This window comes from Vidua macroura, chromosome 7 (genome assembly GCF_024509145.1).
Source record: "Vidua macroura isolate BioBank_ID:100142 chromosome 7, ASM2450914v1, whole genome shotgun sequence".
Classification (NCBI taxonomy): Eukaryota; Metazoa; Chordata; class Aves; order Passeriformes; family Viduidae; genus Vidua; species Vidua macroura.
Genome location: NC_071577.1, coordinates 39,197,584 through 39,419,973, shown reverse-complemented (window position 1 = coordinate 39,419,973; position 222,390 = coordinate 39,197,584). Strand labels below are relative to the sequence as shown.

The following is a 222,390-nucleotide window of genomic DNA, read 5'->3' as shown; positions in this document are numbered from 1 at the left end:
TGTAACCTGTGCTAGATGAACACTGGATTTTCAGGCTGGGAAGGGAATTATTGCATTAAACCATCCCACCCTTCAGCAGCCCTGATGAGCAGACACCGAGGATGTGCTGGAGATCTGTCCCAAGACATTCCCACATGGAAGGTGAGTTGGCTCCTGCCCTGGGAACCAGCGTGTCCTCACTCCTGGCATCCTTGGGGTGATGGATTTGCTGAAGGCTCTGGTGCTTGGGCCACCTCTGCCACAGCCAGGGAACTGTGCAGCTGCCTCTGTCCCTCCACTGCCATTATCTCACTTTATAAAAAGCCCCATGAAGTCATCAGGAGTCCAGCGTCCCGTGGAATGGCTTTCAAAGAGCTGAAAGTCTGCCAGACTCCTGGAAATGAAAACTATTTAATGAATAAAGGTTTCTTCCCCCTTGCCCTCTCACTGCAGGGAAAAAGCACATTAAGAAGCCTGGATCACTTTGGACAGATGAGGGAGAGCACAGCACTGAGTGTGGCACTGGGGGAGGCTGTGCACAGAGGTGGTGGCACTGGGGAGGGGCTGGGGGCACCTCCAGCCTTTCTGCTGGGAGGCTGAGGGCAGGAGCACAGCTTTCCTTAGCAAAGGTCTGGAGCTCACCTCGGGACCATGGAATCACAGAATGGCTCACAGGGACCTAAAGATACCCAGGCAGGGACACCTTCCACCATCCCAGGCTGCTCCAACCTGGCCTTGAACACTTCCAGGGATCCCACAGCTTCTCTGGACACCTCTGCCAGGGCCTGTCCTCCCTCCCAGCCAGGAATTCCCAATTCCCAGTATCCCACCCATCCCTGCCCTCTGGCACTGGGAGCCATTCCCTGGCTCCTGTCCCTCCATCCCTTGTCCCCAGTCCCTCTCCAGCTCTCCTGGAGCCCCTTCAGGCCCTGCAAGGGGCTCTGAGCTCTGCCTGGAGCCTTCCCTTCTCCAGGGGAACATTCCCAGGGATTGCTCTGAGCTCTGCCTGGAGCCTTCCCTTCTCCAGGGGAACATTCCCAGGGCTCTGAGCTCTGCCTGGAGCCTTCCCTTCTCCAGAGGAACATTCCCAGCTCTCCCAGCCTGGCTCCAGCTGTCCTGGTGGGAGTTTTTCAGGTGAGGCCCCTGCTCATGTCACTGCTGGGACGTCAGTGGGGTCAGTCCAGTTTGCAGCAGTTTCTGCTGGCTCAGGAGCTCCTGCAGGTTCCCCCACTGAGGAGAGGTCCCCGAGGAGAGCATGGCCCAGTGCCAAGTGAGTGGGGGGAGGTAATTTGTGGTGTTATCATTCCTCATTGTGATTAAATGTCCTTTATTGGTGCAGTAACGAAGATGTATGTTCTGGTTTTGTTGTCTGGAGCCGTTGCAGAGCAGTGGGAGCCCAGCAGATTCCTTGTGGCTGCTCAGTGCTGTTAATAATAGTGCAGAGAAGAATTACTCCTGGTGGCTGTTGTGCTGGTGACCTCAGTGCTGTGTTAGTGACCTTTCACAGAGCATTCTGCCCCTGGGAACTGCTGCTGCAGAGTATTCCTGGCCACGGTCAGCGAGCAGTCTTAATATTTTATGGACTACTGCAGGTTGTATTTCAGGGTATGAGATACCACCCCGGCAATGCCAGTCAGGAATGTGAAGCACGTTGCCTTTTCCCCCCTCGTTTTGCAGTCAGAGGTGTTTGAACCTTTCATATAAATATATTCCTTTTAAATCAGCAGAGTGAGAGAGAATATTTTAAAAGTAAGTCTCAGACATGGGCTGCAGTTTGCTGGAGGCTGTGACATTGGACAGGTGAGCTCTGGTTCAGCATCCTGCAGAGTGAGGAGACTCAAGGTGCATGGATTTTCTGTCAGTGGGAAGATTTGGTTATTCTGGGATTTCTTGAGTAGATTCATTGAGCTTTGATCTAAGTCTTGACCTTCTCTAGCAGCAGCTCCTGCGATCTTTGGACAGTTCATGGCTGTGACAGTTCATGGTCGCAGCCCATGAATTGCATGTTTGATTTTCCATAGGCTGTGGGAACTGCTCTGCAGTGTAGGGGGGTCAGAGGGGCCTGGAGGGAGAGGGATCCAGAGGCAGGGAGGGTCCTGAGGCCATTTCACTGGAAACTCCACAAATGAGCCCTGCACTAATTGGAAAACCCTTGGATTGGGGAAGAGGGTTAGTAACGCTTTTCCTTCTTTTGCCCAAGGAGAAAAGAAGGTGAAAAGCACTCAATTTTACCTCAGAAAGTCACAATTTTACCTCAATCACACATTCGTATTCAGAGTTTGCTCCCTCTTGGAATGAAAGCATGTCCTGGGTAAAAAAAGGCATGGAGGCCAAGGGAGTAAATACTGGATTTCTTCCCTCTGTTCTCACACACGAACATCTGTCAGCAGCATCAGGGTTGAACTGGAAAAGCAGCAGAGGTGGTTGCAGAATGAAGGTGATGCTCTGCTCTCAGTTTCAAAGAGAGTGCTCAGCCCTGTCCCTCCACCCAGAGGATTTACAGCAGGGAATGCTCTGTGTTAATCCACCCCTTTGTTGGTGATGTGGAAAGTTGGCAGGGCTGTAGAACCCCACGTGAAACCTTCCTGCTTTGGTAGAAATGTGAAGACACATGAAATTATCTGAGTGTGCTCTGGGATAGAAATGAACCTGGCCTGGGTTATGGCTTCTTCATAAATTGCTTCCACTTGGTTCTGTGAGAAACAACAACTCTGCTCTAAGTTCACTGCAAGGAGTTCAGTGAGGAGCCGGGGGAAGGAGGCAGGACAGGGAAACCAGTAGGTTTGAAATTTGAGAAAACTGGAATATGTCCTCATGGCAGCAGCACTCGGGGTGGGACACGACTGTGTCGTGTGCGGGCACCTGAGGGGGAGCACCAAGGAGGAATTTCTTCCAAGAAGGAATACTCCAAGAAGGAATTGTATTTCCTCAGCAATGACCCACCCTGGGGAGGGGAAAGCACCATCAGTGCAGCAAACCAGGCTGCTCCCAGGCACATCCAACCTGGCCTTGGCACTCCCATGGATGGCACAGTCCTGAACAGATCAATCTGCTTACACAGCAACATCTCTCACTGTAGTTGCTGTAATGATTTGCAAAATGGAGCTAATAATGAAAAAAGTTTGTCTTTAAAAGATAAAAGAGCTGTGTTATTTTATTGAAGGGTAGAGAGGCAGAGGCTTGTCCAAAGGGACAAGTGTGGGCGGAAGGGTAAGAGCTGAAATTCTGGCTGCCAATCAGGGCTTTTCACTGGCATTTACAGCTGATATTTGTACCTCTGTTCTAAAAATATAAAAGTTTATTTGCCTTAGAAACAGCAGGAAGAAGAAAAGATTCGAGAAGAACCTCACCTTCCTTTCCTAGTTTATAGTAACTGATATTAACATTCCAAAACCTGAATATGTTGAGTTGGGTGCTGAATCTCAGCTCCCCTCACCACCTCTCCTTAGGAAATCTGACCAATACAATCAGAGCTGGCTTTGAATTCTTGAGGACTTTTGCCATTGCTGTATCTTCTTTCTGATGAGCACCCGTGTCTAAGACCCTGTGGCTGTCTTGGGAACATTAGCAGGGGAGATAAATTAGGCTGTTTGACATCACCTTGTGGATAAATATTTTCTTTTAGGATTCTCAAAGGCCCTAAGTAAAGAACAGGGGAGGCTGTGACAGATGCTGTCATGTGAGGAGAACTCTCCTTGTGCCAATGGCCCCAGTGAATATCTTGTGTCGATGTACAGGATCTTTTACACTCTGATTTTATATCCTCAGCCTTAGGGGCTTTAAATATTAAACTAATTTTTAAGTTTCTACAACCAGCTGGAGGGGCATTTGTTCATGTGATTTCTCTTTGCTTTATCAAATCTTATAATGAAAAAAGTAAACCAATATTAGGCACCCTGTTCTTCTTCTTTTAAGTTTGGGTTTGTTTGTATTTTTTCCCCACTTTGAACTGTCTTTTGATTCAGTCTTTGAAATATTCTGGTGGGACACTTTCAATACTGAAAAGTTTGGGCCTATACCCAAACAATTTGATTTCAGGCCACATTCCTTCTCTATCCAGGAACGTTGGGAAGCATGAAATGAATTCTGGTTCCGTATCAAGTCATATCAATATTCCTTTATTCCTCCTCTTCCAGCAAAGTCTTTTTGAGTCCCAGCAGCCCAGTGAGTGGTTGCTTTTCACACCACACAGCCACCACCTCGTGCTGCTGCTCACCCCAAATCAGCCCACCAGCATCAAAAAATAAACCCGAAGATAAACACTGGAGCAGGTCTGCTCACAGCACCTTGACCCCAAGAATATTATCTGGTATGATCAATACTTTCTATTAATACTTAGAGAAACAGGATGAGCAGCTCTGAAGTGAAAGTGGAATTCTTGTTAGAGCTTGTATCCTTTCCTAAAAACCCTTTTGTTTGTAAGGCAAGAGCCAATCCCTGACAAGGCCTGTGCTCCCAGCCTGGTTTCATCCAGAAGGAAAAAGATTGGCCAGCTGTAAAAATGGAGGGGTCAGAGAAATAGATGGATATTTAATTTGGAAACAATCCTTTGCATTGTCCGACCAAACCCTTAATTTCTTCTTTTTTTTTTTTTTTTTGTAAAAATGCTCTCCACACTATTTCCACACATTAAACCAAAAGGTGCTGGGGCAGAGGAGCCTTGCTGTGGGGAATGGTGAAAGGAATGAGAAGGAACTCACTGGTGGTAGGTTAAAAATAGACACGGTGGCACAAATATGTATTTAAATGTCCTTTTCCAATGATACAAAGCTTGTTAAATCCAGGGATGTCAGGAGGTTAAATATAGCACCTGGATGTCAGGACATTTATCCATCATGCCCTGAGTGGCTCCTGTAGGATAAGCAGGACTGACTGAACTCAATATTTAAATACGTTAAGTACAAGAAAATATTTTTTGCTTTAAATCTTTGTGATTGAAATGCAAGACAACCTCTTTTTCTGCCTGAGTAGTTTTGCAGTGTTCTGGCTTTAGCTCAGAACTGCTGAGCATGTGCTCATTTGTGTGTCGTGGATAAATCTGGCCTGGTGTGCTGACCTGGGGCAGAGCTGCCAGGCTCCACCTCGGGCACAGTTAATGCTTTTGAAATATTTGTCCTCCAGAAAGTCAAGTTTGTATTTTCACAGAAAGTCAAAAGATGGACTTGATGATCTTGGAGATCTTTTCCAGCCTTAATGATTCTATGGTTTTGGGAATATTCCATCAGAATGTTCCATCAGAAATCAGAGTCAGACATAAGTTTTCACAGCAAAGCAATTTAAAAGAAAAAAGGAATATCAACCATTGGTATTCCCTTTACCTCATACGTGTTAGTTTGGAGTCCCCATCCCTGGAGGTATCCAAGGAATTCCTGGAGGTGGCACTCAGGGCTCTGGGCTGGTGACAAGGTGGGCACTGAGCACAGCTGGGACTCCATGGGCTGAGAGGGCTTTTCCAGCCCCAACAATCCTGGGATTCTCCTTGCCCACACAGTGGCCGTAGTTTTCTCAGAGCTGTTCCTTGAGTTTTGGAGCTGAAGGAGCGAAGCAGCAAAATGCAGGAATTGAAATATTTTCTCAAGTGACCCAAGAGCACCCTCCTCCCCTCTTTGTACTCTGATGGCAGAACAAAAATCTTATCTTCAGTTCAACTTTTCATTTCACCAGTAATCCTTTTGTTCTCAGCCTCCTGTAAATTCCATGGGTTACTCCATGCTTGTTTTCCAGCCCTGAGCTGTGCTGCTGAAGATCTGCCACACTAAAGACAGCTGCATTTCAGGGGCAGAAAAAGTGGTGCTGGCACCCTGCGTGTAATTTCAGCCTTTTTTAGTGTCTTTCTAAACAAGATGCCAACCAGCAGTGTTAAAATCTGAAGGTGATGTTCCAGTAACACAGGGCTTGCAGAATACCACTGAGGGAGAAACTCTTTGCAGGAACTTCCAGGATTGAGCTGGAATGACAATAATGAATTACATGTTCAATGAGGAAAGCTGGCCCTTCACTCCATTAAGGTTTGGTATTGATAATGAAGATGTCGTGTTTGGCATCCAATCTATTGAGAAGCAGCTCTTGGGAGGAAAAGGAGCCCATGAGTTATTTCTGGAGTGCACACATGGGGGATCAGGAGCAGAGAGCAGCAGGTTACATTGAGGTTGCTCTCCAGAGACTCAAACAACACGCTCTGCTAATTTCTAGACAATTTCAAAAGAGGTTAAGAACGTTAAATAAACAGAAATCAGATTAAAAGGGGAAGGACTGCCTAGTGAAGCAAAATGGAGAGTAATTGAAAATGGCTCGGCCAAAGGAGACAGGGAGGGGGCTGCAGCTCTGGCAGAGTCTAAAATACTTGGCAGAAGTGAATGAGATATGATATTTCATCTGGATATAAATATGAACTTCTGGAAAGAGTTAAGGAAAAAGATGTCTCTCAAGGGTTCCTGAGAATCATTTATTGAATTATGTGATCTAGCACATGGAAGGGGATCATTGTTGGTACTGGCTTTTGAATGCACCTCGTTGCAGAACCAAAGTCAAGTCTATTTGTCAGTTGAGTGATCCCCTAAGAAGTCACGTCTGTTATCATCACCCTGGTTCTGCTCCATACATCACGGCATTCCTGACCTTCCAAAATACCAGGGTTGCTCCCCTGTCACTTAATCTGTTTATCAACTCTTCCTGGACTTCCTTCACCAGGGATGTTGGCTCTTTGTTGGGTTCCTTCCCTGCAAACAGTCGCTTTTCACATGTTCCTGGGTCTGCGTGATCAGCTACGAAACATTTCATAAGTGATAAAAACATTGACACACGATTTGCATCAAGGTGAAAAAGCACTTCAGGTGTCCTTAGGGGGTGAAATTAAAGACATATTTATACTAAAATTTAGTTTGCAGTGTGGACTCCTCAAGTTCAGAGATTCTTGAATTTGGATGGTGTTTATTCAGGCACGTCATAGGAACGAAATTGCCTCCATCAACCGAAATTCAATGTTATCACCAACTCTGATAATTGTTCTCTCCAGTGGAGCACTCCCTTGGGTTTGCCTGGGGCTCCATCTCACTGAGCCCTGGTGAGCTCCAGCCAAGCTCTGGTGTGTTTTGGGTTTCCCGAGGAGCACGGAGGTGCCCAGCTCCCTTTCCCTGATGCTGCTGAGAACAGGTGCCCTCCCTCGGGGTCACCGAGTATATTTAGGGATGAAACTCGAGCGGGCTGGAGCCAGATTGGCTGTGTGGGCCACACGTGTCACCGGGAGCCACCAAACCCCCTCGCTCTCGCCCACTGCTGCTCAGGAGGGAAGACTGGAGAGCCTTTGCTCCAAAGGATATTTACTGGATGCCGCTGGTAAGGACATTTTAAATGCATTTCACTTCTTTTCCTTAGAAGAGGATCTTGAGCTGTTTGCCCATTCTGTAGTTTTTTTGGGAATACTCGTGCTTTGCCCACGGAAGTCAGATTTTCTGTCTGAATAGCCGGCTGTGGGTTGGAGGAGGAGGAAAAGACCTGGAATGGGGTTTGGAAGTGTGGCTGAAGGCTGTAACAGTGACAGGTTGAAGAGGCTGTGTTTAAATGCAAACCCCACTTCTTGAGTTTATTCATACACCTCTGCCTGCTGCTTCCCGTGACTTGTCCCTCGTTATTTGAGTTATTCTTAATTTATTTTAATAGACTACAACATGGTTTTCCCAATTAATTTTTGCCCATTTTTCTCAGCCCGTTGGGACTAAAAAGGGCCAGTATTCTGTGTTCCTATATTTAACCTGCATGACTTGACTTCCCTTGCCTCAGAAGGAATTGCAGTTTAGCCAGCTCAACCCAAGTGCCCCGTCAGTTGGCAGGATTAGCTTACACGGCAAATATCCCTGGACTCAGGAGCAGCTGTTGCAAAGCCTCATCCCCTCCCAACATTAGAAACAGGGCTGCAGACTCTGGTGGAAAATTGCAGCTTTGCCTCACAGCAAAATCGGTGTGTTAATTAATTAGTTCAAAGGGTCTGACACTAATCTGTGCTTTGTACTTCAGCCAACTCTATGGATTTTCATCTTTTCCAGGTCTGAAGAAACAGAGAGAAAAAAACCCACAAGAGTTAAAAAAAAAAACAACCCCAGAGCATCTCTGTAGGCTGATGCTGGGAAGACAGAAATTGCCTCATTAACCTAAGGTCACTTAAAAAAATATTTAAAATATTTTTCCACATTATGCTCGTACTTATGAATGAACATAGTAGAATATAAATCTCCCACTCAAACAGGAGCTTGAATGATATAATGAAATAGCATAGAATAGTCACAGAGAAAATAAAAATGCTTCAAGTAATTCTGTTGTAATGAAAATATCACATCATGTTTCAAGAGATCTCTTCATCTCTTTTATTTTATTTATCTCTTTTATTTTATTTATCTCTTTTTTTTTCATTGGATCCAGTGTTGATGTTATAACTGGAATGAGGTTATTTGTCCAGAATTGTAATTTATATCAGTATATTTGAAACTTAATCCAATGTTTTCCCATAACAGTCCAAGTAATGCCAGATCCCAACTTTATTTAGGGTCTGACTAGTTACTAACCACGACCCCAAGTGCTTTATGAGCTTGACTTGTACCTTCTCATGGTACTTTCAGTCATGGGCTAATACTATTTATTCACATTTTCACCTGCTGCGTGACCAGTGAGTGGGGGAGAGACAGAAGCAAACCCTCAGAATGGAGGAAGAAGAGTATGAGGAAGTTGTGGAGGTAAGAAGAAAATGTGAGAGTAGAAATGTTTGTTTCCTGCCTTGTGACTGAATCCATTAATCACCTTACTGAGATGCTGCTCAGGAGCAGAGGTTGCTGTTTGCTCTCCGAAGATTAGGGATGATTAGACATCTATTAAATGGTTTCATCACTAAAACAACAACAACAACAACAACAACAACAACAACAGTTGTTCTCGGGGGAGCAAAGTCTCCTGGTTCCTGTCATAGTTTCTCAGTTTAAATAAGGACTGGAACCATCCCACACTCACAGCGCGAGGTTTTCTGATTACTCCCTGCGTAATTATAGATGCACTGGGCCAGCTCTTTTCCCTCCTGGCTTGCCCTCTGTCACCCAATCCATGCTGGAGATGGCTTTGGAAGCCCCTTTCTAGCCCTGCCTCTGCAGAAATGCAGCAGCTTTGTGCCACCAGGGGACCACAAACCAATTTAGCCTGAGACCTTGCGGAGATGCAGCCAGGCTTAAGTGACAGGACAAGGGGGGACTGACAGAGGGTAGATTTAAATTAGGTATCAGGAAGAAATCCTTCCCTGTGAAGGTGGGGAGGCCGTGGCATGAGGGTGCCCAGAGAAGCTGTGGCTGTCTCTGGATCCCTGGAAGTGTCCAAGGCCAGGCTGGAGCAATGTGGGGTAGTGGGAGATGTCCCTGCCCATGGCAGGGGGTGGAATAGAGGATCTTTAAGGTCCCTTCCAACCCAGGGCATTCCGTGATTCCATGATTCTATGTTCATGGAGGTGCATCATGGATTAATTTGCCAGTAGGTCGTTTAAACTCAGGAAACTGAATAAAAAATTCCCCAGGAACTGGGCAACCTACAGCTGGAGCCATGGGAACAACAACTTTGTTATTGAAAAAGTACACGAAATTAACAGTGTGGTCTTACTTGGCGTATTGCTACTACTCTGAAATTAACTTAGGTGTTATGAAATACACAAAGTCTTGTAAAAAGTCACTCAGTGTTCGAGGAAAAGAAGACTATAAATGTAAACACCCTACAACTCATTTCCACCACACTGTGTTCAGTGGAATGTTGATTTCAGGTGGTGTGAGGGCACTGCCAGCCTTATGTATTTCAAATAGTGGATGAAGTAAAGACAAATGATTTGCCAGTCAGAGTAGTTAAATGCATTTTGCAAAATAGGTGTCGCCACTCATAAAGCTGATTTTAAAGAAATTTTACTACCTAGCTACAATGACACCAACCCTTCATTCAATTCCTTATTCCCCTGTAACTTGTAATGGCTTTTATGGTTCCTGTGCATTGTGTGCTCTCTGTAATGGATATTTATTTGCTCTCATTGTTTATTTATTCCAGCAGGAGCTATGGTATTTGGGGCTTTTTGTTCACACGGCCCCATTTTCATCCTTTGTTTTTAATTTTCAAAGACCACCTTGCTGTAACCACATCCCTTGGGCTGAGGAGACACTGCTTTAGTAGCTTCCCTTAGGATACTCGTGGTGAGATGCTAAATAAAACAGGAACAACAGCATCTGGTACACTTTTAAGCCTTTCCACAATTTTCTTAATTCCTGTATCAATCCAAGATTTTCAACCTATCAGAAATTCATCTTCTGAAAGAAAAGGACATGATCGTTGAATATTGAGTGGCTGAGGCATCGCCGAGGATTTTAAAATGCTATTTTTTTAACTTTCTCTGGAATTATGAGCCATTACTTGATGCTGTAGCTGTCTTGGGACGTGCAAAAATCCACAGTGAGCGACACAAACATTTGCTGCCGAGTTACTTGAGGTTTTTTGGAAGGTTTTCTAGAAATTTTGTGGAAGATTTTACACGGGGGTTTGTGGAAAGTTTTGTGGAAAGCTTGGGGAAGGTTTTGTGAAACGTTTCTGGGAGGTTTTTTATGGAAGATTTTGTAGGAAGTTTGTGAAAGGTTTTGTAGGAAGTTTGTGGACGGTTTTGTAGAAAGTTTGAGGAAGGTTTTGTGGGAGGTTTGTGGAAGGTGTTGTTGAAGGTGGGTCCAGCATGGAAATCCCCTCAGAACAGCTCAGTATATCACAGCCTGGGAAGTACCGCTTAGTCCCTTGAACTAACTTTGAGGAAAAGCCCTCAGAAAGGGGCTTACATTTTAACAACAATTTTTTTTAGGTTCAAAGGGTTTTCCGTTCCCACAGCTGTGGCAAGAGACCCCAAGCGATTACCGCTCGGAGGAGCCTTCCCAACATAAACCCCGCATTTCCCCATTTTCTCTTCGTGCAGGTGAAGCACTTCCCGCAGGCAGCGGCTGCTGTTCGTGCAGCAATGTCTTTAAAAAGCTTTTTTTTCCCGTCATTTCTGAGCGGGGCAGGCGCGGGAGCCGCAGGCCCCGGCCGCCCCCTCAGCGCCGCCGCCATTTCCGCGGGACGGCGCCACCGCGCGGCCGCGGGCGGGAAATGGCGGACGGGGAATAAATTAAAAAAAAAAAAAAAAAAAATTCAACAAAAACCTCCCCTGGCACAACCTGAGGCTATTCCCATTGTGCTGCCGATTATTCCCTGGGAGCAAAGCCCGATCTGGCTGCACCTCCTGTCAGGGAGTTGTGCAGAGCCAGGAGGTCTCCCCTGAGCCCGTTCTCAGCTCCCTCAGCCGCTCCTGGGGCTCCAGATCCTTTCCCAGCTCTGTTGTCCCGGCTGGAAAAGATGCTCCACTGGACGTGGTGCTCACAAACAAGCCAGAAATGCAAAGATCAAGGGCTGCAGTGACCATGGGACAATGGAGCTGGAGGTACAGGGAGCAGTGGGCAAAATAAATGGAATTATACCAGACTTTGGAAGAGCAGAATTGGGTCTGCTCAGGGGAAACCCCATGGGAAACAGCGAAGGCACCCAGGGTAGTTGGGTGATCCTCCAGGGTGATTTTCCCTGAGCACACAGCTCAGCCCAAAGTGCAGAAATCAAACAGCAGAAGGGTGGAGTGGGGGAACACAGAGCTCCTGACTGAGGAAAATGACTAAAAATATATATATATATATATATATATATATATATATATATATATATATATTCACTGAAGGTGGAAGCAGGAACAGACAACTTGGGAGAAACGTAAAGGTTTAAAACATTACAAACCCCATTCCTACATCCATGGGCAATGTTCAGCTGGGTTTGGTCTTCGAGAAAGGCAAGAAGGAAGATCCAAGGAGCTACAGGCTGCTCAGCCTCGCTTTGTTCTTTGGGAAGGATGTGGAGCACATCCTTTGAGAAGTTATTTTTAAACACATGAAAGATATGAAGGTCGTGTGGAGAAGTGAACACTGAGTTATCAAGAGCAATCAATGGCTGATGAACCTCATTAATTTTTATAATGAGTTCAAAGCTGCTGGACAAGGGGAGACCAGTGAAGGTTGTGTACCTGGTGTGCTTTAGGGACACCTCCCATTGTGGTTTCATCCTCAAATTTATGAGATTATAAATTATGGGGGGATAATGGGCAGTAAAATGGCTGGAAAATCAGCAGGCTCAGAGTTGTGATCAGAAACAAAGTTTAACCAGCAGCCAGAAATTATTGGTGTCCTTGTAGGAGCAACCCTGAGGACAACAGTCATGAGTGTCACCAAACAAAAAAACAGGAAAATCCTGGGGTTTAAATGCTGATTCTTTTAATGTGGTCATCAATGTCTTCCCTCTTGTGGGCAAAATTAGATAACAATCTTTCATTAATTATTTGGATGATTATTAGTTGGGGAATGTATGGAATGCAAAATGTGAACAGATATTCAGAGTTACCAAATGACTCCATCAGCACCTGTGAACTAAAATCCTGTCTCTCCAGAAATGTGTTTTAAAACAGCTTCACAGAAGCTACAATTTACTGATCTGGCTTAACAATGATGTTTTTTCTCTTTTTTTTTTCCAAGTACTACATTGAGGAGACAGTTATTGAGGAGGGTGAGCCACATGAGGTAAAGGTCCCTGTCATGCTGCATGTAGCACACAAATGCATGTAATTAACATGAAACACTAAATTAGCAGCCTTTTGTATTCTGAGGTTTAATTTTTCACGTTAAACAGACAAATATCAGTGAACAACTGCTGCTTAATACTTTATTTTTGCTTCAAGTCCCTGCTGTGTGATGTTCTAAGATCAGTTTACATGTATCAGTTCTGTTCCCTTCACCTTGTGTAATTTCACTGAAAAATTACAGTTTTGCAGATTTTTCATCGTGTACTGGTCACAAATTTTTGGGTCACCAAGGAGTGATTGCCATAATTTGAAATTCTGCCTCTGAAACAGCTATAACCCAACTCTCTGCTGTGTTATCATGAAATATTCTCTATGGCAGGGGCTTATGCAGAAGCAGAAGTTATTAATTCTTGATGCATTTTCAGCTCTGTCTCACTGATGCAAATAACTCTCAGAACTCTGACCTTCATTAATTCCTTTTTCAAGGCAATTTTTTATAAAGCTAATTGATAAGAAGTAAAACCTGACACTTATTTGGGTGGGTTTGGAGCGCGTTTTTTAGTTGTTATAATTCTTTTTAGATGCTCTTCATTAGAATCTTAGTATTAAAATCACTGCTTGCAGCAGGACTATGTTGATAAGCAAGTGTATAAAGCATTTAAATTGTTTGGAAATTAATGCATGTAGAGCAGAGGCAGCTGGAGCCCCACTCTCCCAGACCCTCTGGAGAATAATTCCATGAGTTTGATGCAGGAACCAGGCAGGGAGTTCATTCCTTGTGGGTTTTTTAGGGTGGGTGAAGTATAGGGAGCACAGTGGTAATCCCAGCAGGAAAAGTGTCCCTGATTTTCTGTCTCCATGTGGATCTGGATGAGAGCAGAGCATCCTTTCACCATCTCAGGGGGCTGAAAAACACACATCCTAATGAACTTTTACAGCTATAAACCAAGTGATTATTGAATTTTTTTTTGATCTCCAGGTGGTCACTGAGACCATCAGCATAGACAACTCAGTCCCTGAGACCACCACAACCACCTACACAGCTGAGCACATCCAGCTCAGGGGGGTGAAAAACACTTAAGATAACAAACTTTTACAGCTATAAACCAAGTGATTATTGAATTTTTTTTGATCTCCAGGTGGTCACTGAGACCATCAGCACAGACTACTCAGTCCCTAAGACCACCAAAACCACCTACACAGCTGAGCACACCCAGCTCAGGGCAGTGAAAAACACTTAAGATAACAAACTTTTACAGCTATAAAATAAGTGATTATTGAATTTTTTTGATCTCCAGGTGGTCACTGAGACCATTAGCACAGAGAACTCAGTCCCTGAGACCACCACAACCACCTACACAGCTGAGCACACCCAGCTCAGGGCAGTGAAAAACACTTAAGATAACAAACTTTTACAGCTATAAAATAAGTGATTATTGAATTTTTTTGATCTCCAGGTGGTCACTGAGACCATTAGCACAGAGATCTCAGTCCCTGAGACCACCACAACCACCTATACAGCTGAGCACATCCAGCTCAGGGGGGTGAAAAACACTTAAGATAACAAACTTTTACAGCTATAAAATAAGTGATTATTGAATTTTTTTTGATCTCCAGGTGGTCACTGAGACCATTAGCACAGAGAACTCAGTCCCTGAGACCACCACAACCACCTATACAGCTGAGCACATCCAGCTCAGGGGGGTGAAAAACACTTAAGATAACAAACTTTTACAGCTATAAAGCAAGTGATTATTGAAATTTTTTGATCCCCAGGTGGTCACTGAGATCACTGAGACCATCAGCACAGACTACTCAGTCCCTGAGAGCACCACAACCACCACCTACACAGCTGAGCACACCCAGCCCTCCGGGGAGGATGCAGCCCCTCCCATCAGGAAGAAGACAATCCGGACAAAAGTGGACCCATCCAAGTTTCTGACGCCTTACCTGGAACACAGCAATAAAATGAAGGACTTATTCAGTGAGGTAGGTTGTCCCATGTCTCTTGTTTCTTGAGGAACACCAGCTTTAAAAATGTTTTACAGGGGTTGTTTGATAGTTATATTGCAAATATCTGGGTTTATCAATACTAAGCTCATGGAGAGAAGATAATAAATCAGAGGTGATCCAGGTTAGAGATGGATTTTTCCTATTGTGTCAGATGGAATAAACTCAGTTGGCTAAAGTAAGCAGAAGTGCAAATGTACTTGAATAATTTTAGTTTCTATTATTGAATAATCTGCCCCAAATTCCTGTCCTAACCGGATAAATATGGCAATAATTGCTAGTATAGTTCTGCCAGAACTCAGGGATATGTCTTAATTATTTTTATCATTATTTTCTTCCAGAACAAGTACAAGGAAAAATTTAGAAAAGAAAAAGGAAAGCCGTATGCTTCCACAGTTGATACCCCAGAAATCCGGAGGATCAAGAAAGTGCAGGACCAGCTCAGTGAGGTGGGTAACAACTGCATTTCTAGGTTCATCCACGTGCTGGGTGTTTATATGAAGGGTGAAAATGTCATTATTCTGGGTTTTTGAAAAAAAAAAATCAGTCAGTTTTGCTGCGGAATCCCTGAGTTTTGTTGTGCTCCAGGTTAAATACCGCATGGCTGGGGAAGTTGCCAGAACCATTTGCCACGTGGATGAAAAGGCCATGGATATAGAACATGCAAAGAAAGTGTCACAGCAAGTGAGCAAGGTGAGTGCCTTCTGGCTTTCCCAGCACTGGTGGAGCCTGAGATTACTGATAAGGACAATGTTTTGAGTTCAGGGTGCTAAAGCAACATTTATGCAACAGAAGCACAGGAGGGATAGCAGAGAAGTTGGTAAGGCAAATATAAATTTAATGTTAAATATTTTCAGTTGCTCCGTTCAGATGTTACTGCTCTGAGACTTTGATGTAAAAAAATCTTTAAAGCAGGCAGTATATTCACAGAAATATTTTTTTTAATGATAGAGTGACCAACTTGTTGATCTTTCCTTCCAGGTATTATATAAACAGAACTGGGAGGAGAATAAGGACAAGTACCTGCTTCCCCCTGATGCTCCAGAGCTTGTGAATGCAATAAAAAACACAGCAATGTTCAGCAAGGTGAGAAAAGCTAACCACAGAGCTAAACAGCTGAAGTAAATTAAGCTTTCTAAGCCAGCAATTAATTAATAATGATCATTCTGGCATTTTTTTCTTGTAGAAACTCTATACTGAAGACTGGGATGCAGACAAAACATTGTTTTATCCCTACAATGACAGTCCAGAGCTCAGAAGGGTGGCACAGGCTCAGAAGACTCTGAGTGATGTGAGTATCAAAGCAGGGATTTGATGTGGGTACCAAAGGCTGGTGGGCTATGCTGTAACCTGGGACGTGCCATGGACTTTGATTAGCTAAAAAAGCTTCAGAGTGGAACAGAAAACAGGGTGAGTGTGCACTGATAGCTCTGATAGTAGTGGTATTTCATAGAGAAATATGTACTTGATGTTAGAGTACAAATTAGAGCATGTTGGAGTATAAATCCACTGGCAGTTTGATGCTGGGTTAGGAATGAATGAAATAATTAATTTACTTAATCAGCAAGAGGACTTTGAGTAACTCCCCAAATGCAGAAACTCTCAGGGTTGTCTCCAAGTCCAGTTCACTCTTGTGGGTCTGCAAATGTGCCAAAACCAGTGACCAGAAAAGTGAGGAACTGGCGGGACTGGGATTTGCTGATATTTCGATACACAGAACTCTTCAACAGGGGATTGCAGCTCTCACTTGAAGATTTCAGTGAATTTTGCAGAGGTTCTGAAGTTCCCCGGTAATACACAGATTAAAGAATTCCTGCTGCAGGGGCTGTGGGCAGAACCCCTTTTATTAATGTGGTGGTAGCAGAGTTCAATGCTCTCATGCTCAAATAAATGTTTATTTCTTCCATCCTTTTATTAATGTGGTGGTAGCAGAGTTCAATGCTCTCATGCTCAAATAAATGTTTATTTCTTCCATCCTTTCAGATTGTCTACAAAAAGGGGCACGATGAAAGGAAAGCAAAATTCACCTCTCTGCCAGACCCCCCTGATGTGGAGCAAGCCAAGAAGGTGACACGGCAGCTGAGTGATGTGAGTAGAACTTCTGCCCAAACCCCACTCCTGCAGGGAGAGAGGCAAAAAGGGATCTAAAGAAAAAGAAAAACACACAGGAAGACCAATTTTTGCTGGAGAAATTGGGACCAAGTTGCATAATCTTGTAATGCAGATGTCAGGTTTTAATTCCATTCAGAATGTAACTATTATTCTTCTTTTTTTAAAAATTATTTTATTGTGTGTTGAAAATTATCTACATTTTACAATTAGAGAATTGCAGTATTCACTCATGGTGGAGAAACCACTTTGAACCTGTTTGTAAGGTAAAATAATTAATTTAGAGAAAATTTCTTTAATCTTCTATTTCCATAGCTTAAAAGCTAAATTGTCATCAAGAAAATTTTATAACATGTAGAAAAAAGGATCAGTACCATAATTCTTTGAAATTAATAGAATAGTAAGCTTTGTAGGTATCTCCAAAACTGTAAAATATAGAATTTTTTTTAAAGATTATTTTTGGCATATATGTTCTTCAGCAATGTTAAAAAAGCATTGGAGGAGTTTTATTTTTTATGGAAAGTAATGCAACTGTGGCTGAAAATGTACCTGGAACACTGAGTCAAAATTCAGGCAGGTGTTTTGTTGTTAGACAAACTCTTTAAACTTTTAATACTTGATTTCTGTGAGCTTGAATAAATAATGGAAATCACAAATACCAGGTAATTAAAAGGGTTTGCTTGTACCCAGTTCCAGCAGCAATCCCAGTAAATTCTGACTTAATGGGCAATATCCTAGTATTATGTGACCTGGGAGAAAACAGAACTAAAGGAATATGTTAGAGATGATTTATTTAACCTTTTTAGGTCAGGGAAGGTACTAAGAGAAATGACTTAACACTGAAATGGTTTGGCTAAATCATATTTAAGGTGGTTTTTGACCATAGCTGCTAAAATAGTTATAAGGCAGGTGTCAAATATGAAGCAACTTTAAAAAGAGAGTTTTGAAGAATGAATCTGTCAGGTGAAAATGGAGCTGTGTCTTGGAGATTCAGTTTAATTGTTTTGTTTCCCTATAGGTTATTTACCATGAAGACTATAAAAACAAAATCAAAGGCAAGTGGAGTCAAACTCCGTGCTATGACGTGGCAGTTGCAAAAATGAATGCAGAAAATCTAAGTATGGTGAGTGAATCCTGCAGAAAATCTTCAACAGCTTTATCCCTGTTTATGCTCATTTGGAAAATACTGAGGCTCCATTTGTGGCATTGCTTATTTCCTAAATAATCCCTGTTGTAAGTGTCCAATTTACAATTAAATGTAATTAATGTGTTGTTTGCTCTCTGTCTCTGTTCCTAACAGAGGAAATATCAGGAAGACTTTGAAAACATGAAAGACCAAATCTACTTCATGCAGACTGAAACTCCAGAATATGAAGCCAACAAACGAGCCTCAGAAAACATCAGCAAGGTGAGGGAGCTGTGTGCCACCTGCTCAGCTTGGGAGCACTTCTGAACTCCCACAAGTTTGTGCTGACATTGTTTTGGCAAGACATTTCATGGTCCTTTACCACCATAAGTTAAACAACAGGGGCATTTTTCATGGAAGGCTGAAGATTATATCATAGAATAGATTGGTGTCACAGGATGGTTTGGGTGGGAAGGGACCTTACACACCCCCCAGTGCCACCCCTGCCAGGGGCAGGGACCTTCCACTGTCCCAGGCTGCTCCAAGTCCCTTCCAACCTGGCCTTGGGCACTGCCAGGGATGGGGCAGCCACAGCTGCTCTGGGCAATCACACAGGTTAGTGAGCATTTGGCTTTTAATACTAATCTTTAAAACCTCTTTTTTTTAATGTTTATTCTTTCAAGTTCAAATACAGAGCAGACTATGAAAAGAAAAAAGCTGTTGCAGATTATAATGTGCTCCCTGCTACAGAGAACCCATTGCTGAAGCAATTAAAAACTGCAGGAAATATTCTGAGTGATGTGAGTATTATCAATGTGCAGCTACATCATTTTCAGTCATGTACCAGAAACCACACTCATCATTTCTTCATGAGGCTTCTCCTTTGTAGTATTTTTAGTTTTGTAAACCCATATTTGTCATGAGGTAGCATTAGCCAGAACAGTTCAGGAAAAGAATGAATTCTCCTCAGATGAGTGTAGCAGCAGCTATGGCACATGGATGGCTAATTAGTGGATAGTTCATTTAGGTCCTTGTGGATAATGAATCACAAAATGACAGTTCTTCCCTTACTGTTTTAAGGAATTTCAGCTAATAATGAGAATATATATGGTGCTTTTACATATTTTTATATTATATTCTGGTTATTCACTGTAACACTCTTCTCAATTCCTCTTTTATTTGCATGAAAAGAGATTGAATATTTCTTAGTGTCAGAAGTTCAAAAACCATTAGCCAGACCTTTCTATCTTCCCTTCCAAACCTAAAAAAAGTTATTTTTAAAGACCATTGGGAAAACAGTGCCATCTGTTTCTCAATCCTGTGGGAAAGCTTTTCTTTGGAACCATTTCTCTGTTTTACTCTTGTCATTTTTAACACGGTGGGGGCGACTTGCAGTGAAATCTCCTGCATGATCTGGTATTATTTGATTTGCAGAAATTATACAAAGAAGCCTATGAGCAGTCCAAAGGAAACAAGATGAATTACTGTGAGACACCCAAGTTCCAGACTGATGCTGCTCTGAAGAACTTTAGTGATGTAGGTATTTCACTTGGGGTTTATTCTTCACTACTGACCCTCTTGATTCCTTTTGCTTCTCAACTCGGGGTTATTTTGGCAGGTTAAATATAAAGATGCATATCAGAAGAATATTTTGGGGCACTACTTGGGCAGCTTTGAGGACCCTCATCAAATCCACTGCATGAAGGTTGAAGCTATGAAAAGTGATGTAAGTGTGGCAATTGTTCTGTTTTCCCCATCACTCTGGCAGCTCAGACAAAGCTCAGTTGTGGTTCCTTCCTGAATCTTGCTCTTCTTCCTAGAAAAATTACAAAGCAGATTATGAGGAGGAAAAGACAAAGTGCTACTTCCCTCAGACCATAACTCAAGAGTATGAAGCAATCAAGAAGTTGGAGCAATGTAAAGATGTGAGTACAGGACAGCAGTTGTTCACCACAGAAAAATTAACAGAGTGATCCCTGGTAACATCAATGATAATGAGTTTGGCCTCATTGCCATATGTGACTTTAAAAAAAACAAAACATCTTCATCTCTATTTTAGGGCTTTTTGTGACATCTAGTGATCAAAACAGATATAGCACAATCCTTTTTATAACCCATAAAATGAGAGCAGTAGTACCAAAATGAAGAATGAACCTCAAGCATTCACCTGCTTAAAACAATATTTTTTTCGAATTAATACTTTAAAAGTACTTAATTTATTAGTAATTTTATTTGTTTTATCAGTACTTGGAAAATACTTTATATGTGTTTTCTACAAATATTTTTTTATCTTCTTTCAGTACACCTACAAAAAGCATCCTGATCAAACCAAATTCACTTCAGTGACCGACTCTCCAGTACAGAAGCAAGCAGAAATCAACAGCAAACAACTGAGTGATGTAAGTAAACTTTGGAAACACTCTGACATTCCCAATTTCTGCCCTGTGCCCATTTTCACTTAATCCTCCAGCTTTAAGAGCACTCCTGAAATAATTGTGTAGGTGGCTGTGTGTATTCACAATTTTATTTCAGCAGAACATTACCTGGAAATCAGATTTTTAAAATAGTTTTTTCAATTCACAGTCTGTAAATTGGGCTGCTAAATATCTTCCTTTATTTTTCTTTGCAGATATTGTATAAATCCAAAGGGGAAGAAATTATTCACAAGTACCACCTCCCTCCTGATGTGCCCCAGTTCATCCAGGCTAGAGTTAATGCCTACAACATCAGTGATGTGAGTGTATTTTGAATTTCAACACCATGAAGCTCTCCACTGATGGTATCAGTTTTATTGCCTTTGTGGTATTAAATTTTTTGGTGGCATTATCAGCCTTCCAGGAATGAGATAAAAATTGACATCTCCCTTAATTGCCTTGGAATTTTAATTTTCTGGCCAGCCTGATAAAAAACCCCAGCCAGGCTGCTTTTTCCAGGTCCTTTGGAGCACCAATATTGAGTTTGAAGCTAACAGGAAAAAATTTCTGAAGGTTCAGTCAAATGAAAATGGTTTTGCATAAGAAAGGCCAAAAATGCCACTGATAGAGTTGTTCTAAATAAAAAGTGTAAAAATGCTTGTGGAATTCATGATTATTTTGTAGTAGATTTATTCATTATAATAGAACTGTAGCTTGTGTACAGGTTAATATTTTTTCCTTGAGATTACATGGACTAAACTGGGTATTTTAATTCCTGTAATAAAACCTCCTATAATAAGAACATGGGCTTAAACTCTTCATTAGAATTGCTATTCCTGACACTGCAAACTCTTCCCTTTTGTCCCTCCAAGGCTAACTACAAAGCAGACTGGAAGAAAACCCTTGCCAAAGGCTACGATCTCAAACCAGATGCCATTCCAATTATTGCTGCTAAAGCTTCTCGGAATATTGCAAGTGATGTAAGTAGGATTTACATCCAGTGGAACACATACCCCTCCTGCATTTCATTAGTTATTATTATTTACCTGTGCTGGAGACCTGTACTCCTGCTTTAGCAAAAGGTTACAAGTGACTCTTCATTCCTCTCTTAAACATCCTCAATTGAATATTGGGGTATTGAATTGTTTGGTGAGGCTGTTCAGTAATTTATTATTATCATAGTCTTAATTAAAAGCTGAATGTCCCTGGGACTTGCAAGCCTGCGTCAATGACAATGGTGAGGGAGAGCTTGTAGCTGCAGGTGTGGGTTGAGATATGTACCAGGTGTCAAGACAAGCTGAAAAATCCAGTAATTTTCTTCTTTTTTGACCTAAATAATCCTGTGCTGACATTAAAACCATTTATTGAGTTCTAGAATGAACTTCAGCATCAGTACTTTGAAACTCAGTGTTCTAAACCCATCCAAAGTGTGTTTTCTCCTTCCCAAGTGGGAAAAGCTGTTTTTCCTTTGTCTCTAGTACAAGTACAAGGAATCCTATGAGAAAGACAAAGGCAAACAGGTTGGGTACCGGAGCCTGCAGGATGATCCCAAACTTGTTCACTACATGAACGTGGCCAAAATCCAGTCGGATTGGGAATACAAGAAGGATTATGAAGTCACCAAGACCAAATATCACACTCCTCTGGATATGTTCAGCGTGACAGCTGCCAAGAAAGCCCAGGAAGTGGTGACAAACACTGGCTATAAGCAGCCAATTCACCATTACACCCTCCTGCCTGATTCTGTGAACCTGGAGCTCTCCAGAAATGTGATGCAGCTTCAGAGTGATGTATGTCATCAATAATCAGCTCCATTTTTAATTCTTGTCATGGCTCTGTGGCATCATTAATCTTTTAAGGCTAAATAATTAATTTATATAATCCAATATATTGGATTGTATATGTTGGGATGTAAGTGACTGGTCTGGAGCCATTTGTTTTCCAAACATTATCCAAATTATGTGTAGCTATTAAGTTCTAGGAAACTTACCTAGCAAATAACAATTTTTTTTATATCTCTCCATACTTGGCATATTCCCAGCATGTTTTACCAATTGATGTATTTTTGTAGTAAGATTTTAATGACTGTGATTATATTTCTCTTAAATACTGACTCTATTGTACTTAAATTTTAATTAAATCTAAATTGCCCCTCAAAAATGAATGTCCAGGGGGGGTTTTACGGCTTCACCTGTTTTATGTCTATAGACACTAATTTTTCTTGCCTCACTGTGTTTTTCTTGTTTATTTTTGAAAAGAATCTGTACAAATCTGACTTCAATAACTGGCTGAGAGGAGTTGGCTGGGTCCCAATTCAGTCACTGGATGTAGAAAAGGCCAAGAAAGCCACGGAGATTCTCAGTGAGAAGAAATACCGCCAGCATCCCGACCAGCTCAAGTTCTCCATCCCCATGGATGCCATGGAACAAGTGCTGGCAAAGCAAAATGCCAAGACCATGAACAAGGTGGGAAGTTGTTGGATTGACCCAAAGTTTGGGTCTTTGTCTTGCAAAGCTGTGGGGCAAGGTGCATTCCCACTGGAATTATTAAAATTTCCAGTGGGTGTGGTAGTTCCTTGGTTAAGACTGCACACTGAGAGATCATGGTAAGCCTCTGACTGCTCATAATTAAGGGACTTTCATTTTCTGTTTCTAAAGATTAAAGAATTCTTCTCCAGATTTTTAGTGCTTTGACAATCCTTTTTCTGTAGGTCATATTCACCATAAGTGAGCTACAGAAAACCTGGAATTCTGTCAGTTTTGTACAAATGTCCTGGAAAGTGGAGTTTTTACACTTGTCTCTAGTTATCCAGGACACCACTGATCCTTATTCCTTGTTTTCCAGGGAAAGAATGTCTGTGAAAATAAATTCTGCTTCCCATTAATGCAGGGAAGAGCACAGATTGAAAACTTCCAGCTTCAATATTTATTAATTACCAAAACATACTTCGCAAATTTCTTAAAATACTAAAGAAAGGAGGAAGATAATGTTGTTCCTCAGCAGCTCTGTGAAGGCTATTTCTGGTGCTAATAATATTTCTAGGAAATATTATTTATTGCAAATGAGCAGAACAAAAGCAAACTCTTATTTTGAGTTCAGTACCTTTTCAGTGCCAACAATTGCTTTGTAACTGCAGAGGCTGTACACAGATAAGTGGAACAAAGAGAAGACCAGCATTCATGTGATGCCAGACACCCCAGAAATCCTGCAGTGCAAAGTGAACCAGATGACCATGAGTGATGTGAGTTGCTGTGCTCACCGTGGGCCTCCAGTGCCTCGCTGTCATTTTAATGCCTTGTTTGAAAATATTTAACTTCAGAGTTCTGCCTTCATGACACCTGTTCTCTTTCACATCTGAACTTAGAAACTTTACAAAGCTGGATGGGAGGAGGACAAGAAGAAGGGTTATGACTTGCAGCCAGATGCAATTCCAATAAAAGCAGCCAAGAGCTCCAGGGACATCGCGAGCGACGTGAGTCTGGTTGTGTGATGCCATTCTGTGACTTTATTTAAATTAAATGACTAAACCTGAGATCTTGTGATCTGTTTTTTTTTTTTTTTCAGTGATAAAACAGAGCTTAATATTACATTTTTAAATTGAGATTTTTGCTGTTCTTTCTCTTTCCTGCTCTCAGTATAAATACAAACTGGCCTACGAGAAGGCCAAAGGGAAGCACATCGGCTTCCGCAGCCTGGAGGACGACCCCAAGCTGGTGCACTTCATGCAGGTGGCCAAGATGCAATCTGACAGGGAGTACAAAAAGGGTTATGAGAAGGCCAAGACTAATTTCCACACTCCAGTTGACATGGTCAGCGTGGTGGCAGCCAAGAAAGCTCAGGAAGTGGCTACAAATGCAAACTACAAGAACATAATCCACACCTACAATGTCCTGCCAGATGCTATGAGCATTGAATTGGCCAAAAACATGATGCAGTTACAAAGTGATGTAAGTAAGATGTTCTTCAGCCTCTGCATTGTGAATAGAAAGATACTTAGCTTATGAAAAAAACACTGTAAGATAAACAGTATTATTTTGTTAGTGGAATTAGGTCAGGTATCTGTGCAAATGTAGTAAATTTTACATGCTTTTCAACAATTACAGCTGTTTTATTTTTCCTAGACTCTGAAATATTTAATTAAGGAATTTGAGCTTAGAAATAAGCAATTTTATGAATATTTACTCCATCAGGCTCTTCAGGAGCAATAGTTATGTGCAGACCAAGACAGGAAAAGCATCACTTTTTCTTAATGCATTTTACCTTGTACTTCCAAATTTATGAACTATTTTACCCTTCATATTGGTTTTTATCTACTTTCTGCCTGCAGAATCAATACAAAGCAGAGTATGATGAAACTATGAAGGGTGTTGGGTGGCTCCCACTGGGCTCCCTGGAAGCTGAGAAGAACAAAAAAGCCATGGAGATTGTGAGTGAGAAGAAATATCGCCAGCATCCAGACAAGTTGAAGTACTCTGTTCCTATGGATTCCATGAACATGGTCTTGGCTTTAAATAATGCCAAAATCATGGATGAGGTAAGAAAGTGCTCATCAGAATTCATTTCAGAAGTGGGCAACAATCTGCATCTGATTTAATAGTCAACCCTATTGTATGCAGAGCTTTAGAAAACGTGATTTTATTTTGTAGCTAATGAATGTGCTTTAAATGCTAAAATAAAAAGATAAAGCTTGCTGTCATGGTAGTAACACATCATTGTCAAGGCAGTTTGGATTTCAAGTGGAAAATAGTATTTTAAATTGTTTTATTTAGTAATAACAACAGATGTTCAGGTCTCTTAATTTTTTTTAATCCTTCCAGCACAAGTACAAACAAGCCTGGGAAGAAGACAAAAAGAAAATTCACATCACCCCAGATATTCCACAGATTGCTTTAGCAAAAGCAAATGCATTCAATTTAAGTGAAGTGAGTATTGTTTTTAAGGCCGTGACCTTGCTCTTATTTTTTGATTAAGAATAAGTGAGATGAGAACATGCAAAAGTCTCACCTTGCTAACCTGTAGTAATTTCACAAAACCTATTAATTTTCCTTTTCCCTGCTTCCTTCCCCAAAATTAGATACCCAGAATTGCCAAGAAAAAGCCATGTTTACAGTCAGGTTCTGAAGTGTTCGTGTAGACCATTAAAATATAACAGTTGCTAATAGAATACAGTAGACTTTGAGTGCTGTTCATGTTTGTTACTGTATTTATTATTTCATTATTGATTATTTTATTTCCCCATGCACAAAGTTTTGTTCAAGGTTCAAAATTGTAGGTATCACCTGTTTTTTTCTGGTAAAAGATGACATTACAGATAGGTTTTGGTAGCCAGTTATTAAATCTGCATATGCTAAATAAAGTATTGCTTGTAATTATGCACATCTGCCATGTGGGCAGGAATAGACATTTTTATCTCTTTTTATTTTTTAAGATGACATCCTTATAGATGTAACTTTTCACCAATATTTGTGCATGTGGAAAACACATACATTTTTGCTTTTAAAAAAGATGTTTCTTTTTCTTTTTGCAGAAAATGTACAGATCTTCATTTGAAGAAACCAGGAAGAAAGGATATGATCTCAGGGCTGATGCTATTCCTGTCAAAGCTGCCAAAGCTTCCAGGGATATTGCCAGTGATGTAAGTTCTTGGGAGAAAAAATGGGAAGGGACAGCTTCCACTATCTCCAGATGCTCCAGCTGGCCTTGGACACTTCCAGGATCCAGGGGCAGCCACAGCTTCCCTGGGCACGCTGAGCCAGGGCCTCAGCAACCTCATAAGGAAGAATTTCCCCCTTAATTTCAAATCTAAATGAATCAAAGTCTCTGTTTCTGTTCTCTTTCAGTATAAATACAAATTAGGGTACGAACAAGACAAGGGGAAACTCGTCGGCTTCCGCAGCCTCCAGGATGATCCCAAACTTGTCCATTGCATGCAAGTGGCCAAGATGCAGTCGGACAGGGAGTACAAGAAGGCCTATGAGGCGAGCAAGACTCATTACCAGACACCTTCTGATACCCTCAGCGTGGTGGCAGCCAAGGAGGCCCAGGACCGTGTCACCAACACCAACTACAAGCGCCTGATCCACCAGTACATGCTCCTGCCAGATGCAATGAGTCTGGAGCTGTACAGAAACATGAATCAGATCCAAAGTGATGTAAGTTTTCTTCTTGTGACTTTTGTTTTTACGTCGTTTGGGAAGGATAGGATTATTTTTAATGAGCTGTCTTCTTTTTGTGGCTTTTGTTTTTTCCATCACAGCCGTGTTTTGGAAAGAGCTGGATTATTCTGTATGGGCTGTTTGTATATTGTCAACTTTTCTTTTATGTCCTGTTTGGCAGAATGAGTACAAGCAGGATTACAAGGAGTGGTTCAGGGGGATTGGTTGGAGTCCCATTGGTTCTCTGGATGTGGAGAAATCAAAGAAAGCCACGGAGATTGCGAGCGATCGGAAGTACCGCCAGCACCCCAGCATGTTCCCCTTCACCAAACAGAACGATGCCATGGACCTGGTCCTTGCAAAGCAGAATGCAAATATCATGAACAAAGTGAGTATTTAGGGGAAAAGCTTCACATCTCATCCATTCCAATAACCACTCTGTAAATCTCTGTCACACCTTTATGTGGCAGCATTCCCCTGGGAAAAACAACTGTCACAGACTCCTCTTCTTTCAGTTTTTTTTCTCAATGAAACAGCATTGCTTAAAGAAATCTTTTCTCATTTTACTCCAACCTCTATTCATCCCATTCTTACATAGAAATTACTGGTCCTGAAAATCTTGATTGTTTGGTTTCATTAGAAGCTGATTTCGGATTAGGTCATTAATTCATAAAATAAATCTGAGTCAGCACCTTCACCTTTTTACTCATTCATATCCAAATGGAAAGGTGAAAACCCTGGGACAAAAAGAACCATCTTTTGTCATTTATATTAACACATCTGATGTAACTTTCTGTCCATAGCATGCTTATACCCAAGCCTGGGAAAAGGATAAAACTCAGGTCCATGTGATGCCAGACACACCAGATATTCTACAGGCAAAACAGAACAAGACAAACTACAGTCAGGTAGAGTATTTTGATACATCTTATCAACATTTTAAATTAATATCTACTGGAGATTCAGACCACAGGCAAGAATTTCACGTGGGTAGTATTTTCAGAGGAAAATAAGTACCAGCTTCAGGCTAGCAAACTAACAGACTAAATTGCATTATAATGTGTGGAAAATACAAGTCCTGCTTTTGAAGTCTGGAAGTGCATTGTCTATACTTTATGCTTTGCATAGAATTCAGTCATGTTAAAAATTCCTTACTATAAAGTTACAAGTTAGTTGTGTATATTTTTAACCTAACCTATGGGAAGAAGTAGATGCAGTGATTCCAGCTTTTCTCTCTGCTTTCAGATAGGAGAAAGTGACAATTGTGCCAGTAGAAAACACTCAGGTTTTGCTTTGCATCATTGCTCAGAGGCAAATCTTTGACTTAAGAATGCCTTTACTTAAAATCAACTGTGCACAAACTGACTTGACTGTTAAATGGCTTCATGAAAACCTTATTAAATTAAGGCAATCAAGAAGTGTTCAGTTATCTCAGATGTATATGTTTCAAATTCTCCAGAAGGGTTTCAAATCAAGATAAGCTATAGTAGGAAGCTGCTGAATAGTGAAAAACTATTTAGTCCCTCTCCTAAGCCTTGGAAGACCAGCATTCCTTGTTTATCAGTTTCCTATTTCTCAGTTGCCATTCTAGCAGCCCTTCTCTCATAACTGAAGCCTGTGAGGTGACCAGAATTTGGATCATTAGTGTATCTAAATAGCAGGTGACATACATATTACTGGTTTTAATTAATATTGTTTTCAATTTTAGAAACTCTACAAGCTTGGCTGGGAGGAAATGATAAAGAAAGGCTATGACCTCACACCTGAAGCCATGTCAGTGAAAGCTGCCAAAGCTTCAAGGGACATTGCAAGTGATGTAAGCAGCATTTTAACTCAGTGTGACATGCACTGACCTGGTTGTTACAACCTACAGAGTCCCAGTAAATTGAGATACACCTCTCTGCTAAGATGTGGCTTGGAGTCAAAACCAACATTGCTGACAAAACCCCTTCCTGAGCTGTTTTTGTCTAGTTTGACAAGGGTTTCTCTGGCATCTTAAGAAGTCCAAAGTTTGGTCCATTCATGGCTGGTCATAAAAAGGGAGGAGTTTTCTGCTCTTTAGGCTGCTTCATTTTCAGAGCAGCAGCAAATTTGGTCCAATTAGCTGAGCCCAGTGCCTATCCAGAGAAATCCTCATTACAACTCTGAAACAGATGTGGTGACACATGGACTGCTGTTACCATAACTTGGTACAAATACACCTCCTGCATTTGTTTTATTTTTAGGCACAGCGAATTTATTAATTCTCTATATTTTATTAATAATTAGGAAATGTTTCCTGTGCTTAAGTATCTTTGTATTTCATAATTTTTCATTGTTGATGATGTTATTCATCAAAATATTTCAGTATCAGGGAGTTCTGGGTCAGAGGGCACAGGAGACTGTTCCTATTGCCACGCTCTCTTCATTTCCAAGGACTTTCTTTCCCAGGGAGAGCTTTCACTGACACCAAGTCATACCCATTAGTCAAGGGGCTGCTAAAACTTTACATGAGAGGCCATAACAAGTTGCTTATTTATAGACTCATAGAATCACAAAATGCTTTGGGTTGGAAGGGACGTGAAGGATTATTCAGTTCCACCCTTTCTGGGGACAGGGCCACACTCCGCTATCCCAGGTTGCTCCAAACCCCATCCAACCTGGCCTTGGACACTTCCAGGGGTAATTTCATGAGGGACATTAAGATGAGGGAATATATTGGTGTGTTTTGTCACTTACATGTTTGTCACTGTGGTTTGAGTGGTGCCACCTTTGCCATTGCAGTTCAAGTACAAAGAAGGATACCGCAAGCAGCAGGGACATCACATCGGATTCCGCAGCTTGCAGGATGACCCCAAGATGTTGTGGTCCATGCAAGTCGCTAAAATGCAGAGTGAGAGGGAGTACAAGAAAGACTTTGAAAAGTGGAAGACCAAGTTCAATATGCCTGTGGATATGCTAGGCTTCCTTCTGGCCAAGAAGTGTCAGGAGCTGGTCAGTGATGTGGACTACAAACACATTCTGCACCGCTGGACTTGTCTGCCAGACCAGGTCGATGTCACCGAGGCAAAGAGGGTCAGCGAGCTGCAGAGTGATGTAAGCTCCCTCTGGGTTTAATTCACTTATTTCCATGTAAAATAATTACTGCTGATTGGAAAGTATCTTTGATGACTCGCTTTTGATATCAGTATAGATCAGATTGGAGCTAAACTGCCAGTTAGACTTTTCATAGGGTTTAATCAATGCACAGTGAAATAATCTGCTATGGTTTTGATTTTCACCCTTAACAGAACATGTATAAGTCAGATCTACAGTGGCTCAGAGGCATTGGATGGAGTCCTTTGGGATCTCTGGAAGCTGAAAAGAACAAGAAAGCTTCTGAAATACTGAGTGACAAGAAGTACAGGCAGCACCCAGACACTATTAAGTTCACAAGTATCCCAGATGCCATGGATGTTGTTTTGGCAAAATCTAATGCCAAAAATAGGAGTGATGTAAGTGGCCTCTAGAAACAGAACGTGGGATTCAATAAATGAATACATTAATATACATTTTATAAAGGATCTCTGGTTCACAACATGTACTTAAAATATCCAGATAGCAGGTGTTTATATTCAGGGCCTCACTGCTCTTTGTGCCTTGTTCAGAAGATGAAGATCTTGAGTGCTGATGATTTACTCAGTATAACTGCAAATAAGACCTTTAGTAGGCAGTACGTAAATATGTTGTTTTAATGCTGTTTCCTTGGATGTAAAGAAGAAAAAAAGGCTCTATTTCAGTAAGAAGTCATTGTATTATTTGATTTTACTGTCTTATCTTGTTTACATCCCTAATTTTTGCTTAGTACATCTTTTCTTTGCTGATTCAGAGAAAAGGTGAACTGAAATTACTGCTGTACAGGTGAATCTTGGATCAGACCAGGTTTTTGTTTGTGTCTCTTTCAGATACTCTACAGGGAAGCTTGGAACAAGGACAAGACTAAGATTCACATCATGCCTGATACGCCTGAAATTTTGTTGGCTAAATCAAACTTGATTAACACAAGTGATGTAAGTTTGCATTTGAAACTGGCTATAAAGAATCACAGGGTTGTATTACTCACCTCTACAGAAAGCTCTGGGAATAATTCAGATTAATGTATTTGCTATAAGAAAGTTTTGATCTTCAATGAAATAATCAGAAAACATTTAAATTGTAATTTTAAAATATTTTATATCCAAGGGTACAAAATGCCTGTCATTAATAGCAAGGTATGGAGTTTAATTAATTAAACTGTGTTTGGAAACCCATGCTTTCTTTTCAATAGCCAGAGGTGGAAAGTTGTAGCATTGAAAAACTCTCTAGAGAGTTTTATCTGCATTAATTCCTTTGAATCTTTCTCTAACAGAAACGTTACAAGGTAGGATATGAAGAGCTGAAGAAGAAAGGCTATGACCTCCCTCCTGATGCCATCCCCCTCCAGGCAGCCAAGGCATCCCGAGACATAGCCAGTGAGGTGGGTCCTGCAGAGGGAAAATCAGAGTGGGGCACAGAGGGGGCACATAATCTTGGATAAAAATAGTTTCTATTTAACAGGAGGAGATACATAAAATTTTAACACTGTTGTGTTGCTGCCAACCTCAAAGATTGTGTAATTCTTACCAGTGTAAAGATAATTAAATCAAGTGCAATAATATAAAGATGATAGAATATAGCCATGAAGAATCCCATAGTATCTCCTGGATGTAACAACAAATGATAAAAACTTTGGGAAAAAACAGAAGCAAGTTAAAATATGTTAGATTCAACATGATTAGCTACTGCATTAACAGCAGAGGAACTGAAATGGCAGCTTGGAAAGAAGTGGTAATTGTTGCTTCTGTGTTCAATTAGTACAAGTACAAAACCGCATACAGAAAACAGCTGGGCCACCACATCGGGGCCAGGAACATCGAGGACGACCCCAAGATGATGTGGTCGATGCACGTGGCCAAGATCCAGAGTGACAGGGAGTACAAGAAGGACTTTGAGAAGTCCAAGACAAGGTTCAGCAGCCCTGTGGACATGCTGGGAGTGGTGTTGGCCAAGAAGTGCCAGGAGCTGGTCAGTGATGCCGATTACCGTCACCCTCTGCACCGCTGGACGTGCCTGCCCGACCAGAACGATGTTGTCCATGCCAAGACAGTGTACGACCTGCAGAGTGATGTGAGTTGTTCTTTACAGGCTGTGTGACAGCCTTGGGTTGTCTGTCCTGTCTCATCTGTTCTAGATGAGAAGGAGGAGTCTGGGTGGCAGGCAAAGAGCAATGGAGTCAATTTTTTTCTTGTGCAGAACCAGCAATTGGGAAAAACAAATGCTGAGAGCAGTGGAGAGCCTTAGGGGATGGGTCCAAACACTGAATGGGTGGCTGGTGGGTTGACCCAGTGGAATATTTTCCATTCAGGAGAATATCCATTGGTAGGAGTTGGGATTTCTTGGAGTGAGGAGGTTGCTGAGCTGTTTGCATCCTTTCCTGTCTTTGCAGAACGTGTACAAGTCTGACCTGCAGTGGCTGAGGGGCATTGGCTGGTCCCCAATTGGATCATTGGACGTTGAGAAGAACAAGAGGGCGAGTGAGATCCTGAGTGACAAGAAGTACCGGCAGCACCCAGACACCATCAAATTCACGAGCCTTCCTGACTCAATGCCCATGGTGCTGGCAAAGCACAACTCCAAAATCATGGACCAAGTGAGATTTCCTTGTGTTTGCATCTTGATGAACATCTTCCTTTCCCAGGATGTTCTTCTATGTCTTTCCATGACCTGGGTTCTTCAAGGGGGATACTGCACCCTCTTGCCTGAGGGATTTATGTTCCTTGTTTGAAATAAAAGACTCTTTTGGAGCAGTAAAGAGGTACAGTGTGGAAAGGCAAAGGGTGAAGCATGAGAAGGTTTTGGAGAAAGTAAAGATGTTCCTGGGTCAGTGCAAAGTAGAGGCCTCTTGCTTTGGTTTGTGGCCCCAATTTGCTCACTGAGTTTGTTTTCCTAAACCTGTGTGCTCTTACCTCCCTCTGTGCTCCTCGTTTCCAGCGCTCGTACATCTCAGCCTGGGAGAAGGACAAAACCAGCATTCACATCATGCCGGACACCCCTGGGATCCTGCTGGCCCAGCAGAACAAAGTGAACTTCAGCGAGGTGGGTGGTTGTTGAGGGTGCAGGGTGTGTCCCTGGGCGCTGCCGTGTGCGGGCAGCAGCGTTGTCTGAGGGCCTGGTGGTGTCTGTTGCAGAAACTGTACAAGCAGGCGATGGAGGAGGAGAAGAAGAAGGGCTACGACATGCGGGCAGATGCCATTCCCATCAAGTCTGCCAAAGCCTCCCGGGACATCGCCAGTGATGTGAGTGCACAGCAGCCCTCGTGGCACACGCTGTCAGACAGGTGCCATGTGGTGGTAATTGAACTCAGGGATTGCAAATGAGCCAAATGGACACAACAGATCCATTACCTCTCTGTGCCCTTCATTTGTCCATCAAAGTTTTTGTTCACACTGTGCACCTGTAGCTGTCCGTGCAATTATGGGTGTGCACTGTTGCAAGGGAAGGTGATGTGGAAGGGTAGCTGTGGGAGCTGAGTGATGGCCATAGCTCAGAGCAGGGTCCCTCCTGGGCTTATGAGTGCATCTCCTCGTGCAAGAGCCTGGAATTCTGAGGTGTTGGGCTGCCCTCAGCATTGCCCATCTGCCTGGCCCTGACTCTAGCCCTGGCATAGCTGAGCTGTGCATGAGGAAAGAAAACCCAAACCAAGTTTTCATTTAAAAATTAAAGTTGTATAAAAATCATATTTTTTTGCTACTTCTAGGTATTAATACAAAATTGCATCCTGTATGTGTTTGCTGTCTTTATTTAATCTTTCCCGCAAGTCACTGTGTAGTTACATTTTATTGCCTCAGTAGTTTGAGTTGATTTGGCCATTGTGCTTGAAGATCAGGAAATGATTCTTTATGTAGGGGGTATTAATTGAACTTCAGGTCTTTAGTATAGCTTTCATGATTTAGACAGTTCTCTTCCTCTCAGATACTGACCTGTAGCTCTAAATATATAGGCCAGGGAGAGTCTTGGAAAATGTGAGTTTTACCAGAAGGATATTGCGTGGATTTTTTTCTAGCTGTACACTGTAGGTCATCAGCTGAGCACTTTCACACTTTAAACTCTCTGTGGTTTCAGCTGACAAATTGGCTGAAGATGATGCCACAGGGGTTGCTAGGAATGTGAAAAAAACTAAAATAATACTCAGTGCGTACTGTTTTGTCCTGCAGTACAAGTACAAGGAAGGGTATCGCAAACAGCTGGGCCACCACATCGGGGCCAGGAACATCGAGGACGACCCCAAGATGATGTGGTCAATGCACGTGGCCAAGATCCAGAGTGACAGGGAGTACAAGAAAGCCTTTGAGAAGTCCAAGACCAACTTCAGCAGCCCTGTGGACATGCTGGGAATTGTGTTGGCCAAGAAATGCCAGGAGCTGGTCAGTGATGCCGATTACCGGCACCCTCTGCACCGCTGGACGTGCCTGCCCGACCAGAACGATGTTGTCCATGCCAAGACAGTGTACGACCTGCAGAGTGATGTGAGTTGTTATTCACTGGCTGTGTGACAGCCTTGGGTTGTCTGTCCTGTATTCTTTCTACTGTTGGAGGAGGGGTGTGTGTGTCAGGGGAAGGGCAACAGATTGAACTCCTCGTTTTCTCGAGAACCAAGGATTGGCAAGTCTGGGGTGCAGATAAAAATGGTATGAAAAGCCCTAGGAGATGGGTACAGCCACTAAATGGGTGGCTAGTGGATTGATCCAGTGGAATGTGCTCCATTAAGTGGAGCTTCCCGTGGTAGGAGGTTGCTTGGAGTGAGGAGGTTGCTGAGCTGTTTGCGTCCTTTCCTGTCCTTGCAGAACGTGTACAAGTCTGACCTGCAGTGGCTGAGGGGCATTGGCTGGTCCCCAATTGGATCATTGGATGTTGAGAAGAACAAGAGGGCGAGTGAGATCCTGAGTGACAAGAAGTACCGGCAGCACCCAGACACCATCAAATTCACGAGCCTTCCTGACTCGATGCCCATGGTGCTGGCAAAACACAACTCCAAAATCATGGACCAAGTGAGATTTCCTTGTCTTTGCATCTTGATGAGCATCTTCCTTTCCCAGGATGTTCTTCTATGTCTTTCCATGACCTGGGTTCTTCAAGGGGGATACTGCACCCTCTTGCCTGAGGGATTTATATTCCTTGTTTGAAATAAAAGACTCTTTTGGAGCAGTAAAGAGGTACAGTGTGGAAAGGCAAAGGGTGAAGCATGAGAAGGTTTTGGAGAAAGTAAAGGTTGTCCTGGGTCAATGCAAAGTAGAGGCCTCTTGCTTTGGTTCATGGCCCCAATTTGCTCATTGAGTTTGTTTCCCTGAACCTGTGTGCTCTTACCTCCCTCTGTGCTCCTCGTTTCCAGCGCTCGTACATCTCAGCCTGGGAGAAGGACAAAACCAGCATTCACATCATGCCGGACACCCCTGGGATCCTGCTGGCCCAGCAGAACAAAGTGAACTTCAGCGAGGTGGGTGGTTGTTGAGGGTGCAGGGTGTGTCCCTGGGCGCTGCCGTGTGCGGGCAGCAGCGTTGTCTGAGGGCCTGCTGGTGTCTGTTGCAGAAACTGTACAAGCAGGCGATGGAGGAGGAGAAGAAGAAGGGCTACGACATGCGGGCAGATGCCATTCCCATCAAGTCTGCCAAAGCCTCCCGGGACATCGCCAGTGATGTGAGTGCACAGCAGCCCTCGTGGCACACTCTGGGGCTGCGTCTTTTCTCACTTTAAAATCTCTGTGGTTTCAACTGTGTATTTCCTGGAGGTGGTGCCTCAGGTTTTTTGGTGATATAAAAAACCCTAAACTAACACTCATTGAACATATTTTTGTCCTTAGTACAAGTACAAGGAAGGGTATCGCAAACAGCTGGGCCACCACATTGGGGCCAGGAACATCGAGGATGACCCCAAGATGATGTGGTCAATGCATGTGGCCAAGATCCAGAGTGACAGGGAGTACAAGAAAGCCTTTGAGAAGTCCAAGACGAACTTCAGCAGCCCTGTGGACATGCTGGGAGTGGTGTTGGCCAAGAAATGCCAGGAGCTGGTCAGTGATGTCGATTACCGTCACCCTCTGCACCGCTGGACGTGCCTGCCCGACCAGAACGATGTTGTCCATGCCAAGACAGTGTACGACCTGCAGAGTGATGTGAGTTGTTCTTCACTGGCTCTGTTGCAGCCACAAGTCTCTCTTGTGTTCTGTTCCTCTGCTGGAAGAGGTCCTTGTGGGGTTAATAATTCTTGGCTGATTTGGAGGGACTGAGGTAGTGTTGTGGCACTTCTTGTCATGGTCGGTCAGCGATGATGTTTGTGTGGGCTCATGCTTCATGGTCACAGAAAAATCCTTTCTTGCCATGAAGGTTTTATGGGGAGACTTGTGACTGAGACCTTCAGTACAGTAAGGCAGGGGAAGGGCAACAGAGTAAAATATTTCCCTTTGGAGGACCAATTGTGGCAGTGGCAAGCCCTGGGTTCAATGGTACATGGCACAGAGGGCCTTGGGTGAGGTAAGGCACCTCCCATGCCTCTGCCAGCTGCAGAATGCCAAATGCAGCAGGTCTTTGCTGGGAATACTAAGAAGATAGAGAGGTAGGGTGGTGGATTACTTGGCAGGTACTTGTGCTGTTGCAGGAGAGGGGAGCCAGGTGTGGGGAATGGATCTTCATGGGAGTCTCATTCCTGGCATCCAGTGGGTTGACCCAGGGAAAGGTGTTCCATTTGGTAGAGTGTCCCGAGGAAGGAGATGAGGTTGCTTGGGGTGAGGAATTTGCTAAGTTGCTTTGTGTCCTTTCCTGTCCTTGCAGAACGTGTACAAGTCTGACCTGCAGTGGCTGAGGGGCATTGGCTGGTCCCCAATTGGATCACTGGACGTTGAGAAGAACAAGAGGGCGAGTGAGATCCTGAGTGACAAGAAGTACCGGCAGCACCCAGACACCATCAAGTTCACGAGCCTTCCTGACTCAATGCCCATGGTGCTGGCAAAACACAACTCTGAAATCATGAACCAAGTGAGAATTCCTTGTGTTTGCACTCTGAAGGAAATGAGCATCTTCCTTTCCCAGGATGTTGTTCTAAGTCCTTCCATGGCTACGGTTGTGCAAGGGGAGAAAATCCCTCTTGCCTCAAGGATTTGTATTCCTTGTTTGAGTTGAAATTTTCATTTGCATGGTTGGAGCAGTAATGGGTTACATTGTGGAAAAGGGTGAAGCATTAGAAAGGTTTTGGAGAAAGTAAAGGTGTTCCTGGGTCAGTGCAAAGTAAAAGCCTCTTGCTTTAGTTCATGGAGCCAATCTTCTCACTGAGTTTGTTTCCCTGAACCTGTGTGATCTTGTTTCCTGTGCTCCTCGTTTCCAGCGCTCGTACATCTCAGCCTGGGAGAAGGACAAAACCAGCATTCACATCATGCCGGACACCCCTGGGATCCTGCTGGCCCAGCAGAACAAAGTGAACTTCAGCGAGGTGGGTGGTTGTTGAGGGTGCAGGGTGTGTCCCTGGGCGCTGCCGTGTGCGGGCAGCAGCGTTGTCTGAGGGCCTGGTGGTGTCTGTTGCAGAAACTGTACAAGCAGGCGATGGAGGAGGAGAAGAAGAAGGGCTACGACATGCGGGCAGATGCCATTCCCATCAAGTCTGCCAAAGCCTCCCGGGACATCGCCAGTGATGTGAGTGCACAGCAGCCCTCGTGGCACACTCTGGGGCTGAATCCTTTTTCTTTAAAATCTCTGTGGCTTCAGCTGCTATATTTTCTGGAGGTGGTGTCACAGAGGCTGCAGGGGTCATATAAAAACCCTAAACTAACACTCATTGAACATATTTTTGTCCTTAGTACAAGTACAAGGAAGGGTATCGCAAACAGCTGGGCCACCACATTGGGGCCAGGAACATCGAGGATGACCCCAAGATGATGTGGTCAATGCACGTGGCCAAGATCCAGAGTGACAGGGAGTACAAGAAAGCCTTTGAGAAGTCCAAGACGAACTTCAGCAGCCCTGTGGACATGCTGGGAGTGGTGTTGGCCAAGAAATGCCAGGAGCTGGTCAGTGATGTCGATTACCGTCACCCTCTGCACCGCTGGACGTGCCTGCCGGACCAGAACGATGTTGTCCATGCCAAGACAGTGTACGACCTGCAGAGTGATGTGAGTTGTTATTCACTGGCTGTGTGACAGCCTTGGGTTGTGTATCCTCCTTTTTGAGGAGGTCTGTGTGGCAAGGGAAAGTCAAGGGAATTCAAATACTTGTCTTCTGGAGAACCAAGAGTTGGCAAAGGCAAAAGCAAGAAATTGTGCAGCTGAGAATGGTATGAAGAGCCTTAGGAGATGGGATAAAAGGCTCCTCCTATGTCTCTGCCAGATGCAGATTGACAAATGGGGTAGGTCTTTGCCTGCAATACCAACAAGATAGAGGGAGAAGATTTGTGAATTGCTTGATAGCCTCAGACAGGTTTCTGGGAGCTAAACTTAGCCAGAGTCACTTTTGTGGCCCAAGCTGGAGGGTTGACCCAGTGGAACATGTTCCATTAAGTGGAGTTTCCAGTAGTAGGAGATGAGGTTGCTGAGCTGTTTGTGTCCTTTCCTGTCCTTGCAGAACGTGTACAAGTCTGACCTGCAGTGGCTGAGGGGCATTGGCTGGTCCCCAATTGGATCATTGGACGTTGAGAAGAACAAGAGGGCGAGCGAGATCCTGAGTGACAAGAAGTACCGGCAGCACCCAGACACCATCAAGTTCACGAGCCTTCCTGACTCAATGCCCATGGTGCTGGCAAAACACAACTCTGAAATCATGAACCAAGTGAGAATTCCTTGTGTTTGCACCCTGAAGGAAATGAGCATCTTCCTTTCCCAGGATGTTGTTCTAAGTCCTTCCATGGCTACGGTTGTGCAAGGGGAGAAAATCCCTCTTGCCTCAAGGATTTGTATTCCTTGTTTGAGTTGAAATTTTCATTTGCATGGTTGGAGCAGTAATGGGTTACATTGTAGAAAAGGGTGAAGCATTAGAAAGGTTTGGGGAAAGTAAAGGTGTTCCTGGGTCAGTGCAAAGTAGAGGCCTCTTGCTTTGGTTTGTGGCCCCGATTTGCTCATTGAGTTTGTTTCCCTGAACCTGTGTGCTCTTACCTCCCTCTGTGCTCCTCGTTTCCAGCGCTCGTACATCTCAGCCTGGGAGAAGGACAAAACCAGCATTCACATCATGCCAGACACCCCTGGGATCCTGCTGGCCCAGCAGAACAAAGTGAACTTCAGTGAGGTGGGTGGTTGTTGAGGGTGCAGGGTGTGTCCCTGGGCGCTGCCGTGTGCGGGCAGCAGCGTTGTCTGAGGGCCTGGTGGTGTCTGTTGCAGAAACTGTACAAGCAGGCGATGGAGGAGGAGAAGAAGAAGGGCTACGACATGCGGGCAGATGCCATTCCCATCAAGTCTGCCAAAGCCTCCCGGGACATCGCCAGTGATGTGAGTGCACAGCAGCCCTCGTGGCACACTCTGGGGCTGAATCCTTTCTTTCTTTAAAATCTTTGTGGCTTCAGCTGCTATATTTTCTGGAGGTGGTGTCATAGGGCTTGCTGGGGTCATATAAAAACCCTAAACTAACACTCATTGATCATTTTTTTTCCATAGTACAAGTACAAGGAAGGGTATCGCAAACAGCTGGGCCACCACATTGGGGCCAGGAACATCGAGGATGACCCCAAAATGATGTGGTCAATGCACGTGGCCAAGATCCAGAGTGACAGGGAGTACAAGAAGGACTTTGAGAAGTCCAAGACAAGGTTCAGCAGCCCCGTGGACATGCTGGGAGTGGTGTTGGCCAAGAAATGCCAGGAGCTGGTCAGTGATGCCGATTACCGGCACTACCTCCATGAATGGACTTGTCTGCCAGACCAGAATGATGTGATCCATGCTAAGCAAGCCTATGACCTGCAGAGTGATGTGAGTACTTGCTGATAAGCCCTGGATTACCAAAATATTTGTAATTTCCTTGGAATATAAACTAGAGAATTTGCTCTCATATAGTATTTTTTCACGTTCTGTTTTTTTCCCTGTTCAAAGCAAGGCTATTATATTTTGAGCAGTGAAGGAATCTGAATGTAACGACATTATGAAGGTTTATTTACATCCAAATAGCAGAATTAACTCCGTATCATCCTTCATAACAGGGAATTTGAATATATTTAAATGCTGATTAACATATAAAGGGGAAATTTTTAAGTGATGCCTTTATATTTTGTAACAGAACTGCTACAAGTCTGACCTTGAGTGGCTGCGGGGCATTGGCTGGGTCCCAATTGGTTCCTTGGAAGTTGAGAAGGCCAAGAAGGCAGGGGAGATCCTGAGTGACAAAATTTACCGCCAGCATCCAGACACCATCAAGTTCACCAGCATCCCAGATTCTCTCCCCATGGTGCTGGCCAAGCAGAATGCAGACACCATGAACAAGGTGAGTCTGGATTTGATCAGGTAACTCATCAACAATCTCTGCCTAAACCCCTGAGACAGGACTGGGACCCCAGACTTGTGCCTGTGCTGTGAGATTTCAGCACTGTAAGGCTGTAAAAATGTAAGTTCCATTTTTGGTAGTCAGTGGGAAACTTGTTTTCATCAAGAGCTGATTTAGTAATATCTTCCTAGAGAATTACTAAGTTATTTTGCCACAGTTATCAATTGTGAATGTCTCCAAATACTCTGCTGTGTTTCTCCTGCAGCGTTTGTACACTGAAGCCTGGGATAAAGACAAGACACAAATCCACATCATGCCTGACACGCCTGAAATCACACTGGCAAGAGAGAACAAGAAGAACTACAGTCTGGTGAGTGTGGGAGCTCTCCAAATGCTACTGCTCTGTGTCATGGCTGGATCAGGAATGTTCTTGGAAACCTTCTAGAGATGGCACTGTCAGTTTCCTTAAGTAACTCCCATATTTATCCCCAAAATTGTGACTTTAAAAAAATGTATATTTGTAGTAATGAATACATAGAACAGTGAGCACTGATGAGAAGAAATTCCGTAAATTCCACATGAGTTGTGTGTTTCCACTGAGTTTTTGGGGAGTCATTCCTGCCAGTGTGCATAATGTTGGGAAGGCAAAAAATTAGTACCAGAACGGTAATTACCACCATAATTCTGAAAAGGTGTGATGCCAGTGTTCAACATTATTTTAGGCAAACAAGTTCACATCAGTAAGCCATATCAGTGGTTTTAAAAAGTAAGTTTTACTCCATGTGTATAGAAGAAAAGTTTAGCTCTAAATTGTAGTCAATGTTACATTATTTAAAGAAGTAAAATAAGAATTAATTAACAAATGTATTTAGTAAAGGTCTTCCTTTGACATGAATTTGTATCAGCTACTGATCTGAGGTTTTGAGTTTAAGGTAGATAAGACTGGGTATAATAAATCTAAACATAATTATTAGATCTACTTCCAAGCAGTTTGTTTTGCATAGAATATAACATATGGAACTTACATGAGTCCCACTGTTTAATTCTTCATCTAGAAACAATACAGACAGGCCATGGAAGATGCAAAGAAGAAAGGCTATGATTTGAGAGCTGATGCCATCCCCATCCAAGCAGCCAAAGCATCCAGGCAAATTGCCAGTGATGTAAGAATCTAACTTTTTGTTTCTTTCTATTTGACATCTCTCCTCTGCAACCTGAAAATTATCAGCTGGATCCCTCAGAAGGCACTGCAGTTAAACTGTGACCTTAAGTAGTAGATTTTTGCAAGAAAAATATAATGTATGTTAAAAAAAAATAAATTTGATAATTATAAGAACAATATAATGCTGCTATCATGATAATTGTATAGCTCATAGCCCTATATGTGTAAATAAGTATTTACAGTATGCGTATCATTATATGTAATAAGGATTAAATGCATTTATTAAGACCAGGATTATCTCTCACTAATACTAGTAAAGCACATTTCTTCAAAAAGGAAAATGATAAAAAATTTCTGTTTAGGGTTCTAACTCAAATAGCAAAAAACTTTAGTCCTGGAATATTATTAGCATGAGAATTGATTTGACTGTTTGGGTTTTTTTTTTTAATGGTAGGTTATAGATAAGTTTGGAAAGGTTATTGCTAGAAATATTTAATATGAGTAACTGATACTTATAGATGATGCAGAAATGTAATATCTTGGTTTGTGTTTCAGTACAAGTACAAGGAAGGGTATCGCAAGCAGCTGGGCCACCACATCGGGGCCAGGAACATCGAGGACGACCCCAAGATGATGTGGTCAATGCACGTGGCCAAGATCCAGAGTGACAGGGAGTACAAGAAGGACTTTGAGAAGTCCAAGACAAGGTTCAGCAGCCCCGTGGACATGCTGGGAATTGTGTTGGCCAAGAAGTGCCAAGGGCTGGTGAGCGACGTTGACTACCGGCACTACCTGCACCAGTGGATCTGCCTGCCCGACCAGAACGACGTGATCCATGCCAAGCAAGCCTACGAGCTGCAGAGTGATGTGAGTCCTCTGGCATTTGATTTTTGCTGAGGAATGACTTTATTTTACATAGTTGGTTCAGGCCATCTTGTTCTGATGTGGTAGAACCAGCATTTTGAGATTTATTTTTAAATTTTGTGGCTGTTTGAAACTAAGCTCTCCAACAGGATGTGTTTACTAATTGATGCTTCAATGAAATCCTCTAACTCCAGAATTGCTATCTATCATTTACCATTCTGTGAAAGTTGAATAATGGCTTCACCCTTAATATAGTGGAAATGCAGTTGTTTTTTCTGTATTTTCTCTTGTACTTTGAATTTATTTAAATTAATTGTTAAGTTGACAGTGAGGTTACTTATTGGTGAACTATTCACCATGTAAGTTGCATTATGGTTATTATTGATAGAATAACCTGTGTGGGTGATTTTTTTTTTTTTTTTTCTTCTGTTTTTTAACAGAACTGCTACAAATCTGACCTGGAATGGCTGCGGGGCATTGGCTGGGTCCCAATTGGTTCCTTGGAAGTTGAGAAAGCCAAGAAGGCAGGGGAGATCCTGAGTGATAAAATTTACCGCCAGCGTCCAGACACCATCAAGTTCACCAGTGTCACGGATTCCCTGGAGATGGTGCTGGCCAAGCAGAACGCAGACACCATGAACAAGGTGAGTCCTGATCCCTTGGGGTGACACATCAGGGGTGTCTGCCTCAGCCCTGGAGGCAGGACTGGGAATGAACTGAGCACAAGCAATGCTCATTTATTTATTCTTTCTCCTTAATCAATGTGGTGTTTTTAAAATGTTACATTTCCACAAGTCAATCCTCCTTTTGTCAATACTGTCTTTTCCTAATTACCTAACTGATTATCCCTGTTACATTTCCTATATTTTAATTTGGTATGGTCTGTGTTTTCCCTGATTATTGAGATTAACCTGGTTTTGAATGCTGTATCAATCTCTTCATGTTTTCTTTTTTAGCGTTTGTACACTGAAGCGTGGAACAAAGACAAGACCACGATTCATGTCATGCCTGACACCCCAGAAATCCTGCTGGCCAAACAAAACAGAGTGAACTACAGTGAGGTGAGTGCAACTGAAATCTGAGACAATTAACTTGTACTTCTGACAAGTACACTTTTGTCACCTTAGAATTTTATTAATTTTAAAATATTGTCAAGTTGTTTATTTTCACAAATGGTCTGTTCCCATGCTGAAATCAGAGTTGTTAGAGAAATTGAACTCCTGGATATCTAATTGGGCTACTGAAATATATTATCCCCCAAAAATTAAGAATAATTTCTACAGCAAGGTATGGAAATAACTAGTTTTGCTTTGCTTTTCCTCAATTATTCCCATTTTCCATGCATCTACAATAAAATTACAAGTTCTTTGAAATCCGCAGTTTTTTACTTTCTAGTGAATATAGAGCTGGGCTGAAGATGTTTAGGTTGACTGAAAGTCAACACTATTGTTTAGGGGCTTGAATAGTTTTATTACTCAGATGTGCTGAACTGAAATGCTATTTTGTTTTTGAAACTCAATTGTGATTTTTTTTTCTCACAGAAAATGTACAAACTGGCCTTGGAGGAGTCGAAGAAGAAGGGCTATGATTTGCGTTTTGATGCCATTCCCATCCAGTCTGCCAAAGCCTCCAGGGAGATTGCCAGTGAGGTGAGCAGCAAATCTATGGATTTGGTAATGGAAAAGAATCATAATGTTTGCTACTCTCATACTTCATCAAATAGATAATATTGAAATATATTTTCATAGTGATCCTTTGTAATGATTCCACTACATTGCCTTTAGTGCATGGAAGAAAGGGGAGCCAGTATTTTTATCGTGAGGAATATATCAGTGTAATAAATAAATATAATAATGTGAAGATTATTAATATGCCCCCTGCAATACTTCTGTTGATGTCCATGGATATTCAGGCAGCTTGATCAAAAAGGTGTATGAACCAATTATAGAGTTTGTCAGGTTAATTACTGATTCAAGCAATATTTCTGTTCAAGTGTCATAATGAAATTCAAGATGTCTGAACATAAAAACAGGGATAAACTATACAATGACTATGATAGCTTGTGCTTCTGGTAAGGCAACATCACTGAGAGATGGAGGATAACAGATTTTTATGCTCTTTGTTTACTCTCAAGTTGGGTATTTCAACTCTTTATATTCACAGTAAATCATATGGTCTTAATCAAGGAGTTTTATAAAAAGTTTGTAAAGTAAGTTAAAATTTAAAATTTAATCTTAATAGTAAAAGAATGTGAAGTACCAGACCTGTTGGAATGTGACATTAAACGTTTAGTGATTGAAAGCGTGTTATATAAAAACTCCTAGGTAACTATATCTGATAAAAAAGCTTCTTATGTGAAAATTAATCCCAGAGCAGAAAGACATCATATATTTATCTTTACAAAACAATGAGTACGTTAATCTGTTAGAATTACTTATTAATTTGTCAATTACCAAGTTAAATTACCAATTTAAATTACCAAGTCATTTAAATTTTACCAAGTAATTTAAATCCCTTCTGTTTCAGTACAAGTACAAGGAAGGGTATCGCAAGCAGCTGGGCCACCACATTGGGGCCAGGAACATCGAGGACGACCCCAAGATGATGTGGTCGATGCACGTGGCCAAGATCCAGAGTGACAGGGAGTACAAGAAGGACTTTGAGAAGTCCAAGACAAGGTTCAGCAGCCCCGTGGACATGCTGGGAATTGTGTTGGCCAAGAAGTGCCAGCAGCTGGTGAGCGACGCCGACTACCGGCACTACCTGCACCAGTGGATCTGCCTGCCCGACCAGAACGACGTGATCCACGCCAAGCAAGCCTACGAGCTGCAGAGCGATGTGAGTCCTCTGGCATTTGATTTTTGCTGAGGAATGAGTTTATTTTACATAGTTGGTTCAGGCCATCTTGTTCTGATGTGGTAGAACCAGCATCTTGAGATTTATTTTTAAGTTTCACTGTTAACTGATGCTAATATAGAGGTTGTATTAACTAACTGATATTTAAATGAAAATCTGTAATTCCAGGATTTGGACCATTTATCATTTACCATTCTGTGACAGTTGGATAGTGGCTTCACCCTTAATGTAGGTGAAATGCTGTCATTTTTTCCATAATTTTCTTTACAGCTTTGAATTTGTTTGAGTGAAGAGCTGATAGGAAGGTTACTTTCCTTTGGAAAGATGCACTCTGTAACATACAGTATCATTATTATTTTATTAAAATAACCTGTGTAATTTTTTTTTCCTGTAACAGAACTGCTACAAATCTGACCTGGAATGGCTGCGGGGCATTGGCTGGGTCCCAATTGGTTCCTTGGAAGTTGAGAAGGCCAAGAAGGCAGGGGAGATCCTGAGTGACAAAATTTACCGCCAGCGTCCGGACACCATCAAGTTCACCAGTGTCACGGATTCCCTGGAGATGGTGCTGGCCAAGCAGAACGCAGACACCATGAACAAGGTGAGTCCTGATCCCTCGGGGTGACACATCAGGGGTGTCTGCCTCAGCCCTGGAGGCAGGACTGGGAATGAACTGAGCACAGGCAATGCTGCAGTTCAGGCATTATGCATTTTCAATCGGTGTGCTCTTTTTATTTCACTCATAACTTTATGGTAATGGAAGACTCAAATTTGTGTAATATTCTGCATTTAAATATTTTCCTTGGCGTGTGTGTGCATTGGGCACTAATAATGCTTTGGTTTATTCATTATTCTGAAGCAATGTGGCAGTTTCCTTAATGTTTTTAAACTCCCTCAGATAAAATCTACTTTTGTTGATGTTACTTTTACCAGATTAACACATAACTGAATATCCATACTATATTTTATAGTGTCATAAAATGGTTTTGGTTAGAATGGACATTAAAGATCTTTTTGTTCCAACCCCCTGCCATGGGAAGGGACAATTTCCACTAGATCAGGCTCCTATCATTTTAATTAATGTGTTTTCAATGACTAATGAGATATTAACCTGGTTTTGAATGCCGTATCAATCTCTTCATGTTTTCTTTTTTAGCGTTTGTACACTGAAGCGTGGAACAAAGACAAGACCACGATTCATGTCATGCCTGATACCCCAGAAATCCTGCTGGCCAAACAAAACAGAGTGAACTACAGTGAGGTGAGTGCAACTGGAGAGCTGAGATAGTTAAAGGGTTTCTGATAAGTACACTTTTGTCACCTTTGAATTTTATTAATTTTAAAATATTGTCAAGTTGTTTATTTTCACAAATGGTCTGTTCCCATGCTGAAATCAGAGTTGTTCTTCCACAAAAATATATTTTCAATAAAAATATATTATCCCACAAAAATTAGAAATAATTTCTACAGGAAGTTGTGGAAATAGGTTATTTAGTTTTTTAAATGTTCCAGTCTTTGCATTCCCTAAATGATTTCCATTTTCCAAACATCTACGATAAAATTACAAGGTCTTTGAAATCTGGTGGGGTTTTTTTTCTTTTCTAGAGAACAGTATTTAAATTGTCTGAAGAGGAACAATATTGTTCATTGGACTTCATTTGTTTTACTGCACAGTTGTGCTGAACTGAGATGCAGTTTTGAATTTTGTTTTTTGAAACTAAGATGTGACCCTTTCTCACAGAAAATGTACAAACTGGCCTTGGAGGAGTCGAAGAAGAAGGGCTATGATTTGCGTTTTGATGCCATTCCCATTCAGTCTGCCAAAGCCTCCAGGGAGATTGCCAGTGAGGTGAGCAGGCTTTGTTCTCATTTCTCTGTGGATTTGGTAATGGAAAAGAAACAGAATCTTTGTTCACTTGTTTGCTAACGTCACATTTCACAAAATAGATAATATAGAAATCTGTTTTCATAGTAATTCTACCACATGCCTTAAGTGCACAAAAAAAAATGGATAGCCAGTATTTTTTTGTATGAGTTATGTATCACAGTAATGAATAAATATAATAACATGAAGATTATTTTTATGCCCCCATTGCTATCCGTGGATGTTCAAGTAGAATGAACAAAAAGATGTAGGAGTCTATGCTAGAGTTTGTCAAGTTAATTTCTGATTCAAAAATAGAAGTACTTTAAAATTTGTCCCCAAAAGAGATATGTAAGTAAATGAATTCTTAAAGTTTAAATGCATGTTTTTTCTGGAGGAAAGAAATGATTCTGATTCAGTGTCACATTGAAATCCAAAACATTGGAATACAAAACCAGGGAAGAAACTCTGCAATGACTGGGACAGGTTTTGTTTCAAGGATTAGGCAATATCACTAAGAGACAGAGGGTAACAGATTTTTATGCTCCTTGTTTTTCTACCAAGAAATCTATTTAAATGCTTTGTGTTAAAAAAGGATAAAATATATAAATATACATATGGATTTTTTTCCTGCAGTACAAGTACAAGGAAGGGTATCGCAAGCAGCTGGGCCACCACATCGGGGCCAGGAACATCGAGGATGACCCCAAGATGATGTGGTCGATGCACGTGGCCAAGATCCAGAGTGACAGGGAGTACAAGAAGGACTTTGAGAAGTCCAAGACAAGGTTCAGCAGCCCCGTGGACATGCTGGGAATTGTGTTGGCCAAGAAGTGCCAGCAGCTGGTGAGCGACGCCGACTACCGGCACTACCTGCACCAGTGGATCTGCCTGCCCGACCAGAACGACGTGATCCACGCCAAGCAAGCCTACGACCTCCAGAGTGATGTGAGCAAATCCTTAAATTTGTAACACAGTATTTCTGTAGTGCAGTAATTCTCCAGTGCAGTAATTCTGTAATACAGTAATTCTGTAATACAGAATTTAGTCTTTCACAATCTAATTTTTAAAATGTGGACAATAATCCTCTACTCGCTTGCATCAGACTTGTTGAAATGTTCTAATTCTTTCAATTCTTTCATCAAACATATGTTTAATTCTATTTTTTCAGTCCTTAACCTGAGGTATAATTTGTGTGTTACTCCGATACTAGCATTGTGCTCCAATACCTCTGTTATTTGTCTGATTTAAAAATTATTTTACTTAATCTTCAAAAACAACTGTTGTTTTCAGAACCATATCCTCAGAAACATACCCAGTTGTTCATATTGTATGTTCTTGTTTATATTAGTTTTAATATTTGATCACACTTGCCCATATATAACAAATTTTCAAATTTTTTCAGGCTGTTTACAAATCAGACCTGGAATGGCTGAGAGGCATTGGATGGGTTCCTATTGGGTCCTTGGAAGTTGAGAAAGCCAAGAAAGCTGGAGAAATCCTCAGTGACAGGAAGTATCGGCAGCCTGCAGACAAAATCAAATTTACCAGCGTGACAGATTCCTTGGCCATGGTCTTAGCCAAGCAAAATGCTGAGATCATGAACAAGGTGAGGGTGGTATTGCCAGTTAATAGAACTTGTACATGAGGTGAAAAATTCAAAATGCAAAGTAAACCCAAAAACTTGCGGATTTAAGAGAAAGTCAATGTTCAAATTCAGCCATTGTACAGGAAAGCTGTTCTCTCAGGGCTCAGTCTGAAGTGAGCAGTTGGCAAAAATCTACAGACAAAAGTCCCTTAAATCACAGATTTTTCCAAGAGTAATACTGCGTGATGAACAAGTGATGAGGAAATGCCTGAAGTTCTCTGGATGTGAAACATCTGCAACATATCCAAGATCTGGAGGGTCAAAGTCACTAAGTACCTCCTCCTTTATAACAAACCTAATCAAACAACTTATACAGAATAATTAATACGCTTTTCCTCCTCTGGCTGTTTCTCCACAATCCAAAATCTATCAATTGCTGCACCAGCTTAGCCTGAGAAATAATGAGAAGGAACAAAGTTTTCCTTCTTGAGCTGTTCAGAGAGAAACTTTGCTGTGTCATGGTATTAGAGCTTACTGAAACTACCCCAAGTTTGTAAAATAATTGTAACTGTAAAATAATTGTATAAAGGACTGTTTGTAAAGGGCTGTTTTCCTCTCTCGCAGCGCTTGTACACGGAAGCCTGGGATGCAGACAAGAAGTCCATCCATGTCATGCCTGACACACCAGACATTCTGTTAGCAAAGGCCAACGCAGCCAACGTTAGCAATGTAAGGACATTTAAACATGTACTGAACTAGTGGAAATTCAGAGTTAAGTCAGCATTTCTTTAATCATAAAGATGTTCTGAAACACGCATTCATAAAAAGAATTGAGAGACAATTACGAAATGTAGAAATCCCATTTTTCAGAATATTGATAAGCCATTTTCTGTCTTCTCTTGTGTAGAAACTTTATGTCCAAGCCTGGGAAGAGGCCAAAAAGAAGGGTTATGACATGAGAGCTGATGCAATTCCAATCAAAACAGCAAAAGCATCAAGAGACATTGCGAGTGACGTATGTTCTTCCTTTACAGTTATTTTCAGTTACCTCAAAAACAAGAATATATATTTTTGTGATCAGTAGCAATAGGAAATGATGGGACCTGCATCCCAGATTCACTTCTTTTTGTATTTCCAGTACAAGTACAAAGAAACCCACGAGAAGCAGAAGGGCCACTACATCGGGTGCCCCAGTGCCAAGGAGGACCCCAAGCTGGCGTTGGCCGCGCGCGCCATGGCCCTGCAGAACGACCGCCTCTACAAGAAGGCCTACAACGATTCCAAGACCCAGATCCACATCCCCGTGGATGCCCTGTCGGTGCAGGCAGCCAAGGAGTGCCAGACCCTGGTCAGTGACATTGACTACAGGCAGTACCTGCACCAGTGGACCTGCCTTCCTGACCAGAACGACGTGATCCACGCACGGCAGGCCTACGACCTCCAGAGCGATGTGAGTGACAATCGCTGTAGGAAAGCTTTAGGGCAGCTGTGTGAGGCTCTGTTTGTTAGTGACTGGCAAACATACTTTCAAATGCACCTTCTTGGGCCTGCAGTCAGTTCTGGTATATTTATTTTATCCTTTCTGAAGGATTTCAGCCTGGGTGCCAGAAATATTTGGGGCAGTTCATAAGGAAGCCATGTTTTCTTGGTGTTGGAATGTTTGCCTTCAGACTACTTGCAGCTTATGCCCCTGGTCTGGATGTAGTGTATTAAAAGTATCATTGTTTCTGCGCAAATCAGGGGTGCTGTGTCTAGAAAAGACCTGATACAACAGAGCATCACTGGCTGCTTGTTGTGTAAAGCGTGTGTGAATAAGTTGGGGAAAGGCTTATGAAAAACCTTCTTGCACTTAGAGTTAGAGCTGCAGAATCCCAAAATGGTTTGGATTGGAAAAGATCATCTTATTCCAACCCCCTGCCATGGACAAGGGACACCTTCCAGTAGACCTGGTTGTTCAGAGCCTCATCCAGACTGGTCCTGAACATCTCCAGGAATCGAGAGTCCACCAGCTCTCTGGGCTAAGAGTTATCTCTGCAATGCCAATAACCCTTGGTTTGTTTGTAGAACGTGTACAAGTCCGACCTGGAGTGGCTGCGAGGCATTGGCTGGCTGACAGAAGGGTCTGTGGACGTGGTCAAAGCCAAGAAGGCCCAGGAGCTCCTCAACGACCGCCTGTACCGCACGCGGCCGGAGCAGCTGAAGTTCACCAGCATCGCTGACTCCCCAGACGTTGTCCTGGCCAAGACCAACGCCATGCAGCTCAGTGATGTAAGCTCCCCTTCCACATTTCACTTCTTTCTGGTGGAGAGTAGAATTTCTATGGTGGGAACGATGAGTTGGTGTCGCTATTGGACACAAAATGAGCACACAGAAGGTTGGTGAGTTCAAGAGAGAAAAAAAGCCAATTTTATTTCTGACCTCGCAATATATAGAATTCCAAAAGTGACAGCAGGTTGGAGGATGAAATTGCCACCTCTCCAACCACACTGGTCAAACCAACAGTCCATCAATTCTCTCCTCTCACAAAGAAGAATGCAAAACAATCATTATTGACATGAACAGTGCGTGAGAACTCCAGTAGAAATATGTAAACATTATCAGAAGACTGAAGACATTTTATGAGAATGTTAAAACTTTCAAAAGAACTATAAAAAAAAAAAAACTTAACACTTTTAAAAATCAGGGCAACAAGTTGGGAAGTTTTGCAAATTGGAATTACTGAAGAATTCCTCTTGGTGTTTTGTTCTCACCATACTGAATTGCTGCTGTTCTTCCTTTCTCCACAGCGTCTGTATCGTGAGGCCTGGGATAAAGACAAGACCCAGATTTCCCTCCCTTCAGACACTCCTGTCATGCTGCAGTCCAAAGTCAATGCTCTCAACATCAGCAATGTAAGAGAATAACATGAAATATTTGTGAAATGTTAGAAAATGAAAGCTGGCAATTGTTCTTCCAGGTTTTGCTGTAAATGGTGGTGCATGATCTCACCTTCTAATGTGCTTGTAAACAGGAAATTACATCCAGAGGCTTTTTATCACCTCTCAGCCTATCAACAGGTTGTGTGTTCATGAACAAACTCCCAAGCTCAGTGCACAGTTCCACACAACTCCTTCTCCCTTTGGCAAAACCTGCCAAATGCATTCCATGGAGGAGTTGTTGGAGTCTGCAGACCTAGTGCTGTCTTCACAAATATTTCTGCTGCCTCTTTGTGTTTAAATTTTCCACCTTCTTTAAATCATGAGTTTTCTGTTGAGACACTTGCCAGGATCATTATAGTAACTCTGCCAGTCTCAGGAAGCAAACGGGGCTCCCAAGCTGGTCGTTCCAGGCACGCAGGTTTTTAGAGAAGGCATTGCACTGTGTTTAACGAAGGTGATTAATTTTCTTTACAGAAACATTACCAGAAAGCCTGGGATGAGGCCAAGGCGAAAAGCTACGACATAAGAGCTGATGCCATTCCCATCAAACAAGCCAAGGCCTCCAGAGACATTGCCAGTGAGGTACAGCCTTCCCTTCGTGTGGTGCTTGTGTCTCAGCAGAACTGAGGGAAGCTCAGGCTGGCAGCCTGAGTCTGGTGGCTGTGTCCAGGTGAGCAACACGCCTTCTGTCCTCTCTGCATTTCCAGTACAAGTACAAAGAAACCCACGAGAAGCAGAAGGGCCACTACATCGGGTGCCCCAGTGCCAAGGAGGACCCCAAGCTGGCGTGGGCCGCGCGCGCCATGGCCCTGCAGAACGACCGCCTCTACAAGAAGGCCTACAACGATTCCAAGACCCAGATCCACATCCCCGTGGATGCCCTGTCGGTGCAGGCAGCCAAGGAGTGCCAGACCCTGGTCAGTGACATTGACTACAGGCAGTACCTGCACCAGTGGACCTGCCTTCCTGACCAGAACGACGTGATCCACGCACGGCAGGCCTACGACCTCCAGAGCGACGTGAGTACCTACAGAGATGTCTGGTTTTATTATTTAATAGATTACAGCCTTATTCTGTTTGTTCAATGCTATACAGTCACAACATATTTATGTTTAGACTGTTAAACTTTTTGTTACTGCTATTATGTGTTCTTTTACACCCTTAAAAAGCATTGGTTTTATCTGTACATTTTGTAAAACTTTAGTTGATAATAGGTTGCATAATTCTTGTTGACAGGTATGATTTGGAGGGGCTGAAGGATTTGCCTTTCTTGCTTTGATGTCACTTAGGAATAAGAGCTGTTTGCTGCCTTGGAATCAGGTGGCTTTTGTTACTTCTGTTTGCTTAAGTCAGCTTGGAAATTTATTTAATTGGAAGAAATCTCTGTGAGGTAGCTAGTGAGAGGTTTTAGTGGCTGAATGCAAAGCAGGAGTCAATGCAGCTGATTTCCTGACCTGGCTTTGCTGCTTATTATTTCCTCTTCCACTGTTTCAGTTACAAGCTTTGGAGATGAGGTTCCTGTTCCTTGCTGTTTGTCAATTTTCCTGGTAGGCAGCTTGGGGTTTTGTTAGGACTTGTAAATTGTTGAAATTACTAGAGGAATAAGTGTTTTGCAAGGGACAGGAAGACTGTTGTAAGCTTTTAATATTAATCATCTTTAACTGCAACTCCTTTCAGTTGTTTCTCATTACAAGGTTTTAGTATGTGTTGTGTAAGAACTGAATTACTTAAAACCTTGTTGCCAGGTTTAATTTTACTTATGACACTGAACATCTCCTGTCTATAAAAAGGATTACTCTGACTCTAACTAGGTTTATATAACATAATCTGCTTTGCATAGCTTAAAATTATTAAGACAGTAATTTTAAACAGTATTTTCCTTTTCTGACCATCTCTCCCAGGCTGTGTACAGGTCAGACCTGGAGTGGCTCCGTGGAATTGGGTGGTTGCCCAACGACTCTCCAGAAATTAAGAGGGTGAAGAATGCCCAGGATCTCCTGAGTGACAACGTGTATCGGACCCCCATTGACAGCGTGAAGTACACCAGTGTTGTGGATTCCCCAGATGTTGTTCTGGCCAAAACCAACGCTGAACAGATCAGCATTGTACGTTCCAACCTCCCCAGAGCTGCTTCCACACTAGAAACTAAAGAGAAATCTCACTGCTAAAATATAAAACTGATCCGTGGTGTTTTAAGTTCAGTGCTTTCCCAAACATTTTACACTTTCGAGATGATAGTTCAGGAGAGATGTTTGGGAATTTATATTATTGATATGTGAAATTCTGTAAGTCTGATGATATTATTAAATGACTGTTTTAACAGCCAAAATATAAAGAAGCCTGGGAAAAGGACAAGACTATGATCCACATCATGCCAGACACCCCTGAAATCAACCTAGCCAAGGCTAATGCTGTTAATTACAGCCAGGTATGTTTATCATTCTGTTTTCTCTAAAATAGTGTGTGGAATATATCATTCTAAGATGTTGAATCTCATTGAAGTCTGTCCTCATACAGGGCTTGTGACATTCCCTTCCCTCTACTGAATATCCTTAAAGTATTCAGCCATTTTAAAATAAATATTTGCATTCAGCTATTTAAAAATTATTAATATCATGCCCCTGCTGAGGGAATATTTTATTGAAATGGATGAGAATCCAAGGCATATAAAGATTTTCTACCCTTCTACAAACACCCTTCTTTGCTTTATAGGTTGCACAGCTGGTGTTGCATGTTTCAGAGGCAACTGCATTTATGGCTAGGAGCAGGAGTAATGCTCAAAAAATTTCATGGTATTTCAGCAAATAAATGGTTGGAAACTCTGTTTCTGTAATGAAAATGTCAGAGCATTCAGCATGTGTGTGATATTTTATCTGTCTTTTCAGAAACAATATAAAGGAGCTTGGGACGAGCTGAAGATGAGCTACGATTTGAGAGCAGATGCAATTCCAATCAAGACAGCCAAGGCTTCTAGAGAGATTGCCAGTGATGTAAGTACCAAAAGAGGCATCTCCCATGCTCCAAGAGCTCTTTCATGCTAGCTGTTACTGATGGTGACCTCTGCTCTGCCCCCAGTACAAATACAAGCTGGAGCACGAGAAGCAGAAAGGACACTACGTGGGAGTGCCCAACGCAAAGGGAGATTCCAAAATCCAGTTTGCCCTGGACGTAGCCAAAGTTCAGAGCGAACGAGAGTACAAGAAGCACTTTGCCAAGCAGAAGACCCAGTGCCACCTGCCAGTGGACATGATGTCCATCGTGTCAGCCAAGCACGGGCAGGCCCTGGTGAGCGACGCCGACTACCGGCACTACCTGCACCAGTGGATCTGCCTGCCCGACCAGAACGATGTCATTCATGCCAGGCAAGCCTACGACCTCCAGAGCGATGTAAGTTCACCTCAAAACACCCCTTAACCTAGTCCTGTATTGCCTCTTCTTACTCTGCTTCAGCTCTAAGGAGTGGCAATCTGCTCCTGAATTCAGGGAACTTACCTTGCTCTTTGGTAGAGCTGCACAGTGTCGGCCACTTATAAATTGCCATGGTGGGAGGGTGATAAATTCAGATGTAGTGCTCATGTTGGAACTGCTGCTCCCCTTTTAACCACTGGATTAAATGCTGTTTTTTATGAATCTTACTGGATTGTCCAGGGCAGTGTAGCTAAGAGCATGGACCCTCTTTTGTTTTCCCAGGCTGTTTATAAAGCTGATTTGGAATGGCTGCGGGGAATCGGGTGGTTGCCAAATGACTCCCTTGGAGTCAAGCATGTCAAATATGCTGGAGATCTCCTGAGTGAGGTAACCAAATGTTTTTCAATACTAAAATTTTCTTCAGGGGTATTTGTCACTCAAAGTATTTTAAATGGTTTAAACAATGAGGGTTTTTTCCCAATGAAAAATGCAACTGCAGTATATTCACAAGATTTATTGTCTATGCAGAAGTTTTTCTCCATCAGAACTTCCTTATCTTGTGTATCTATGCAGAATCGCTGTATTAGGCATCAAATATTCCAGGGTAATCTGTTCTTCTCTTTCTTGTGCAGAGGAAGTACCGCACGAAAGCTGAAACTCTCCCGTTCACTCCCGTGGCTGACAGAGTGGATTATGTCACAGCAAAGAACAGCACTGAAATCCTCAGTGATGTAAGTTTGCTCTCAGTGTCTGGGCTACATTTGACTTCTGTGATTCTGTATTTAATGTGCTTTGTCTACTAGCCTTGCCAATTCAGGGGTTGATTTGTTATTTTGTGTGTAAATTATGGTGTTTTTCCCAGTTCTGTGGTGGTGCTACAAGGCAGACATTTCTTTCTGTGTCCTAGATTAAATACCACAAAGAATGGAATGAGGCCAAGACAAATTATACTCTCACAGATACACCACAGCTGGATATGGCCCGAGAGGCAGCCAGAATTCTGAATCAGGTGCGTGGTCTCTCCTTGACAGCTTCTACTCACATTTTTGAGATATTTAGAAAACCTGCCTTACTGATAACAACCTGAAGGAAGGATTTGTTATCCTTCTGTATAAATTACATACATACAGTAATCGTTCTCATTGTAGTAGTGTTGAATTCCTCATCACTTTTTATTTCCCACAGAATTTGTACAAGGAAAGTTGGGAGAAAGAAAAAGCCACTGGTTACCTCCTGCCTCCTGACACGGTGCAGATCTCTCATGCCAAGCGCTCGAGTGATGTCCAAAGTGAGGTAATGATTTTTCATTAGGAAGATGAGTGCTTGGATGCCTGAAATGTTTTAGGCCTTGAAAATTCCCAAACAGACTTAAAAAGCTTTCCATCTGGGGTAACATCTAGACTTTTCATGGCCTGTGAATTCTACTGTCCTCCAAATAATTCAGCCATCTTTGTGATTATGTGGCTTGGAGATATTAGTGCTGAAGGTCAGATTCCTTCCACATTCCTTCTCTCCAGAAAATCAACTGAGCTGGATTTCCATATTTTATAAGTGTTAAATACTTGAAGTGATTCTGTGATTATAGCATACATGGCTCTGATTTCACTTTTTGGACTATCAAAACCTGTAAGCCAGGACACACTTTACATTTTAAACATTTGCATAATGGATCTTGAAATTATTACATGACTCTTATTTGGAATAAACATTTTGTCAAAACAGTTTGACGTAAATACCATAAATAAGCATCCACTCTTCAGACAATCTCAAGTAATTTGTTGCCAAAATGAGATTAAATGCACTTGCTAGAAAACATTCTCTAGCAAGTCTTCCCTCTTGTGTTAACAATTCCTTTTACTGAAAATAGGGAGTATATTAGACTAGAAAATGCTGTATTTTGAACCGGAAGGCTTATACAAAGTAATGTTGTTGTTTGTGACTAGATTTTTATCTGGTCATGTACTGAAAACCTAAGGCTGCATTTAACAGCTCCCTGTCTCATCTGCTCTTTGTGTTGACAAAGCTGAAGCTGTTCCCAGGTTAAAACCAGAGTGGGTACAGCCAGAGCTGATTTTCTCTGTATTTCTCCCCTCTGCCACCAGCTGAAATACAAAGCTGAGTATGTCAAGCAGAGAGGTCACTATGTGGGAGTTGCCAAGATGAGGGATGACCCCAAGCTGGTGTGGTACGAGCACGCGGGCGAGATCCAGAACGACAGGCTGTACAAATCAGACTACAACAAAACCAAGTCCAAAATCCACATGCCTTCGGATGCCATGGCAGTTGTGGCAGCAAAGGAGTGCCAGAACTTGGTCAGTGATGTTGAGTATCGCCAGTACCTGCACCAGTGGACCTGCCACCCTGACCAGAACGACGTGATCCACGCACGGCAGGCCTACGACCTGCAGAGTGATGTGAGTGATGGGGCAGCCCTGCGAGGTCCTTTCCACATGGCCTGGCCTAAGGGTATTGCCCACAGCACATCATCCCTCCTGAGTTCAGTAATTTCTGTCCTTTTGCATTGTCTTTCTGCTTTAGAACGTCTATAAAGCTGATTTGGAGTGGCTCCGTGGCTGTGGCTGGATCCCTCTCGATTCAGTGGAGCATAAGAAGGTTAAGAATGCACAGGAACTGATAAACAAGGTAAGAGAAAATACTTCAGCAGTTCCACAATTAGCACTTCTTTCTCATGCACAGTGTTTAAGACATTATTTCTCCTCTTTGCAGAGAGCATACACAAAAGAAGCTCTGGAGAACTTTTCCAAGTACACCAGCGTGGTTGACACTCCTGAGATCACTTTGGCAAAGATGAACTCTGTCAATCAGAGTGATGTATGTACCTTTTTTTTAAGTAAAAAAATCATAGAGAAGAATTAGGAGATTATTTAATTGCTTTTGCTAACTCAGCCTTATATATTTGTGTGTGCACCTCAATAATAACAGGCTTTCCTGGGGTAAACAAGTTTAGTAAGAAGTGATAGGAATGAACAACACAATATTGCTGTCCAAGCAATTTAACATTTTCCTGTAGAAGAATATGGCATGTCCCTGACTTAGAGTTGGCGTAGATTTTTTTTACAGAAGACTGAGTCCTGTTCTTGAACAGTTCATGGAGTTCCTGGTGTTGCTAAACTGTATTTGCTGAGCAGTATCTTAATTTTTTCATGAATACCATGTGGATTTTGAGGTGGCACAGTAACATTTGCCTGTGTATTACAATGGTTGGAATGTCCTACACAACATTATTGCATTATAACACAAGAGAAAAGCAATGTCTACTGCTAATAGATGGACTAATGGGAAAAATGTATTTCTCCTGTGGAATTAACACTGTGCTGGATTTCTTTTGTAGCTAAAATACAAAGAAACATTTAACCAGGAGAAAGGCCAGTACATTGGGTCTGATGATACTCCTGCTCTGCACCATGCCAAAGACATGTCCTTGCTCCACAGTGAGGTGAGATCCCATAGATATCAACCTTTGAAATGTGGGGTGGACTTGAGGAACTGTTGTACTCTCAGTAGTGGCACTGGGGAGGTTATTTAATCCCTTTTTTCTTCAGCTTTCCTGTTTGGATCACCCTGGAATCAGGGTGATTTCTTTCCTTACTGAAATGATCTCAAAGGACAGACAGCTATGTGGTGCTTGGAAGTCATAACGGTGTGATAAAACCAAATATAATTCCATCCAATAATATCTTCTGAGACTATTGATACATTTTACATTTACTTTTTTTATAATAAATGAAAACTGTAGATTATTTACGTAATTAAGCAGTTACTTTCGAGTAGTCTCACTGATTTTAATGAGAAACCTCTATTTGTTTTAAATAGAAGTGATTACTCATTTGTATGAGGAGGCACTTCATAATTTAATCTGAAGGTGAAAATATTTAATATTTAACAAAAAAGTATTAGGAAAGTTCCATTGGCACAAATGTTTCTTTAATAAACGCCAATATTTCTTGAAGATTTTTCACAATTTTGATCATCTAGAAAATTATCAATCTCAATTCTATACTGCACTTTTAAACCAGAGCTCATATCTATATTTTGGACATTTTTATTACCCTTCTGGTATAAATATAATAAAGAAAGCAGAAATCAGCTCAAATTTGTGCTTAGGTAGCTTCCCTGAAGTGAACACGTGTCCTGTTTGCCTTATTCTGAATGACTGTTCAAAATGAACATTCTCCATTTAATTTATTGGGAACCACTCTGTAAAAACATTCTGTATTCCGTGTCATATCCCATGCGTGTATAAATGGGAATTTTTCATCGAAATCTGTGTGTGCTGTGTTTGTCTAGAAACATTACAAGAAGGCTTGGGAGCTGAGCAAGCCCATTGGGTACACTCTGGATGAGAAATACGTTCCACTTGTGGGAGCCAAACATGCAAACCACATCAACAGCGAGGTCAGGAGGGATTTCCTATTCTTTCCCTTTCCCCCCCCCCCCCCAATATGTTGTTAAGAATGAGCATTAAAATTTCCACATGAATATTTTTTCAGCTTAAATACAAGGAAATATATGAGAAGCTGAAAGGCCATTACCTGGCTGGGAAGGATATTGGTGATTTCCCCAGTGTCATTCACTCCCTGGAATTCCAGAAAATGAGGAGCGCGGTAAGGAATGAACGAGTCTGGAATATTTTCCATTTCCTTTATTTCACCATTTATTTCACTGATGAAATTCACTGTTTCATTACTTAAACATAAGTAGTGCAAAGTTTAATAGAACTGGAGAATCACAGGGTCATTAAGGTTGGAAAAGACTTCCAAGATCAAGTCCAACCTTAACATAAATCCACAATAATATCAGTAACAATTATTTCAGCATGCTTATGTTCCCTGCACACTTATTTTTATATGTGGGTTGAATAATTGAATTTAAAATTATTTAGGAGATTGAAAAGGGATTTGTTTAGCTATTAGAAATACTACAGTAAGGAAAAAAAGCCTTTTTCTATTTCAGTCTAAGGATCTGAGCAGTAAAAAAATATCAAGTGGGATTCATTTCCTTTACAAATAAAAGTGTAAATTTTGAGTTGAAATAGGAATTTAAGAACTGGAAAATTAAATGCACATTTGGTGTGTTGCTGTTGTCAGCACTGCACATGCAGGGCACAAGATCAGTGTAATCCCAAATATTCTATCTTTAATTAGATGAAAACCATGTGTGGAGCATGAGTTTTTTAATCCTGAAGGCTTGTTAGTTTTCTCATCAGCTATTAAAACTGCAAGTGAAGGTAATTGCTGTCCTTCCAGAACTTTGTCAAAATAAAAGGTGATTAATATCCCAGTTAAGATTTCTATCCTGTTGAATCCCATGGGAGCTTAGCTACTAAATCCAGGAGCCACATCTCAGATTATGCTGCCACCTTTTAGTCCAAAATCCAGAGTTATACAGAAAAGCACTCCTATTGCCTCTCACCTTTTCCCCAATCTTTGCTTTTCAGCTGGCTTACAGAAAGAACTACGAAGACACCAAGAAAAATGTCCATATCCCAGCTGACATGATGAACCACGTCCTGGCCAAGAAGTGCCAGTACATCCTCAGTGACCTGGAGTACCGCACGTACTTCCATCAGTGGAGCTGCTCCCCTGAGGAGAACGATGTGATCCACGCCAGGAAAGCCCAGGAGATCCTGAGTGATGTAAGTTCATCATTTATTCAGAGACAGAGATTAGGCTGGCTTGGAAGGGACCCATCAAGGTCATCCAGCATCTCAGGGTCTGTCTCTGTGGTGTTGGGATGACCCCAAGAGTGTAAAAGTCCTTGTTCTCCCAACCCGTGCAGCCAAAGAAGGAGTCTGAACGTGCAGGGTCGGCTTCTCAAGGGTGTTCATTTTCCCTTCTCTAGAACATTCTCTCTCTGCCCTGCTGAGCTCTGTCCAGCAGCTCGGCCATGGCATTCTGTCTGCCCTCAGGGCAGTGTTCACATTTTATACCAAAAACTCCGTGTGCCATGGTTACAATAACGTGCCAATGTCTGTCATTGATGTTGGACAGTGTGTCTGTGCCTTAAACCAACAGAAAAGTGTCACCAGCACAGCAAGACATGGAGGGCAAGGAGAAGGAGAAGAAGGTCAGGACATGCCCAAATCCCTCCATCTTGTACCCCTGAACCCCATTCTAAAAACCCCAAAATTCTACTTTTTCACCCTGTGTTAATTCAACTACCACACTGCTCAAACCCTTGTGGCTTGTAATTCCTCACACAAAGCTGGCAGTTTTTCTCACAGGCTAAAATCAAAGCCACAGGTGTTTTTGACTTTGTGCCAGGGTCTCTGAGCCCCCTGCCAGGGTCTGGAGCCAGCCAGGGCAGCCAGAGGGATGTGCTGGACTCCCACAGACACCAGCACACCCCCAAAATCCCAGCAGGAGCCTGAGGGCATCGTCCAAACCCTTCTAAACCTACGTGAGCTTACTGATCCCGTTTGTTTGACATTATAACAGCCTTTCCCATCATTTTCCCCCCAAGTATCTTCCATAATATTTAAATATGAAATTAATATTAATGAAACATGAAAATTCATATTTGCATATTAAATGATTATGAATTAATCGATTCATTAATATGAGTCAATAACCATGGCCTTGGATTCTTAGTACCAATCACTGCAGTGATCCTTATCTGTTGTAATTGGGAATGCTGGAATTAGCACAGGGGCCAGTATCCAGAATCCTTCTGGATCCAGTGGGTCTGGAAAAGAATTCCCCTTGTTTGTTGGGGTTGTATCAGCCCACAGGTGAGAGAATGGTGCTCATATTCTGCAGGCAGTGGTGTCCCAGCTTGGGCCAGCCAACCTTCCCAATAAAATCTGAGGGTGTGTGAATTGCCTGGCTTAGTAGGATGCAGAATTCCTTGGTTTAATTGGCAGAAGGTAAATTTCTTCCTGACCTAATGTTCTGTTCACTTCCATGCAGTCTGTGTATAAAGATGACTTAAACTGGCTGAAGGGACTTGGATGTTACGTCTGGGATACTCCACAAATCCTACAGGCTAAGAAATCCTATGACCTGCAGAGCCAGGTAAGTTTTCCTTAAATAAATAAATATTTATGTGTTTTTTTTCTTCCATTTGTGGTTCACTGGGGTTGACATGTCCTAGTCAGAGCTGAAGGAAGTAATTCCTGTTACATCAGAAATATTTTGTTTAAACTGTGAGAAGACGGTCTTGGAGTTGCTTCTGGAGAGACATCACTTGTGTTATTGGAGGAGGAGAAAACTTAGGAGAATGTAAAGACAGCTGTGGCTTTTAATTTCATTATTCCTTAGCTCATACTGGCTATATATTAAATATTTCTGTTTTATGACCTGTCACTTTCAGAGTTGATATTAACTGAGATGTAATTTTTGATTTCAGCTGTCCAGATGTGATTTTAAAGGGGGATTTCCAGGTAATTTTCAGCACTAACGAGTGTTTTGTTGGTTTTGTGTCCCTAGATAAAATACACCTCTGCAGGGAAGGAGAACTTCCAGAACTTCAGTGTGGTTACAGACACCCCTGTCTATGTGACTGCTCTGCAAAGTGCTGCCAACGCCAGTGAGGTGAATCCCCACCTTTTCTGCTCAGGATTGTCCTTCTGAGCACTGAAACAATTCACTAAACCCAGCTTTCATCCTCCAGGTGAAGTACAAGGAGGAGTTCCACAAAACGAAGGACAAGTACACAACTGTGACTGACACAGTGGATTCAGAAAGAGTTCAGAGTTTGAAAAATCTCTACAGTGATGTAAGTGTTTATACACAATTATTTTTCTCTTAAGGACCTTTAATGTGGGATTTTTGTTTTATTTTGTTTGTTTATTGTTTGAAGATAAACATCCAAACCAGGAGCTTCTCAAAGCCAGTGCTGAACCACTGCACTCCTTGAGCTTGGGGGAGATGTATTTCAGGCAAGGGCCATATTTTCCAATTGTAATGCCACTCTTGGCAAAACAAATGGATTAATAAATAGATTTCCTGTATAGAATTACACCTGAACAAAATTAAAACCTCATATGAGAACAGAGACATGAATAGTTAGAAAGGATTTTCATCACCCTTTACATGCACTTGATATTGTCACTTAATATCTTCTTTACAATACTTTGGTGTCTAAGTAAAAGCAGAAGGGCTTTTGATTCCTGTTGGTTGTTGGTAATTATTTACAAGAATTATTTTTCCACTCACACAAACTTTCTATTTCCTCACAGAATCTCTACAAGAAGGCCTGGGATAAAGTGAAGGCCACCAGCTATGCACTGCCCTCAGATACTGTAGCCTTGGCACGTGCCAAAGAACTGAAGCACAATGCAAGCATTGTAAGTGAATTAAATTCTTTATTTTTTTTAATCACTGCACTGATTAAAAAAAATCTAACAATTAAATCCTTCAAGCCTTGCATCTACTATAGATATAAATTATTTTTAAACCTTAATTTTCCTTCCCTTTTTAATTGGGATATAATATGTATCTGTAGATAATGATTTTTCTCTGATAGTCATTTGGGTAACAGTCCTTTGTGGCTTCTTGTAATGGGGAAAAAAAAATCATTTTTTAGTAATCCAAACAGAAAATGTTACGTTTTTTCTAGTCTAAGTTTCATGAGCATCCAGGTCAGAAAAACACCAAAAATCCTTAAATGATGCTTTCTAAGTATAGAAAATACCTTATGCTTTACTGAAGTAAGAATTAAGAGAGACCACTCTCTTTAAATGAAACAGCTGGAAGGATAAATAAGTGCCTTATTCTACATCTATTAATTTTTAAAACCCTCTAGTCAGCTGTTGTTTTACAACCTGATTGTTATTATGTGCTTTCTTGTCCGTTTAAGACAAGACAGAAAACTAAAATCCTGGTTTAAAACCTTTCCCTACTTGTTGGACTCAACTTTTTGCTTAATGATGATGAATTTTGTTCCAAACCCACAAGTGACTCTCTGGAGTCAGTTAATTGTTGCATTTCTTTGCTCGTGCTCAGGTCAAATACCGTGAGGAATATGACAAGTTCAAAGCCCTGTACACCCTGCCCAGAGGTGTTGAGGATGATCCCAATACAGAAAGGTGCCTCAGAGTTGGGAAGCTCAACATTGATGTAAGTCTTGCTTCTGGATGTGTGTTTTCCTGATAAAGCCATGCTCATCTCAGAAGCAGCCACTCAAGGAATCCCAGTGCCTTGATCCAGACATCCCATTCCCACATGCGTTTGGCAGTGTGCAGTATTTGCTAAATTCTAGAATACAACCATAAATTTAAGTTTTAACTCAATTACTGCATTGCCTGCATGGCCAAACCTGTAGGGTAATATGGGTAAAAACATCATCTGCCTCCTTTTAACTCATCAGCACAATGAAAATTGAACAAATCACATTTTACCTCCCTCATTGGGGTTCTGCAAATTATTTCTAGAGCAGGCCAGATGTTAATTTTAGTCAGGACCAAAGTGATCTCTGTCCCACTGACATCCCATGAAAATAGCAATGATTTCCTTCAAATTTCTCAACAATTTATTCTTCAGCTCTATCAAACACTGCTTTAACTCCACAGCGTCTGTACAAAGAAGCCTATGAGAAGACCAAAGCCAAGGTGCACATTGTCCCAGACATGGTGGACATCATCTCAGCCAAGGACGCCCAGAAGAAGATCAGCGAGATCGATTATCGCACGCGGCTCCACGAGTGGCTCTGTCTGCCAGACCTGCAGGTCAACACCCACGTGAGAAGAGTCACCGACCAAGTCAGTGATGTGAGTCCCCAGATCATTTGTTCCTGGCTCACTTTTGAGAATGTTCCTTCATTTGTGCTCTGTTGGAGGAAATGGTTTAGCAAAAACGTCGCTGGAGCGCTCTGAGGTTGCCGCTTCCTTTTTGTGACACTTGGCAATAAATGGGTCATTGACACCCATTATATTATTTGAATAGAATCAGAAAATTCCAGAGTGGTTTGGGTTGGAAAGGACCTTAAGGCTCATCCAGTTCCACTCCCTGCCATGGAACACCTTCCACTATCCAAGCCCTGTCCAACCTGGCCTTGGACACTTCCAGGGATGGGGAATCCACAACCTCTGTGCAGCAGTTTCAATAATTTCAGTGTTAATGGTGTAAGCATTTGGGTCATAACATTACAGTTCTACCCTGTCTGTAAATTGTCCATTATTTGGTTGCATGAGGTGTGGAAACTTTGGAAGTCTGAGAAAATCCTGGTTGGGCAAAGCTTCTACACACTTGCCTCGAGCAGGTCAGCTCAGGATCTGGCAGTAAATCAGAGCCCAGTAGGATGTGCAGGTGTTTTTTATTTTTTTTTATCACTGGATTTTTAATTTATTGCCCAAATTGAAGCAAACAACAAAAAAATTATTTACATTCTTGAAGGAATTGTTTTGATTTTCACAAACAAACAAACAAAACAAAAAAAAAATCAAAGTAGTAGAAACCTTCCTTGCCATTATTTGATAGTTTTGTTTTGGAGTGATTTAGAAATAAGGGATTAGGTCCTGGTGGAATTCTTACAGGTTCCTTCTCTGCTTCCTTAGGTTATCTACAAGGATGACCTGAACTGGCTGAAAGGCATTGGCTGCTTTGTCTGGGACACTCCTGAAATCCTCCATGCCAAGCAAGCCTATGACCTTCGCAGTGATGTGAGTGGATAACTCTGGGTTTGTTTCTTTTTCAGTCCACTGTGGCTTTATTCCACTCCAGGTGTAGTCTGGAAAATGTTATTTATCCTTCTTGGTTGAAGGATTCATTAAATAACAAGCCATAGTTCCAATATACTTTCTGTTTCAATGCTGGTTCGCTAATAAAATAGCTCAGTGATGAAATGAATAGTAAGTATAGTAAATATGATAATACAATAAATTAAATTAACAATTACTAGCAGTAGTAATTAGAGCTTTTGCTTTCTCTCTGCAGATTAAGTACAAATCTAAGGCAGAAAAAATGAAGAAGGACTTCACTGTGGTCACGGACACTCCTGTCTATGTCCAGAATGTGATCAGTGCCTTGAATTTAAGTGAGGTAAGTGTTTCTCTCACCTTCCAGCCAATATTCCAAATGCTGTTACCTCACCAGCTTGAGAAATGGGACTTTTAATATGTTTTTAATCATTTAATTTTAATAGTTGTTGATTATCTACACCTCATTGTAGACATAATTGCCTGAAGCCAAAAAACTTTAATCCAGCTTTTTTAGGAACAATTCCCATTGTATGCAAACAAAACATTCTGTGAGAGAATGTGACAATGATGACTTTTCCTCTTTCCCAGGCTGTCTATCGAGGTGATTACAAGAAGAATGTCCAGGGCAAGATGATCCCCACTGATAAAACAGTGGATCTGGAGCGGGCATACAATGCAAACAAAATACAGAGTGAGGTAAGTACAAAACTTCAGGCTCCACTGAGTTTGTGATGCTGAAAAACCAAATTGTCTGCTTTTAGCTTTTCAGGTGAAGCTACATGTCACTGCTCTGAAATGAAAGTGGGAAAAGATCCTCATTTGAGCTATAAAAATGCATTTTAATGCACTTTTCCCCCAGGGATGGGGAAAATCTTTTGCCAGTTGTGATGGAGAGATTTCCAGGATGGAGGGATTTTCCCCTCAAGTACTGCTGACAGTTGTGCAAAGTCTTTCTCTCTGCTCTTGCAGAATTTGTATCGCTGGGCTGGTGTGAATGCTCTGCCCACTGGGTACAGCCTTCCCACGGACACTCCCAACTTCCAGCACGCCAAACACGTCCGGCACATCGGCAGTGATGTAAGTCAGGCTCTAAATCCTTCCAAATCATCCTTCTACACCATGGCAATCATCAGCAGCCCCAGATAAGAGACTCTCAGCTTGGGCCTTTACTATCAAAGTAAAAATTTCCACAGCATTATGCAAATACCTTATTAGATGCAAGAAAAATTTATTGTATTATTAATTTTGTGCCGTATGCTAAAGGGAGAAATAATTATGATGCGTGGTGTATTTAATTCTGATACAGCTACATCTCACTTGTTTTATCTCTAAAAATCTGTCTCTTTATACAGCATAAACTTCTGTCAGAGCTGCAGTGTAGCCAGAATCATAATCTAATTTAGTTTTTGTGTGTTTTTGTCCCTTTTATAGCTGAAATACAAAGAAGCCTATGAGCACATGAAAGCCAAGGGCTACACTCTGGGACCTAAAGATGTTGGCTTTGAAAATGTGAGGAAAGTCAATCAAGTCATTAACGAGGTACAGTAAATATGTGTATTTGCTTTCAGTTGTATTTGCAGTGCCCAAAATGTGTATAATGAGAGTACATTGACTGCTGAGTTGTCAGATCCCTCTTCTTTGAGGCTTTTTTAATTATTTAGAGAAGTATCCATCAAGAATGGTGAGAGATCCTTGGTCCAGGTTGAAACTGATACCATAATATAAAACTACAGCCTGATTTTATTAGCTGTGATTAAAGTTGAATAGAAATTATTGTATCTGTATAAAATTGGGTCACAGGAGTTTTGGGTTTTGTATATATTTTCTCACTTCTTTGATCATTGGGTTTAAAGCCATGGAAATGAAATATAGGTATTTATATGTTTTTAGGATTACAGTCTGAAATTTCCAGAATTTATTTAAAACAATGAATGGAAAATCTTTGCCTGGGTAGAAAACAGTAATTTGTGTAAGAAGTTGCGCTGTGCTGAACTTCTCTGCCATTTCAAGGTTTTGAGCTGTGTTAAAATGCAGGATGCTGTCTCTTTTGACAGAGGCTGTACAGGGCAACCTACCACAAGAACAAGGACAAGATTCACACCACCCCTGACACGCCCGAGCTCCGCCAAGTCAGAGCCACCCAGGAGGCTGTCAGCGATGTAGGTGCCTTCCTAACAGAACAGCTGAAGAAACTGAGATTATCCCCTGACCAAACAGGTGAAATGATGTTTTGTTCCTTGCTTTCCAGCTGATCTACAAGTCAGATTTCTTCAAGATGCAGGGCCACCTGATCTCCCTGCCCTACACCCCTCACGTGCTGCACTGTCGCTACGTTGGGGACATCACCAGTGACGTAAGCAGCTGCTGCTCCCACACCTGCAGTGAGGTCAAACCTCTCTGCTGGGAGTGGGGCTGGGTTTCTCTCACTTCCTTTCTGTTCTGTAACAAAAAAAAAAAAAGCTTTCTCACTGCGTTTAAGGACTGGAGATTGAAATGATCCCAAAGGTCGATGTTGAATTGCATTTCTCTCGTAGAATAAATACAAAGAGGACCTGAGGTGGCTGAAGGGCTTGGGTTGCTTCCTGTATGACACTCCTGACATGGTCCGTGCCCGTGAGCTCCGCAAGCTCTGGGTAAGACTTTTCCCCTGGGAACTGAGCATGACAACAATGGATTTGTTTCTGTGCATGCAGGAAGTGAAACAGATGAAAATGAGCAAAGGATGAGCGAATTTTGTGCCGTGCAGCCAATTCGTTGTTTCAGAGCACTGTTGGGTTGCACTGTACAATTTCCTTTATTAATACTGCTTTTCCCTTCCAGTCCAATTATATCTACACAAGTACTGCCAAGAAAATGTGGCCTAAAATCCAGGTGGTGTTGGATACTCCTGGGTACAGAGCAGTTCAGGAGCTAAAAACCCATCTGAGCGAGGTAAATTCTGTTATTTCTGCACAATTGTGTAGCTGTAATGAGCCCCTCCCTGTGTTTTTTACTGGAATAGATGAGATGTTATAACTGCAAAGCTGTGGCTGTGCAGCTTCTAAACAATAGCACAAGAAATAATTCCTGGACCTGTCTTTTTCCAGCTGGTTTACAGAGCTGCAGGCAATGAGCTGAAGACAAAATACACTTCCATCCTTGATACACCTGACTTCATAAGAGCCAAGACAGGACAAAAAATACAAAGCCAGGTGAAGAAATCGTGCTGGTATAAAAATCAATCAGGAGATCCTTCTTAATATATTGTTACAGTACAGCAAAAGCTTTCCAGGCCTTTTCCAAGCAATGTAGAACTCCTAGAAATGGGTGGTTATGTTTATATTGTGAATTTACAGCTGTTTTTCAGAGACATAAGGTAGAATTTAGTAGAAGTGTGGGTTTTTTTTTTTTTTTTTTATTATTTTCTTCTTGCTGCAGTACTTGTACGTGGAGCTTGCCACAAAGGAGAGACCCCACCATCATGCTGATGGTCAGACTCAAGCCTTTGCACATGCCAGGAATGTCAAGGACATGATCAGTGAGGTAAAATCTTCTTTTCTAATTTGCTGCCACTCTGCTGAACTCTTCAGAAGTTTTATTTCTAATTTTAGTCATAATTTCAAGGCTCAAATCGGTTTAGCCTTCATTTATTTATCTCTCTCTTATACTTAAATTCCACATTTCCTTTGTAGCTTCTGGTGAAATAAAACATTCTGAAACGTGTTTTAGCTTTTTTTGCAGGTTGGCAAAATGCTTCTAAAATTGCAGTGATGACTTTTCCTTCTTGCTGTCTCTCTTAGAAAAAGTACAAAACCCAGTATGAGAAGATGAAGGACAAATACACCCCTGTCCCTGACACCCCAGTGCTGATCAGAGCCAAGAGAGCCTACCTGAATGCCAGTGATGTGAGTGCTCCAGGAACACCCCCCTGCTGCTTTTCCTTGCATTCTCCAGGAAAAGAACAGGAAAAGTCAGTGGGGAACAAGCATGCAAAGCACAGAATATCTCAGTGTCCCCTTATTTACATGTCCATTTCCATTTGAAATTAGGAACATTGTTAAGTTTTGATTTGATTCCACTGCAATGCCTTTTTTTCTCTTCCAGTTTTTGGAATTCATTTTCATTTCCCATTGCACTGAAGTGTGGCCATACAGCAAAGTAAAAACAGAATGAAAATAATTTGCTTACGCATCAAGTCTCCAAATAGAGCAGACTGGAGTGAAGTGATTGATGCTGGGGTCAGGATAAAATCACTTTTATCAGCTTTTTCATCTCAGTTTTGTGTTAGAAGTAAACTGCCCTGTCACTGGGAATGTGTTCATTTTTTAAATTCAGAAGTAGTTTAGAGAGGAAAAAATTACCAGAGCTGCTGCACAGGAGGTTGTTAAGGTGAAATTGATTTTTTTCAAGCGTGGAATAGTTATTTGTGATTTTAGGGAATTTAAAAATGCTCATTTGTGAGAGCTTTTCCATATATTTCAGAACCAGCAGGATGTGACAGGGTGTGTGCAGGGCTGGTGCTTTGTTCTAGGGTTTCTCTAGTCTTACTGCTCTAAGAGTGATTTTTAAATACTGCCAAGGAGCATCCCAGCTCTTCTGCACATGGGAACTTCTCCTCTGAGAAAGTCTGGGATGATCTTCCTGCTTTCTTCTAGAGGAGGGCAGGGAAGATTTTTCTGCCAGAAGTGGCACCTGTGCTATTCTAGAGAGCACTCCTGTGATGCAGGAGTCTGAAAGTCTGAAAGGAAATCGGGTGAAATTCTCTGTAATTTTCACCACAAGTCTCAGTGAAATTACAACTGGTTGTAGGCAACTGCAGCCTCCTAAAATTCCTCAGGGCTTGCATTGGGGTGTCAGACAGCAACATATCCCTGGGTATGATTCCTGAGAAGTGAGAAATTTAACTGAAACAGTTCCTGGCACATTAATCCCTTCTTTTGTGGGTTTTTTCCCTCTCAGCTGCGCTACAAAGAAACCTTTGAGAACACCAAGGGCAAGTACCACACCGTGAAGGATGCTCTGGACATTGTCTACCACAGGAAGGTCACTGATGACATCAGCAGTGTATGTACAGCATCTCCATTCCTAATTAGTGTTTGACACTTAATAACCTAAAATAGGCCACTTAGCCTTTTGTTCCATTTCATTATGTCAAATAATGAGGAAAAAAATCAGCATTATCAGTGTTGATTTCTCTCTTTCTCTGGAATATTGATTGCTTTGGTGTTACAAGTTAATCTCATTTCCACTCTTTGTTTCGGGGGGGGGGGGGGGGAAATGGAACTTTGGTGTTGTCTGGAGTGTTCTCTTCGATTGTTTTACTTAATTCTTCAACTGTCTCTGTAGGTGAAGTACAAGGAGAATTACATGAGCCAGCTGGGAATCTGGAGATCCATCCCAGACCGCCCCGAGCACTTCCACCACCGCCTGGTCACGGATGCCATCAGTGATGTGAGTTCCAGCAGCTCCTGCATGGCCCAGCACGAAAGGCCAACGTGGTCTCAAAATGAACCCAAACATTCTTTCTCAACAAGGGGAAAGCAGCTGAAGTTTTTCAGTGATTTACAGTTTGCCCCGGGAGCTGACAGAATCTGATGGCCAAAACTGCAGCACGCCCCCCTTGTCAAATTAGCAGACAATTTTAATTAATTTCAGTTGTGTTTGCTTAGATTTGTTCAGCCCTGTAACAACCTTTAATTGTACATTTGTGCATACACAATAACCCCTCACCTGTACAATATTTTTAATTCACACAGGAACTGCAGCAGCTGATGATAGATTATGTGTGTGAATAAACTGAGTCCATCACATTTTGTTTTTCCCATCACAAAAATGGGAGAAACTAATTTATTTTATAATGGCTGTAACTCTCTTTGCCATACCTGGTGCTGAGGTTCATTTCAGCATGGATTATCTGCTTGAAATTGAGTCTTTTTACTTCTTTTTTAAAGGTTAAATACAAGGAAGACCTGGAATGGCTCAAAGGCACTGGCTGCTATGTGTGGGATACTCCAAGTTTTGTCCTGGCAGAGAAGAATAAAGTGCTCTACAGTGGGGTGAGTGACACACCCTGAATTATTGCAGAATGGTTTTGGACATTTGGCATCCATTTACAACAATTTGTTGTTGGTAAAAAAGTTAACTCACAAATGCAATAATTCCACCAATTTTTTTTTTGCCACAAGTTCTCTCTAAAATCACATTTTCATTGCCTTACCCTTCTTTGGACTAACATGGGCTGGGTTTTGTGTATTTGATTTTCTTTGGCTGCAGTGTAAGTACAAGGAGAATTTTGAGAAGACCAAGTCCAAGTTCAAGTACGTGGCTGACTCTCCAATCAATGAACATTTTAAATATGCAACTCAGCTGATGGATGGGGTGAGTAAAGATTTCTGTAGGCTCAGCCTTAAGGAGTTGGTCTGTGAGTAAATACAGAGATGAAGGTTGTCCTTCCTTAAAATCAGGCTTAAAGATGCTTTAAGATCAGACTAAAGTCATGAAAGACAAGGTTGTTGTTCCTCTGAGTATTAGGACAGAACAGGTTTGCAGAGTCTAGAAAGAAAAATTAATTTTTCATGGCAAAGGAACTTTTCCTTTGCTGACTTAAATAATGCTGCTGGTACAGTAACCCTGAGTGTTGGTTTCCATCTCATAAGGGTGTGGGCAGAATTCCAATTGCTTTCCTCAAACATTGATAAAATCTTTATGGGTGTGAGGAAGACAGAGTTATGTCTGAAGTTTCCACAGCTCCTTTAATTTCAGTCATTTTGCCTGGAATTTTTCTGCTCCACAACTCAACTTTTTCTTGTTTTCCTCCTGTAGTGCTAAAGAAACAATTGACCCAACCTAATAATTAATGAACACCCCTGGGTTTAAAATCCAAATCTGTCCTGGTGTTTGTAGGATTAGTGCTCTACACCCCAGGACAGATTCCTGAACCCTACACCAGGTTCAGGGTGATTCCCATCAGCTTAGAGCTTGAAGAGCCCATCGAAATCTGATGCTTTTCAGTAAAGAAGCAGATATTGAGATATTTATATCTTATATTTCATTCTTTTTCACCAGCCATTGTGTCATATCATTACCTGTCTGTAAGTTTATTACTGTACTACCTGTTCTAGGTAAGAAAAGCTGTTTCACAACAAATACCTGAATTTTTATGAAGGTTGTTCAGTCTTACTATTGTTCATAGAGCAAATAAGGAAAAAATTAATATCAGAAACATAAAGGGGTGAAATTTTATCAATGGGAGCTCCATACATTGAAATACTTGCCTAAATAGCTTCGGTTATATAAGTGATGTTTTTTTAATAACATCTCATTGTGTTCTCTTTGGACTCAGCTCAGGAATCTGCAACACAAAGTTGCTTCTGCAGTTACTTTTCATGGAGAAAATCAATCATAAAATTGCTTTTTGCAGGGGTGGAATAGAGACATCCTTAAACTGTAGGCCTTCCAGAGGCAATGTAGAAATGCATTTACCATTTGGAAATATTCTCCCTCTTCTCTTTTTTTATTTTTTTGTTTTTTTTCTTTTGTTTTGTTTTGATTTTTTTGTTTTGGTTCGGTTTTTCCTTTGTTTTGTTTTCTTTTGGGTTTCTTTTGTTTCAGTTTTTTGTTTGTTTGGGGCTTTTTGTTTGGGGTTTTTGTTGGTTTTTTTCTTTGTTTATTTTTGGGATTTTTTTTTTTTGGGTTTTTGTTAGCTTTTTTGTGGGTTTTTTTGTGGGGGGTTGTTGGTTTTTTTGGGTTTTTTTTTTCTTGTTTAGTTTTTGTTTGGTTGGTTGTTTTTTTCTGGGCTTTCTGTTTGGGTTTTTTGGGTTTTTTTATTTGTTTGGGTTTTTTATTTGAGGGGTTTTTAATTGTTTTTTGAAGGTTTGGCTTTTTTTTTTTAATTTGTTTGTTTGGTTGGGGTTTTTTTGTTGTTTTTTTTTTTTTTTTATCCTTAATGCATTTTTCTCTTTTGGACACAACCTTCAACCCCAGCCTGTAAAGAGGCTGTACCAGTGATCTCTGTGTATCTTAACCCTCTCTTGTTACACTGTATTGTGCTGTTCTGAGCAGAAATTATATAAAGCAGCCTATGAGAAGCTCAAAGATAGGTACAGCGTAATTGTGGATGATCCCAGGAACCTGCTGGCCAAGTGGGGCAGCACCCTGAGCAGTCAGGTACTGTGGGGGCACCTGGAGCAGCTCCATGTGCCACCCTCACTCCCAGCAGTGTCACAGCCCTGTGATTTTTGTGATGTTTCTTCACTCTTCACCCAATCTCCATCCTGCCACCCAAAAAGGAGCCACTTTTTGTGTGAGCTGCTCTGTCCACCTGTCCTGTATGTACTTCCATTATTGTGCATCAATGGACATCAGGAATCCCATCCCTCCTGAAGCCACTGCAGAGGCTTTAAAAAAATGCAGAATCAAGCATTTATTGGTTTATTACCTCTCTTTTCAAATCTGCTTACTCATTTCTAGATAAAGCAACAGGGACATATTTGCCTTAATCTCTAATTGACTCTCATCTCCCCCCAAAAAATTCATAACTTTCTTAACGTGAGAGCAGGAAAATTGGTTAATATTTACCCTTGGCAGTGTTAAATGTCCAGATGTGAATTGTATGCACATGTGGATGAATACATGCAGCACCTTGCCTAAATCTCTCCACTCTCCAAGTGCCTGGGATCTAGAGCCGTGTCGTTGTTCATGTTGTTCATGTTGTTCATGGGTCTCTCTTGTCCTTGGTTGCCATTTGCATGGACAGAAAAGCTATAAATCCTTTGCCAAGATGCTCCTGCAGCACGGATGCAATGAAATTCTGAGGCCAGATATGCTGACAGCACTCTACAACACATACCTGTGGAGCCAGGTAATCTGCAGAGCTGCTGCTCTAGGACACCTTAGATCCCACTGTAGCTGCTTGGACTTGGCATATTTATTGTTCCCTCTATTTCCATTCAGACCCCAAAGCTTCCTCCATGTGCTTAATGCTGGCTGTGGTAAAATAAAACAGAATATCTGAAACAATGTTTGCTGTCTCTTGGACGTCGCTCAGCTCAGGCTGAGCTTGTCCCCACATCTCCTTTCATTATCAACAATTGGTATGAATTCCACATATTTGCATAAAAAAGCAATTTTCTCTACATTTCAGATATTGGATGTTAGCTCTTCCTGGTATTTCCCTAACCCAGTTCTCATTCTGACACCATTTCTTGACCTGCACCTCTGATAACCCCAGTTCCTTAATTCAGGAAGGACACGATGGATTTGCCAGGGAGATTCCAACATTTATCTCCCACTGTGCCCAGAATGGTGTCAGACACAGAACAGTTATTTCTGCTCTGAAATCACAGCTGCTGGCAGTCAGGTCACCCTTTGGGAGGAAAAATCATTCCTGATCATGAATTAGAATATAAATGATAGACTGGAAACAATTTTGTCAGAGGGAATTGGAATTTGTTATTGCCTGTGCCAATAGTGACATTCTTCAGTAACAAATCACTGAAGGTCTTTCAGACATTTTTGTTCCATTTTTTCTGTGGATTTATATTCTTTAATTAAAAACTCAAACTTTGAGTATGTTTGAATTTAAAAAAAAGAAGTTCTGACCTGCATGTCCCACTGAGTTCACTCCATGTTATCATTGATTATTTGTTTATCATTTTTCATATTTTGTCTGTCGCAGTCCCATTTCAAATGCATGGGTTTATTTTCTGATAAAGGGTAGAGCATGAAAATTCTTTTTTAAAAAATGTATTCTAACCTTTTCCAGCTGCCTTGAGGCTGCCTACAATGAATTTCCATCCTTGGTGAACCTGTTCTCACTTGGTGAACTCTGTGAAAAAAGGTTTAGAAACCTGAGCAGGGCAAGCTGATCCTTAAGAAAATCATCACCAAGGCACAAATCCTGCTGCCAAAGCCTTGAAAATATCCTGGCATTGGGATATATTTGGCAACGTTTTTATCTCCTGCTGTGTGAGATGATTTACATTTCTCTTCACTCTGATCACAGAATCATTAAGGTTGGAAAAGACCTCCAAATTTCAATTGGATATGAATATTTAAAAATGAGATTTTGTCCATCATGTAATTTAAAAGTCTCTGGTCTGCAAGGATTTATTTTTTTAGCTCAGTCCTGGAGATTTTAGCTTGAGCTAACCATAAAATGAATCAGACAAACAGGCAGCCTCCTGGGCAAGGAAGGGGTTTGCAATTCAGCTCATGGTGCATGTTCTGCTTTCTTTGGCTTTGTGGGAGGGTTTTGCAGTTTTACCCATGGATCTAATCCCACCTCTGGAAGAGGTTTTACCCTGCTCTGTGGGATTAACTTAGAGCCTTTCCCCATCTCCAGATTCAGTACAAGAAGGACTATGAGAAGAAGAAAGACAAATACACCACAGTTCTGGATACTCCAGAGTATTTACGGACCACGAAGGTCAACAAGCAGATCAGTGACGTAAGTGTGGACCCTTTGGAATGGGACAGTCACCCCCAGGGAATTCCCAGCTGACACCAAGCATTCCAAGGAATAACCCAAGCCCCAAATTTGTCCCTTCAGATCATTTACAAGCTGGAGTACAACAAAGCCAAGCCCAAGGGCTACACCACCATCCAGGACACGCCGATGCTGCTGCACGTGCGCAAGGTCAAGGACAGGATCAGCGACGTGAGTGGATCCTCTGTGGCACCAAAAACACCCCAAATCCACTTTTTAACTTGGTAGCCAGTGTTTGTAACTCCTGTGTAATGCTGTCAGTGAAAATCATCACCTTCTCAGACCATATTGGACTGTAAAACTCTACCTGCATCCGGTGCTCTTTCAAAACCCAGTGTTTTAGGAAGTCTTTCGTAGAATTTTCTTTTTGAGATCTTGGAACATTTTTTTTTTTTTGCTGGGACAAACCACCCCTCACTAGAAATAAAAGCCAAAGTGGTCTCCAAATCTAAATTAATTTGGAGAGGGTTTTTTTCTGTTTTTTCTTCCTCTAGGCTTGAATAAAATATTTCATGTATTGCTGTGTTTATTAATTTCTTATATGGATACTGTGAATATGTAAGGTAAATATTCTGATCTAAAATAAATATGTTTTGATTCTGGGGCAATAGAAAAGTAAGAAGGAGAGAGAAAATAATATAAAATTTAGGACTCCTGCTCCTAATTCCTTCTCCTGCCCTTTCTCTCTGTCCTTTTTTTTGTTGTTCCTTAGGTATCCATAAATGAGGATACTGAAACTTCTGAAACTCAATGTAGTACTGTCAGAATAAGTAGCCTGAATCTCATCCAGATGCTCCATGGGTTTCTACATGATTAGTAAATCCAGGAGGAAAAAATAATTTTTTATTTTATTTATTTTTTTAATTTAATTTATTCCAGGAGGAATCATTAATTTTTATCCAGATTCTAAAATGGATCACTGAGAGATGTGAAGGACATTTTTTAAGCTCCAAACTGAGTGCTGAGATTCTCTGTAGGAGTTTTCAGTTAATGTAATTATCAGAAAATAAGTTTCTTCAAAGGATTTTGCTGCAAAAAACTAGAAATATTCAGAATTACTGGTTGAGAATAGATTTTGTTTAATCTTAGTCTGTGCCTCGTGGTGAGTTAAAACTGCCTCATTTTCTATATAAAGAGAAGTGCTGCTGGAGAGGACCCTCCTTCAGGCAGGTGCTTGATATCAAGTTGTATCAACAGAATTTATTTTTCATGGAATCCCAGAATTATTTCGTTTGGAAAAGCCCTCAAAGCCATCAAATTCAAGCTGTGCCCAACACCCTCATCACCAGCCCAGAGCCCTGAGTGCCACCTCCAGTCATTTTCTCCTATTAAGATTTTATCCGGACTGGAGCAATTTTAATGAAGTTTTCCAATATTTGAATGCTTTTCTTGTTGATGCTGATCTGACCTTTGCAAACATTTTTTTACATCTTTGTCTTTCTTCAGCTGAAATACAAAGAAATGTACGAGAGGAGCAAATCTCGCTGCAACGTCGTGGCAGATTCAGTTCACATCAAAACTCCCAGGCACGCCTACAAACTGAACAGCAACGTGAGTTCTGTCCTGTTCATGGCTTAATTTTATTCTGGAGGGTGTTGGGAACTGGCAGTGAAAGCCACAAGGAATTATTTCCACAAGAAATTATTCCACAAGAAATTAAATTCCACCGAATTTTTTTGGCATCGCTTTTAATCCTTACGCTGCTGGAAGAAAATGTGATTTAATTTATTTCATACTGAAGTATGAAATAAATAAAGGTTCTTGTGTGTCACACATCCTGTTCTTCCAGTTGTCCCCTGTTTTCCTGGCAGAGACACAACTGTCCCAGGAATTCCATGGGATGATGCTCTTGGAGACAAAGCTTCATGGAAAACATTCCTGTGGTTTCTGTTGTCGGTGCCCAGCACCCATTTCAGTAGGAAGGATCTGAAAGCTCTCCCCTTCTCCAAAGTCAGGACATCATTTCAGTCCTTCATATCCCTTTGTCCACCTTCATATCCCTTTGTCCTCCTTCATATCCCTTTGTCCACCTTCTGATCCCCTTTGTCCACCTTCTGATCCCCTTTGTCCACCTTCTGATCCCTTTGTCCGCCTTCTGATCCCTTTGTCCTCCTTCATATCCCTTTGTCCACCTTCATATCCCTTTGTCCACCTTCATATCCCTTTGTCCACCTTCTGATCCCTTTGTCCACCTTCTGATCCCCTTTGTCCACCTTCTGATCCCTTTGTCCACCTTCTGATCCCTTTCTCCACCCAGCAGTGGAAACCTGCAGTGGCTGGGCTGTGCCTGACCCAGAGAAAAGCCCTAATCTGGTGTAGATACATTTTCTTACCTCTTCTCACAGGCCAAAAGAGAATTGGCCTCTGTGTGTTGTGTGCACAGTACCAGTTTCCCAAGAGCTCTTCCTGTTTCTTTTTCCCTGGACACAGCTGGATTATAAGAAGAAATACGAAGCAGCCAAAGCCCACTGGCACCTGATTGCTGACAGGCCTGACTTCGTCCAAGCAGCCAAGTCCTCTCTGCAGCAGAGTGATGTAAGAAAATCAAAATACACTGAATATTCCATTTTCCCATCTCTCCTATTCAGAATATTTTTTTTTTTTTAATTGGAGAAGATCAGAGACTCTCTTACTTTTCTTTTTTCTTCCTGTAGTACGAATACAAACTGGACCGGGAATTCCTCAAGGGGTGCAAACTCTCTGTCACGGATGATAAAAACACAGTGTTGGCCCTCAATAATGCCATCCTGGCCAGTGATGTAAGCACTGAACTCACCTTTCCTCTCCAAGTTCTCTACTACCACTTTACTCACTACTAAACTGTTCTATTGCAAGTAGAATTGGATTAGCAATGAAGCTTTGGGCGGTTGTTCTCAGTCCCACTTCATTATTTGATTTATTTAAATAACAAATTCACTGAATTAATTTGGTCTTGTAGAAGCCAATGGCCTAGTTCATGGATTAAATTAATATTCAAAATTAACATTGCCTGAGCACCCTTAGACCTTACACCCAGGTGCATCTCTGCATTCCTGATATTGAAATGGAAGTGTCTGGAGAAAATAGCACAAAATACCTTTAATAATAACACAAAATATCTTTAATAATTGCTTACAGTATGTTAATATTCAGTATACTAAAAAAAAAATCCAAGTGAGAGCCATAGGAATGTATGGATTAGGCTGTAAAATATCGAAATATGGGATTTTCTGCAAAATTTTGCACTAACAAGCAAACACAGCTGTACTAATTATTTTTTATTCTGACAGATGCACATTATTTAAATTGGCATCTTTCCTTCCTGCTAGATAAAATACAAAGAGAAGCACAACAAAGCCCGTGGGACCTACCACGTTGTTCCAGACACCCCTCAGATCCTGCTGGCTAAGAACGTCAGCTCTCTGGTGTCTGAGGTAAAACATCCATTTACTTCTTAATTGAATTGAATTGAATTGAATTGAATTCCATCCTGGAGCTGCTGGGCTTGACCTGGTGTTCCCCTGTGCTGGCAGAACAAGTACAAAGAGCAGAGCAAGAAGCAGCTGCCCCATGGCTCCTTCACCACCCTGCCCGAGACCAGGGACACTGTCCACGTCAAGGAGGTGACCAAGAACGTCAGCGAGGTGAGCTCACACTCAGCTCATCGTCTCCAAAGCTGAGCTTTTCTAATCCCAACTCCAAAAGCTGCAGCCAAACACATTTTGGGAGCGAGGGGATTCCCCTTTGTCCACCTACAGGAGTTTGGAGGAACTTTTTTTCCAAGTTTCTGCAGCGTTTCCCTCCGTGTGACATTAAAAACTCACACGTGGCCCTTGTTGTTCTCGACAGACAAACTACAAGAAGAAGTTTGTGAAGGAGAAAGGCAAATCCAATTATTCTGTCATGCTGGAGCCTCCTGAGGTGAAACATGCCATGGAAGTTGCTAAAAACCAGAGCACAGTAAGTTTGCCTCTTTTTCCATTAATGTAGTCAGTTATGTAAATCAAATTCAGCTGGAAAACCCCAAGTTTATGGATTTCTGAATTTCCTCCTAGCCTCCATATTCAGGTGTCATTTTGAAAGATGAATGTACAAATATTTGCAAATATAAAATCGCACAGAAATAAGGGATTTGTATTTAAATCCCACTGTAGGATCTCAAGTAATCTGGTGAAAATCACATCTAATAATTTTTTCATCCTTTCAAATACAGGCAGAATTTCCCATATTTATTTCTTCACTTGTAGACAACTTACAAAACCAGATTTCCAGATTCATGCCTTGTGAATTGATTTCCAAAACAAATCCATGAGCTTTCTCAGCAACGTTCCTGTGTCCTTACTTGGTGTATTCCCAATGAATAAATTTAATTTTCTCATTAATTTTCTTTCCTCTGTCTTCTTCCATGGATTAGATTGAATACAAGAAAGATGCCAAATCCAAACTCCACTACACACCTATTGCAGATCGACCAGATATTAAGAAAGCAACTCAGGCTGCCAAGTTAATCAGCAATGTGAGTGGCTTTGAGCCTTCTGTATAATCCTTTAGCCTTAATTTAATTACAAAATCCAGTGGAATAATTAAAAGGGGTTTCCTCACTCCTAAAGGATTTATTTCTTTGCCTAGATTGAATATAAGAAGCGTGGAGCAGCAGGTGTGGGTGTGACCATGCTGGGACGTCCAGACATTGAGCTGGCCAAGGAGGTGTCCAAACTGACCAGCCAGGTAAGGGCAAAATGAAACTCAAAGCAGGGAGAGAAATTAGACATAAAATTAATTTACAGAGTGATGTCATGATTATAACTGAAATTATTTCCAAATTGGGGGACAGGGGAAAGGAAGGGAATGTGGGGAAGTAAAAATTAAATACCAGTACAAAGTATTTCTTTGTTAAACTCTTATACTGTTATTAATGGAGATATAAAACCTTCTTAAGATGATGCTGTGACATAAATGCTGAAGCTGAAGTGTTTGCCCTGTTCTTTTTTAGCTCTTTTGGGTTCTTGGTAAAAGAACCAGCCTTTACCTGACTCTTGTTTTCCATTCTATGAACGGACCCTTGGTTTCTTTCAGCCACTTTCTTTTCCCTTTGTATCTTTAAAAGAATCTTGTGCCAGGACCTCAGTTCCCCCTGGTTCTTTCTCACCTCTTCGTGTTTGAATTCTGGATTTTTTGCCTTTCTGACCTTGCTTTCCTGCTGCTGGTTGTAGGCAGAGTACCTCAAACAACACATGAGAGGCCACGGAGCTGCTTCCTATGACACCCCCTGGATGAGAACCTTTAAGAAAGCAAATATGCTAAGTAGTCATGTAAGAGAATTTTAATTAACTGCCATTTAATGCCATTGTTGTGTATTTGTCTCTTGCTGGCATAATTATCTTGCAATTCTGCAGCACCACGTGAAGCTTTAAATGTTCTGCCCTTCATGATGGTTTTGGAGCTTCCAGGTTGTTTCATGGAAGGTTTCAGTGCACTAACATAATGTGAAAACTCACCTCTTTCACCCAAAAACCTAAAATTTGAGCTGTTGTTGTCCAAAAATTAAAAAAAAACACAGGGAAATACATGTGTAAATATATGTGTGTGACCAACCTGAAAAATGGTGCTGGCAATTTTCAGTGAATGGTCACCAGAACTTCATTTTAACTCTTCATACTTCTATTAAAACTTCATTTAAACTTCAATTAAACTATTTTATTGGCTGGAATTTCCTATGGAAGAGTAGGCTGTGACTGAGTCAGTCCCACTGAGAAGTGCAGCCTGTACTGGTGTGAGGGCTCATTGTTTCTTCGGCTTCTTCCCACATCAAAACCTTTGGGAAATAGAAAACCAGAGCCTGGGTTGCTCGTTTGGAAGTGGCAGCAGACAGGTCTGTGCCATTTCAGTTTTACACATGCATTTCCAAGTGAAAAAAAAAAAAGGGATTTTGTTTTTTCCGTGTCTGGCTGTGTCTGCTGCCACGTTTGGATGTTGGAATGTCCACCACAGTGTCAGCAGGAAAACCAAGGATCTCCTCAGGAGAACCAAGGATTCCAAAGTGATCTACAGGAAAGAGAAGTCATTCTGTTTGTTCCACTTCAGTGATGAGATCCTGGTTTTCCATTCTTTTTCCACTCTTGGTCTTTCAAACATTCTTCGCTGAGATAATTTCGGTTCTGAGGGAAAATGAGCTGCTGGTGGGGGAGTGAGGGAGCAAAGAATGGTTGGCATCATCTTTAACAGCTGTTTTTTTTTCTCTTGGGACATCTCATAAACTTTGTAAAGCATCATGTGCACTTTGTTTACCCAGTTGAGTTTTTCAGTGGCATTTTGTCTGTCTGGCTTGCTTGCTTTTAGTTTTGCATTGATCTCCCAGCAACTCTCCTTTTGGGTTTAAAAAACTCATTCCTGTCCATATTCCTGTGCCTCCAGGCTGGATCTGCTGGGTTCTGATGGCTCACATTGCTGTGTTTGACCTGGCTGAAGCTGATGTGGTTTGGAAGTGTCACTAAAACTCCTGTAGAATCTAATTAATGATTTATCATTAGTAATTAATCGTGTCACTGCTCTGTTTGTGATTAATGTCCTCCTTTAATCCAGACAGAACACACTGTGTGCATAACAATGCATAGAAAAGTATTTGATGTATTGACATCTTCAGTGCTCTAAAGTCTTGAGGTTTTTAAAGCTCTTATTTCTCCAAGAAGTGTAGAAAATTCTTCTTAACACTCTTCCATATACTCTTACATTATTATATTTTATATATTATATATTAATGTTATATAATATATAATTTTCTTGTATTTTACTCTTATTATACCTGTCTCTGTCTTTGTGAAACATCTTAAATCAATGGACTGTTCCCATCAAGTGAAAAACTCTTCACCTCCAAGGGTCAGAATTTTGGCAACACAATTCCCTTGCCTCTTTTATTTTTACAACGAGGAGGTGTGACCTTTGCACTGGATGAAAAATTGCAAGTGGTATCTTGTAAATGTCAGATAGATGTAGATGTTCTTTCCAGGTCAGGTCATTTTTGAAATAATCTTATTTCCAGTGGACCCCTTCAAGTTCCTGCACTTGCCTTCTTCTCCCAGCCAGCCCCACCGAAACAGGGCCCCTCTGCAGAGTGATTCCTGCAGAGCAGCTGTGACACCTGGTTGTTCTCTGTTTAGGTGAAATACAAGGAGAACTTTGCCAAAGAGTTGGGTAAAAAGCCAAAATACGATTTGAAGGAGGCCAAAATCTACAAGACCCTGAAGGACGCCCACAACATGGCCAGCGAGGTACGTTCGCTTTGGCTTTTCCCGGGAGCAGATCCCACCCTGCTTTCCCAAATCCCTCCTTTGTGTGGTTGGAACCTCCCCCAGGCCAGGCTGGACCCTCTCCTGATGGGTGTGACCCTTCCTCCCTGCAGGTGAAGTACAAGGCAGACCTGAAGAAGCTGCACAAGCCCGTCACGGACATGAAGGAGTCGCTGCTCATGAACCACGTGCTGAGCACGAGCCAGCTCGCCAGTGCTGTAAGCTCGGGGTGATCCCACAGCTCCCAGGGTGGGAATTCCCTGGGGAATTCCCTGCTAACTCCTCCTGTAACAGCTGCTCCCTGGGGCACCTCCAGGGGCATCACCTGGTAGTGATCTCTTCCTCTGCTTCCCAACGGTGCCGCCTTAACCGGCGGCTGCCCGCGCCCGTGCCCGGGGAAGGGAAATCCTCATCTCCTGCAGCACTGCTAACATTGCAAACACTGATCATTTTTACTGGGTTGGTTCTTGATCCCACTTTAACTGGTTGCAGAACTGCTCATCTTTTAAATCCTCTGATAATTTTTACTGGATTGGCTCTTGATCCCATTTTTAACTGATTGCACCACACTAACAAATTCCTTTTTTTATTTTTTCCTTTTTTCTTTGCTGATTACTAGATTTAATTTTTTTATTTTTATCTCGATTTTTTTTACTTCATGTTTGTTTAACACTCGCCTATTGTAAATCCACATAATTATGCCTAACAAAATAATTGATAATGAGAAAAGGCAAAACCTTTATTGCCTGGTACAGCCCACTGTGTTTTCTCTCTTCTCTTTCTTTTTCTTCTTTTAATCCTGGTTTGGACAAAACCTTTGTTGCAATCCAAATGACCATAAAAAAATAACTATTCCCTCACATCTTTAACCCCCAATATAAAGTCTAAACTTCTTGGTTTTTGTTTTACTTCTTGCATTTCTAATTTCTCTCTTGATATTCCATTGAAGCATTGCTTTGATTGGACCTAAGAAGTAAATTTGCTGAGGGTTTTTTTTTTTTGATTGAGATGATTTTTGACACCTTCCCTTCAGTACCAGTACAAGAAGCAATATGAGAAGAGTAAGGGTCACTACCATGTGGTGCCAGATAATCTTGAACAGGTTCATCTCAGGGAGGCCTCAGAACTCCAGAGCCACGTAAGTTGGACGTGTGTTTGTCCTTATCCCAGCTCACTGAGCACCAAATTCCATCAAAATCCTCCCAGTGAATCCTCCAGGCTGGGACATTCCCTGTGCCTCTCTGCCCCACCAGCACTGCACCCCTGGGGAAGGATCCAGGGAGCAGAACCTGCACGTTTCCAGGTGCAGAACACATAAAATACACAGATAAAATCTCCCTGCGAGTCCTTCATTCCAGAGCCAATCCTGCTGCTCACCTCTGCTGCACATGGATCTTTTGACACAGGATAATACATTTATCAGGGGGATTTATCTCTGGAGAAAAAAGGACCTGGGAATCACAGAAACTGGGAACTGAAGGAATTAGGCTTGTTGCTGACAGTGGATTTCCAACTGCTTCATCCATTCCGTGATCCAAAGGGAAGCTCTGCTGTCCTCTCCTGCATCCAAAATGACTTTAACCAAAACTATCAACATGCCTGGAGGTTTTCCCTCTGGAATAAAACAGTGGATCACTCCAGAGAAATTCACAGTCTGATTTGGTCTCTGATCCTCTCTGTTCCCAGTATTATTGGCTGTAAAGCAAGAGAGGAATTCCTGCAAGAACACCAAGGGCCACAGCTGATTGTTCTGGTGCTTGGCACAGAATTCCAGAAAGGTTTGGGGACATTTAGGATCATCCAGACCCACCCCTGCCCTGGACAGGGACACCTCCCACCATCCCAGGCTGCTCCAGCCTGGCCTTGGGCACTTCCAGGGATGTTCAAAGGCAAAAAGGTCCCACAGCCAAGGGCCATAAGGAAAGGGTTGTTCATCAGGCTGCTGTTAATGAGGCTGGAATTAATTTTTAAGTCAGTCCTTGTTGCTCCAGTTTGGGATCAGGCTCTGCTTGGCCACAGCATCCCCTCACTGAAAATCTGGAGAATAGAACCTGAAGCAGGAATCATCTTCATGGACATTTTACTTCCTGAACACCAAATTTTACATTTGCTGATCAATAACAGAGATTTCAGGAAGGCAAACTGTGTTAGCCATTCGATTTTTATCCCAGAACTGTTCATAGTAGGCACATACTACTCAATTAATTAGGTTATTTCGGAGGGTGACTTTCTGTCTTTTCTTCTCAGGTGAAATACAGAGAAAAGTATGAGAAGGAAAAAGGAAAGCCCATGTTGGACTTTGAAACTCCCACATACCTGACTGCAAAGGAGTCTCAGCTCATGCAGAGCGAGGTAAAACCAATACTGATAGGCTGAAAAGCTTTAAAATTCCTTTTTTTATGTTAAACGTAGGGATTTAGCAGGCAATTCTGCTTGCACCTTGTGCACGCTGATAGACTGAAAAATTATAGTAATTTTGTATTTCTTTATGATGGTTGTTAAATGCTGCATTGAACATTCATGACACTTTCCTGTCATGGAATGAGTTTATCTGTAATTTTTTTTAAATGAAGCTTAAACAAGTCTTTGAGTAAGAAACGTGGTACAAAATTTATTTCACTTGCACAACACAGCACAGAGTTTGTGTCTTATCACAGGACACAGAAAGTGCTCTGCTTCTTTTTTTTTTCACCTCAAAACTCCATTTTTGAGAAAACTCTTTTATTCCCTGCATGTCTCTGCTGTCAGAGGTTTTCCCCCTGACCTGTAATTTTCTTTTCTTGAGCAGTTTTTTTCTGTGTTTATTTGAAGTTTATTCCTTTTCTGGCCCAGATGGAGGCTGCAAAGCATCTGTGTAAGGCCATTAGTTCTGTGGTACCTTTGAATCTTTCTCTGCATAGATAAATGAGTAAAAAAATAAAAAACAAAGGCAGGATCAGGTCCTATTTCCATGGAAAACAATGATTTGCTCCACAAGTTTTAGTGGGAACAGGATTTAGGAGCCCATTTAGCATCAGCTGTACCCAGTGACATGACACCCTCCCAGCTTTGCACATAATGAAAATATTGTAATAAATATTTGCTGTTTTGCTTTTTTTTTTTTTTTTTTTTTTTCCCTTCTTCTTCTTCTTCTTCTTCTTCTTCTTGCTGTCATTAGAAAGAATATAAGAAGGACTTTGAAGAGTCCATGAAGGGCAGGAACCTCACTGGCCTGGAGGTCACACCATCCCTCTTACATGTCAAATACGCCACCAAAATAGCGAGCGAGGTACCAGCTCCAGCTCCTCTGGGCTTCCTTCCTCTGCCTCCTGCAGCACCTCCAGCACTGCCACTTCTTCTTCCCCACTCTCCTGCCCACCCACACTGAGCATGTTTACATCCATTTTGTGCTGCCAGCTAATTTGCCACGGACATTTCTTCCCTGTCCTTTAACCGTATTCCCATGTGCTGCCCCTCTCTGACTTCCCTCAGCCTAACTGGTCCATATGTGTGTGCCTTGGCAATTTATCTTCCACAATAATCCCTATCTTTTGTTGGACTAGTTCTTCCATAACCCTCTACAACATTCTTTCTTGTTTTCCAAATTTTCTTTTTTTTTTTTTTTCCTTTTCTTTTGGAGCTTTTGGAACTCTTTTTTCTTTCATTTTCTTTTTTTTCTTTTTTTTTTTTTTTTTTTTTTGCAACAAAGTTGGTAGAGTGTAGAACTCCCTTTGGTCTGGCTTTGCAGTGTTTTTCCTTCTCCTGCAGAAAGAGTACAGGAAGGATCTGGAGGAGGGAGTCAAAGGGAAAGGACTGACAGCCTTGGAGGAGACTCCAGACATGCTGAGAGCCAAGAATGCCACTCAAATCCTGAATGAGGTATGGGAGAGCTGCTTGGGAAATGCCTGAGTGCATGGAATGTCCAACTGCCCTGGGAGGGACACCTTGCACCATCCAAGCCCTGTCCAGCCTGGCCTGGGACACTGCCAGGGACCCAGGGGCAGCCACAGCTGCTCTGGGAATTCATCCCATCCCTCCTCACCCTCCCAGCCAGGAATTCTTTCCCAGTCTCCCTCCCATCCATCCCTGCCCTTTGACTGGTGTGAACTCCATCATTCCCTGGAAACTCTTGAGTAGAGGGCAGGAAGGAACATGGATGAGGGAATAAGGATCAAAGTGGATTTTTAAGGGAGCTCTTTCCTGGGTGCACAGTCACTGTCAGGAATTCAGGTGGGAAACAGGAGCTGGGATCAACAGTCACTCAAGGGACTCATTAATTAATTAATCAAAGGACTGAACCAAGACTTAAGTAATGAAGCACAAACTGAAACAATCTGAAATTATATAATTTGTGTGCATAATTATGAGTTGATATTAGAGGTATTCCTGGTTTGGGACTGGCACTGTTCCTGGTTTGGGATTGACATTGTTCCTGTTTGGGATTGTTGCTGTTCCTGGTTGGGATGGGCCCTGTTCCTATTTGGGATTGTCACTGTTCCTGGTTGGGATTGTCACTGTTCCTGGTTGGGGTTTGTTTTATTCCTGATTTGGGGTGGGCCCTGTTCCTAGTTGGGATACGCCCTGTTTTGTTGGGATGGGCCCTGTTCTGTTGGGATTGCCCTGTTCTGTAGGGATGGGCTCTGTTCCTGGTTGGGATTTGTGGTATTCCCAATTTGGGATGGGCTCTGTTCCTGGTTAGGATTGTCACTGTTCCTGGTTGGGATTGTCACTGTTCCTAGTTGGGACGGGCCCTGTTCCTGGTTGGGATTTGTGGTATTCCTGATTTGAGGTGGGCCCTGTTCTGTTGGGATGCGCCCTGTTCCTGGTTGGGATTGTTGCTGTTCCTGGTTGGGATGGGCCCTGTTCCTGGTTGGGATGGGCCCTGTTCCTGCTGGGATTTGTGGTATTCCTGATTTGGGGTGGGCCCTGTTGTGTTGGGATTGCCCTGTTGTGTGTGTGGCTGTGAGGGTGAGCTGTTGCCCCTTTGCCATGCCATGCCTCGCTCCCTGCAGAAGGAGTACAAGAGGGCCCTGGAGCAGGAGATCCGCGGGAAGGGCCTGACCGAGCTGGCGCTGGAGACGCCGGATTTCGTGCGCGCCAGGAACGCCACCGACATCGCCAGCCAGGTCCGTGCACCCTGCCTCTCTGAGCCCCTTGCGAAGGAAAACTCAGATTTTTCTGGGGAAACCCAGCGGGAGCTGTGGTGACCGAGGCCCCTAAACGTGAGCTTTGCCCGACAGATCAAATACAAACAATTGGCAGAAATGGAGAAAGCCAACTACACCAGTGTTGTTGATACTCCAGAGATTATTCATGCCCAGCAGGTCAAGAACCTTTCCAGCCAGGTATCTTGAGTGCAGCAATTAATCCTGCTCATGTGGGAACTCCAGGAAATACTAATTAAACACCCAAATAACCACCTCTCACAACCTTCAGGAGGCACCAGGGAACAAATCTTCCCCAGAGCTCTGGAATTCTATGGCAATAATCAAATTAATTTTACTGCTGTGTCAAGTGACACAATAATTTCTGTTGCTTTGCAAAGCTAATTCTTCTTTAAGCAGATTCTTCTTAATTTTCTACTCCTCAATAACCTGCTGTCTAAAATAGAGGCATAATCTCAGTTTCTATCAGACAGAGAAGAACTCACATCTCCACAAAGATGGGCACCACTCAACAATCAGTAACTCCAGTCTGTTTCTTGCTGCTTTTGTGTTTTCTATTTTAATCCATTTGGGGTTTTCCATCAGAAAAAATACAAGGAAGATGCAGAGAAGAGCATGCCCTACTACGTGCCTGTGGCTGACACACCAGAAATGCAGAGGGTCCGAGAGAATCAGAAGAACTTTAGCATGGTAAGTCCAGAAAAAAAAAATTAAAAACCATATTTTTCTCATTTTTGAAGAAAACAGTGAGGGAATTTGTACAGCATAGAGTTAACATTTGCCATTTTTCCTTTTTCACAGCTTCAGTATCAGTCAGACCTACAGAACAGTAAAGGAAAAGTCACAGTGGTTCAGGACACCCCAGAAATCCTGAGGGTGAAGGAAAACCAGAAGAATTTCAGCTCGGTATGGTCACCTCTGTCTTCACTCCTCAGCCCCCCAGAAAAATACAGTTTAATATCTTTAATAAAATTACAATTTTTTGGTGCTTCTCCTACAGGCACAGTAGATTTAGCTGGGCTTTATAAAGTGTTTTTCCTGCTGTTTTTGTGGGGTGATTGCCCTCTTTCACAGGCACAGCTGTGACAGAGTCAAACAATCCCTCATTAAATGAATATAATTATTGTCCCTTTCCTTTGTGCTGTTCCCATGCCAGTCCCTCCCTGTCCTGCTGCCCCTCGTGCTCTGTGTGCCTGAGTTGTTGCCCAGTTCCTGTTGCCATCAAGTCTCCTGTGGCATTTTGCCTCCAGCACCATTTGCAAAGTACAAAGTGGAAAATATTTGTGCAAATCAAATAAGAGCAAATAATGATCTTCAATCCTAAAATTAGCCCAGAAATGTTTTGATTATGGAATTATGGAATGGGTGGAAGGGACCTAAAGCTCATCTTCTTCCATCCTGCCATGGGCAGGGACTCATTCCACTAGCCTAGGAATATTCTACTGAAATATATCTGATATTTTGATTTATTGTATAAATTATCTCCCACTTAAAAAGCATTAAATATAAAAAACCAGCACTTTTTTTTCCCCTAATGGTGCTCACTTTGGACACCTTCAGAGAGGCAGTGACCAGAGTGGATCCTCTGGGCTTTCAGCTGCTCCATTGTGTCCAAATTCAGTGTCTGGGAGCAAGAATGTTGTGTTTTGGATGCTTAACCTTGTTGTCTTCATTCTAAACGTTAAGATTTTGTATAAAGAAGATATTGGAACTGGAACCACAATTGAAAAGACCCCAGAGATGCAGAGAGTTAAACGAACCCAGGATAATATCAGCTCGGTACACAAGGATTGATTTTTAATACTCACTCTACTGCTGCTAATTCAACTTGAAATAATATTTTTTTTTCTCTCTCTTTTTCTTTTCTTTACATCTTGCTAACAGTGGTTTGGCAATAACCCACCCAGTCAAGGGTGACTTTCTGGAAGTTTTTTGCCCATCCTTGTTACTTTAACAGTAACCTCTCTAATGATTAACATTCTATTTCTTACTCACAACCCATTTCTAAACCACAAAAGCTCTTGCTGTCAATTTGATCTCATCCCAGATGTAGTTTGGACAGAAAAAAAAGAAATATTTAGGTGGGAAGGGATGTGCTGAAATCATCTATTCCAACCCTGTGGCTCAGCTTTAGGATGAGCCGAGTTTTGAGCATCCCACAGGATGAAGATTCCACAGCCTGTTCCAGGGTGGGACCATCTCCCAGGAAAATCTGTTTTACTCTGCTCAGACTGAATTTTCTGGTGGTGATTTTTTTGGTTTGTTATGTCCTGGCAAACTTGGATGTTACCTAAAAGGTCACAGCACTCTATTTTACCTATTAATTTTATTTCAAAGCTCCTAAACATCCTCCATGCTTTTTTTTGAATGGTGGTGTCATTTAGTGTCATGCACTAACACTGCAGCCAGTTTGTTCATGCAGAATGTGCTAAAAATGTTTAAAATGTTCTTGTGAAAGGCTTTTTTTGTTGTTAGCAAAGCAGAAATGCAATGGCACCGTCACTGCTGAAACGTTGTGTGATGATTCTCACCTTTGTTAAATAGGAGGGATTCTTACACATCCCAAATTCTCCTTTTGTTGGTAGAAAGGCCAAATAGTGTCAGGTTTAAAGGAATTTATCTGGTTTTATAAAACCCTTTCAGTGCCATTCCCAGTGACTCAACAGCTGAATTCCCTTGCCATGGATTCCTTGGGAAGGTGAGGGGAAGGTGGTGAAGTCCTTTAAACTTCCCCTCTCCACAGATGAGGATAAAGCTCTTTGTGACCCTGTGAAAGCTTTCCTGTAGATGCTTTTCCCTTCCCTAATTCCTGTTCTTTGCAGGTGAAGTACAAGGAGAGCATTGGCAAAGGGACTCCCATTCCCGACCTGCCGGAGGTGAAGCGTGTCAAGGAGACCCAGAAGCACATCAGCTCGGTAATGTCCCTGTCCCTGAATGTCCCTGTTCCTCAGTGTCCCTGTCCCTGAATGTCCCTGTCCCTGAATGTCCCTGTCCCTGAATGTCCCTGTTCCTGAATGTCCCTGGTCCTGGAATGTCCCTGTCCCTGAATGTCCCTGTTCCTGGAATGTCCCTGTTCCTGGAATGTCCCTGTTCCCTGAATGTCCCTGTTCCTGGGATGTCCCTGTTCCCTGAATGTCCCTGTTCCCAGCACATCAGCTTGGTAATGTCCCTGTCCCTCAATGTCCCTGGTCCTGAATGTCCCTGGTCCTGAATGTCCCTGTCCCTGAATGTCCCTGTCCCTGAATGTCCCTGGTCCTCAATGTCCCTGACCCTGAATGTCCCTGTCCCTGAATGTCCCTGTTCCCAGCACATCAGCTTGGTAATGTCCCTGGTCCTCAATGTCCCTGGTCCTGAATGTCCCTGGTCCTGAATGTCCCTGTCCCTCAATGTCCCTGTCCCTCAATGTCCCTGTCCCTGAATGTCCCTGTCCCTGAATGTCCCTGTCCCTGAATGTCCCTGTTCCTGGAATGTCCCTGTTCCCTGAATGTCCCTGTTCCCTGAATGTCCCTGTTCCTCAATGTCCCTGTCCCTGAATGTCCCTGGTCCTCAATGTCCCTGGTCCTCAATGTCCCTGTTCCCTGAATGTCCCTGTCCCTGAATGTCCCTGTTCCTGAATGTCCCTGTTCCTGAATGTCCCTGTCCCTGAATGTCCCTGTTCCTCAATGTCCCTGTTCCCTGAATGTCCCTGTTCCCTGAATGTCCCTGTTCCTGGAATGTCCCTGTTCCTGGAATATCCCTGTTCCTGAATGTCCCTGTTCCTGAATGTCCCTGTTCCTGGGATGTCCCTGTTCCTGGGATGTCCCTGTTCCCTGAATGTCCCTGTTCCTGGAATGTCCCTGTTCCTGGGATGTCCCTGTTCCTGGGATGTCCCTGTTCCCTGAATGTCCCTGTTCCTGGAATGTCCCTGTTCCCAGCACATCAGCTCGGTAATGTCCCTGTTCCTGGGATGTCCCTGTTCCTGGAATGTCCCTGTTCCCTGAATGTCCCTTTTCCTGAATGTCCCTGTTCCCAGCACATCAGCTTGGGAATGTCCCTATTTCTTGGGATGTCCCTGTTCCTGGGATGTCCCTGTTCCTGGGATGTCCCTATTCCTGGAATGTACCTGTTTCTGGAATGTCCCTGTTCCCAGCACAGCAGCCCAGGAATTTCCTGTTCCCTGCCCTCTCCAGGGCCTTTTCCTCTTGGGAAAGCTCCAGCTCTCCCAAATGCCCGTGGCCAGCAGCAGCAAGTTGAAATACCTGAGTCTGACAGGAATTATCCCCATCAGTCGCTGCCTGTGCTTCTTCCGTGGCCTTTTCTGAGCACAGAGCCAGGAACAGAAATGCCCCAGGTTATGTGCTGAAGTTTGACTGGGAAAAAAGGGATCAGGAAGGCAGGACTTTGAGGGAACAACCCAATTGGAGCCTTTTTGTATGACAGTTATAAGGGAAAACAAAACCTTCCCATATCCAGTCAAGTGTCAATTTCACAGCTCACTTATGGACACCTGAGCTGTTTTTCCAAATGATTCATTTTTTTCTAACATTTTCCATAGGTTGTTTTCCCTTGCTGTAATTGGTTTCTTTGTTTCAATGACACCAAGCAGTGAATTTTTTTTGTTAGCTTGTTTTGGTACAAGTTTTGTTTTGGTACAAGGATTTTCCTACTTGGGAGAAGAGCTGTGAGTCAAAATGTGACAATACACTTGTCAGGTATTCCCACATGGTTGGGGTTATTCCACAAACATCTCCTTTCATGAAAAATGCAATTTTTAAAAATCAAATAACTACAGGTTAAATTAAGCCTCATAACATGAGTGGTGGCACTCAGTTGTTTTTGTTTCCTAGAGATTTAACCCAGAGTAAAATAGTGGTGCAAACAAACAGAAATGAAAATAAATAAAGCCCACAATGAATTCTTTATACACTGAACAATTCCAGAAAAGGTCCAGCTGTTTATTAATCCCATAAAGACATGCTGACTGCCTGAAAAGTAATTCTATCACATTTCCCAAACTAAAATGAAAAGTAAAATATCCCTCGCAGGTGGGGCCAGCAGAATATTTGGATTTGTGTCCTTTAAATGAAGAACTGAAGGGAAGTCACTCTGAGCTGCTGATAAAGATCCCGAGGGGTGTGAATGGCGTTTCCATTTCCATAGTGGGGACTATTGCAAACAGTTAATTGGCAAGTGTTTAGGAATGATTGCTGCACAGCCCAAACACTGACTTTAGCTGCTAATGAACCATCACGAGAAGTGAATTTGGTCTGTCTAGCACTTAAAACTTGCCAAATCAGATCATTACTGTATGTGCATGCTGGAAGCACAGGTAAACAACACTCAGGTTCATTTACACATTGCTATATGGAATTTCATCCTATTCCAAAGCATGCACTTGTCTGCAGACAAGGATCCATGCTGGCAGTAAAACCTCAGCTGAAGTGTGCACAGCTTAAAAGTCACCATCTCATCATACCCAAGAGGAAGCTGGCTCAGAAAACATACTGAAATCAAATTTACGTGTTCAAACAATTCTTTTAGCCACTTCCCATATGGAAAATAGAGTCTTTTTTGGGCTTTATGAAGTAGAAGTGTAACCTCTTGAGGAAACAGGTCATAGGCAATAATTATACATTTCAGCTCAGATCATTTAGTAAAATCATAAGACATGAAGTAGTATTTTGTACAATCCCAGTTTGCAATGCCAGGGAGCAGCTGAGTGATGCCCCCAGGGCTGCTCTGACCCTGCTTGTGTCCCACAGGTGTTGTACAAGGAGGAGCTGGGCACGGGCACCCCCACGCCCGTGACCCCAGAAATGGAGCGGGTCAAACGCAACCAGGAGCAGATTAGCTCGGTATTTCCACCCTGCAGGACTTATAACAACGGGCTGTTGTTATAATCCTGTGCTCCTAACACCCTAACCCTGTTCTTCCTCAGGGGTTTGGTCCTGGCTGTGCCCTGGCTGGGTTTTAACTCATTGATCTTCCACTGTTTGTGCTTTCGGGGGGGGTTTACACCTTCACGCGCTTTTCTTCTAAGAACAAACCTGCCTGAAAATAATCCTGGCATTTCCTGAGCTAAGCTGGGCAGCAGAACATCCCTGTGGAGTTGTGGTGTTTCTCCCCACGTTTGTTTTCCCCTGAGCCTTTATCTCCTCTCTGCAGTGACCCATTCACAGAATAATCCCCCACAGCCTCTTCCTTAATCCTTGCCCCTGGAACGAGCGTGCGATGAATCCCAAGCGATCCTAACTCTAAACACAATCCCATAACAGTGGGATCTGGTGGGTCTGGCCTGTGCTGAGCGGGGTTTCTGTGGCACTGCTGTTGTCCCTCACAGGTGTTGTACAAGGAGGGTTTAGGGGCTGGCACTGCCACGCCGGTGACGCCGGAGATGGAGCGGGTCCGACGGAACCAGGAGCACATCAGCTCGGTACTGAGGGATCTCCACCCCTGCTCCCCTTCCAAACCCAAAGCCAGCCCCTGTAACTCCTCCACGTCACATCCTTGGGTGTGCTGGGAGCAACCCTTCTTACCAAACCCCTCAAGCCCTGGCAGGATCCCGATGTTTTCGTTTTCCCCTCGATTGAGCGCGTGCCGTTGGTCCAGATGGACGATTTGAACCTCAGGAATTCCAGCCCTGGAGCAGGGCCTTTCTTTGCTTCCCAGGAAATGTTCCTTGTGGGAATGGTGTCACATTCCCACTGCTGTCACTGCTCCTTCCAGCACCTCCTGCCAGTGGGAAAGGGACTCTCAGCCCTTCCCGAGCCACGGGGCAGGGAATGGTTTGGGTTGGAAGCAGTGAGAGGTCTGTCCCTGTCCTGTCCCTGTGCCTGTTCCTGTTCCTGTCCCTCTCCTGTCCCTATCCTGTCCCTATCCTGTGTCTGTCCTGTCCCTGTGTCCCTGTCCCTGTTCCTGTCCCCATCCTGTCCCTATCCTGTCCCTGTCCCTATCCTGTCCTTCTCCCTTTCCTATCCCTGTCCCTGTCCCTCTCCTGTCCCTGTCCCTCTCCTGTCCCTGTCCCATCCCTGTCCCTCTCCCGTCCCTGTCCCTCTCCTGTCCCTGTCCCATCCCTGTCCCTTTCCTGTCCCTGTCCCTCTCCTGTCCTATCCCTGTCCCGTGCCTGTCCCTGTTCCCTGTTCCTGTCCCTGTCCCTTTCCTGTCCCTGTCCCTGTCCTGTCCCTGTCCCTGTGTCCCTGTCCTATCCCTGTCCTGTGCCTATCCCATGCCTGTCCCTGTTCCCTGTTCCTGTCCCTGTCCCTTTCCTGTCCCTGTCCCTATCCTGTCCCTGTCCCTCTCCTGTCCTTCTCCCTGTCCCTATCCTGTCCCTGTCCCTTTCCTGTCCCTGTCCCTTTCCTGTCCCTGTCCCTATCCTGTCCTTCTCCCTGTCCCTATCCTGTCCCTGTCCCTATCCTGTCCCTGTCCCTCTCCTGTCCCTGTCCCATCCCTGTCCCTCTCCTGTCCCTGTCCCTCTCCTGTCCCTGTCCTATCCCTGTCCTGTGCCTATCCCGTGCCTGTCCCTGTTCCCTGTTCCTGTCCCTGTCCCTATCCTGTCCCTGTGTCCCTGTCCCTATCCCATCCCTGTCCCTGTCCTGTCCCTGTCCCTGTGTCCCTGTCCTATCCCTGTCCTGTGCCTATCCCATGCCTGTCCCTGTTCCCTGTTCCTGTCCCTGTCCCTTTCCTGTCCCTGTCCCTATCCTGTCCCTGTGTCCCTGTCCCTATCCCATCCCTGTCCCTGGCCCGAGGGCTTTGTCAGGAGCCCGGCTGGCATTCCCAGCTTGTGGCAGTGAAGGAGCACCAGGAACACTCAGTGGAGGTGGGAAAAGTGCTGCAGGAGTGAATTCCTGTCTGGAATTCCCCCTCCTGACACATCCACTGGGAGAAACACCGTGCCACCACTTTGTTCTGCAGTTCTGGTTGAGTTTGTGACCTTTTTGGGGTCCCTCTGCCCAAATCCCACCTGGAATTCAGTCCTGGCAGAGGTCCCTGGGACAGGGACAGGCACCTCAGCCTGGCTGCAATCCTGGCAGAACCTCTGGAGTAGGGAAAAGCCTTTGCCAGGGAATTTCCAGGTGCCTGGGGACATTCCAGCAGCTCAGGCCCTGGCTGAGGTGACAGCATCATCACCTTGTGGTGATTATTTTCCTTGAGGTTTTTTTGCTGAGCTTTGACCAAAGCAAAACTCTTTTTTTCCACACTTTGCAGTTTCACAATATTATTTCTCTTCTCTCTCTCTCCTCCCTGACCTCCCTGCCCTCCTCTTTGCTTTCCTTCCATTATTTTATTTTCATTTTTATTTTATTTTATTTTATTTTATTTTATTTTATTTTATCTTATTTTATTTTTATTTTATTTTATTTTATTTTTATATTTTATTTTATTTTATTTTTATTTTATTCCCACACTCCTGCTGCCCACAGGTGTTGTACAAGGAGGGGCTGGGGGTTGGCACCCCAGTTCCTGTCACTCCTGAGATGGAGAGGGTCAAACGCAACCAGGAGAATTTTAGCTCGGTATCTTTTTATCATTACAGGAAAAAACTCAGTTTTCTGTAGCTATTTAACACCTGCAAACTTTAAATCCCCTCAAGTTAACTCATAAAAAAATCCCCATTCTGCTCTCACATTTTGGCACCATATTTTATGTACGTGTTTTTAAAAATATTTTTCTTACAATTTAACACTGGTTGTTTCATGTGCATTAATTTTTTTCCTGAAGTTTAAGCTATTTTGCATTTTTAAACCTATTTTTTAAAACAATTTGCTGAATTCCCTTCCAGTAATACTTTGTTCCTCTGCTGGAGCCTATCCAAGTAGTTGGATTTGTAATCCCAGCTGAATTTATCACAATTAATAACTGATTTATGCTCCCTAATTTTTCCTGCTTTCTAGTACATTTAGCGGGCATAAAATTCCATTAATTCCCTCCATCAAATGCAGATTTTTTTTTTCTTGCTTTTGCCTCTTTTTGACTGCCCTGTTGCCCCACAGGTGTTGTACAAGGAGGAGCTGGGGACAGGAACCCCCACCCCTGTCACCCCTGAGATTGAGAGGGTCAAACGCAATCAAGAAAACTTTAGCTCGGTATTTTTGAATTCCAAATGCCCAAAAAAAAAATCCCCTTTAATCGATTTTAAAATAATCTTAACCCCAGAATAACTGATTGGCACAGGAACATCCCATTCCTTGTCTTCTGCCATTTTTTCCTCTGTAATCCCTGATTTATTTTGATTACACCCATCACTAATGAGTTTAGATTCCTTCTTCCCATCTTTTTCCTGCCATATTTTTATGCTCTGCTTTTCCTTTTATTAATCCCTTCGATCCTCGATTATTTTTGATTTCCCCTGGTTTTCCCATGTATGAAATCCAAACTGTTCCCTGCGTGACCCAAATCCGTGGCTGAGATCCCTGAGCCTGCTGGGATGGGTGTGGGATGGGAAATCAGCTGGGATTGGAGCCAGGATTCCTCCTGCCTTGGCTTTGGTGCCTTTTCCTTTGGTTTGGTTCCTTTTCCTTTGCTTTGGTTCCTTTTCCTTTGGCTTTGGTGTCTTTTCCTTTGGTTTGGTGCCTTTTCCTTTGGATTTGGTTCCTTTTCCTTTGGTTTGGTTCCTTTTCCTTTGGTTTGGTGTCTTTTCCTTTGGTTTGGTGCCTTTTCCTTTGGATTTGGTTCCTTTTCCTTTGGTTTGGTGCCTTTTCCTTTGGATTTGGTTCCTTTTCCTTTGGATTTGGTTCCTTTTCCTTTGGTTTGGTGCCTTTTCCTTTGGCTTGGTTCCTTTTCCTTTGATTTGGTGCCTTTTCCTTTGGCTTTGGTGCCTTTTCCTTTGGTTTGGTTCCTTTTCCTTTGCATTTGGTTCCTTTTCCTTTGGTTTGGTGCCTTTTCCTTTGGCTTTGGTGCCTTTTCCTTTGCATTCGGTGCCTTTTCCTTTGGCTTTGTTGCCTTTTCCTTTCACAAATGTGGTAGGGATGCACTGGAAGTGTTCTGGGGGTGTTGGAATGTGTGGAAAGGTGAGGGAAGTGCCACTAAAACCAGGAGTGCACTGGAAATTATGTGTATGTAATACATAATAGATAAAATATATAGATAAAATATAAAATTATCCATTAATTGATTAATAGGCATTTTATATATTATATATAATGATTTATAATATATAATATAGAATATCATTTAAATATAAATATATCTTTTTTCCCCAGTATCCCACCAAAATCCACCCTCCTTCAGCCTCAGTCATATCAGATTTTAGACGAGTTTTTTATCCCCAGGGATTTTTCCCCCCAGGACGTGTCAGCAGCCCCTCTCTGATGCTCTGGGTGCTTTTGGTGCTACTTTCATTCTGTTTTTTGCCCTGTTGCCCCACAGGTGTTGTACAAGGAGGAGCTGGGGACAGGAACCCCCACCCCTGTCACCCCCGAGATTGAGAGGGTCAAACGCAATCAAGAAAACTTTAGCTCGGTATCTTTGAATTCCAAATGCCCCCCAAAAAAATCCCCTTTAATCGATTTTAAAATACTTTTTAACCAACAAAACAATATTCTTGTTTCCTTTTAAATGACTTACCCAAAAAATAATATCCTGGTCCCTCTCAGAATTTTTTTTTCCTTCATAATTATTACTTACATTGTTCTTATTCCCTTGATTTTTAATTACATCATTTTAGTAATTGAATCCCACCTTTTGGAGTGTGATTGCCGTTTTTTTTTAACTCTTAAAAACCCACCTTCTTTTCCTTAATTAGTCCCAAAAATCCTTTTTTTACCTCTTAAAATCCCACCCTGTTGTCCTTGCTCGGTCCCAGGAGTTTTTTTTTTAACTCTTGAAATCCCACCCTCTTTATTTTATTTAGTCCCAACAATCCTTTTTTTTTTTTTTCCAAACCTGTAAAATCCACACAATTTTCCTTATGTAATCCCTCCAATTCTATATGAATTCTTGAAACCCCTGTTTCCTTATTTATCTCCAACAATCATTTTTAGTACTCTTAAAAACCCACTCTATTTCCTTTATTTAGTCCCAACAAGCCTTTTTTTTTTGTTTTAATGCTTAAAATCCACCCTTTTTTCCTTATTTAGTCCCAGCAATTCTATTTAAATTCTTAAAATTCCCGCCAGTTTTCCTTACTTAGTCTCAAGAATCTTTTTTTTTTAACTCTTAAAATCCACCCTGTTTCCTTTATTTAGTCCCCACAGTTCTTTTTTTTAGCTCTTAAAAACCCACCCTGCTTTCCCAATTTAATCCCCACAATTCTTTTTCATAACTCTTAAAACCCCGCCCCCTTTCCTTATTTAGCCCCAACAATTTATATTTTTTTTAACTCTTTTTTTATATTTTATATTTTTTTCTAATTTTTTTAACCCTCTTTTCCTTATTTAATCAGTTTTGTTCTGTGGAGTGAATCTTCCTGATTTTCCTTTGAGAACTAAACCGTGCTTGGGTGGGATGCGCTGGGCTGGGGGAGGTACCAGACCCGCTTGATTTGTGAATTTTTTTTTGGTGCTTTCACGGCTTTTTCTGCCCGCTCTTGTGTCCAGGCGTGAGCAGCGCTGCTGTCTGGGGCAGGATTCCATCTTTTCTCCCTTCCATCCTCATTTTCTGTCCCGCCTTGCCCTGACCCCGCTGTTCTCCCGCAGGTTCTGTACCGGGAGGAGCTGGGCACGGGCACCCCGATCCCGGTCACCCCCGAGCTGGAGCGGGTCAGGCGCAACCAGGAGCACCTCAGCTCGGTATCGTGGGGACCAGGAGCTTTCCCTTGAGCTGCACTCCTTAATCTTCCTTAAAAATCCACAGTTCCTCTGCTCCTTCCGCGTAATCGACTCACAAACACGTCCTCATAAACACCACAAACATGTCCGCATAAACAATCCTCATAAACAAACACAGCCCCCCAAACACCACAAACACATCCTCATAAATAATCCTCACAAACACCACAAACATCCTCATAAACAATACTCATAAACACACACAGCCCCACAAACACCACAAACACATCCTCATAAACAATCCTCATAAACACACACAGCCCCACAAACACCACAAACACATCCTCATAAATAATCCTCACAAACACCACAAACATCCTCACAAACACAGCCCCACAAACACCACAAACACAGCCCCACAAACACATCCTCATAAACAATCCTCACAACCTTCATAAACACCACAAACACATCCCATAAACACAGCCCCACAAACATCTCAAACACAGCCCCACAAACACCACAAATGCATCCTCACAAACACCACAAACACAGCCCCACAAACACCACAAACACTTCCTCACAAACACCACAAACACAGCCCCACAAACACATCCTCATAAATAATCCTCACATACACCACAAACACGTCCTCATAAACATCCTCACAAACACATCCCCACAAACACCACAAACACATCCCACAAACACGTCCCCACAAACACCACAAACGCAGCCCCACAAACACCACAAACACGTCCCCACAAACACCACAAACACAGCCCCACAAACACCACAAACACAGCCCCACAAACACCACAAACACATCCCACAAACACACCCTCATAAACACCACAAACACTTCCCACAAACACCACAAACACATCCCACAAACACCACAAACACAGCCCCACAAACACCACAAACACATCCCACAAACACCACAAACACAGCCTCACAAACACCACAAACACAGCCCCACAAACACATCCTCATAAATAATCCTCACATACACCACAAACACGTCCTCATAAACATCCTCACAAACACATCCCCACAAACACCACAAACACGTCCCCACAAACACCACAAACACAGCCCCACAAACACCACAAACACATCCCACAAACACCACAAACACAGCCCCACAAACATCTCAAACACAGCTCCACAAACACCACAAATGCATCCTCACAAACACCACAAACACAGCCCCACAAACACATCCTCATAAATAATCCTCACATACACCACAAACACGTCCTCATAAACATCCTCACAAACACATCCCCACAAACACCACAAACACATCCCACAAACACGTCCCCACAAACACCACAAACACAGCCCCACAAACACCACAAACACAGCCCCACAAACACACCCTCATAAACACCACAAACACATCCCACAAACGCCACAAACACATCCCACAAACGCCACAAACACAACCCCACAAACGCCACAAACACATCCCACAAACACCACAAACACATCCCACAAACACCACAAACACATCCCACAAACACCACAAACACATCCCACAAACACACCCTCATAAACACCACAAACACAACCCCACAAACGCCACAAACACAACCCCACAAATGCCACAAACACAACCCCACAAACGCCACAAACACATCCCACAAACACCACAAACACAGCCCCACAAACGCCACAAACACCACAAACACATCCCACAAATGCCACAAACACCACAAACACATCCCACAAACGCCACAAACACACCCTCATAATCAATCCTGTCTTCCTCACTGTGTTACTGACCTCCCACTTCTTCACTGATGGAATTATTTACAAATATTTGCGTTGCTCGGAGTTATTTACAAATATTTACATTATTCTTAACGTTTTTTAACCGTTTTGTTCCCTGTTCCAGCTTCCCTTTATATGTGTGGTTTTTTTTTAATATCTAAAATTCTTTGTTTTAACCATAGACGAGGGAGGGTGTGACTTCTCAGGAGGCTGCAGTGGGGGGGTTCAAAAGCTCCTGTTCCGCAGGAAAATGTGGATTTAATGAGTGCTGACGGCTTTGGATGGTTTCTTGTTGTGCAGGTGTTGTACAAAGAGAGCGTGGGGACAGGGACCCCCACTCCTGTCACCCCCGAGATGGAGAGGGTCAAACGCAACCAGGAGATTTGCAGCTCGGTACTTTGCCAAGAGCAGAACTCCCCTTTAACTCTTTAAACCCAGATTTGAAACCTTTTAACTCTTTCCGAGCCCTTTTTAACCGTTTGGAGCAGGATTTGTCCCAAAATAACGCAGGACTCACTCCTTACTCGTGGCTTTCTCAGGTTAACTCGGGTCAGTTGATCTTGGTTTTAAGAGTGATTTTAATGTCTTGTTCTGATGCTGAACTCGCTCAAACTCCTTTTCTCTGCAGCGCTGCCATGTCTTTTAAAGCACTTAATTGGGTTTTCTTGCGGGGGTTTTGTGCTCTTTGGCGCAGTACTTACCCCATTTAGCAGCAGCAGCTCAAGCCAGGCTGCCAGACCCCTCCTCTACTAAAACAGCGCCCAGGACCCGCTTTAAACCCAGCCGCGGGAGGAAATCCCAGGGCAGAGGAGGGCGTGGGGAGAGCTGGTCCTGACTGTGCCTTTCTCTGCCTCCTCTCTCTCGCCCCACAGGTGTTGTACAAGGAAAACATAGGGAAAGCCACCCCCACCCCCGTCACCCCCGAGATGGAGAGGGTCAAACGCAACCAGGAGATCATTAGCTCGGTACTTCCAGCTGGAAAAGTTCCTAAAATCCAGAGTGGAGTGTTTAACCCGGCAACCTGTGCTTATTAACCCCTCAAGTGCCTCTGCCCCGAGCTCACACACAGACTGCGCCGGCTGCTCTTTAACGCTGCCCCAGGCAGGGTTGTACTAGGGGGAAAAAAAAAAAAAATCCCTTTTTGGGGTGGGTGGTGGTGTCCTGATTGAATTTTTTTTAAGCCTTTCTTACTCCCCCTGTGTTCTACTGCCGATGATTCCAGCCAGGGTGCATTCCTGCATCCCGGATTAATTAATGGCAAAGCTCCAACTCCTCCTGTGCCCCAGCCCTAACTCGGTGTGACGGCTCCAAAGCTTTTTGTCTGTTCTTTTTGGTTTTGTTTTTTGGACTTTTTGGTGGGGTTTTTTGGTTTTTTTTTTTTTTTTTTTTTTTTTTGGGGGGGGTATTTTTGGGTGGTTTTTTGGCTTTTTCTTGTTTTTTTTTGGGGGTGGGTTTTTTTGTTTGTGGTTTTTTTGTTGTTTGTTTGTTTTTGGTTGGTTTTTTTGCTTGTTTTTTTTTTTTTTTGTTTGTGGTTTTTTTGGTTGTTTTGTTTTGTTTTTTTTGTTTTGGTTTTTTTGGTGTTTTTTGTATTTTGTTTTTTTTGTTTTACTTTTTCTTTTCAATGACATTTGGGCACTCCCTTGTATCCTGTAGGTTTTGTACAAGGAAAATGTGGGGAAGGTGACCCCGACCCCCATCACCCCCGAGATGGAGAGAGTCAAACGCAATCAAGATATCATTAGCTCGGTACCTTCCCAGGAATTTCTCGTTTCCTTTGTGCTTCAGCCTAATCAAGTAACAGCCTAACTCCCACTCAGAGCTGGTTTTAATTTAAAAGGAGATGTGTTTCTTTTCTTCTGCACATTAATTGCTCATTCTAAACCCAGGTTACTTCTGTGTTAACGGCGTGATCCAGAATTTTAGGCCTTTTTTACAACTTGGTTTGTCAATTTGTGGGTTCTATCCAGATCATCTCAAGAGTTCAGATCCCTTGGTGGGGATCAGGGAATGTTGGGTTGGAAGGGACGTCGAGCTCATTTCATTCCCTTACCTCCTTCCCTTACTAGCCCAGCTTTTCCAGGGATATTCAGGCTTCTCTCTGTGTTCAGTGTTTCACCTTTCATTGGCTTTTCAGGTGGATTTGACTTCAGGGAAAAACACCCATCCCTGACATCATTACTGAGGCAGCAACAAAACTTCCACTTCCCTCCTAAAAAGTTCAGGAATCGCTTCAAATACAGATTTTTAGAAAGCAGATAAAGCATTTCTTAAACAGCTTTTTAGAGCCAGAGGCACTTCCTGAGCCTCTGGGGGCCACCTGGATAGATCCCAGTTTCCCAAATCCCAGTTTTCCCCTCCCTATCCTGTTTGTTCCTGCGGTAACAAAGTACGAGTTCGTGTTCGGGTGCCTCGGGGCTGTGTAAGAGCCCGGCTCGCTCTCGTGTGTCCCGCAGGTGTTGTACAAAGAGAACGTGGGGCAGGCGACCCCCACGCCCGTCACTCCCGAGATGGAGCGAGTCAAACGCAACCAGGAGCAGATTAGCTCGGTATTGCCCCGGGAAATCCCTTCCCAAAGCTCCCGCTTAACCAGAGGATGGCACAGAGCTCTTCTGAATAACCTCGCGCTGCCTGGTCTTATTTAACACTCTTAAATTTTTTTTCATTCAAAAGTCACCTCTTAAGCACTGTAATTCGAAAGGATCTTTTTGTCCTTTAACTTGTTAATACAATTTTTCCTGATTTTTCTCACCCCCCTTTCCTAATTTTAAAGGATTTGGTCATTTAACTTGTTAATACGATTTTTCCTGACTTTTTGTTTCCCCCTTTCCTAATTTTAAAGGATTTTTTTTGTCCTTTAACTTGTTAATACGATTTTCCCTGATTTTCCTCACCCCACTTTCCTAATTTGAAAGGATTTTGTCATTTAACTTGTTAATACGATTTTTCCTGACTTTTTTTCCCCCCTTTCCTAATTTTAAAGGATTTTGTCGTTTAACTTATTAATAGGATTTTTCCTGACTATTTTTTTTTCCCTTTCCTAATTTTAAAGGATTTTTTTTGTCCTTTAACTTGTTAATACGAGTTTTCCTGATTTTCCTCACCGCCCTTTCCTAATTTTAAAGGATTTGGTCATTTAACTTGTTAATACGATTTTTCCTGACTTTTTTTCCCCCCTTTCCTAATTTTAAAGGATTTTGTCATTTAACTTGTTAGTAAGATTTTTCCTGACTTTTTTTTTCCCTTTCCTAATTTTAAAGGATTTTTTTTGTCGTTTAACTTGTTAATACGATTTTCCCTGATTTTCCTCACCCCACTTTCCTAATTTTAAAGGATTTGGTCATTTAACTTGTTTATATGATTTTTCCTGACTTTTTTTCCCCCCTTTCCTAATTTTAAAGGATTTGGTCATTTAACTTGTTAATATGATTTTTCCTGACTTTTTTTCCCCCCTTTCCTAATTTTAAAGGATTTGGTCATTTAACTTGTTAATACGATTTTTCCTGACTTTTTTTCCCCCTTTCCTAATTTTAAAGGATTTTGTCATTTAACTTGTTAATACAATTTTTCCTGACTTTTTTCCCCCCTTTCCTAATTTTAAAGGATTTTGTCATTTAACTTGTTAATACGATTTTTCCTGACTTTTTTCCCCCCTTTCCTAATTTTAAAGGATTTTGTCGTTTAACTTCTTAATACGATTTTTCCTTAATTTTTTTAATTTTTTTTTTCCCCCCTCCCTTTCCTAACGGCCGGTGTTGAGTGCAAACCCAGTAACATCCCAGTTGTGGAGTTCTGCCCTGTGACTGGGTTCCTTTGTGGTCTGTAGGTTGCATACAGGGAAGGTTTAGGGAAGGCCACTCCCAGCCCGGTCACTCCGGAGATGGAGAGAGTCAAGAGGAACCAAGAACAAATCAGCTCGGTACTGAAAGCACAGCTTTGTGTCAAAAATAACCACCCTCAGCCAAGCTCCACCTAATTCAGCCTTATTTTCCTTTTTTTTTTTGCCTATTTTCCCTTTGATTTTTTAATTTTTTTTAAATTTTTTTTACCTTTTGCCAATAACGGTTCAGCTGCTTTGTTTCCCGAGATCTTTTCCACTCTGCAGGGCTGGGTTTGCTTGAAACGTTAACCCCACTCCCAGGAAAAGCTGGAATTCTTCCAGCCCGAGCTGTGTTTGTGCCCTGCAGGTGCTGTACAAGGAGCACATGGCCAAGGGAACTCCGACCCCGCTGACCCCGGAGATGGAGAGAGCCAAACGCAACCAGGAGAACATCAGCTCGGTGGGTGAAACGCAGGAAAAGAACATTTCATCCCTGGAATCCTCACTCAGGCAGGGGAGGTTTGGAAGGACGTGGAATCCTTTAAAACTTTCTGGTGCAATCGAGTCTTTCTGTGATGAGTTGGGGGGGGGTTTAAAGAGTTAAATTTCAAATTACTGCCGTAATACTCTGTGACGTATAAAATCACGGTTCTTCACTAAGAGTCACTTATAAAAAATTGTATAAAAATCTGGGACTGGCCCTTCTTTGGCAGCCTGGTGCCCCAGAGGTAACTCCTGTGCTCCTCCTCCCCTGGCAGGTTCTTTACTCTGACAGTTTCCGCAAGCAAGTCCAAGGAAAAGCCGCCTACGTCCTGGACACCCCGGAGATGCGGCGCGTGCGGGAGACCCAGAAACACATCTCCACTGTAAGAGCACTTCCAGAGGTGTCCTTCCCCTGGGAAGGGAGTTCAGTATAAAAATCCCCCTGCCTGGCAGCAAGGACGACGTGTCCTACCAGGCTTGGGAACCCAAGGCTTTAATGCTAAAGCAAGTCTGGGATTGGGATTGGGAAGGCCAAAGTGCAGGAGCTGGAAATGCCCCTGGGGGGAAGCAGGAATCCAAATCCTTTGGAATTGCAGGTGAAGTACCACGAGGACTTTGAGAAGAGCAAAGGGAGCTTCACGCCCGTGGTGACCGACCCCATCACGGAGCGCGTGAAGAAGAACATGCAGGACTTCAGTGACATCAGCTACAGGGGCATCCAGAGGAGGGTGGTGGAGATGGAGCGGAAACGCGTGGACCAGGACCAGGAGAACCTCACAGGTCAGGAGACCTGGGCACATCTGCTACAGGAGGGGTTTAATTTAAGCTCAGCCACATCCATTCCAATTCATCATCACCTGGAGATGTTCTCACCCAAGTCCTTTTTTGGAAATACTCTCTGCCAGCAGCTGTAAATGACCTGTCACCTGCTGTCCCCACCTTGATAATGTCACACTGCATTTATGGTTCTGCTATTTTGAACTCCATCTCTATTGCAGAAACACCGTGCTGTAGATGGATTGTAAAAAAGCCAAATTTGTGCTATAGGATTGAGAAGCACTGATTTATAAAATAAGGGTGATTTTTCAAAGAATTCCTGACTGGTTTGGGGTGGAGGGACATTAAAGCTCATCCAATCCCACCCTGCCATGAGCAGGATTCCTCCCACTATCCCAGGCTGCTCCAAGCCCCATCCAACCTGGCCTTGGGCACTGCCAGGGCCGGGCAGGGCACACCTCCTGTCCTGCTGTCCTGCCAGCCTGTGCTGCTCGGCCTCTCCTCAGGAAATGTCCTTTTTCCTGCAGGGCTCCGGGTGTGGAGAACCAACCCCGGCTCCGTCTTCGACTACGACCCCGCCGAGGACAACATCCAGTCCCGGAGCCTGCACATGATCTCAGGTGTGTCCCACGGGCTCCAAGGGAAAAATGGGATTTGAACACCTGTGAGGATGGGGTCTGGGTGCAAACAGAGCTGAGAGACCCCAAGGGACACAGGGGACTGAGGAGAAATTGGCTGCAGCTGCTCCTCACCAGTGTAACTTACGTTCAAAAAATTCATTATAAATTTTCCTATCATAAAACGATCCAGCAGAGGCAGGAGGAGGATTGTTTATATGATCCACAGCTGACATGATACAGCCTGTGCTTCCTTTTGGAATTACTGAACAGGCTGTTCTCAGTGACCTTTTTTTAAACTCCTGTCTGAGAGCAAAAATACCTGAAAATTGTGGGGATGGCCCAGTGCTGTGTCAGGAAGAAAATCACAGGATAATTAATAATAATTAAATAAAAATATAAAATTAAATAAAAAAATAAAAATTTTGCAAGCAACGAGGGCTAAGGGGAAAGAGGCTGGAGAAAGGATAAAACACCGTGAATATTGAAGAGCAGGACTTCAGCATGGAATACTTAAAAAAGCACTGGGAAATCCCACTAGGGCACTATAAAACTACACTGGGATCGTGGAAAAATTGAGCGTAGCAGGGCTGGGTTCTACGAGGTCTCAGCTCTGGGGTTGGTGACTCTGAGAACCCCATTGCTGGTGACTCTGAGCCTCAGGGCTGGTGACACTGAGAGCCCCAGGGCTGGTGACACTGAGCCTCAGGGCTGGTGGCTCTGAGTCCCAGCATTGGTGGCTCTGAGAGCCCCAGGGATGGTAGCTCTGGGAGCCCCGGGGTTGGTGACTCTGAACCTCAGGGCTGGTGACACTGAGAGCCCCAGGGATGGTTGCTCTGAAAGCCCCGGGGTTGGTGACACTGAGAGCCCCGGGGTTGGTTGCTCTGAGCCTCAGGGCTGGTGGCTCTGAGCCTCAGGGTTGGTGGCACCGAGAGTCCCAGTGTTGGTGGCTCTGAGAACCCCAGGGTTGGTGGCTCTGAAAGCCCCAGGGTTGATGACTCTGAGCCCCAGGGTTGGTGACACTGAGAACCCCAGGGTTGGTGACACTGAGAGCGCAAGGGTTGGTGGCTCTGAGCCCCAGGGTTGGTGGCACTGAGAGTCCCAGTGTTGGTGGCTCTGAGAGCCCCAGGGCTGGTGGCTCTGAGCCCCAGGGTTGGTGACTCTGAGAGCCCCAGTGTTGGTGACACTGAGAGTCCCAGTGTTGGTGACTCTGAGAGCCCCGGGGTTGGTGGCTCTGAGCCCCAGGGCTGGTGACACTGAGAGCCCCAGGGTTGGTGGCTCTGAGCCCCACGGTTGGTGGCTCTGAGAGCCCCGGGGTTGGTGACTGTCCCTGCTGTCCCCCCAGTCCAGGCGCAGCGCCGCAGCCGGGAGCACTCGCGCTCCGCCAGCGCCCTGAGCATCAGCGGCGCGGCCGAGGAGAAATCCGAGCCCTCGGACGGCACCGACCAGCGCCTGTCCTACTACAGCAACGGGGGCTTCTTCACCACCACGGCCACAGGTACGGCCACACCCGGGACATGCCGGCTCCCCAGCTGCTCAGGGGAGTGTGGGCAGCAATCCCCACAGCCAGGAAAAAACGCATCTCCAAAATCTTGTGTTGCGCACGAGCGACAGCTGTAAATGTGCATTTGAAACTGACCTTAACCCACCCCCGTGGCCCATCCCTGATCTTTATCCCAGCCAGCTCCATCACAATCCCATAATAACCCCACACAATCTTTATCCCAGCCAGCTCCATCACAATCCCATAATAACCCCACACAATCTTTATCCCAACCAGCTCCATCACAATCCCATAATAACCCCACACAATGATCTTTATCCCGACCAGCTCCATCACAATCCCATAATAACCCCACACAATGATCTTTATCCCGACCAGCTCCATCACAATCCCATAATAACCCCACACAATGATCTTTATCCCAACCAGCTCCATCACAATCCCATAATAACCGCACACAATGATCTTTTCTTTATCCCGACCAGCTCTATCACAATCCCACAATAAGTAACCCCACACAATGATCTTTCTCCATCCCATAATAACCCCACACGCTCTCTGCAGTGGGCTACAAGCAGGTCAAGACCATTGAGCTGCCACAGCAACGCTCGTCCTCGGTGGCCACGCAGCAAACCACGGTGTCCTCGGTGCCTTCCCACCCCTCCACTGCTGGGGTGAGTAACCCTGGGGGATCTGGGGACCTAGAGGGGCCACGGCCACTAATGAGTAATTAATTAACACTAATTAATAGTGTTAATCCAAGACTGAGTTGGTGACATTCCAGTCCATGGGGCTAAGCTCTGTATGAAACCAGGTGGGACAGGGACTTAGGTGGGACAGAGCCTCCCCTGTGACTGGAAACTCGGAATGAGCACCTGGAAGCTTGGAATGAGCACCTGGAAACTCGGAATGAGCTCCTGGAAACTCGGAATGAGCCCCTGGAAACTCGGAATGAGCTCCTGGAAACTGGGAATGAGCACCTGGAAACTCGGAATGAGCCCCTGGAAACTCGGAATGAGCACCTGGAAGCTTCGAATGAGCACCTGGAAACTGGGAATGAGCACCTGGAAACTCGGAATGAGCACCTGGAAACTTGGAATGAGCACGTGGAAATCCGGAATGAGCACCTGGAAACTCAGAATGAGCACCTGGAAACTCAGAATGAGCTCTTGGAAACTCGGAATGAGCTCTTGGAAGCTTGGAATGAGCACCTGGAAACTCAGAATGAGCTCTTGGAAACTCAGAATGAGCACCTGGAAACTGGGAATGAGCACCTGGAAACTCGGAATGAGCCCCTGGAAACTCGGAATGAGCACCTGGAAGCTTCGAATGAGCACCTGGAAACTGGGAATGAGCACCTGGAAACTCGGAATGAGCACGTGGAAACTCAAAATGAGCACGTGGAAACTCGGAATGAGCACCTGGAAACTCGGAATGAGCTCTTGGAAACTCGGAATGAGCACCTGGAAGCTTGGAATGAGCACGTGGAAACTCGGAATGAGCACCTGGAAACTCAGAATGAGCACCTGGAAACTCGGAATGAGCTCTTGGAAACTCGGAATGAGCTCTTGGAAACTCGGAATGAGCACCTGGAAGCTTGGAATGAGCAGGTGGAAACTCGGAATGAGCTCCTGGAAACTCGGAATGAGCACCTGGAAGCTTGGAATGAGCAGGTGGAAACTCAAAATGAGCACCTGGAAGCTTGGAATGAGCAGGTGGAAACTCGGAATGAGCTCCTGGAAACTCGGAATGAGCACCTGGAAGCTTGGAATGAGCAGGTGGAAACTCGGAATGAGCTCCTGGAAACTCGGAATGAGCTCTTCTTCCTACTCAACCCCTGAAAACTGAGGAGTGGGAGGAAGTGCTCATTCAGACTTTGCCCCTGGACTGAAGGACAGTGGGAATGGCATGGCCTCCAAAAACTGCTGGGAGGCAACAACTTCCAAGTGACACTTGGAGCTGGTGGTGCCCAAGGCCACCGTGAGGACACTGCTCAGGCTCAGTGTCACCAGCACACCCCGGGGTTGTGGCACTCGGGTACCCAAGGGGCTCAGGGAGGAAGAAGAATCCACAGCCAGGAGATTTGAAGGAGCAGCAGCCAGATCCTGCCGTGGCACCAATCCCAACCCCTGGGGTTTGACCGTGTCCCTTGGTGTCCCTGCAGGGCACATTCAGGGCCGTGCCAGACTTTGACCATGTCCCTTTCTGTCCCCTCTATGGCTGCTGGGGTTTGACCTTTGTGTCCCTGAAGACATTTTTGTCCCCTGTAAGGCTTTGACCATGTCCCTTGTGTCCCTTCTGAAGAGGGTCTGGGCCATGTCAGGGTGTGACCGTGTCCCTTCTGTCCCCTGTAAGGCTTTGGCCACACCCCTTCTGTCCTGTGTCCCTGCAGAAGATGTTCCAGGCCATGCCAGGGTGTGACCATGTCCCTTGTGTCCCTGCAGAAGAGGTTCTGAGCTCTGTCAGGGTGTGACCATGTCCCTTCTGTCCCTTGTGTCCCTTCAGAAGAGGTTCTGAGCCATGTTAGGGTGTGACCACATCCCTTGTGTCCCTGCAGAAGACATTCCAGGCCATGCCAGGGTGTGACCATGTCCCTCCTGTCCCTCCTGTCCCTGCAGAAGAGGTTCTGAGCCATGCCAGGGTGTGACCACGTCGCTTGTGTCCCCATAAGGCTCTGACCGTGTCCCTTGTGTCCCTGCAGAAGACATTCCAGGCCATGCCAGGGTGTGACCATGTCCCTCCTGTCCCTCCTGTCCCTGCAGAAGAGGTTCTGAGCCATGCCAGGGTGTGACCATGTCCCTCCTGTCCCTCCTGTCCCTGCAGAAGAGGTTCTGAGCCATGCCAGGGTGTGACCACGTCCCTTGTGTCCCCATAAGGCTCTGACCATGTCCTTTGTGTCCCTGCAGAAGACATTCCAGGCCATGTCAGGGTGTGACCATGTCCCTTGTGTCCCTTGTGTCCCTTCAGAAGAGGTTCTGAGCCATGTCAGGGTGTGACCACGTCCCTTGTGTCCCTGCAGAAGACATTCCAGGCCATGCCAGGGTGTGACCACGTCCCTCCTGTCCCTGCAGAAGACATTCCAGGCCATGCCAGGGTGTGACCACGTCCCTTGTGTCCCCATAAGGCTCTGACCATGTCCCTTGTGTCCCTTCAGAAGAAGTTCTGAGCCATGCCAGGGTGTGACCACGTCCCTTGTGTCCCCATAAGGCTCTGACCATGTCCCTTGTGTCCCTTCAGAAGAAGTTCTGAGCCATGCCAGGGTGTGACCACGTCCCTTGTGTCCCCATAAGGCTCTGACCATGTCCCTTGTGTCCCTTCAGAAGAGGTTCTGAGCCATGCCAGGGTGTGACCACGTCCCTTGTGTCCCCATAAGGCTCTGACCGTGTCCCTTGTGTCCCTGCAGAAGACATTCCGGGCCATGTACGACTACACGGCGGCAGACGCGGACGAGGTGTCCTTCAAGGACGGGGACACCATCGTCAACGTGCAGGCCATCGACGAGGGCTGGATGTACGGCACCGTGCAGAGGACCGGCAAGACCGGCATGCTGCCGGCCAACTACGTGGAGGCCGTGTGAGCCCAGCCTGCCCCGGGCTGGGACAGCTCCTGGGGCTGGGACAGCTCCCCCTGGGCTGGGACATCTCCCTCTGGGGGCTGGGACATCTCACCCAGGGGCTGGGACACCTCCCTGGGGCTGGGACACCTGCCCTAGGCTGGGACATCTCCTCCTGGGGATGGGACATCTCCTTCTGGGGCTGGGACAGCTCCCCCTGGGCCTGGGACACCTCCCTGGGGCTGGGACACCTGCCCTAGGGTGGGACATCTCCCCCTGGGTTAGGACACCTGCCCCAGGGTTAGGACACCTGCCCTAGGGTGGGACATCTCCCCCTGGGTTAGGACACCTGCCCCAGGGTTAGGACACCTGCCCTAGGGTGGGACATCTCCCCCTGGGTTAGGACACCTGCCCCAGGGTTAGGACACCTGCCCTAGGGTGGGACATCTCCCCCTGGGTTAGGACACCTGCCCCAGGGTTAGGACACCTGCCCTAGGGTGGGACATCTCCCCCGGGGGCTGGGACAGCTCCCCCTGGGGCTGGGACATCTCCCCCTGGGCTGGGACATCTCCCTGGGGCTGGGACAGCTCCCCCTGGGCTGGGACATCTCCCTCTGGGGGCTGGGACACCTGCCCCAGGGTTAGGACACCTCCCTGGGGCTGGGACATCTCCCCCTGGGCTGAGACATCTCCCCCAGGGTTGGGACACCTGCCCCAGGCCCTCCCGGTCCCCTCAGCCACAACAGAAATAACAGCAGAGCAAAACACACCTGGAATATTTCACGACGTTTCCGGAAGTTCCTCTAAGCACATCCCGCCTTTCTCCCAGTGCCAAACACTTCCAAACATCTGGGATTTCAAACATTTCATCACACACTAAGACACTACACAACAGCTCCAAAATTCCATTGCTGAAGTCTAACACACACATTATATGATTTGTTCTGCCACAAGGAGAGAATTCTTCTGGGCTGTTCTAAAATGTTTCAATTTCTTCACTTCCTTTTCCATTTAAGCTTTTTATTTCAACCCAATTTATGTGGGGAGGGGAAAGCAACCACCCCTCTCCTCCTGCTTGCTGAGCTCTCATGAATGTCTCCTGCAACTGTTCTGGGGGCAAAAGCTGTGATTTCTTGTAAATTAGTGATGAATAAAGCTGAGGTTTCTGCAGTATGGATGGATGCTGTGGTGCTGGAAAGGGGAAGGGAAGGACCCAGGTCTGGGGTTATTCCACACTTGAACATCAGTTTTTGCTTCATCCACTGCAGCCACTCCACAGGAAGCAGGGGAATAAAAACCCCTGGATATTGTGGCTCCCATAGACTAAATCCAAGTTACCAGCAGGGGTTGTAGCATCACCCCTGAGGAATTCTGAGTCCAGAGGGAATTCCCAGCAGAGGCAGCCTGGAAGGGAAATGTCCTTCCCCAAGGCAGGCTCCAGGACTGCCAGCACTGGGAGTTGGGATCAAAACCCTTTCCATGTGTCAGAACATCCTTACCCGCCCAGGGCATGGGAGGGAAAGCTGAACTCTCCTCAGGAGGCAGATCTGGAACCAAAACACCTTCTCAGGAAAGCAAGAAATCCAAACCCACAGAGCTGCCTCGTGTAGCTCCAGGCTGTTTGTCCTGTCCCTTTTCTCCACGAGACACAAACAGGCAAAAAACACGGAGAGATTTGCAGAGCAGATCCCACCCTGTCCTTGCTCCCACCTTACACCAGCACTGGTGACATTCCAAGGTCCCTCCCAGCCCTGGGAATCCAAATTTGAGGGGAAGCTGAAGAGAGAAAAAGCCCAGAAGCCACCAAACCACGAGGCCACGACCAAGTCTGGGAACTATTTGCTCTTTTATTTGCCCATGTAAAAGTTCAAAAACCACCTGCAGCAGTTCCTTTCAATAAACATCCATCTGGATAGCTACAGTACAATATATACAGATCAGAATTCCAGAGGGACAACCTGGGAATTCTGGCTGAAGGTCTCCAAGAAGCAGCAACGCAGTCCACGCAATTAAAACTCCATAAATTATTACCCAACATCTGCTGTGAGTCTGTACACAATATACAAAGAGCTCTTGTCCAATCCATCACTTCCTGGTGGAAAAAAGCCTTCCCACAAGGAGAACTGCTGCCAGCAAAGGCCTTGGGGCAAAGCCTGGGAGGCTTTGCAGAGTCTCTCTCCCGTACAAGCACATTTCCTCTTAGCTTGAGTCGTACAAAAATACATGGAAAAATAGATCCAGTACAAATCCCAGGCTCCTGCTGGAAGGAATGAAGCCCAGCTTGCCTCACACGTGCTGCTCCAAAGGAAGCAGCTGGGGCAGAAGGGCAGAGCTGGCAGCTGCAGCTCTCAGCCCACAGCAGGAGTTTGCAGCAGTAAGAACACTTTGGATGTGAAAAAATAATTTAAATTTACTCTGTTGGTTTGGTTTTTCACAGTCTTTGCTATTGCACAGCTTTGTCAGGTTTTCTTTCACTGCCTGAAAGAAAGATGCATAGCAATCCCATAGAAACACCTCTGTCAGGGAGGAAACAGTCCCACAGACTTGGGGAGGAGGAACCAACAGGAAATACAGGCAAAAAAAAAAAAAAAGGGAAAAAAAAGGAAAAAAAAAAAAAAGGGAGAAAAACCAGGAAAAAAATTTAAGAAGAAAAAAAAAAGGAGGGGGAAAAGGAGGGGAAAAAGGAGGGGGAAAAAAAAAGGGAGAAAAAAGGAAAAAAAAAAAAAAGGAGAAAAACCAGGAAAAAAATTTAAGAAGAAAAAAAAAAAGGAGGGGGACAAGGAGGGGGACAAAGAGGGGGACAAGGAGGGGGACAAGGAGGGGGACAAGGAGGGGGACAAGGAGGGGGACAAGGAGGGGGACAAGGAGGGGGACAAGGAGGGGGACAAGGAGGGGGACAAGGAGGGGGAAAAAAAAGGCAAAAAAAAAAGGCAAAAAAAAAAAAAGGCAAAAAAAAGAGAATAAATTCATGAAGATGTTAACAAAATACCTATTTTAGGATTTAAGGAGTAGATTTAAGGAGTAACTGAGCAGCAAGGCAAACAAGAGGGGGGATGTTGGCCCAGACTCCTCCTTGCTGAGCAGGGCTGCGGCTACTCGGGGCCCTGGGGCGCAGGGCAGGGCCAGCGGGCCTGCAGGCTCCTCAGGATGCTCGAGGCCATCCCCAGCAGCTGCTCCTGCATCTCCAGCAGCTGCCTGCCAGAGTAGCCTTGCAGATCCTCGGGGCTCAGCTGGGCTGCCAGAGCCTGGATCTGCCCCAGCAGGTCCACAGGGGGCTGCTCGCTGCCGCTGCCTGCGTCCACCAGATCTGAAAGGAGGGAAAGGAGAGAAGTGCAGCAAAATCCAAGCGGAATTCCAGCTGGTTTTGTACCAAATCACATCCTGGAGCAGCACGGGAAGCATTCCCAGCAAAGGCACTCCACCCTGCCCTTCCTCAGGGGGAGTTTTGTAGGGTTTGATCATAAAACTAAACCCAAATTAAAAAAAGGATGAGCTGTTCTCATCAGGAGAGAGTGAAGACAAGACAGCAGAACCCTCCAAATCCAAAGCAAAAAGCCACCAGCAGGTACCTGCTGCAAGTTTTTCCTCATCTCCACTCAGAGATTTCTCCTCCACATCATTTCCAGGCTTCTCAGCATCTTCAAGCACCGTGCTTTCCTCCAACACTCGAGATTTTACCTGGGCATTTTTTGGGGAGAGAAAACATTTTCAGATTGGTTAAAAAAAAAAAAAAAAAAAAAAAAAAAGTTAAAATTACATGGTGAGATATATTTTAGCCTCATAATAAATCCAATCACTTTTCCTGTTAATAATAATAGTTTAACCAAGTCATCTGTATCTTGAATTCATGGTACTGAGGCAGGCAGGGATTAGGTTTTAAAGTGCTGGTTTTAATGAAGGAAAAAAATACATCATTCCTGCTGCAGTAAATGAGATCAACATGGGCTTCCTGGGTGCTAAAATCCCACTTTACCTGTTGCTCATGGTATCCCTTCAGAGCTCTTTTGACATTGGAGACTTTGGGGGAGCGGATGGGGAGGGTTTTGATCTCCAGAGCTGTCAGAGTGCTCAGGTCTCCCACGGTCTTGATGTTCTTGGCTCGGATGAGCTGCCCCAGGCCCCTGGCACTGCAGCAGGGGAGGGAAAATGGGTCAGTGGTACAGTCAGGGATCATCAATCCAACTCCTGGCCCTGCACAAACTCCCCATCCCTGGGGAGCTTTCCAGCAGTCAGCAAAAAACTACTTGAAGAATGCCAAAACAGTCAAGTCTCTCCCTCACCCAAGCAACCCCAACCCCTTCAAAGAATTCTGGCTAAAACTGTGGTTTGGTAGGTTCAGTAAGAGCTCAGCTTCTCCTGAAATGTCACCATCAAAAGCAAGAAGCCACTGACCAGATGTTGGATGTGATCTGAGGTAAAATGACATCCACAGGGGCTTTGCAGCCAGCCAAGGCAGGGTACACGAATTCCGAGAGGCACGGCAGAGATTCCTTGGCCATTTCTGTGATCTGGGACAACACAGGCAAAGTATTAAATTAACTGCCACACACTGAATACAGGGAAAAAAAATAGAAGAGAAACATGAACCAAAGCACTTCTTACTAAACACTTCTTTGAGCTCTTAAATTTAAGGGTACGAGATCCTGGGGACAGAAATCCTTTGGTTGGAGTGGTAATGTGCTGGATAGAAAAAGAGGAAAAAAATATCTCAGGGTGGTAGGAATTTAGCCAATGGTAGGAATTCAGTTAACAGCAGGAATTCAGTTAATAGTGAGATTTTAGCCCCTGAAATCTCAGAGTTCACTGGAGTTCAGAGTAACAGAATGAGTCAGGCTAAAGCGGTTTTGTTTCTTACACTTCTGATCCTCAGCCCTTACAACTGTGTGTAAGCGACTACAAACACGCAGCAAAGCCACGCTACTTATGATCAATGCACAAACACTGGTGACACACAGAATACTGTAACAGGATTTACCCTGACCTGCATGTTAGAGAGGATTTTCAGGCTCCTGGAGGAGGGTGAGGAATGGGATCTGACGACAGGACTCCTCCTGTCGATGTCGTCTGCCAGGCCCTCCTGAAAAATGGGATTTGCAAAAGAGACTCGACGGATCTGAGGAGGAGAGAAGGAGGTTTTAGAGTGGGAACTCAACCCAGCACAGCTTGGTGAAGTCAGCCTGAGGAGACAAAATCAGTTTGGAATCACTGAAGTTCCTGAACGACCCAGGGAATGTTTCAGTTGAGGACAGACTGTGAGGATCCCCTAAGGAACCTCTGTGTACAACCCTGAGCATGCTGCTCCTGCTTTTGCAGCGATCCAGGGTGCTCTGTTTCAGAACAAAACCCCTCACAACACAGATCTGTCAGTGCTGGCACGTTCCAAACCCAAACCTCACCATTTCTGTAAGGTTATTCAGAACACAAGCCAGTAATTGAACAGATTTGGAATGATTTCAGCTCCTCATCCCAGCTGTGCACCGAGCAGCACACAATCCCTACGGAATACCTTATTGGCAGGTGACAGGGAATCATCCTCCTGGCTCCTCTTGACCCCTCTCTTGAGGATGCTGGTGGATGGGGAGGCTGAGGGGGACCAGGTGCAGCGGGCCTGGAGGCTGGTGGGGCTTTCAGCCACCTGCACTGAGGGATCCCCTTCCACCTTCAGAGGGGAATCCACACTCACATCTGCCAAGGCCACGCTTTCAGGCACTTTGATTTCAGTTTCCACCAGTTCATCCTTCATCTCTTGATCTGGAACAACACAAGTTTCTCCAGCAGAGTTCTCAGCTTCTCCTTTATCCTCCTGATTTCCTTCTAGCTCCTGCATCTCTTTTTGCTCAGGTTTCCTGTCAACACTCAGCTCCTCAGGCACCTCCTCCAGTTGTCCATTTTCACTTATTTCCTCCTTTTCTGCAGCTGCTGGTTCTTCCTCTTGCTCCCCTGAGTCCAGGCAGCTCTCCCTGGGCTCTCCAGGAACACACTCAGGCAGAACCTGTTCTGTTTGCTCCTTCTGCTCAGCAGGCTCCTTTATTTCCTCCATGGACTCGGTGGTTTCAGCTGTTGAACCCTCTGCATTCTCCTCCTCCACCCCCACACTGCTTCCCTGCAGGTTTCCCACATCCATGTCCTGGCTTTCCAAGCTGAAGGTGCTGGGTTCCTTGGGAGGGTGCAATGGAGTGCTCATTCCACACGGAGCCAGGGCCAAGCGCTCCTCCAAATCTGAGTGACCAGAAACATTCCCAGGGGTCTGAACTGGGGTGCTCTCAGGCTCCTCCAGCTCAGCAGCTTTCTCCTGTTTTGACTCAGTGAACTTTGATTCAGTCACCTGCTGCTTTGGCTTTTTAAAGCAGCAATCGCAGCTCTTGATTTTTTTCACCCTTTTGCTCCTCTTGTTCTGGCACTCAGGGCTTTGCAAAGAGGAGGGCTCAGCACCTGGAACATTTGCTGCTGGTGCACAGTCCCCTGTGCTGCTTTGCTTCTCCTCTTTGCTCTCCTCTGCTGCCCTCCCATCCTGCTCAGACACACAGGGGCTGCCCAGTGACTCCATGGATGCATCGCCCTTGCTCTGCTCCACGCTGGTGTCCTGCAGAGCACCTGGACTCTCAGAGCTGCCAGAGCCCACAGCTCCTCCAGCAGCTGCAGCAATTTCCTGCTTTTCCAGGCCACCTGGCTCAGCTGGCACTGCAGCACCTGTGCTGTCCTCGGGCTCACCTTTCCTGGCCTCCAGAGGACTCTTAGTTTCATTTCCCTGGGCAGATCCCTCGAGGCTCTGGCTCCCTGCCTGTCCCTCTTTCAATTTACCTTCAAGAGAATTGCTTCTACTCCTCACTTTCGTGGGTTTTTTCTTCCTTGTGCTCTCCTCCTTGCCCTCAGAGCTGTCAGCCTCAGAGTTTTCTATGCTGGACAGCAACCCTTGGGAAGATCTCCTGGTGTGGTACCGTGGGCGCTCCACCTTCTGCCCTGCTGTGCTGAGGCTGCCCTGACCCTCCCCCTCTGCCCTGGGGGAATCCTCTGCCCTCCTGCCACCCCTGCTGCCCTCCTCATCCAGGCCCCTGCAAGCAGGAGAGTCCTTGGAGCTCCAGTCCTCTGCCCCCCTCTCAGGCTGGCTGCTCTCTTTTGTGTTTTCTGTCGTTTTCCCAGGGATTCCTTTCTGCTTTTGGGATGCGTCACCTTTCCCCTGGGACGGCTTCTTCTGGCCAGCTTTCTCCTCCTCTTTCCTCCTGTCTCTCTTTGGGAGCCCATCCTCCTTCTCCTGGCTGCCCGAGCTCTCCACAGCGTCCGGGCGTCTCCTGGAGGAGCGCCGCAGCTGCTTCTGGAGAGGGGACACTTGTGGCACCTGGCTGTCATCCCCTGGGGCCTGCTCAGAGCAGCTGCTGCTGTCTGGGGGGGTGTTTTCTTTCGAGTCCATGTCCAGCCCCTGGGCCTTGTCCATTTCTGCGATGGCATCCTCGGCTTTCTGGATGTCTGCTTCCGTGGAGAGCAGAGTCTGGGAGTGGCTGAGCAGGACGTGCTCCACGTCCTCCCCTGCAGAGCCCAGCTCAGCGCTGCTTTCCAGGCTGTCAGGGGCCAGGGACTCCTCTGGCCTGCTCAGGAGCTTGGATTTATTGCCCTGCAGCTCCATCCTGCTCTGCCGCCGCGTCACCCTGCGGGCGGCCACGGCCCCCGCGGCAGGCTCGGCTTTTGGGGGATTCTTATCTTCCTCTCCAGACTTCTCTGCTTTAGCACCAGCCTTGCTGCCACTGCTGCTTTCCTGCGTGGCTGCCTCGGGAGCACTCGCAGGCAGCTCTGCCACGGAGCTCAGTGGGGCTGGGCTGAAGGGTCTGCTCTCTGCAGCCCCGAATTTCTCCAGGGTGATGAAGGACTGGCGCCGGCTCACGGGCTGGGGGGTGCCAGAGATGATGTCGCTGGAGGCTGAGCTGCTGGTGACATCTGAGGTGTCCTCCTGCCCTGCTGAGGCCTCCTGGGCAGCTGCTTCCACAGAACTTGTCTCCAATCCCTCTCCAGTGGGTGTTTCCTCTGGGATCATCTCAGCCGCCTCCTTTTCGGCCTGCCCCTCGCTGGTGCAGGCTGGGCTCTCCTCTGAGCGACATCCTTCACTCCCCACGTCTTCCTCCTGTCCCAAAAACATCAACAGCAAAAGGTTTGTCCTAGGAATCAAATGGAACAGTTGTACTTGTCCTGTGAATGAAATATAATAGTCAACTGCAGTTCTGGTGCAATAGAAAACAACACACCCACAAGGTTTTTCTAAGCACCCTTCATTAAAATGATTTCTTATCTGTGTTTTGATAGTTGTAAAAGACACTTTTAAAAACCATTTAATCCCAAAACGAAGAACTCCAAAAATGCTTGCAGTTTTGCTCTATTTCACCTGGTCTGACTGGCACTACAGTCAGCAGAGCAGCTGTTCAGGCAATTCCTCCCCAAAAGGAATTCAGGATTCACAATCTTTACCCCAGTAAAATACTGTGGCAGCACAGGCACGTGGGTGATCAAAAACTGCTCACATAGATCCTCCCATTCTGAAATCAAATGATTTGGCCTAAATGATATTCCAATTAATCCTAAAGGAAGAAATGATATAAAGCAGAACACAGCACTGCAGTGGTGTTAAATTCTCTCTCACTTGGTGTTGAGAGTGGAAACCAAATCACAAAACCTCTCACGTTTGGGAGAAACTCTGATTTTGTCACCATCAGACAATGGGAAATTACCTGAGGTTGGTTTGCAGTGTCTTCTTTGGCATTTTCTACTGAAGGTGGCATTTCCCTAGGAGAGAATTACTGAAATCAGTGCTGTTGCCAAAGGAGAACCCTTAAATGCCCACAGCTGGGCACTTCTACTCACAAAGAACTGTCCTGGCTCTGGCTGTACTGGGAAAACGAGGTGGTGTCCTGGGAAGCATCCAGGTTGTTGTACATGGCAGGAATGTCAGCTCTGGAACAACACCAGGAATGGGAGTCAGACTCTTCTTTGGAATTTATTATCTCCCTGTTTCAAGGCCATTCATTTCAGCTGCATTAAATCTTTATTTTTTGGGGAATAAAAGCTGTGACTGGGATCCCACTCTGCAAAGAATTCACCACAGCCCAGAGGAGTTCCTGCCTCAAGCCCTGCTTACACTGCTTTTGCTGCCTAAGCACAGAAAACACACCAGTATTATCTCCTCACATTAAAAGAGATCATTCTAAAGATTCTTCTGCAATTAAGATGAGTCTTGGGAATATCCTAATTCCTGAAGTGCTGCTGACTCAAGAAATCCTTTCCTCAGATTGTTTTACCCAATCCTTTCATTTCCATGATTTATGAAAAATGGCATCTTTTATTTCATGCTGCATGTCAGTCCCCAGGGAAAAATCTGAACTCCAAACTCCAAACAGACTAGAGAGAGTGTATTTATCAAAAGAGGAAATGCCAGTGCAAGAATAATTTGGTTGCTTTAAAACAGCAAAGCAAGGAACTCCCTTAGCTTTAAACTTCATAACTTGTATGGAAGAACAAGACTCAATTACCTGTGGTGGTGTGAGAAACAGGAATTGAAGTTAAGTCAAGCTCAGCTACTCAAAGAATGACATTTCACATTAAGTTTAAAACAATAAATGACAGACCTCTTTGACCTAAGCACTTCTTTCTGATGTTCTGTCAATATCCTTGGTTTTGTTTCTGGAGGAATGAACACAAAATCAACAGATTTCTCCTCTTCCAGAAGTGTCTCGCTTGTTGTCTTAGGAGATGAAAATTCTAGTTTTAACTGCAGAATGATAAAAATTCCAAATCGTGAGTTAGGAACAAGAGAGGAAGTGAAAATCAGGAATTTCTGAAGGACATGACCTATCTCTGTGAGGGATCTGCCAACCCAAAACCCACCAAAACCCTAATTTGTCACAACCTCCACAGAGTGAGGACTGAGGTTCTTTTCTGCCACCCTCCCACCCAGCCTGACCCCTCCCCAAAACTCAGCAGAGAATTCTGACAGGAGCATTAACCCTGACTCTGCTGGGCAGCACGAGTTGGAAAAAAAAAAACATGTCAGCATTCCCCAAGTCCTGAAGATCCTGGATTTGATTCCAGGACACCTCTCTGGGAACACTTCACCTTTGCAGGTGTTGCTTGCACGTTGCTGGGCTTGTCCTTGCCATCACTTTTGGGTTCACTCGTCTGAGCCAATATCGAATCTCGTTTCTGTCCCACCTTCACCTCCATTCCACTGATCTTTGCATCCAGCTGGGAATTCTCCATCTATTCACACAAAACCACACTGAATGCACTGTGGGAACAAACTCCAAGTTCACAAACACACCCCGTGGTAATTTCTAGAATAAAACCATCCCACACTCACCAATTTCCTGTAAACTATGTGGAGGGCAACTTAAAAAAATTAAATATATCAAATAAATTCCTAGAGGTCAAAATTTACAATGCAGGAAGTGGTAAAAACCAGCTGAGTCTTTTGACAGTGCTAACCCAGCCCAGTTTTAACATCCTGAACATGAAACCACTGCAGGCCAATCAGATTAAAAATCCCAGCTGACCTTTCACTCCCTGCTGAACAATTCCCATGAAATCCCAACAAAACATTTACCAGGTCAGAGAAGGGGCCACTGCACTCCTCAGACATCTCAATGCTTTCAAAACCAGGCAGCAGCAGAGGGATTTTCTTTTTGGCTTGGCTTAACACAGACCTGCTCAACACCAAAAAAAAAAAAAAAACAAACATTTTAGATTTATGGGAGGGGGAAAGGTGCAGAAAAAGAGAAGCAGCAAAAAATAAAGAAACAATTTCAGATTTATGGGAGGGGGAAAGGTGCAGAAAAAGAGCAGCAGCAAAAAATAAAGAAACCATTTCAGATTTATGGGAGGGGGACAGGTGCAGAAAAAGAGAAGCAGCAAAAAATAAAGAAACAATTTCAGATTTATGGGAGGGGGACAGGTGCAGAAAAAGAGCAGCAGCAAAAAAAAAAAAAAAAAAAAGATTTATGGGAGGGGGAAAGGTGCAGAAAAAGAGCAGCAGCAAAAAATAAATAAAAAAAAAAATAGATTTATGGGAGGGGGAAAGGTGCAGAAAAAAGAGCAGCAGCAAAAAATAAAGAAACCATTTCAGATTTGTGGGAGGGGGAAAGGTGCAGAAAAAGAGAAGCAGCAAAAAATAAATAAAAAAAATTGTATTTATGGGAGGGGGAAAGGTGCAGAAAAAGAGCAGCAGCAAAAAATAAATAAAAAAAATTGTATTTATGGGAGGGGGAAAGGTGCAGAAAAAGAGCAGCAGCAAAAAATAAAGAAACCATTTCAGATTTATGGGAGGGGGACAGGTGCAGAAAAAGAGCAGCAGCAAAAAATAAATTAAAAAAATAGATTTATGGGAGGGGGAAAGGTGCAGAAAAAGAGAAGCAGCAAAAAAATAAATAAAAAAAAATTAGATTTATGGAAAGGGGGAAAGGTGCATTAAAAGAGCAGCAGCTCGCAATAAGCTCCAGCTCGCACAAGGAATCAGGATGGTACAACACAGCTCGTGACTCTTCAGTGAAGGTGTCAGTAATAAAAAGCTGTTTCTTACTTCAGCTGCTCGGGATAGGCGAGTGAGGAGGCCTTGGCAAAGGTGCAGTTCCAGAGCTGGGCGCTCTGCTGGCGGATCTGTTTGTTCCTGTGCTGGAAGCCCACGCAGAGCACGGGGCTGAGCTGCTGCAGGAGCTCAGTGTCACAGGAGCCTGGGCAGTGGCACTGCAGGCACTGCAGGATCTCTGCCAGCAGCTTCTCCAGCTCAGGGAGAACAAAACACAGCTTTTTTAAAATGGAGATTTCCAACTAAAATCTGCAATATTTGAATTATAAGCTTATTTTCGACTTTTATTTTTACAGCCCGAAATGTCACGTCACATAAAAGTCCCAGAGCTGAGTGCCCCTCACTTCCACAATTTTAAATTCCAGAATTTAAAACATTAAATCTCTACCCTCATCACATTTTAATTTTTTTTTTAATGCAGAAGAAATGGCAGAACTCTGCTGTCCCACATCTCCCCCAGTGATTTCTGTAGCAAACTTACCTTGCTGTTCAGATTGCTGTAGACTTTGGGTACCTCAGGGAGCCTGCCAAAACAAATTCAATTCATTTCCATTTTGCTATCTCATTTATCCCAAACATAAAAATTTAACAGATAATAAATTCCAGCACTGCACACTGGTTTTAGTAACTTGATGGATTAAAGAATTTCCTGATGGAGTTTTTCCCAGATCATCCTTTAAATTCCATGGATACTGCTATGCTGACTTCAGGAGAAATTAATGGAAAAGTCAGTGGTAATTAGTACAAATTTAATTTAAAATAAAAGCTTTTCTTATAAAATAACTTCTAATTGCACTCTAAATGCTCTCCTTAAACACATTTCCCAGGCCCCAGCAATACTGGCATTAAAAAGCTGAACTACCACTAAGCAATTCCATAAACTAACCAATTCCATGTAAATAAATATATAAAAAAATAAATAAATTCCATGTAGATAAATATATTCCATGTACAAAAAAATCCTTAAGTGCAATTAGCCAGAAAAATGTGAGCAAACTGCATTTTTAAACTCATTTTATAAGCCTGTGACTTCCAAGCTGAAGAGGTTCCCAAATTTTTATTTGCTTCCATATGATTTCTTTTAAAAATATTTATCCAACTTCTCCTTTTTCAGGAATAAATCTTAAAAAAAAAAAAGAAAGATGCTCAGAAAATAATCTCTTCCATTTTTATGAATAAATGCAAGGAAAACAATGCTCAGGAAAAAAAAACACCAAGCCAAGTTTTTCCCAGTATTTCCTTCTGCTTAAAAACTTCCAGGATTTCAATGCACATCAAGAAATTATCATTAATTTCCTTGACAATTTAATGCAAAAAAAAAAGATATTTTTTCCCTAAAAAATGTTATTTATTTCTATCAATAAATATCTTCACTGCAGGGCAAATTACCAGCAGGTAGAAAGTAGAAATCTGAGCCTTGCAGAGATGCCAAGAGAGTCACTCTGAAGTGTTGCCTTGATTTTTAAAAGTGTTAAGTTTTCTTTTGTAGTTCTTTTGAAAGTTTTAAAGTTCTCATCAAACTTCTTTTATCTTCTGCTAATGTTTGCATGTTTGAGAGTCAGAGCTCCCACCCAATTTCATGGATAAATAGAATATTTAAATGTTTCTCTGTGGGTGGAGAGAAATGATGGATTGATCTTTGGAGCAGTGTGGTTGGAGAGGTGGGAATTCCATCCTCCAATCCACCAGGAACAAAAATCAAGCAGCAGAAACAAAAATCAATCCTCAAAAGAGCAACAATGACAGAAAAAACCACCCTTGGTGTTCGGGACAGCAAAGAAACAACTTTTAATTAAAGGTGGGTGAAGTTGTTCTGCATGATCAGGTCAGACTGACAGAATTGCATTTTAAATACACATTTACACTGAGGATGGGCTTCCCACTCTAATAATTAACATAAGCAGTGCCTAAAGACCTTTGGAATCCTATAAATGCCAGATGTTTGAATAAAAGTGGCTCTTTTTCTCTTCTGAACTTACCAAGCCTCTGTGTGCTCATTTCGTGCCCAACAGCGACACTGAAGAGATGAAAACGTGCGACAACGGCGCTTTTATCAAAGCCCTGAGCTCCACCCCAGCCAACTCCAGAGGTTTTTTTCCCCACCCCAAACTCCCAAACACTCACTTGGTTTTTTCGTAGAACACTGCCAAGGGCTGGGAGAAGATGGCCAAGGTGGTGCCGAGGAGCGACGGCAGCGAGATGCGGCTGACGACGGCGTGCACGGCGGCCAGCAGGGAAGGGCCCAGGGCACCCAGGGACTCTGCATGGACCTCAGAGCAGCTCAGCTCGTGGAAGGAGCTCAGCAGCATCAGCAGCAGCTTGAAGAGAGAGCTCAGCTTGCCAAGGGGCTCCTTCTTCTTCTTAGCCCAGTCTGTGGGTGTCTGGGGAGCTGATGGTCAAAGATTCGATTAAAAGTTGGATTTTTCCCTTAAGCGACAATGAGGAGACAGCTGAACATGGAGTCTGCACGAGAGGAAGAACTTTGTTCCCAAACTAGATCTATAGAGCTCTTTTGAACTAGATCTCTAGATCTCTTTTGAACCAGATCTAGATCTCTTTTGAACTAGATCTATAGATCTCTTTTAAACTAGATCTAGATCTCTTTTGAACTAGATCTGTAGATCTCTTTTGAACCAGATCTAGATCTCTTTTGAACTAGATCTATAGATCTCTTTTGAACTAGATCTATAGATCTCTTTTGAACTAGATCTATAGATCTCTTTTAAACTAGATCTATAGATCTCTTTTGAACCAGATCTATAGATCTCTTTTGAACCAGATCTAGATCTCTTTTGAACTAGATCTATAGATCTCTTTTAAACTAGATCTAGACCTCTTTTAAACTAGACCTAGATCTCTTTTAAACTAGATCTATAGATCTCTTTTGAACTAGATCTCTAGATCTCTTTTGAACTAGATCTAGATCTCTTTTGAACTAGATCTATAGATATCTTTAAAACTAGATCTATAGATCTCTTTTAAATCAGATCTGTAGATCTCTTTTGAACTAGATCTAGACCTCTTTTAAACCAGACCTAGATCTCTTTTAAACTAGACCTAGATCTCTTTTGAACCAGAAGTAGTTTAAAAACCGATGTAACAACTTAACCACATTTTTAATGCGTGATTTTTATCTGATTTCTACTCTTGTTATTTCTAGTTCTGGCTGGTCAGACTCTGCTTTTAAGGTTTTAATGCCTACTTGAAAATAAACAACCACTCCTCAGATAGCACAAATTCTAGAACACTGAACAGGAGAGAAGGAGAAATATAATTTTTTATTAGTTTGTTCATTTGGAGGTCAAGTTTACATTATGTTCTTCCTCATCAACATTTCCAATGAAAGCATTTCATTCCTTCAGCAGCCCAACACTGCATTTTACCATTTTAACAAATTCCCATGGGCCAAGTAAATTTTAACTACTTTTTAAACTGAATTATGCTTTTTTGGAAATTCTTTCTTCAGCTTTAACAATTTAAGTGGGAATAGGAAACAAAACAAACAATATTTTTTACAAAATTACACTGTGTCTTCTGTTGAACTCTAATTTTTAACCAACTCTTGAAGCCACACACACAAACCCCAAAATTTAAATATTTCCTTACATCTGTTTTTGGGTTGGAATTTAGTGCCATAGGGTGCAAAGTTGATGCAGTCAACCATGACTGACACGAGGTGGGTGAGACCTTCCAGCATGGGAAACACCTGAGGAGGAAACAGAAACAAAAATCAATCAGCAGAAACAGAAATCAAGCAGCAAAACCTAAAATCCAACCAGCAAAACCAGAAGTCAAGCAGCAAAGCCAAAAATCAAGCAGCAGAAACAAAAATCAATCCTCAAAAGAGCAAAAATGACAGAAAAAAACACCCTTGGTGTTCGGGACAGCAAAGAAACAAGTTTTAATTAAAGGTAGGTGAAGTTGTTCTGCATGATCAGATCAGACTGACAGAATTCAATTTTCAATACACATTTACATTAAGATTGGATTTCCCACTCTATTAATTAACATAAGCAGTGTCTAAAGCAGCAAACAGTGGCAGGCAGTGGGAGAAGGGGTCACATTTAGGATAAATCAATTAAATTAAGGTTCAAGGCTCACTGTGTGCTCAAGGACAAAGCCTGGTTGCCAGAAAAGTCATTAAAAGCACAACAATTAAATTGCCATTAATAGTCAAAGCACAAATAATTTTTTGTGCATAGAAGAAGATGATCAAAACTGCTTTTTCCCCCCTCTCAATCCATCCAAAATTTCCTAAATCTGGTCAAACTTGCTTTAAAAGGAATACTGAACTACAAGAAGTTGCAATATAACTTCTCACAGAACTTTCAAATTGTCTGTCTTGTTTAGTAATTCCTGATTTTTAAAAGTGATATTTATCACTTATTTATTTATTTATCAGGATACAGCAGCATCCAAGGTAGGTTACAATGATGCAATCCTCTCAATTGCAGGTTTTTAAATTCCAGTTTTTTTGTTTCTTTCACAGTATTTTTTCCAAAGTGAACTTTTCACATCAAGGATTTCATATCCCAAACTAAGTGTTCATCCCCTTCCCCTTGTGGTGTGAGTTTGGGAACAGGCAATTTAGGTAACAAAACCACTGATTCTTTCCAAATCTTTCTCTTTTATACAGCTTTAGGAGTAAAATCCTTGAATTTTAGTGTACAAGGCTGATGGTTCCATGTTCCTCCTTCCAAACAGCAGTGCCTGGTTTGTGGTATTTACAAACACACTTCACTTAATGGACAAATCCCATTAACCACCACCATGACACTCATTAACCATTATTATTAATTAGAAGCCAAATCTAAAATCTGCTTAACTATTTAAATATGTAACCTTTATAGTTATTTTTACTCCCTTTTTTTGTTTCTCTACCAACTCCTGTCAGCAAAAAGAATTCTTACAGCTTCAAGTCTCACCCGAGCCACTCCACGCTACAGAAATCACCACGTTAGAATTTACAGCCCCCGTTCTGAGACCTAATTAAGAAGAGATCTGCTAAATGATCAGTTTTATACTCACTACTGGAGTTTCACCTTCTAGCCCAGCTATTATTTTGGCACAAAGCTCTTCACAGCACAGGTTTTCTTCTGCTGTTGCCACCAGAGCAGCACAGCGAGCAAAAGCTCGATACAGGTCAGACCAAGAGCGCAGCAAGGATTTCAGAGTTGGCTTTAACAGAGAGAGAAAAAGTTGGTAAATATCAATATCTGTGCACAGAGAAAAACTTGCTTTATGTTTTTTTTATTTCTGTCAAAATCTAAGGAATTCTTCAGGGTTTTAAGTTGGGTTTAGGGTTTTAAATCCATGGTGTTGTACTGACCCCAAAACCCAAAGTCAGCTCTGAGAGTTCAGGGATTTTATAAATCCCACGTTGTTCTGAATTAATTTGATTAATTTGCTGTTACCTGTGGGAATCCCTGAGTGGGGAAAATGTGGGATACTGGCAGCAGCAAAGCACTGTAGACAGCACTGAAGTTGTGTTCCAGGGCATCCCCCTGGTTCACCTCGTTATTCTGCAACAAGAAAAGAGTTTTATGGCTTAATAGCATTCATTACTTCACACTTGTCAATGCTTTGCTTGGTAAATAAACAGATTTTCCACTCTTCTCCAAGGAGATTATCTCCAAAACTCCATTATCTCCCAGATTATCTTCTGGGAGAAGAGTTCCTAAAATCTGCTTTTTTTAGAAGAGACCCCTTGGGGAAGTCACTTCCCAAATTTTGTCTCAAACTGGGACATCTGAATATTTCAACTTTATATTTTTACTCCCTTCTTTAATTTCTCTACCAACTCCTGTCAGCAAAAAGAATTCTTAAAGCTTCAAGTCTCACCCGAGCCACACCACACTACAGAAATCACCACATTTACAACATATTTTTGTATCTAATTTAAAAGAGATCTGCTAAATTATGTTTAGCAGAGCTAAAGCTGCAAAATGGGGATGACAAATAAGGCTGCTCCTGATTCACTGTAATAAACACAGTTTGAAATCAGATATTCTGCTCTTTCAAGAGTTCAGGAGGATCCTGCATGTAAAGGGTAAAAAAAGCTGTGTTTCTAAAAGCCAAAATACATTCCAAGAATCAAACTGGTGTGTTCCTCAATTATTTCAGCTGCAGAAAAATATATAAAGTGATGACCACCTCAGAGAATCCTGGGGAGGGACCTTAAAACTCATCTCATCCCACAGCTCCCACCACCCCAGGCTGCTCCAGCCTGGCCTTGGGCACTTCCAGGGATGTTCAAAGGCAAAAAGGTCCCACAGCCAAGGGCCACAAGGAAAGGGTTGTTCATCAGGCTGCTGTTAATGAGGCTGGAATTAATTTTTAAGTCAGTCCTTGTTGCTCCAGTTTGGGATCAGGCTCTGCTTGGCCACAGCATCCCCTCACTGAAAATCTGGAGAATAGAACTTGAAGCAGGAATCATCTCCATGGACATTTTACTTCCTGAACACCAAATTTTACATTTGCTGATCAATAACAGAGATTTCAGGAAGGCAAACTGTGTTAGCCATTTGATTTTTATCCCAGAACTGTTGATAGTAGGCACATACTACTCAATTAATTAGGTCTTTGGTTATTTAGGAGTGACTTGAAGCAGGAATCATCTTCATGGACATTTTACTTCCTGGCCACCAAATTTTACATTTGCTGATCAATAACAGAGATTTCAGGAAGGCAAAGCTCCTGTGGGAATTGCATCCCAGCCCCTCCCCACCCTCCCAGGCAGGAATTCCTTCCCAGTATCCCATCCATCCCTGCCCCTGGCAGTGGGAAGCCATTCCCTGTGCCCATGCTGCTGTAAATTGTCACAGCACCTAAAACTTTCTCCATAAATTGTATGATTTTTAGATCTAATGATTAATGAGGATTAATTAATTCAGCAACTCCTACATTACAATCAACATATTTCCAGTAAATAAGCTACTTCATCTCTTAAATATTGTAATTTATAAGGCTTTTATTACACTAAAGATGTCTAACATGAGTAAAACTCAGCTCTAATTACATCCTGCACATCCCCATCTGGGATTTATTTCATTTTCACACCAAGCAAACCAACCCATGGTATTTAAAATAATAGTGAACAGTTCCTGAGGGGAACCTTTCCATGGTTTTCACCAGCAGGATTATGCCAAGCTATCCAATTTCAGTATCACTTCAGGACATGGAATTCTTTAAAAAATTCAAGAAATGCTCAGCAAAGTCCTCCTGTGGGAGTGTGGAGAAGAGAACCAAATTCAGTGATTAGTGAATTAATTACCTGATTAATCCACTCAGTCAGAGGGTTAACAACAATACTCCACATTCTCCAGAGGTGCTCCTTGTTGCCCACCTGCTCTGCACTCTGGTCAATGACACCCAGCACAGACTCACTGAAAGCCAGGGCAGAGGTGGGCCCACACAGGGCAACCCCCACCAGGGCTTCCAGGATCCCAAAGAACCTGGGGAAGGAAATTCCACACGTGAGAGTTTGGCTTTTTCCCCAGCTGAGATGAGAGGGTAATGCTTTTTCTCTTCAAGCCAGGTCTCACAAGCTCTCAGAGATAATCACTGTACCCTTGATAGCTCAGCTACCTCAGGTGGCAGAAAAGTAGCAGGATGGCTCCTGTGACAGTGTTGGAAACAAAAAATAAAGGCAAAATTAAAAAGCTCTTTAGAGACAAAAAACAAGCCAGGGCAAGAGGTTCTTGCTCCTGCTAGAACACTTCACAAAAGCAATTTACTTCTTTTGTTCTCTTCTTTTTCTAGGGAATTGCTCAGGGAATTTTTGGCTCCTGTCCAATGGGGTGTCCTTAAGTTTGAGGTGAAGCCCCCAAGCTCCTGTGAGGTGTCTTTAACCAAATTGAGGAGAGAAACTTCTGGGCTTTTGTCCTTTGTAAGGAGACAAAGGGGCACTTGTTCACTCCCTCAACAGGGGGCACATTCCTACACTCAGGGTGGGATTTGGGATTTCCTTTCCCATGCCCAGAATCCCTGACAGATCCTCAGGTAATGCTTTTTCTCTTCAAGCCAGGTCTCACAAGCTCTCAGAGATAATCACTGTACCCTTGATAGCTCAGGTGGCATAAAAGTAGCAGGATGGCTCCTGTGACAGTGTTGGAAACAAAAAATAAAGGCAAAATTAAAAAGCTCTTTAGAGACAAAAAACAAGCCAGGGCAAGAGGTTCTTGCTCCTGCTAGAACACTTCACAAAAGCAATTTACTTCTTTTGTTCTCTTTCTAGGGAATTGCTCAGGGAATTTTTGACTCCTGTCCAATGGGGTGTCCTTAAGTTTGAGGTGAAGTCCCCAAGCTCCTGTGAGGTGTCTTTAACCAAATTGAGGAGAGAAACTTCTGGGCTTTTGTCCTTTGTAAGGAGACAAAGGAGAACTTGTTCACTCCCTCAACAGGGGGCACATTCCTACACTCAGGGTGGGATTTGGGATTTCCTTTCCCATGCCCAGAATCCCTGACAGATCCTCAGGTAATGCTTTTTCTCTTCAAGCCAGGTCTCACAAGCTCTCAGAGATAATCACTGTACCCTTGATAGCTCAGCTACCTCAGGTGGCAGAAAAGTAGCAGGATGGCTCCTGTGACAGTGTTGGAAATAAAAAATAAAAGGCAAAATAAAAAGGCTCTTTACAGAAAAAAAACTGAGCCAAGGCAAGAGGTTCTTGCTCCTGCTAGAACACTTCACAAAAGCAATTTACTTCTTTTGTTCTCTTCTTTTTCTAGGGAATTGCTCAGGGAATTTTTGGCTCCTGTCCAATGGGGTGTCCTTAAGTTTGAGGTGAAGCCCCCAAGCTCCTGTGAGGTGTCTTTAACCAAATTGAGGAGAGAAACTTCTGGGCTTTTGTCCTTTGTAAGGAGACAAAGGGGCACTTGTTCACTCCCTCAACAGGGGGCACATTCCTACACTCAGGGTGGGATTTGGGATTTCCTTTCCCATGCCCAGAATCCCTGACAGATCCTCAGGTAATGCTTTTTCTCCTCAAGCCAGGTCTCACAAGCTCTCAGAGATAATCACTGTACCCTTGATAGCTCAGCTACCTCAGTGGCAGAAAAGTAGCAGGATGGCTCCTGCGACAGTGTGGGAAACAAAAAATAAAGGCAAAATTAAAAAGCTCTTTAGAGAGAAAAAACAAGCCAGGGCAAGAGGTTCTTGCTCCTGCTAGAACACTTCACAAAAGCAATTTACTTCTTTTGTTCTCTTTCTAGGGAATTGCTCAGGGAATTTTTGACTCCTGTCCAATGGGGTGTCCTTAAGTTTGAGGTGAAGTCCCCAAGCTCCTGTGAGGTGTCTTTCACCAAATTGAGGAGAGAAACTTCTGGGCTTTTGTCCTTTGTAAGGAGACAAAGGGGAACTTGTTCACTCCCTCAACAGGGGGCACATTCCTACAAGAGGGGAAATCAAAAAGGGGTGTGGTGCTTTCTGAGGGATGCCCAAAGCTCCAGGTACCTCTCATCTGTCACACAGCATTCCAAGAGATTGTTATGGAAAGGCAGCTGGATTAGGAACAGAGCTGGAGTTCCCTGCAAGAGAAAGGTGAGAGGTGAAAACAGCACTGACAAGTGCAGTGGCTGCCCCCCTTCCACAAGGATCTCTGTGCTGCACTGCACTGAGCCAGAGGGCACACTTACTATCAGCCAGATATTCATTATTATTATTACTATTATTAGCCAGAAATTCGTTATTATTAGCCAGAAATTCACTATTATTATTACTATTATTAGCCAGACATTCACTATTATTATTAGCCAGAAATTCACTATTATTATTAGCCAGACATTCACTATTATTATTATTAGCCAGACATTCACTATTATTATTATTAGCCAGACATTCACTATTATTATTATTAGCCAGACATTCATTATTATTATTAGCCATTCACTATTATTATTATTAGCCAGACATTCACTATTATTATTATTATTAGCCATTCACTATTATTATTACTATTATTAGCCAGACATTCACCATTATTATTATTAGCCAGAAATTCACTATTATTATTATTAGCCCCAAATTCGCTATTACTATTATTAGCCAGAAATTCACTATATTATTAGCCAGAAATTCACAATTATTATTACTACTATTATTAGCCAGAAATTCACAATTATTATTTCTACTATTACTAGCCAGAAATTCACTATTATTACTATTATTAGCCAGAAATTCACTATTCCTGTTATTAGCCCGAAATTCACTATTATTACTATTATTAGCCAGAAATTCACTATTGTTACTAGCCAGAAATTCACTATTATTACTATTATTATTAGCCAGAAATTCACTATTATTATTAGCCAGAAATTCACTATTATTACTATTATTATTAGCCAGAAATTCACTATTATTACTATTATTATTAGCCAGAAATTCACTATTATTACTATTATTATTAGCCAGAAATTCACTATTATTATTAGCCAGAAATTCACTATTATTATTAGCCAGAAATTCACTATTATTATTAGCCAGAAATTCACTATTATTACTAGCCAGAAATTCACTATTATTACTATTATTATTAGCCAGAAATTCACTATTATTATTAGCCAGAAATTCACTATTATTATTAGCCAGACATTCACTATTATTATTATTAGCCAGACATTCACTATTATTATTACTATTATTAGCCAGACATTCACCATTATTATTACTATTATTAGCCAGACATTCACCATTATTATTATTAGCCAGACATTCACTATTATTATTAGCCAGAAATTCACTATTATTATTAGCCAGAAATTCACTATTATTATTACTATTATTAGCCAGACATTCACTATTATTATTAGCCAGACATTCACTATTATTATTAGCCAGAAATTCACTATTATTATTAGCCAGACATTCACTATTATTATTACTATTATTAGCCAGACATTCACCATTATTATTATTAGCCCCAAATTCGCTATTACTATTATTAGCCAGAAATTCACAATTATTGTTACTATTATTAGCCAGAAATTCACTGTTATTATTACTACTGTTAGCCAGAGATTCACTGTTATTACTAGTATTAGTTAGAAATTCACTATATTATTAGCCAGAAATTCACTATTATTATTAGCCAGAAATTCACTATTATTATTATTAGCCAGACATCCACTTTTATTATTACTATTATTAGCCAGATATTCACAATTATGATTATTATGAGCCAGATATTCACAATTATTATTACTATTATTAGCCAGACATTCACAATTATTATTACTATTATTAGCCAGACATTCATTATTATTAGCCAGAAATTCACTATTATTACTATTATTAGCCAGAAATTCACTATTATTATCAGCCAGAAATTCAGTTATTATTATAAGCCAGAAATTCACTATTATTACTATTAGCCAGAAATTCACTATTATTATTAGCCAGAAATTCACAGTTATTATTATAAGCCAGAAATTCACTATTATTATTATAAGCCAGAAATTCACTATTATTACTATTAGCCAGAAATTCACTATTATTATTACCCAGAAATTCACAGTTATTATTATAAGCCAGAAATTCACTATTATTATAAGCCAGAAATTCACAGTTATTATTATAAGCCAGAAATTCACTATTATTATTATTACTATTATTATTATTATTATCCAGTCATTCACAGTTCTTAGAAGCTGTCCACGACTGTCAGTTCCACCACTCCAACACGGAAATGAGAGCCCACACAGAAGCTGATATTCACTCATCAGTGTAATTTCGTTAATTAGGCACAGTTAAATGACTCCACACAAAGTCTGCACTCTGGAATGTGAAACAATTTCACTTCCCAATAACTTTTGGCATTAATGAAGTCCCAGAATTAATTCAGACTTACATTTAAAAGATCCATATCAGCCACCTGATAAGCTGGGGATCCCAGGACTTTTGGAGGCAACTCCTTGACAGTGATATCAATGAGAGACTGAGTAGGAGAAAAGAAAAAAAATGCATTTAAATATGCTTTACTTAGGGTTCTAATCTTTGAAGCAAAATATAATAAAATAGAAATAAAATAAAAGTAAAAGAGAGAGAGAAAAGAGAGAAAGAGAGAGAGAAAAGAGAGAGAGAAGAGAGAAAAAAGAGAGAGAGAAGAGAGAAAAAAGAGAGAAAAAAAGAGAAAAAAAGAGAGAGAAAAAAAAGAGAGAGAAAAAAGAGAGAGAAAAAAAGAGAGAGAAAAAAGAGAGAGAAAAAAGAGAGAGAAAAAAGAGAGAGAAAAAAGAGAGAGAAAAAAGAGAAAAAAGAGAGAGAAAAAAGAGAGAGAAAAAAAGAGAGAAAAAAAAAGAGAAAAAAAAGAGAGAAAAAAGAGAGAAAAAAGAGAGAGAAAAAAGAGAGAGAAAAAAGAGAGAGAGAAAAAAGAGAGAGAAAAAGAAGAGAGAGAAAAAAGAGAGAGAAAAGAGAGATAAATACACCAAAACCCACCAAAACCCACAAAATCCAAAAAAAACCAACAAAAAACCTCTCAAAATACAAAAAAAAACCCTCAAAATACAAAAATTAAAAAACCCAAAATACAAAAAATTACAAAAAAGCCATCAAAATACAAAAATTACAAAAAAAAACCCCAAAATACAAAAATTAGAAAATCCCCAAAAACACAAAAAAATCACCAAAAAACCACCAAAACCACAAAAATTTCAAAACCGCCAAAAATACCAAAAAAATACAAAAATACCACCAAAAATATCAAAAAACACCCAAAAAATTGACAAAAAAAATTACAAAACCCTCTCAAAAATTAAAAAAAAAAAAAAAAAAAACACTCCAAAAATAAAAAACCACCCCAAAACCAAACAAAAAAAATTCCCCCCTCAAAAAAAAAATACAAAAAAAAACCCAAAAAAGCAAAAGTGAAACAATTTGTTGGTTAAAAAGCAACAAAAACTGCATCAAGAACGTGGCCAAGGTGTTTTTTGGAGCACGTAGCCAATTCCACACCTGCTCTTCAAGCAGAACTCACCAGGATTTTCTGCACAGGCAGAGAATTGGATCTCACGGTGGTTTTTAAGGCCTGGAGTAACATGGTCAGGATTTCTGAGCCTTGCTTCTCTTTCTTGTTTCCTGTAATAAAGAATATTTCCAGTCAGAGCAGAATGCTCACTCTGAGGCAGCATTCCAACTTTTAGTGCAAAAGCAAAAAAAAAATTCTGTGTACATTTAGGAAAATGTACCAAATCCTTCAGAGATTCAGGTACTAATTCTGCTCATGAGAGAAAGGAAATTTCGAAGTTTAAATAAAAAAAACTTCAAGTTCAATTAGGAAATGGAAACTTCTTTTTGTTAAGGGTTTGAATTTTGATACATTAAAGTTGTGGAATTTTTTATTCGTCCAAAGAATGCTTCTTCATGCTCTGATTGATTTTCAATTCAAAAGTTTGCATGATTAAGCATATTCTGGACTTTCCTGTTTTAAAAATGTCCTTTATCCAAGGAATCAACTTTTATACATCTGCAGACTCTACAGTTTCCTATGGAACAGAATTTCAAAAGAAAAAAAAGAGTCAAAAACTTTCATTTTTGTCTCCATTCCTCAGTACTGAAGACTTGAGGAGGGGTGGTTGTTCTTTTGAGATGCTGTAAAATAAAACAGAATTATTGATTCAGACTAAACCCAAGCAATGAACAATGAACAATTTCTGGTCTAGTTTAAAAATAAACCACCTCTGACTGCTGAGCAATGCCAAATTAAAGAAAATGACCCTTTTTACCTGCTTCAATTGCTGTTTTTACATATCCATTTATGTCCTTCCAGATAACATTCAGCAAACAATCTGCAAGGTAACAATGGCTTTGTTCAGTTTGCAATAAAAATAGTCAACAAAACTGCAGCTAAAATACAAATTGTGTTAAAGGACAGATTTTGATTTAAGCCAAAACACAAATTTCAGTGCAAGTCAGACCAGTTCCACTCGTTAAAACATCAGGACTTCACACAAAGTGTTGATTTCTTATGTTTCCCTTGCCCACTTGATTGCCCAGAAAATGTTTTGATTTCACCACTGAATTCTTACCAGGAACTTCTTTTCCAATTGCAATAAAGCCATCCTGAACAGCATGTATCAGAGTGCTGGCATGCTTACAAAAAAAAGAAGGGCTACTGATCAGTGGGTACTGGAGAGGCTCTACAAGAACAAAAAAACACATTCCATAAACCTTCTTGCTTTGCAGTTGACTGGGAAAATAAGCCTTAAAAATAATCAAGTATTTGTGTAGTCACAGCATTTTTAACATAAAAATATCTTAAAGCTGACAACACTTCAAAGTTTAAATCATTTCATTCTAACGTACAAGATTTGAGATCACACAAATACATTTTTTTACAATTAAATAGATATATATATATATATATATATATAAAAAACTCACATACCTAAACTAAGCACGAGCTTGTTTTGCTTAGCAAAATCCACAACTTGTGGTCCCATGAGGAAGTGGAGCAGCATTTCAATGCCCAGGAGCTGGATGGAAGGGAAGAGCAGCACTCCTGCTGTGCTGCTGTTCAGGGCCATCCTGGGCGTGCCTGGGCTCACAAACAGGAAAGAACCTGAGGGAGGGCACAGAAATCGGGGGGAAAAAATCACAGAAACTCCAGGGAAAAGCCCCAAATTCCCCAGGAAAAGGACAAATCATGGAGTGCTTGCTGCTGGCTGAAAGGCACCTCTGACAGGCAGGTTTCCCAGGTAAGTGGGGTTTGCTATCACAGCCTTATTTTTCCCACTATTTTAAATATCTGCCCCAAAACTGTAAATTGTGGGTCGCCAAATTTTATTTTGGCCATACAAATCTCCACGGAAGCTGTGCTTACACAGCTGAACACTTGTATAAATCTGCTGCTACAAAACAGTTTCCATTGGAAATTGTCACCTGGAACAAAAATTTAAGAGGTCTTGGCAAAATATCTTGACCAACTCACTGTGATCTCACAGGACTAAGATGAAATTTTTTAAGAAGGGAAAAGAGGAAACTCCCCAAATCCAGGATCCCTGAGGCTCCTGATTACAGCAGGACAGGATGGCACAAGCCACGGATGCCAGGCTTCCAGAAAGGGAAAAAAAAACAGGAGTTCCTTATTGGATATTTGGATATAAAGCTCAAATAGATGTGGTTTCACATGTGGTTAAAGTATTAAAATTCCTGATGGATTCATCATCACTGGGCAGGGTTAGGTGGGATATTGGGAAGGAATTCCTGGCTGGAAGGGTGGGGTGCTCATCCCTGGAAGTGTCCAAGGCCAAGCTGCACAGGGGCTGGGATAGTGGAAGGTGTCCCTGGATGAGCTTTAAGGTCCTTTCCAACCCAAACCATTCCAAGGATCTCCACTATTCAGGCAGAAACTAAAAATGCTACAGAAATAAAAGGGCACATAGAAATAGCACATACACTCACAGATGAAAAAACAAGATTTCAAACCAGACCTCCCTTGCAACAGAGAACACAATTCAGGACATTAAAACTGGTCCTCAAACTGTGACTGGCACAACTTTTTAAACTTTAAATAATGACTGCAACAGCCTCACTCTCCCAGTATAAATCATGCAGTGACCATGCAGAAAAATCACCGACTACAAATGAAAAAGCAGAACATGACAAACAGAAGAGAGGAGTCTCTGCATGTGAAATGGAGCTGGAAATTCCCACAGGCTGATGTTTCAGTACCTGATTTCTGCCCAGGGGTTGCTGAGCCCAGGCTGGGGTTGTTTGGCCGTGAGGGCGTTCCTGGGAATGCAGCAGCAGGATCCACACTCAGGGTGCTTTGGATTAATGGGACACAAACCTGCAAAGGGATCCCAGCAACAGCTACAACACGTGCAAGCCATGAAAAAGCTCATTTCACTCAGCACAGGCTGGGCTGCTGCTCACAAAGCAGAGTTTCTGGGCATTTAGAATGAATTAGAAAAGTCTAATCAAACAGCAAAAAATTCCTGGTGAATGCAGTATATTTTAATAACCCTAAGAAAATACTTTTCCCTCCCTTTAGTCCCATCTTGAAGATTAATTTAATGAAATCCAGGTGTTGAATAGAAACAGGTCCATTCCACTTGCAGTGTGACTAGAAATGAAACACCTGCATCATTTTTCTTTCCATCTTCCTAAATATTTATGGTCTCATCACCAGTTTTCCTATGGCAGCCTTTTCCAAGCCCACACTTCCTTGGTGAAAGGAGACAAGAGCCTTTATTTAACACATTTATAACCCATGACTGCACTCAGGGCAGATTTCAGAGATGCTCCCAGGACATTCCCACAGACTCTCCAATATTTTGGGGGTGTGAGTCCCAAATATCCATTCCACACAATCTGTGAGTCACACACAAGGACGAAGTGGCTCCTTGAGGGAGTTTGATTTCAGTAACAAAGCAGAGAGGGATGAAGCAGCAATATTTTCCAGAACTCAGAGGGGCCTGGGCTGCACAGGGATCAGGATTCTTGTCACCTGTGTTACCTGTTCAAAGTTTGAGGGCAGGTGAGGTCCCAGTCTCATCAGCAAATACCACCACACCTCCAGCTTGGTCAGGGCCAGAGCCTCTGTCCTCACGTGGATGGAGCTCAGGGGCTGCATCAGCAGTTTCAGCCTCTTAGCACTGCACAGGATGTCTGGGAGACCCAAAAAGTGCATTTTAAACAATTCAGATTACTGAATCACAGCTCAGCAAAATTTGATTAAACCATTATGCTTTTTTTTCCCCAATATCTTTTAGCTTCAGATTCCATTAACAGTAACTTGCAAAACTCAACCACACCAACCTTTCAAAGTCTCTCACTGCTCTAATTATTGCTTCAAACAACTCTGCAAAAATCAAGTATTTCTTTTCAATACAAAGACTGAAATTGCATTTTCTGCATTCCAGCCTGACCCCGCTTGAGAAGGGAGGTTGGACCCAACCTGACCCACTTTGGGATTCTCTGATAAACAGAAGAAATTCCCTCTTGCTTGCTCTGTTAGGTCCCATCTGCTCCAGGGACAGGAAAATCAAACACTGAGAACCCTTCAGAACACACAGAAGCACAATCAAGGTAAAAAATATTGTATTTTGACACAAGGTAGACTAAAAACTTGTCCAGATTCAGGTTACACCTTTAAAACAACTTTATTTTAAAACATCTCTGGAATCCTGAAGTGCTGCCTTTCTCCAGTTAAGCCACACCATCCAAAATAAAATACACAGGATGTTTTATTCATTGTTTCACTGCTGTTTGGATCATTTATAGCACTACAAAACACCATTTACTGATTTTATTCTATTTCTAGCATTCCCAGCAGAAAAACTAGGATAGAACAAATGATCAAACTATCACCTTGCCTCAAAAAGAAAAGAAAACAAGGAAAAAAAACAAACAACAAAACCTTGAATTTTAGCTGTGCATACAGACAATGAAATTTCCTGCACCATTATGTGGATATCCAGTGGTATACAAATAATGCACTGACAGATTATTTTTTTCCAGTTATATATTAATACATATTATGTATTTATTTCTATTAAAGAATATATTCCTGTATGTATATTTTCCCAGTTATGTATGACTTGTATTAAAACAAATCAGGCTAAATATATATATATTTTTTTTTCAAACCTACCTGGATTTAGAGCAAAATTATCAATGAGGCTCTTCCAGGCAATGAAGGCAATTTTCTTCACCACAGGGGAGCCACTGCGGAAGCCCAGCTCCTCCAGCTGCAGCAGGGAGTTGATGAAGCTGCCACTGCGATGCAGAGTCTGGCCAGGAAGAAATTCACACTTAAAAGAGATTTCTGCTGCTCAGAGCTCCTCTTCTAAAGATTTATTCCTTTTCTGCTTACCTTTCCAAGCAATCTGACGAACAGGGGCCACAGTTTTAACACGAAGGTCTCGTTTTTGGAAGAAAACAATTTCTGAAGTTCGGCAATTAATTTCTGCAGACAGAAAGAAACAGGGTTTCTACAAGAAATGGGATTTAAAATACTCTAAAAACTACACATTCATACCAACGTCTGGGGGCACAAGCAACAGACAAGAGTTGAGATTATGCAGGTAGATCTTTTAGAATTAAATATATATATATAAAAAAAACTCATATACCTGAACTAAGCACGAGTTTGTTTTGCTTAGCAAAATCCACAACTTGTGGAGCAGCATTTCTGATGTTTCTCCATCAGAAGGATTTCATTCTGTACCACACAGCATTTGCTACCACTTGATTCTCTTTTTAGTTGACATTTGTGGCTCTTATTCTGACAGTGGCACCCAACAAAGCAAAAATGTCTTCAAATATTTGCACTTCCTCCAACTCCAAAGTCAAAACACGCCCTGACCCCAACCACCACCTGGTTTGGGTGGGTTTTTCAGCAGAAAATAAGGCAAAATAAATGAGCCAAGTAAGGCCAGTCCTGGAAGTGAAGGGGAACATGAAAAGCTTCATCAAAGACACCAAGGGGCTGCTGCTGCCCAGGATGGGGACTCTTAAAGGGCATGGAAAATGCTGAGCATCCTCTGCTTTCCTGCCTCCCTCTCCACCCTCAGGCCTCCAAGTTCTGTCTCCCATCCCCTTTGGTGCTGGGCACTTTTTTGCAGTGGTCCTGTATTTACATTTTACATATTTATATTTTGTATTTCTTTTTTTTTTTTTTCCCCACTTAAACCACTGGCATCAAGAAGTTGCTGTCGATGCACAGGAATTAAACCAAATTAATGGTCCCCAGGAGCCCCGAGTGCTCCTGCTGAGCAGAGGCCCAGCACTGTCACTCACTGTGGTCATCAGGTGCTCGGTGACAGCTGCCACCTCCTGCTGCTTCTGCAGGAGCAGTGGCATTCCCATCTCCAGGGCAGTGGCACCTCTTAACTGCACTTTGTGTGCTGAGTGGACAACCAGAGGGATGATCAGCTTTGCCCACCTCACAGCCTCTTCTCCCATCTGGGCTGGAGCTTGCTCCATTAAGCTGGATCCAAAAAAAAAAAAAAAAACCAACTCAAAAAAATAGGGATTACAGATCTCCAACAGCAGCTCAGGCACTCAAGTTATCTTTATATCACCAATAAATGCTCTCATTCAATCCAGGATTTATAGAAAACCATCCCAAAATTTTAAAATCAATTGTATTTTGAGATTGTACTAGAAGTGCAAAGTTCAAGTGTTATTTCAGATAAACCTCTCCAAAAGCACAACAGCCTGACTTGAGAGCTGTGCTTTGTTTTATCACAGCAATTTGGGCACAGGAGCTGAGAGCCTGACAGGAATGCACAATGCCCAAGGAAAGCTTGGCCATGAACCATCCCTGGGAGTTCCCAGGAGCCCAGGCAGCTCCCACACAGCTGGGAACAACTGCCAGCAGCTTCTGGAAAAATCCCAAGCCAGGTTTGGACACACTCCATGAACACTGGCCTGGTCAGAGCTCTGATTTTATCCTCCCAGGCCCAAACTGTTAGAGCACAGCATGACAAAATTCCACACATCTCCACCACCAGAAAACATGCAGAAATGGGAATATCTGGCATATATTCAAACTGGCCTGAATCTAGAAATCCTGGAATTTTGTCAAGTCCCCCTTTTCCATAGGAAAGTCAAATCCCCATCCCTACAGTTTATGGAGAATTTGCAGCACTAAAGAAAAGTTCTGCCTTTCGAGTAATTTTATTAAAGTCAGAGAATAAGACCTATTTAAAAGAACTATTTAAAATGGATTTGCAGCTCAAAAGTTTTAAGAGAAAACTTAAAAAGGAGTAAAAATACAAGCTTAATGTATTTACTAAAACAGAAATTAAATTAGTACTAAGTAAAGATAAAATTTGAATATTTCAGTTCTGCTGACCAGAAGAAGGTGCTCACAGTGATGGTTCTAAAAAGTCACTTTTGGAATTAAGACAGGAATTCCAACAGTGTTATGGGAAACATTGCACTGAAATGTGTTGCCAAGGGGATATTTCTAAATGAGATATTTTTAAATAAACCCCCAAATAACGGCAGAGAATTTCTCAAGCAGGCAAAACGTAAGAACATGACTTGGGAAGCACAGGTGAGAGGTTGGAAATAATTCCTAAAGAGTCATTTTAAATGAAAGCATCAGAATGCTGACATCATTATTAAGGTAATTTTTAAATTAATTATAATACACAAAACAAGTGGTGCACAGCTGCTCCCAGCACAGCCCAGCAGCTCCCCAGTCCAGCCCTGGGCACAACTCCATGGAATATCCCCTGGTGTCCTCTCCCAGCTCCTGTGTCCCCACGTCCTTGACTTAGAGCAAACTCTGCTCAGCACTAACTAAAACACCCCTGGTGTTATCAACACCAATCCCATCCCAAATCCCACCCACAGCACTCAGCAACCACCTCCAGCCCAGTCAAAACCAGGGCAACACTGGAGGGAAACAATCCTTAACAGAATAAACAACTCAAGGAGCTTTGGAGTTTTGTTTTTTTGGTTTTTTTTTTTAGTACATTTGGTGGCACTTGGGTTTTGCATGAAGAGTTTCTCCCCTTAAATAAAGGATGGCAATGGAATATTGCAGAGCACTCACCGTATAATGACATTAAGTGCTTCATATTCAACCACAACAGACTGAACTTCTCCTTTAGTCAGGATTGTTTCCAGGGTAGAGAGGATGTTGGACACCTGAGGAAACAAGAGAACAGCACACTGAGCACCTGGAAACAAATAATTCCAGGAGGAGCTGGAATTGTGGCATTTCATTTTCCAGGATTGTGTTTGGGTTATGCCAGGTCTCGTTTTAAACCGGAATATTCATAACTTTTCTCCCCTGTGATATTTCATTGCTTTCTGTGAAACGTGGATGAAAAATTAATTTTTTTAAAATTTTAATTAAAAAATTAATTTTGTAAGATGAAAACTTTACAAATCTAGTAAGGACTTGCAGAGATGGTATTACAGTTTCTTACAGTGGTGGGCACATGTGGAGATCATTCTGAGGACATGTGTGCTTTTGAGAGAGAACTTTTGATCTTTTTTCATTCTTATTCACTAGTTTACATATGCACAGAGTTTTACAATAGGTTTATGTATATTTCTTCTGTTGATTTTGTGTTACAACTTGTAATTAATTAGTCTTTGTACAGAAAACGTTCTAATTTTTTTGTTTATTTTTTGTAGACTGAGCTTTGGTTTTTTCTTTGTTTTAGAGTTCAAGGGGCTTTATTTTTTTAGCTTAGAAAGAGGCCTCTCTTATTTCTTTAGTTTGGACATTTGTATCCTTTTTCTTTGGTTGAGGTAGTTTTATAAGCACAGTAGAGCTAGTAGACAGCCTATTTTACTTATGTTAATAAGTTATTTACTTATGTTAATATTTACTTATGTTAATAAGCTATTATTAATTAGTGGCACATTTTACTTAAATCTGAATGGATTTTTACTTTGTTAAATTTTTACTCTGTTTCATCTGATAGAACTGCTCACACTGCAGCTTTCCCCTCAAGGAAAGCAATAATTTTTGGCTCAGGTTTTCCAAGATTTGATGGGAAATAACCTCTGGATTCAAAAGCTACCGAGTGGAGAGTGACAAAGGATTTGCCTCCTCTCCCGAGGAAAAGGCAGCACCAAAATGAGAAATGAATAAACTCCCCTTTGTTTTTAACAAATCCTGAAGCCTCCCCTCTGTGAGAAATGAGGCCACCAAAAGAGCAGTGAAGGAACTCACCTCCTTTTTAACAATTTCTGGAGGAAATGCCTGCTTAGAGATGACCCAAAGTGCCCGAGTGCGCGTGTTCTTGTCCGAGGATTTCACAGCAACGCTGTTCACTGCTGCCAGCAAGTCCTGCATTTCAGAGGCTGAAAGCAGAGCACACAAACCCTCAAAATCCTCCTCCCAGGTCATTCTGCTCACTTAAGTTTGCCCAGAATCCATTCAGCTGCAAGTCCCAATGATTTATTGCCTTAAACAACACTTTGGAGCAGTTTCTCTCCTACTAAAGTAGCCAAAAAGCTAAAAAAATTATTAATATACAAATACTAGTAATGCAGGCCATCTGTATTACTTTTACAAGAATCCATAAAATTAGGAGACAGATTTACTTAAATACACCTGAGCTAAAGATTAAGTATTTAATTATGCAAAACTTCTTGGATTTTAAGTGAATTTAGCTGCACTTTGACATAAATAAATTTATTTTAGAGCCTACAAGAGGTTTTTGTTATTAAAGGTGGTAAAATTGTAGCTCATTACATAAAAATTAATAAGGTTAATATAGCACTTAGATCCAACTAAGAACACAGATGGAGCAAACATGTGTTCCTTTAAAATTCAAGGGTAAAAAGTCTGATTTATTGCAAATTTGCACTTTTTGGGTGAATGATCTCACAATCAGAGAAATGGAAGGACACTTTCACTCCTCTCCCCCAGTCAAAAGTACACCCAAAGGTACAGGAGCTGCTTGTCCTCCCTCCCTTTTCAACTCCCCATTGTTTTCAGGGCTTTGTGATTTCTGGAGCCTGACATTCTGTAATAAAATTGTCATTTATCAACTGGTTAGAAAAAATGAGTTGTGAGAGGAAAGAAAGATACCACACAGACATTAGGAGAAATGCCTTGTTCTCACAGGAACTTTGGGGCAATTTTGCATAACAGGAAAGCAGAAGACACGGAAGAAATGGAGGAGAAGAACCAAAAGAGCCAATTTCAAACAGGAAAAATGCCCTCTCCCTTTTCCAAAAACCTGTGGTCTTACCTTGAGGCAAAGCCTCAAGTTCTCAAAACCAAAACCTTTTGTGAAAGGGATTTGTCACTTTCTAGGAATGCAGGTCATAAGATTTTGGATTAATTAGAAATAGTTGGGGCTGGACTAGATGACCTTTAATGGTCTCTTCCAACTCAAACTCCTCCATGATTTGATGGAACAAAGAAATCTCCAAAAAAAGCTGGAAAATGTGCACCCCCAAATCCTACAAACAGGTTCTTCACTCTTTTCCCACCAGAATATCTTTTTTTGATCACTAATTCCACACAACTAATTACTCTACTAATTGCTACCAAAGCATTTAATGAACCTAGAAGTTAGTGAAACAGAATTAGTGTAACAGCATGAAAAATCATCCCCATACTTGTGTACAAGATGTAATTAATGAACTGATCACACTGCTCCTATTACAGACAAAACCTGGTCAAAATTAAAACAAATGCTGAGAAAAACCTAAAGAAAGAGCTCTGATGTACATATTTACAGCCACAGTTTGATTGCTTACCAGATAATTCAGCTGTGTTGTTTGAATTAAAAGTGCAGAAGCCCAAGGCCTGCAGTGCTGCATTACTGAGCTCCAAATTTGGACTGGAAATGTGTGCCTGGGGAAAAAAAAAAAAAAACAACCCAAATCCACAGAATCTCAGGTTAGAAAAGTAACTGAGAAATACTGAGTTTACTGTCTGAATAGCAACACTGCTGGGAAGATGGGAAAAGCAAACATCTGGTGAAAAAATCCACCCAGGCAGGAAACCCTCCCTGAATTCTGTACACACCAAATCAATAAAACAATCTGAGGTGCTGAAGGCATTTTTGCTCTCTGTAATAAAAACATCTTTAACGAAATAAATCCCTAACATCCCAAGTTTTTCACTTTGGCTGTGTATGTTATGTTCTCTCATTTGACTCTCCAATTGTTTTTAGGCTTCTAAAACAGAAAGAAAAAAAGGCTCAGAACAACCTTTACATTAACTCCTTCAAAATCCTTGACATTTTCTGCATATTCTGAATTCTGAAAGGTTTCTAAGGCAGCCACACTATCTCTCTCCTGGCTGGAAGATTAGATTTGACTGCAGGATGCTGTGTGAACACATCCAACACCCAGTACTTTGGTTTTTTTCTGCAGTAATTCCTCATGACAAGAAAGATCTGTTTTGCCAAAAAAATCCTTTCCTGCCCTGCATTCCTATTAAAGGCTGGATTCCATGACTCAGAGGTTTTTTCTCCCAACTTTAATGATTCTGTGACTCTATAAATGAGCTGAAATTTGAGTCTTTCTATGCCCACTGACCTTGCCCACCAAAATGTATCTTTGTTCCCTGAAGTGTAAGAGAACTGAATGGAAAAAACCATACCTTGAACACCTTGCAGAGCTGAGGGAAGTGTTTCCTGAAATCTGCAGTGAATGCTTTGCCTCCTTCGCCACTCAAGCGACTGCAAGGAGCAGGAGGGAAAACAAACAACATTTACAGGTTAAATACATTGTAACTGACTTAACTTTCAACTTCTGACACACAGCAGCGTATTTTCCTGAAGGAAATCACCAAAACACTGAAGGAGCTAAAGAGCAAAAATGCCAGCACAGGGTCTGACCCAGCAGCAAAATCCTGTGTTATTGTACAAAGTGAGTAATGACTCATTTTCTGCCTAAAGAACACACAGAAAAACATTAAGGGCTTTCATTTTTTTTGGTCAGCTCCTATAAAAACACTGAAATTTACCATGCAAACCTTAAATGGCTTGCTGCAAATTAGAAAAACGGGAGCTGCAAAAGCACTTTCCTCAGGAGCAGCTCCAGAATGCAGGAAAATCCTGGTCTGACAAGCAGCGAGGATGACTTTGCACATGTGTGAGGAACATCCTTGCAGAAAAGCTGCAATTATCCCATAAAACGTTCATCATCAGCTTCTCACTGCAAAACCCAAACCGTGCTGAGTTCAGTCGTCCAGGACCTGAGAAACCTGTTGCTGCTTAATACTTGCATCAGGAGGGTTTTTTTGGTTTTTTTTTGCTGTCAGTTATTTCTAGAAAGCTGTAAAATCTGGTAGCTACAGTGTTAAATTCACTGCAGAACCCAAGGGAGACACTGAGAGAAAGAGACAGTGCCTTTGCACGTGATAAAATCGGAAAGATGCAGGTGAAGGCACAACCACATGGGCAAGAAGCACCTTCCAGAAAGTCGCACGAGAACAAGGCAAAACCCGAGAAACGCCAACCAAAAGCTTCACCCTTCCAACCATGGAGCCGCAAGGCTCTGTCATTACAAGTTATTATTTCCCAACGTTCTTCACACACCTCTGACGATGCCCCAGGAATCCAAGGGGACAGGGCGGCTCTTGGGATGCGCAGACCGTGTGGAGACTGCGCTCCTTCCTCCCCGCTCTCCCTCCTCTTCCTCCCCTCACTCCTCCCTCCCGTCCCTCCCCCCAGCCCCGCATGTCTCCCGCGGTCTCCCTGCTGCCAGCCAGGGCAGCACGTCCCCGCTCCCATCGCCCTCCCGGCTCTCTCTCTCTCTCTCTCTCCCCGAGCCCGGCCCGAGCCCTCAGGCCGCCCGCTCCCCTCCGGCAGCGTGCGCGTCCCCCCCCGCGCTCACCTGACGATGGTGAGGTGCGCGTCCGTCAGCTCTCCCGGCGGCGCGGCGGGGTCCTCCAGGGTGCGGAGCAGCGGGCCGAGGCTGGAGCCGGCGGCGGGACCGGGGCTGGGATCGGGATCGGCGCCGGGAGCGCTCATGGTGGCGACGCCGCCTCCCCCCAGCGCGGCCGCCCCTCAGCCCCGCGCGCCTCCCGCGCTAAGATGGCGGCGCGCGCGGGCCCGGCGGCGCGCGGCCTCCGGCCAATGGGAGCGCGGCCCGGGGGGTTCCCGCGCCCCGCCGCAGCCCCGCCCCTCGGCGCTGATTGGCGGAGGCGCGGCGGGAAGGGCGGGGCGCGCGGGAGGGCGGGGCCGGCCGGGCGCTGAGGGCGTTCGGAGGGAGCGGGAGCCCGGCCCGGCTCGGCCCGGCCCGGCGATCCCGGGATCGGGGAATTGCGGCGGAAAAGCGAGATCATCCATGTCCGGCCCTGCCCCTGCCCGGCCGTCCCACCCTGAGCATCCCTGAGAGCGCTGTCCAAACGCTCCTGCAGCTCTGGCGGCCTCGGGGCCCGGTCAGTGCCAGACCACCCTCTGCTGGAAGAGCTTTTCCCTAATTTCCGACCTAAACGTGCCCTGCCACAGCTCCGGCCGCTCCCTGCCTGCTGTCCCTTGTCACGAGGGCAGAGGTCGGAGCTGTAGGTCAGCTCAGGTGAGGTCAAATCCCTAATTAACGACTGGAAAGGAACTCCAGCTCCGTAGGAGCATAAGCCGGAATTCCTTGAGCCCCCCCCAGCCGGGATGAAATAAGGAATCCCGGCCCTGGCAGCGAACCCAAAGGGTTGGAAAGCCCTGCAGGGATCTCCGGGATAGAGCCAGGCCATGGCTGAGTGTCTTTGTCACCTCCAGGGCTTCCCTGTGCCAGCGGACTGTCCTGGGTTTCTTACCCCAAAAAAAAACATCCCATGGGGATCCCAGGTGTTCCCTGGTTCTCACCCCTATCAATCCAAGACCTGTCGCTTCCCAGTTAAAGAAAACAACAACAAAAACCCCACCCCGAGGTCATAAATAAAGTATTAACGTTCTTCCCCCCGTGCTTTTCCTTATTCTCTTCCCTATGGGCAAGCGCTGCTGCTGATCCTGGAAAATGGGAATGCTGCTGTACAACAGGCACTGTGAACGCAAGGTGGCAGGATTTAAAAAGCACATTTTAAATACAGTTGCATCCCAGAAAGGTGGCGATATGAAACTCGTTTCATGGAGCACGAGTGAAGTGTCGGAAATAACCAGGAGAGGAGCTGCAACGTTGTTCTCCAGTACAGCCAGAAAACAGGATGATATTCCCAGTGAAACGACAATAAAAGGTCAGGAATGAAGTAAATTTAAACCATCGAGAATTAGAAGAAATAAAGAAAAAATGGGGCTGATTAGCTTAAGAGCTTCCTTCTGCAAAACTGGGGATTTGTGAAGGAATTTCGAATGAGTTGGAGATGGGACCTCTGAGTTTTTTAGATGGTGTGATTTATTTTTCGTATCTTCTGCACAGGCAGGAAGGGTGAGTTGGGCTCAATCTTCCCTGCGTGGCTCAGAAGGTCACAAGACCCTTAGTTACAAGACCTGTTAAGGATTTATTGATCAATAAAACACTGCCAACAAGGATATTTATGGTTTTGACTTAAATATTTTGTCTTACGTACTCATGTGTCAGCTTTGTTAGCCAGTCGTGCTATGGCACACAAACCCACAGTGCTGCATTCTGAACTCCTCGTTACCTCTGGAACTGCTTTTATTTTCGCTATATCTTAAACTCTAAAACTCTAAACTTTCCTCTTCCTAACTTAATGTGTCTCTGCTTTAAACTGTAAATCCACATTCTCACTTCTAGCACATAAGTTTGGAAGCCTTTTCCAAGGTCTAAGCTCAAATCCTGGGTTTCATTCTGAACTTTGGTTTACATCTGAGAGCTCCCCACATTTCGGATTCCAACACAAAACCATTCCTGACAAATTCAGAGGACGAGGAATACAAATGCTCCAAACAAAATGGAATTCACAGGAAAATTCTTAGTGGGCATTAGATTTCAGCAGAGCTGGAGTCTAGAAAACCCTCAGAAACAAAAACTCATTTACTCCTTTAAATTAATAACATTAATTACGTTTGAAAGAAACAAAAATAACTCACTGCAAACTTGGTGGGATTAGACCAGAGGTAGCTTTAATGCTGCTTCAGGTAAAAGCATTTGGAGGAGGATTTAAATTCAGCAATTTCAACTAGAACAGTCAAAAAGGATTTAAATTCAGCAATTTCAGCTAGAACAGTCTTACAGGATTTTAAATTCAGCAATATCAGCTAGAACAGTCTTAAAAGATTTAAATTCAGCAATTTCAACTAGAACAATCTTAATGAATTTTAAGTTCAGCAATTTCAACTAGAACAGTCTTAGAGGATTTTAAATTCAGCAATTTCAGCTAGAACAGTTGAAAAGGATTTAAAGTCAGCAATTTCAACTAGAACAGTCTTAAAGGATTTTAAATTCAGCAATTTCAGCTAGAACAGTCTTAAAGGTTTTAAATTCAGCAATTTCAACTAGAACAGTCTTAGAGGATTTTAAATTCAGCAATTTCAGCTAGAACAGTCAAAAAGGATTTAAATTCAGCAATTTCAACTAGAACAATCTTAATTTTAAGTTCAGCAATTTCAACTAGAGCAGTCTTAAGAGGATTTTAAATTCAGCAATTTCAGCTAGAACAGTCGAAAAGGATTTAAAGTCAGCAATTTCAGTTAGAACAGTCGAAAAGGATTTTAAATTCAGCAATTTCAACTAGAACAGTCAAAAAGGATTTAAATTCAGCAATTTCAGCTAGAACAGTCTTAGAGGATTTTAAATTCAGCAATTTCAGCTAGAACAGTCTTAAACCCGTGTAAACGAGGTCCAGCACCTCGGTGGTGTCTCCTGAACGTGCTGGGTGAGAAGTTCCTCCTGCTGCTTCCTCCCACCACTTTTATTCTCTTTACCAAGTCGTTCCTTTCATTCTTTTGAAAGGACTTCATTCTCTGGATGAGGAAACCCTGACAGAACCCATGGATCTGACAAGAAAACCAAAGTGTGGAATCCAGCTGATCCTGAGCTCTTGCCAATCTTCACCTGGTGCCTGCCAGGCCATCCACAAGATGAATTTTTGTGTCTTAAAAATGAGCTTACACTGAAGGCCCTTCCAGTTCAAGAAAATCAGTTAATTAAAAACAAATAATAATAATAATAATAATAATAATATGTAGAGAACAGTCTAAAAAATAAATATGTGGAAATCAAGGGAAATAAAGAGAGAAGAGCCCTTTAAGTTTAAAAATAATCGTGACAGTCACACAAAAAGTTGGTTCAAGTGGCGCAAGAAATGAGGAGAAAGAGCTGCTTATATAAAAAAAAATAATTTTAAGTCTTTGGTAGAGAAGAGCCCGTGAAGTTTAAAAATAATCGTGACAGTCACACAAAAAGTTGGTTCAAGTGGCGCAAGAAATGAGAAGAAGGAGCTGTTTATATAAAAAAAAATAATTTTAAGTCTTTGGTAGAGAAGAGCCCGTGAAGTTTAAAAATAATCGTGACAGTCACACAAAAAGTTGGTTCAAGTGGCGCAAGAAATGAGGAGAAGGAGCTGTTTATATAAAAAAAATAATAATTTTAAGTCTTTGGTAGCAATGAATTTTACAGTACTTGTATTCTAAAAATAATTCTCTATTATCCACCTAAGTATATTTTATATAATTTATTCCCTAGCGTCGTTTCTTACCGAAACCCAGAAAAGCCAAAGAGAAAAACTCAGAAAGAGACAAACCAAAAACCTGAAACCTCCGCGCCGCTCCGCTCACAGAATCCCAAATTTTCCAGACAAGAAGCTGCTCCTGCCCTGCCCGGAGGCGTTCCTGGGCTGCGGAGGCTCCAGGGCGGAATAGCGGATCTGGAACCCGCCCGCGGTCACCGAGGCGTCCGTCAGGAACTTCAGCGTCATCACATTCCCTGCGCGGGAACGCACAATGCTGGGGCAGCGCAGGAAAACGGGGCCGGCCGCACGGGTTCGGGGGGTTCCCTTCTTTGCACAGTTATTTTTGGGGGGTTTTTAATTTTTTTAACATTTATTTTGGGGATTTTTTATTTTTTTCACATTTATTTTGGGGTTTTAATTTTTTTTCCACATTTATTTGGGGTTCTTAATTTTTTTCACATTTATTTTGGGGTTTTAAATGTTTTTCACCAATATTTCGAGAAATTTTTAATTTTTTTTGCCTATATTTTGGGGGATTTTTAATTTTTTCACTTTTTTTTTTGATTTTTAATTTTTTGACCTATATTTTGGGAGATTTTTAAAAATTTTTTTTCACCTATATTTTGGGGAATTTAAAATTTTTTTCATATTTATTTTGGGATTTAAAAATTTTTTTTTGCCTATATTTTTTGGAATTTTTTATTTTTTTTTGTCTATATTTTGGGGATTTTTTATTTTTTTCACATTTATTTTGGGGTTTTAAATTTTTTTCACCTATATTTTTAATTTTTTTCACCTATATTTTTGGGATTTTAACTTTTTTCCACATATATTTTGGGGAGTTTTTATTTTTTTCACTTATATTTTTGGGGATTTTTTTTTTTTCACATTTATTTGGGGTTTTTAATTTTTTTTCACATTTATTTTGGGGTTTTAAATGTTTTTCACCGATATTTTGGGGAATTTTTAATTTTTTTTTTGCCTATATTTTGGGGGATTATTAATTTTTTTAACATTTATTTTGGGGATTTTAAATTTTTTTCACATTTATTTTGGGGTTTTAAATGTTTTTCACCAATATTTCAGGGAATTAAATTTTTTTTTTTTTGGCCTATATTTTGGGGGATTATTAATTTTTTTCACATTTATTTGGGGGATTTTTAAGTTTTTTCACTTATATTTTTGGGGATTTTTTATTTTTTCACCTATATTTTGGGGTTTTTAATTTTTTTCACCTATATTTTTAAATTTTTTCACCTATATTTTGGGGGATTTTTAATTTTTTCACTTTTTTTTGATTTTTAATTTTTTTACCTATATTTTGGGAGATTTTTTAAAATTTTTTTTCACCTATATTTTGGGAATTTTAAATTTTTTTCATATTTATTTTGGGATTTAAATTTTTTTTTGCCTATATTTTTTGGAATTTTAATTTTTTTTGCCTATATTTTGAGGATTTTTTATTTTTTTCACATTTATTTTGGGGTTTTACACTTTATTCACATATATTTGGAGGATTTTTAATTTTTTAACATATATTTTGGGCTTTTACAATTTTTTACCTATATTTTTAAATTTTTTCACCTATATTTTTGGGGATTTTTAATTTTTTTCACCTATATTTTTAAATTTTTTCACCTGTATTTCGGGGAATTTTTAATTTTTTTCACCTATATTTTTGGGGATTTTTTTTTTTCACATATATTTTGGGGATTTTTAATTTTTTCATATTTATTTTGGGATTTAAATTTTTTTTTGCCTATATTTTTTGGGATTTAAAACTTTTTTCACCTATATTTTAGGGATTTTAAATTCTTTTCACATTTATTTTGGGGATTTAAAATTTTTTTCCACCTATCTTTTGGGTTTTTAATTTTTTTCACATTTATTTTGGATTTTAAGCTTTTTTCAGATATATTTTTGGGGGTTTATGGGTTTTTTCCACATATATTTTGGGCTTAAAGTTTTTTTCATACATATTTTTGTGGGGGATCTAATTTTATTTATTAAATTAATTAAATAAATTTATTTATTTTTATTTAGCTTTTATATTTATTTAATTTCAGATTTTTTTTTGTTTTGTTTTAAGGTTTTTTTCAGATATATTTCAGGTTTTTCATTTTTTTCACCTATATTTTAGGTTTTAAATTTTTTTCAGATATATTTTTGGGGATTTAAAATTTTTTTTCACATTTATTTTGGGTTTTAAGGTTTTTTTCAGATATATTTTTTGGGGTTTGAAATTTTTCTTCAAATGCTTTTTTTTGAGTTTTAAGGTTTTTTCAGATCTATTTTTTGAGTCTTTAAGTTTTTTCAGGTAGGATTTTTGGGTTTTAACTTTTTTCAGATTTTTTTTTTAGGGTTTTAACTTTCTTTAGGGAACACTTCCCTTTAATTAGGCTGATTTACATTTATTTCGAGGCAATTAATTGGCTTTTTGATTTCCCACAAAGAGTGCAAATAAATTACCTGTGCTAATGATGTCATCTGGCAACTCATCTCCACAAAACCTGGAAAAAAATGAAATGCTCATTAAAGGAATTAAGGGAATTATGGCACAGCCCTGCTGCTGGGGCTCAAGGGGATATTTAAAAAAAAATATATATATATAAAATAAGCATATTTATAATATAAATTATGTATTAAATACTATATTAATATTTAATCTATTTGTACTGTAATAATATTTTATTAATATTTAATATGTTTATAATATAAATTGATTTAAGAATATAAATTGATTTAATTGGAATTCCATGTTAAAGCAATTTCCTAAAGAATTTTTTGGCATCATCCCATGGTAAGGTTGAGGGGAGGAAGCAGTTTTCAATATCTGCAGGAAGTAAATGAAAAATGGGAAAAAAAACAATTTCACAAGGGGTTAAGGAAAGAAGAGTGAGCCAAGGCAATGAGAGGAACAACATTGCCAAAAAAAAAATCCATTTAAATTATCTGTAAAAGCAAAAATTGACTCCGTCCTTGCTTTGCTGCACAACATTTGCAGAGAAGGTGTGAAAAGTGGCAGGAATGGGTTTTTTATCACTTTTTCTGCTTTATTTTCTGGAAATATTACCTTAATTTTCTGGAAAATATTACTTTAATTTTCATTCCAAATTATGGAATAATTCCAAATTCCAAATGATTCCAATTTTTACTTCATACAAAAAAAAAAAAAATTGCTGATAAAAGGTAAATAAAGCTAGCACTGAAGAAAAAAAAATGAGAATTAATAATAGGAGTGTTGAAAATTAACCCTTGTTCTGATACTGTTAGAAAATAACTTCAGCAGATTGCAACTTCAATTAAATATATTTTTGTTAACAGTTTATCACCTCTCGCCTTTCAATTAAAAGAAACACAAAATACAAATGTTTGAGACTTCCTGGAGAATTGGGATAAGCAGAGAACTAAAAAGTCTTGTGGATTCCTTTAATTTCATTTAACAAAGCAGCAAAAGGCAAAGCTCAGTCCCTGAAATGACATTAGAAGTAATTTTATATATATATATTTTTATATATATATATATATATATAAAAATAAATTTCTGAGGGGGGAAATTGAGGAAAATAAGGAGAGAAGAGGCTGTTACATTTCAAAATAATTGGAACAGTCACACAAAAAGTTTGTTCATATGGTGCGAGAAATGAGGAGAAAAAGAATTTATAAAAATAGTACAAAAATTATGAAAGTTTAAAAAAAAAAAAGCATTTTAAAGAAAAATAATTTATAAAAAACACATGGAAAAATAATTTTTTAAAAGTCTTTGGTAGCAATGAATCCTTCGGATTTTTACAGCATTCCAAAAATTGTTTTATTCATGTACGTATTTTCTATTGATATACTGATATTTTATATATATTTCTATATTTATAATATAGAATGTTTAAATATATAATACATATATACTATATATATTATATGGTATATATAATATAGTATATATACTATACAATAGATCATGTATTATAAATTATTATATATTATTATATAAAATATAATAAAATAGAATATACAGAATATATAGTGTATAGTATACTAAACTGTATATATATTATATGGTATATATAATATATAAACTATACAATAGATCATGTACTGTGTATATTATTCTATATTATTATAAAATATAAAGTATATATCATAGAATATATAGAATATATAATGTATAGAATACTAAACTATATATATTATACAGTGTATATATGTTATATTGTATATACTATACAATAGATCATGTATTGTGTATATTATTATATATTATTATAATATAAAATATAAAATATATATTATAGAATATAGAATATATAGTGTGTAATATACTATGCTATATATATTATATGGCATATATAATATATATAGCATAGTATATAGCATATATAATATAGTAATATATACTATATTATATATAGTATATAATATATACTATATCATATAGTATTATATGATATAGTATGTATCATATATTATATATGATATGTGATATATTATATATTATATATACTATATTATATATTATATATACTATATTATATATCGTATATATTGCATTTATCACGTAAATTTTATAATTTACACTTTATAAACCGCGTTCTTCTAAAGGGGGGGGTGGGGGGGGGCAAATTGACCATAAATTTGCATCTTAAATTTGCTTTACCTGCCCACAAATCCGTTGACGTCGTCGTAGCTGTCGTAGACCTCCAGGAAGTCAGCCAGGCAGGCCGTGTCCTCCTCCACGTCGAACTCCAGGAACTGCAGGTGGATCCTCTGCCCGTAGCTGACGCGGATGTGCCAGTAGCAAACCTGCTCGTTCTCGTACTCCTTGGGGTAGCCCGGCGACTTGAAAACGTGTCTGGAGTCCGTGAAGACGCCACCACACTCTTTTCCTAAGGGGGAGATGAAAGCAGGGAGAGTTGAGGTTTTAATTCCGGCCAGGGTTGGGATCTCCGGGCGCTGTGAGCTGGAGATCTGTAGGGAATCACGGAGGAGCATCCGGAGTGACAAAGCTTCTTGTGGACGGGCTTCGCAGCTGCTCTGCAGGCCACACAACTGAGCTAGCAGCAGAAGTTGGTAAAACATGAATTTATCCACAGCAAGGAAGAAATCAAGGCCGTTAGCATGGAAACCAATAAAATAGACACGTAAGGGATATTTGCAGCCTTAGTGAGCAGCATCCGTGCCTTAAAAATTTGTTGTAAGCTCCTGCCAATTAATTATTGGCGTTAATTGCTTTGTACCAATAAAATACAATAAGCTATTGCTTCGTCCAATGAATATAATGAGGTGTTTCGATGTAACTAATGACTTAAGATCATTAGTTAAGGGTAATAACTAATTAGTTAAGGGTATAAAAGTTGAGAACAAGTTGAAATAAAGCAGCAGCATTGTTGTCTGCACAATGGGTGTGTGGTGTCCATCTCCACAGTGACAGCTGCTGACGTTTTCCCCTGGTGTCAGGCTGCAAGGTGTGGCTGGGGGTGTGTGGCATTTACATTCTCTGGACAGAGAGACATAATTCTGTCTCTCAGGAGAAGCACAGAGAAGAAAAGAGAAAACAATCTTTATTTCTGCTCCTTTGTTTTCCCCACGTGGAATGCGGTGTGGAGATTGTTTACCTGAAGTGATTGCTGGGTTGGATTCTGGTGAACGTTGTTTGGGTGTTGCCCTGATTTTTAAAAGTGTTAAGTTTTCTTTTATAGTTCTTTCTGAAAGTTTTAAAGTTCTCATAAAACTTCTTCAGCCTTCTGATGATGTTTACATATTTCTACTGGAGTTCTCACACACATTCATATAAATAATGATTGTTTTGCATTCTTCTTTGTGAGAGGAGAGAATTGATGGACTGTTGGTTTGACCAGTGTGGTTGGAGAGGTGGCAATTCCATCCTCCAATCCACTGTCACTTTTAAAATTCTATATATTGTGAGGAGAACTATAAAAGAAAACACTTTTAAAAATCAGAGCAATATTTGGGTTCAGTGACCAATCGATCCAGCCGTGTCTCGGACTCTCAGCACAGAGTCACGAGTTTGGTATTAGTTAATAAGTAAGTAAGAAGTATGTATGTAGAATAAAATAGTCTCTCTTTAAATAGTAGATTAATGTAATATAGTATAGTTTTTAAAAAGCTATCCTTCAAGCTTCTAATCTGGAGCCAGACATCATCTTTTCTTCCCCTGTCAGGGTTGCCTTTTTTACTGTAAGGGTGTGTGTCCTGTCACCATCTGTCAGAGCTGGGGCCGTTCTCTGCTGTTCATGGGACAGTTTTTTCTTTGTCTCTCCCACAGCCAATCCTCCCTCCAGGAGATCTCTGCTGTTCATGAGCCATTAATTATTAATTATCTTCTGTTCATGGGCCATTAATTATTAATTATCTTCTGTTCATGGCCAGTGAGTGTCCCTGCATGGCTGAGAAAATTCCATCATCCCATGGGGAGAGGCTCCGCCCAGGGTGAGGAGCCAAGCATTCCTACCTGGATACAATCTGAGGCTTTGGGACACCACAGCAGCCTTTGCCCACTGCATTCCCACAGGAGCAGCTTTCTGCCCCACTGCATTCCCAGAGGAGCAGCTTTCTGCCCCACTGCATTCCCACAGGAGCAGCTTTCTGCCCCACTGCATTCCCACAGGAGCAGCTTTCTGCCCCACTGCATTCCCAGAGGAGCAGCTTTCTGCCCCACTGCATTCCCAGAGGAGCAGCTTTCTGCCCCACTGCATTCCCACAGGAGCAGCTTTCTTCCCCACTGCATTCCCAGGGGAGCAGCTTTCTGCCCCACTGCATTCCCAGGGGAGCAGCTTTCTGCCCCACTGCATTCCCACAGGAGCAGCTTTCTGCCCCACTGCATTCCCAGAGGAGCAGCTTTCTGCCCCACTGCATTCCAGAGGAGCAGCTTTCTGCCCCACTGCATTCCCAGAGGAGCAGCTTTCTGCCCCACTGCATTCCCAGGGGAGCAGCTTTCTGCCCCACTGCATTCCCAGAGGGAGCCCAGGCCCATCTCCAGCAGCCCTGGAGCTCCAGAGGAAAACTCCAGCCTTGTCCAGGATCCTGCTCCAGCAGAAGCACAGCTGGCACTGCAGGAGGGCTGAGCCCCCATGGAATGGCACTGCTGCCACCACCCTGACCCACAGGCTGCCAGGGCCTGCTCTCACTCTGCCAGTGGTGTTTTGCATTTTTATTATTATCTTTTTTTACTGAATTTTTATTTTTATCCTTATCTTTTTTTACTGCATTTTTATTTTTATCTTTTTTTTTTCCTAGTAAAGAACTGCTATTCCTATTCCCATATCTTTCCCTGAGAGCCCCTTAATTCCAAAATTATAATAATTAGGAAGGAGGGGGTTTACATTCTCCATTTCTAGGTAGGCTCCTGCCTTCCTTAGCAGACACCTGGCTTTTCAAACCCAGACACCCAGCTTTTGGAAGGAGATATTTTGGAAGCAGGAGGCGTGATCCAAACCTCACTGAAATCACAGGAAAAGCTTTCATTGCCTTCAGTGGGTTTGGGGCCAGAGCTGTGTTTTATGTGAAAGGCATTTGGGATTTCTGGCTCTCTCAACTTTACAGCTGTACTTGCAAGTCACACTGACACTCAGATTCATCCTTTCTTCTTCAAAAAACCTCTTGCAAGTGTGTCTCAAACAAAAACCAGCCCGTGATCACAGACCTGCTGCTGTACTCCTGCTGTTCCTGCTGCTCCACATTCCCTTTGGGATCAAACCACTCCTGCTTTGATCCAGTGGCCATTTGGACTTTGCTGGCTCCCTGACAGTGGGGCTGACCAAACTGGGAATTCCTGCCTCAATTTAGGATTTATCCCAGTTTAGAGCTGGAGAGGAGGAGGTGCTGTGTCAGGGTGTTCAGGGCACAGGAATTAGGAGCACTAAGATGGATTAACCCCCTGAGTTTGTACATTCTCCACGAGCCAAGAACTTCCCAGCTCAGGCCACTCCAGCACCTGGAGAGCTCGGGGGCTGCAGCACAAGAAACACCTGGAGCTGCTGGAGAGAGCCCAGAGGAGAGGGCTGGAGCCCCTCTGGAGCCAGCCTGGGAGAGCTGGGGGTGCTCACCTGGAGAGGAGAAAGATCCAGGCAGAGCTCAGAGCCCTGGGAATGTTCCCCTGGAGAAGGGAAGGCTCCAGGCAGAGCTCAGAGCCCTGGGAATGTTCCCCTGGAGAAGGGAAGGCTCCAGGCAGAGCTCAGAGCCCCTTGCAGGGCCTGAAGGGGCTCCAGGAGAGCTGGAGAGGGACTGGGGACAAGGGATGGAGGGACAGGAGCCAGGGAATGGCTCCCACTGCCAGAGGGCAGGGATGGCTGGGAGATTGGGAATTCCTGGCTGGGCTGGAATTCCCAGAGCAGCTGTGGCTGTCCCTGGATCCCTGGCAGTGCCCAAGGCCAGGCTGGAGCAGCCTGGGGCAGTGGGAGGTGTCCCTGGCATGGCAGGGGTGGCATTGGATGGGCTTTGAGGTCCCTTCCAGCCCAACCCATTCCACCACTCCACGCTCACCCCTAGCTGGGATGAACACTTCAAACAGTTCCAGCAGTTCCCTTTGCCCTCTGGGGCCTCCCAGAGCAGAGCACAAGCTCAGTTCTGTCAGGGATTTGTCTCTGTGCCCCCAGCTGCTCATGTCCCTCCTGCCAACAGCCCTGCCAGGCCCCACAGCCCCTGAGCCCCAATCCCTGCGGGGCTGCAGGCTCGTGGCTCCGTGGTTTTGGCAGCTCTGCTTTCCTTCTGTGCTGGGCCCGAGCTGGACAGCAGCTCCCAGAGGAGCCAGGGGAACGGTCCCACGCCGAGGTGGCGAGGGCAGGAGTCCTCTGCAGCTCCATGTGTGTGTGTGTGGAACATCTGGGACGGGCCCCCACCCCGCAGAGCTATTTGATGAACACAAACAAGCCCTGGGAGCACAAACAGAACGTGCACAGCTGTGCAGACGTCATGGCCCAGCCTGAGCCCGGCTCTGCCAGGCCGGGAGCAGCGGCAGGGCCAAGCTGGGCTTTGCTGCCCTTCCTGGGGCCGTGTCTGCCCTGAGCCCTGCTGGGTGAAGGGACACCAAGTGCAGGGGATGGGGGGGATGCCTCTGCTGGGGCTCTTGTCAGTCGTGTGGCAACTCTGATCTGCCCTGGAGATCCACTTCTCCTCCTCTAATTACACGCAGAGCGCTGCTGGGAGCTCCTCTCAGAGAATCACAGGATGGTTTGGATGGATAAAGCTCATCCCATCCCACCCCTGCCATGGGCAGGGACACCTCCCACTGTCCCAGGTGCTCCAAGCCCCATCCAGCCTGGCCTTGGGCATTGCCAGGGATCCAGGGGCAGCCCCAGCTGCTCTGGGCACCCTGTGCCAGGGCCTGCCCACCCTCACAGGGAACAATTCCTGCCTAGGAATTCCTCCCTAGGACAAGCTCCTAAGAATGCCACTCCCAGGCAGGGCATTCGTTTTCAGAGCTGTTGTATCTCAGACCAAAAAAAAAAAAAAAAAGAAGGTTTAACCCTAAACTTACCCCGTTTCAGGCAGAATACCTCAGATTATGGGCAGAAAGCCCTCAGATTATTCAGATAAACTGTGGCCTAAATGCCAAAGAGGACAGGAGAGGACAGAAGGGGGCAGAAGGGGACACAATTCAGATAAATTGTGGCCTAAATGCCAAAGGGGACAGAAGGGGACAGAAGGGGACAGAAGAGCCCTGTGGTTGCTCCTCACCGTTGGGGTTGTAGCAGTAGGCGTCCCACCTCTCGCTCCTGTTGAGGCGAATTCCATAATCAACAATTCCAGTCTTGCCAAAGCCACAGTTGGCTCCAGCTTTTACTATGGGATACCCAACTCTGCCCTTGGCCATCCAGCCAGCAGCACACACGTGGAAACCTGCAGCAGAGGGAAACCGAGTCAGCAAGTGGTCAGTCCTGGGCTGCTCTTATTCCACAAAGCCTCACTCAGTGACCTGGGTGTAATTGGCCTGATAGAAACTGAGCTACAGCGGAGAGCAGGACGGTGAGGGGGCAATTTTAAATGCAGAGGGCAAAATTGAATTGTGTTCTCCACAATGTGATTACTGGGTCTTCACCTGAAGCCCCAAATCAAATGCAGATGGACTGCACGGTCAGGTTTAAGTGCTCTACCAGCACTTGTAATCCAATTATCCAGTGGATGAGTTTTCCAAGGGTGTTCTCTGTTTCCCTTTCGAAGTCAGACAAATTTACTCAATCCCATCTCAAGGGCTCTCAGCATTAAGTTCTAAAAATAAATAAAACACTACAGACAGCTAAAATCCCCAGGCATTTGCTTAAAACACTTTCAATTTAAATTTAAATACCTGAAATGCCTCAGGGATTTCTTGCCAAACAAAAAGATCCCCTTAATGCATTTTGTGGCTGGGAACTTAACACCACTAGCCAAAGAATGCAATGTTGCAGAGACCCATCCAATGTTTTCATGGAGAGGAACTGGAACATATTTGTGGCATCTTAGGGGCTGGAGCTCCTCAGAAGAAACAAAAGTACCCTTTTCACATGTGCTGGTGCTGGGAGCCAGCTTCTGACTCAACAGCAGGGTGAAAAAATGTCTGGAGTGGAGGATATTTTCCATTGTTTTCCCAGTGCTCTGAATGAATGAAGAGCTTAAGAATCAGCTGGAAATCCAGGGGAGAGCTCACTCAGCTCCACTTTCCACTCCAAGCACAGAACTCATTCCCTTGCAGAGAAAATATCTTTATGGGGATAAAAGTGGTCGGAGCGAGTCTAGAGGAGGTCAGGGAGATGTCCCCAGGGCTGGAGCCAGGCTGGGAGAGCTGGGAATGTCCCTCTGGAGAAGGGAAGGCTCCAGGCAGAGCTCAGAGCCCTGGGAATGTCCCTCTGGAGAAGGGAAGGATCCAGGCAGAGCTCAGAGCCCTGGGAATGTTCCCCTGGAGAAGGGAAGGCTCCAGGCAGAGCTCAGAGCCCTGGGAATGTTCCCCTGGAGAAGGGAAGGCTCCAGGCAGAGCTCAGAGCCCTGGGAATGTTCCCCTGGAGAAGGGAAGGCTCCAGGCAGAGCTCAGAGCCCTGGGAATGTTCCCCTGGAGAAGGGAAGGCTCCAGGCAGAGCTCAGAGCCCTGGGAATGTTCCCCTGGAGAAGGGAAGGCTCCAGGCAGAGCTCAGAGCCCTGGGAATGTTCCCCTGGAGAAGGGAAGGCTCCAGGCAGAGCTCAGAGCCCTGGGAATGTTCCCCTGGAGAAGGGAAGGCTCCAGGCAGAGCTCAGAGCCCTGGGAATGTTCCCCTGGAGAAGGGAAGGCTCCAGGCAGAGCTCAGAGCCCCTTGCAGGGCCTGAAGGGGCTCCAGGAGAGCTGGAGAGGGACTGGGGACAAGGGATGGAGGGACAGGAGCCAGGGAATGGCTCCCACTGCCAGAGGGCAGGGATGGGTGGGAGATTGGGAATTCCTGGCTGGGAGGGTGGGGACCCCCTGGCACTCATCCTGCTCCTTACCAAGCAGGCAGCTTGGGCAAAAACCTATGGACTTTACAAAGCGCCCTGGAGCCTGGAACAGCAACGACAGCACCAACACCCCCCTGAGCACCCCAATGAGCATCCCTGCTTTCTCCAGACCTATTTTCCGAGCCGCCTCCAGCTGCTGCAGCGTGGCCAGGCGTCCTCCCTCGTACTCGCACACGGCCCTGGCCTCGGCGAAGGTCAGCCGGTACTTGCCGGAGCGCGCCTCGCGGTGGTACACGCCGGCTGCCCGCTCTGCAGGGCGACAAGGGACAAAGGGTCAGCTCCCCCCCTGCCCCAGCAGCTCCCAGGGCCCCGCAGGGAGGGCTGCTCCTCAAAAAAAGCTGCTCAGAGTCCCAGCAGCGGGGCTCAGGGACGCTCTCATTCACTGGTTACAGCCGGTGACCTTGGCACGCTCCTGGCACCCAGCAGCTCCTGCTGTTCCATTTGTAGGGAGAGCTACCACTCCCAGGGCATTTGGAAGCTGGTACCTACCCCCCTTTATTTCATCCTCACTAGTTCCTAAAACTGTGGCAGGCACATTCTTCTCCCTCTCAGGATTTTTTTCATAGAGGAGCACAGAGGGAGGAAAGAGAAAACAATTTCTATTTCTGCTCCTTGTTTTTCCCATGTGGAATGTGCTTGGAGAATTGTTTCCCTGGGGTGATTGCTTGGTTGGATTCTGGTGAGGATTGTTTGGGGCTGGTGGCCAATCCAACCCAATCCAATCCAATCCAACCCAACCCAACCCAACCCAACCCAATCCAATCCAACCCAACCCAATCCAATCCAATCCAACCCACCTGTGGCTGCACTCTCGAGAGAAGGTCACAAGTTGTTGGTTAGATATGGTAGTTAGAAAAGTAGGTTTGTAGTTTTAGTATCTCCTTTAAATAGTATATTAATGTATAATAGGATAGTTATAATAAAGAAATCATTCAGCCTTCTGAGCTGGGGTCACACATCAGCATTCCTTCCCACTGGGTTCACCTGCATTTACAATACTAAACAGAATCACAAAATCACAGAATGATGATGTTGGAAGAGTTCATCAAGTCCAACCCATGCCCTCACACCTCAACCAGACTATAGCACCAAGGGCCACGTCCAGTCTTTTTTTAAACACATCCAGAGATGGTGACTCCACCACCTCCCTGGGAAGACAATTCCAGTGCTTTATTATTCTTTTGGTGATTTTTTTTTTCTCAATATCCAACCTGTACCTTCCCTGATGGAGCTTGAGACTGTGTCCTCTTGTTCTGTCAGCGCTGCCTGGTGGAAGAGACCGACCCCACCTGTCTGCACCTCCCTTCAGGGAGTTGTGGAGAGCAACGAGGTCACCTCTGAGCCTCCTCTTCTCCAGGCTGAACAACCCCAGCTCCTTCAAACTGGAGGAGAGTATTGTAAAATGCAGGAGAACCTGGTGGGAAGGAATGCTGATGTCTGACTCCAGCTCAGAAGGCTGAATGATTTATTATAACTATGCTATAATACATTAATATACTATTTAAAGGAGATACTAAAGCTACAAACCTACTTGTTCTAGCTACCATATCTAACTAACTTATAATTTGTGACCTTCTTCTCCAGAGTCTAAACACAAATAGATCTGATTGGCCATCAGGCCCAAACAATCCTCACCAGAATCCAACCAAGCAATCACCCCAGGTAAACAATTCTCCAAACACATTCCACATGGGAAAAACAAGGAGCAGAAATAGAAATTGTTTTCTCTTTCTTTCCTCTGTGCTACCCTATGAAAAATCCTGAGAGAGAGAAGAATGTGCCTGCGACAGGAGAGAATGTCGTTCCTGGAGAAAATGTAAAGAGTTCAATAAAGGATGGCAGGAGACAGGGGGCATGGAGTAAAGGTTGTTACTGCCAGGTGCATCTTGGCACTCAGCTGTGGCAGCAGCTCTCTGGCCACAGAGAAAACACTGGAGATTCTCTCTCTGCAGACAAAATAATTGTCCCAAAGATTTCCTTTTCTTACCCCTCCCTGCCTTCTTCCCATGGTGTCTCCCAAATCCTGCTGCTGGACCAGAGCAGCACACGGAATTGTGGATGATGTCTGGAGAAAGGGAAGGCTCCAGGCAGAGCTCAGAGCCCTGGGAATGTTCCCCTGGAGAAGGGAAGGCTCCAGGCAGAGCTCAGAGCAATCCCTGGGAATGTTCCCCTGGAGAAGGGAAGGCTCCAGGCAGAGCTCAGAGCCCTGGGAATGTTCCCCTGGAGAAGGGAAGGCTCCAGGCAGAGCTCAGAGCCCTGGGAATGTTCCCCTGGAGAAGGGAAGGCTCCAGGCAGAGCTCAGAGCCCCTTGCAGGGCCTGAAGGGGCTCCAGGAGAGCTGGAGAGGGACTGGGGACAAGGGATGGAGGGACAGGAGCCAGGGAATGGCTCCCACTGCCAGAGGGCAGGGCTGGCTGGGAGATTGGGAATTGGGAATTCCTGGCTGGGAGGGTGGGGACCCCCGGCACTCATCCTGCTCCTTACCAAGCAGGCAGCTTGGGCAAAAACCCACGGAGCTTACAAAGAGCCCCGGAGCCTGGAACAGAAAGGACAACACCGACTTCCCCAGGCATCCTCCTGGGAAGGGCTGCGAGGAGCTCAGGGATGAGAATGAGAAACAATTCTTCTCCTCACCTGCTGCACCCGGTGTTGTGAGCACGTGGAATGTGCTCCGGAGGTTTGCTTACCAAAGGGTGGTTCCTCAATTAGCCAGTGGTGATGGTGTTTTAACTAAAGGCCCAATTAGGGCCACGTGTAGTGAACTAGGGCATAAAAGAGCAATGGGTTTCTTGATAAAGAAAATAATCAGCTTTCTGTAATGCTTCTGTGGCAATCCTTACCCAGCGGGGGCCCTTGCCCTGACACTCAGCCAAGACTACTTTGCTATTTTTGGGGATATTTCTTATTGCAGCAGCTTGTTGTATATTCATAGACTCTGATGCATAGTAAACTTTTTTTCCTGAACTATCTTGCATGTTCTAGGAATTGCTTTTTGTGGTTCTTTTTTGGGTCTGCTTTTTTAGAGTGTGCGTATTCTTTTGGTTGTGGTTTTGGTTTACTTTTATCACCTCTAATTTTTGGGTCTTGGTCTACGCTGTCTTCAGACAGTGAGTGTTGGTAGTTGGCATATTTGTAGTAGGTGTCTTTTTTTATATGTTCACTGGGTGTTATTTCATCTAAGTAGGTATTTTAACACAATATAGCTATTTTACTACTATGGCTAAGCTTAATCAACAACAGAAATAAAAGCTATATCTTTATAACAAAGCTACTTTAACACGATGCATATAAAACATAGTTTAATATTTGCAAAAAGCCAATAATTTAAAGCCAATATTTTAATTTCACCTGTGTCTATGACACAGGTGGAGAGGCAACGTTCAGCTGTGCCAGGCAGGAAGGGTCAGGAAAGCTCAGCCCTGCTGACCACAAAGGGATGTGTGTGACACCCAAAGGATGTGTGTGTGACACCCAAAGGGGTGTGTGTGACACCCACAGGGATGTGTGTGTGTGTGACACCCAAGGGATGTGTGTGTGACACCCACAGGGATGTGTGTGACACCCAAAGGATGTGTGTGTGACACCCAAAGGATGTGTGTGACACCCAAAGGATGTGTGTGACACCCAAAGGGATGTGTGTGTGTGACACCCACAGGGGTGTGTGTGTGACACCAACAGGGATGTGTGTGTGACACCTAAAGGGGTGTGTGTGACACCCACAGGGGTGTGTGACACCCACAGGGATGTGTGTGTGTGACACCCACAGGGGTGTGTGTGTGTGTGTGACACCCAAAGGGACGTGTGTGACACCCACAGGGATGTGTGTGACACCCAAAGGATGTGTGTGTGACACCCAAAGGATGTGTGTGTGACACCCAAAGGATGTGTGTGTGACACCCAAAGGGATGTGTGTGACACCCACAGGGATGTGTGTGACACCCAAAGGATGTGTGTGTGACACCCAAAGGATGTGTGTGTGACACCCAAAGGATGTGTGTGTGACACCCAAAGGGATGTGTGTGACACCCACAGGGATGTGTGTGACACCCAAAGGATGTGTGTGTGACACCCAAAGGATGTGTGTGTGACACCCAAAGGATGTGTGTGTGACACCCAAAGGATGTGTGTGTGACACCCAAAGGGATGTGTGTGTGACACCCAAAGGGACGTGTGTGACACCCACAGGGGTGTGTGTGACACCCACAGGGATGTGTGTGTGACCCAAAAGGGTGGATATGTGTGTGATAGCTGCGAATTTTAGCTTTTACATTTTTCATGTATTTGTAACCCTGCAGTTCTTTAGTGCATAGCTCCAAGCTCCACACACAGTGTGAGCTGCTGCTCCCCCGTTTTGGGCAGACACAGCAATTCCTGTCCAGGCCTGGCAGTCAAGGACCTCTCACTGCCTCAGGCCCCCAGAGATGGAAACAAAAGTGAGTTCTGGGGAGCAAACTTGGTGTAAATGACTTCATTAGCTGGAATTGGAACAGATCAAACCCCAATATGCAAATGGACCAAGATGATAAAAGTGTGAAAACCCATGAGCCATCATCCACTTTTGGGTGTAGCCCCTGGGGGGCTTTGCCTGCTCTAAATGCATCTGGAGGCCCTTCAATGAATAGAACAGCTTTTTATTCCCTTAATTCTGTCTGGCCTCAGTTTTCACATGGCCCAAAAAGGTGTTGTGTTTGTGACACCCACAGGGGTGTGTGTGTGACACCCAAAGGGATGTGTGTGTGACACCCACAGGGGTGTGTGTGTGTGACACCCACAGGGGTGTGTGTGACACCCACAGGGTGACACACAGGGGTGTATGTGTGACACCCAAAGGGATGTGTGTGTGACACCCAAAGGGGTGTGTGTGTGACACCCACAGGGATGTGTGTGACCCACAGGTGTGTGTGTGTGACACCCACAGGGGTGTGTGTGTGACACCCACAGGGATGTGTGTGACCCACAGGTGTGTGTGTGTGACACCCACAGGGGTGTGTGTGTGACACCCACAGGGATCTGTGTGTGACACCCAAAGGGGTGTGTGACACCCAAGGGATGTGTGTGACACCCACAGGGGTGTGTGTGTGACCCACAGGTAGGATTTGGGGTGGGAGAAGTTTAGGACACATCACGTCAGTGCTTGGAAGGGTTTGTGGAGAACAGAAAATCAGCAGGAGCTGGGGAGGCTCCCCGGGATGCTCCCTGGGCAGAGCTTTGGGAGCAGTTTGGAGTCAGCATCCCCAGCCCTGCGTGTCCTGTCTGGCTCGGGGAAGCTCCTCCTGGATCCCCATCACAGCATCCTGCTGGCCGGGACTCCCAGAGCCTCTGCAAGATGAATCAGAGCTTTGTTTTGGATTTCCAGAGAAGTGAAATCACAGCTACTTGGATGGAGGAGAGGCAGAAATTAAAGGGGGGGGGGGAAATGTCAAATAAAAATATCTGAGCGTGTGTCACAAAGGGCAGGACCAGAACAATTGCTGGCTGACATTTCTGCTGCACGGAAAATTAAAGCAATTTCTTCATTATTTTTTTACTTTGCCGTGGCAATTCCGAGATAAAACAGCTTTCCAAGGAAAACTAGAAACTGCCAGTGCTGCTACAAGTTTTACAATCTTTGCATGTTGCACTTGTCTGGTGCCATATGTATGGAAATCTGTCTCGGCAGCAATCTGCATATCTCATCTGAGGGGTTTTTTTTTTGTTTAGGTCTCACTTATATTTAGCAGAATCTGAGAGGAATGGCTGTTTGCAGCTCTGCCCAGCCAACGTGACTGAGAAAGGATGGAAAGCAGGCAGCATTTGTACAGTAGTTATTTGCAGCTCAAAAATAAAGAATGGGTTTCCTAGGGACACGCTTGGGGTCGGTGCTTTTGGCTGGGTTAGGGGAGGTTTTTGAAAAAGCCACGGAATTGTGGTTGGGAATGGTGAGAGCCCTTAACAGACACAGGGTGACCTTTGCCAGGGTGGTTTTTGTGCCCAGAGAAATAAATTCTAATGCTGAGAGCAGTCTGAGGAGAGGGAGAGCCTCCTTCTGCAGCATCCCTGGCATGGGCTAAGAGATCCTCTGCAGCAAAATCTTCCTGAAGGAGCCCAGCAACCCAGAGCTGGGGGATGGTGGCAGGTTCTATTGCAAAAACTCCTTTTTAATTAAGGATTTATTTTAGGAATCCATTCAGGAGGTCAGATTTTTAAATGTGCTGTGAGAGGGAGTAACACCCTTGACTAAAGATGGATCTTTCCCTGTATAATTCAATTTGGCACGATAGGTCATGTACACAGAGGCAAGGATCTCTAATTCTTGATGCCTTGGGAGGGTGAGGAACCCACTGTTGCCATGCATCCACCAGAATCCAAAGATGATTTGGGGATGATCCCACAAATGTGCCTGATGCAGCTTTTGGAATATCTTTTGGGATTGGCCGAACATCCCAAAAGTCGGCACACCAGCCAAACAGGTGGAAAATGGATTTTTGGGGGCCACGTTGGACAAACATTTGGTATCTAAACCTGCAGCTTTAGCCAAAGTCACCCAAACATTTGGTTTAGGTTGGCAGACTGGCAGATCTGCATGGCTAAAAGCAAGCAAAGCAAAAAAAAAAACTCAAGCATAACTTTTGATTTAGTCACAGGAAGTATTACTTTTCAGTCACTCAGCAATCTGTCATGGCTAAGCCCATGAGAAATCAAGATAAATCGGCTCAGTGTGCGTGTTGGGAATGCTGGGTTGGGAATGCAGGGCTGGAGAATCCCCCAGGAGCCAGCTCAGTGCTGGGCCTGCCTGCACGCTCTGTAGATATTTTTATTTCAACTGTAATATTTGTATTCTAACTGCTACAGGTGCAGATGATAAAAAAGCTGATACTTTGCTCGAGGTAAAAATTACGGTTTTACTCTTTCTTGTTGGATTGTGCCCTTTTCTAACTCAGAGGCATTTTAAGAACTTTTATTCTATTTTCAGTCTCATAAGAAGGGTGAGACAATACAGATGTTTTAATTCACATTATTACAATTAGAAGCTGACCTTTTTTTAATTACAATGCACTATAAGTGTAATTTAATTGTCTGTAGATCTATTTCCCACATTTCTCAGATGACAATTTAAAAAGTTGGGATGATTTTCTTTCCATGTTTGCCGTGTTTATCAGACTGGGGAAGGATCTGCAGAAGGCAACAAGAAATGGTCCTGGAAATGTCTGAGGCACAGAAAATTGTGTTGATTTTCTTAGAGAATTCAACACATTGATGATTTTAAAGCACAGTGTGAGGGACAGGGACTGGTGACAACAGTTCTGAAGAATTTCTGAGGCTAAACTTCTGAAAGTTTTTAATTTTGCAGGAGTTTGTTCTTAGTTCTGGGCATGAGAAACACCAATCATTGGCCTGGAAGCCTGGAATGCACATTATTGATCCTTGCAGAGCCCGGGGAAGGGGACTGGAAACCACTGACTGTATTCCCTGAGCTCTCAGAGCTGCCTCTAAAATCTCACCTTTTTTAGATCAAATCCCCCAGATTTTCAGATCTTATCCCTCTAAAGGTATCTCCCCCCACTTGCTGCTGGAATGTCACTGTGGACAGGCAGCAGCTTTTGCAGAATATTGCTGCTGGCTGCTGAGAATTTCTGATTTTCTGTGCTGACCCCCAGGAGAACACTGCACTGACCTGAGGCCATGGAGAAGGTTCCAAAATGGAATGGCAGAACTGGGATTGTGGGTGTGGAGTTTGGATAGAAGAGTGTGATAGCACAGGGTGGGAAACTCAGAGTTTAAGGGTTTGGAATACAGGAATAGATAGAAAGCAAGAGGGAGGTTTTAGGGTGGAGGCTGCTCCTTCTCCTTCACCTCTTCTCCATGGGTTTGGGTGGTTTTGTGTAATTGGATAAAAAAGCCCACATTGTGGGCCATGGGTGGCTGGTTATTGGGTTAAAAATAAAAATAATTCAGGTGTCATTTCTTAATTGGACAGTTTATCCTTAAAAGGCTGGTAGAGAGAGATAAACCTCCATTTTTAGTTTGTTAGAGTGAAGAGATGTAAAACTCAGGGTTTGTGAGACTGTGACAGAGATAAGAACTGATAAACACCTGAGTCCCAACAAGAAATCCCATCTCACACATTTAATCCCAACCTTGGCAGAAAAAAGAAGCAAAAAGAATTGACACATTGCTGGGGGGATCAGAGTCTGCGAGGCTGAAAGCAGCAGCAGCACCCTGAGAGGAGCAACCAGCTCCCATCCCTTTTATCCCTCTGCAACGTGACAAAACAGCCTTTGGAAAAACGGGCCACACGCACGACCTGCCCCAGCTCTGGGTGTCCCAGAGCCCGGCAGAAAATCCTCATTAACGGATGGGATCTTGCACTGGCAATATTTCCCCCCCTCCCTCCTCAGCTCCGCGTGGGGCTGTGCAGGATAAACTCAGCATCAGCCCCAGAGCTGGGTCAGAGCAGGCTTAACTCCTCCTTTCCCTATTTATGGCTCTGGATGCGCCTCCACACCCGCAGGCACAGGGAAATGCACGCAAATTGCTGCCTGAGCCCAGGAAACCTGCAGGAAATGTTGATTTTTCTGGCAAGCACAGGGCCATGGGTGCCGTGGCTCCGGCTCCTGTGCCCCAAAACGCCTCCCTGGAGCGCAGGGACAGCGGGATGCTGCCAGGACAGGGAGCCCCAGCTCACCCAGAGCAGCAGGAGACCGACGCTAAATGCTGAATAAAGAGGAATATTTCACTTTTTTTTTTTTTTTTTTTTTTTTTTTTTAAGCAGAGGGTCACGTAGAGCTGCTGGCAGGGAGCCTCTGCTGCTCAGAGAGCTTCGCCCAACTTCACCAAACCAAACCCCCCTGAGGCAGGGAGCGGGAATGGGAAAGGAATTGGGATTGTGAGCAGCAGCTGAGAAGTGGCACTGGGAAGAGCAAATCTGGGCAAGGCTGATGGTAAAACCCCGGGCACGACGGGCAGGGGGCAAAAAGGAGCAGCATCAAAATTCCAGTGGCACCGGGAAAACATCCCCAAGCAGGTGACAGGGGCAGCTGCAGCAGCACTGCCTGAGCAGCAACAGAGGTTTGGGACAAGGAAAAAGGGAAAAGGAGCGTTTCCAGAGTGGCAGCAATCCAGGATGTGATATATAATATATAATATGTAATATGTAATATATAATATATAATATTTAATATATAATATATAATATATAATATATAATATATAATATATAATATATAATATATAATATATAATATATAATATATAATATATAATATATAATATATAATATATAATATGTAATATGTAACATATAATATATAACATATAAGGTATAATATATAATACATAACATTTAATATATTATATATTATATATTTTATATTATATATTTTATATTATATATTATATATTAATTATATAATAATATAATTATATATTATATTATTATAATAAGTATTATATATTATTATCTATAATTTTCTCTATTATATATTTACATATTATATATTTCATATTATATATTTTATATTATCTAATCATATATAATAAATATATAATAACTTATAGTAATAATAAATATATAATAATATATAATACACGGTAGATTATAAATATATAATTATATTATATTAATTATATTATATATTAGATATATTAGAGATTTGATATTTTGTTATTTCTTATTTATTTCTATTGTTTAATATATAATATATCACATATCACATATATCGTAGATCATCATACATAGATATATCATATATAGATATATAAAATATTGTTATATTATATTATATTATATTATATTATATTATATTATATTATATATATTGTATATTATATATTGTATATGATATATTAAATATGATGTATTAAATATGATGTATAAAATATGATGTATGATATGTGGTATCTTATATAAATTTGCTTTTTATATTTATATATTTTATACATCTAGATACATATGCATGCTACGAGTTTGTGGAGGAAAAAGGCAAAATGGAAATTTTCCTGAATTTGGGGTTTGGTTCTTTAGCAGAAGAGGAGAAAAGCAAAGCTCAGACGTCACTGTGCACGCCCAGCTTTTATTCCCCTGATGCTCGAGCACAGGCTGAGGTTGGGGTGACTTCCTTTACTATTCAAGTTATTTTCTTTTAAATGCCAAGAAGCACGAGCGGGATGGCTGCGAATTTGCCAATTTTATCTTCATTTATCTACGGAGTCGCTGGACTCCACTGCCTATTCAATTACCTGCACTCTGAGGTTCATTTCAGAAATGTCACTGCTGCACTTACACAAGATGGGGCATTTCTGTTTTGGTTTGTTTGTTTAGAGAAAGCCACCAGGATTTTTACCCCCTGCTTTATTTTTTATTTGCTCTGCCGGTAAATGCTTAGGGGTGTAGCCAAACAGAAATTTTTGATGCATTCCAATTAGCACACAGCTGCTCCATTTGAAAGCATTTAAATGGATTTTTTATTTTTTTTTCTTCCATTTGACTTCAATTCATGGAGCTGCTCAAATTTTCGAATTTTCGAGCGGCAGAGGGGGGAGAGGCTGGAGCTGCCGAGCTGCTCTTTCCCCACCTGAGCAGCCTCGGGAGCTGCGAGGCACAAGAGGCAGGTTTGGAGGAGTCATTAAAAATCTGCAGCCAAATGGAAAAAAAAAATAAAAAAAAGAAAGAAAAGAAAAAAAAAAAAAAGAAAAAAAATAGATCATTTCTGTGCTTCGTTTGTGCTCCCGGGGCTCTGCAGGCTCCTCTGAGAGGGGCTGGTGAGACACCCTGAGCCCGGGCAGCTCCAGGGATTCCTGGGAATCCTCAGGGAAAATGCCCAACATTGTGCGGGGGATGGGGCATTTGGAAGGATTTGTGTGGAAAACAGAGCACTCGGTGGCAGGCTCCATCCCGAGTCAGCTCTGCGCTGCAATGGGTAATGACAACGAGCTAGGAAAGAACCCTCGGAGCTCTTGGAGGTACCAGAAACCGTTCCCACAGCTTTTTTTTTTTTTTGCTTTTTTTTTTTTTTTTTGTCTTGCCCTTTTAAAATCTTCCCCGGGCGACGTGAACAAACCGACGTGCCCATTTCTGCACTTCTCCAGAGAGGCAGGAGACGTTATCACTGTTATTTCCAGATCGTTTCGTTTCACACGCAGGACCCCAGGCATGGGAAGCATGTTCCTGCAGAAAGTAATTCATTCCTCTGGCAAATGTTTCTTTTCAGGCCCGTTCTCCCTCAAAACAAAGCCAGTGTTGTTTAATGAACGCAGTTCTCACTTTACCCCCTGCCTCAGGAAAATACACTCAGATGAAATGTTCTATTGAAATAAATAAATACCTTTTCCTGCAGTCCGGTGACACAAATAGCAAGCTTGTTATAAAAGGGACAGTCGCTACTCAGGTAAGGAGATTCCAACAAGTTTCAGCGCGGATAAATAGTGACATCAATGCACAGGCGGGTTTTGAGGTGCCCGGACAAACACCGCGACCCCGCAGCACGGGATGGGTGAGGAGGGAGCGCTTTCTTACCTAACCAGATGGAGTTGTGCAGCACTCCATCCCTGAAGCCCCAGGCTCCAGCCTGGCCGCACAGCAGGGCAGGGAAGAAGAGCAGTGCGATCATCTCCGGGGCAGCGAGGGGCTGGGAATGTCCCCGGCTCTCGCACCGCAGCTGCCCCGATCCTCCCGCAACATCTGGCAGCCAGATCTTAAATAGAGAGCTCAGCTGTGAGGTCAGCGGGGCTGCTCCAATTGTGCTGCCGCGCTTCTTACCCAACCTCTGTGGCGGCTGCAGTGACTCACGGCTGGCTCTGCTCCTTCCCAGCCTGGCCAAAAATCCATCCCATCCCATCAGTCCCATCCCATCAGCCCCGTCCCTCCCACCCCTCACTGCTGCAGCACACACGGGCACTGCCCCGGCCGAGCTCTGCTCACTCCTCAGCCCTCGCTGCCTGCAAATTCCACACGATAAAACCAGGAGCCAGCCGATCTGCTGGGAGTGTTCCCAGGAACACGTTTACAGCAGCCACGAGACCCCACACACTCCCCCTCATCCCCAGTGAAACGTTCCCTCCTTCAGGAGACCCCACACACGCGTTCTTATCTCCAGTGAAACATTCCCTCAGGAGATCCCACACACTCCCTCTAATCCTCATTTTATCATTCCTTCCTTCAGGAGATCCCACACACTTCCCCTCATCCTCATTTCAGCATTCTCTCCCTCAGGAGATCCCACACACTCTCAGGAGATCCCACACACTCCTTCTAATCCTCATTTAAACATTCCCTCCTTTAGGAGATCCCACACACTCCCTCTCATCCTCATTTCAGCGTTCTCTCCTTCAGGAGATCCCACACACTCCATCTGATCCTCATTTTGGCATTCTCTCCCTCAAGGGATCCCACACACTCTCTCTGATCCCCATTTTAACATTCCTTCCTTCAGGAGACCCCACACACTCGTTCTTATCCCCATTTCCCATTTCAACATTCTCTCACTCAGGAGATCCCACACACTCCCTCTGATCCCCATTTAAACATTCCTTCCTTCAGGAGATCCCACACACTTCCCCTCATTCTCATTTCAGCATTCTCTCCCTCAGGAGATCCCACACACTCTCAGGAGATCCCACACACTCCCTCTCATCCTCATTTAAACATTCCCTCCTTTAGGAAATCCCACACACTCCTTCTAATCCTCATTTCAACATTCTCTCCCTCAAGGGATCCCACACATTCCCTCTGATCCCCATTTAAACATTCCTTCCTTCAGGAGACCCCACACACTGCCCCTCATCCTCATTTCAACATTCTCTCCCTCAGGAGATCCCACACACTCCCTCTAATCCTCATTTTATCATTCCTTCCTTCAGGAGATCCCACACACTCCCCCTCATCCCCAGTGAAACATTCCTTCCTTCAAGGGATCCCACACATCCCTTCTAATTCACATTTCAGCATTCCCTCCTTCAAGAGATCCCACACACTCCTTCTAATCCTCATTTCAGCGTTCTCTCCCTCAAGGGATCCCACACACTCCATCTGATCCTCATTTTGGCATTCTCTCCCTCAAGGGATCCCACACACTCCTTCTAATCCTCATTTAAACATTCTCTCCTTCAGGAGATCCCACACACTGCCCCTCATCCTCATTTCATCATTCTCTCCTTCAGGAGATCCCACACACTCCTTCTAATCCTCATTTCATCATTCTCTCCTTCAGGAGATCCCACACACTCCTTCTAATCCTCATTTCAGCGTTCTCTCCTTCAGGAGATCCCACACACTCCCTCTAATCCTCATTTCAGCGTTCTCTCCTTCAGGAGATCCCACACACTCCCTCTAATCCTCATTTCAGCGTTCTCTCCTTCAGGAGATCCCACATACTCCATCTGATCCCCATTTAAACATTCCTTCCTTCAGGAGATCCCACACACTCCCTCCAATCCTCATTTCAACATTCTCTCCCTCAGGAGATCCCACACACTCCCCTCATCCTCATTTAATCCCACACCTTCCTGAACCACCTTTGGAACCCCAATTAGAGCTCCTGGGTTCTGTGGAAATGGATTTTTGTGTTAATTTTAAACCCACGGGAAGAAACCAGTCGAAAGCGTTTCTCCCTGTCAGCCCGTGTAAAAGAATCAAACCTTTTGGTACAATTCTCCTTTCTGAAAGCAGCAATGCCCCCCTGCAGCTGCCATCAGGAATGGTTTTAGTTCCCCTTTTACAGAGAATTGGGGTTTATTTCCATCGTGGATTCCTTTTCTCAGTGGCTTTATTTTCACACGGAAAGGTGTCAGGAGAGAATATTTTGCAGGGAATGTTTGAATTTTGAAACTCGGTTTCCCTGCTCGGGATCTGTGATTGCAAATCCAGCTCCCGCATCCGAGCAAAGTGTCCAAAGCAGCTGCTCTTTGTTCTGCAAAGGGAAAACCCAAAGTGCAATCTGCCCCTGCAAAGCACAGTGCAAGCTCTGATTCCCAGCTGTGCCTGCCTTCCCTTCTGCCTGCCGGGGCATCCTGCAGCTGCTGCTCCTGCCCGAGGGGCACAGGGAAAGGGGGGAGGATGAGGGGATGGAAAATGAGCAGCCCTCGGAAAACTCTGCCCTCGGAAAACTCTGCCCTCCAGCTGGGATAACTGGTTCACTTCTGAGGCTGGAGCTGTGCACAGAGCTCCTCTGCACATTCCCTTCTGGGAAAAGCCCTGGGGACTCTGGTGCTCAGGATCCCAGAAATGAGGTTGGAAAAGCCCTCCCAGGTCCCAAAATCCCATCTATGCCCCATGCCCACCTTGTCCCCACCCAGAGCCCTCAGTGCCACCTCCAGAATTCCTGGGACACCTCCAAAGCTCCCTGGGCAGCTCCTGCCAAGGCCTGAGCACCCTTGCCAGGAAGAATTTTCCCCCCAAAATGCAAAAATGGGACTGAAAGGACTTTCAGGGCTCCTTTGCTGTTGTTGGCGTGAGGAGTTTGGAGCTGTGGGGGAGCACAAAATGTTCCCTGCCAGAAGGGGCTGGGGCAGGGACACCTCTGCTGCTGGGGTGGGATTGCATGGATATTCCCTTCTGGGAAAAGCCCTGGGGACCCTGGTGCTCAGGATCCCAGAAATGAGGTTGGAAAAGAGCTCTGAGGTCCCAAAATCCCAGCAGTGCCCAATGCCCACCCTGTGCCCACCCAGAGCCCTGAGTGCCACCTCCAGAATTCCTGGGACACCTCCAGGGATGGGCACTCCAAACCTCCCTGGGCACTTCCAATCCCTGAGCCCCCTTTCCATGGGGAAATTCCTGCTGATGGAACACACACAGAGGTTCCAGTTCCAAGCCAGCTCCTGGTGAAACCCTCCTGGGATTTGCCCAATTCCGTGTTTCCATCTCACTTTACAATTCCCACAGGGATTTCCATTCACACTGAGTGCCACCTCCAGGAATTCCTGGGACACCTCCAGGGATGGGCACTCCAAACCTCCCTGGGCACTTCCAATCCCTGAGCCCCCTTTCCATGGGGAAATTCCTGCTGCTGCCCACCCTGAGCTCCCCTGGGCCAGCCTGAGGAGTTGTCCCACACTCCAGGACCTCCGTGGAGAGCTTAAGAACCCTGATCCCAACCAAATGCCAGAAATAATCATCATTACATGAGTAATTTTCCCAGCCTGAGGCCATTCCCTCCTGTCCTGTCCTTTGTTGCCAACCTCCTGTCAGGGAGCTGCTGAGAGATTTGTTACAGGCAGAGGAGAAGCTGATTCCCTTGATGGACTAATTGGTGCTTTTTATCAATTATACTAATTCCCTAAAACCTATAAAATGTATAAAATGGCTTTTGTGGACATCCTCCCCTAACTGCCCCTGAAGGCTTTCAAACAAAGATCCACTTTTCTATCACCTCCTTACTAAAACGACGCTGAATTTCATTTCCAGGCTGGGAAAAAGGCAACAAACACCTGGAGGTGGCACTCCGGGCTCTGGGCTGGGGGCAAGGTGGGCAGGGGGCACAGCTGGGATGATCCTGGGGGGATTTTCCAGCCTCCACGATGCTGGGACTCCAGGAGAAGCCCTGCAGGGCTCAGCACAGGTTTTACAGCGAACAAGGAGGGTTTTGTAGTGTCAGGAAAGTCCCACGGGGACTTTGAGATGGTCAAAAAATCCAAATTTATTGTGAGGTACAGCTGCTTACATACTTATTGTAGGAAGGCTAGGAATGTTTTACTACAGTGCTACTACATCAACAAACTTACACATTTTAAATATCTCTTGCTCGCAGTGTTTGATGTAATTTTCTTTTTTTCTGGTAAATCCATCTGATTGAAGCTTCTTGCAATTTTGATTTAATCCTCAAAGTTCTGTTTGCTCTTGCCAAGGCATTTTGTCTATCAAATCTCTTGCCCTAACCAGGTCCAAAGTCCATCATCTGCCTTGTGTATCCCAATATCTCCCCCTTCTCTTTTCCACCAAAACCCCTCGTTCAGTGGCCTTATTAATTAATTAATCTCTGCACAGATTGAAAGGTATCATGATTAATACAATTATTATCAAAATTACCACATACATACCTATCTTGAAAAGAATCTTTTAGTTAAAAAAACATTGGCCACTAAAGGCTCAGGCTTGATCTTTATAAACTAAAACCATTCCTGATGGCAGCTGCAGGGAGGGGGGCATTACTGGATTTAGAAAGGCTGCCAGGACTAGAATTGTACCAAAATGTTTGATTTTTATACACAGGGTGACAGGGAGAAACATCCCGAGCTTTAGTCTGATTTATTTAAAATTAACACCAAAATCCATTTTCACAGAACCCAGGAGCTCTAATTCTTGGGTTTCCAAGGGTGTTTCAGGAAGGTAAGGGATCAAATTTGATTTGATTTGATTTGATTTGATTTGATTTGATTTCCAAAAATTTTTGTGTAAATATTGGTGCGAAGTTCTGGAGGAGCTCTACACCTCCCCAGGGAGCTGCAAAGGGAATTTTCTACCTGCAAATCCCAGCAGAGCCTCTCACCACCAGCAGGACATTCCACAGCTGGACACAGCATCCAGCTGACATTCTTCAGCTTTCTTCCAAGTTTCCCACATTTAAATATATCCCAGAGAAATCGCACAGAAATTGGAGTGGGATTTGTTACCTCTTTCCTTAACTTTTTCCTGAACTCTTTCCTCATTAAGAAATAGTTGGAAAGTTTTTCTCTGGGTTTCACCAGCGCTCAAAGTAAACCCTAAATCACCTTTGGGAATCACCTAAATCATCCTAAACCAACCTAAACCACTCTAAACCACCTAAACCACCCAAAACCACCTTTGGGAATCACCTAAACCACTCTAAACCACCTAAACCACCTAAACCACCTAAACCACCTTTGGGAATCACCTAAACCACCCTAAACCACCTAAACCACCCTAAACCACCTTTGGGAATCACCTAAACCACCCTAAACCACCCTAAACCACCCTAAACCACCTAAACCACCCTAAACCACCCTAAACCTCCCTAAACCACCCTAAACCTCCCTAAACCACTCTAAACCACCCTAAACCACTCTAAACCACCCTAAACCACCTAAACTACCTTTGGGAATCACCTAAACCATTCTAAACCACCCTAAACCACCCTACACCACCCTAAACCACCTTTGGGAATCACTTAAACCATCCTAAACCATCCTAAACCACCCTAAACCACCTTTGGGAATCACCTAAACCACTCTAAACCATCCTAAACCACCCTAAACCACCTTTGGGAATCACCTAAACCACTCTAAACCATCCTAAACCACCCTAAACCACCTTTGGGAATCACTTAAACCATCCTAAACCATCCTAAACCACGCTAAACCACCTTTGGGAATCACTTAAACCATCCTAAACCATCCTAAACCACCCTAAACCACCTTTGGGAATCACCTAAACCACTCTAAACCATCCTAAACCACCCTAAACCACCCTTGGGAATCACTTAAACCACCTAAACCATCCTAAACCACCATAAACCACCTTTGAGAATCACTTAAACCACCTAAACCATCCTAAACCACCTTTGGGAATCACCTAAACCACTCTAAACCATCCTAAACCACCTAAACCACCCTAAACCACTCTAAACCACCATAAACCACTTTTGGGAATCACTTAAACCACCTAAACCATCCTAAACCACCCTAAACCACCTTTGGGAATCACCTAAACCATCTTAAACCACCCTAAACCACCCTAAACCACCTTTGGGAATTCACCTAAACCACCTAAACCATCCTAAACCCCCCTGAAACACCTTTGGGAACCCGGTGTGACACCCACAGTGATAAAAGAGAGGAAACCACAGAGGAGTTTAATGAATGAACCACTGAGGATGAAGGAAGTTTTAAAAAAATAAGTGTATGTGGGTCGTGGATCTCTTTGCATTAATTTAAATATCAATCACCTAAACTTTTCTTTCTTCTTCTATTTATATACACAGGGAGAATATTTATAGACAAAGTTTAGCTTTTTGATTTTGTATTCATATCTCATTATGGCTTTGGGAATGATCCCAAGAACAGTCCCAAAAATTTAAATTGATGGATTTAAATCAAAGGAATGCAGTGAAAAGCCTTTCATTGGGATTTTTTTTTAAGAAACTGTAATCTCATTCAGAAAAAAATACTTGGAGGAAAGTGGAGGGAAAGGAGTGCAGGGAAAGAGGGATGGGAGAATTAAGGTTAAGTTTTTTTTCTGATGAGAAAAAACCTAAGAAGAGCTGCTGTGAATTGAATTTACTTTTTGAATTTACATCAGGGGAAACCTGGGAATGGAGGAAGAGCTATTTAACCTAAAAAGAGGAAAAAGCCTGACAATAAAATCCATCCCATCCCATCCCATCCCATCCCATCCCATCCCATCCCATCCCATCCCATCCCATCCCAGTGAGAGTTAAATTTAGGCTGAAAAGTTGGAGATAATTTCAAACCAGAAGTTGGGATAAGTTTTAGAACAGCCAAACAAGAAGAACACCTGATTTATTCTGGATATTTGAGGAGGAACTTGGACTTGATGCTCTTTAAAAAGAGGCCACGTCCACTTCTCTTATCTTTATCTCATTTTAAACCAATTTGATTTTATTTTAAACTTTTTTCCATAAACTGGGGTACAAGTTGAAGGGTTGTCCCAGGACCTCCAGGGAGAGCTTCAGATCCCAACCAAAAGTCAGAAATAATCATAATTATTGATAATGATGACAATTATTATTAATCATTATCATTATTAATAATGATTCAGCATTCATTCATAATGATATCATCATTATTAATAATGACCATTATTGATGATCATTTTATATATCAATGGCAGAAATAATAATGAATTTTTCCTGCTGGATACTCAAACCTTCCTTCCCCAGAACATCTGCTATTGACTCAATCTGTCCTGCTGCAACTTCAGCTTATTTCTTCTTTTTTCCTCTAGCAATTTAACACATTTTTTAGTGCCTCTTCATAGCAGGGAAATTATGTTGCAACTTTAATTGTCTCTTGTTTTAGGTCTCCTTAAAAACCACCAGGCTGCTCTTTCCATCCTTCCTGCAGCTCATATTTTCCAGACTCTGGGGTCATCCTCGTTCCTGTCCCTGCTCCTTTCCCAGGTGTCCTGCATCCTTCTGTGTGGGGATTTCAGAAGGAATTTTGAATAAGTTAGAGATGGGACTTCGGAGTTTTTTAGATGACGCAATTAATTTTTTTAGAAGGAAGAGAAGATGATGCATTTATTTTTTTATGGCTAGGGAGAGTAACTTCCCATTTTTATCACATAGTTCAGGAAGTCACAGGACCCTTAGTTAGAAGAACTTTTAATAATTTTTTGACCAATAAAACACTGCTAACAAAGATAATTATGTTTTTGACTTAATGTTTAAATATCTCATCTTATGGACTCACACTACAGTGTCAGCTTTGTTAGCCAATCATGTTATGACACACAAACCCACAGCGCTGCATTCTAAACTTCTTGCCTACTTTTATAACTTCTATTTTTTCTGCATCTTAAACTCTAAAAACTCTAAACTTTCTTCTTCTTAATGTAGTTTTTTTTGTTGTTGTTTTAAACCATAAATCCACATTCTCACTTCTGACGCCCAAGTTTGGAAGCCCTTTTCTAAGGATTCAGGTCGAATTTTGTGTTTAACTCCAAACTCCAGCTTGCAGGACCCAAAGTTCTGAGAATTCCCCGATTTCAGATGCCAACACTTGTGGAAGGGCCGCGCCAAGGAGGGAACACCGAGCTCCAACCCAGGCTGGGCCCTGTCGGGGCCACGTCTGCCCCAGCTGATTTGGGATGTTTGCTGCTGCTGAAATTCCCCCCTCAAAACAACAGAGCAGGTTTTTAAAACACCTTTTCCACTTAGGGTTGCGTGGATAAGAAGATGCTCCGAGCAGGGAAACGCATCCAGAGCAGAAGGATCCCACGAAGTTTGGCAGCCCTGGATTTATCCACCCGCTTTTCCTCTTTGCTTGGATGCTTCAGTGAAAGCCCAAAGTGATGCAGAAATGGTGGTTTTGGGGAAAGAATTGATGAAATATTTGCATTTAGGGTTTAGACCAACAAGAAAAATCACAATTTATGGATTTCTTGTTGGAGAAGGTCTTGTTGTATGGATATTTATGGATGCCTTGTTGTTTTAGACACAAGATTTCTAAATTTTTCACACATTTGTGGTACTTAAGGAAAGACAGGAGAATTTTTAATGATATTTCCCAACTTTTTCTGTCCCTTATAGGCTTCAGATGATGCAATTTTAGAAGAATTTGATAACGTGAGAACTTCTTGGCCAATGATGTTGCTATTTACTGTCCCAGGGTTAAGTTAATCTCTCAGGGAGGATTTTCTCTTAGAACTAAATATTTTTAAACCTTCTCTCCTTTGTCTCGTAGTCGAATTCTCCTTGAAACCGATTCCCACTTTTATCAGCAGCCTCAACGAGAGACAAGAATGGACCATTGTGTGTAGTGGTGCTTTGGTTTAGAAAAAGCAAACAAAAACCTTCATGTGAAAGCCCAACAAACCCCAAACATTTGGGATTATTAAGAGCAGATGTGAGCAGAGAAGAATGGATTCACTCATAAAAAACCTGAACGTTTGCCAAGTGCGAATATTTGAGGTCCTGCAGTGACAGTTGCTCTCAAGAGAAGAGTGGAACCTATTGGCATTTAAAATGTATATGCTGGACAGGTATAAAATAGGTATAAAATGAACACGTGTCGCCTCTGTGTTTCCATTTTGCAAACGACAGAAATCCAGTCAAAAAGGACAAAATGTCGTAAACAGAGCGTTCAGCCTGTGGCACTGAGGAATAGGTAATGGGGTAGGGGGGTGCCAAGACAAACAGGCTCCAAGGATTGCCAAGAAACTGTGAAAATTAAAAACAACTTGCAGCTCCAGCCAGGGCAAAGCCAACTGCAACAGCCTGGGGGGGTTTATCAAAATATGAACGTTCAAGTGCAAAATTAATGCATGCAAAGGGTCAGATGTACAAATTCAGGCCTTTAGGAGCACAGGTAGGAGATGTGAGATTTGTTCCTTGGGTATTAAAGAGATCACCAAATAATCAGAGGTTTAGAAATGATGTCCTTTCACAATATGTATTATATATTATTTCTTTCTTCATATATCATCTATCTATAAATATATAATGTTATAAATATTTATTTGCTGCTGGCGGAATGTCCTTTAGGAATAAGTCAGGTTTTTAAAGCACCTCTTTCACTTAAAATGACTTTGACAAGAAGATGCCTTAAGCAGGAAAATGCATCCAAAATGAAAGCATCCAAGGGGATTTGGCAGGCCTAATGTAATATGTATTTATATAGCATATCTTATGTTTTTATATACATAAAAATAAAAATATTACTGCCTGGCAGATGTACACGAAACATCTGGGATTTACATTGCAGGGATTTTTAAAGCATTTTATATTAATTATTTTTACAGTGGTGAAGGGAAGGTTGGAGTTCAATCACTGGTGAGCATTCAAACTCGTGGAGACAATTTTTGGGAAAAAGACTCTCTGTTCAAGGAGTCTGGGGGAATAAATATTCCTGCAAGCTCCCAAGCTTTAAAAATTGGGAATTTTAAGAAATCCTCCCATGTGTGAAATTGTAGAGATAATTATTTGTGCCTACAAAGGCATAAATTGCAAGGAATAATTACTTCTGAGAAAGGAATAACAACAATTCCTTTCATCCCCTAAGCTGTGCATAGGCAGGTTGGGAGTTTTCAGAAGTAAAATATTGCCATGAGTTTGGGACTGAGAAATTGAGAAAATTATATTTTTGGGAATGATAATCAAGAAAATTTAGACAGGTCCATGAGCACTTAGGTAAAATTGGTCTTTTTAACCATCATCCAAAGGTCTCTTGCTCTGTTTTCTTGATGTGTTGTTCGTGATATTCCTGGTAGATGGGTTTAAAAAGGGATTTATTAGCCCCAGGATGGAATTGGATAGCCCAGCACTCCATCATTCCTCCCTAAACTCTGCACTTTGGAAAAGCTGAACTCCTTGGGTGTTTTTTCCAGAGTAATCCAAAATCACCAAGGTTGGAAGAGACCTTTAGGATCATCGAGTCCAACCATAAAAACACAGCTGTGGAAAACACAGAAAGATCTGGAGTGCGGGGAAAAGGCAAAATCCCTGAATCGCCAGGAGCTGCCTGGAGATTCTCTTCCACTCTTTCCTTGGGATTCCTTGAGCCTAACACCTTCCAACGCCTTGGGACGCGGAATTCCAGCAGCTTCTTCCACAAAAACCAGGCTAAGAGCTGCTGTCCTCTTCCTGTGCCCCACCATGGGACATTCCACGCTGTGAATCCCAGCTGGACAATGGTCACCGAGGTCTGGAAAAGGATGGACAAACCCCTCCCTGTGCCATGTCCTGGGCTGGTCCTCCAGGAGACCATCACCAGGTTCCTTCACTCCTCACTTTGCGTGGCATTCCAAAGTTTGTGGCTGTATCCAAGGATTCTCCACAGGGATAATCCAGATTTTATTTTATCAGCCTGGACACTGATGTGGTGGTGCTGGAACCTGTCCTTGCTCAGGCAGTCACCTCTGGCTTCATGGAAACCAAGCACCAAATTCATCTGCTTTGCAGTTTGAAGCTAAATTCCTCCTGGATCCCACTGAGATGGATTTGGTGATAGCACACTGGGTCTGGTCTCAGCAGCATTGCTCAAGATGTCCCTTCATGTCTGCAACACTCATTTAAAAGGATGTTCAGAGTTTAGGACAAACCCCTCTCTGTGCCACGTCCTGGTCTCCCAGCACGGCCATCACCACTTTCCCCCACTCCTCACTTTGCGTGGCATCCCAAAGTTTGTGGCTGAATCCAAGGATTCTCCACAGGGATAATCCAGATTTTATCTCATCAGCCTGGACACTGATGTGGTGGTGCTGGAACCTGTCCTTGCTCAGGCAGTCACCTCTGGCTTCACGGAAACCAAGCACCAAATTCATCTGCTTTGCAGTTTGAGGCTAAATTCCTCCTGGATCCCACTGAGATGGATTTGGTGATAGCACACTGGACTGATCTCAGCAGCATTGCCTAAGATGTCCTTTCATGTCTGCAACACTCATTTAAAAGGATGTTCAGAGTCTCTGTGCCACGTCCTGGTCTCCCAGCACGGCCATCACCACTTTCCCCCACTCCTCACTTTGCGTGGCATTCCAAAGTTTGTGGCTGTATCCAAGGATTCTCCACAGGGATAATCCAGATTTTATCTCATCAGCCTGGACACTGATGTGGGGGTGGTGCTGGAATCTGTCCCTGTGCAAGGTCAGAACCTCCAGCTCCACAGAAATCAAGCTCACACATTGACGTCTTTGCAGTTTGAGGCTAAATTCCTCCTGAATCCCAGCGAGATGGATTTGGTGATAACTCACTGGGACTGGTCTCAGCAGCATTGCCCAAGATGTCTGCAACACTCATTTCCCACCCCCTGCCCGTGGATTTTCTCTCCCCACTCCCGCTGTCTGCTCCAGCTGCTGAGGAAATGAACTTTCTGTCTCTTCCTAATGACTCAAGATTTTATCAGCTTTTTTTGGGTACTCTTAATTTATTTATTTTAGTGTGATGTGTGAGATCTCTGCCAGCATTGCCCAACTGCTGTGAAGGGTTGGGCTGTGGGTTTCCTTCCATCCGTGGGCATGATTCCCATCCTGTGGGCTCGGGAGAAGCCAGCTGCTGTCTCTGGCACGGCCTCACACATGGAGTTCCACGATTGCAGCATCCAGCGGTGCCAGCTCATGCTCCTGGCATTGCCTCCTAATCCTGGAAATTCCTGCTTGCACAGCTTGCCTGGAAATGGGTTTATAAAGCACGGATCATTCCATCTTCTTCTGAAATAATGCTTGGAATTTCTCCTCTAGGTGGTCCCACTCGGCATCTTCCCTAGGGAATGACCCGCTGGAGTCTGGGCTCCCAAAGGAGGCAATCCCAGCTTTTCAGCCTGATCATTCACTGAGTCAATTATTTGCTGTGGGTAACTCACACTTTCCTCTTCTCATCATCCTGTGCTTCAGGTATTTCTTTATTTCCTGTGAGCCACTGTCTCCTCCCCAGATTATCCTGGTGTGTCTGGGTTTTTTATGGAGTTGGAATTCCCCTTCCTTTACTTCTTTTTTTAAAGTCTATTTTCTCTCCTATCTTTCCGATTATGAAATAAAATGGAATATCCCATCCCATGGTAACATCACTCCATTAAAGTCATTTTGACATGACTGTGGCCTCAACCTCCTCTTTACACATTTATTAAAACTCCCCTTTGCTTTGTTCACACACTTGGCAGGTTGTGACTGATGACATTTTATTTTTATAACATTAATTTGTCTTTGTTTTTCATGCTCTGCCTGTGCTTCTCTTAATCTGCCAGCCTGAGAGCCATTAGAACACTTCACTCCTAAACAACAATTCCAAAGGCAAACCAATCCCCTTCAATGAGATCAATTCCATTGTACAAATACATCCACAAACTCGAGTTCTTTTAATTCAACACCACATCCAAAGTGTCAAAAATGGATCAAAATAACCCAGCTAATTTCTCTTAAACCTTCCCAGTCGTTCTGAGGCTTCAGCAGCTTGTGAATGGAAAACACAAATTCCCTGTTATTTACAAGAGAATTGATTAATATTCCTCTGATATTTATCTGGTCCAAGAGTATTAAACACCACTCCAGGCACTGTGGAAAAAAAAAATAATCAGTGGGATAATAAATGGAAGATTATATTTCTTGCCACTTGAAGATGAAAAGGTAAAGCAAGAATTCTTGCAGCTCTCACAAAATAAGTGAAAAGGATTTCTTTTCTCAGTGTGAGGAGTTTTTAAACAACACCAAAGTGCCTCAGTGGGGTATGAATTACTGCATTTAAAGATGGATATTCACAAGTTTACAATTTTAAGCAAACTTTGCACTGTCACAAACCCAGTGTGGCTGACTCGAGTGACAACCTGAGGTTTGCATCCAGGCCGAAAGCAGGATGGAAATTCAGCCTGAATTCAGAATCTTGGAACGAGAGGATCTTTAAGGTCCCTTCCAACCCAAGCCTTTCTATGATCCCATGACCTCAAAATATTCAAATGCAGCCTTAGAAAAACTGATTATCAAAGGCTTTCCTTGATATCATTGCCACAATGGACTACCCTCATAAAAATCAGATTAATTTTTGTTTCCTTCTGTTTTATTCCACTTTTCCTATTTTTGTTCATGCTCCTTCTTCCATCCTGGTGGAACATGTGTGGAGTTTGATATCCAGTGGTTTGCAGACCAGATCCAGGTCTTTTCCAGGAATCCCAGCCCAGCCTGAGCAGATTTCCAAAGCTCCCCAGCTGGCAGTGTCCATTCTCTCTCGTCCCTGAAGAGTAGCAGCTGCATCCCATTAAAAAAAATCAATATCCCGAATTTAGAGCAGGGTGATGAGAGCACAGTGAATCATCTTTCCCCAGAAACTGGTGATACAAACTTACCAAAATTTACTGTCTGTGGAATATCTGAGGCTTTGATGCAGGATTCCTCCTGCCAGCACACTCATCCTGGGAAAGGTAATTCCTGAGGAATTCAATATATTTCAATATATTTTCTTTCTTTCCATAACTGCTTTTTACCCAACTTTTTAAAAGGTTTTCTCCTCCCTAAAACTTACTCAGTTTTGTGCTGTGAAATAATAAAAACACAAATTCATTCAGTGAATTTTAAGACCGTGAATAACATCTGAGTATATATTTAATCTTTAATTAATGTGAAACTTGTCAGATCTAAACCAGAAAATTAAGGATTAGGAGCCACTTCTTTTAGAGCTAGACACAGGAAAGTATCTTCAGCCAGAATCAGTGCCATAAAAAACAGAGTTGACAGAAATCCTGTAAAAAAGAAATGGTTTTTAGGAGTTGGTAACAGTTGGAAATGAGCTGGGCTGAGAGTTGTTGGTGCTTTATCCTCAGAAGGTGCTTTATGTACAAGAGTGGAGGCAGAAACTGAAATGTGAGTGCATTCAAAACAGTTCAGCTCTGGGTTATTTTTGGGAAAAATGCAAAAAATTAAAAGGGAAAGGGGGAAGGGGAAAGGAGAAAAAGGGAAAAAGGGAAAAAGGGAAAGGAGAAGGAAAAGGGGAAAGGAAAAGGAAAAGGAGAAGGAAAAAGGGAAAGAGAAAGGAAAAGAGGAAAAATGGAAAGGAGAAGGAAAAAGGGAAAGAGAAAGGAAAATGAGAAGGAAAAAGGGAAAGAGAAAGGAAAAGAGTAAAAAGGAAAAGGAGAAGGAAAAAGGGAAAGAGAAAGGAAAAGGAGAAGGAAAAAAGGAAAGAGAAAGGAAAAGAGGAAAAATGGAAAGGAGAGAGAAAGCAGAAAAGGGAAAGAAGGGAAAAGGGAAAGAGAAAGGAAAAGGAAGAGAAGAAGGAAAAGGAGAAGGAAAAAGGGAAAGGAAAAAAGGAAAATGAAGATTAAAATAAAAAGGATTGGGAACGGGAGATGAGCTCTGGAATGCCAGGATACAGGGCTGAGATCCCAGGGATTGTCAGGATGGGGAGTGGGATGAACTAAACCAGGGTGTTAATGATCAACCCCAGCACACCCAGCTCTCATTAGCAGCTTCTCAGAAATGACCTTTCCTCACCACTCACGAGCTTTTCCAGGAACAGGACAAAGCTCTAGAACCCTGGGATTATTCTCCTTCCTAGAAATATCTACATGAGCAACTCCCATGCCTTCTTAACTTGCACATATTCACTTTTTAATTCATCTCAGCTGCATCATGGCTTTCCATTTAAGGCCTTCTCTTTGCTTGACATTTAGTAATGTTGAGAAGAATGGCTGGTATAAAATAATTTTGGAGAATAATTTTAAAAAAACCAAAAAAATGTCACAACTGCTTTCAAAAAATTATTTCTAGAGACTGAGGCACTTATTTAAATATTACCAAAAAGATCACCTTGGTAGTTTTCATTCAGAGTTATATTCTTTCAGACATCCTGCTGACTATGACAGCAACAAAAAGAAAACTTTTTTTTTTTTAATAGGATCATGGAATTCCAGAGTGGTTTGGGTTGGAAGGGGCATTGAAGACCATGGGCAGGGACACCTTCCACTGTCCCAGGCTGCTCCAAGCCCCATCCAGCCTGGCCTTGGACACTTCCAGGGATCCAGGGGCAGCCACAGCTGCTCTGGGCACCCTGTTCCAGGGCCTGCCCACCCTCCCAGCCAGAAATTCCCAATATCCCATCCATCCCTGCCCTCTGGCAGTGGGAAGCCATTCCCTGTGTCCCACAGAATGATCCTTTTGTCAGGCACATCTCCACACCTGCTCTCCTGCTTTCCCTGCCCTCTCATTTCCATTTTCTCAGCACAAAAACGGGCTGCACTTGGAATTTATTCTGCCTCAATAAACCACTAATCCTCCCTGCAACACCAACAGTGCCATTTGCAGTAGTTTAAATTCATTATTTCATTAACATGCAGCGATTTTCCAAAGAACAGGGACGGGATTCAGGCCTGCCAATGTGCATCTCAGATGATTCCTTCTGCATTGCTTGCTCCCAGCAGCCGTGCTGGGATTCATTCCTAGCCCAGGGCATTGCCTCATAGCGCTGCTTCCCGGGACACACAGCCCAGGGAAGCTGGAACATCCCCAACTCCTGCTGGAATCCTTCCTGGGAACCATGGAGATTGGTAAAGGGCGTTCATTTCATCCTTCTGCTTGTGTTGGGAAGGCAATTGCACATTTACGAGGCAGGTGTTGACACCTAAATTCAGGGTGTTCCTTGTCAGGTCTGTTTTCCTCCTTTGCCTTGCTAGAAATAAAAAGGGTGGAGAAAAGGATTGGCTTTGTGCTGCCTACAATGCTGGCCCCTTAAAACACAATCTGGACCCTGTGCTGGGTCCCCTGTCCCTCACCAGAGGAGACTGAAGCCCTGTCACCCTGAACTGAGTTACCCTTCACCCTCCCTGAGCTGACCCCGCTGCACGTCGCCAGGATGAGCTGGAGTGGAGAAAGGAGCCAGCTAAACCCAGCTTGATTCTGGCTTGACTTTGAAGCTGGTTCATTTCCCACCCTGGGCTGGCTGCTTGAATCCTCAGGAGAAACGGGGAGCTGAAGGATTGGAAACTTCTTGAGGGGTCCAGGTGTTGTTGGAGTCTCGTTGACATCAAGGTCTGATAACCCCAGATTTTGGTGCCTCAGCAGTGAGATCCAGAACTCATATCCTGATGGATTTTGATGCTGCTTTATGAAGGCTTAGTTATATCACCTACAGATCCTGAGAACACAATAAATGGAAGGTCCCAATCTGCTCCTCAACGCTGGCACAGCACCAAGGACAGAAAGATTTCTTTGCTTGCCTGAGGTCTGTAGGGTTTTCTCCTCAGTAATTTAGTGGGGATTTTTGAGGATGGGAGGAGGTACAGCAGACACGATTGTGTTCTGCCTGTGTGACAACATGCAGCTCCTTAAAGAAGAACCTGGAAATCTATTTCCTTTTTCCCAGGTACTAGTAAGACACAAAAGCACCACAAACTACAAAAGGCCAATTTTCCAGACTCTGAAAATCCTGGAGATGAGCAGGGAAGACACCACTCCCCAGGCATCTCATTTCCATTTACTTTCCTCTTTGAATCTGTTGTAACTTTAAAAGAACCCAAATTTTCTCCCTCTGAAGGTAACTCCATGGGATTCTTAACTGAGCTATGGTCAAACAGTTTTGGTACCAACAAAAAGGTACCTCATGGCTGTGAAACTTCCTCCAGCTTATTCAGAATATTTCTTGCTGCAGATGAGTCCTGATCATGATTTTCTTTTCAAGTTTCCAGTTCCTGGGCTCGTCCAGAGTTTTTCAGACTCCTGAAGAACAGGTTGGAATCAATGTGGGCAGCTCAGAGAGCTGTGAAGCTTCTCGTACTCCATGCTGTATTTTACTCCTCCATTTTCCCCTTTAGCAGAACTCCTCGGAGTTATGAAATCCACACTTTTCCCTTTACTCCACTTCACATGAGGCTAACACCATAAATCCACAACACCCAGAAATGCACTAAGATGTCAACTCCAAGTCAACCCCATTTCAGTTAAGGAACTTGGCCCAGGTCAGCATCTCCAATAAATCCCCTTTACCAAACAAGCACAAACACATTGTTCAGCTCAAATCCCAAAGCTGGCCGTGTAACCAGGCTGACGTTGCTCGTTCCCTGGAGTTCGGGGAAATAAAGCTCCTTCAGATCCCAACATGACCACTGGAGAGCAGCCCACCACTCTGACATTTGAATCTGAAAATCTGCAGGGCTTAGGTCATAACAGAACCACCTCCTCCTCCCTGGCTACTCCAGCAAACCTCTCCCTTTTACTCATTGGTAACCAACTTTGTGTTTACAAAGCAATAGTAAACATTGTTAGCCATTGTCAAGGCAGAAAATAATAATAAAAACAATAATAATAAACCCTCAAACACAGGGTCAGATTTTCATCCACTTATCTGGAAAAAGAGATAAGGACTTTGGAAGCTGCCGTAACAATCGCGCTGTGGGTAAAACTCCCAGTGCATTCAGTGGCATGAGGTGATCCCTATCCAAGCAGGGGGCAATCCCCTTTGAGGAGACAGTGAAAACAAAAATTCTGAAGCCCTTAATCTGGCTGCTCCAGCCCAGACCTCCTCGAGTGTGCTCGCAGAGCCCAACCAGTTCCACCACAGAGCTTCGTTGTTATCCAGCTCCGTCTGCTTTTTCTCCAAAAGTAGAGTCCACATCTGCAAAGTGACAAAGTCGGCGTTTAGACTTTCCCCAGCTATTTGGCATATTTTGAATTTTTGAGGATTAATGGCGTGAACAGTCAGTGTTGTTTGACTGCAACCCAGACAAAATCCTTTGGCCAATGAGTACAAGTCTGTTTGCAATTTTGAGGGGAGCACTAAAAGATCAGTCAGCTTAGTTTGAAAGGAAACCCGAAAGTAACATACTTCATTTTTCTTCTTAGTCTAGGATATGGACTCTTTCCTTTCGTTATCCATGTGGAATCATAGAATGGTTTGGATTGGAAGGGACTTAAAGATCCCATTTCACCCCTGCCATGGCAGGGACACCTTCCACTGTCCCAGGCTGCTCCAAATCCCCGATTTTCCATCCTGGCCTTGGGCACTGCCAGGGATCCAGGGGCAGCCACAGCTGCTCTGGGAATTCCAGCCCAGCCAGGAATTCCCAATTCCCAATCTCCCATCCCTCCCTGCCCTCTGGCAGTGGGAGCCATTCCCTGGTTCCTGTCCCTCCAGCCCTTATTCAAAGCCCCTCTCCAGCCTTTTATCCTCCCTAGGATGAGAACCCGGTGCTTTCTCTTTCTCAACACGCTCACCACTGACTTCTGGGTTTATTTTTCCCAGAAGCCTCTTTAGAGGTCACATTTCGGTGACAAGCTGACACTCGGTTCTCCAGAATTCTTCTATACATTAATTTCTTGGAACGCGGCATCTCCATCCGCAAGCGCTCTTTCCGTCCGGGATGCTTTTTGCCACAGAAGCAAACCATATTCCTTATAATACACCACGTAATTCTAGAGAATTACAAGCAAATAAACACACGGACAAATTCAGCGGAGCCCGCTGTCGTTGATTTCACGGGACGGGCGAGCAGCGGCTCCGCCGTGAGGCGAGGGCCGCCCTCACGCCCGCCCTGAGGGCGCTGCCCCGGCGCCCTTTCCCCGCCTCTTCCCGGGATTTCCCCGTTTTCGCCACATTTGAGCCCGTCAGCCTCATCAGGGCTCGGCTGAGGGGCGGCGGGGGCAGCGCCTCCTCCTCCCTCAGCCCACCCGGACCCAGCGGGACACAGCCGGCGGTCCGCCCGCGGCTCCCCCGGGCTGTGAGGGGGCCGGCCGGGCCCTCCCTCCCCGCGGCCGGGAAGCGAAAGCGAAAGGCGGCCCCGGGAGGGCTCCGGAGGTGGCTGAGGAGCGGCCGGCGGCTGCGCCCCCAGCCCGGGCTGAGCGGTGAGGGAGGGGGGCCTTCCCTTGGAGGAGTCGCGGATAAACCAAGGGCAGCTAATGTTCATTTATGCTTTCGCTTTTTTTTTTTTATTTTTTTTTATTTTTTTTTTTCTTCCCAGGAAACTGTAAAGAAGCCTCTGAATTTTGTTCGATCCAAACCAGAAAGGGATTCCGGGATCCATAAGCTCAGACTCTCAAGCCTCTGGGTGAAGGCGGTGTCGGCTCAGAATCAAGGTGAGGATTCCCAGAAGAGAACCGCCCGGATGGGTCAGGAATTTGGGCTGCTCCTGCTGGGATTTCACGGTCAGAGAGTGTCAGACCTGTGGAGTATCCACCCTAAACCTTAGAGGATCAAACCTTGTCCCGGCAGCCGCACATTGGCTTGGGAGCCTCTGCACTTTGGCATCTCCTCCCAGTCAGTGGCCTGGGAGCTCCCCCAAACTCCTTTTTATCTGTGTCAACAAAATGCTGTGGCAATGGATTCCGAATTTTAAATGATCTGCTGTGTGAAACTGTTTCCATTTGTGTTAAGCAGGTTTTGTAGAATCCTAGAATAGTTTGGGTTGGAAGGGACATTTAAACTCATCCCATCCACCCCTGCCAGGGCAGGGACACCTGCCACTGTCCCAGGTGCTCCAAGCCCTGTCCAACCCGACCTTGGCACTGCCAGGGATCCAGGGGCAGCCACACCTTCTCTGGGAATCCATTCCAGCTCCTCCTCACCCTCCCAGCTGGAATTCCTTCCCAATATCCCACCCAAATGTCTTTCCCAGTGGGAGCCATTCCCTGTGTCCTGTCCTTCCACGCCTTGTCCCCATTTCCTCTCCAGCTCTCCTGGAGCCCCTTCAGGCTCTCTCTGAGGTCTCCTTTTCTCCAGGCTCTCAAGCACAGAACTCACAGGCTGTTGCCATGTGTGTAACAGCACAAAAGTAGCATAAAGGTGAATACAGAACTACCAGAACGGCAAAGTTGAGTTGTGCACTGCAGAATTCCTCACATCTGTCTCTGGCTTTTATTTCTTTGTAGGGAAGGAGGCTTCAGATATCCAATATCTGTCACTTTTGCTTATGGAATTACACATTTATGTTTAAAAATTCTTTCAGCTCAGCACAGCTTCTGGTATTCCTGATATTCTACTGCAGAAAAAAATCCCCAAGCAATACACTCAGTGTTGTCATATTTTTTTTTCCCTCTTCCCTCAGGTTTCCATGGATGCTACAAGGCCCCCATTATCTCTAGAAGACAATGGTTTTGTAAGTAATCCCTGATGTGCTGCCTGGGAGTAACATCTGTATGTGACTTTAGTATCTCTGACTGAAGGTTTGTGCTGCCACTGCTTCTGCTTGTCTCACCTTCTTCCACCCTTTAATACTTGGGACATTCCCCATTTCCTCCTGCTGTTTCCATAGGGAGAATCCCATTCCCAAGACTCTGCATCACAGATCCTCGTAGAACTTTCTGTCCTGCCTCTCTTGCTCATCTGTCTTTGTGGAGGATTTCCAGGGAATTCCCCTTCTCCTGGGATTCAGCTGGGGATGGGATTTTCCCCGGGGTTTCTTGTGTTTTCTTGGGTTTTTTTTTCCTTCTTTCAGGATGGAAACTGTTGTGTCAAACCATTTTTTTAGAAAAGAACAGGCATCCTTTTTCTTACTGTCTTCCAGCTGTTGGCACGTGCATCCTTTTTATTCCCTGCACTCAATCCCTGGAGTGAAGGAATATTTTTCCCATTGTAACTAAGACACAGATGGGTATTGCCCTGTTGCTTAATTTGAAACTGGAAGGAACACTTTATATTTTATTCTTTTTAGGAAATACCCAGCATTACCAAGAAAACTGACAAGATCATCTAATTCAGATCTTTTCCATGGATTATCTAATTTAGACCCTTTCCATGCCTAAGTTTCATGGTTCCCATTCAAGCTTTATGTAATCCTGAGTAAAAAGAGAGGGAACATTTCAGCAGATCTTTTTGGGTTTATTTTGTTTTTCTGCAGAATATTGCAGCCACAGAAACAGAACAGAAGAGAGATTTTCTCTCTCTTTGGGCTTTGCAGTTTCCCTGCCCTTGTGAACCTGTGCCCTGAATTTCAATTCTGAAATGGTTCTTTTATCACCTTCCTTGATATTACCTTTTATTATCCAATCTCCCCGAGCTTGGAAGATCAAAATCCCATTTTTACTTTTTTTTAATTTTTTTTTTTTAATTGACACCTCCTCCTGGAGGAGCTGCTGAGAAAGCACAGAGCTAAACATTTGTGGCTTTGAGGGGCTTAGTTCTGTGTGGAAGAACATGAAGACAACTTGATTTATTATTTAGCTAAACATTAACCTGTACATTTTAGCAGTTGGATAATTAGCAAAGAATAATGGCTGGCCAGTAATTCACATTTTCATAGATGTTTGTCCTGTCCAGCCATTAAAATAATTCAGTTATTTGACCTAAGTGAATGATGTTTTAAATTTTTTTTTTTGTTGAACTTATTAATTTTTTAAAGATTGTTTTAGAATTGTTTGGGGTGTCTCAGTTGTTGCCCAACAGAGGAGAAAATCAATGTGTTCCTCTTCTCTCTGCAGAATTTGGTACCCCCTGATCCACTTGGGACATCCGAGGAAGAGATGGAAAAACTTAAGGAAGAGCTGAGGATGTGGAAGGCAAGTTCTGTAAAGCACATGGAATCATGGAAATTTGCTAAAAGATAAAGATTGGTGCATCCTTCTAAAATCAGATCAAATCCCCCACATTTATAACACCTTTAATTTGTTCTCTTCTTCAGTGCTCTGTGCTTGTGTTGATCCCACTCTTGTAAGCTTAATATTTACCCAAAGTGTTAAAAATTAATAAGTACAAAGGGCTTACCCAAGGTTCTGTCTGTTCCTCTAGAAATAAACCTTTAAAAAATTAAAAACCTTCTTTTTGCTCTCCAGAACAGAGTGGAAGAGGCTGAAAATGTCAAAGTCGACCTTCTTCTCTCCAAATTAAATGCTGACGCAGAGTGTGACAGAGCAAAGAAGAAGCTGTCAGAGCTGAAGGAGCAGGAGAAGCAGCGCAAGGACAGAATTATCAGCTGTGAGGTATGGAGAGGGCTGGTGGAGTTTGGAGGGCTGGCAAGGAGCTGTGGGTTAGGAAAACGGGAGGAGCATTCCCAGTTTCAGTGGCTTTACCAGTGTGCAGCTGTACTGGTCGGATGTTACACGCCTTTTTGGAAAGTTGAGAAGTTTTTCACAAGTTGAAAAACCTCAGTTTTTCACTGGCAGGCAAAGAGACGGTGCAATGAACTGAATCTGTTTTGGGATGGAACCTGACAAAACCAACCTTCCTCTTCCAAGATTCTCCCCTGCAGATGAGTTTCAGCTCTGGGGGAAGGGGATAAAGCCCAGTGGGGTGATTCCACTGCTTTGCCAACTCCCTGTTCTATGAGAGGACACAGCACCCAAAGGATCAGCATTTCTGAAGTGCCAGTGCAAGAGGCAGGGCCTGACTGAAGAGGGTTTTTCCTTCTAGAACTTCCAGAACCTCTTGGCTCATTCCCTCAATATTCCACGTGCAGGAACAGCAGAAGGTTCCACAGGCTGCCAAGGAGATGCTTCCAGTGAGCTTTGGTAAATCACTGATGAGAAATGATGGCTTCAAGCTATTACAATATAATTAATAGCTTAAACACACTCGGGCTGGGGAGAGATTTTCTGAAAGCTGATTTTGGTTCTTTAATCACAAAAGTTTGGATTTGTACCCAGGAAGGATCATTATCACCATCAGGCTTTGGCCTTCAGCTGATGGGAAGTGGTCCAAGTGTCTGCAGTGGTTGCTGACTTCCCAGGAGCCACCTGGTGAACGTGGCTGCCTGGAGCTGACAACATCTGCTCTGCTTCCTTCTCATCCTCTGACATTCCCTGTCCAGGAAATCCTGGATTTGCTTACAGGAAATCCTGTCCAAGCAGGATTCCTCCTTCTGGAGGAATTACGGAGCAGACAGGAGGAAGGAGGAGGACATGAAGAGGGAAGAGCAGCAGCAGCATGGCAGAAACTGCCCAGACGTTGCTGAAATATATTTCTGTCTTTATTTAAGTGTTTAATTTTGCATTTCATCTTTTTGGCCTGTAGCGGGAACTCTTGCTGCTGAGGCAAGAAAACACTGAGCTGAAAAAAGAGATTGAAAAGCTCAAAGAGGACCTGGAAGAACACAGTTCCCAGGATAATCCGGTAAAGGGGGTGGAATATTTGGAAATTGGCCTTTTAGGAGGGCAGATTTTTATTTTTGGAGAATGGTTTGGGTTGGAAGTGACCTTAAATCCCATCTCATTGCAACCCCAGGGACACCTCCCACTGTCCCAGGCTGCTCCAAGCCCTGTCCTTGGACACTTCCAGGGATCCCTGAGCCTCCCCACTGAATCTGTCCCTTTAAAGTGTCCCCGTTGGGGCCACTTGTTCAGCATTTGAACCTCTGCTAATTTCAATATGAAATAAACCTGAGAGTTGCTTATTTTCCCTGGCAAGACAGTTTGAAGCAGGCAGAGGATATGGAAATAAATCCAAGAGGCACTGAAAGTGTGAGAGGAATGAAAACGAGCAGGCATTGATTAAATGGAAGGCAGTGGAATCAAAAAATACTCACAGCATTGGTGATTTTCAAGTTTTCTTTTTCTTGTGTCAATTCTAAAGTTGGAGATTAAAAAGAAGGTGGCAGAAATGAAATTGAAGTTCACTCACCTGGAAGAGATGAAGGATGATGGGGCAGATATGGATATGAACACCCACTGTGTTTTTGGGGCAGCCACAAAAATCCCCTTCAGACTCAATCAGAACCAGGCACTGCTGACTTTTGAAGATGAAGAAGGTAGGATGAGTATTTTAATTATAAAATTAATGTCTCTGATGTATTTCACCTGGTAGTGGTGTGGTTTTCCCCCAAGGGTGTTTTGAATGGAACAGGAAAAAAATCTTTTGTTAATATTTTATACAATAAGAGCATCTTTTGACAGCTTAAAAGTTTTACTAGTCCCACTCAAAATCTATTTTATATGTATAATTAATAATATATTTGCTATATTTCTTGTATATTATTTTAATAATATCATTTATTGTTCATTGTTATTATTAAAGTTGATACAATATTTAGTTATTATATTATTTGGCCTACATAAAACCACAGAGATTTTATGGAAACATACATGGATGCTTGGGATCTGGTTGCCTAATTGTTATTTATTTCTCCTTTACTGCGAAAGTAGATTTTTTAAAGAGATTGGGGAATAATTTTACAAGGATTAAACAAAGCTTTTCATATCTGATTTCCCTCAGTTGCCCTGAGACTGACAAAGATGAGCAAGCACTGTGTCAACCTGGACAACAGAACAGCAAATGTGACAGTGAAGCCTTTTGAACTTGACATGGGATTCCAGTTTGAGGTAAACAGCTGAAATATGCAACTCTCAGAATCTGAGCTCTTTAAAAGCTTTAGGTTCTTTTTTTTTTTCAGTGTTTTCAGTCACAAAGTGCACAAAAATTTGATATTTTTAGCTCCATGTCACTGTCTCTGGAAAGAAGATCAACGTTTCAGACATACCTGAGCTTCCCATTCCTGATGATTGGATGAGAGACAAACTTGAGCTGCATTTCTACAAAACTGAGCAGGCAGAAGGAGGAGGAGAAATAGAAGATGTGACCTACAACAAGGGCTCTGGGACAGCTGTCATCACATTCCTCAAACCTGGAGGTAGAGCCTGGAATATTTTCTTCTCCAAACTGAGGCCCAATTGTCCATCCTGGCTTCCATTCTGGGGTCACCACTGAGTGTTGCAAACTCTTCCCACGGGGATCTCAGGTATCCCCCAGAGATGTGGGGAAATAAAGCAGTTTTTCATCACATCCTTTTGGAGCAAACACAACCTGCTCACAGTTCATGAGCTTTCTTTCAGAACTTTTCCAAAAAAAAAAACTGTTTTATTTCCCTCTGCATTGCCAGACACTCATACTGCAAACAGCAAATGAGGAGGGTGTGTTTGATTTTAGCTCCTGTTGCAGGACAGTGCAGTTGGACAGGCATTCCTGTTGCCCAGCTGGATGGAATTCCACGATCAGTGGAGCCACATCCACTTGGAGCAGCTGTTTAGATTTATTTCAGAGCTTTCTGGGCATTTAATGATTTTGCTTTTTGTGTTGGAAGTGCCAAATAAACTCTTTGCAGAATGCACATGAAGACTCTGCAAGTGTGCCATCCTGCATTAGTTTCTACATCCACAAAGAGGTCTTTGAAATGTTTATAAAATACTGGTTAAATTATATTAAATAATTAACTGTTTTTTTTCCTTACTCTCTTACAGCAAGCTACAGCTTTGTGGGATGTACTAAATACCCTTTCTGTGCAGAGGAAAGGTGGTTCATCCTTTCTGTCTCCCCACATTTTGATTTCCACTTGAGGAGGTTTCAGGTAAAAGAATCTACTCCGGGCTGATAGAACAGATAAGTGGGAAATAGGAGGATGGGCAGAATTTTCACTCCTTTTGTGTGAACTTCACAGTGAATGTGAAATAGGCTGTTGAGTTCATGTGAAGCTGTAATTTTATTTTCTAAAGGGTGTGCTTGTCTTTCCTTGATGGAATCATCTCTCCCCACATGGCTGTGCTGGGCTGGGAAGGAGATTAAGCACAAAGTTCTCCAAGCCACAAAGCTCTGCCAGGATCCCAGAGTCCCAGCAAATGCAACATTTGCTCACCCATTCCTTGATTTCACTCCTCCATTCAGCCCAAATCGTGCCTCTGTCACACAGAGCTGCCTCATCATACTCTGCCTCCAGTTGTCTGCTGCTTCAGGAGCAGATGGTGATCAGGTCAGCATTGTGTGTGTAATTAGGCCTTTGTAATTAAGGCATGGCTGGGCAGTGTGCAGGACACCCAGCAGGGTTCTCTGGGCTGTGTCCTGGCAGGGATTTTATGGGGTGGTGCTGTCTGGAGCCATCAGAGATCCCCAAATCCAGAGTGTGGCTGAGTTAAGGAGTGCAGGACACACCAGTTAAGGTGTGGGCTCAGAATCACGGAGCCACAGAATCTCCTGAGCTGGAAGGGACCCACAGGATCATGGATCCAGCTCCTGGTCCTGCACAGACACCCCAAAATCCCACCCTGGGCACCCCTGGAGCACTGTCCAAACCCTCCTGGAGCTCTGGCAGCCTCGGGAATGTGCCCATTCCCTGGGGAGCCTGGGCAGTGCCCAGCACCCTCTGGGGGAAGAACCTTTCCCTGAAATCCAACCTAAATCTGCCCTGGCCCAGCTCCAGCTGTTGTTCCTCTGCTCCCAGAGAGCAGAGGTGGGAACTGTCCCTCAGGAGGAAGCTCCAGACTGGGATGAGTCTCCCCTCACTCTCCTCCAACAAACCAAGTGCCCTCAGCTGCTCCTCCATGGCCCCTCCAGGCCCTTCATTGTGGTGTGAATCCAGAATTCCTGCTCTTTCCAGAGAAATTTCCACTATCTCAAGTCTTAACCCCATCAGAGATCCCAGCCACCCCTGAGTGAGGAATTTCATTTCCCATCTCTCCCAGTTCCTTTGAGTGCACAGCTGCTGTGTAACCCAGGCTTGTTCTCTCTCTCCTCCCCAGCCACACTGCAGGGTTTCCAAGAAAACCATTCTGCTGAAAGGAATCTCAGAGGTGGAAGAGGACGAAGAAAGTGTGCAGGACATGATTGAAATTCACTTCCAAAAGCCGAGCAACGGTGGGGGGGAGATAGAGAACATCAAATACATCTCCAGAGGAGCAGCCTATGTTTGCTTTGAGGAGGATACTGGGAATGCCACCTCAGAAATCACAGGGGACTCGTGAAGATCTGAGGTTTTGTTCCTCGGGGATTTATGTAGATATTGTGCTTTAATGCTCTGAAGTTGATACTGTAGAAAAGGAGTCCCTGCCTTCCTGATTGGTCTCGTGGCACTGACTTTGCACAGGAAGTCAGCAAAACTCCCTGCCTGGGTTGCAGATTAAAGGCACACACCAAGCCTTCAGCAGCCCCTCAGACATCTCAGATTTTCTGCAACTTTGCCTATTTCATACCTTGCAGGTTTTAAGAAACTCCAGAGTGGGAAGAGTGGATTATTTCTTACATTCTGGATGCAAAAGCTGTGTTTAATCCCAATCCAAGCCTCCTCACAGTGCTGCTTTGTTGAAGTGCCAGAGCTTCTGAAGGTGGCTCTGACACAACTCCAGTCCTGCTGAGGTTGCTGAGTGCCACCAGAACTCAAACACCTGAAAGAATCCTGTCGTTTCATAAAAGCCACCTTATCAAATTAGTGATAGCAAATAGATTGTTAATTAAAAAATTAAAATAGAAAATTAGAATTAAAATAAAATAGAAAATTAAAATAGAAAATAGGGGGTGCAAGACAAAGAAATTGCACTTAAGAAATGCCCTGGTATTTGCTGCCTTTAGCTGTTTGTAGCCTGCTTTGTTGTTTGATTTTAATATTTGTTTCTGCAATTCAAATTTTCCTCGTTTTTGTTCACGATTTTGCTTATTTTAAACCATTTCAGCCAAGGATTGAGCTGATGCTGTACCTGGTTTTGTAACAATGCTGGTGAACAGCCGTGAGGGATCTGGTGATCCCAGGCTGGGGCTGGGAGGGCTTGGACAGAGTAATTTTCCAAGGAGGAATGTTTTGCCTTTTCTGCTGTTATCCTTGGAAAACAGAAAGATCCTCCTCTGACTTTGCACTTTTGCCATCCTTGGGGGCTGAAATGGTTTGGCCCCAACAATCTTAACTCCAAACTAACAATGAGCCTGACATTGGAAATCATTTATTTTTTGGGGTATTTGACATCTTGATATGCAGGGAAAGGAGAGTGCACTGCAAAAAATACCTCAGGGATTATTATTCCAGACAAACTGTTAATTTGCAATGGATAAAAGTTGAATATGGAAAATTAAAAGGCTGCAAACAGCAGAGTTTATTTTGAATTTGCTGTCGAGTGAGATACATGTGACTGTAGCACCTCTCACTGTTTAGGGCATGCAAAGGCAGGGATTGATTACCTGACCACTGTAAAATAATAACTTCAAACAAAGTAGTGCTGAAGTATTTATGGAGATTGTGCCCTTTTGCACTCTCAGAAACTTGGTAAGGCCAGATACCTTAAAAAGAGAGGGGGGGAAAAACCTGAGAAAGGTAAAAAAAATGTCATGAATTTCAACTGCATCTCACTGATAAATATTGAGAAGTAAATCCTTAAAAAGGAAAAAGCTTAAAATTCTCCTAAGGATTAGTGAGAAGCTGCAGGTTTTAAAGCCCAGAAAACAAATCAGATTGTTACATTGTAAAGACAGTGTCTGTAAATGTCTTGCCTTTGTCCCTGATGAATTATGGCTTGTGATGATTACCCTGTTAAATTTTAAAGCAGCAGCGGTGCTTTAAAGGCTGGAGACTGTTTTTAATGATGAAAAATAAGAATAAAGCGTCAGTGATGTTTCTATAAATGTCAATATCCTTTTTTCCTCCCCGCTGGGGTGACTTTCTCTCGGGCTGGGAGGTTTTTATTCCCAAATTACACACAGGGACATTTCCCAGCTGCAGCTTTCACCCAGCCCAGCACGGGGCTGTTTGGGGCCACGGGAGCTGTGCAGGCACAGCCTTTGGGGTGCCACGGGGGTGTCCCTGGCCATGTGGGACAGTGGGAAGGAATTCCTGCCTGGGAGGGTGGGACAGGGTGTCCAGAGAAGCCCCTGGATCCCTGGGAGTGTTCCCTGTGTGTGCATGTCCCTCTCCATGCATATCCCATTCCATGCATGTCCCAGTCCACACATGTCCCCCCTCTCCACTCCTGTCCTTCTCCACGTGTGTCCCTGTCCCTGCTTGTCCCTGTCCATGGATGCCCTTCTCCCTTGTGCCCTTCTCCATGCGTTTGTCCATGTGTTTCTCCCTGTCCCTGCATGTCCCTTTCCACGTCTCTCTCCATGCATGTCCCAGTCCATGCGTGTCCCTGTCCGTGTCTGTCCCTCTCCATGTGTGTCCCTGTCCATGTGTTTGTCCCTGTCCATGTGTTTGTCCCTGTCCCTGCATGTCCCTCTTCATGTGTATCTCTCTCCATGCGTGTCCCTGTCCATGCATATCCCTCTCCAGGCCTGTCCTTCATCACGTGTGTCTCTCTCCATGTGTGTCCCTGTCCCTCTCCATACCTGTCCTCCACGTGTGTCCCTCTCCATGCGTGTTCCTGTCCATGTGTTTGTCCTTGTCCCTGCATGTCCCTCTTCATGTGTATCTCCCTCCATGCGTGTCCCTGTCCATGTCTGTCCCTCTCCATGCATATCCCTCTCCACGCCTGTCCTTCATCACGTGTGTCTCTCTCCATGTGTGTCCCTGTCCCTCTCCATACCTGTCTTTCTCCACGTGTCCCTCTCCATGCGTGTTCCTGTCCATGTGTTTGTGCCTGTCCCTTCATGTCCCTTTCCATGTCTCTCTCCATGCATGTCCCAGTCCATGCGTGTCCCTCTCCATGCGTGTCCCTCTCCATGCATGCCCTTCTCCACGTGTCTCTCTCCATGTGTGTCCCTGTCCCTCTCCATGCATGCCCTTCTCCACGTGTGTCCCTCTCCATGTGTTTGTCCCTGTCCCTGCATGTCCCTTTCCATGTCTCTCTCCATGCATGTCCCAGTCCATGCGTGTCCCTGTCCGTGTCTGTCCCTCTCCATGTGTGTCCCTGTCCATGTGTTTGTCCTTGTCCCTGCATGTCCCTCTTCATGTGTATCTCCCTCCATGCGTGTCCCTGTCCATGTCTGTCCCTCTCCACGCCTGTCCTTCATCACGTGTGTCTCTCTCCATGTGTGTCCCTGTCCCTCTCCATACCTGTCCTTCTCCACGTGTGTCCCTCTCCATGTGTTTGTCCCTGTCCCTGCATGTCCCTTTCCATGTCTCTCTCTCCATGCATGTCCCAGTCCATGTCTGTCCCTCTCCATGCGTGTCATTCTCCACGTGTGTCCCTCCCCATGCGTGTCATTCTCCACGTGTGTCTCTCTCCATATGTGTCCCTGTCCCTCTCCATGCCTATCCCTCTCAATGTGTCTCTCTCCATGTGTGTCCCTGTCCCTCTCCACGTGTGTCCCTTGTCCATGTACGTGTCCCTGCGTGTGTCCCTGCGCATCCCGGCTCCCGGTGCCCGTTCCCGCCCCGCAGGCACTGCCAGCATTCCCGGCCCCGCAGTTCCGGCCGGGAAGGGCGGGCCGAGCCTCGCTGTGTTCCCGTTCCCGCCGGGCTGGGGGCGGCCCCGCCGCTTCCCCGCCGCTTTCGCTTTCGTTTCCCCGCCGGGCCCGCTCGCTCCGAGCCCTTCCCGGGGAGATCCCGTCCCGGTGGGATCCCCATCCCGCTGAGATCCCGTCCCGGTGGGATCCCCATCCCGCTGAGATCCCGTCCCGGTGGGATCCCCATCCCGGTGGGATCCCGTCCCGTTGGAGCGGCCATGGCAAGTGCCGGGTCCGGGGGGAGCGGGGGCCGCGCACCGCGAGGGGCTGGGCCGGGAGGAGCTGGGGGGAAAAACGCTGGGAAAGGCTGGAAAGGGAGCTGGGGAGGGACTGGGGACAAGGGATGGAGGGACAGGAGCCAGGGAATGGCTCCCACTGCCAGAGGGCAGGGATGGCTGGGAGATTGGGAATTGGGAATTCCTGGCTGGGCTGGAATTCCCAGAGCAGCTGGGGCTGCCCCTGGATCCCTGGCAGTGCCCAAGGCCAGGGTGGACAGGGTTTGGAACACCCTGGGACAGTGGAAGGTGTCCCTGCCATGGCAGGGCTGGACTGGGATGAGCTCTAAGGTCCCTCCCAACCCAAACCACTCCAGGATTTGCCAGGAAGCCCCAGCACGACCCATTGTCACCGGAGGTGCTGCCCCATTCCCGGCCCCATTCCCGGCCCCATTCCTTCTCTATTCCACCCCCCATTCCCTCCCCCATTCTCTCCCCGTTCTGGCCCATTCCCTGCCGCATTCCCTCCACATTCCGGCCCATTCCCTCCCCATTCCCAGCCCCTCCCGCAGCGCCCATCCCCGCCTGGGAGCAGCTGCTCGGCACAGACGCGTCTCGGGAGTGATTCAGCACAAACCGCGTGTTCTTTGGGGTTTTGTTTTTTTTTTTTCTCCCCCCTAACCCCACTAGCAGGCCCGAGTGTTGCTCCCAAACACCAGCTGGGAAGGTGTCAGGGCTGTCTGGCAGCTGAGCCGAGCTCCGGCTGTGCCAGGCGTGAGAAAATCCCGGCTGCATCCCGGAGGCGCCCCGCTGGCATTCCCTCCGTGCCGGCTCCTCGCAGCCTGGGGCCGGCTCTCACACGAGCCTCACCGCCGGGATAATTGGCCGCTGTCATTAATTAAAAGCTCCCGGCTCTCGGGATTTGATGGGTTTGTCTCCAGAGACGCGGTGGTCGCCGGGATTTTTTGGGCAGGCATCGCTCCCATCGGCAGCACGTTCTGCTCTGGAGATGGGAGCCTGTTTTAGGCAGCCCAGGCTCAGGGGAAGAAAAAAAAAAAACCACCAAAAAACCCCAAAAAACAAAACAAAACAAAAAAAAAAACCCCACCAAAAAAACCCCACCAAAAAAACCCCAAAAAAACCCCCAAAAAAACCCACCAAAAAAACCCACCAAAAAAACCCCAAAAAACCCCACCAAAAAACCCCCCAAAAAACCCCCCAAAAAAACCCAAAAAAGCCCCCAAAAAAACCCCCCCAAAAAAACCCCCAAAAAAACCCCCAAAAAAACCCCAAAAAACCCCACCAAAAAAAACCCCAAAAAACCCCCAAAAAAACCCAAAAAAGCCCCCCAAAAAACCCCAAGCAAAACAAAACAAAACAAAAAACAAACAAAAAAAACCCCAAAAAACAACAAAAAAACCAAAACCCAAAAAAAAAAACACCAAAAAAAAAAAACCCAAAGAAACACAACCAAACAAAAAAACTAACCAAACAAGCAAACAAAAAAAAAAAACGACTTAAGGGAAGTTTAAAACTTAAAGAGAAGTTTAAAGAATTCAGATGGAGTGACTGACCACAAGTACAGTTACTGACAGCTCGTTCCCACAAGCGCTGCCATGCAGAAAAACCAAATTTGCCTCCTTCCTCCCGAGAAGTCAGCGAACCGTTAAATGTAGTCAGTGCTCCGCAATTTGCAAAAAAAACCCAAAAAAAAAAAAAAAAAAAAAAAAACCAAAAAAAAAAGGGAAGAAGGGGAAGGGGTGGGAATTTCTCGGTCCCTCCTGAGCGTGCCGTGTGTGCGCAGGCCGCGGGCCGGGCCGGCCGAGGCGCGAGGACCGTCGTGGTCGGCGGCGTCCCCGCCGGCCTCCTGCAGGACGAGCTCCTGGCCGACATCCTCACCATCCACTTCCAAACGTCGCGGAACGGCGGCGGCGACGTCGAGGAGGTGGCGTATCCCGCGCGGGGCCCTGGAGTCGCCTACGTGACCTTCGAGGATCAAGAAGGTTGTTTTGAGCTCTGGTTTCTGTAGAACAGGAATTTAGTGTTGAAACAGCAAGGTGCAAATTCACTATCATCACCACAGTTTGTCTGTGAGAAGGGAATTTCAGACCTATATCTACAGTCCACATAATTTTCCTATACTATGAAAGTCCCTGTAAGTTCCTGTACTATGAAAGCCTACGTGACCTTCAAGGAACAAGAAGGTTGTTTTGAGCTCTGGTCTCTGTAGAACAGGAATTTAGTACTGAAACAGCAAGGTGCAAATTCACTATCATCACCACAGTTTGTCTGTGAGAAGGGAATTTCAGACCTATTTCTACAGTCCACGTAATTTTCCTATACTGTGAAAGTCCCTATAAGTTCCTATACTATGAAAGCCTACGTGACTTTTGAGCTCTGGTCTCTAGACCAGGAATTTAGTACTGAAACAGCAAGGTGCAAATTCACTATCATCCCCACAGTTTATCTGTGAGAAGGGAATTTCAGACCTATATCTACAGTCCACATAATTTTCCCATACTATGAAAGTCCCTATAAGTTCCTATACTATGAAAGCCTACGTGACTTTTGAGCTCTGGTCTCTAGACCAGGAATTTAGTACTGAAACAGCAAGGTGCAAATTCACTATCATCACCACAGTTTGTCTGTGAGAAGGGAATTTCAGACCTATATCTACAGTCCACATAATTTTCCCATACTATGAAAGTCCCTATAAGTTCCTATACTATGAAAGCCTACGTGACCTTCGAGGATCAAGAAGGTTGTTTTGAGCTCTGGTCTCTAGACCAGGAATTTAGCACTGAAACAGCAAGGTGCAAATCCACTAACATCACCACAGTTTGTCTGTGAGAAGGGAATTTCAGACCTATATCTACAGTCCACGTAATTTTCCTATACTGTGAAAGTCCCTGTAAGTTCCTATACTATGAAAGCCTACGTGACCTTCAAGGAACAAGAAGGTTGTTTTGAGCTCTGGTTTCTGTAGAACAGGAATTTAGCACTGAAACAGCAAGGTGCAAATTCACTATCATCCCCACAGTTTATCTGTGAGAAGGGAATTTCAGACCTATATCTACAGTCCACGTAATTTTCCTATACTATGAAAGTCCCTATAAGTTCCTATACTATGAAAGCCTACGTGACTTTTGAGCTCTGGTCTCTAGACCAGGAATTTAGTACTGAAACAGCAAGGTGCAAATTCACTATCATCCCCACAGTTTGTCTGTGAGAAGGGAATTTCAGACCTATATCTAAGGTCCACGTAATTTTCCTATACTATGAAAGTCCCTATAAGTTCCTATACTATGAAAGCCTACGTGACCTTCGAGGATCAAGAAGGTGTTTTGAGCTCTGGTCTCTAGACCAGGAATTTAGTACTGAAACAGCAAGGTGCAAATTCACTATCATCCCCACAGTTTGTCTGTGAGAAGGGAATTTCAGACCTATATCTACAGTCCACGTAATTTTCCTATACTATGAAAGTCCCTATAAGTTCCTATACTATGAAAGCCTACGTGACTTTTGAGCTCTGGTCTCTGTAGAACAGGAATTTAGCACTGAAACAGCAAGGTGCAAATTCACTATCATCACCACAGTTTGTCTGTGAGAAGGGAATTTCAGACCTATATCTACAGTCCACGTAATTTTCCCATACTATGAAAGTCCCTCTTGAGCTAAATATTGAATACTAAGTCGCTGCCATTATATTCCTTAGAAGAATTTCATCTGGAGTGAATACAATTTCTTTAAGTTTCTTTTTCCTTTTCCCCCTAAAAAAGAAAAAAATCTAGCTCTTCTTCAGTTTATCTTAGTCTGAGAAATGACAGCAGTCTGGGTTCTGCAGGAGGATCAGCCCCCGGAGCGATTTGGAATGGAAGTGGAATTCCTTAGAGTTCGAAATGCAAAATGCTCCTAGAACGTTAAGCCCGTAAGCGGAAGTTCGGAGGTCAACAGAACTTAATTTGAATTGTTGATTCAAAATTTAATTCGAAATTTTAAAACGAACTTCGAAGCTTAAGGGCTAAAACCAAAAAAAAAAAAAAAAAATTTATAATTTAAAAGTAAGCGGAAGTTTAAATGCAAAATTGAATTTGAAATTTTAAAACGAACTTCTAAACTTATGTGTTAAAACCAAAACAATATAAATTTATAATTTAAAAGTAAACAAAAGTTTAAACGCAAAATTTAATTTGAAATTTTAAAACGAACTTTGAAACTTAAGTGTTAAAACCAAAAAAATATATAAATTTATAATTTAAAAGTAAGCGAAAGTTTAAATGCAAAATTTTATGTGAAATTTTAAAACGAACTTTGAAGCTCAAGTGCTAAAACCAAAAAAAAAAAATATAAATTTATAATTCAAAAGTAATCGAAAGTTTAAATGCAAAATTTAATGTGAAATTTTTAAAACTAACTTCTAAACTTCAGTGTTAAAACAAAAAAAATTATAAATTTATAATTTAAAAGTAAGCGAAAGTTTAAAGGCAAAATTTAATTTGAAATTTTAAAACGAACTTTGAAGCTCAAGTGCTAAAACCAAAAACAATATATAAATTTATAATTCAAAAGTAAGCGAAAGTTTAAACGCAAAATTGAATTTGAAATTTTAAAACGAACTTCGAAACTTAAGTGTTAAAAGCAAAAAATACAAATTTATGATTAAAAAAAAAAAACATTAACCTAAATTAAAAAAAAGTAAAATTTAAAATATTTTAATAAAAATAATTAAATAAGAAATAAAAAAAATTAAATACAATACTATATTTTTATAAATATTATAAATTTATACTGTTCATTCTATAAATATTGTAAATACTATATTAGAAATATATTTAAACTATATTATAATTATATAAATACAATGTTACTATATTATAAATACTATATTACTATAGTTTACTATATTACTATATTACTATAAATACTATATTACTATTAATATTATATAAAGTACTATAAATACAATATTACTAATATTGTATTTATATTACTAATATTACAATATTACTAATATTGTATTTATATTACTAATATTGTAATATAAATATTATAAATTTATAGTATGAATTATATAAATTATACTATAAATAACATAATTAATGTTATTAATTAAATAACATAATTAACGAGAAAAAACTTACACCATAACATAAATCCATAAAACAAAATATTTAAAAATTAAATTTAAACCGTAAATATCTTTATTAATATTTTATTAATAACTCTTTTTAAAAGATAGTATAACTTTTTAAACTCTACTCTATTATAACTAAAAATCTATACTTTACCATACTAAAATTATAACTGCTACTACTAAAACTATAACTGAAAAACTATGCTAGAACTAAAAACCATAACTAAAAATCTCGTAACTTTTTAAACTGTGACAGTATAAACGAAACTCACCCTTCTTATCGATAAAAAAATAAAAAAAAAAAAATCACATCATCCAAAAAACTCAAAAATCTTGTCTCTAACTTACTGAAAGCTCTTTCAGGTACCCTCAGGAGGCTGAAGCCTCTCTGGTAATGGGGTCGAGTTTTAGGGTTTTATTTTTGCGGGAACAAATTTATGCCCTAAATAATGTTTTTTTTTTTTTTTTTTTTTTTTTTTTGTGGTCGGGCTCCGGGGGATAAATCTGTGGCAGTGAACGTGCCAAGGAGCCGGGCTCGTGTCTCTCGGAGCCATTGGGATGAAGTGTTGGGGGAGAGGATGGAGTGGGCTGCAGGTGTGGGGGTGCAGGAGGGGCTCAGCAGGCTGGAGGCGACTGGATCACTGCTCCACTGGTGCCCCAGGTTTGGCTTTTATTTAATTTTCCAGGCTCTGTGCTGCTTTGGTGTGCAGCTCTGAGCTTCACATGAAGTGTTGCTGAGCTCTCTGCACAGAGCAGGGAGACAAAACAATTCCTTCTCCAGCTGGGCACCAAGGACAAATGATCCAAAGCTCAGGCCCAGGAGCACAAACAGCGTGGGCTGCAGAGAGAAAAACAAGCAGGATGGGACTTGATCACCTCAAGCTGGAAGTGGCCAATGAACTGCAAGGTGCAAATGGAGCAGAGCTGATCCCAGTGAGAGCCCCCGGGAGCGCTCGTGCATTTTGGGACCATTTTGGTTCCTCTTGGCTGCAGCCCTGGCTGGGCTCTGGTGCTGCCCAAGGTGGATCCATGGAGGAGATCCTTTAATAAATCCCTGCTTTGTTCTGTCACTCTGCTCCGGGGCAGCCTGCTCAAGTGAATCTGGGTTTGTTTGCAGTTGTGGAGCGTGTTCTGAAGAAGGATCAGCATCTCCTGCAGGACAAGAGGCTGGCCAGGCCGTATCCCCTGACGGTGACCCGCTACAGCCACAGCGTGAGTTCCTCCCTAACGTCATTAGCACTGCTTTAATTGAGGGCATGGGACCCCAGTCGGGCTAAAACCCATTTATTGCTCAGATAAACATCAGTCTCAGATGCTGTCAGATTTAAGGGAGCACACAGTCGGCCACAAAAAATGGTCACCAGCTCTTTGTCACGAGGCAAACTTTCTAACCCAATGGAGAGTTGCCACAAAGTTTATTTTGCTTTTCTAGCCTATCCCCTTTGCTCTCTTCTGCTGCAATGAGTGTACTTTTATCAATGGGCTCCTGCCACACGTACACACAGATGCTCCTGTTACATCTTCTAAACTCTTAGGTGACTCCACACAATTTCATTTCTACATTATCAACCCTTCACCGTCTTATCAATGCAGTTTCTCACTTACTTAAGGCATACTCTTACTTACAACTATAGAAACATAAGCTTATGACTTTTCTGTATTGTATTTTTACATCAATCCAAGCTTCTCCCAAGGCTGCAGATCAAACCCTCCTGCGTCCATGGAAGTTTCTAGCTTTCCATTTCCCACGCCTAATTCCATCTAATTACGCTTAATGCCTCATTAGCCACTCCTTAACTTCTCCCGTTGACAATTCCAGGCCTTCCTCTGGGTCACGTGCACCCTCAGCCTGGCTGTTTTCAGCGACCACTTGGTTTTAGAGGATTTGGTGGAGGAGATGAGGAAGCAGAGCCCGGCGCTGAGCTTTGGGCCTTTGCAGCGTGGCGGGCAGATCGCTGCGCGAGGCTCCTTCCCGGCACTCCGGGGGCTGAGAGAATTCCTGCTGCTGAAGGCAAAATCCCTCTCAGAGGAGCCCAGGAGAGAGGGAAAACCCCACCAGAGGCCCAGGAGGAAGCTGCAGGGGCACAGAGGCGCCGCGGAGACGAGGAATTCCGCCCGGGAAGCGCAGAGGGAAAAGCAAGTGCTGGTTCTGGACGCGGATATCTATCGCTACATGAGGTGCTTCCTTCCCGGAGCCTTCCAGGGAAACGGCGTCGTCATTTCTGCTGTCGCTGACGGTGACATCGCCACGGTGTGCATTGAGAGCGCTGGCAGCAAGGCTGGTGCTTTGCAGGGATTGAGGGCCAAGAAAACGATTGAGGATTACTCGGTGGAGCTGCAGAAGGTGCTGAGGAAGGAAAGGATCTGCCTCAAGGAGCCCAGCAGAGCCGAGAGGCAGAGACACAAACAGCTCTGCGAAAGGCTCAAAGCCCGGTTCCCCAAAGTGCTGCTCATCCCCTGGGACACCCACGTGGACCTGGTGGGACCTTCTGCAGATGTTTTTGGGCTCGCAGAGGAGGTGAAGAGGCTCTCCAGGTAGGAGTGAGGGTTCCTGGAGTTTGGATTTCTCACCCAGACTGTGCCTGCGGCCCCGTGGCGCTGCAGACCTCCCTCCGTGCCTCTGGGGTGGCACTTTGTCCCACTCACAGGCTGGCAGCTCTGCACGGGAGGGTGACCAAGCCTGGCCCCCCCCCCCAAATACCAAATTAAGGTCAGAACAAAAAAAAAATTCAATGATCTCTGCATCTTTCATGAGCTTGGGGCTGTTTCTGCCCAGAAACAGCCACATTTCCTTTTGGTACCTCAGTGCATTCTCATCCCAGCTTGCTGTCAAGGAGTACATGATGAGAAAAGTGATTTTTCTTTTTTTTTTTTTTAATTAATTTTTTTTTTAAATTTGAGCTGGGTGTGCCAGCCATGTAGGAAAGCCTGCAGGGAAGTTCTGTGAGCACAGCAGGCAGGAACGGGGACCTTTCCTGGGCCTTTATCTGCAGAGGGACCCTTGAGAAGAGAGCTGGGACACTTGGCAGAGCAAAACGCACCCGGAGTGGACAGGCTTGAGAAAGCCTTGAAAACTCTTCCCTGCAGGAAACAGGCAAGTTTGTTTTCATAGGAGCAATAATGGGTTTTTTTTTTCCTTCCAGCTGTAAAGGCTTCTGCAGCATCTCTTGACAGCTCCTTATTTACACATGAAAGTGTGTCCAGAGATTTGATGGGAAAATTTGGGGGCGTTCAGACTTTGGAATCAGATTCTGTTTATGCAAATCTGTTTCTGTATCCATTACAAGGGCACAAATGTTTTTTTGGTTTTTTTTAACCCATTTAGAAAATAGCTTTTATTTTGTGATATCCGTGTGTTTAGAATAATTTGTCAAAACATCCAGAGCAGCTTTTCTGCCTGATGTGCAGGGAAAAGTTTTAGTGTTTTTTTGCCATTAAAAGAATTGTCCAAAACATTGTGGCTGTGTTTTTTTAACCTAATCCCAGATTTTTGGTTGGAAGCCCAAGAAACGCTCGAGGCATTTTCTTTTCGTGGCTGATTCTGCATTGCAGTGGTGCCAGTGAGAGGTGTTAAAGCAAAATATTAAAAATGAGTGTCAAAGCAGCAAGCTGGTGAGCTTAAGTGCTTTGCTGAACTGGGAGAGGGATATTTAAAGATACTTAGTAGGGAGCAATATTTAAAGAGATTTAATAATAATAATAATAATAATAATAATAATAATAATAATAATAATAATAATAATAATACATTAATAATAAATTTTAAAATATAATATTAGTAATAATTATATTATTATTATTATTATTATTATTATTATTATTATTATTATTATTATTATTATTTCATCCTCTGCAGGTTTTCCAAGGGGTTCAGGTATGGGAAACTCTGGAAAACTCCCCCTGGAGCTCTTTGGGGTCGTCCTCACAAAACCCAAGCAGAGATGGGAAGTTTTTCAACCTTGTCAAAGAGAAAATCCTCTATGAAGGATAATCCTTTAAAGAAATTAGTGCTGTTTTCCAGTGCCCACATTGAGCTTCTCATCTTTTTCTCTGAAGAGCCTCATTTTTTTTTAATTTATATATATATATTTTTTTTTTCTGATTCAGAGCTTTGGCATTTCCTATTTGCTCAACAGGCAGACCAGTGGCACTGGTGGTTGCTGGTTGCTGCTGGCTGGGGGTGGATTTTGAGTAGTTTTTGGCACCAGCACAGCTGGCAGCAGCACTTCAGCCCATTTTTTTAATATAGAAGTATATTATTTACTAGATTTATGTGGTGTATATTATATCCATTATTTGATTTAAATATATTTTATATTTTTATATAGCATATGCTGTGTTTCTATGTTTATGTGTTACATGAAAATTTAATTATATTATTATGGAACTTTAAATAAATTATTTATATTATTTATATTATGGGCATCACTCTAAGGCTGAGCTCCACCCCACTCACCCCTCCCAGGAGCCACCTGCTCCAAAAATTTGGATTTTTCCATAGGCTGAAAAGGCAGGATTGCCCTGGACAAGGCTCAGCCACAGCTGCATAAATCCCTCCTGTTTTCTGGGAAAACCTGGCAGGGCAAACTTGCTTTTTTTTGTGTGCTAAAAATGAGATTTTTTTCAGGATTTCAATGTCTGCACCGTGGGGGGGTGGCTGGGGAAAGAGGAGCAGAGGAGCTCTTGTGCTCCAGGGCTGCTTTTCCAGCTGGGATGTGGCTGGGAATGCCCCACCTTTGGTGGAAACACAACCAGAACGACATCACCAGTGAAACATTCCTTCCCTCACCGTGCACATTCCACGGAAAAACCAGGGATATTTGGCTAAAACCCCTCCAATTTGGCCGTGGCCATGAATATTCCAACAAATCCAACCAAACAAACCCGGCTTAGGGCTGCTCAGGGATTTGCCAGCTCTCCTTCTCACAGTTATTCTTATGGCAAGCAAGGCTCTGCTGTCTCTATGAAATTCCACTTGAAAAATAGTTGTGTGTGTTGGATAATATCTGGGGAAGCAGCAGCTGTTATTCCTGGATCTGTTGGTTGACTCGGGACTCTCAGGTTTGCACATGAATTTGAATAAAAAAAAACTTGCTCAGGAGACCTCAACAAAATATTTGTGCCCTCGCTCTCTGCCCTTCCCCAGAACGGGGAGAAATAAGAGCTGTAAAAATACGAAGCCCAATTTTGATTTGAGACACAACTCCTACTGGAAAATAAATTTAAAAAAAATAACTTAAGAAGGCAGAAATAGCAGCAGAATGTGAGCTCAGTTCCTGGCAGCACCTGGCTACAGCCAGTGGGGAAAACACCTTAAAAACACCCTAAAAACACATTAAAAATGCCTTAAACCCACGAGGATTTGAGGGACATCCCTCAGCAGGAAAATATTAGCCAGTTTGGAGGCCCAAAGCAATCTGCTGGTTGTCCTGAGGGGCTGGGGGAGGTGGTGCAGCAGGAGTGGCTGAGCAGAATCCTTCAGCATCCTGCAGGGAGGGAGGACAAAGCCTCCCCCCGTTCCCCATTGTACCTGAGCATCTCATTTCATCTCATTTCATCTCATCTCATCTCATCTCATCTCATCTCATCTCATCTCATCTCATCTCATCTCATCTCATCTCATTATGCCACGGGAAGGATGGACGCCGTTCCTGCAGGAAGGAGGGTTTTCCATGAGGGAAAAAAAAAAGCCCTTGCTGCAGATTTCTTGTCCCCCAAGCTGCCCCTGCCACCTCTGAGCCTCTCTCAAAACTTTGTGCGTTTGCTCCAAGTGCAGAAACTGCAAAAGAGCTGTCAACAGCTCCTGAAAAAATTGCCATCCCCAGAGGAATATTCTGCTTTTTGAGAGCCGTGGGTTTTATTATAAAATAACCCCCCCGGGAACGTTGTGTAAGAAAAATAAACAGAGTTAATAACAATTATCTCATTATCTGAGGCAACTTTCACACCCACGCCTTCGTCAGGCCACGCTGGAGACCGGGAAGCATCCAAGGCAGGTGAAAATGGGAATATTTACCATTGGTGAGTCCCTGCAGCCACCCAGGGGTGGATCCCAGCTGGAGAGAGGAGATGGATTTAGCAGGGATCTCCCTTGGCTCCAGGAACAAACCCTCCTTCCTGTTCTGGTGCACATCTCGTGCCAGAGGAAAAGCAGCTGTGACCCTGCCCAGGGGGGCTGGAAAGGCTTGGAAAGGCTTGGAAATGCTTGGAAAGGCTTGGAAAGCCCCCAGGGGGGCTGGAAATGCTTGGAAAGGCTTGGAAAGGCTTGGAAATGCTTGGAAATGTTTGGAAAGGCTTGGAAATGGTTGGAAATGGTTGGAAAGGCTTGGAAAGGCTTGGAAATGCTTGGAAAGGCTTGGAAATGGTTGGAAATGCTTGGAAAGGCTTGGAAAGGCTTGGAAAGGCTTGGAAATGGTTGGAAAGGCTTGGAAATGCTTGGAAATGGTTGGAAATGGTTGGAAAGGCTTGAAAATGCTTGGAAAGGCTTGGAAAGGCTTGGAAATGCTTGGAAAGGCTTGGAAATGCTTGGAAATGCTTGGAAAGGCTTGGAAATGGTTGGAAATGGTTGGAAAGGCTTGGAAGTGCTTGGAAGTGCTTGGAAAGGCTTGGAAATGCTTGGAAAGGCTTGGAAAGGCTTGGAAAGGCTTGGAAATGCTTGGAAATGCTTGGAAAGGCTTGGAAAGGCTTGGAAAGGCTTGTAAATGGTTGGAAAGGCTTGGAAGTGCTTGGAAATGGTTGGAAAGGCTTGGAAAGGCTTGGAAAGGCTTGGAAAGGCTTGGAAAGGCTTTCTGCATTGCTCAACCCTTCTGGGGTGGCTTCTCCCTCACATCCAGGGTGGTCGGTGTTCCAGGATCCATGGCTTCATTCCAAAGAACTCCCTGGGGCTCCTTCCCTTCACTTGCTGCAGTGAGCAGTGAAAAGACCTTTTCCACCCCTCTCTTTTAAATTATAGGAGCACTGAGAAGTCCCATGGGGGTACTTTACCACCTTCACCTAAATTGGAGGATGGGAGTCTTCCCTGACTTCTGCAGCAGCTGCCTGAGGATAACCAGGCACCCTGGCCAAGGGGATGAAAAATTAATTTTAATTATGATTTAAAGCAAACCAGAAAAAAAAAAAAATCGAGTAAGACTGCACAATTCAGGACTGACAGCACCTGGTCTGCTTGTACTTACTTTTTCCTTGGTTGTAGGAATTGTAGAACATCTGCTGGAAAACAAATCCCTTTTTCTACTTCCCTAACACAGCTTTCCTTTGTCTCCTGACACCCATTAATGGCCTTTGAAGAAATCTCCTGAAGGGAACTCAGCTCAGGAAAAACACCACCTCTGCAGGCAGCAGCACCAGCGCTGGGCTGCTGCATTAAAAGCAGTTTCCAGGTGGATTTTCCCTGTCCTTTCTGCTCCTGCCTTTGCCATGGGAGCAGTGGGGGATCAGCAGCTGTGGGAAATGAATTTGTAGAGAATTAACTTGTAGAGAATTCTCTCACGGTGTTGCAAAAGCTGATAGGCCAAGAAAAACTGAGAGGGTATTGCAATTAGGAAATAGCTGACTTCTGATTGTGATGGTGTGAATTATGACATCTGTATGGTCTCACCCTTCACATGGGACTGAAAATTGAATAAAAGCTTTTAAAACACCTCTCAGTTACCCCATCTGTAAGTCAGAAAAGGGCCCAATCCAACACGCACCTGCCACCCAGAATACCAAAGGGGAAAAGAACCCGGGATAAAATACTGGAAAAAACAAAGTTCTGTTGTGTTTGTACAGCTGCAATAGTTTCATACTCCCGAAATCCCTGGAGAAGGAATGCCAGGGGTGGGAAAGGCGCAGGAAAAGCGGGATTTCTCCACGCTGGGATTTTCTCAGCTCACCCCTGATGGAGCAGGCTGCGTGTGCTGGAGCTGCTCCTCCCATTCCCGATTCCCCCTGGGAGCAGCGGGGTGCGGGGTTGGCCCTTTTGGGGTCACTCTGGGCTCTCAGGCGCCGCTGGATCCCTCCTGGGGCTGGCCACGGAGCAGGTGCCACCAGCCGGAGCTCGTCCCATCCTCCTCCTCCTCCTCCTGCCGTGAGCTCGGCAACACAAGAGGGAGCCAGATGCTTTGGAGCCGGAATTCCAAGGTCTGCGCCGGGCTCCTGCCCTGCTGCGGGAGGAGGAGAGCCGGGAGCGGGTCCTGCTCCTTCCTGGGGCTGCTGGAAGCCGAGCTCAGCTCACCTGTCCCTGGAAGAGATGCCGGGATCAGGTCCTGCTCCATCCCGAGCTCAGCTCGCCTTTCCCTGGAGGAAATTTTGGGATCAATCAGGTCCTGCTCCATCCCCGAGCTGCTGGAAGCCAAGCTCAGCTCACCTGTCCCTGGAAGAGATGCTGGGATCAGGTCCTGCTCCATCCCGAGCTCAGCTCGCCTTTCCCTGGAGGAGATGTTGGGATCAGATCCTACTCCACCCTGATCTCAGCTCACCTTTTCCTGCAGGAGATGTTGGGATCAGGTCCTGGCTCAATTCACCTTTCCCTGGAGGAAATTTTGGGATCAATCAGGTCCTGCTCCATTTCTGAGCTGCGGGGAACTGATCTTAGCTCACCTTTCCCTGGAGGAGATGTTGGGATCGGGTCCTGCTCCATCCCTAAGCTGCTGGAAGCCGAGCTCAGCTCACCTTTCCCTGGATGTTGGGATCAGATCCCGCTTCATCCCAACCTCAGCTCACCTTTCCCTGGAGTAAATGTTGGGATCAGATCCTGCTCCATCCCGATCTCAGCTCGCCTTTCCCTGGAGGAGATGCCGGGATCAGGTCCTGGCTCAATTCACCTTTCCCTGGAGGAAATTTTGGGATCAATCAGGTCCTGCTCCATCCCTGAGCTGCTGGGAACTGATCTTAGCTCACCTTTCCCTGGAGGAGATGCTGGGATCGGGTCCTGCTCCATCCCAACCTCAGTTCACCTTTCCCTGGAGGAGATATTGGGATCGGGTCCTGCTCCATCCCAACCTCAGTTCACCTTTCCCTGGAGGAGATGCTGGGATCAGGTCCTGCTCCATCCCAACCTCAGCTCACCTTTCCCTGGATGTTGGGATCAGATCCTGCTCCATCCCGATCTGAGCCCACCTTTCCCTGGAGGAGATGCTGGGATCGGGTCCTGCTCCATCCCGATCTCAGCCCGCCTTTCCCTGGAGATGTTGGGAGCGGCTCCTTCCCACCCTCCCTTGCCCAGGATGCTCTCCCAGCACCTCCTCTCAGGGTCCTGTACAACCGGGATTTCAGGCGGAGCTCGTGGGCGTCTGAGAGGAGCAGAAGGCTGTGATTAATCCCTTGTTAAACACGCTGTAATTAAACCGTGCTGTAATCAACGCTGCGTTAAACAAACCCCATTATCCCATCCCCGGAGCCAGGTGAGCTGGGGCCACGCCGAGTTCCCAGCTGGAATTAGAGCGTCTTTGAGGTCCTTTCCCCCCAAACCACTCTCCTCTCTGTGTGTGATGCCCCCTTTATCTCCCACTGCTCTGATCCCGGCTTACCTGGGCTCCTGATCGCTCCTAATCCCCTCCCGACCTCTCCAAATACACGGATTTTGGGGGAGAGACCCCTCCAGCTCCCAGCCACCGCTGCACTGAAGAATTTAACCCTTCCCTTCCCCTCCAGGCTGCAGCCAGTGGCACCAAAACCGTCACTTCAGACACCCTGAAATAAAAACTTAAAAAACCTTCACTTCCACTTTGAGGCGGATTGTGACAGTTTTTTCCCGGTGTAGCCACAAAAGCTGCTCCTCTCCTTCATGGTGCAGAGAATTGTGCTCTGGCCTGCACTGGGAGCTTGCTGTGCATAAAACCATCATCTTCACCATCATCTGGGTGCTTTTATTTTCCAGCAAAAAGCTCTTGTGTGGATCCAAGCAGTCCTGAACACGTGGAAATTTTAATTCCCACACTAAACCCTCCCTGAGAGGCTTTTCCCCCGCTTTGGTGGATGAACATCTCCCCCAGGAGTGAAGGGTTTGGCATTTCTCTCAGCAGCACTTCACATCTCCCAAATTTTCTGAATAACACTGAGACTCCAGCGTCTGCTGTGCCGGCCCAAAAGAGAGCAGGAAGGATTTTCCAGGCTTTTCCAGGTTAATTCCTGGCATTGCCAGGGGGAAAACAGCCTGGGGTGTACAGAAATCCCTGCAGGGGAGGGGGCTCATTTGGATGCAAAAAAAAAAAAGCCAAGAAGAGGGAGCAGAGTTTTACTCAGATATGGCTTAACCTGAGCTCCCAAACCCACAAAAAAAAAAAAGCACGGCTGGAAATGTTGGGATTGTGGCTGCTGCAGGATTTCCCCCACTGCAGGATTCCCCCCAAACACGTTGGAGAGCAAACCAGCTGCAAAGGAGAGGGAGCTGAGGGTGGAAAGATGAGGAAAACCCACAAAATAATCGCATTTAAACCCTCCCGAAGGCAGACCAGAGTAAATGCACGCATTAAGTTGCTGGCTGTGCTGTTGGCAGCGCTGTCCCCCAAAGTGTCACCCACGTCCCCCCATCCCCATCCCCATCCCCATCCCCATCCCCATCCCCATCCCGCTCTGCACC

The 222,390-nt window shown here is 43.5% G+C and overlaps 5 protein-coding genes and 1 long non-coding RNA gene across 7 annotated transcripts; 4 read left to right on the top strand and 2 right to left on the bottom strand.

Annotated features, from left to right (window-relative positions):
• Positions 1–8,672: 8,672 nt before the first annotated feature.
• Positions 8,673–112,553, top strand: NEB (nebulin). Its single transcript, XM_053982419.1, has 138 exons — positions 8,673–8,705; positions 12,582–12,626; positions 14,405–14,617; positions 14,980–15,087; positions 15,227–15,331; positions 15,620–15,724; positions 15,825–15,929; positions 16,622–16,726; positions 17,766–17,870; positions 18,048–18,155; positions 18,557–18,673; positions 19,308–19,409; positions 19,492–19,599; positions 19,694–19,798; positions 20,174–20,272; positions 20,503–20,607; positions 21,160–21,267; positions 21,766–22,077; positions 22,546–22,752; positions 23,424–23,528; positions 23,652–23,759; positions 23,923–24,234; positions 24,615–24,821; positions 25,105–25,209; positions 25,815–25,922; positions 26,128–26,439; positions 26,624–26,830; positions 27,246–27,350; positions 28,151–28,258; positions 29,206–29,517; positions 29,712–29,915; positions 30,366–30,470; positions 30,809–30,916; positions 31,294–31,605; positions 31,925–32,128; positions 32,470–32,574; positions 32,667–32,774; positions 33,693–34,004; positions 34,323–34,526; positions 34,868–34,972; positions 35,065–35,172; positions 35,336–35,647; positions 36,303–36,506; positions 36,853–36,957; positions 37,050–37,157; positions 37,322–37,633; positions 38,082–38,285; positions 38,634–38,738; positions 38,831–38,938; positions 39,104–39,415; positions 39,720–39,923; positions 40,189–40,293; positions 40,979–41,086; positions 41,641–41,952; positions 42,390–42,593; positions 42,906–43,010; positions 43,491–43,598; positions 44,476–44,787; positions 45,203–45,406; positions 45,962–46,066; positions 46,547–46,654; positions 47,306–47,617; positions 48,075–48,278; positions 48,882–48,986; positions 49,165–49,272; positions 49,396–49,707; positions 53,077–53,280; positions 53,499–53,603; positions 54,061–54,165; positions 54,251–54,562; positions 54,866–54,970; positions 55,216–55,314; positions 55,491–55,592; positions 55,769–55,876; positions 56,686–56,997; positions 57,122–57,226; positions 57,311–57,415; positions 57,936–58,040; positions 58,892–58,999; positions 59,095–59,208; positions 60,042–60,239; positions 61,513–61,617; positions 62,032–62,136; positions 62,216–62,320; positions 62,784–62,891; positions 63,550–63,663; positions 64,116–64,313; positions 65,100–65,204; positions 65,479–65,583; positions 65,832–65,939; positions 66,213–66,320; positions 66,675–66,782; positions 67,298–67,402; positions 67,492–67,596; positions 67,778–67,876; positions 68,064–68,174; positions 68,330–68,434; positions 68,661–68,765; positions 69,023–69,127; positions 70,182–70,286; positions 70,569–70,673; positions 71,174–71,278; positions 71,496–71,600; positions 73,284–73,388; positions 75,565–75,669; positions 75,772–75,879; positions 77,155–77,259; positions 78,139–78,243; positions 78,363–78,467; positions 79,017–79,121; positions 79,221–79,331; positions 79,537–79,647; positions 80,102–80,203; positions 80,317–80,415; positions 82,845–82,955; positions 83,087–83,191; positions 84,007–84,111; positions 85,221–85,325; positions 86,131–86,241; positions 86,721–86,831; positions 87,965–88,078; positions 88,193–88,297; positions 88,703–88,807; positions 88,919–89,023; positions 89,804–89,896; positions 90,940–91,032; positions 97,087–97,179; positions 98,462–98,554; positions 102,453–102,545; positions 103,234–103,326; positions 104,034–104,126; positions 105,765–105,857; positions 106,156–106,263; positions 106,477–106,660; positions 107,185–107,277; positions 108,620–108,772; positions 109,343–109,452; positions 112,182–112,553. The coding sequence occupies exons 1-138, from the start codon at positions 8,673–8,675 to the stop codon at positions 112,353–112,355; spliced, it is 19,260 nt and encodes a 6,419-aa protein (XP_053838394.1). The 3' UTR covers positions 112,356–112,553.
• A 2,688-nt stretch (positions 112,554–115,241) lies between these two features.
• Positions 115,242–149,292, bottom strand: RIF1 (replication timing regulatory factor 1). 2 transcript variants are annotated; one of them, XM_053982752.1, is made up of 35 exons: positions 149,155–149,292; positions 147,917–147,995; positions 147,067–147,163; positions 145,526–145,656; positions 144,392–144,486; positions 142,624–142,813; positions 141,698–141,790; positions 141,476–141,614; positions 140,339–140,490; positions 139,552–139,669; positions 138,266–138,439; positions 137,907–138,017; positions 137,604–137,666; positions 136,856–136,956; positions 135,734–135,820; positions 133,342–133,415; positions 131,164–131,344; positions 129,305–129,412; positions 128,919–129,068; positions 127,497–127,596; positions 126,015–126,279; positions 124,372–124,414; positions 123,885–124,087; positions 122,913–123,012; positions 122,426–122,569; positions 121,939–122,081; positions 121,178–121,267; positions 121,045–121,099; positions 117,837–120,443; positions 117,312–117,443; positions 116,933–117,010; positions 116,723–116,838; positions 116,304–116,457; positions 115,900–116,008; positions 115,242–115,637 (listed from the first exon to the last, which is right to left on the bottom strand). In XM_053982752.1, the coding sequence occupies exons 1-35, from the start codon at positions 149,289–149,291 to the stop codon at positions 115,423–115,425; spliced, it is 6,834 nt and encodes a 2,277-aa protein (XP_053838727.1). In that variant the 5' UTR covers position 149,292; the 3' UTR covers positions 115,242–115,422. The 2 variants fall into 2 exon arrangements, with proteins under 2 accessions (XP_053838727.1, XP_053838728.1); XM_053982753.1 differs by lacking the exon at positions 116,933–117,010.
• A 213-nt stretch (positions 149,293–149,505) lies between these two features.
• LOC128810342 (uncharacterized) lies at positions 149,506–150,787 on the top strand. Its single transcript, XR_008438018.1, has 3 exons — positions 149,506–149,838; positions 150,253–150,490; positions 150,673–150,787. It is a non-coding gene; the product is annotated as an uncharacterized LOC128810342 (long non-coding RNA).
• Positions 150,788–152,673: 1,886 nt separating this feature from the next.
• On the bottom strand, positions 152,674–175,961 carry TNFAIP6 (TNF alpha induced protein 6). The gene is made up of 6 exons (XM_053983126.1): positions 175,838–175,961; positions 164,456–164,593; positions 162,581–162,742; positions 157,542–157,770; positions 155,357–155,397; positions 152,674–153,141 (listed from the first exon to the last, which is right to left on the bottom strand). The coding sequence occupies exons 1-6, from the start codon at positions 175,929–175,931 to the stop codon at positions 152,990–152,992; spliced, it is 816 nt and encodes a 271-aa protein (XP_053839101.1). The 5' UTR covers positions 175,932–175,961; the 3' UTR covers positions 152,674–152,989.
• An 18,592-nt stretch (positions 175,962–194,553) lies between these two features.
• NMI (N-myc and STAT interactor) lies at positions 194,554–204,722 on the top strand. The gene is made up of 11 exons (XM_053983070.1): positions 194,554–195,265; positions 195,382–195,496; positions 196,465–196,515; positions 197,837–197,914; positions 198,188–198,334; positions 199,365–199,463; positions 199,923–200,097; positions 200,562–200,668; positions 200,781–200,976; positions 201,584–201,690; positions 202,856–204,722. The coding sequence occupies exons 3-11, from the start codon at positions 196,471–196,473 to the stop codon at positions 203,075–203,077; spliced, it is 1,176 nt and encodes a 391-aa protein (XP_053839045.1). The 5' UTR covers positions 194,554–195,265; positions 195,382–195,496; positions 196,465–196,470; the 3' UTR covers positions 203,078–204,722.
• A 1,506-nt stretch (positions 204,723–206,228) lies between these two features.
• RBM43 (RNA binding motif protein 43) lies at positions 206,229–215,487 on the top strand. The gene is made up of 4 exons (XM_053983165.1): positions 206,229–206,588; positions 208,500–208,698; positions 212,947–213,041; positions 213,649–215,487. The coding sequence occupies exons 1-4, from the start codon at positions 206,229–206,231 to the stop codon at positions 214,366–214,368; spliced, it is 1,374 nt and encodes a 457-aa protein (XP_053839140.1). The 3' UTR covers positions 214,369–215,487.
• The last annotated feature ends 6,903 nt before the right edge of the window (positions 215,488–222,390 follow it).

Excerpts from the sequence above, each read along its gene's own strand:
- NEB (XM_053982419.1), top strand. The coding sequence starts at position 8,673 with ATGGAGGAAGAAGAGTATGAGGAAGTTGTGGAG. Across the intron at positions 21,268-21,765 it reads CTCGGAATATTGCAAGTGAT|TACAAGTACAAGGAATCCTA; the intron begins GTAAGTAGGATT and ends CTTTGTCTCTAG. Across the intron at positions 98,555-102,452 it reads ATCAAGAAAACTTTAGCTCG|GTGTTGTACAAGGAAAACAT; the intron begins GTATCTTTGAAT and ends CTCGCCCCACAG.
- TNFAIP6 (XM_053983126.1), bottom strand. The coding sequence starts at position 175,931 with ATGATCGCACTGCTCTTCTTCCCTGCCCTGCTGTGCGGCCAGGCTGGA. Across the intron at positions 164,594-175,837 it reads GCACAACTCCATCTGGTTAG|AGCGGGCAGCCGGCGTGTAC; the intron begins GTAAGAAAGCGC and ends GTCGCCCTGCAG. Across the intron at positions 153,142-155,356 it reads AGATGACATCATTAGCACAG|GGAATGTGATGACGCTGAAG; the intron begins GTAATTTATTTG and ends GTTCCCGCGCAG.
- RBM43 (XM_053983165.1), top strand. The coding sequence starts at position 206,229 with ATGCGTGTCATTCTCCACGTGTGTCTCTCTCCATATGTGTCCCTGTCC. Across the intron at positions 208,699-212,946 it reads GACCTTCGAGGATCAAGAAG|TTGTGGAGCGTGTTCTGAAG; the intron begins GTTGTTTTGAGC and ends GTTTGTTTGCAG. Across the intron at positions 213,042-213,648 it reads TGACCCGCTACAGCCACAGC|GCCTTCCTCTGGGTCACGTG; the intron begins GTGAGTTCCTCC and ends TGACAATTCCAG.
- RIF1 (XM_053982752.1), bottom strand. The coding sequence starts at position 149,291 with ATGAGCGCTCCCGGCGCCGATCCCGATCCCAGCCCCGGTCCCGCCGCC. Across the intron at positions 147,164-147,916 it reads AGCTCTGCAAGGTGTTCAAG|GCACACATTTCCAGTCCAAA; the intron begins GTATGGTTTTTT and ends TTTTTTCCCCAG. Across the intron at positions 121,100-121,177 it reads CAGAGCCAGGACAGTTCTTT|GGAAATGCCACCTTCAGTAG; the intron begins GTGAGTAGAAGT and ends ATTCTCTCCTAG.
- NMI (XM_053983070.1), top strand. The coding sequence starts at position 196,471 with ATGGATGCTACAAGGCCCCCATTATCTCTAGAAGACAATGGTTTT. Across the intron at positions 199,464-199,922 it reads ACAGTTCCCAGGATAATCCG|TTGGAGATTAAAAAGAAGGT; the intron begins GTAAAGGGGGTG and ends TCAATTCTAAAG. Across the intron at positions 200,669-200,780 it reads ACATGGGATTCCAGTTTGAG|CTCCATGTCACTGTCTCTGG; the intron begins GTAAACAGCTGA and ends TGATATTTTTAG.